This window comes from Periophthalmus magnuspinnatus, chromosome 5 (genome assembly GCF_009829125.3).
Source record: "Periophthalmus magnuspinnatus isolate fPerMag1 chromosome 5, fPerMag1.2.pri, whole genome shotgun sequence".
Lineage (NCBI taxonomy): Eukaryota > Metazoa > Chordata > Actinopteri > Gobiiformes > Gobiidae > Periophthalmus > Periophthalmus magnuspinnatus.
In genome coordinates this window covers 23,003,577-23,262,515 of record NC_047130.1, presented here as the reverse complement: position 1 = coordinate 23,262,515, position 258,939 = coordinate 23,003,577, and the positions used below count along the sequence as shown (strand labels likewise).

The following is a 258,939-nucleotide window of genomic DNA, read 5'->3' as shown; positions in this document are numbered from 1 at the left end:
ATGTGTAGACAGCTGAGTGGTTGGTCTTGAAGTCACTTGTTGCGTTGTGAATGTGGATGTTGGCACACTTGTTTGAACTGTTGGTGAAGATGTCTGTGATGTAATCGTGGAAGATTTTTGTGCAGTCGTTGACGTAACAGAAGCCGTAGATGGTCTTTGACTTGTTGCTTGAGGAGTTGCCGTGCTCACAAATGTGGTTGCTGGAAGAGATGTTTGTGATGAATGACTGGTCGTGCTTGTGGAATATGGACTTGATGTCTCTACATTGACAGATGTATGGATAGATTGTGTAGACAGCTGAGTGGTTGGTCTTGAAGTCACTTGTTGTGTTGTGAATGTGGATGTTGGCACACTTGTTTGAACTGTTGGTGAAGATGTTTGTGATGTAATCGTGGAAGATTTTTGCGCAGTCGTTGACGTAACAGAAGCCGTAGATGGTCTTTGACTTGTTGCTTGAGGAGTTGCCGTGCTCACAAATGTGGTTGCTGGAAGAGATGTTTGTGATGAATGACTGGTCGTGCTTGTGGAATATGGACTTGATGTCTCTACATTGACAGATGTATGGATAGATTGTGTAGACAGCTGAGTGGTTGGTCTTGAAGTCACTTGTTGCGTTGTGAATGTGGATGTTGGCACACTTGTTTGAACTGTTGGTGAAGATGTCTGTGATGTAATCGTGGAAGATTTTTGTGCAGTCGTTGACGTACCAGAAGCCGTAGATGGTCTTTGACTTGTTGCTTGAGGAGTTGCCGTGCTCACAAATGTGGTTGCTGGAAGAGATGTTTGTGATGAATGACTGGTCAGTGCTTGTGGAATATGGACTTGATGTCTCTACATTGACAGATGTATGGATAGATTGTGTAGACAGCTGAGTGGTTGGTCTTGAAGTCACTTGTTGCGTTGTGAATGTGGATGTTGGCACACTTGTTTGAACTGTTGGTGAAGATGTTTCTGATGTAATTGTAGAAGATTTTTGTGCAGTCGTTGACGTAACAGAAGCCGTAGATGGTCTTTGACTTGTTGCTTGAGGAGTTGCCGTGCTCACAAATGTGGTTGCTGGAAGAGATGTTTGTGATGAATGACTGGTCGTGCTTGTGGAATATGGACTTGATGTCTCTACATTGACAGATGTATGGATAGATTGTGTAGACAGCTGAGTGGTTGGTCTTGAAGTCACTTGTTGCGTTGTGAATGTGGATGTTGGCACACTTGTTTGAACTGTTGGTGAAGATGTCTGTGATGTAATCGTGGAAGATTTTTGTGCAGTCGTTGACGTACCAGAAGCCGTAGATGGTCTTTGACTTGTTGCTTGAGGAGTTGCCGTGCTCACAAATGTGGTTGCTGGAAGAGATGTTTGTGATGAATGACTGGTCATGCTTGTGGAATATGGACTTGATGTCTCTACATTGACAGATGTATGGATAGATTGTGTAGACAGCTGAGTGGTTGGTCTTGAAGTCACTTGTTGCGTTGTGAATGTGGATGTTGGCACACTTGTTTGAACTGTTGGTGAAGATGTTTCTGATGTAATTGTGGAAGATTTTTGTGCAGTCGTTGACGTAACAGAAGCCGTAGATGGTCTTTGACTTGTTGCTTGAGGAGTTGCCGTGCTCACAAATGTGGTTGCTGGAAGAGATGTTTGTGATGAATGACTGGTCGTGCTTGTGGAATATGGACTTGATGTCTCTACATTGACAGATGTATGGATAGATTGTGTAGACAGCTGAGTGGTTGGTCTTGAAGTCACTTGTTGCGTTGTGAATGTGGATGTTGGCACACTTGTTTGAACTGTTGGTGAAGATGTCTGTGATGTAATCGTGGAAGATTTTTGTGCAGTCGTTGACGTACCAGAAGCCGTAGATGGTCTTTGACTTGTTGCTTGAGGAGTTGCCGTGCTCACAAATGTGGTTGCTGGAAGAGATGTTTGTGATGAATGACTGGTCATGCTTGTGGAATATGGACTTGATGTCTCTACATTGACAGATGTATGGATAGATTGTGTAGACAGCTGAGTGGTTGGTCTTGAAGTCACTTGTTGCGTTGTGAATGTGGATGTTGGCACACTTGTTTGAACTGTTGGTGAAGATGTCTGTGATGTAATCGTGGAAGATTTTTGTGCAGTCGTTGACGTAACAGAAGCCGTAGATGGTCTTTGACTTGTTGCTTGAGGAGTTGCCGTGCTCACAAATGTGGTTGCTGGAAGAGATGTTTGTGATGAATGACTGGTCGTGCTTGTGGAATATGGACTTGATGTCTCTACATTGACAGATGTATGGATAGATTGTGTAGACAGCTGAGTGGTTGGTCTTGAAGTCACTTGTTGCGTTGTGAATGTGGATGTTGGCACACTTGTTTGAACTGTTGGTGAAGATGTCTGTGATGTAATCGTGGAAGATTTTTGTGCAGTCGTTGACGTACCAGAAGCCGTAGATGGTCTTTGACTTGTTGCTTGAGGAGTTGCCGTGCTCACAAATGTGGTTGCTGGAAGAGATGTTTGTGATGAATGACTGGTCATGCTTGTGGAATATGGACTTGATGTCTCTACATTGACAGATGTATGGATAGATTGTGTAGACAGCTGAGTGGTTGGTCTTGAAGTCACTTGTTGCGTTGTGAATGTGGATGTTGGCACACTTGTTTGAACTGTTGGTGAAGATGTTTCTGATGTAATTGTGGAAGATTTTTGTGCAGTCGTTGACGTAACAGAAGCCGTAGATGGTCTTTGACTTGTTGCTTGAGGAGTTGCCGTGCTCACAAATGTGGTTGCTGGAAGAGATGTTTGTGATGAATGACTGGTCGTGCTTGTGGAATATGGACTTGATGTCTCTACATTGACAGATGTATGGATAGATTGTGTAGACAGCTGAGTGGTTGGTCTTGAAGTCACTTGTTGCGTTGTGAATGTGGATGTTGGCACACTTGTTTGAACTGTTGGTGAAGATGTTCTGTGATGTAATCGTGGAAGATTTTTGTGCAGTCGTTGACGTAACAGAAGCCGTAGATGGTCTTTGACTTGTTGCTTGAGGAGTTGCCGTGCTCACAAATGTGGTTGCTGGAAGAGATGTTTGTGATGAATGACTGGTCATGCTTGTGGAATATGGACTTGATGTCTCTACATTGACAGATGTATGGATAGATTGTGTAGACAGCTGAGTGGTTGGTCTTGAAGTCACTTGTTGCGTTGTGAATGTGGATGTTGGCACACTTGTTTGAACTGTTGGTGAAGATGTTTGTGATGTAATCGTGGAAGATTTTTGTGCAGTCGTTGACGTAACAGAAGCCGTAGATGGTCTTTGACTTGTTGCTTGAGGAGTTGCCGTGCTCACAAATGTGGTTGCTGGAAGAGATGTTTGTGATGAATGACTGGTCGTGCTTGTGGAATATGGACTTGATGTCTCTACATTGACAGATGTATGGATAGATTGTGTAGACAGCTGAGTGGTTGGTCTTGAAGTCACTTGTTGCGTTGTGAATGTGGATGTTGGCACACTTGTTTGAACTGTTGGTGAAGATGTCTGTGATGTAATCGTGGAAGATTTTTGTGCAGTCGTTGACGTACCAGAAGCCGTAGATGGTCTTTGACTTGTTGCTTGAGGAGTTGCCGTGCTCACAAATGTGGTTGCTGGAAGAGATGTTTGTGATGAATGACTGGTCATGCTTGTGGAATATGGACTTGATGTCTCTACATTGACAGATGTATGGATAGATTGTGTAGACAGCTGAGTGGTTGGTCTTGAAGTCACTTGTTGCGTTGTGAATGTTGGTACACTTGTTTGAACTGTTGGTGAAGATGTCTGTGATGTAATTGTGGAAGATTTTTGTGCAGTCGTTGACGTACCAGAAGCCGTAGATGGTCTTTGACTTGTTGCTTGAGGAGTTGCCGTGCTCACAAATGTGGTTGCTGGAAGAGATGTTTGTGATGAATGACTGGTCATGCTTGTGGAATATGGACTTGATGTCTCTACATTGACAGATGTATGGATAGATTGTGTAGACAGCTGAGTGGTTGGTCTTGAAGTCACTTGTTGCGTTGTGAATGTTGATGTTGGCACACTTGTTTGAACTGTTGGTGAAGATGTTTCTGATGTAATTGTGGAAGATTTTTGTGCAGTCGTTGACGTACCAGAAGCCGTAGATGGTCTTTGACTTGTTGCTTGAGGAGTTGCCGTGCTCACAAATGTGGTTGCTGGAAGAGATGTTTGTGATGAATGACTAGTCGTGCTTGTGGAATATGGACTTGATGTCTCTACATTGACAGATGTATGGATAGATTGTGTAGACAGCTGAGTGGTTGGTCTTGAAGTCACTTGTTGCGTTGTGAATGTGGATGTTGGCACACTTGTTTGAACTGTTGGTGAAGATGTCTGTGATGTAATCGTGGAAGATTTTTGTGCAGTCGTTGACGTACCAGAAGCCGTAGATGGTCTTTGACTTGTTGCTTGAGGAGTTGCCGTGCTCACAAATGTGGTTGCTGGAAGAGATGTTTGTGATGAATGACTGGTCGTGCTTGTGGAATATGGACTTGATGTCTCTACATTGACAGATGTATGGATAGATTGTGTAGACAGCTGAGTGGTTGGTCTTGAAGTCACTTGTTGCGTTGTGAATGTGGATGTTGGCACACTTGTTTGAACTGTTGGTGAAGATGTCTGTGATGTAATCGTGGAAGATTTTTGTGCAGTCGTTGACGTACCAGAAGCCGTAGATGGTCTTTGACTTGTTGCTTGAGGAGTTGCCGTGCTCACAAATGTGGTTGCTGGAAGAGATGTTTGTGATGAATGACTGGTCATGCTTGTGGAATATGGACTTGATGTCTCTACATTGACAGATGTATGGATAGATTGTGTAGACAGCTGAGTGGTTGGTCTTGAAGTCACTTGTTGTGTTGTGAATGTGGATGTTGGCACACTTGTTTGAACTGTTGGTGAAGATGTCTGTGATGTAATCGTGGAAGATTTTTGTGCAGTCGTTGACGTACCAGAAGCCGTAGATGGTCTTTGACTTGTTGCTTGAGGAGTTGCCGTGCTCACAAATGTGGTTGCTGGAAGAGATGTTTGTGATGAATGACTGGTCGTGCTTGTGGAATATGGACTTGATGTCTCTACATTGACAGATGTATGGATAGATTGTGTAGACAGCTGAGTGGTTGGTCTTGAAGTCACTTGTTGCGTTGTGAATGTGGATGTTGGCACACTTGTTTGAACTGTTGGTGAAGATGTCTGTGATGTAATCGTGGAAGATTTTTGTGCAGTCGTTGACGTACCAGAAGCCGTAGATGGTCTTTGACTTGTTGCTTGAGGAGTTGCCGTGCTCACAAATGTGGTTGCTGGAAGAGATGTTTGTGATGAATGACTGGTCATGCTTGTGGAATATGGACTTGATGTCTCTACATTGACAGATGTATGGATAGATTGTGTAGACAGCTGAGTGGTTGGTCTTGAAGTCACTTGTTGCGTTGTGAATGTGGATGTTGGCACACTTGTTTGAACTGTTGGTGAAGATGTCTGTGATGTAATTGTGGAAGATTTTTGTGCAGTCGTTGACGTAACAGAAGCCGTAGATGGTCTTTGACTTGTTGCTTGAGGAGTTGCCGTGCTCACAAATGTGGTTGCTGGAAGAGATGTTTGTGATGAATGACTGGTCATGCTTGTGGAATATGGACTTGATGTCTCTACATTGACAGATGTATGGATAGATTGTGTAGACAGCTGAGTGGTTGGTCTTGAAGTCACTTGTTGCGTTGTGAATGTGGATGTTGGCACACTTGTTTGAACTGTTGGTGAAGATGTCTCTGATGTAATTGTGGAAGATTTTTGTGCAGTCGTTGACGTACCAGAAGCCGTAGATGGTCTTTGACTTGTTGCTTGAGGAGTTGCCGTGCTCACAAATGTGGTTGCTGGAAGAGATGTTTGTGATGAATGACTGGTCATGCTTGTGGAATATGGACTTGATGTCTCTACATTGACAGATGTATGGATAGATTGTGTAGACAGCTGAGTGGTTGGTCTTGAAGTCACTTGTTGCGTTGTGAATGTGGATGTTGGCACACTTGTTTGAACTGTTGGTGAAGATGTCTGTGATGTAATCGTGGAAGATTTTTGTGCAGTCGTTGACGTACCAGAAGCCGTAGATGGTCTTTGACTTGTTGCTTGAGGAGTTGCCGTGCTCACAAATGTGGTTGCTGGAAGAGATGTTTGTGATGAATGACTGGTCATGCTTGTGGAATATGAACTTGATGTCTCTACACTGACAGATGTATGGATAGATTGTGTGGACTGCTGAATTGTTGGTGTTAATGTCACTTGTTTTTTACGTATGGATGTTGGCACTGTTGAAAATGTTGTTGGGCCAGATGTCACTGATGTGAAAGTTGAGGGTTGATGACTTGTTGCTTGAGGAGGTGTTGTGCTTACAATTGTGGTTGCTGGAAGAGATTTTTGTGAAGAATGACTAATTGTTGTTTAGACTATGGACTAGATAAAGAATATTCATGTATTGGTATCTTTTTTGTGGACTGATAAGTGGTTGGTAATAATGATTATTTTTCTGGTATTTAGTATAAAATGTATCATGTAAGTACAACAGTATTTTAGGTTTTAATCAATGCAAACTACAAAATTGAAATACAGTTTGTTAATAATTGAAATTTCCTTCCTTTTAAAAAACTGCTCAACTGATTTTGTCCAGCTGGCACAGCCTCTTTATAGTGGCATTGTACTTAAACAAGCAGCAGATTTTCATTCACAGTGTTTTTATGTTAACATTCACAAATCTTTTATTTAAAGCAAATAAAAGTCAATTATGTGCATTATATCCCCTTTGAACAAATGTGATACTGGAGTACTAATATAAAAACAATTAAATTATCTTCCTTTTGCCTGCCCTGTGTTGGCAAAGCAACCGAAGATGTTATCAGTATCAGTCTGACCAAACAGACGTACTGTCTTTTCATATTATAGGTACTCATTGGATACATTCACAATGTAGCAGTGAAAGGAAGAGAAATAAGCCCTTTTTTAACACAATAAGAATGGGTCAATTGTTGAGGACAAATTTTTCATTATATTAACATTTATTTATTGTAAGCATCTGTATTCATGGTTACAGCTGCAATAGGAGCTATACGGACACATTTTGTAAATATTTTTTTCTCCAGGCATAACCTTTCAATGAATATCAATGTGTTGGCATTCTCTCCAACATGAATCTAAATTGTGATCACAAAAGGCCCAACGGTAATACCCTATATAAGCTGTGGCCCAATCACATATTTTATGGATTATTATTTTTGAGGCCCCAAAGGAGCCATCCACAGCCATTCTATGGGCCCTGGCCCTATGTTTAAGAATCACTGGCTTAAGATCAGCTTTAAGCATTTGATTTATGAATTTAAGAATTATGCTAACCACCGAACTGTGAATGTCTTATATTCGGTAGTCCTTCTCTGCATTTAACCCATCCTTTAAACAGTTCTGTTGTACAGCGATCAGGAAACCATCTCCATGATCTTGATGGGGGAAAACCAGAATAGAGTGGCTTTACAAATTCATGTATAATTCATTCAGTCCATATGGTGGTAAGCTACTACTGTAGCCACAGTTGCCCTGGGGTAGACCATGAGAAGCAAAACTGCCAAACTGCATCATCAACCCTTTGGCCAACACCAATCATTCACACACCACATTCACATTAGGAAAGGTGGGTGAAGTGTCTTGCTTAAGGACACAATGACTGTATGGACTGCAGCCACACTGTGGCACCTGGTCTTCCTAGTACCCTTAATATTCCCATCCCAGTACTAACTAATTTTAGTTTGCTTCTGAGACAAAGTTGTAATGTTTCAAGGAGTTGTGGACAGAACAAAGGTGAATCTCAATATCAAAAAATATGATCTTAGAACAACAAATCTAAGACTACAGTACCAAAACATTTACTGTTTTTGTACACAGACATGACATACCTGACACATAATAGTAACTTTTTTTTAAACAACTAAACTTCAATTCAATTAGAGCTACATGCACACAGAACCAGGATCAGAAAAAAGAAAAACATATATAGTCTTACCTTCTGCAAAAAACAGTGATGAAAAGAAAATGCTGGTAGTTACAATGGTAACAGATATCTTCTTCCATTTTGTCGAGTCATAAATCCAGCATTTCATTTTCAAAAGTCTTCAAATTATCATCCAAATGGTATTGAATTCAGCACAGCTCCTCATCCATCAACGTGTAAACATACATAAAGCCAAATTACTTCAAAATAAATATTTTGTGCAATAACCGGTAACCTTTTTTTTTTTTTTTTGGTTTTGTTTTCTAGCGCTTGTCCACCATATAAACATATGTTTCCTAGTATCAAAAGCCTTTATAAGTATCATCAATGATCGACCAGTGAAGTGAGGCAGGTACAGCAGCACGCTCCTCCTTTGGCAAACCTTTGATGTGCCCCTCACGCCCTCACGTGTGTTAAGAAAAGGCCCACATCATAGTGACGTTGAAGCTGAGAACTCAAAATAGAGAAGGCATTAACACTCTCCAGCCAGATTATCAATTACACTTCATTAAATGGTCCTAAATGTAATTGTCCAATAAAATAAAACAATAAAGGGCATTACATCTTAAAAAGTATAGTCTTCCATAATTCATTTAGTCTTGACTCAAAGTGTCCTGTGTCAGGGCAAACTGTCCAAACACACAACCCAGAACAGAAGTTAGTTCAGTATTTTTTTCTTAATTCTTATTACAAAAACATGACTTTGACAAATAAGGATAAAAACATGACAGATGACAATGTAACTTTTCTGATGGTGTCTGCTATCTAGCTAGCATTCCAGGCAAAACATAACATGGAGACAAGCAGGTAGTGGACCCCATCAGAGAAAAAAAGAAGTGCTTTTAATTTAGCATCACTGAGCAAATAGACTATGTAAAAAACTATGCCATCATGATAAAATAGCCACATACATCCACAACATTACTATTTATAGACCATGTATATGATAAAGAGTTAAAGTGAAATTAGCACTCTTTAAAAAAGTTAATCATCACAGTTGATAAAACTTTCAGTAACTCCACCTGTGTGTACTTTTGATTGTATCAATATAACACAGAAGCTAGAGGCCCACAGAAGCAGGTTTATACATTTGCTTGTAATAAAGGCATATATAAACATGTAAAGGGTTGTATAAAGCTTTTAAAACTATTGTAATATTATGTGTTTCTGATGACTCACAATGTTCTTTCTTTTGTGTTTAGCTGAGAACCATAATCATCAGTCAGCAGAACGAAAAACAGCCTAGTAATTTATTAATTCATTAATCTCCTAAGAAACTATTTCTGTAGACATGACAACATATGAAGCAATATTGATCTCTGAACTATTTTAAGATTAACTTTTGTTTCTTTCAAACTGAAGGGTGTTGTCAAGGGTGACCTGGCACAGATAAGTAGCTTTTATCAACCCCTGCTTTGACGTACGGCATACATATGGATGTGTTTGAAATAAGCATCTGTAAATATTCCACAAAGTTATGGAAAATCTCTGTATATTCAATCATCTTAAATTATGTATAAATTATAAATGGAAATAAAATCTCTACTGTAACCTTATGAAGCACACCCACTTTTGCCCTAGACTTTCCTTGAGAATGTTTCCTTGTCAGAACTTCCTGATAAACATGTGCCCATACAAAAGCACAAGATTGTTCAGAAAAGACAGCGGCAAAGTGACGGGGTTGAATAAAGTGAAACAATATTTTTATTTAAATGTTACCATTTCAAGGCAGATTTAGCAATAAACAGGATTAAAGTGAATCAGTACAGAGAACACAGCATTTTATACAATATGTAAATGTTATCAAAATCAAAAGTTCTGAAAATGTACTTTAATTAAAAAAAAAGAGATGATGATATGATTAATTGTCAGAATATGCCATATTTAAACATTACCTTAAGTTTTGAATGGGGTCATGTGTCTTTAAAATATGTAACGGTGGAAATGTATATATAACATTGTTGTGACATCCTTCCATAGCACAGTCCCACAGAAGACATCTATTGATGCTTTTCTCATCATTGTTCCTCTTCTTTTTCCGTGGAGGGCTCTATCTGTGCTGCCTGTGCTCTGCGGCGCTCTGCTTCTGTCACAGTCATTGGATGTAGAGGAAAGAATCCAGCTAAACCTGGATTAGACACGTACAAAAATGCATCAATCAATTTAAAGGTTAGAAACGTCACTTCATATCTCCTTTAGATCAACAGTAATGAATCTATTTTTTGTCATATGGTAGTATTGAAAGAAAAGGGTGTAGGTCGATTGCTTACAGCTATTACACAAGTATTTGTCATCTTTTGACTCACAAGGCGTAACTTAGAAGTACATTTATGAACATTCACCTTTGATAAACACATTGAAATCATTGCCACAATTCAATAAAAACATAGTAATAAAATGGTCAGGTTAAGAGCACACACCTAGCAGCTTGGCCACAGGTTTTGTTGCATGGGCACCACAGCCAATCCAGTACTTTATGCGATCATAGTTGAAGCTCACGAGTTTCTCATTGTAGATATTGGGTAGAGGGTCATAAGTCCCCAACTGTTCGATGTATTTACCGTCCCTGGCTCTTTTGTTGAATGCAGCCACAATTCGGTAGAAGGGTCTGTTTGCCTGCTTGTGACCAGCAAGAGCCAGCCGGATGACCACATAACCTCCGTGGTACTTTTTCAGAAGGAATGACGCTGCAAATAGTTAAAAAATAAAAGTAAAAAAGTAAATTGTAAACATTTTGAATATGAATATGCCGCAACATCTCCTTTAATCATTGCTCACTGACTCAAATAAATGCCAGTTTGGTTATTTATACTACAAAGGCATCGGCCGGTGTACACATCAGCATTTTTAAATGTACTTGGTTAACTTTTTGGCAGGGTGTCTAAACTTTTGTTTGTATTTTAAACCTTTTTTATTTGTAAAATTTCCAGTTCCTCAACACCACCCACACCAGGCCTTTTTTTTTAAATTTGTGGCTGCTTTTACACTTTGGCCTATGCCTCTTGATGTGTCTCACATGAAAGAGAGCAGCTCTAAAGACACTAAACAGAAAATACACAGGTTTATTATACTTTGAATTTGATGAATCAAATGTTCACATTTAATGTAACGCAATAAAGTACCATTCATATTTATAACTATGCTCATGGATTTATGCAGTAGTTGACTAAAAGAGGGCTGTGGCATCTAACAATGTCCATGTGGAAAGACTTCGAGTAAAAACAAGACTGAGAGACACAGCATCAAACCACAAAGACAGTAAAACTAAGGAGTACATTTTAAAAAATGTTTTATTTTAATAATGTATTATTAAGAATTGCCCTACATTTGACTCATAATTAAATCCCAATGGGGAAACCTGTCAGAAGCAGTGCAATGCCTGGGGACGCATTTCAAGATCGAAAGCTGCACTCACAGCCAGGAGTACGTAGCTGGAGGATTAGCCTATTCTGCATGTTTTTGAAAGTTTTTGATACTTACATAGATGGACCATGATGCTTGGATAACACTTCTGCGGAGGAAGAAAACGTTAAATTTGATTATTCACAAGCTAAAAAATGGCTAGTTTTTATTTTAATGTAACATTTAAAGTTTTAATTGCTTATACTGCTATACGAGAATGTACACACTAGTAAAAGATATGCATAGAAAAAAAAATCTAATGAGTTTTATTTTCAAAGCTCAGAGATAATGGCACAAAATGTAACTGTAAATGCATAACTTGTCAACATGTCCAAAGATATCATAGATTGCAGCATTATAACTAACTTCTGGACTGAAGTTTAATCAAAATCTCAATTGCAGCAATACAGTGTTGTTTGTCCCCTTATGTAAAGCGTTTTTTGGCATCTTGAAAAGCACTATACAAATGTTACTTGTCAAAACTTACTGATAAAGAGTATTTACTTTTTGCATATCAATCTTTGGTACTCATTAGTCTCTGTCAATCTCTGGTAAACAAATGAGTGTTATTATTTATGGCCAAGTGGTAAGTTAAATAATATATGATTCTAAAATACGTTAAACTATCCAACAACTAACCTAAAATAAGTAAACTTTGATTTGGTGGCTAGATCAGTACTGTCTGATATTTCACTGACGTCTATGTTGACATTTTAGCGAAGGGCTTACAGGTATGCAGCTAGCGGAAAAACACAAAACAATAGTCTAATGAAGCTTTCCAAAAATATTCACATGTATATTAAAATAGGGAACATACCTATTCAATTTTGCTGGACGGGCCGCATGAATCAACGCTGTTTTATTGAATATCTTTGACAAATTTGTCCAAATGTGACTCACTAGTGCGCAGCCATGTTGACACCGGATGTGACGTACCAGGAAAGTCTTCTTTGAAACGTTACTGCGTCTATTATGCTGCATTACTGCCCCCTTCAGGTTATCATTTCATTATTTAAATAAGTACAATCCAATCTCGATTAAATGACAATGACCTACCATAGTTTCCTTCTTGTACGTAAAAGTAAAAACAGTCGTTACTTTCTGTTGATTGCATGGTCCTGCCTGTCTGTGTGATGCATTAGTCAGATCCAATGAAAGTAATGTACAGTACTGAGCTTTGGCCACTAGATGGTGGTGTTGTTCTACTGTGCAGCGCTTTCCACACGAGAAAATCCACAAACTATTTTACGAAAGGATAAACACGTAAAATAAAATAAAATAAAATAAAATTAATTAATCAATAAATACAATAAATAAATAAAATAAATAAATTAATAAATTGAAAAAAAAGATCATATTTTACTACTAGTTAATCATTTAAGCGTACTAAAAGAATTAATGCATTTGAGAAAATAAGAGGAATGTATTAAACAATGATTTCATTCAAATAATAAAGTTTGCCTATTATTTGGCATGTGGCTTTGCAGAGTTGTTGAGTGAATTGCTTGAATTTGCTGCTCTTCACAGCAAAGACTGATGTGAAACAGGGACAAATATTGCCAATGCATTCATGTGATGTTTTCGGAAACCAGAGATAATTTGAGATCACATTGGCTAAACATTTAAAGCCCTAAGGTAAACTTAGACATTTTTTAGATTGAGAACCATGCATTTTTAAATTAATTTACAAAATAAATAAATAAATAAATAAAAAACTTTCAGGTTAATGCTTTGCTGTGTGTCATTTCAACATCAAGATTTTATTACGTCCAGATTGAATAAATATATTTTTGTTATTTTATATTTACTAGTACTCAACCTTCCGGAAACCAGGATTTTACCGAAGAATCACCCTACAGCAGTGATGAGCAGCACCTGAGCCGTGGCCTGGATTCCCCCTGTGCTGTAATAGTGACCACCTCTGTTTTGGTACTCTACTTATTGTTTATTTACATTATTACTTGTCATTGTTTGTTATTATACATTACAAAATTCCATACATTACAAAACTAAGGAAAATGACACATGCATATATTGTGGGTAATTTATTTGTGTTATTCTCCCTACAATTTTAAAACAAGGCTTCTAGGCTAACGTAAATTTAAATAAAAGGGTCAATGGTCAAATTTATATCGTGCCTTTTTACTCATTCACACATCCACACTCTCGCACACACACAAAGGTAGTGGAGATAAAACCTTTGACTTATTTCTGTTATTTTTTGAGCCAAACTGACTAACTGTCCTTAAGCCAGACACTTTACACACCTGACCTATTCACTGCTTTCGGCTTCTTGTTCATAGGTGACATTTTAAGCACTTGGGTCCATACAAAAAATATAATATTTTATTTTTAATTGTTAATGGCTTTGGGTTTGGCAATGCCGAAGGATTTTCATCACTCTGAAATCCATGGATATTTGAATGTGGTGTGTGCATGAGTTATTGGTGGTGGTTGGAGCTGCTGTTGGCACAGATTGGCATCCATGTTTCCATCACTCCGCCCTAGGGCAGCTGAATCAACAGTGATTTAGCATAGGACTTATTAGGGTATTTTAATAATATTTTGTTATGAATCGTTAATCACCACAGCAACGGTCCTCATTTTCATCATTCAGAAACCTGTGGATATCTGATTTCAGGTCGGCAGCAGCTTGACTTGTATCTAGTCCAGCCACAGTGGAAACTTCTTGAATCCATGGCAGTGAGCAGGGCCCCAGCCGAGGCCCGGGCTCCTCCTCCTGTTGGAACATGATGATTTCACACCCCTGTTGTGTAAAGCTTGTATTTCCTGAGTGTATGTGTCTGTGTGTGACAAACACATGGTTTTCTGCAACGAGAGGTCACTGAAGACGCAAAAAAGAGACAGAGCCTTGTTTGAAATTCTGAAAATATCCCACTGTCCCTGTGTGACTCTTCATACAGGGTGGGTTTTTTAACTGATTATGGGCAGATAACACCGTCAAGCATTCCTACAATTAAGGCTGTTACTACTGTTTTTAATGGTGGCTTTTAACATTCGTGTCCTCTATATCCATGAGTTTCAGAATGATGAAAAATGAGGACTGTCACCATAGCAATTAACATTTCAAAACAAAATATTATATCTTTTGATTGTTGTACCATCCTCAAAATGACACCATTCTGCAAGAAGCCATGAACCGAGAATATATTTGAAACATCCGAAAAACTTGCTGGAGTTTTACTTACTTTATGTATCAAAACTAAACCTACCTTAATTAGTTGATTTATTTTCCATTTCACTCATGTTTATTACTTTCTTTCATGCATTTCTATTAAGGTTGTTCCAGTAGGCCTTAGATGAGTCCTGGACAATGAACCATCACTGACAGACCAGGCAAGTCTTTCTCAAACTCAAGAACAAAAGAACAAAAGAACAGATGCCCTGCCACCTTGTGTTGAAACATTGTATTACACTTGTCTAATTGATTTCACTAATAATGCTTTACTAAAATCCAGATTGAGTTTCAAAAGCTTGAACATTACTGTGGGCTACTAGTCACTGAAGCATGTCTGACTCAATAGTTTAGTATAGTAAGATTAATAGCACAGTGTCTAGAAGATGCATCAGTGTTGTATTGAATCTTAGATAATAGACTTTAGACATTTTTGTATTTCAATATAATTATGAAAATGCCTTATGTCAGTCTGGACATAAACCCATCAGGCATAAATTAGGACAAAATCAAGACTAAGCGAGACAGAATTAGATCTATATTGAGACTTAACCATGGATAAGGTGGTTGTTTAATGATTAACCTGAAAAAGGATAAAAACGTGAACTGATTTGTCTCTAAATCCAACAAATATTCAAACTGCAGACCATCAGAGGCAACTCATATACAGTACATACACCACAGTTTGAGAAACACACTTTTATGTCTTTATGTCACTTCTTTAAACGATCTTAACATCAGTGGTGGAAGAAGTACTCATTAAAAAAAAAACAAAAAAACAAACAAAAAACACTCAAGTAAAAGAAAAATTATCATGCGAAAAAAATCTACTTAAGTAAAAATATTGCCATTTAAAAATGTACAGAAAGAGTAAAAATTAAAAGTATTTTGCACATATTTTGAGGTCTTATAAAGCTTCAAATGTAGTGATTTTGATGAAGATTTCTGCTGAATTTTGTTCAGTAGAAACAATTCAATCAGCTGTTTTTATTTATATATTTTAATTTGCTCAAACTACAGACTTGTTCAAATAAACCCCTCGGCCTTTTCATCACATTTCAAACTATAATGAAAAATACTTTTACTTTTCAGTCCTGTTCAAAAAATGCAATGGAGTAGAAAGTACAGATACTGCTCTCAAATGCAGTGAAGCAAAAGTAAAAAGTATCCACACAGTTTTCTTATGTATAGATACGTAAAATCTGACCTTAAGAAACAGTACTTTACTACTTCTACATTCCACCACTGATTAAAATAATAAGTAATAATAGTAAAATGAAATTAATCATCAGTTTGATCATAAATATAGTGGTCAAGACGTCTATAGGACCATAATGTGACAAACAGTGACGCTGACAGTGTAAGTGACGCATGCAGCGGCTCCAGCACTTTGGGGAATTTCCAAGTTAGATTTTAAATAAGACCCCCAATTTGCCATACAATTTTACAAACCACAACATTTTACTGTCATACAAAAAGCCATTGCTGAAAATACTTTTAAACAAAGACTAAAATAGTACAGTGATAACTGATAAAAGAGACATGTCATGCACAGTGTCGTTTTCTTGTTTACCCTCCGAGTAATATTTCTAATTATACATGTCTGCAGTTTTATTTGGTTGTACTCAATGCACTGTAAGGTGCTCGGACAAATATGTATTCATGCGGCAGCACCACAATTACTGCAGGCAAGTTTGAGTGTCTTGCTCAAGGGCACTTCAACAACATGAAAATGAGATTGAGCTGTCATCCCTGCTGTAATTGGAAAAACGCTGTTGCTTTGTAAGAAAATGTTGCCCCGTGAACGTATAAAACTGATATTTCTCTACTTTTTCAGCCAAAGTAAAAGGAAAATTATGGAGAATTATTATTAAATGTGCACTAGACTCCTCCTCTTGACTGTCTCCATGGTGATGTTTTCGCTTTGCTTAGAATGTTCCACAGTACACAGCAGGCAAGAAGTTCTCAGGCCAGTAGATGAATACGACTTCTGGATGGGAATCGAAACGTTTTGATTTCAAAAACAGTGTCCAGATGACTAGTTCTGAAACCCAAACATGCAGAAAACCGATAAATACTGTACCTTCTGGGGTTATTTTACTATTTTTGATTGAGAAGATACAGAAGGCCTTGTTCAGATTAGGTATTGAATTTGCTTGAAAAATGGCACCATTCACTACTAGGCCTGACACCATGACAAATATTGAAGTGTGATATATTGTTGATGTGAATATAGACGATAAACGATAATGACATGATAGTCGTAAAGCAAAATGTCCCCTAAAAACTATTCTGAATTGTTCAACTGTATGAGCTGCAGTTTGTGTCTATAATGAGTCCTGGAAGTTATTAATTCAACCTTTTACAGTTCAAATCTTGTTGAACTGTTTACCCAAAAGTACCCACGATAATAGTGTTCATAGAATAGCAGATAGAAGAGGTGCTGGGTGTTGTCAAGTCTAACGCTGATACCTTGAGTTGTAATAGAAGTGCTCAGTTTAAAGCTAGAAATTAAGGTAAACTCTTCTATTTATTTGAAATGGCATGGGATATACCAAAAGAAGGTTGAGTTGTGAAGTGAATACGAGTGAATATGTTTCTCCATTTGTGTGAATTCAACCTTCCTTTGCTATTTAAACTCTATTCTAGTGACCGGCTGAAACTGTCAGGTATGAAAATAAACTAAACCTTTGTCTGAGAAAGTAATCTGTTAAAATAAATGAACGGAAGACCAGATGAAGCTCACTGGACTGGACCAAGGGATTACACAAATATCTCATATATGTAAATAAAACCACGGTGCTGTTTAGAAATTAAAACATGCCATTCAATGTATGATGTGTTCCACTAAATTGAATCGCCATAATCATAAACTGAACCTAATCTAAATCAGATCTAAGTGACTTATTCAATCCCACTATCCAAACACACACTCGCAACTTTAATTGAACAGAATAACTGGATTACTTGCATGTTAGTGGAAGGGATTTGAACATTTCTGGATTTCTGGTGTTTTAGCGTCTCTCATTTGGCTAACCGGACAAACTACTTATCACAATACAGCGGACAAAGGACTTTCTTCTCCAGATGCAACTCGGGGAGGAGGAGGAGAGACGCGTCAATGTGTTATGACCGGGCTTTCTGAGGAAAACATCTCCAAATGAATAGAGGCCTTACACACTTAGGCAGCAGACCGAATGCATCTTACATGGTAAATCAGCAATGCGTGATTATGTGAACGGTAACAGTGATTCTGCTTGTGGCCTAGGCTCTCGTGAGGACCCCATGCTCCTCGGGATAGCAAGACAAGTTGTTCCTCTCCTAATCTCCTGTGACAGTTGAGTTAGAGACGCTAAGATGGCCAGAGATATATATTCTTACTGAGAAAAAAATCCCTCGTTCGACATCAACAAGCTCGCTCCACATAGACTTAGACCTGCAAGATGTCTGAATTTAATTGAATTATGCGGAAGACGCCGCTAATGTCTTAAACACACTTTACTTTCCCTTGTGTTATGTAGGTTCAGTGCTCACTACCTTTGTTAAGACGATTTTGCAGTCATGGCTGAGGCCCAGTTATTACAGTACTATCATTACATTTGCTTTGGTTGTAATTAGGGGTTCACGAATTAAGAAAAACAGCGTAGTGTGACGTATTTCCACATGGTTTTGAGGCCAGTTGAGGTCAATTTATGCAGTCGGGCAATTTTAGGCTAGTTAACTGATGGCATTAAACATATCTATCTTCACGGGACAGGCGCAAACTTTGTATTTTCTAGTAATAAAACATCTCTAATTGAAAAAAAACACAGTTACACAGTGCAACCTTAACCTAAACCACTTGCTCAGAATGTCCCAGGACGAGAGGGCTAACCACTCTGCCACTATGCCATTAAAATTGCCAGTAAACTCCAAATATTCTCAATGCCAAGTCATTTGAAGCCATGCTAAATATGTAGTACTACCAAGAGTACTTCTAACTGAGCACATGCTTTACTCCACACTAGTTTTACCTGACTATACATATATTTAATGACTTCCTCCTCTGTAGCTTCGATTAAAAAAATTCCATTTGGCTAGTTGGATTACTCGCCAAATTACAAATCTGTAATCTGTGAATTTCTTGGGTATGAAAAATGCAAATGCTACAAAAACATAAGAAATTGAATCTGGTCTCTGTGTTAACCGCTCAATTACAACAGCCTCTTTAACGGCTTAAAACGTTTTCTGCCACTTACTTTTGACCACCATTGCTCCATCATGTAATACATTTTCTAAGGTAGATTATCAAGGGAAGAACTGACCCATGTGTTTGCTTAAGCTCAAAAGAATCCACTATCAGTTTAGTAGCTCCATTTGCAAAACCATAGCTCATTTCTCATCATATACCAAATACTTGTAATTTTCTGAGCTAACAGCCATGTTCCTGTGCTGGCATAATTCATGTCTCACATAACACAGTGGTTTGCTGGCCTTTTTAAATGGAGGATTCCTCAAACGGCGTCTGAATAAGTGGCAAATGAGTGGTTTTCACAGAATTGCAATGGATGTTCTGTGAATACAAGTAGATTTACTTTCTTAACGTCGTGTTCTATGTGTTCTGTGTTCTAGATGAAACTACTTTACGTCTTTTATGAAACGGTGGGAGCCTAAATGTTCATTATAAGCACGTTGATTTTGTTGTAGTTTCAGGATTATTATTATTTTTTTACCAGCTCCAACCAGTGCATAAGTTATAGTGTCATTGGGCAAGACACTTCACTCATATATGTATAAATGTGACGCTTGTGAGTTTTTGGTGGACGACGGCACAGATTGGCAGCCTCTCTTCCATCAGTCTGCCCCGGGACAGTGTCTAATTAACTATATGTGTTTTTGCTTCAATCATCTGTTCACTGAAGTCTAAGTTTAGCGACAGTACACTCACTTGGCTGGGCATACAGGTACGCAAAGAACTCAACAGAACGCACTTAAAGATGGGATTGAACCACTAACCTTAATAATAATTGTGTAATAAGACAGATAATTAATGTAACTTACCATTACTGCTGCTATCTACCATAAAACATAAAGTAAAAGTATGTATATCAGTACTTTCAAAGGACAAACTGGTCAAATTTCACTTACACTTTCATATAACTTTGAGATAGCGTCCCATCGCAAACATCTTATCTACGCCATGCGTCACAGCTAAAGTATTTTCAATCATCGAACATCGCTTTTACATACATAACCCTAAACATTGATTACATTTGAACCACAATATTGCACAAGGCCGTATCTACAGCTTTTCTTGAAAATTTTGGTTAACACTTAAAGATACTTAATAGGTATGAGTAAAGCACATTATCCTTTACCAAGTGTCAGTTTTATGATGTTTAAAGCCAAAGAAACTGTCTGTGTCTCGTACCCCGAGCTGAGCGGTCCACAGAATAAAGGCTCTTTTGAATCGGAGGTGCCGTGTGACTGTGTGTGCTTGTGTGTGTGTGTGTATGTGTGTGTTTGTGTGTGCGCTTTGTGCCGCCCTTGGCTTTTTTAAGCTTCTGTGTCCAGCCTGCGCACAGATAGACGTTATGGTTTGAGCAGCACCTAATGGGGAGACAGCATTCAGTCACAGATGGGGGTCAAGTGATCCGGCTTCTCTGGAAGGAGCTTTCAGATGCCTCGCGCTGAGACTAATTGTGATAGCATGCAAAATGAAGGCATTACTTTTATGTTCATTAACAAAGAGGACTTTTCTTCCCCTCATGCCTCCACCCGCAGATTTGTCTACTCTTGATTAGGGCAAAAATGCCTTGTGTTCTTTGAAATAAAGGACATGTGGTTCCTGGTCTAACCCAACTACAGCTGCAGCAAAACAGCCTGATAAATGTTTTCGTTTCTGAAAATATTTCTTATTAACTTGTATGAGTTTAGGGCACGTTCACACTTGTCCTGGTTTGGCCTTGGTTTGGGCTCAGTTTGAGTCCTAATGTGGATTTATTTTGGTTTTGCTCTAGTCCTGATTTAATCCTGTGTTTGTCATAGTTAAGTTCCAAGTTTAGTCTTAGTTTTGTCCCAGTTTTGATGGGGTGTTTGTGTAAGTGTGTTAGATATATATACACTAAATATATCTAACACAACACACTTAATAACTGTATCTCTTCCTTTCAGTAATTTGCACGAACACTTACATTAACTTAACATCAATATTACAATAACTGCCTGTGGTGATTAATGGTATATTGTGAGTCAGTATATTAATGAAGAAAAATGTCTCACTGAACTGTCAGTGTTCAGAATGTTCAATTTATTACAGGTACAAAAGATATGAAGTAAAATAATATCTCACTGAAAGTTATAAAATGTTTAATTCATGTTAATTAATTAAATGGTCAGATACTTAACTGGTAATTAACTTGTGTTTTATTTTTTTGTTGAATTCATTCATTTTAAGCTCTGTGACTACTTAGACTGACTCCCTGAAAATGTTGTTTTTGTGAATTTCTTTGTCATTTTTATTGTACGAATGTAGATCTGATAAAATTCCATTGCTAAACATGTATTAACGCTTCAAAAACATTACCTCACAGACTAATATGCATATGCTGCAGCCGTTAAGCTTTCTCTTGTGAAATCTCGTTTGTCTCACTGATTCCATGTCCATTGCATATGGAGTAGAAGTATGAGTATTGACGATGAATAGCTGTTGGACGGCTTTTTGAAGATCAGTCCAAATACTTCCTCTTAGAGCCACTTTGATGTACAAGTATTCAAACGTTTGTATCAAAAGTCTTACATTTACCGCCCTAAATGTTTCGTCTTGGATAATAAGTCAATTGCTATTCCACTTAAACGTTTGTATTCAGGCGTTCCTAAAAAGTCCTAATAATTATTCTGCAGAGGTGGGACAAGCTGTGACTTGGACTTGACTCAGACTTGAGTCACTGTTTTGAGGACTTGAGATTTGACTTGATAAAATGGACTAAGACTTGGAACTTGACTGGGACTTGAAGGTCGGTGACTCGGGACTTGCCTTGACTTGAGACGACTTGATGCTCCTCAAAATAAATGTTATTTTTAGAAAAACCTTTTGTTTATACTTCGGTGCTAAAGAAAAAAAAATGGAACATGTCGCTCCCCACATCTCTATTTGTTACTGTGGATGTAACAACTGAAACACTGTGATATTGTATCAACAACTGTCTTACATCACAATAAACTGTATTATAAGCTCCATTGCTTAAATGCACAGTGTTGCAGCAACAGACAGAGGGAACTACATAGACCATGATCCTTCACTCCATTTCAGTGCAGACCACATGAAAACAAAATAACTGTTATTAAGCACTTTGAAAAGTCTTTAAAAAGGAAAAAGCAGCACATCCACAGTCAAGCAGACTTGCAAAACAACGACTTGGTACGACCTCTCTGTTCTCTTTTTCTCTTTTCAGAATTTCCTGTTTGTGACTTGAGTGATTTTTAATATGAAAAATGTGTGTTTTGTACAAAATCATCATGTATATGTTCATATGTTCAAAGATATTATTACAAATATACAGTAGTTAGCTAACAGTTATCACTTTTAGTAGTACATTTTCTTTTACATTTCAAAAGTCAATGACACTATAGCCTAACATTTCAAAATAAAGTCAGTACTTAATCAAGTTTCCTGACGTTTTCAACATTAGAAGTATAGTACTACTTTAGTGGTGTTAAAGAGTGAGTTCTGTGTCAATATAAAACACCAATATACTCTTCAAAAGTATGAAAAAGTAGAAGTGAAAAAGTCCTTGCATCCAAAGCTACGGTAGTCTGTTTAAAAGTAATATTTTTTTTATTTTTTTTGCCTCTGATATCAATTGGGGTTCTGGCTTGTCAAACTGTAATTTCAAATCCCCCTGTACCAAGATGTAGGTGAACCACTCCTCTTTCCAAATGCAGCTGAATGTGCTATTGCCTTGTATCCTTTAACCTACTATATTCAACAGCAAGAAGTGAAAAAGTGTCCACCAATACTTATAGAAGTTTGATTAAAAGTAATATTGAGTGGCTGGATGGACTTTTGGACTGTATACTGTAAGGAGTCTTCTGGCTGCTCGGCTCTGCTCAGCCCCTCACTGGTCGCTTATGTGAGAGGACAAGTGGATTTGGCATGCACATCAGAGCGTGCTAGCCTAGCATTCTGCTCCTATCACATGCCACACACACAGACTCTCACACCGGCCCTCTGCAGTCCCCCGCTCGTGCAAAATGGATTGTAACACTGGCCACTGTAATAAAATGATGCCAGGAACCCACTGTATTCCTTTACACTGTGGATTGCTGGTGATTTGGGTGTCCGTGGAGCTTGTTACGACACCGAAAAGGAGTTGTACTGTTACATTGTGAGTTATCTGACAGCTGTGTGTGTGAGTCGTGTCCAGATGTTTTCAAGATGACCATTAGGTATTTATGTCTGAAATAGAAATTTACATTCTGCAAAGAAGCGGTTCTCAGTGTCAGATATTGGGCTAACGTCAGCATTCCCTGATCCTGATATGGTCTTAACGTTTTTTATTAATGCATTTAATGAAATCGTAGACCAACATGCGCCTAAAAGGAAAAATACAATGAAAAACTATGGCAATCCGCAAGTTTAATTAGAGAAAAGAATGCTGCCTGGGAAACTGCTCACAAAACTAGGTTGGATTTGGACTGGGCATCAGCAGTTAGAAAGGCAAAAAATCTACTTCATGTCTGCGTTGATAGAGAGTCACAGAAATCCGACAAAGTTCTGGAGGACAGTCAAATCCGTCTCAGATCCTTTAGTATTCATACATGACCAACTGATATTTTATTAGATTCTGGTATTGTAAATTCTAAAGAGGAAATATGTGATGTTTTCCATAGGCGTTTTATCTCTGCATGTGACGTTTGGATAATAATGGTCCTTCTGATCTTGATGATGTTGAGACTGACCCTCTATCAGATAATCACATTTCATCTTTAAGACACACTTAACACTTACATGCAGGTCTTAAATGCTCTCCACTCCATAGACCCAAAGAAGTCCACGGGAGCTGATGATCTTGAACATAGTTTTAATTTATCAATTCACATGGCATTTCTACCAGAATTATGGAAACAGCTCATGTTTTGCTTTTACGTAAGTGCGGGACAAGTAAAAATGTAAATAATTTCCAGCCAATATCTAAATTACCTTGTCTTACAAAAGTTTTAGAAACGTTAGTTGCAAATCAAGTTACAGTTTATTTAAATAAATGCTCAATTTTGAAGCCTTATTAGTCAGGTTTCAGAAAAGGACATAGTACTGTCACTGCAACAACAACAAAACAACAAAAGTTTTAAATTAAATGACATTTTCTCAGCCGTTGATGATAAACAAGATTGTGCAGCTCTGTTTATTGATTTAACTAAAGCTTTTGATTCAGTGGATCATGGAGTCGTCATATGGATTTGACAATGCTGCATGTAACTGATTCCAAAATTATGTTTCAAACAGAACCCAGGCAGTCGTAGTCAATGGGTTTAAATCAGATTTTCTAACTTTAAGTAAAGGAGTGCCCCAAGGCTCAATTTTGGGCCCCCTACTTTTTACTATTTTCATTAATTCTATTGGTCACAATTTAAAAGGAAGCCTCATTTATATGCAGATGACGCTGTTTTGCATGTATGTGCTCCCTCTGCTGAACAGATGCTTTTAAAATTGAAAAGATTTTAATGAAATTCAAAATTCCCTCACAAAAAAACATTTAAGTAACGTGCAAGCAACAAATCTTTATACGCTAAATAGTACATCCTTTGAAAGAGTCGACACTTATAAATATATTGGATTTTGGCTTGATGAAAACTTATCTCAGAATTATGTAACAGTTTAAAATCTAAATTATCACTTTATTACAGAGACAAATATTGTATCCCATTAAATTACAGAAAATAAATAGTGCAAGCAGCCTTCCTCTCTGTACTGGATTATGGGGATGTGGTACATTCAGACTTCAGACTCTGCTTTAAAACCGTTGGATCCACTATTTCACTCTTTATTTTACAGGTGATGGATCTGAAACTCATCACTGTTTCTCTGTGAAAAAGTGTGTTGTCCATCACTGTGAGGAGAGAACAGCACTGTATGAAATGTATCTATAAGGGACGACTTCAAAAACTGTCAGAATACCTCAGCTGCTTGTTAATCATTGATACGAGAACATTTATTACCAGATCACATGACTGTATAAGGCTAAGGACTAACTGCACCAGAACTGAGACGGGAAAGAGGATTTTAGCTGTTTTGAATACACTTCAAGGAAAGACAAAACTAGAGTCATCGGTGACTTAATTGGAATTTAATAATCTGATGACAAACTTTTATATACACACCTGCTGCAGTTTTTAGTGTTTTGTTTGTTTTTCTGCTTATATTGCATTTTAAACATGGAGCCGTCGAAAAGAGAGCCCAAGTGCTCTCATTGGCTTCCCCTGTATAAATAAATGAATGAATAAATAAATAAATGAATGAATGATGCTTTTGTCATGATCTGTTCAGTTCCTGTAGTTCCCTGTGTTAATGTTCTGACGTATGTTTTGTGCATTTCCTGTTTTATTTTGACATGCCCGTTACTCCATCATGTTTTCATGCTTTACTTCCTTCTGTGTGATTACCTGCCCCGCCCTCATGTGTTTCACCTGTCCCTCATCACCTGTGTGTGTTTTAACCCCGTGTGCTCATGCCCGTCACACTCAGGCTTAGAATATGGACTTTGACCATGAAACATCACATACAAAACATAACAATCTGTCTTCTTTTTATTTAACAAAATGCGTTTGCGGTTGTATACGACAACTATTTGGATCAATCACAGCTAATCAGTTATAGAAATAATGGTTAATGTCGTCACTCCAAAACACAACAGAGGTTTTTGGTTCCTGCTGACCCGGGCTGTTGTGCTTTGCCGTATCTGTACTTGTTGTGTATGCACCTTTGCACTTCTTACCCAAGGACAAATTTCCCCTTGTGGGACAGTAAAGTTTACCTTATTTTGTTTGTAAGTGTTTTACCAAAAAATCTTCAATCACAAGTGTCTCAAGGGCCCTTTGGTGATATAACAGGAGTAAATTACAGTAAGAATTTGTCCGTTTCGCCACAGTTGCATTGTATCTAAGTTCTTAAATCTAGCTGCATGCACAGACCTTTTTCTGTGCTAGATTTTTGTGTCTATTACCAAAGGTGTACTCAAAGATGATTTATGATATTAGAAAAACAAAGAAAAAAAAAGTTACATATTTGTACTTATTTTAATGGCTGCATATTTTGTGTTTCATTAGTTTTAGCTCAAATTAAATTCATGAACACGCATATTTATTTACATAGGCGACATTAGTGTCTTTCTCTCCTGAAACCTGTAGTCTACCAGTGAAGAGGTGAGAGCAGCTTCGTCTGGACGGGAGCAGGTGGAGCAGGTGGAGTGTCTGATCTGAGCCAACATGGCTGCCATCCTGTCACTGCTCATTACAATCTGAGGCTGTTTACTCCAAATAAAACCTTCAGAGCTCTGAGTCTCACAAACTCCTTGTGTTTGACACTTGTGGAGAGAGACAGCTGCTGGAGGAAGAATGATGAGCCCAAGGAATATAATGAACAAAACACTGTCAGGGCCACTTGTTTATCACAAATGTAATTATTCTTTATTTGATAACAACGAAATTAGTTTGACCTTTGTATTACTCCATTTACTGTGTTTATTTACATATAACTTTACTGTAATGTGCTTAGTGCCATTGAGGCTAAATATATCTGTTTGTTACTACACTCAACAGATACCAGGAGGATTCAGCTGAAGGATTGTTCCTGTTACTCCATAAATAAGGTCTATTCAAACACAAGGAAAACTAACTCCATTTGTCAGTCTGGTCCTGGAATCAAACCAGGAGTGTGGTTGCAGTGAGGTGACAGTGCTAACCACTTCCTCACCATCACAGCTCTAGGCTCTGGCCTCCAATGAAAAATCTTTACTTTAATTTCAAATACCCTTGTACCAAAATGTATAGTAAGCAAACCATATCTGTTCTTCTCTTCTAGTAAGGACACAAGTACATGCTTCCAACTGTGTCCTTTTCCTACTTGAAAAAGTGTCTGGCCACTAATCCAATAGAGGTTTGATTAAAATTGTATTCACTGCCTTATAAGTGGACTTGTATACTCCAGGCCTCTTGTATTGGTGTTCTCTTCAGAGCTCTTCTGACTGCACGGCTCTGCATATCCCTCATGATGGCCTGTGTTAGAGGACGAATGGAAGAATCAAAGCAGTGACAATGCTCAGCACTTTCCCATCTGAGTTTTTTTTAATTTTCCACAGTATGTCATATGAGTTAGTTTTTTTTACAGATACATACACATTATGCACCAGGAAGTGATAACATGGCCTCCGAGAGCAAATGGTTTAGTCCTTAGTTAAAGAAGTGCTGTCAGCTTTTGCCACACTGGGAATATTACTGCTTTCTTTTGTATTTTTACACTATATTACAAAGGCTGTTGCATGATCCCTGTTCCTTATCAGCCTCTTAGCACAGCTCAACTGTCTCTCGCTGTTTTACACCAATAATATAATCCACATGTGTTGGCCATTGTTACCAGGCCAAAGCTTTGTTTATGTAAGACCAGTGTTGTAATAGTTTAATATGGAGCTTGCATTTTCGAGTCACTCCATGTTAAGACCCACCACTGATCTTGTGTCTTTGAAGATTTGCCTTTAACCATTACAATGAGATAATATTTAAAATGATGTCTAACCAGCCGTCATGGCCGCCCACACTGTCCTGCAGATAGGGCTGGTTTAGTGTCACTTTGGTGCCATAGGTGCGCTCTTCAAACAGGTGAAATGTTCCCAGATCAACCAATTTCCCTAAAGCATTGCGTTTTAGCCCAAAATCAGTAAAGAAGCATGTAAACTATAAATTTCTCCTTGATCATGTTTAATACAAATTTCCAACAGTGTATCACAAGAACACGCCACAGGTGAAGCAACAACTTGGAGCAACCAAAATCTTAGCGTGCATGTCAAGTGTGTGGTGTTGGGGAAGTTTGCGTAGTTTCTTTCTTACATATTTGCAAAGTAGTTGATGTCATTTACAGAGAATTTAAAGGCGCATTTAGTAACTTTTCTCGTGGACGGTCTGCCACCTGCTTGTCCCCATCGTTGCTCTGCCTGGAATGTTCGATATTCAAGTCTAGGTCTTTGATTGATTGAAATAAAAAAACAGTGAATTCTTACTGAGTCGGGCTGCCTCTCTAGGTGCAGTCTAGTGGTGTCGTCTGCTTGTTCACCTTAGTGATAGATAAGTTTAAAGCCATACTATGAAACTTTCTAGATCGGGGGTGGGCAAATTTTTTGACTCACGGGCCACAATGAGTTCTAAAATTTGACACAGGGGCCAGGCCAGGATATACTATAGGTGGATATATATTACATTATATACGCACGGCTCATTGTACAAACTGTTTTCCAAATGAATTAATTAAATTCATAATTAATTGAATAAATTTCAGTTAAATAAACACAGCAGAAAAACTTTGAACAAGGTTTACTCGTACCTATTTTAATATAATTTGGTCAAGTTCAGCAGGCTAGAATAATGAGCTGTTCTAGACAAAGCAATATCATCTCCATGGAGACAAGCAAGTGACAGACCCTCCACCAGAAACGTTCCATAGTGCAGCTTTAAGTAGTTGACAGCACTAGAAAACCAATTCCCCCTGTTTAACCATCTTCACCCAACAGCTGATAGCCTATTAGTAAATCGCATATTTGGATTTATCAGTTTATCATATACATTTGTTATTTGAAAGAGTAAAATAGAAAGCAGAAAAAAATGTGTCAGTGTTTTATTAGTTGACTAAACCTGACCTAGTCCAGGGCTGGAACAGGACCAAACCCAGTTTACATCAGGCCTCAAACGAGGTCAGAACCAGGACAAGCATGAACGGAGCTGTAGAAATGACACAATAATGGACTCATACAAAATGTTTAGTGTTTTTCCTGCAGAAGCCATTACACAAAATCTGAATACAAGGAAGTGAAAAATGGGCATGTTGTAAGCTCAATTTCAACAGTGGTAACGGAATGAATATTAATTTATTACTACATTCAGGACATAATTTTGCACGGGAAATATGGGACAGAGCAACAATACAGCTGTCCTTTTTTCACCTCATTATCAAACCATCGACTTTACTTGTTTTCAATGAGGATTTTAGCCCGGGTGGAGACAGAAAAACATCCTTTGCATTAACCAAACGCACCTGTACGTCCTGTGAGTGCCATGTACAATCTCTATCACCTTTCTTTAATCAGAGCTACAGCACAGTGTAAGCTTCCCACCGGCCAGCAATACAAGGGCATTTTATACGCTCGCTCCATCATGATAGAATAATGCCCATAAGGAAGTCATTACACTGGGGTAGAAATGCTGAGCAGATGTGCAAATGTTTGGACAAGGCAAAGACAGGAGTTGTCGCTGTTAGGGCAAAAATGGGGTGTCTCGAAACCCCTTCTCAACAGGATATTTCCAAATGGTATTATTAAGCGGTAGTGGTAGTGGTTTGACACTTTAGGCACATATTTAGGGTGTCAATCAAAAAGAAGCTGAGCAGACAAGTTTCAAACGGAGGTGAATACATGTGAATTTACATTATGATCTGTTATATTGGCTGTATATATGTTTTTGTGACACCTGGCCTTGTTAGTTCTAGTATGTAGTGCAGCTAGTCATGGAGAAAATGCTATACTTTGGCAATTTATAATCCAGTCAGAGTCAAAAGTTGCCGAGCTACGAAGGAGAGATAACCAGAACCAAATGCGTAGTATATAAAAATGTATGCTATGTTTTTGCTATTACTTATTTATTCTACAAATAAAAAATGCATTTACTTGCCACCTAAGAATATTTTTTGTCAAGCCAGCACAGTTTTAATTCCATTTTTTATCTTCTTATCCTTCCTGAAATGTTTATGTTTTATTTAAATCCAAAAAAAAAAAAAAAAAAAAAAACCCCTGTGTTCATATCTCTTTTGTTTCTCTTCTCTTTGTGCACTGCAATCCGACATAACTCAACATTGTACCTAGGGAGAAAATAAAAACTCTCTCACACACAGATGAAAAAGTGTCACCTATAGCAACAGCGAAACTTGGGTAATCTGCAGAACACAAATAATGAGCAGCGGTGTAGGACGTGTTTGAAGAGAGGAGCTGATCGAGATAAGATACAGACTTTATCATTTACAACATGGAGCTGTTTATATCTGCACTGGCTCATAGGGAGGAGACACAGACAGAGTGAGACGAAAGCAAGACATATCTAAGCCATATCATAAATGTTCAATGCACTATTGCACTTTACATAATGGGTAACTGTGTAATGTTTTGTTTTGTCGTATTGTCAGAACTGTTGCTGCCACATTTATATTATTCCAGTATTTTGTATAGTGTGCATTCTATATTCAGTAATTCTGCATATTACATAGTTAGTTTAAGTGTCCTGATGCTTTAAGTGAAATAGATGAAACGTGAGATCTATCTAAAGTTGGATTTCCCTGACTCACAAAAGTTACAGGCCTCAAACAAAATACACATATCTAGGTTGAATATGCACTGACCTTTCCATAGCATGAAAGCATTTGCCCTTTTCAGTTATTGCAAAAAATCAACGTGGAAGCCCGGTAAGTATCCAGTCACATGTGCCTGCTCACATTTGATTGTGGTAACAAGCAGAAGACGCCCACTAGTGGAACTAACAGACACAGCTTTGGGGCAAATGCTTTTTTTTTTTTTTTTTTCATTTCACTTAAATGTATATACATGTAATTAGTTTATTTTTTATGTTTTATGATGATTTAGATGCATATAGTTGTAATTTGAGACATCATATTTACTATAATAAAATGTACTTTTAATTAGTCTACATTGTTTATTGTATATTTCTGGGCACATAACCAATAAAAGAGCTGTTCATTGAAATTGATCAAAGCAGAGCCAGTACAAAATATGTGCTTTAACCTTTACAATGTAACTTCACTGTATGTTTCAAATTGTTCATGTTTGAAGTATTGGCATATTTCAGAAACACAAAGCATACAATTATTAAAAATGAAATACAAAACCTTCACAGGATCAACAGGCCATATATGTGTGCTAACAGATTCTCTACGTGCCTATATTTGCTTCCATAAATCCCATTTCACTTGCAGTGAACCACGTTTTAACTTTGTTTGTGCGTTTCTTTTATTTGGCATTTTTTGTCATTTCTGACGCCTGTTGCCTTCACACACGCGCAAATATTTACCTTAATATATGTGAAGGCTTTCTCTGTAGGACTTTTGCTTTTGTCAAGGCTTCCACGTGATTGATGCCTGCCCTAATCCGGAGCTGTGTGCGTCCTCCCAGGAGGCTGCGGTGCGTCTTTGTGCGCCCCTGTCCCATGTGAAGCGCAGTGCAGCGCCAGAGCGAGGGTCAGAGCTATTCGGCAGGGTACCAGATCCTCCCCACCGGCGCATCTGCATGTGAAATCGCCATTTCACCCCTCCACACTCCCTAATTGTTGCTAAAATTATTTGTGAAATTGCCTTCCACCAGGAGTGTTTTCCACGGCAATTGTCACAGGGTTTTAAATGCGCGGCGGGCCCACAGAGCTGACACATGCACCTCGTCTGTTCTGCCATATGTGCTCCCTTTTTATGGGACTTTAATAGTGCAGCATTATTTATTTCCTAACAATTACCTTAAAGCAATTATCCACCGGGGCAACTCAACCTGTTGTCATCAATAGTGGGTCGATCCTAAGACTTGTCATTGCCGCAGAGCCTTTTGGAGCGATTTAGACGCACGCTGCGCACTTTTACTTGGCCTAATTGACAGGTTAACAAGCCACAGGCATCTTATAGTGGGCCTTATAAGAAAATTGGCAACTTTTACGCAGAATTAGGGGCCAAAGCATTGTTTCAGAACGCATTTGTTTCAGAGTTATGGGTTATTTTAATTTAGAGAGTTGTGCGTAAATGCGCAGTGTGTCCCCAATAAACACATGATAATGTTTAGAATTATAATTTTAATTGTATTCATAATATCGAGTAGAATAGAATATTATAGAACACAAACTACGTTTGTATGGAACATTTTATAAACAGGATAATTTTCCAAGTGCTACACATAATGCCATGGTGTTTTATAAATATAATTAACATTTAGCCAAGCCCTAAAGGTCAGCATAATAGAATTAAATACAACTGGTAACTATATTTGCAGCATATAAAGGAGTTTTTAAATAAACCTTAAAAAAGAGTAGAATCAGTGTGAAAAGGTGATGTAAATATTCAACTGAAAGAAAGCCTTAAGTTGGATGTACATTATGAGAGCGCTGTGTTTAGACGTGCGTTCATGTGCGTTTGAGAAGCGTGATATTTTTCCACCGCGGTGCTGTGCCGGGTTTTGTTGTTTTTAAGAGGGAGGCAGCAGTGAATTAAAAGTGAAGCGTGTGGCTCTGATTGGTCCGCGGGCTCCTGGCTAAACCCACTCTCTTTCATCCATAAAAGAAAGGCCAGGGAGCCTATGGGAGCGCGCGGTGTCTCCTCCTCCGACATGCACCAAAGTTGGCCACTTAAACTACTTCCAGGCTGCAGGCAGACGTTACACTGAACCCGAACGACACCAAGGAAACGACAACAGCACGTTCTGCTTTACGTCTCCGGTCTGTTTAGCGTCAAGTGCATCGCCAACGTCAATTTCTAATCGACCCTAAACGGGCAGATATCGATTTGCATTTGCTGAGACTTCTATATTTCCGATTTTTGCTTTATTTCGTTCAGCCCGGTGGAAGAGGGCTCGCTCTATGTTCTGTCACTACGAGGGATTGGGGATTTGACCGCTGCATTTTGAGAACACTCTTTATATTTTTTTTTAAATTTGGACCAATATCCCGAAACGCTTCTGGGTAGCTAAAGACGAATGGCTACTTTACCGGGAACAGTGCCTCGAATGGTGCGTCCTGCGCCAGGCCAGAACTACCCCCGAACCGGCTTTCCTCTGGAAGGTAAGACAGCTGCTAACATCTGTCCTTTACCCATCACCACACACAAAATAACACCGAGCAGTTATATTTACACCATGTGCAGCTCGTTACTAACAACATACGGAAAATAGAAAGGTGCCTCAACCTCCAGTCAGTGGCGATTATAGTTGACAAGCTCCAGTCTGGTCAAATGTATGTAAATCCCCTGGAAGGCATGCGCACTGCACTTGTTTTTCACTGGCTCTCCATTTGGGCATTTTGTAGCATATATTTTATGCTTTGTGGCCCATTTCAGGTCTAATACCACAGTCTTACAGAGAGATTCCTTTTTGTTGTGATATTTGTACAAATCTTCAAAAGCAGTTGGGCCTTGGCCAGTAATATTGCCTTGGATTTAAATTAACTTGAACGTGTCAGCCATGTTTGTACAGTAAAATATAGCTCCACGAACTTTGCCTTCCATTGTGTATAGGTCCTATTATAACAAAGAAATAAGCACACATAAAAACAACTTTATGTCATATTATAAAGAATGTGTTATATTAATGAATATTCCTCTCCTGTTCTCTGACCATATGTGCGTAAAAAGATCTCTTTGTATTTGCATACATTTATGGGAGCAGTTTTCCCATTACTCCTGGTTCGTGCTCAAGTGGGCCGGACTGAAATGTACAAACCACGCTCTTCGGAGTGGCTCGAGCCGCGGGATTTGTTCAAGTGCCACGCGGCTGGAAATGGCACTAACACACACAGCTCAAAGGATCACATCAATATTTGAACAGCATGACTAGGAATAATCAGGGCGGGAAGTGTCTGCACGGCTCTGGAGTGGCTCGTGCATCCTGCCACACAGACAGGACGCGCTCTTGAAAATGTATAACATGGTAATGTGCTAAACTGCGGCCCATTAGGAGCAGCAGTCGGTCTGGTCCGGCCTTGTACCTGTGTGTCCAGTTGCTATGGTTACCCTTGTCCTGTCCTGTCCAGTGTCCACGCCTCTGGGCCAAGGCAGAGTCAACCAGCTCGGCGGCGTCTTCATCAACGGGAGGCCGCTTCCAAACCACATCCGACACAAGATCGTGGAAATGGCGCATCATGGCATCCGGCCCTGCGTCATCTCGAGACAGCTGCGCGTTTCTCACGGATGCGTCTCCAAGATTCTGTGCCGGTATCAGGAGACAGGCTCCATCCGCCCAGGTGCCATCGGGGGCAGCAAGCCCAGGGTGAGTGAGGCCGTGAACGCACCTCCGCGTGGAGGCTAATGGGCCTCAGTGGCGCGCGCTGCGTGGTGCCTCAGCATGTTGTAAATTTAAAAAAAAGTGCGAGAACACTACATTCGTGTGAGAAAAAAATAGAATAAAATATGAATATTTCAATACATATTTCAGTTTAATTTTGAACACATTTGAATTGCATTAAATAATAAAAAATGTTGCATATACATTACACACCTCAATATTTTTTAACCAATAAATCCTTAAAATTTTATCAAGGATTATTAAAATTTTAAACGTTTTAATTTTAGATAAGCTTTTATTGTTCATTATGACTTACATTAATGACATATTTTTCTTTTCAAATCTATATAATGTTATTAATAATATGATAAAGCTATTAAAAATACATTTTTAAAATGATTTAATATGTGTGTTTTTCCAAATTATTTTTATTAAAATCATTTTCGTGTTTTTTTTTTTTTTTGGTTTTTGTTTTTTTTTTTTTGGTTTGTTTTTTTTTTTTTTTTTTTTTGTCTCTGCCCCTCTCACTTTTACGCATGGCCCACGTTTGGATTTAAAGCAGGTGGCAACTCCCGACGTGGAGAAGCGCATCGAGGAGTACAAGCGTGAGAACCCGGGCATGTTCAGCTGGGAGATCCGGGACAAGCTGCTGAAGGACGGCGTGTGCGACAGAAGCACTGTCCCTTCAGGTGAGGCATCCTCTGGTAAGCCGCACTATTTTTATTATTACTTTTCACCGACGCGCACATTAGCCACATATTAAGATTACGCATCAGCTCTAGCCTACCGATTATTGTATGCTTTTTTCTTTTTTTTTTTTCTTTTTTTACTGTAAAACTTGTGTCTTTGTTAAGGGAGCACTGATAGGATTACTATGGGTTTTTTTTATGGCTCTTAGGCCTAATCACCCGTTTACCTTCTTGTCGCCATTAGTGAGCTCCATCAGCCGCGTTTTGAGGGCGCGATTTGGCAAAAAAGATGACGAGGATGACTGTGATAAGAAGGACGAAGATGGAGAAAAGAAAACAAAGCATAGCATCGATGGCATCCTCGGTGATAAATGTAAGTTCAGGCTATTATTATTATTATTATTATTATTATTATTATTATTATTATTATTATTATTATTATTATTATTATTATTATTATTATTATTATTTGGAAACCTTGGGACTTGGGTGTTTAAGTATTCCCTCCTCTTGTCCTCCTGGGATCGTCCTAAACTGTTCTAACTCAGGGCTTTTCATTCTTCTCAATTATTTATGAGAGCTTTGGCAGAAAATTAATTTGTGAAACCGAATTCCTCCCTCATTCATTCACTCATTCATTCAGCGGTTAACGAGCTCTAAACGACAGCTGACAGTTGACCCATTTCACAATCAGTTGGCCGACATTTCAGCACTTGTCAGCTGAAGTGGAAATCAATGTAGAGATTATTATTGGCGCTGCTGTTGGTGAAAGTGACGCGCGGAGGGGGGACAGGTACGAGCTGTCAGCGGCTGCCACTTTACGCGCAGCACATAAATATTGTAACTTACATGTTTGGGGTTTAGTGTCAGTGTCACACATGTGTCATAATTAAAGCTCCACACATGCGCAATCAAATGTAGTTTACAAAGAGCGCAGGGATTAATATAAGCATGCAAATTCTTATTTTTAAAACAACTATTTCTGAGTAAATATGGTCTGCGCCAGCGAGCTGCATCTTTCATTTTATTTTTTTTATATTTACAAATTCCAACCTGTATTGTATTTCATGTCAAAACACACCGCTTTCAAACGCTCTTGAGGGTCGCTTCTTTGAGGCCAAGCGTGTGAATGAGGGTTAGATAAGGATTCACAAAAAGGTTTTTTGTGGCGTACGTTTTGTTCAGACTTGAAGATGAACTTCACTCGCTAAAGCTCTCTTTACCAACGCCTTTCTAAGTGAAGGGTTCGAGGTACAAAAGCAAAAGCAGGACCCGTCCATTCTCATTCAAAAAATCTGCTAAAAGAGACAGACAACTTTGGACAAAGGGCACGGAGAGGTATAAAAGGAGATGAATTATTCAGTACGCCCCGCTGCTACATAGTTTTGTAATTTCAGATAATGGTCCGTTGGAACAGAATAAGTTGATAGCGTGAAAACGGTCTCATTTTTTCTGTCAAACCTTGCGTTAATGTTTGAATAAGGTCCAACCATTTTGTTGCAAATAATCTAAGTGTACAGGACTCGGCTTGTGAATCATGTCTGGGAATGGCCGATGCACTCGGACACACGCCATTACGCACGGGTTTTACGCACGTAAAACATGATGGTTGTACTTGTTTTATTTATTTGTGATGTGGTGCGTTTAAACTCTCGGGTTTATGTGCTTCAGTTTTAATTGGGAATGAATTACATTACTATAAATAAAAGGGCGCCCGGTGCGTAATGTTGTTTCAGTGCGGATGGCGTTTAATAACGTTAATACTTATTAGAATAAGCAGTGTAAACGGTGCCTGCTGAATAGGAACTGTGTTTGTGGCGGCTGTAATAGCTCGCAGGCTCGGTACGAACTGTATTTATCCCCAATCAGCCCCTCACTCTGTGAGTTTGTGCGCAGCCTTCTGTGCAGAGGGTTTAAAGCAGATTAAATAGAGCCTTTTATTTCTTTCCACTTTCATCTCAGAGCGAGGCTCACAGTGGCTCGCCCTCGGCACAAAATTCATGAGATTTTTTTTTTTATTTTTTTTCGTTTACTTATCCAGATTTTAAGACTTTATTTATTTATCTATTTGTTTATTAGGTTGGTGTATTAGATTTTCTAAGAGGTTACATCACGGATTTATCCCAGCTCTAATCTAACTGCCTTCTGCGGCACCACATTGTGCAGTTATTTTTGTGGCTTCTTTTATATTTGGTATTTTTCCAAAAGTGTTAATGAAGGATCAGTGAAGCAAAAGTTTCAAATAGAGCAGCCACAATAGGTCTACACATTTGCATGAGTCTTTCTGATTCTGATGACTGTCTGTCTGCTGGTCACTGAGCGGAGATCCTGCTCCAGCCTCTATTCTGTTTGTGCACGATCCATCCGCGCGCATTTAACTCCAAAGTCAAACGCGGCAGAGACCTGGGGAGAGGCTGCGTCTGCACAAACCAGGCTCATCTTTTTGTTTCGCGCCTCAAGGTGCTGTGTCCATCTGGCACACGCGCACACGCTGGACAGGCGATGGACACTTCAGCAAATCGCTGGATTACCTGAGCCTCGCTCTAATTAAACACGTGCCAGGTGGGATTATTTCCGCGCCTGACAGAGGGTGACAGCCGCGAGAGGTGAGGCCATCGAGTCACACAGCGACCCAGGTTCATGTAAAAAATATATCACCACGGGAATTTGGAATGAACGTACACGCACACATTTTTACAACAATGTTTCAGTCTATTTTATTAATTTTCACCAAACGCAGAAACGTCAATAGCATAAACAAATTCTATATAGTAATAATAACATGCTCGGTCTGGAGTGAAAGGGAGATGAAAAACGCGTCCTTCTTTCCTCACAAACAGGTCGTGCGCAGTGACGCACGCACGCACACAGTTCCTAAGTGTATGGTAATATAATGTAGCTATATTTCGGGTCTAAAGCCGCGCTGAATGAGAAGGACAGGGGAATGAAGCGAGAGACCACTTCAAACAAATCCATCTGGAACAGTGTGAGAGAGAGATTCTCTGGAAGTATGGGGAAGTTATTTAGCTATTAATAACGTTTTTTCCTCAGGCATTGAGAGTGACTCCATCTGCACTTTCTCGCAGCTATTTGGCTGGGTGGAAATCGAGGGAGACCCAAATGTTGGGCAGAGATAACATACCCATCACAGGACAGACCCTGCGCTGTGCTTCACTGCATTAAACTCGGATTAACCTCCCCTGTCCCCGCAGCCACTCCAGCCACATTTCACTGGAATTTACATCGGTAGGCCGCTCTTCTGCAGTCCGCTCAGAGAGGGGCATCTGTCGGATAGAGCCAACAGAAATAATAATAATAATAATAATAATAATAATAATAATAATAATAATAATAATAATAATAATAATAATAATAATAATAATAATAATAATATAAATCTAATGAGAAGACCAGATGAATATTCTTAACCTATAGCGTAAAATGCCATAACCCCTTTTATAATATGATGTTAGTGAAATGCCGCCTTCTTCCGATTCAAGAAAAAAAGTGTGTAATGTAACACACATTTAAATGGGTCAGGATCGTCCAAAGAAAGTCAAAGAGTCTGTTTCCTGTCAATGACTGATCTAACAATGTTTCATGGCTCATTAGGTTCCTAAAGTCCTCATTGTCAGCAGTGGTCAGTATCCGCTGATGGATTACTTTACAGATCTCACAGTCCTCAAAAATATATTGCTCTCAATGTAATAGTTCTGTGTTTTTTCATCATTTTTTTATCATGCAATAGATAAAATTAGATAAATGCAGTTTATTGCTGCTATCCAGTTGTGCTACTTTTATTGAACAGCAACTATGATAAATACAGTAGACTCCCTTTGCAGTGTTAGGAATAAAAAATACACGGCTTTGTGTTATGTATGTTTTGTATGTAACATTAGTGTGGCATGAAGAAAAAAGAAAAGAAAAAAAAAGCCAAAATTAATCTGCTTCTGTTATTACTAATATTTTGAAACAGCTTTTTAATGTCTTTTTTTATTTTTTTATTTTTATTTTTTTATTTCTAAACACAAAACGGGAGCTCAAATATAATATGGGCCTATACAACATTTTGGAAATAAAGGATAACAATAGTCACCAGCTCAGTATTGTGTATTGTCAGATGTGCTTTATAATATACTGACCGTCTACTTGAACAGCATGATCCCATTCGTAGCATCTTTAGCACCAGAGCGGTAGGCCTGCTGTTAATTACACATGGCTATTCCTGCTGATGAATGTCAAGCCTATATAGGGGTAACAAATGAGGCTATTGGTTCCAGGAGGTAACACGCCGTGCACCATAATAAATGCCAGCGCCCTCTGCTTATTAGCAATGAGTAATGTGTCAATTTGAAGCAGTGGATTTTAAGCTTGTAGGCCTACCAACACTAGCAGCGGTAGTTACACGTCAGATATTTTATGTGTCAAGAGCTTTACGTGTCCAAAGAATTAAAAATAAAAAAAAATCAGAGTAGGCTTAAATTCATTCTGTGATGGCATTTGACTTTGATCACATCACAAATATTCATGAAACCACAAACACAAGCTATGGCACTATTATCCCGGGTGACAGTGATACCTCTCAAGGCTGTCTATTAATTAAAGTGGCGCTTACCATGTGGGACGTTTCCTATCTGGGCACGAAAATGTGTTTTTTTTTTCTCCTCCATCTCTTGTGGGGCTCTCATGAAAAGGGGGCAATCTTCTCTCACCAGCTTCATGTGGGACATTTTAAAGTGTACAGAAGGAAGACATGGGGATTTCTAGCTCATTTCTAAAGACGAGTTTATAATCCTTTCCTGCTTAATAACTTAAAAGGATTCAATTTCTCCCCTCATTTATGGGGTTATGATCGCACATTGTTAACCACAGATAGTAGCATTTCAAGGTTAACATTCCCTGCAAGAAAATACGACTAGTATAAGCTGTAAGCCCATAGGTGCTCCTTTGTTTAGCCACCAATTCTCCTCGCGAATTCAAGATAGCACCGGTTTTATATGTTGTTATTATTAATGTGATAAAAACCCAAGGAAGACCAGAGAATGATAAGAGGCAACAGAGAGCATTTTGAAGCGATATTTAATTATGGGAACAGAATTTACCAGTGAGAATTGAATCCAGCGCGGGCTTATGCAGACTCGGAGGACCAGGGCATCTGGTTGGGGGTCTAGTCCTTAAACCGTACGAGACAAATTAAAGAGGAAGCGCTGCCCTCAAGGTATCCTGTCAATTTAACCGTCTTGTGTTTTCCCCCAAACTCTGAGTTTCCGGGCTCCTCTCAGGTTTCTTCTCAAGTGTGCCATAAGCATATGTAAGGTTGAGATACTATGACCCTTTGTAATTACAGTTATCTAGTGACATTAGTATTATTTTTCAAAATTTATTATTATTTTTTTTTTTTAATAGTTGCTTTTTTTTTTTTACTGAGCTGATTCATGTTATTTTTGTAAATTTTTTCTTCTAATTTGTACCATTGTGATGCAGTTTTTGGCTTAAAAACTCAATATTTACTGCCAAATTTACCTATTTTGTTTTTGAGGCCCATTTTATAACTACTGCTACTACGATTAATGATATTAGTTGTGTTTTTGTGTGTTCGATGTGGAAAAACATAGAAAGTATATACCATCAATCCCCCGAATCAAAGAATACAGCCTAGACATAAAATCCAAAATGTTTTTCAATATTCTAAGTATTTTATCTGCATAATAATAATAATAATAATAATAATAATAATAATAATAATAATAATAATAATAATAATAATAATGGTAATAGTAATAATAATAATAATAATAATAATAATAATAATAATTGTTGTTGTTGTTGTTACATTAATTTCAGGTAACACTAGTGCCCCACTGACCTCACTATTAGCCACTTGTCAGCTAAACCCGCTTTAACGCCTGGGATAAATTGCTGGAGCTTTGTTAGTGATATCAAGTTTAATTGGCTGGAAGAAGATGAATGGGTGTGACAGGAATCAGCTGTCCGCAGATTCCCCTGTGAGTGCGACTCGGAAATCATAACGCAACCGCCTTTTCCTCCCCTCAAACCAGCGCGTTCAACTTGTCACATCTCATTAGGGTGTTAAGCGGCGCTGCCAGCATCGGGGGGAACAGTAGGTGGTTTGGTCCAGGGGCAACCAATGGGGCTTTTGTGGGGCAGGTGGGGGGCAGTGGGGCGGTTTTTGGTAATGCAATTGGACCACTGTTGCGGGTTTTTATTTTTTCTAAGCTTTTTTACGCCGGCTATTACGGTTCCTTTAATTACACCCTTCCAACAGGCTACACAGGGCAGCATGTGTGGATGGCAGCCTTGTTGTAATTAGCTATGAAATTAATTAGAAGAGGCATCCACTTAAGACTTTTTAGGTTCGGGCTCATTTTTGTAGCGCAGTTTAAAGGTGTAACAGTGGATTAATGGCTTAAACTCAATGTGACGTTTTATTGCATCGTGTCATTACTGAAGCCACGTTCACAGGTGCCAACTGCGGGAGAGGGCAATCCATTCAAAATCATATAGATCTTTTTTCAGCACTATTAAGAAAACAAAAATAATAATAATGGTGTTTAAATAGTATTGTTTTGATCACATTTTGGATTTTTTTAAAGTATAAAAATAGGCCTTTATGTTATTTTCATACCGCTTTAACCTATTGTTAAAAATCAAAAGTAAAAAAAATACACAGCTACTATTTTTATACATTTATTTACTTTTTATAGCTTTTTTTTTTTTTTTTTTTCAATATCATATAACTTTAATAATCTCAATATACTTATAACTAATTTCTATGGAATTTTTATGAATGCGTATCATTTTAACTACTGACAAATATCAATTTTCCAGTGTATTCTTATATTTTGGTCATGCGCTTGTGTAATTAGCAGCTAAGTACGCTTTTTCAGGAATTATTTTGAATATTCTGCCTCTTCTGCCGAGTATAAAACCTCAAATCGTCTTTAGTTGTTATTTTAAAAGGATGTATTCTCTTTTTATTTGGACGCTTTTTTCTTCTCCTCCTTCTTCTGTGGCAACAAAGGCTGTGTGATGTCTGACAGCCCACTCCGGCCATTGTTATTTGAATGGGGAGCAGAAAAGAGAGGGCGGAGAGAGGGACCTTCTGTTATTTTGTGTGTCTCAAGACTTTTTTCTGTGCTCGCCATTCAGGCAAGTTGATGAACTCCTCCAAAAAGTTTATTAAGGGACCCGAAACAATGCACACTGAAGGCTTTGGGGAGCCAGGGGCCGACAGTATATAAACTCGCTCCTATTGTGGCTCAAAGGCTGATGCATGAATACTTGTGAATGGGGCCCCTCATAGTGACACGATAGGGCCGGACAGCAACACTTATAAACGCAGACAAGGCGCTTCTCCTGCCATTTTTTTTTTTTTTTTTTTTCAAATGTACATCTGCAAAAGAGCTGGGGGAGGAGAGGAGAAAGGTGTCATGGCTGGGTTGGTTATACAAGGTGTCTTCACAGTGAGTTGTGCAGAAATACATATATATTTTGTTGATACGAAATGCATTCGTCTTCATAGGTTATCGTGTACAGTCTTTGTGCCAGTCCCATGCCCGAACAAAACAAAATATTATATCTTAATGGTTAAAAAGGTGCTCAAAATGGCGTTTATAAGCAGGAAGATCATGAAACGTATCCATAGAACATAATTAGGAAGGGTTTTTGGTGTAAAATGCAAATATTACTGGTTGCTTGCGCTATAATCTATCAAAAAAGTATATATATATTGCAATTATTAACCAGAGTTATGAAATGAATAGACAATCGCAGTTTGTTTGCTTGTAAATCTCATACCCATTGCACCTTTATCATCTTCTTTTGACTCCACATATTCAGCACTGGTTTTATCCCAGATGCCACATCAGGTGAACGACAAAGACCTCGTTGCGTTGTGATCCCAGTGTCTGCATTTGTTGTAATATTATTTAAAACAAACAAGATTGCAAACACTTTCCAGACATCTCCAGAGCGTTCTCCTTTATACCAGTAGCCCAAACAGCCTGTGATTTATTAGTTAAACTGTGCTTTTAGTTTCGGCCAAATTCAAGCTGAACCATCACAAAAGCCCATGCTCTAATGTGCTGCACTACTACTACCCGCTGCTGTATTGGAGTGTGGAAATTGCTGAAAACGAAGAGCGCACTGTGACAATGTTTCATGTTAAGGCGCATTTCCAAAGCTCTGCACAAAGCCCTTTAAATCTTCCTTGTGGTTTTACACACCTAAAGAGAAGCAGAAAGGAGCGGAGATGGGGACGCCGCAGAGCTCGCTAGAAAGTCAATACAGTTCTTCTGGTGGAAACGAGAGAACATCGATGTTTAAACTACAATGGGACAGTCATAGGTATTTGGCGTATATAGGCGAGGGTCTGTTAAACTCCATCGCGCTGTTGCAAAACATTTTTCTAGTCCAAATCAAAAAAATCATTCTTTTTGTAACTAATTAGTCTATTTCAATTTTTTATTTTTTATGACACCAACAAAAATAGTATAATAGTAAAAAAAATATTAATTTATTTTATTTGCATTTATTTATTTATTTTTTGCAAATGTTACTTTTTTTCTTTTTTTTTTGTAGTTGTTTTAGTTTGTTTTTTTTCTATATTTATATCATACACCTGCTAGAAAACCTGGTCCTGCACAAGCTAGTAGTAGTAGTAGTAGTAGTAGTAGTATTAGTAGCTCTGCAGTGATAGTAACATTAGTATTGAAGTACTGTTGTAGTAGTAGTACAATTTTAACTCCAAGTCATAGACAGGCCCCAAAACACAAGGCAACGTGTTAAGTTCACCACCACAACCAACATCAGGTCATAACTCGTGGTCCCTTATATGTCTCTAGAGCTGTATATTTTCTCCGAAGATACATTATTCTTTCTCTCTTTTCAGTAAACAATTGAGTGTCAGTCTTTATCCTCCTCCCTCCGCTGGCTCTTTAGTCTTGTGACGGCTTTGGCTGGCTGCCGCGCTACATCAGAGGGGAGTCCAGTGATTTGTGACCCCAGCAAACCCACACTTAATCTCACTAAAGAGGCAGAGGCGGGGGTATACCCAGTTTTTTTTTTTTTTTTTTTTTTTCTTTTTCTTCACTTGGAGGGCCCCACAGTCTAAGCAGCGCAACTCCGCTCTGGCAGGTGTCAACATTAGCAAACAATCGAGCCCCCCTCCCATGTGCAGCGTATACCCCGACACTGAAAAACTCTTGGGCACTTTATATATACACTGAAAAGAAGCTACATAATGGTGGCGATGCAGAGGGGGAGGAGGAGGAGAGGAGGACAAGAGACAGATTACATTCTTCAGACAGCTATTACGAGGGATGAGTCGCTTCTAAACAAACAAATCAATATTGTGTTAGTTTACCAAGCGGAGTTATCATTGTGGCTTTAGGCGTATTTATTTCTCTTTGTCTCGTCTTTCTTTCTCCACTTCTCTGGAGCATCCCCCATATAGACCAATCCAATTTAGTTAGAGAGGGCCGTCCCAGAAGAGAGGCCTATCACTTCTGTGTTATTGTTGGAGCAAGTCAATTGGCTCTTGTAATGAAACCTGATTACGTTGCGGGATAGTGGACACTGAGCAAAATGTCCGAAATGGGGATAGAAGTGCTTATATAGGTCTTCCGGGGATAGCCAAGGTTTTGCCATTCATTAGACAGGACAGAGGAGCAGGCGTGAAGGAAATAAGAAAGGAATGGGTTGACATGTTGGAGTGGTGCGGCTCTTGAGTGGATATGTGTCTTGACAAGAGAGCCAATGTTTTTTAAAGAGCGTTTATTTAAGTCTGAGGAGTGATTCAGAGCCGTGCCACGAGGAGGGACAAGTGGGCCGCAAGAGCCCGAGATTTTAATGGGAAAACCAATAGTGTTTCAAGTACACTAGTTAACAGGGTGAGATGTAATAGCACATAATAGTATGTGCACAGAAGAGAACAAACGGGGATAATATCCTCACACTTTGTTTCAGTGGACAGTGTGTGGACTGGGACGCTCTCGGTCTGATGTCACTTTGAAATTTATGTTGTGTTTTTGAAATTTGGGTACAGATCTTTGTCCTGTATGTGAGAACAGTAAATACTAAATGTTTTAGTAGTAGTAGTCGTAGCAGTAGTAGTAGTAATAGTAGGAGTGATAGTAGTTCCTGTTGTTGTAGTACTATTACGTCAACAGTAGAACTAGTGGTATTTGAAGCAGTATGGTAATAGTAGTAGCAGTAGCAGTAGTAGTAGAAGTAATAGTAGTAATAGTAGCAGCAGTAGTAGTAATAGCAGTACTAGTAGTAATATTAGTTGTAGTGATAGTAGTTTCTCTAGTAGTAGGACTATTGTGTCAATAGTAGAACTAGTGAAATAGTGGTATTTGAAGTAATATGGTAATAGTAGTAGTAGTAGCAGTGGTAGTAGTAGTAGTAATAGCTGTAGTGTAGTAGTAATAGCAGTAGCATTAGGAGTAGTAGAAGTAGTAGTAATAGTAGGAGTGATAGTAGCTCCTGTTGTTGTAGTACTATTACGTCAACAGTAGAACTAGTGGTATTTGAAGTAGTATGGTAATAGTAGTAGCAGTAGCAGTGTTAGTAGTAATAGTAGTAGCAGTAGTAGTAGAAGTAATAGTAGTAATAGTAGCAGCAGTAGTAGTAATAGCAGTACTAGTAGTAATATTAGTTGTAGTGATAGTAGTTTCTCTAGTAGTAGGACTATTGTGTCAATAGTAGAACTAGTGAAATAGTGGTATTTGAAGTAATATGGTAATAGTAGTAGTAGTAGCAGTGGTAGTAGTAGTAGTAATAGCTGTAGTGGAGTAGTAATAGCAGTAGCATTAGGAGTAGTAGTAGTAGTAGTAATAGTAGAAATAGCCGTAGCGTAGTAGTAATAGTAGTAGTAGTAGTAGTAGTAGTAGTAGTAGTAATAGCCATAGTGTAGTAGTAATAGCCATAGCAGTAGCAGTAGTAGTAGTAGTAGTAGTAGTAGTAGTAGTAGTAGTAGTAGTAGTTTCTGTAGTAGGACTATTATGTTAGTAGAACTAAAGTGTTGCATACATTGTACTGTTTAATAGAAGTAGTTCTAGTAGATTTTTTGCAATAGACACATCTCCATTTGCTTTGTGTGTATGTGTGTGTGTGTGTGCGTGTGTGTATGTGTGTATGTATTTGTGTGGGGGTGTGTGTGTGTGTGTGTGTGTGTGTGTGTGCGCGTGTGTGGGGGTGTGTGTGTGTGTGTGGTCCTCCTCAGTTTGGCACTTGCCATAAACCCATTTATAGTAATTGTTTGTGAGCTCATTATTCTCCAATAAAACAACCCAATTAACTTCACATTTGACCTTTCCAGACAATAGCACATGGCGACACAAAGACACAACTACACGTCATAAAATCATTACAAGCTCTCGTTGTATTAGCCCAACACAAACCCACTGTGCGAGAATAGGGCTGTAAAAGAAGTCACTGTTTACTCCACATAACGCAAGTCTTTGTTTAGCCGCAAAATAGATAAAGTGCCCAAAGACAATCTGAATATGTTTATTGAATAATTTTAGCTGCGAGGAGTTTTGAATGAAGCGTGTAATTGCATAAATCATAGCCATTTTGTCTAATATGTTATCTACTACACGATATAAATGCCAGAATGGGCTGACAAATAATCTTTGGAATAAAAAATGAAAGAAAATAAACAAACAAATATGGTATCTCTAAAACTGATCCTGCTTTAGTTTAACAGAAGTGGCCCCAGGAATTATCTATTTCCTGTATTTTAAAGTCACTATTATAACAATCCTCTTTGGCAGTTTAATACGCAGTACGTTTTATCGAGAGGCCTATGTACTCAGACAAACACTTTTAAATACACGTTTGGTATATTCATCTAAACATGTGGTACACTTTGTAGTTTCCATAATTGTATTCAAAGGACGCACCACCTGTTTGTCTTTATGAATGTTGTTGCTTTGTCTGGAATGTTCCACAGTCTGACATTAATTGTAACTATCTAGAAGAGCAGATGGGGTCACCAGGCCAGGTTACAGCTGCAGGTTAGATCTGTGGAGAGGCAGTGCCACTTGCAGAATATACATTTTTTAAACTGCAAGAGAGATAAGTTTAAGAAAAAGAAAATATAGACTTAATTTGATCCTAAACCCTAAAGACGAGACTGAAAACCCACCTCTTCTCCTTGGTATTTAACATGAGTTGGACAGGATATCTTAGTGTTGTATAGTTCTTTGCCAGTGTATTGTATTATCTGTATATTTTCTTTTTGTTGACTTTTCGTGAAGTACTTTGGTCAGCTGAAGTTGTTTTTTAATGTGCTGTACAAATAAAAGTGAACTGAATTGAACTATCAAAAAATATATATATTTTTTGTCTGGCAGTGAATAGAAACAGAGGATAGACAGTGAGAATACACGGTGGCAGAGTGGTTAACGCGTTCACTGTCCAGAAACGTGTACAGGTAAATTGCTAACTACAAATAATTATACAGGGAAACTCAACGAGAGGGTCTCTTTTCATGGGTGTCCTGTTTAAAATCTAGACAAAATACAAAGCAAATAAGCATATAAGTCCATTTAAAACATAAAAAAACACGTACAGGTGTAGGTATAAAAGTTAAATTGCGTATGTGGCACCACAGTATCCAATTTAACTTGTCCTTGAAATATATTCCATCTTCTTCCAGAGAGAAAAGCAGTTAGTTTGTCTTCAAAACTGGCTGCAGCGCCCCTCCTCACACCCATAGTAGCTTTGAAATGACCCTGGCAATAATCCTGCCCATTAGATTCATTATTGTTCATTTTCCAAACAGTAAACAGCAGCATCCAGGCCACTCGGGACCTCTTCAATTGCAATTTTCTTTATTAATGTCCCATGTAAAATTGCACAATACCCAAGCAGGTCATAGGCATATCATTTATTGAAAGACGTGTGGTTTCCTCTGATTCGCCGCAGTGCCGACTCGGGCACCGATTGGGGACAGTGTGACGCGTTATGGCCGTACTCTTGTTACCACGGCAATGCATCTGAAAAGACAAAAAAAAACCAAAAAAACATGCACACATTTGGGGCTAATTTTATTACAATACAGGGATAGTCCACATAATGTGCAGGGTAATTATGTTTAGCAGGCGTGTTCCCCCTTAGAGCTGAATGAAAGGCATTGACCATGGTCTGCTAGTTTAGAAATCACCATTAGCTTATGCTACTTAGAGCCAGAACATTGTACATTTTATGCTCTTGATCCTCCGCATCGGCAAGATATTCATTTGTTTTTAATTGTCCCTGTTTATTCAAGACTTCAAAGCCGACATGGACAGTAACATGATACTAAAATAGGCCTACTTAAGTATTTTTCAGAAAGAATTCGCATTTTACGGCACTACTTGATTATTTTAGTTTTAGGAATAAGAACTATGCATCAGTAAAGATAGATCCTCAATGGGGTAGTATAGCTTTAGTAGCAGTTGCAATTGTAGTACTGCTAACACTACTAGTTAACAAAAAGTAGTAGTATTGCTAACTCTAATACAAATAGGCCTGTCGGTAATTACTACACATACTGTTGTTCAATATATAAAAGCTGGACTAATATATTTTGGACTTTTTTGCAAAACTGGTTAGATTTAGGGTATTTTTGTAGTAATATGATAAGATTTGACGTGTGGAGGGGTGAATTAACCCCTTTTATGGCTAATTATCGGTACATTCTGGTGTTTATTTGTTGCAGTTCGTGCCTTTTAATGAAACAGTCCATTTACTGTGATTATCTTGCATTATTTAAATCTTAATTAGTGGCATTATCGCAATATTTCTCTATAGCAATATATCGTGCTACAACATTTGTGATAGTGACAGGCCTAAATACAAGAACTATAGACATATATTTTGTATGTGTTACTATATAAGTTGTAAAAACAGTATAAATAGTTGCAGTGTTGTTACTGGAATGAATTCTTAGCACAACCCTTAACACTGTAACTCAATCTCACCGCTTAATCAGTTTTACCTACTACTTTACTCCTATTGTAGTAATCTTATTTGCAGTAGCAGTACTTGAACTTGACAGGCAGTACCTCTTCCACCTCTGGCATAGACAATAAACACGTCCTGTAAGTGTTTCGAATCAGAAATGTGATCGTCCAAACAGTGGGGTGGAGCTGCTGTCCGCGCCGACTCAATAAACAAGTACAAAATATTGTGTTTGGCGTTTTCTCCACTAATGGGCTTATTTCTGCATTGTCACTCATTCTGTCTTTGGGGAATATGTGGCGCTATAAAAGCCCTCAGTACAAGTAAATGGGATCGCCAAATGAATGCCAAACACACTGTAATTCTGCACAATGTGGTGGAGCAACGTTTGTTTGTCCCACAATGAGCTGAACGCCAGTGGATGGACTGAGATGTGGCGTAATGTGCAAATACTACAAGATTTAAAACCCAGCATTAAGGTTTAATTCTCTTAATGTAGCCCACCTCTGCTATTCAAATTAGACAACAGCACAAAAGGACTACAAGGTGGTTCTAGGTATATTTTGTAGGCTACAACTGTATTTATCCCTTCCTTTGACTTATAAATTGTAATTATTCTCACACGTGTTATCATTCTTAATAACAAAGCGTGAATAAATGTTAAAATAAATAAAAAAACATAACTTATTATATCCATCCATCCATTTTCTTCCGCTTATCCGGGGCTGGGTCATGAAGGAAGGAGTCTATGCAGGGACTCCCAGACTTCCCTCACCCCAGACACTTCCTCCAGCTCCTACAGTGGGACCCCAAAGCGTTCCCAGACCAGCCGAGAGACACAGTCCCTCCAGCGTCCTATGTCCTTAGTCCTACGGTATTATTATGTTGGTATCGAACTGATTTAGTTACTGGGATTTGACACTATATTATACCAAGAGAATATTTTGTACTGCGTAAAAAGAGACAGAAGACATACTGAAAATACCCGTTTGACTGCTTCCTTTTTTTGTAAAGTAATTGTGATTTTTACATTGCAACCGGTCCATTCCTGTCACTGTTGTAGGCAATGTGAATTAGTGTGTCACAGTACTATATATTTCTTAAACCAAAGTTGTTCTTCAAACTCTTATAGTGCCCTGAATGACTCTAAAACTTTTCCAGAGCAGTGGTGCTGCCCTGCCCGGTCCAGCCTCCTCCCCTGGGCCCTCCGAAGTGTCCAGTGTGCATTCCTATAGCGCGCTCAGTAATCTTTTCTGGCTCTTTGTTGAGGAATGATTTGTTCCTGCAGGACTTCTCGGCTCTTGGCCCAGAGACGCGGAGGTTTGATTTCCTGCGCAGGGTTTAGGCATTAGAGCGGAGGGACCCGGCTCTGCCTGCTCCCCCATGGGCTCCCCGATGCTTTCCAGTGCAGTGCGTTAATTTCGCTACTTTAGCTGTGACCTCAATTAGCAAAGACATCCACACAAGAAACCTGGGGTAGAGAGTTCAGCCTGGTGACTTATTTAACAGTCACTTTGTAATTTGATTGTTGGAACAAAACTTTATTTTTAATTAAATTCTTTGGGATATTTAAACTATTTACCTCTGGAACTATATTTTTTTAGACTGCAATTTTATTTTTGACACAGATTTAGCCCGTAGTAGCAGGAAGGTTGGCTCCACTAAAGGGTGCTCATTGGTTACATTCAGTTATTGGCTGGTGGTAATACAGGGAAAGAAAAAAGCAAATTTTTGAAATGCATCTTAATATTTTTTGTATTAGCTAAACTCAAAGCTAAACAGATAAACTTAGCGCTAAACTCCAGGTTCATTTTATCCTTAGGTATTTTTTATGACTCTCATTTTGTTTGCTTATAAATGCAAAAGTGTATTCTTGTTATGGCTCTGCAGTGCGGTCTGAAACTGCTTATGGATGCACTTTTCCATATACAACTTTTAATACCCATTCAAATAGAAAGCAGAAAATTCAATAGTAAACAAAGCAGCCTGTAACATCCCGGTTTTTAGTCGATGCATATTAGGGAAAAGTGCTCCCACCCCGCGAGCCCTTCACGCTCTCACAGTGCAGCGCAGGCATGGGGAGTCAATATGTCAGCGTTTATGGATGTCCTGCGGAGCTGCACCGGCCTGTCAGGGGCCCATTCATGCTCTAATGGCCCCCCGAGGAGCTGCTCTCTCTGGGCTCAAAAGGCTGGGGGCCCCTCGGATGCCCTGTTGTTGGAGGTGAGTGTGGACGCGCTGGGCTTCATCCACATGACACCAGCCATAAAAGAGCATCACATTCTCCGTCCTCTCTCTCTCTCCCTTTCTCTCTCTCTCACCGCACCCCGCTCACCCCAGCCCGCTTCAAAGTGCAGAAAAGAGGGGCTAATTGTTTGTTGTGAGAGCCAAAGATTATAGAGCCTCCCATCCTTCTATGGGACGGTCCGCTTTTACCCCCCTTTCAGCTCCCGTTTCCAAGAACGGACAGAAAGACAGGCACGACAAGAAAAGTATGTAGTAAGGAATTTTCTTGATAAATGTAGTAAAGTTGAGTGAATATTTTTAAGTAAATACTTCTACTTATACTGCTGCTGGAGGTGTTTACATTGGACTGTAAACCTACTCAAGTAAATAATTAATACTTTCTCTCTCTGAAGTTTATTTCCCTTCATTTACAGAAAAAATACACATGGATCACAAAGGCATCCGTACAGTTTTTGTCAGTATTATAGACCTATACGCACGTAACAACCTATACATAATTTTGCATTGACGAATCAATTATTCTTTTGAGATACTGATTGCTATTGTCAACAACATACAAGATAATCACAACGAAAACTCCACTATACTTGGAATAAACTGACCTTGTTCTAGTTAGTGCATGACTGTCCTTAAAGGTGAAGTCAAAATGATTGTTTTTTTAGATAGATGGTCAAATTTTAATATCCCCATGTTGTAAGTTACAGGCCCATATCCCATCCCCAGATTCAATTTCAGCTAAATGTCAAATTACATCCAGGAGAAGGTCACTGACATCCAGCGGAAAATGATCATAAAATGAATCTGAAGGAACTCATGTGTTGACATGACTCTGGGTAATAGTTTTCGAAGTTATAGGTTTTAGATTGCATTATTAAACTCCACTGGGGTTTATGACTGAATGTAATATTAGTTGACTTCTAGTTAGACAAAGAAAATGCATACAGAGATAGCTGGAGAAAATAGTTACGAGTACTTCTAGTGTTTTACTTCTACTACTAGGTTACTACTATTAATACTACTACTGTTACTAGTACAACAACGACAACAACTACTACTACTACTACTACTACTTCTAAACTGCAACCTGTGTGCTCTACTATCTATTACGCAAACTCATAACATTTGTTTTTCACTCTCGTACTGGAGTAAACTTATGTAAAATACACCATGAAGTTGTAAAATAGCGTAATGTACCTTTAAGATTTTTTTTTTTTGTCATCGCTTAGAGATAGAAAAAGATTATAGTCGGAGAGAATTCATCTTAAACCCACTTTGTTATCTACAGCGCCTATCTTGTCTCCACATAAGGTTCCTATCTGCGCTACATCCCTGCGCAAATGCCTTGAATCTCATGTCTCCTTCTTTAACTAGCCCTATGGGATCGCACAGGCACTAAATACAGAAGTGTTCGGAAAAATGCAAATTGGTTGAGTTGTTAGTTATTTGATGTTGCTGCCCCCCCTTCCCACCTCCTCCTCCTCTCTCTTGCAGCCCCCAAAACATGTCTCCACTCCAGCGTTGTTGCTTGGTTTTGTAGTGTCTATATTATGCAGGCCCCGAGCTGTAGAGACATTGCAGAGACAGATGCATGTCAAAGATAGGAGATCTCCTATCAGACCCTGCATGCGTCTCTTATCGCGCGTCCCGTTTGCATAATTAGGCCTTTTGATATTCACCCTCTCGCGCTGACAAAAAGTATAATTGCGGCATCAGCTTCGACAAAAGGTAGGCGCGGAATAAACAAGTCGGCACAAGAAAAGACGCCGGTGTTATTTTTGTCCCATGGCGAGGAAAAACAACATTTGGAAAAGGAAATCGACTGTCATTCATAGTCAACTGGTGCCACTTGGAGCTTGGAGGCTGGGCCCGTGAATGCATGCAAAAAAGGAAAAAAAAAATGCTAGCAAGAGGCCTGATTGTAATTATGCTGGAACTAATATGCTTTTCAAAATGAGCCATTATGAGCTAATGCCGGCTCTGCCAAGGCCCTGTCTGTTTGTGTCCCTCCGTCGCTCGGATAGTTAACAGAGGTGCACAGGGATAACATTGAGAGGTAATGTAGGCTATATGAGAGCTACATTAGACCCCAGAAGTATTAAAGGCAGGTGTGCTGGAGGATAAAGCAGGAGTTAAGTCTGGCAACGCTGCACCAGCACTTTGAATAGAGGACTATGAAATACCTGGTTGTACGCGGCTGGTTGGTGTAAGAATAAGACACGATAAGTAGTTCTACAAGGTATTAATTTCTTAGCAGACCAGCTCAATGGGTCTGGAAGTTATCCTCTGTCAAGCTGGAGGTGAGGTTGATGCATACTTCTTAATTGTCCGTTTAATACATACAAATTTGACTGTATTTGACCCATCCTTCAGTGCTATGAGGTAGTAATTGTCTATCGATTGAAGTAAAGTTTTGATTTAAGTATACTGACTCTCATAAACACACTCACTTTCTTTCACCAGTGTACTTGGACACTGAAATCGAGGTAAAGATGGTGTTTTGCCCAAGAACACAATGATAGCATACCACTAAGCCACCGCTGCCCTACTATGGCACCTGGTATTCCCATTGGTCTCCCATCCTGGTACTATCCATGCAGGTCCGATGCTACTTCACGTGGTTTATCCCCTGCATTCGACCCAACCTTCAATGCCGCTGGTTCAAGGAGCAATGGGTGACCACAGTGCAGCACCCAAAGACCCTTCTCCAGATCTTGTGTCAATATACCGAGCTGGAGTTTTAGCGGCTAATGTTTTAGTATGTCCGTGCCTGAGTGGAGAACACCGGCAGTTAACTAATTATTTTGTTTTTTTTGGCAGTGGAGACCTCAAATCCACTTTAATTAACTAACCTGGTTAAACAAGTATATCTCCAAGTGTTTAATATTTATTGTGAGTAGTCAGCCATTAAGGTCTTTAAGGTGGAACTGAAGTGATAAGCAGGATTTAAGGTGGCGCTGATGAGGATGCCATGTGAACCTGTCTGTGGGGGTCAATGAGGGAGCCTCCTTAAACAGCTGCAGTCCTTAAACCTCACAGTAATCACTCAGCTATTAACTTTCAATCTTTGTTTTGAAGTAAAGCGTATCTTATTTGGATGTTATTTATCCAGTGCTAAGAAAAATACTATCTTTAAGTAGCATTTACATTTACCAGCTACTTTGCATTCAAGTAAATAGTTCATCTAGCTAATGATATCCCTGGTTTCATACTGCGTGGCCAGACAAAACAATAGAATTAATATAACAATGCACTTTTATTTTATTGTAGAAAATAGAGCTTCGTTTCTGGAAGTTGTTCAGATGAATTACTGGCCACTGATCAAATCCTTCTACGTATCTTGTTTTATTTCCAGGTAATTTCAGGTAATTTTCACTTACAACCTGCCTTATCTTCCTCTCTCTACGCAGACAAAGCAGTGATTAAACCTCATTCATTCGTATTTTTAATTCAAAATCAATACCCCAGACCCCCGGAGGGCCCCTCAAGGAGAGTACACGGCTGTAATGGTGCCAACTGGATGGAGGATAATGAGATTGTAATTGGGAGATAAGTAATGAACAAGGCCTTGAGCGCTTTATCGATATCCCCTGCACCTCTGAATGGAATTACACCAACGCTATTATTGTAAGGGTTTAATTAGAAAGCACCTATTTGTAATGGTTACTGCAACGGTATTGTCCCAAACAGCCTGCGAGTCATTAGCTGTTTCCGTCTTATGAAGCCATTTTACTATCACTTTATACATGTTTGCAACCAGCACAAAAACACTGTGATTATTACAGAGCTCGAATCATTATATAAATACAGTTAGATACAAGTGATTTTTGTTTTAATTCAGTATCAGATAGATATCAATCCGATACTAATGTGTTTTGTATTGAAATGCATCGAAACTACTCTACTTCTTACCTTGGCGTATAGATTGATGCATTGTTTTTGCTCCACCCCAGCTTGAACTAATCAAAAAATGGCTGACAGTAGCTCAGTTGGTGCAATATTTGTCCAATGACCCACAGGTTGGAGGTGAAATTCCAGCTCCCACAAATGAATACTGTTGTTGTGTGACACTGAACCGGCCTTGGCTATAAATGTGTGCGTGAATGGGTGAGTGGTTTCTCGATGTAAAGCGTTTAAAGAGTGCCTTGAATGTGGAAAAGTGCTATATAAACATATGACCATTTACCAAAAAATTACATGCAGATGAGTTAAAATGTAAACAATACATTTCAAAAATTACAGTTTGATTAAAAATACAGTTTTTGCATAAGAATCAATACTTTTCAAAACATTGTCAGCATCAATACATCAATATTTTGCTATTCAACCGCCCGTAACTAAGTTTCAAAAGCCGTACTCAAGAAATACTCCAAATCCCACCTAGCATTCCCTCAAACTGCCCATTACAGCTGGCATGTGTTGTTCCAAATCTCTCATTTCTTCTGTAGCTCCAGCTCGCAGCATATAGATGGGTTTTATATGAGCTTTACATCTCGCCCTGACCTGCCTGCCCTCTGCGCCGCCATATTCCCTTCATCATCAGAGGAACTGCCATTGACCTTGTGCTTTTGAGCAGCATACCAGGGACATGTGTAGGATCTGTGGGGCTTAAGGGGAGCAGCCGTGCACTCTTTTGTCTGTGGAGGTTTATCAGTCATTAGCTTGATAGCATGCTAATTGCGACATGGGTTGCAGCTGTTGGTTAGCTTGTAAGGTGACAGTTAGTGTGTTGACATGCTAGTTTAAACGCTATAGTCTTTTAGCTTGATTATAGTTGGGGTCTGACTATTGCAGTATTTAATTCACATGTTTATTACATATAAATTAGATGTATTTTGTCCATTTCCATTGTCTATATCCGTGTTGTTTTAAAATATACTTTCAAATAAGGTCTGATTTAGCAAGACAAATGTTGTGCACACAAATTTTCCTTTTTCCAACCCAACAAAACTTACTACAAAGAATCCAAACTTTTATATGTGTTGTATGATTAGGAAGTTAATTCATTTTTCTTTTAAATTTTTGCTAAAAACCTTAAAAACCTACAAAGATCCCAACTCTCAGCTACTGACAGGGTACACTCATTGTAACATTTGCTTTCAATAAGGGTGCATCCATATTTTCACATACACTACACTAAAATAGGGACTAAACTCGGATAAAACCTGGAACTAAACCTGGACTAGGATAGGACCAAACCAAGTCCACATCTAGACTAAACTGGACTCAAACCAGGACCGAACCAGGACAAATGTGAACCCAAAACATCCTACAGTGACAGGAAGTACTCGGAGAGACCATCAGTGTTCATAAGGTGGCTGCTCGAGCAAGAAATTTAACCTACAACCTTCTTGCTGGATGAGAAGCACGGACCACTCCTAGAGCAAACCCTGGGTACAATTTGGACGGCACATGTTCTTCGATGGCAAAGCAGTCAGACTAGAGCGTAGTGTTCCACAGCCTAAAGAAAACATTTGGTAGGACACTTTGTTGTCTCTATGGGTGCCCCCCGTGTCTCTATGGGTGCCCCTTGTGTCTGGCCTCTCCCCACAGGACAGAGGTGACTTTGGAAAGTGATCCGTGCACCGAGAGGCCGGTCTCAAGTGTTGTCATGGCGTGTTACTGTGCCAATGGCTATAGCATTGTCATGAAAACCAACAAAGGGATATGCGCTGTATGTACATATTCAACTTTGTATGTTCAAGGGTGTTCTGCAGCCCCATGCGAGCCGCGTTTCAAGAATCAATCTTTATTAAAAAAGGATAAGACTGAAGAATTGATTTAATGAATGCGGCCTCATGTCCTGCAGCCACATGTAATCCTCGGAGAACCATCGAGCCGGAGCGCGGGGGGACACAAACGTTCGTGGAAGACTGCTGGAGTGGCCTGTAATGATAGTCTCCATATAATCCCATAATTCCTTGTTTAATTAAACTCTGGAGCTGGCCTTGAGACGCTGCCAGCTCTGTTGCTCTTTTGTTCTCACAGTTGTTATTTGGAGGCTAGGTTGGAGTATTCTTTTGTCCACTCGTGTTGAAGGATTTGACTGAAATGGGCTATAAACAGCGATCAGAAACAATGAATGCGATGGTAGGGAGCAGAGTCATTCAGGTATAAGTATTATAGTTCCCATTCAAATCTCTCCTTACACCCGCTGCTTCTGCGTCTTCTCTATCTCTCTTTCTTTCGGCGCTCCCACACTTTCTGGACTGTTCATGATGCAATCCAACGCACCCCGGGGCGACGCTGGCACATCACGGCACCCTGTCAATGTCTCAATGAGGAAATTATGAAAATATGAATTTTATGACATAAAATGAAAAGGGCCATGTAGTTTGAATAGACATGCAGAGGAGGTTCAAATGATGCAATTTTCTAAATTCAGTTATAATGGTAATGCGTATTTGCTGTCAAAAATTTCCCTGTCGGCCCGGATTGTACCGCTTTGTGCTCTATCTCTGTTCCTCGAGCAAAAACTCAGAGCGGTTGAATGCCTAAAAAGTAACGTGGAATACACGCTAATTCATTTAATGACAGCAGATAGAAACACAGGGGACTGAGGGCTGTGCAGTGATATTGTGTTCTTTCTGATGCTCTTTGGCTCTGGCTGTATCTCTGCGCGGTGCCCTGGGCCAATGGAGAGAAAGGCAGGGTGAAGAGCAGCAAGGTGTCCCGCGCAGATTAACCCCTCTCTCCGCTCCACAGCTCCCCCAGCCCCAGGACGGCCCCAGCCTCAGGGGCCCCTCTCTCAGACTGGGATTGTGTATCAGGCTTCTTATACTAAATAAATATCCTCAGATTAAGATAATATTCTGCCTGCTGTATATTGACGAAAGGGTCGCTGTCACTTCAATCCTCTGTGTTGCCCATCTGCCTTTCTTCTCTCCAGGACGGCGCTGCAGAATACACTATTGCACGATTTAGGCCCTGCTTACATGTACACAGATATATTTCATAAACATCTTTTCTCTTTGCATCTGTGCTTTCATGTTTAAAGCCACAACACAAAGATCTTCAAAAACAGTGCACAGAGATTGAACTTGACCGCTAAAAGTGAAAAAAGAAATCTTTCTTTGTAAATGCCTAAAGGACACCGTTTAGCAACATAAAATAAAGTGAATAGTTTTGATAGCACTTGGGTTTGTGTATAAAGATGAAAAAATGGCATACTGTTGGCTTTGTGGTGTTTTGGACAAATCTGTTCATTGTATTTTTAATATGCTGCTATATCTCAATACTTCAACAATTTTCCAATATGGTTATGGGAAAATTGTAGGGTGTGTAGTACTAGTTTAATGTATAGATTTAGTAATATCTGAAGTAATTCTAATTCTCATATCACTGTGTTGTGGTGTTCAAGTAGCACAGATTTGTTTGTAATCTACCTCTAAATGACACCCATCTGTTTGGTTTCCAGGTAACCGCACAGACGAGGGCTCGGACGTGGACTCGGAGCCGGACCTGCCCCTGAAGAGGAAGCAGAGGCGCAGTCGTACCACCTTCACCGCGGAGCAGCTGGAGGAGCTGGAGAAGGCCTTCGAACGCACCCACTACCCTGACATCTACACCCGTGAGGAGCTGGCACAGAGAACCAAGCTCACCGAGGCCAGGGTCCAGGTAAGGAACTGCTCTGGATGGGATAGTAATCTGAAATAAAAGGAGGAGTTACTGTTGTCATGATAACAAAATGTCAAACTTGATTTTGATCCTAAGGAAAAAGCTCAATAGTCGGTTTAGGTTTTGTCTTTGATAGAGAAGAGAATGTAATTTTCAATACAAAATAATAGTACTTTCTTTAATATTTTCCTTGTGATCTTATACAGAATACCAGCACCATTCTAAAACTATTCAGGAAAGGTCAATTTTGTCCTATATATGTGATTTTCTTCAGTATCGATGCATTAATTAATGAAAACTACTACACTGCTTGTACTTGTACCGTTACTAGTAAGTGGGTATGGCCCTGCTTTGCATTCAGTAACCAGGCCATATGCATTATAGAAAGTACTACTGTTATTGTATACTCCACCAACCTCCTCTTTGTATCCCTTGAAAACGCACAGACCAAACATAGATTACTTTTTAACATAGATCATACAAACAGCATTACACTTAAGACAACGATTACTTTCAATTCAGTATAGTTTAGTAGAGCCCAAAATCACAAATCAAACAGTCACCTCACAGGGATTCACAAAGTTGTTCATTTAACCAATGGGAAAGGTAGAAAATCTAACAATGAAACAGTAATGCTGCAGTTAAATGTAGAAGTACTTGTAATAATTGTCTTGCAACTTGGCCGTTTCCAACTATTTCAGTCGTAACTTTTCACAAACCCTCTGTTTACCCATGGCCTGTGAGTAAACATGTTCGTTTTCATAACACTTAAGGCTCCATCTTCTCTCCTCTGTCCCTTAAACCATGTCTGACATTCGGAGTGACAGGCACTTGTACCACAGCGGGTCTAGATCTGTACAGTAGAGTTATAGCAACAGCTGTTCTCGCCGGGACGGAGGGGAGAAAAACCAACGCATTCCTGATGGATTTCTCATTTCGGCCTTTAGCCAGGATCTCATCCCCGGCACTTTCAAGCTGGCCGCGGCTTGTAAAACCCTCCACATATCACACAGGGTTCCTCATCCTCTCCCGGGACCCCATACCCCGACAACAACATTAATCAATCAGGCGCTAGTAAAAAACGGCTGGGTCTGGGGCACCCCTCTCCTCTTACCACATCATTCAAAGTCTCCCCCCTCTCCTCTGCTCTCCTCAGAGTCCTCACCGCATGCTAAGTGTTCATCACAGTGCAAACATGCAGTCAGGATATAACCGATTCAACACATGTCTTTGTCCATCTTGAAGTCTGCAGGCTGAAGATGTCCAGTCTAAGGGCAGGGAGAAAATGTGTCTGGATCTGAAGTGGTGGAAAGAACTGTTAAAGCAGATCTATTATGTAAAATGGACTTTTCAGAGATTTTAACCATGTTATAGTTCCTCTTCTCTTTCCTCTTCTCATTTACCCCCTTGAAATTGTTTTGGGAGAGATTCGTGCATGTTTGAGCAATCTTTAATCAGTTAGTAAGACACAATATTGCAAATCAATCCTGTTTCACCACCACTGGCATAAGCACACAGCTCTGTACTGTGTTCTCTAATTTTATTTTCTTAATCAGTGAAACACATAGGATTCAGCAGCGTCGTGTAGTCATTTTGATCCAAATTTTTAAAAATCTGCAGCTATCCATGTAGGAGTTGCTGACTCTTTGTTGTGATGATGTGAAGTAATTCAGTGGACTTGTTTCTTTTATTAAATTGTTTTAGATTAATTTAAAATGTGCTAATTATACCATAATGATCCACGGGTGTCGTAGATTATAACTATATAACAGGCTCAAGCACAATATGTTTTCTTTAAAGATACAGCATGCAGCTTTTTCGTAATGGTCCACAGTATAGTATTAAACTTATATATCTTGCATTTATTTCATTAGGAGTGTATTTATTGCTCAAAAATGTATTTGAAAACATAAATTCTTACTGTAAGTGGGGTTGCCTCTCCACAGATCTGACCTGTAACTTAGCCTTGTGTGTTACCTGCTTTTGTCCATAGTTTCAGTTTCAGTCATATGTTTAATGCCATACTGCGAAATATTCCATTTAAAGCCATAACATCTCTATGGAAACAAGAAGGTGGCAGAGTTACACAGTGCACCTTTAAGTTATGTTTTTTTCCCCCAAAACATACTTTTATTTATGTATTGTGTATTATAGTAGATGTAGTAGTAGTAATAGCTGTTGTTTTGGTAGTAGTAAGAGTAGTAGTAGTAGTGGTAGTGGTAGTAGTAATCATAGTAGTTGTAGTGGTTTCAGCAAAAGCAGAAGTATTAGTAGTAACGTTAGTAAGTAATTATAATTATACTAAAGAGTAATACTGAACCATCCATCCATTTCTACACATTGTATTAGAATGAAACACTCTTAAATGAGGCATAATCTGATTTATTCTAAGTGTCTTTGGGATTTAAAAATGCCCTTCGTTGAAGCCAGCACTGCTTTACCAACTATTTATTCACTACTTTTATTAGCTGCATTTATTTACAGAGAATGAGACATGTTTTGGGACAAGCCAGTGAGTAAAGCAATGGCAGTGGCTTGTGTCTTGCAGTTGGATAATAGACTTAAGTGATGTCATGTGCAAACCTGAGGAATTCAAGTCATGGCTATAATTTGTTAATGCTGTTTTCCTCATAATCTGATTTGTGAAGGCTTTGAAACTCTCAAAAAGGTCAACCAAAACTTAATTTGCAAGAAAGAAAGAGTAGTAAATAAAGATGCTTGAATAGCCAAAATAAATTATTCTTATAGTTACAATTTGATGAGCCATCTAAACCAAGTATTTGGAAATCACTCTGACTCGTAACACTGTATTGTGTTATGGGATTATTTTAGTTATAGTCAGGTTAATGCAGAGCTATTATCGTTTTGTATTTGAGGATATACCTATGGTGGAAAAAACAGGATTTAAATATATACTTTTTAAAGCTGATATCGTTCTGTCTTCACCCGAGCATTGTAAAAAGAGGCAGGAGACTTTAGTAGCTCAGTTTGTAGTTGATAGAGTGTTTGTCCACAGATCGGAAGATTGGTGGTTCAAATCTGACTCTCTTGTTGTGTTTTTGGGCAAGACATGTAACCCACCTTGCCCCCAGTGTCTGCGCACACTGGTGTATGAATGTGTGCGTGAACGGGGGAAGTAAATAGCTTTGAGTGCCTTGAATTTCGAAAAGCGCTGTGTAAAAATGTGACCATTTACCGTCAGTATGGGTGTGGAGACGTGCACACTCATTACTATGTTTCCATTGTAGGGAGTATTATAACTTCTGATGACGCAGGCGAGATAACAGAATAGCAGAAGACGTTTTTTCCCGTGAAGTCAGATCTGAAAAAAGAAAACAAAAGAAACTAACAAACATCTCATTGGCATTCTCTTACATGCACAACAAAACATTTTAAAAGCGCTACAATTATTGACTGATATTGCATACATGTTGTGTTTGTACAATGAGAGTGATACTGTCCACCAGCTGGACCAGTGCATTACCCAAACAGTCCATCTTGGGGCAGGGGGATCGGACACCCTTTGGCCTGAGAGCAAAGCCTCTCCACAACAGCTGCGATGACGCATCTTCCAGATGTCCTTCAGAGAGGAGCAGGGTTTGGAGAGGGCCCTGGACAGGCAGGGGGTGTCCCACACAACCATATTTCACCTCACATTTGGCTCCTCCGTCATGGTCCAAATGTTTAAACACCGGTCATTAAACATGGTGATAATGTGGGAAGACTTCTTAGGTTAAGGAGAAAATGCCTCTGTTTGAAGGAGAGCTGTAATTGTAATGGAAGAAGTGAAGGAAAAGTATACTTGAGACAGGGTAATACTGTTGAAGAAGTGGTTTTGCTGGTTGTTGATGGTATACGCAGTAGTAGTTGTAGTATGCGTTGCACATTGGAGGGAAAGTGGCTTTTGAATGCGCAAGTTGCAATGACAGATGGTGGTGTGGCCCATGTTATAGTATAGCAGCACCAGTGAAAGTAGTAGTAGTAGTAGTAGTAGTAGCACACTGCACTTGTCCACAAACCCTTCCCTCTCCACTCCCCAGCAGCATGCCCGTGTTGTAAATTACCCTGTTGTCTTGTGTCTGAACAGATGAGTGTTTGGTTTAGCACTGACTCAGAACCCAAACTCACAAACACATTTATTTCCTCTGCGGGTGCCCCTGCTGCCATTTGGAGACCCCTTCACCATCCATCTTCATAAGCACCTCTGGCCCTTTCCACGGGAGCTCGTCCTTTCTCCACGATGGTTTTATCACTGCCTCTGTCTGACAAATACTGGGATCCGATCCATATCTCTGCAATTAGTTCCAGCCCTTCTCAGTGGGAGTCCAAGCACCCACCTTTAGTTTATCTGTACTGTGGCTTGTGGTGCTACTGTTCACGTGAAAAGCTAACAATTGGCACAGGGAAATAGATATAATGATATGATTTACACAGATAAAATAACTGTTTAAAGTAGTCAACCATATACTTCAAATGAAAGTTGTAACCGAACTGAATTATGCACTTTATTTACACAATTGGTAAAAACTAACATATATTTTTATTGATTTTGTTGTGCACAGCGGCATGCTAGCTAGCTCACTGTGTCTCAAAACTAACAGTCACTTAAATTAAACGACCTATTAAAATTCAAATTAATCAAAATAAAGACTACCTTGTTATTTTTATATGTAGAATACCTCAGTTTGTCGGGTCGTTTTAATATTCATTAAGCCTCAAAATTTGCATTAGCGTTAGCATTGAGACACAAACATCCCTCTTTCTAAACACAGTGTCCTCCGGTGAAGTATTCTTTTTATTTGTGAGGTTTTTAACATATTGTCAGTGACATCCATGCACAGCTCCCCGTCCACGGCCTGATCTTTAAATATTTATTCATTTTAGACTCTGTAGAGACCCCATTGAGATACGACTGGACAGGAAGTAGTGATAGATGCCATAGCTAGAGCAACAATCCCAATGTTTTGCGTAGAATGTTCCACAGTATGACATTAACCTGGACTATCTATCCTCATGGTTGGTACAGGTAAACTATTTGAGCAATAAAACTCCCATAATGAAAAAAAATCTGCATATATATACGTTTAATAACATACATTTCAGGCAATAACATCTCCATGGAGACAAGAAGGTGGTATACAGTTACATAGTGCACCTTTAAATACTGAGCAAAGTCCAAAGTCCATTTTATCAGCTCTGTAGTTTGCGACTTTTTACGTAAAGTGTTGAAAGTGTGGTCTTGGCACCATCAGCAGTCCACCGGCCTCTCTAGATCAGATCTTATAAATGAACCAAATTACACTGAGCTCTATTTAGTCTGAAGTTTATGAGGTCTGACTCCTGAATACTCATCATCGCAGCAGGCCACCGTCTCTGCTCGCTCTGCCCAATTGGCCGCATAGATCCTCTTTCATTACCAATAAACATTCTGCATGTAGCTATTATAGCCAGTGGAATCTAATAAGGTATAAGCATTGGTTTTTTACGAGGCATGAAATCAATTTAGTAAAAAGTTTCTCTCTTCATCTGAGACTCCGGCTGGCCTGTTGATGCATGAGCGAGCAGGGGGGAAGGCTAAATAGCAGACGGAGAGAGGGGCTTCGTACTTGGAATGCCCTATTTTGAGAGCAAACATATTGGTGATAATAATTTCAAAGCCAGTTTGTAAGAAAGCTGCTCAGAAAATAATCCAATAGGGCGGTATAAGTACAATTTCCTGATATCTGTCAAGTACTAGCGGCAAGAGAGAGAGGGAAACACAATGACAACTAAACCCAAAAGGCAACTGCATCCCCTGTGTGTGAGTTTGTGTCGTTTTTTATAAAGGAATAAATAGGATTTGTGTAGAAATTGTTGCTGCGCGTAAGAGTGAATGTTCTAACAGTTTTCTTATTATTAGAATTTAAATGACTTCGGTACTGTGCCTTCTGTACCACTGATACTTATCAAACTAATCCCAGTCTACTCAAATTCACACTCCTAGCTACTTTAATTAGCATAGTGCCAGTCTTGAGGCAGGCAGAGGAGAGAAGAGAGAGAGAGGGGAGAGAGGAGGAGGGGATGGAGAGCGGGTGGGGGTTGCAGTTGCGTGGTATAGGAGCGGATTTGTGTGTTGGAGCCATCTTGCATCACCCCTATGTATTTCATTTGTGGATATGAAGTCAGCAAGCAAGCACATTTTGTTTTGTCATTATCTCTCCTTTCCGTATTCATCTAGCGAATGTTGCAAATTGGCTGCAGAAAGGCGTCACGTTACACATTGAGGACTTCTCTTAGTCAAAAATCATTCATGGGGGATTGTCTGACAAAAAAAAAATATATGCAAGCCTTTAGAAACAACACATGCCACATGCGACAATGTTGAAGTGAGAATTATCGCTGATCTGTGATAAGGCAATGCAAGATGCTGTTTGATCACTAGAAATCAGTTCTTTTGGAGTTAAGGGTGTATAGAAAACAATGGGGGACTGTATGATGCAACTAGACTAGAAGCGACACGGCGCTACAGAGTCCTGCTTATACCGCCTTTATCCTATTAAGCATTTGAGGGTTTCTTCTACAGCTTGGCACCTCAAAATGGGCTGCACCATCCCACCCACAGTCATGTCCCAACTGATCTCAGAATTGATCTCAAAACTTCAACTTTCTTCACTAATATTGACAAGTTAATGTTGTTATTTCAAATTTATTAGCACATTTCTGAGTCTTGATCACGAATGCTAACATAACTTGGATATTTACACAGATCTAAACCTATTATTACAATTTCAGAATCTGTTTTGGTGGTGTGTCTTTCAAGTTTATCAAGTTAGCATCAAATCTTAAAATATATATATCTTTTGACTGCAGAAAAGTCGTCAAACGTTGCATATAACTGAAAGGTGAAACCCAGGGTATACCATCCACCCCACCCTCTCCCCCAAACTTAGTCCCACAATTGTAGAAGCAGGGAAACCTTTTAGTCCGTGACTCCAGAACTGGGGAGAGTGAATTGGGTGACACACTTCTTGTAGGTAGACAGAGCAGCTATCTGCCCAGCGCTCTGTACTGCAGGAGAATTAAAGCGGATTGTGCAGAGGAGCAGTCCAAGGTGACTTTGTGATCAGGTTCCAGAGCGCAGCCTCAAATCCTGCGCTCCAGGCCATGTGTGGTACTTACTCCGAGAGAGAGAGGGGCAGAGAGGAGGGGGATGATGAAGGGGTGAGAGAGAGAGAGGAGAAATGGAGGATGAGGAACAGGAAGCGAGAGGCAGCGAGAGGCAGCGAGAGAGAGAACGGTAATGTATGCAAGAGTGTGAGGACATATGGCTACACTGTTATCCCAGTATATACAGAGGAGCAGCAGAAATCAGCCTATATACACCATTTCAATTTCCAGCACCTTATATTGTGTGTATATTGTCTTTATTTGTCAGTGAAGGTGAGTTGAGGGTTGCAGTTGTTTTGCCATTTGTTGATTCAAAGAGTTGGAATGAGATACGAAGAGATGGTGTTTGGAAAAATCGACTTCACTGTTTAAATTTTAGGCTTTGCTTTACCCAGAATGTAACACAGTATTGCATTAATCGTACACATCTCCAAGCAGATAATGACACCAGGCTGAGGTACAGGTTAGATCTGTGAAGAGGTGACCCCGCTCACAGCAAGAATACATAGTTTTTAAGGTATTTTTAGTCAGTAAAAACACCTGTAATGGGATGAATCCAAGAAAGATAATGTCATACTGTGGTGCTTTCCCGGGAAAGCAATAATATCTCCATGGAGACAAGCAGGTTGCACTGTCCAATGCACCTTTAGGTCTTTATAAACATATAATGCTTAGACCTGGCATCACAATTTTGTTAATTTCAGAATTATATGTTCATTCAAGACTTGCTCTTTTTGCAGTTTGATTTCGAATTGGTTGCTTTCCCCAAGATTCTTTTTATAATCACAAACCTTACATCTCATAATCACGGACTCAACTCACTTCTGAAGTTTAAAAACTAATCATAATTGAAGCTACCATTAATAGAAAAGTCAGAAGAAAACACTTTTGGATGCACTCTAGACTTCAGCTACAAATAAGGGTAAGGAAGTCAGAGGAGATGAAAGGCTGGTGGGGTGAGTAGTCGGGGTCGGAGGTGAAGTGGCATTGCGGGACGGGGCGGGCTGCGTAGGAAGGGGTGTGCCCGCTGGCCCCTCCCCTGAGCAGGCAGCTGTTTGTCTGGACCGGGAGGAGCTCACGCAGGCCTCAGAGCACGCTCCACTACATCCCAATGGCACTGGTGTCACTGGTTTCACTGGTTTCACTGGTACCACACACTGCATTTGTTTGGCCTTAAGTGTCCGCTGAGGGTCTTTAAGAGCGATCAGCCCACATAAAGAGACCCTGTTGGTTTTTAACTGGTGTAATTGAGGTTTTCCTGCTTTTGCTCCTGTTGCAACTTCTTCAACTTGTCAACACTCATCCAGCTGTGAACTAAGCGTGCATAAAACATTCAACTTCTTACAACACTACAGCACATCAATGGCGTCTTTACCATATTTTAACATATTTTTAAAATGCACTTTTGTCAGGATTCTGGACAACTTCCCTTTTCACTTGCATCATCTTTCACCGATTAGCGTTTCAACTTTAAGATCTGAAAATATGAAAACTGTCTTAGCTTTTATCATCAGCCAATCCCATTTTATTTATTGTTTAAGCTTATTGATATTGATAGCAAAGTATTTCAACTTGTTCCACCTGGACAATTCTGTTACTTTCAGCTTTATGTTTAGTCCAATTTCCAACTTTACTTTAGATTTTTTCAGCAGTTCCCATTTTAAGGGATACAATTCTGGCTTTTTGTAGATTTCAACACATTTACTTGATATATCTTCCTAATTTATCTTTGTCCCACCTCCTCCCGTTTTAGCCAGACATCCTCACACAATCCCAAGCGCCAAAGTCAAAAAACACTCACTCTTTCAGAATGTTAGCTCCAAACCCACATTCAAATTAAGATCTCCCTTGTACAAGTTTATGTTTGTGCACCAAAAAGCACCATAGCTTAAACGCAGTGAGTTGCGGTGTAAGTCCTCTCTCAAAGTCTCTCGGAGCCAATAGGAGCTGTTTAGTAGGGACGCCCCCTGCTTTTGTCCTCTCCCCTCTGTGGCGTATGGAGCTCGCTTTGTGCCCCTCTTTCAAGTGTGCTCACAATGGACCGGCCACAACAGTAGATGAACTGCGCTGACAGTGTATTAAACTCTGATGAATTGGTTGTGCGAGCCATAGATCAATGTCCCTCAACCCCTCTCCACACAGCCCAACCCGGGCCTTGTCTCGTCCGAAAGGGGAACAGGTTGCTGGCGTCTTTTCAGAAAACTGCCTGATTATATTTGTGTTTTGTTGAAGCGAGAGCCTTTTTAAAATGTGTAAATCTTTGGTCACTTTCAAAAGGAGTCCGACTCGCCTGCCTCTCCCCCTTTTTTATTCACTGAGGTTTTGTGTCCGAGGGGACTTTGGTGCTGCTCATTTTGGGAGCTTTTTAGGTGTTTATAGACTCAAACGTTGACTTTGAAGTTAAATAGTTTGATTTAAGGGACTATTTAGAACAAGAAAAGACACATTTGAATGTCTATACACTGTTTTGGCCTATAATCTTATCAAAAAGTTAATTGGATACAGCAAACTTACTAAGGGATGTGCACAGTAACTAATATAAGTCAGTGTAGCTTGTTATGACTGAAAATGTGATAAACACTTTACCAACTGGGCGACTGAAGCTCAGTTGGTAGAGTTGCTGTCCTTGGGCAAGACACTTAGAAACACATGCACTGACACTGGGAGAGAAGACAGGCGCCACAGACCAGCAGGGACATGGGAAATCACATAGGAATTAACTTTACACAACTTTTTATGTTTCTTGTGGCAAAGCATTGTTTAATTATATGTGCATATGAGGAATACGGTTGTGTATGGTGTGTATCTTAACCCACCTCGTCCTCAGTGTCTGTGTACACTGGTGTATGAATGTGTGTGTGAATGATGAGTGAATTCTTGATGTAAAGTGCTTTTCTAATCTATACTCTAATTTATACTTTTTTCCTGTTAAAATCCACATAATTTCAATTTCAGACTTGGCTTCTTTTTTGTTTTACCTGACCCCTTAGACCAGGGGTGTCAAACACATTTTCACTGAGGGCCACATCAGCAAAAAGGGCCAGATGTAAAATAAATCTAACTACTTTTTTAACCTTTTAATTAACTGTTTCTGTATTTATTACTTATTCAACTTACAAATACTGCATAGTCATTTGCATAGATGTAAAATGTAATGGCATATCTCTTGATAAAATGACATGTTAAGACCATCATACCTTTTACTTTAGCCTGTTGAGGGCCACATAAAATGATGTGGAGGGCCACATTTAGCCCGCAGGCCTTGAGTTTGACACATGTGCCTTAGACAGACATTCAAAATAAAGTATGATGGATTGTATTTAGAAGAACTGTAAACACCATATTATAACCAGAGAGGGAACTTGGAGGGCACTTTCAGCCTTTATAAACTGTATTTTTATTACTTAATATTTCCTGTGAAGTCTGCTTTTTAAACACTTTGTCTCTCTGCTTGAACCAAACATATGCTTGAGTATTTAACATGCAGGACTCGGTGCAGTGGCTTGTCAAACACACTTGTGACCTGCTTCGTGTGATGGGGAGGCTAAAGACCTACCTCTGACCTCTAAACGACCGGTCTCTCTGGAGAGGGCTTAGGGGCAGTCTGTTTACACACATCACAGCTCCCAGCACTTAAGAGCAGCAGGACGGCCCCACAGGAACACATGCACTGACACTAGGAGATTAAAGACAGGTGCCACAGACCAGCAGGGACATGGGAAATCACATAGGAAACAACTTTACACCACTTTATAGGTTTCTTGTGGTAAAGCATTGTTTAATTACATATGCATATAAGGAATACGGTTGTGTATGGTGTATAACGTTCACATATATATTATCTGGGCAGTTTGTAGCAATGGCGTGTGAATAAAGATAAAATTTGCATAACATAAATTACACTAAATTCAACTGATCCTTATATTAAAAGTCCTATGTTATCAAAATGTATTCTGGTGAGGTTTGATTCATGTTTTAATGGTGTTTGCTCGGTTATCTCCTCAAAAACATGCCTGGAGTTGTGTTTTGTTTCATTTACACATGTTTGAGTAACACTTTATTATTAGTCTGTCTATATCTGTAAAGCTTAAAATACTCTGTCCCGCCTTGTGATGTCACGAAGCAGTAGTTTTCAAGTTAACAGCTACTTTTTACATTTTGTGCAGTAGTGATGGGCAATTCTAGGGCTGAAATTATCCAAATGATTCTAGTGAAGGTGTATGGAGTTTAAGAACACAGTGGAGCACTTCCTGTATTACGACATGACATCATAAGGTAGAACAGACTGTTTTCTGTTTGAGAGAAGAACTCCTAAGCCTAAATATGCAGAGTTTGGCTTGTTAAACAGGTAAATGAACAACACAAAACACAACTCCAGGTGTGTTTGTGATGAGGAAACAACATTATAAGTGATCAGAAAATAGTGCAATATGGGCCCTTTAAGTTGTGGTAACACTGTATAATAACTTTTACACTTTAAATATGTAAAAAGTCAAATCTTAACAAAGCATGCCCCTGTTGTCCATGATCTAACGTTAGCAACCCCACTAATGTAATCCCATCACTCCTATTTGACTTTATTTGATATCAAAGTGCAGTATATTGGTAAAAGGAGAAAACCGTCAAAAGTCCGCTTTAAAAATGGCATAACTTTTGTATTTCTAACTTCACATTTCTTTGTTGTTTAGGTGTGGTTCAGCAACAGGCGTGCTCGATGGCGTAAACAGGCAGGAGCCAATCAGCTCGCAGCTTTCAACCACCTGCTTCCTGGAGGCTTCCCCCCAACCGGGATGCCCACTCTGCCCACATACCAGCTCCCTGAGTCCAGCTACCCCAGTACCACACTATCACAGGGTAACATAAAATACCCCTTGCACGGCACACACAGAGCAGTGATTCTGAAACTTTTTAGCACCATCTAAGAAAATACGCCTTCCGAATTCAACTCAATCGAAACTAGGTGCTCAATTCATATGCTAGGTTTAAATATGGAATAACTCAAAAGAGGACAAAACGCAGACGTGAGACTTCATTGAAAAGAATTGATTTGCGGGACACATGTACCTCCTGAAGAAGTTCGCTTACCCCCAGCACATAGGCAAGGCAAGGCAAGTTTATTTGTAAAGCATAATTCGTACACAAGGTAATTCAAAGTGCTTTACAGAATAAGAAAGACATTAAAATCACACAAATCAAAACATAAATAATCACCCAATCTGCAACTTTCCTGTCACTTTACTATGTCTAATAAAAGTCCATCAGTCCATGTTTCTTTTGTCATCATAAAATTACCATTAAAGGAGAAGAGTGCAGTATAAAAACCTTTCAGTCGTATGCACAGCTAAACAGAACCGTTTTGAACCTGGATTTAAATATTGCCAAAGTAGAGGCCTGTCTCACATACCAGTTAAATTAACATAAAGTGTACCCAGCACCATATCACAGGGTAAAACAGAGAGTCATACTGTCCACTGTAAACAAGCCCTGTCACCGTATATAGTATAATTCAATATGTTCCAGATCATATGACTGTGGTTTATGTATGGTATGTCATCCATATTTTTGATCCATGTTAACAGAATTATAAGTGATACAGACCATGTGCTTCATATTGAGCTTTATGACAGAGCTTAGGGTTATAATAGCAGCTTTGTGTTTGGGGCTTAAAGAACCATCATTTTGGTTTTGTTTACTGGTTTCTCCAAAAGGTAGATACAATACTTTGATAAATGTCACATGGTATATTAGTGGATACTTTTTACTTCACTACATTTGAGAGCAGGTATCTGTTTTCTACATGACTATATTTTTGAACAGGACTGAAAATTTAAAGTATTTTATATTACTGTTTGAGACCTGCTGAAAAGTCTGAGGGATTTATTTTTAACACGTTCATAGTTTGAGCAAACAAAAATATACAAATCAAAAGAACTAAGAAAAAAAAATCAACTTTTTTCTGATCAACAAAATTTTGTACAAATCAATACACCTGAAGCTTTAATAGATCTCAATATCTACGTGAAATACTTTTACTTTTTACTCTTTAAGTACATTTTTAAACGGGTAATTCAGTAGATTCTTCGTATGATACTTCTACTTTTACTTGAGTTTTTGTTTTTTTTTTGCTTCGGTATCTGTACTTTTACTCAAGTAACAAAGTTAAATACTTCTTCTACCACTGTATATCAGTATATTATTATCAGTATCATTTTCATTTTTTGTAGTATCTCTATTTGAAATGTACCAACATCGATTATTTAAAAATATTTAATTAGTTAAACACCTTGCCATACCCTATGGTGATTATATTTTGTAAGTAATTTTAGAATGGATTCACACTTAACCTGGCCTACGGGTTTCAGTTTTGACTGTGTTTAGCCCATTTCTAATACTGGTTTAGTTCTAGTCTAGTCCAAGTTTAGTCCCAGTTTAGTCTACCAGTATATTCTTATGTGACAACTACACTCATTCTTCTTCTCTCCTCCTCTTCTCACCTGTGTACTATCAGAGGGTGGCAGCACGTTGCACAGACCCCAACCCCTCCCTCCCTCCTCCATGCACCAGGGCGGTCTCAGCGCTGACAGTAGCTCCGCCTACGGCCTCACGTCCAACCGCCACAGCTTCTCCAGCTACTCGGACACCTTTATGAGCCCCTCGGCCTCCAGCAACCACATGAACGCAGTCAGCAACGGGCTGTCGCCACAGGTTAGTGCCACACACATACAAACCATCCATCCATGTGTTTCATAGCAAGTGTCATATACAAAAGCAGTTACTTTACCAACAACACATAAACAACAACAAAAGGTGTCAATTCTAAACACAAAATATCAGATCATTACAATATCATGTGCATCAACTCAAGGGAAAGCCACAAATGTTCAAAATGATCATTTATGTGTTCAATATATTTGTACTACACTTGCACATGTATATGTTTATAATACAATCCTGTAGATACTGAAAAGAAATACTTATATTGTAATGTTTAAGTAGAGGCTCAGTCTGCTCCCGACAGCTCCCAAATATGAATCCTGTTGTTGCATTCTTGGGCAAGACACTTAACCCACGTCACCTCCAGTGTCTGCGTACACTGGTTTATGAATGTGTGTATGAATGTGTGTGTGAACAGGTGATGTAAACTGCTTTGAGTGCCTTGAAGGTGGAAAAGCTCTATGTACCATTTAACGTATATCAGGGAAATACATGAGGATTACTATTCACTAGTTACTATTTCAGTGAGGTATGTGATGTAACCGAAATGGTAAATTAGCATATGCATGGTATTAGAAAAAGGCAACCAACCAATTTGTAAACAACTATTTGATTCATTGCATTTCTCTGACTTAAATGCTTTAAGTCAGAGAGATACATGTTATGCAAGACATTAAAACACCATGTCAGAGCATTAGCAAAATGCATGACGTTTTAATTGAAGAACCAATTAGCTAAAAGCTTCTATCACTGATTTCTCATTTAATACAAAACAAATAAATTATTTCACTGAACTAATTTGGACCTCGATGAGCACTTTTAATTGTATTTTACATATATTCAAATTCTCTGCAAGAACATTTGGGGTATAGACTTTATAATTACATTGAAAGGTCAGTAGTCACTCTCTGTCTTATTATATCCCCACTTCCCTCTAATTTTCTTGTCACGTAATTGTCTTTGATTGAAATTGAAATTGTGAAAAAATTATGTTCTGCAAAATAACCTCTGGTGTGGGCTTTCATGTTCATCTTCCAAAGCGCTGGATTTATTTTAGCTTTCGGAAATTGCTACATTCGTAAAACAATTGGATTAACATCAAGAAATTAAAATTCATCTTGATAGTATACCACAAGTACTCGCGCCGCTTCAAACCGTTCTTTTCGACTTTCCTGGGAAATCTAAATCCAGAGCCGCCCAGTAGGAACACATGCAGATGAAATAATTAGCTAAAGCTTATAAATGTAGACACGTAATCTTCTTCATGTAATTGTGCGCTGTGGTAAGACTGCAGTTTGCGTGATTGAACGCCTCTTTGAAAAGCTTCACGCTGACAGATCCGACGTTACCGTGTTAGCTTTTCAATCAGGATTAGCCAGCCTGGTCACTCTACCTGCCATTGTGCACCTGCCAATCACAATGCAGGCGCTAAAGGCTCCCAGTATTCAAACAGAAATATCTGTTTTTATATAAGAAAATGCTGTATTGTTGTGATGTGAGTTTTTTGCGTGTAAAATGGGTACATTTCTTGGTCTAACCTTCTGGACCCTTCATTAATGAGCGTTTATAAACTCCATAGTCAGGGTTGAGGTTTAAGTCACGCAGAATGGGAAATGATTTGTATTGATGCAAATCATGTGTACGGAGAGAATTATACACAATTACCCATCAATACTGGCCAGTCTTGCCCAGCCTTACCAACAAGACGTGGTTAACAGGCAGAAAATAAGATTGAAATGGTGTGTAAAGAGTTGAAAATGAATTTCAATGCTGCATTTGTCCACAATTACCCCGTCGTTCACACATGTTTTATTGGGAGTTTTTTTTTCTCCTTCAAATATTTCTCAAAGCAGATTGGAAACATTCTTGGTATTACCCTCTTTCTTCAGAGAAGAAAGAATTAAGGATTTTGTGACAAAAAAGAGATTTTCTCTCTGGAGCGTTGCAGGATAACATGCAGCTCACAGCGTGCTTGATTGTTAATCGTGGCACAGGGGCTTTAACTGCTAATGCTCCCTCTGCAAACCTGCACAAAACACCAGGAACATGGACTCATTTTTCATTAATGGCTCTCTAATACTGGCATGGGCCACACACTTTCTCTGCCTCTCACCACCATTCACAGATGAGCCGGATATTACACATTTCCTGTCATAGTGAGGATTAGGACAGGAGCCTTTGGCCAACAGCGCTCCAGGATCTCAACTATTCAATTACTCATCATCAAGTGGCTTTGATACAAATCTCTTCAGTCTCTTCATCTACACCTGAGCACTGTCACTGTCTTTTATGCAAAGGTTAAACTGGGGATTATTCTTGCATCTCTGACTGTCTGTGTGCTGCAAACATGGCGCTCACATTGTATTTTGGACTGAGCAGAAGTGAACAGAGAGCTGCAGATGGCTGTGGCAGTCTCATGGTCAGATTGTGTTAAAACAAAACTCAGGTTAAAATCTAACTTGAGTAACAGAGCTTCAGATAGAGCAGTACCTCCAGTTAGCATCACACCCCTTCATGTTGATGACATCAGCTGAAAGATATCAATAGGTGGTTCACATTCTCCTGTTGCAGTTAGCTGTGATGGAAAAAGCAAAGCAAAGGATTGAGGTGGAAATAGAGGCTGCATCTGTTTGCCTGAGATATGCTTGTGCAGTGGTATGTGCGAGCCATTTTACTCAAGTGTCTAGCGTTGATGCCTTTGCAATTGCTGTAAAGATTGACAAAAATTCTGTGATTCCCAGTAAATAGACTGCGTTGGCACGGTGCCAGGAGAGTAATGGAAACCTGCAGAGTCCGGCGTTCCCAACTGGAGCTCGCATCCATCCCAATCCCATAACCTATCCCGACAGCACAGGTTTTCCTATTACAGCCTGTGGCATGGACCGCGCTATGGGCCAGAGGAGGGAGGTATAGTGCATTAGAGAAGCTGACAGTGGAGCTGTGCATGGCTGGGCAAAAGCAGAAGGACCAGAAGTGTGTTTTGTCACTGGTCTTGTTTCATTTAACAGCCCAGCAGGTGTTAGAGAGACGGCAAGGGCACAGAGGGCAGACAGACCTCTATTTGGATTTCTTCAACAAATTCTAGTTTATGTAGAGCTCTTAAAGACACAGTACCCCAATATTACACAGTGTACATCGTAATACCAGCATGAAAGCAAACCAGACCTAACCTCTTTACATTAAAAATCATGCACATAAGTTACAGATTATCTTTTAAGACTTATATGATGCAATTATAATTCAATTTGTAGCATGAATGAAGGAATTCAGAATTTATGGCAGGAGGCAGTTTTTCTGTATTGATTACATATATTAGTTTTCAAAAATATTGTACATTTAAATTCATGCTAGCTAGTAAGGTTCATGATACCACACCAAAATCTGCACATTAACTGCACAGTATTCATTTTTCATTTAACCTGATCCCATCTCAGTTGGACTCTACAGGCCTTGAATGTTGTAATGCCATCTGAAACCCAGAAACTGCCATGATACATTCTTTTCCATGAGGAGGTATTTGGGTGCATTCCTCCTCTCTGTCTGACAGGGACACTTGGTGGGAGAGGAGAGGAAACAACTGTCCATGTGGTCCACTGCAGTCACAGGCACAGCTCTGGTTTCACTCCCCAGAGGAGCGTTTACAGAAATAATGACATCAGGAAAGAAATATCAGCAGAGAGCATGCTGGTCACTGTGAGGAGATGTCTGACTCATCTTGTGCAAATGAGAGGGGGACAGAGGCCTAGTGGTCTGTTGTTTTGATTGTAGGGTTTTTGTAGGATTTATGAACATTTGAGTACTTAAATATTTGAGTAACTTATATGGATGAGAGAAAACTTTTAATAACTTGAGAATATAAAAAAAAAAAAATCGAAATTGCTCCAGATACATAATTTGTCTATATTCAAAACAGAAAACAGTTGAGAGTTAGTGGCTGAAAACTATTGGCAACGTCAATCCAGTTAGTTTTTGTTACTGTTGCCATGGATACGCACATGTAATAGCAGTTTAATAAAAATCAAAATGTTGCATTTCATAAACAGATCATGAATTACATACGTACGTATTGTGACATGCATTTAGGGTTCAATATGGACACTTACACTTGTTGTATGATAAGTGCGAAGGAGAGAGAGATTTGCAAACATGTGTCTTTCTCTTAAGACTATCTGAACTGTGATGGAGATGTGTTGCTGAGCTGATGAGGGTTTTAAAGTTGCGGAGTAAGTTTGGTTGCAGTTTGGTGAAGTGTTGTGTTTTGGAATGACAGGGCGGTGTGCAGCGGGCCTCTGGGCTGAGTGGGCTGCTCTGGTGGAGGATCAGAGCCGAGCGCTCTCACCCCTGCCTCTTTGAAGTGTGTCCCCAGGCCTGCAGCCCGCGCAGCGCTGCACCCTCCACGCTGCACGCTGACACGGGCACCAGAGCTCCCCGCAACTGTCTGACAGAGATAAGCCAGGGGAGACTCCACCGCACCACCAATGCTCCATTAGCCTGCACAGACGCTTCTTTTAAAAACCCATGAATTATTTTTAAGAAGCAAGCTCTGCCGCTGCCAAAAAAATGTGGAGGGGAAAATGTAGTGAACAATCTGGAGCTGCGGCTGATTCCTCCTCCCTCCCTGACTTCTAACAAGACGCTGTGCACCTGAATACCAATGAGAGGGGGAGAGCATGTAGTCCCCCACATTATTAAAAGTTGGGCATTAAGCCTCTCGCCGGGCACTGTGTCAGCTGGCAGCCAACACTGACAACAAATCAAAGGGGATGAGCACATAGCCTGCATTCACAGCTCTTCCACTCGCAGAGCAAGAGGGGGAACACATACTGGTTAATTAGAACTCCCATTAAAACAAATACTGTTTCAATTTGGCAAGTATAAAAAAAGATGTAAGAGGCTTTGAGAAAAAAGAGACCTGCTGTTGGCAGCTGCCAAGAAAAGGAAGGGACTGTAAATCATATCCACTGGCGATACTGCTCCCGCGCAGATTATTAGTGTTTGTTGTTGTTTTGCAACATTTCTGAACTCTGAGGAAATATCCTGCATCTGTGACACCAGAATGTGCATCCAGCCTCAGTCTGCTCTGTGCTGCTCCTCACTGTGACAGGCGCTACACTGAATATTAGCATTCATGCTAATGCTTTAGCTCATTAGCTCGTCTTTACACCTGAGACATTTGTTGCAGTCTCTGGGGCATCCAAGTAAAGCCATTTTCTTTTTCATTCCAAAATATTTTTGGTTGGGGTGCTTTGTGTATTCATAATCTATTTTTCACCTACCAACCTTCCTTTTCTCCATTTGGCTTTTTGTCATCCCATGATGCTTTGCCAATAGTGCTTTGCACGCTCTCTCTCCCCACCTTCCTCTCTTGCTCCAGCTCTCTCCCCTGGAGAGGAGCTCTTCTCCCTGCGCCCAGATGAAAGGCTATGGCGGACAATAAAAATGCTATTTAAATGCAAGGGTGTTTGTGTGCGGTGAGAGATATTTCCTGCTGAAAGTGAGCTGCTGCATCCTGATAAATAGTAAATATAAGGGAATGTGATTTACATTTATCTTGCAGAGGCAGCCAATATGAATTTCAGTAAATCCTAGAAGATGGGGATTTAAGGAGAAAATAAGTGAAACTGATTCACATGCTATGTGTCCCACGCAGTTGAAATGCCTATAAAGTGGAGAGTGCTCCTGCCTTTATTAAAGTATAGGCCCAGACATCGATCCTATCTAAAATAGCTATTACACACAGGTATACAGTGCAGCACATGCTCATCAGCGCGGCAGCTCAACTCACAACATTTGAAGGTGACTGGACCAATAATAACAACAGCAGCAGCAGCAGACTCACGTGGGTGGACAGTAATAAAACATTATGATGGTGTGTTGGACAGGTGACGCGTCTGCTGGACACATGTGCACTGACCTATCTCCTCGGGGTCAGAGGTCATGGAGCAGGGGGTTATGAGACGGCAGGGCAGGGGTAGGACTCGCGTTGAACCTGCCCCTATGGCCTGGTTGGCTCAGACGTTGTTTTGGAGAAATGTGCTTCCCGTTAGTTCCAGATGCCACTCTGACAGGTGCATCGCTGTGATTAATACTCACCCTGACTCCTGCTTTAACCCACATTTTCATATCGCGTTCCCCGCCCACTCGCACTCTGCGGTCACAAGGAATTCCACAAATGATCATATTATATCACACATAACTGTACATAAAAAGTGTAAGTATAAATGTGAGATGGTAATATATCTGAAGGCGGTGTAATAGAATAATAGAATGCATTTTCCTTTACCTTAGGTTAAACTTGTAATTAACAACCATGTGTCTAAAAGGGTATCTAGTGGAAAAAAAAAGTATGCCAAATGCAAACTAACATTGCAGAACTGATGATTGGCTGTGGAAATAAATAAACAAACAAACCAATAAATAAATAAAACCGCAATGGTCAGTTATTGATCTCAGGCAGTATACATCTACTATGTCATAAGCACATTTAAATGCCTTAATCAGTCCAACTCCTCACACTGAGTACTGACTGTGTCCATATGCTCCCGTGGAAGCACAAACTTACCCTCTCAGTTTTCTTAGCCCCTTGAAATGCCCCTGTTTATTGGCTCCACGGTTCAGCGCACATGTCTGTTCTCCCTGTTGCCTTTCTTCCTCCTGACAATCAGAGCAGGAGATGGGTCCTCAGCTGCCCGCCTCGCGCCGCTCTCAGTCTCCAGCTGCGAGCTATTTCACTATTTATTTACATGTAATTATGGCTATGAGCTGCAGATATTAACACTGTCAAGAACAATTTGACCTGACATTTTTCACAAGACCAAGCCCCTGCTGCTTTGAGCAAACACCCCCTTCAAACCCACTCATGCCTGTCTATAGTTTTCCACCTTCATTTGGCAGTGGGAAGAGTACCGGAGAAAGTAAAAGTATATAGACAATGCATAGTTACGTACTTGTTTTACTATTCAGTGTATTCTATAAATTAATTTAGCCTCCCCTATGCATTGTAACTTGATTCAGTTTCCTGGACATCAAATATTGCACTTATTTAGTTACATGCTCATACGGAAAAACACATTTTATAGGTGAAAAGGCTTTTAAAAATGCTTGTAAGATTTTATTAACTTTTGTATGTTCAAAATCTCGGTCTGGGAACACTTTAGGATCTCACCGGAGGAGCTGTTGGAAGTGTCTGGGGTGAGGGAAATCTAGGAGTCCCTGCTTTGACTGCTGCATCCCGTGACCCGGCCCCGGATAAGAAAAATGGATGAATGTTCAAAATCCAGTTATAGGATGTGGCTGGCTGAAATAGGAAGGGCATCTGGCACAAACCCATTCTAATTCACAACCGGTGTACTCCAGCAATGCCTAACAAATAAAATAATAATTACACATTAAATAAAAAGAAATATGAAAATACAGTTAGTTAAAATTACCCAAATTGCAAAACTGAATTTTAGTCCCACTGATTCCTTTTCTACTTCTCTTTAGTTTAGAAAAAGCAACGTTGCAAGGTTGAGAGAGCTGCAAGTCTGTGTGCATTAGGCTGTGCACTTTGAAGGGGCCTCTCTCTTGTTCCTAGTGGCTGAATCCATCCCATAGTTACTCAAGCATATCACTAGCACAGAATGGAGAGGACTGCTCCCCACACGTTCTCCAATTGCAGCCCAATAGACGTCATATTAACCTTTAGCGAGGCAGGGCAGGGCTGATAGCTTATACAGCGGGAGACAGGGGAGAGGTCTTTAAAGCAGCTGTGTGTGGAGGTTAGGAGTCTACACGGAAGTAATGGCGACGTTTAGCACATTAGAACGTTTCCTCAAAGGCGCTGTACCTGATTTTAAAAACGTGGAAAAACAGAACTAAACATTTTAAACAGTTTGCAGCGTTCCAGAGTTATTTTTTCCTTTACTACATGAAAAAACCTCCAGAGAACTGTCATGGAAATGGGCCTTAAGACAAAGGTTTGATTTCATGATTATAGATTAAAACAAGATGACCTGACAAACAAATTGGATAATCAACTAATAAACAAAATAATAATAGTAATCTCCATGGCTTTCCCTTTTATAATGAGTTTGGATTGGTTTGTTGAGTGTATTAGACAGAGCTCATGGGGTGTGGTGGGTGTGTGGAGGGAGGGTGGAAAAGGGACTGTAGCGGACTATGGGGACTGTGAAGGGAGGGTGGAGAGACTAGGGAGGGACTATAGTGGAGGGGTCATCAAGGGTGGAGGCGCTGTGGTGGGGCTACGAAGGGACTATATGGAGGGACTGACTCTGGAGGGACTGTAGTGGAGGGGCTGTGGAGGGCGGAGGTGCAGTGGTGGGACTGTGGAGTGACAGCTTGTTCCAGCGGTGCCTAATCGTCCTCATCTGTGCCTGACGTGTCACTGCCCAGATTCTGTCAGTGCCAATCAGACACTTAATTGGACACAATTAGCGGCCCCCTCCTCCTCCTCTTCCTCCTCCTCTTCCTCAGATTCTTCAAAGCCCTCCCTGCAGCTCAAACCTCTGTTTTTTGCCTCTGTGCCTGTGGCTGCGATGGCGCTGTGGAGGACACTTTTCACTTTTTATTAATGTGCCGCGGCCAATTAACGCAGTGGCACTGGGGCCAGAGCCCGTCATCTGCTGCCTGCCACCGGCCTGCTGTCTGCAGCCCCGCGCCACCTCCACCGTGACCAAAACGCTTTAATTCAATTTATGCAATCACTGTTATTTTTAAATAGTCATTTTGTCTGCTCAGATGAGGGGCCTCACTGCCCGCTGGGCCGGCCCTCTCATGTGAGCGCTGGGGGAGGGGTGGGACAAGCCAGATTCTGGCTTTTGGAATGGACTTATTTACTTTGCTCTCATTTTGGAGTAGTTATATGTCAGATTGAGATACTGAGAAGGAACAAATCAGAATTTACTTAAATAAAATTAACAAACTAATAAACATGTGCTTCTTGGTTAATAAAGTCTACAGTGAATATAGAATAATGAGTTTCCAAGGCCTACGCAGCTTGTATTGAGTCGCCGCTGCCCTAGGACCTGTATTACAACTTGCTAACTACTTTTTCAGCCACAACAAACTTATCTTCAAACTTACAGGGAACATTTCAGTATTTTCTCTCTATCTCATTGTCAAAGTCACTTCTTTTTGGACTCTTCTGGCTCTCTTAGATTTTGTCCTCTATGCTCAAAAATCACCGCCGCGGGACAGAGCCGGAGCCCTTCAAATATCGATCTAAAATTCAAGTGTCATCATCAGGGAGGATCTTTAATCACACTGGGGTGAAGCCGGTATCAGTCTTTTGGATCGGCTGAGGTGCGAGCGAGCCTATTCTGCAGTAGTCAGATAACTCACCCGAGCCCCTCTCCCCCTCTCCTGCCCCGGTGACCTCAGCCCCACTTGAAGGTACATCTCGGGGGCATTTGATTTGGGCAGAACGGAGAGCTATTGGTGACAGAGGACCTAATCCAGTGGTGCGCAGATTAGGAGTATTTGTGGAGAGGGGAGCGTTGGAACAGAGGGCCCGTATCAGCTCTGCAGGCAGACTACAGCCCCGGGGCCAGTGCAGTCCTACAGAGGCTTTGTACCAGACTAAAGCCGCCACTCTCCAGCACTGGATCACTTTCTCCAAGGGCCCCTCACCCTCGTCTACCAGCTCTATGATACTAGACAGAAGGCAGCAGTATATTAGGGAAATAGGCAAAAGGAATTTAAAATATCCAAAATCAGAAAAAGTATATTGCAATTGTCAGTGAAAAACATCCACAAAAAACTTTGAAATACAACTACAAAATATAAAGTATAAAAATAGATCTAGCAGTGTAAGTATTGTTGATTTTTACAGTGACAGATGTGATTATCTTATAAAATGTCCAGGATTAGTTAGTAATTATTTTGTTTAGGGTTAAATCCTTTTGTTTTTGTCTTGTTTTAGTCCATTTCTCACTGTTCAGCATCATTTACTTCTGAGTGAGAACCAGTTTATGTAAGGTAAATATGTACAGTATGTATGTATAATGATTTGAACCTGCTTTTTAAACTGAATCACAGTAATATTTATACATTTTGGATAATGCAGCTTTTTATATTATGACCAGGCACTTATTCAGTTATATTTGTATCCTCTGGCCAATCACAGTCTGGCATGCACAGAGGGGCCTGACTTAGGAGGCCTCCCATTGGTTGCTAATCTCAATGTTGGAAGAAGTGCTCAGTTTTGTTACTTAAGTTAAAGCACAGATACCGGTGCAAAAAAATACTCAAGTAAAAGTATCACATGAATCATACATCTACTTATGTAAAAGTATTAAAGTACCTGTTTAAAAATGTACTTAAATAGTAAAAAGTTAAAGTATTTTGTGCAGATTTTTATATCAAATTAAGTTTCAAATGTATCAATTTTGATAAAGATTCATGCTGAATTTCAGTTGTTTTTTCCCAGCTGTTTTTATTTGTATATTTTTCAGCAGGTCTCAAACCGTAATAAAAAAAAATACTTTCACTTTTCAGCCCAGTTGAAAATGTAGTGTAAGTAAAGTAGAAAGAAGTAGAAGTAGAAAGTAAAGATACCTGCTTTCAAATGTAGTGAAGTAAAAGTAAAAACTACCCACTATAAAATCTACGTAAGTAAAGTACAGATACCTAAAATGTATACTTACGTACTGTGCTTTATGACTTTTACTTCATTATGTTCCATCACTGGTTGATCTACAAAAAACATTATCTGTTCAAATGTATGACAAAACTGGCCTGTTCACTATCTAGCCAATCACCTTATTGGGCATAAAAACACAGACATTCAATCCAACATGTAAAATAAAAAAATTTGGGATCATAAAACTAAGAGCCAAAAGTTTACGATAATCTCCAAACTTCATCCAACCTATTGTCAATAAGTTGTTCAGTTTTTTTCTTTTGTCTTGTATTGTTCCTTCCTCATGACTGAACCAACAAAATAACACCGGTCCAACATTGGCCTGAACAAAAAAAAAGTAATTTGTCAGTTGCAGAAATTAGGGGCGGATTGAAAAGGCCTTTTTTGTGTCTCCAGTGTTGCTATTTATTTATCTAAAAGGATGCACATTGTATCAATTTACACTTCCCCATTCACGTCGCCACGGGCTGCAGGGCTCAGAAGTTGTGAGAATTAATTACTTTTTTATTATTATTTATAAAGTAATCTATCTGGGCGTAGACAGAGCGGTGGGTGAAGGGAACAGCCCCGAGCATTGTCCTTTAAACTGGGTCCTGGCTCACATTATCTCCCAGCAGCACTCACTCCGAGCACAACAACAAACGAACCGTGTGGGCTGCTGCTACTTCTGCTACTGCTGCAGAGGACACGGAGGGGAGGAGGGAGAGACAGTAGACATATGGAGGAAATGTACATGTTGGGATGGAGTATTTAGAATTTTTGGAGTAAGTGACGGGATGATTTTTGTTTTGGTGATGTGAGACAATGGTTCCCAACCTTTTGTAGTTTTGAATACTTGTGTCATATTCCCAAATACCCAACTTGTTTGTGTGCAGTTTTAACATTCTATGGTGAAATATGCTCCAAAGCTCCAAATACTTTTCAATTTCTTTTTATTTGAAGTGGAGAAACCTCTTTATTAGCTGCTTAAATCAACTGCTATGTGTGTATTAGTGATATAACAGTAGGTGACCACAGTGCTACCAACAAAAATATCCCCTCATTACTAGAATCAAACTAAATTACAGTTATAATCACAATGCTAAAACACTGAATTTGTCCTGTGGTACTAGTACAAATACTGTAATCCAACCACGAATGGTAAAAACACTACTCCAATTTTGGCTCAAGCTCAAAATATTCAAGTCTTTTCATTAAGTATCATCCTGGTTTATGAAGTCTTTGACATTAGAGGCGCAAAAAAAACAATACAAGACAGAAATTAGTCAGAGGAAATAAATGACATTTTTATTGCATCACTAAGTATCATTTCACAAACAAAGGATGAACTTTACAGGCCTGTAAAACTAACACCCGCCTCACAAATAGACCAGCGCCTTCCTCGCAAAAACTCAAGTGGAAAATGAGAGGTTGTGATTGGGTTACACTTTGTTTTAATGCCGTGCAGATTATGACAAATAGAGGTATAAATAAGAAAAAAGTACTTAGTTATCTTGAAGTGAAAAATGGATAAACTTGTTCTCTCAGATGACCAGACTTGGCTTAAGAAGTGACAGTGTAATTAGCTAAAACCGCATTGGTGATAAGAGTCGTTTTCTTTTGAAGAACTCAAGCGTGGACTTTAATTGGTAATTCTATTTTCTAAGGGGGTAATCTAATCAGAGTTTTATTATTAACCAATGACAAAAATGGACATGGCCTCCAGCTTTCTTCACAGGACACTCCAAGACAATCATTAAACATTTGGACTATACCATCCAATTATGTTATATATGCAAAATATATGACAAATTACACTGATATGGAAACATCAGAACTCATGAAGAACTTAGTGAATTGAAGTGTTATCAAGCATTTAGTTGATTGCTTATTTTATCTCATTATGTGTTTTTTATGTAAAGAAAAAAGTGGTTTCTTCAAATTATGAACAGAAATACTATTTACTTCTAAGAATAGTTTTTTCATTTCTCATTTTTATTTATTTTTATTTATAAAGGAAAGGCCCAATGGGAGCACTCAGACTCTTCTTTTCATGGGCGTGCTGTTTAAAATACAGAACAATACAAAAAACAAAAAAAAACAAGCAAATAAAACTACATAGGTCCATTTAAAACATTAAAAACAGGTAATGAACAAACCATTTATAACTGTTTACCCAATAACCTGCATAAGTACTGATGAAATAACTAAACATAACTACAAAATGTACTTTAAAACTTCTTCTTTCAATCGAAAATGGGGTGCATCAAGTTCTTATTTTATCTAATGTGAATTCTTGTTAAGACATTCTCAAGTTCAAGATCTATACGTATTGGCAAGAATAAAATCCAAAGTAGTAAGTCCATGTTTTTCTAATATCATGCAGGCCTTGTTTCTGAAGGCTCCATGAATCTCCCTGTTATAGTCCGTGTCACATGCTTGTGCACAGATGTATACTACAGTGGGATGATGGGGGTTTCCATACTGATAGAATTAACATGTGGAAATGACTTTTATGCTACATTTTTCCTGGACGGCCTTCCTAAAAATATGATTAATTTACAGAATATAGTTAATTTCTCCTCTGTGGGATATTTTCGGGCCTACAGTCGATCATACGCAGCCAGTTTCATCGTCTGCATGCAAGCGTTGAAGATGCTAACGGCTAACGGCTGTGTGTAAGCACCTCCACGACGGGCTAATTGGTTTAGCAGCCCGGGGGTCAAAGGTCGGTGCAGCATGGCGAAACTCAACATGAACCTGATGTTGAGAGGTTTGGAGGGAAAACCATGTGGAGGACAATTGGCTTTTTATCGACCCCCCTTTCTTCAGCTAACTAAAAGCAAAGGCAGAACACAATGCAAGTTCAATAGAGTAGTTAGCATCAGTGCAAAAAAAAGAAAAAAATAATAATAATAATGAGTTGTGCATATATTTTATGGCTATTGGCTAATGGAAGCGAACAAAATTGTATATATATATATGTGTGTTTGCTTTGTTTTGTTATTGAAATTTTGAATAAACTAAGAAATTTTATGTTGAAATACAAGACTTTAAGACACATTTTATACATCATCTAACACTTAAGTTGGAAGCTTTGGTCAATCGGGTTTGCACGGGTGAATAACAGACATTTCTACTCGCTGTTGGTCTCTACAATTTGACAATATGAGCAACAACATAGAGAAATTCAAGGAGAAAATACCAAAAGTGCAAAAAGAGAGTAGAGGTAAATGTATATAATATATTTTGGTAATACATTTGAGTAACTGCAGAATACTGAACTCCAAAGATATGGTTAAGCTGTAAACTTGAGTTCGATATAATGCGAGTGAATAGGTCCAGTTTTGCATGATTCAAATACAATCAGAAAAGGTTGAAATGTTATTGTTGCCGTTGAGGGGAGGGGTTGGGACCGTGACATGAGAAAATTTGTGGTGAACTGTCGCCTCAACACATTTTGAACCCTTCTTCGGACCAGTGTCACAAGCTATTACAATAATCTGGAATATTGAATGGGAGGCTTTCTTATGCAGTGTGAATGATACAGTGTGTGTAATACGCAGCACAGACCCAACCTGCACTATCAGCGGCCCCTCTGTTGGGTTCGCCGAGCCTGGACTTTGTGTGTGGATCTGAGGGGATCACTTACCCGTTCCAACCCCATTACTATTCATGAGATGGGTAGGCTAGGGGCGAAGGATTAGGGACTCCCTGGGTGCTTGTTGTGCTGTAGGCTGCAGCTCAGGCCTTTAGGGGTGGTGGGTTGGTGGGACGGGGGGTTGTCTGGCACCAATGGTGAGTCTATTATCGCCATGGGACCCCTCTTTCCCAGAGAAGTGCACTTACTGGCACCAGGGGCTAATGGAAACGGTCGCTCTTGTTCAAATTCTCCTTTTTTTAACCTCGTCACCCTTCAGTGCCTGCTCTGTCCTTGTGCCATCCTTCCTTCCCCCTGCACTTGTAAAAAAAAATGATGGGGAAGTTTCCCTATTTCAAAGTTGAAATTGTGTATTTCTATTGGTATCTGCACCGTGAAGAGCTGGGATGGGTGCTATATTTGCAATGAAAAAGTACTTTCCCATAACTCTGTAGGAGCTTTGATCCTCAATTTTCCAAATGTAACACCCTCAGTTCCCCCTCTGCCCCAGGAGAGCCAGGGTGGACTGCTCTGAGCATGCTCGAGAGAAGACCAGGCCTATGAAGAAACACGTGTAAACAAATGATGAGCCTCGTAGGTCCAATGATTGGGGAATGTAATAAAACTGGGGAAAAAACAACAACAATAGCCAAATAATTTTTATATTTTTGACGCAGTGTTCAAGTAATGTTGTAGCCTTTGACCAGGTTTGAGTTGATTGGTTTTGCATGAAGGTGTTATTGTTGTTATTTTCAGGAATTTTAGTGAAAGATTAGTAAAAAATGAATTGTGGAAACAGATCAAGTTCAACATTTGTGAATATAAAAATCTGGGCCTCTCTTGTAAATGAATTCTGACCACTCCCATCAGGCAAATTCAAGGATTCAAGCTGTTTATTATTAAAAGCTTAGATGATGCTATGCAGTACAATACAATTCAACATGTTTCCGTTAAACTTCCTTAAAGGTGCACTATGTTTTATCATGAGTGTCCACCACCTGCTAGTTGCCATGGAGATGTTTTTGCTTTATCTGCAATATTCCAAATTATGACATTAAACTTAACCATCTCCGTAGAGACAAGCAGGTGACGCCAACAGGGTGATTTTTTTAGCTGTTTCAACACTGATTTTACATTGAATAAATAATAAATACATTAAATTGAAAGGTTTAATGCCATTGTTGGGTTTTAGATGACATCACAACATTCAAACGCCAATAATATTTAATAGACATGATGTAAATTGTGTAAAACTACATAGTAATTTAGCAAGTTCTAAGGTCCAGTCACTAATAGAAATGGTTCAATGAGTTCTACATTTGAGTAATTACCCCCCATGTGGGACTCATCACATTATAGAAGTTGAAAATAACTATTTTGCAGAACATTCAAGTCAAAGGAATAACATCTCCATGGAGAGAAGTAAGCTGTGTGCTCCTCACCAGAAACGTTACATGCCAGTCTGTCTTGAAAGATTCTCCCACACCTGACGTCCTATGTCTCTGCTCCTTTCCTCTTCAGGTGATGAGTATCCTGAGTAACCCGAGCGCGGTGCCCTCCCAGAGCCAGCACGACTTCTCCATCTCGCCCCTCCACAGCAGCCTGGAGAGCTCCAACCCCATCTCCGCCAGCTGCAGCCAGCGCTCCGACCCCATCAAGAGTGTCGACTCCCTGGCCTCCTCCCAGTCCTACTGCCCCCCCACCTACAGCGCAACCAGCTACAGCGTGGACCCTGTCGCCGCAGGATACCAGTACAGCCAGTATGGACAGAGTAAGTATTATAGGATTTCATATCTACTTGTCCACGATAGAAATAAGCATGGAATTCAGTCTGACCAACACAGCTGGTCGGTTCAGGCAAAAATGCTCATTCGGAGCCGCATCGTGGTTGCAGCAGTTTAAGCAGGGACTCCCAGACTTCCCTCACCCCAGACACTTCTTCCAGCTCCTCCGATGGGACCCCAAGGTGTTCCCAGGCCAGTCGAGAGACAAAGACATTATGTTTTTTATCTAAATATAAAAATACATTTAACTGAAGCCAGCATTGCATAGTTTTAGAGTAACAAAACATTAGATGAGCCAATCCCATTTTAAAGCTGTCAATTAGTTTCAATAATAAATAAATAAATAAAAATTACACCATTATCAAAGCAATTAACAATTTAAAGCAAATTATTTTATCTTTTGAATTGGAAAAAGTCCTGAAAATGTTGCATATAACCATGAAGAATTCCTCTAACTCAAGGCTACAGAGACACATTTTTACTGTGAATTTTACCATTAAAAAGCATGAAATAAAAAGGAAACAATATCGTACTTGACCCTGTAGATTTTTTATGACAAGATTTCCCTAAACATTGCATCAATTTTGCTTCATAAGACTTGGGATAGTCACATTTTGAACCATTACAATTTGAAAACGTCGCACAATCGTAAGTATGCGGCCCTTGCCCTTTGACCTCTTTCCTGGCGAGAATGAGACACGTGCTCTTGATAAAACTTTGCCATTGGCTCCAGCTCTGTATTTCTGTGAGAGGAGCAGACACACCCCACTCCAACCAGAGGGACACTTCAAAGGAGAGGAGACACCCGGAGGGGCCCCAGTGTCCTCTGTCCCACCTCTGTCTCACCCCCCTGTCCACAGACACACACACAGCCGCGGGGCAGGAAGGAGTGCCTTTATTAGATTAGTATAATTGACTGATGCTGTCAGAGCTGTTCACGAGAGGTAAGAGGAAGCACACTTTGACCAACAAGAAAGCTACTCCTCAAAATTGTTTGGTTTTATTTAGTCAGTTAGTGAAGAAATCCACGTTGCCGTTTGGTAGTAATTGGGACTGTGAATGTCGCTAATCCCACAGGTTGCAGGGGGTTAAACAGGGGAGTAAATGTTAAAATTATAAAGCTAATGAATACACAAAACTCTAACTAATACTACTTACCTTTCATGGAGTTTGCATGTTCGCACTGTGGTTGGGTAGGCTTCCTCCAAGGGTTCTAGAAAGTTAGGTCGGTGATTCTCAACGTGGGGTTCAGGTGATGATAGGCGACTGAAAACGATCCACTGAGTTTTATCCTCCAGCTAGATACTCCTTACCATATACATAAGCCGAAGTTCTAGAAAGGTTACTCAGAAATTCAAGACTTATATCGTTCTGGACTTGCCGGGCAGCTGGAAAGGGTCCCTGACATGTCCGTGAAGGTCACCAAGTGCTTCTGTAAAGTTGCTCCAGAACAGCTGAACAATGGGTCAAATGCAGAAGATACATTTCCATACAAGTACAACGATACGTATCTTTACTATACCTTTTACCAATACTTGGGCCGAAGTTGGTCAGCCCACTTCTCCGCTATTGGCATTCCGTATTTCTGTAGTGTTTCTGGGCAAGGCACTTCACCTAATTTATCTGTGGACAGTGTGAGCGAGAATGTGCCTATATGTAAAGCGCTTTGAAGGTCCAGTATATATAGCGCTATATAATACAATCCAAGTTTGATTTAGGCTAACCAGATCCAGAGGCCATTTCCACCCATCCCTCAGTGCATCTGCTGCTCGGGTTTCCACGTGTGTCTCGTGTGTGTCATGTGTGTGTGTGTGTGTGTCTCGTTTTGTCATCTTCACGGGGAAGTGACGGGCGCGCGGATGTGATCTGAAGTGAGGTTAATTGAGACGCTGATTGAGCACAGTGGAAGTGTAATGAATGAAGGGGAGAGAGAGAGAGCTGCTGTCTGCCTCCCCAAATGATGGTCCATGTGGCGTGTGGAGGGCATGAAATCACAGATGCCACGTTTAATGAAGACTGGCACGTCCCGGAGCACACGGCAACCTGTGTGAGTGACAGCGCCATGCCATCGCCGTGCCAACCGCAGACAAGGGACGGAGGGGGAGGGGCTTTGTCTTCTACTCGCTACTGCCACAACTTATTTCAGCCTTAATCACGGAGATGATATGAGAATGAATGGGGCATATGTCTCGAGAAATATGCCACCTGTCTGTCAGTTTCTGTGCATGCAAGTCGTGAAAGAGTCACGTTTAGATCTGTTGTAAAGGGAATGAAGTCCACATAGGAATAGGAGCAGGCCAAATGGTCAGGATTAGCATCTAGTGTTAACAGTAGCAATGACAACGTTGTACCTATAGGGGCCTTCGTCAGCGTTCATGCCAGTAACTTGTTCAAAAGTAACTAGCTGAAGGATTTGAATATTGTGCATGGGAATAACTCCAAACATCTCCAAAATCTCATAATGAAACCTGCAACTTTTTTGGCTGTAATTTGACTGTTCCTATCCTACGTCTATCCCTGTCTTAACCAAGTGACCTAGCTACAAAGACTAACATTTTTTTGTCTTCTTTTGTAGCTGCTGTCGACTACCTGGCTAAGAACGTGAGTCTGTCAACCCAGAGGAGGATGAAGCTGGGAGACCACTCGGCCGTGCTGGGGTTGCTTCAAGTGGAGACAGGGCAGGCCTACTAAACTTAAACGCTAACACCATCGCTAGCTAACAACCCTCACGCTACACCAAGACTTCGGATCAGCGCTGATTTCTTTCCGGACCAAGGAAAAATAGCTACTCTGCAAGCTATTTTCATGACCACTGGAATCATCCGAAATCTTGGGCGTCTAAGCTCAAAATGGCCGAACTGACTTATCAAAGCGCACATAAACGAAACGTGGATTGTCACTGGTCTGTGGACTGCATTCACGCACTGAGCCATTGACAACATGTACTTTGCTGTTCATAGTAGCTAACAAAGCCAATCTCTCATTTCCTTTTTGATATTGTTAAAATTGCTGTTATACAATTATGGTGATTTTCGTTGTTCCTTGATTCACGTTTGTATCTTTTCCTGTTTAGTCAATGTGTAAAAATAACCGAATGGGACCAATGGAGCGTGCGTGATGCGTGAATTTGAAAATACATGATTGTTTTTCAAGCTGCTCTTCCTTCGGCCCATTCCCCTGAGCTCTTGTGAACGATTTGACCTTCTCACTTCCAACATTTTGTCCTGACATTCCTAAAGAACTTGGCCTCTCGGTGGGAAGTCTGGCTGGATAGATACTGTTGGGAATTGGAGCAGTGTTTTTGGCCCGACGGTAGTTTTTTTTTCACCCCTCGCTAACCTCCATCCCATCCTTAGCCGCGGTCCTTAGGGAAGAATGGCATTATTTACAAAAACAGGATTGGGAAAAAAAATTAATGTATTTTGTTTTGGAAATATGGACCATGCCAAAGAGGGCCAGCTCTGTCCTCCCCCTGATCCTAAAATCCCAGGAATACTGGGAATTCTGTGTGTATTTAACAGTGTAAAGAAGATTAAATCGCCCAAATGTAATGTCAAACCTAATTGACAGTGACCCGCTCGATTACTAGCGACCGGTAGGGGGCGCTTTTCTTATTGTGTACATGCACTTTCAATTGAATTCCACAGCTTCCAGTACATTCCATAGATATATTTACGAAAGCATTCCTGAACATTTTATGAAAGATAATTAAACCGTAGTTACATGTACACATTTACAGACATTTTGGACATGTTTTGAAGAAAAAATGAACAAAAAGAATGTACTTAAACGCAACATGAAGCTCCAAACGTCCATAGTAACGCTAACAGGATTCCAGAAGTTTACCAACATATTGGCATTCCTGAACTCTTAACATTTACCGAATTCAAAAAGTGCACACATGGCAGCATTCCCATATACTATAAAATTTCACTTAATCGGGTCAGCCTCAGACCTCCACACCTCAAGTTTGAACCAGATGCCCCGATAATCCTCCCCATTCACAGCAATGTACAAAAAGAAAAAAATATATGTAACAGTGGAGACATTTGTGTAGCCCTTGTAGTCGACTTTTGAAAAAATCTGGACCATTTTGTGAAAACTGTACAGTAGTTGGAGCAGCTTGTTATGTACTTTTTTTTTTTTTTTTTACTAAACCAAGATGAGTGGTAGGTAAGCAAGGATTTCAGAAAGTAGATGTCTTACTATCTTACTTTGATTTTACTTTCTTGTATTTTTATGTTTTTTTCTGACTAAGTTTTGTTCCAGGCCCAAGCTAAGAAGAGTGGAGCATTTTGTACAAACTAGTTAAAGTATTAATTCCATTGAAATTGTTGCTATAAATTGTACAAAAGAGAGACTTAACGGAAAAGGCAGCCTCTTGGACACATAAGGACTATTGTATATTTTGAAACAAGGCTGGATGATACGTCACAATGTGGAGAGGATTTTGGGACCAATGTTGCCAGGGCGATGGACAATGGACCTATCTCGCAATCCCTCGGGCACAAATGTCAATGATGCATTCGTGGACCAATGAAAGTGGGAAAAAGTAACACCTCACATGTGTATATTTTAAATACAAAGGATTTTAGACTTAGTGTGACTTCTCATTTCTAACACGTCCATAGACATTTGGATATTTAAGCCACTGAAATTCCTCCCGCCTCCTGTGCGTTCCGATGTTAACCTGTTTTTAGTTGCTTCCTGACCTGTGCTTTTGGCCTTTTCCGTTCGGCATGTGTGTATATTCCCATGGTATAATTTATTCTGCTGTATGAAGTATTAGAAGTAGTGGGAAACTTGTACCTTCAGCCTGTTGGTGTGTTTACTGTAACACTGGCGTAACTGTTATCAATTAAAGATTTCAAAAATACTCTTTGGTCTGTTTTTATGAAGATGTGAAGTATGGTGGCCACTAGGGGACAATCCATACACACAGAAATGATACGCAGAAATATAAGAAAATAAAAAATAAAGCCAATTTAAAAATCAGGTATGAAATTTGTAACTAATTCTTAAGGGAGTTATTCAAGCTAGACTGGAAAGATAACTGCGAGAGTGAAAGTGCTTGCACAATAGTTTTAAAATGCTCAATAAATAAATAAAATAATAATAATAATAATAATAATAATAATAACAACAACAACAACAACAACAACAATAATAATAATAATAACAACAACAACAACAACAACAATAATAATAATAATAACAACAACAACAACAACAACAACAACAACAACAACAACAACAACAACAACAATAATAATAATAATAATAATAATAATAATAATAATAATAATAATAATAATAATAATAATAATAAAAACAACACTAATCACAAGATCGTAAAATTGTAAAGTAGCTGGAAAACCACTGACTGACTGGTCGTTTCCGAGTAACAAATTCACACATTTATCAAAGGGTGCAAAGTGAAACTACTCAATTGTTTCAGTTACATGTTCCCTTCATTCAGAAGTAAATATGATCATACATTTATATATAAAATAGTAAATAGTGCTTTTCCACCTTCAAGGCACTCAAAGCGCTTTACATCAAGGAACCACTCACACATTCATACACTAATGTACACAAGCATTGGGTGTAAGTGTCTTGCGCAAGGACACAACGACATTATTCATCTGTGGAAGCTGGAATCACGCTGCCAGCCTTTAGATCAAACCGCTCTACCAATAATGTTTATGTGGAAAGTGGGATCGAACCGTCAATCTTCGAATCAGTAGACGAACACCAACTGAGCTATTGTCACCAAAAAAAAAGAAATAATAAATACATTTTTCCAAACACAAATTGCAAAAAACAAAGGTGGAACTAGAATTTACTCAAAATAGTTCTATATAGTCCTAGCACGCAGTTATGTAGAAAAAATTGAAAGAGAAAATATGAAAACAAAAACATAAATATTAATTGAAAACTACAACAGTTTATAGTAAGCATGCTGTTGAAAAAAATAAATTAAACTGACACAAATGTTACTCTGACAAAATAAAAAAAACAAAACAAAAAAACTAGAACGTAATGTGTGCATGTAACCATTAACCGTGTAACCATTAACCCACGCCCCTGTCTAAACTAACCTCTAATGATATATGGTGGTTAAAAGGTGCAAACTTTATGAGCGTCTCGTTGCATTAGTGTAGCATTAGCAGAGCGAGCGTGTGTTCTCCATATGTGATGTGATTAAGGAGTGATGAGTGCTCGACATGACAGGGCTGCAGCTGGAGGAAGTCATTCATTGGACCAGCTGACCCCCTCCTGCACCCGCCCTACACCCAGAGCGGAGACGGCCCACCGGGGGGAGATCGCTCTACAAACCCCCTGGTATGGTGTCAATGCGGAGGACTAACCAGAGTTATGAAGGCATTCACACAGCCACGTAGTACATAGTGTCAAAACAGGCCCAGCATTCATGTTTCACCACAGGCATCGCGGGAGGTATGTCTGACATGACAAAGGTATGGGGATTTAAAGATGAGCGCTAAAATATTGAAATGTAAGAAATACTTTAGGAAATAGAACAAGTATAGAGTTATAGAAGCACATGCTGTTTTGTATGGAAGAGAACCTATATTCACTGTATTTACAATAAATTCAAAATGGCCATCAGACTGTTGTAGTGAAGAAGGAGCTCAGTCAAAAGACAAAGTTTCCGATTTACCCGTCAGTCTACGTTCCTACACTCACCTATGGTCATGAGGTTTGGTAATGAGCAACAGGACAAGATTGTGGAAACAAGTGGTCGGGCACTTCCTTAGAGATAGAGTGAGAAGCTCAGTCTCACTGGAGGAACTCAGAGTAGAGCCGCTGCTCCTTCACGTTGAGAGGCGCCAGTTGAGGTGGAGGAGCAGAAGGAAGTGTGTGTGGAAAGGGAAGTCTGGGTATCTTTGCTCAGAATGCTGCCTTGTCCTGGTCCTAAATAAGCAGAAAAAAATTTATGGATTTAAACCTTTTCAAAAAAATCAATAATAACAAGTGAATGCGTCAAATGTACTGTATACTTTATTGTCCCCATAATGTTTTCTCTGTGCTGAAGACTTCCTTAGTTGAAGGAATCGCCAATGTCGAGTGTTTTAAATTGAAAATAGAACTAAGGTTAAATGCTACTTAAGTTTTACAATGTCTGTCCAAAAAAATAAGTCGCCACCAGGATTTAACTAAGCATAGGTCCTCTCCTCCTGCAGTTGGTCAGGTCTAGGTTCAGCAACAGTCTGTGCTCAAAGAATGAGGTCAGTTGACACCTGGATATACTGAATGACCAGGTTATTCCATCAATGGATTTGTTCTTCCCTGATGGCACGGGCATATTCCAAGATGACAATGCCAGGATTCATCGGGCTCAAATTGTGACAGAGAGGTTCAGGAGCATGAGACATCCAGACCTTAACCCCAGTGAGAATCTTTGGGATGAGCTGGAGAAGGTTTTGTGCAGCGTCAGACTCGACCATCATCAATGCAAGATGTTGGTGAAAAATTAATGCAACACTGGATGGAAATAAATCTTGTGGCACTGCAGAAGTGAAATCGAAACAATGCCACAAACAATGATGTAATCAAAGCTAAAGGCGGAACAACCAAATATTAGGGTGTTTTTTTTGGTGGCGACTTTTTTTGGGGGGCCTGGCAGTGTATTTTTAGCCTATTTATTCTCAACTCAATGGTGACTGATCTGTGATTGCTAAACTGCAGAGAATAGGAAGTTATTTGGTGTTGACTTCATTAGTTAGAATATTTATTTCAAACTTGCACATATAATTCACATAATAGCATAACAGTACAGACAAGTAAGTCCAATGTTGACATGTGAAAGTGCCTTTTATCTGTAAGAGTTTGCTAGTAGTGTGGGCTTAAAAAAAAAACAACTTCCTCTTTCAAACAACTTAAAAGCCTAAAGTGAAGCATCTAATTGTCCCTGTTGACAAGAGGCTGCTGATGCAAACATGTGTTATTAACTTTTGTCAGATGAAGTAACTCTTACTCCTGTTTACTCTCTCAAACTTGTCTCTACTCGGGCCCAAATCACATGATGTAAGTTTGTGTGCGTGGGAATTCCTCTGCTGCAGCGGCCCATTGTTCTGGGGCTCAGTGTCAGGCCTCATACACTCATGTGCAGTTCTGCCTGTGCTACGGCTGTCCCCTCTGCTCCCCTTGTGTCCCCCTTTGGTCTGTCCCCCCTTTAGTCCGCTGTCAGTCAGGTGATGTGTCTCTATGTGTGGGAGAGCTTTGTGACACTAGCCTCATCTCCTGCTTTGATCCCCTAATTGATTGACTACAGAGGTATAGGGATAAGCAGTCACCCCTCTGCATTCCCTTAGATAAGTGAAGGGACCTGCTCGGTGCGACTGCGCTATTTGACTATTCGGACGTAACAGAGGGGCCATTGAAGGTAGCTCTCCTCCACGCTTCTTTACCGCTCCGGGGCTGTGTCCTTAGGGTTCTCATGGCCAAGGGGGCTGTAGACTTGAGGTAATGGGTTTGTTTAGATCACAGAAAATGGAAATGTGGAAATGCCTGAGAGTAGAAGCCAGGAGAAGTGAGCAGGCCCTATCTCGCGCACAGGGAGGCAGCAGGAGTGATAGATAGAGCAGTCATATGGTCACAGTCCGAGCTGCATGAGGAAAATAAGCCGTGGAAATATGGTATAGCCGTGCCGATTCTGATCACATTTAGGACCAGAGAAGGAGGTCGGGGACAGATGAGGAGCACAAGAGAAAGTGGACCAAAAAGTCTTTTAAAATGTCATACATATAGCCTGCCATTTGCTAAAACAACACACCTTACAGATTTTAATTTTAATGACCTAATTTTAAGAATATATACAGTGAATTAAGTCTACTGTAAAACCTAAAAGGCATTGTTAATCTTGCACATCTCAATACCTGAACATTGAAACATGGATTCATCATCGAGTGCAGAATTAGGACATAAAATGAATAAACAATAGACATAATTATCCAGTATTTACATGTTTAACAATAATAACGAAGAATACAAGTGCAAACGAGTGCAAATTGTTTTGGGGCATTACAGAAATATTATAAGCTTGAGAATATGTCAAAAACAGCCTATGATTAGAAATGTTGACTGGTAAATATGATAAATGTATAAACTTATTGAGGGTAAGAACGTTTTATATGTGTACAATAATATAACTAGACTTTATTTACCTATTTAGCCTTAATAAAGCATGAGTAAATACTTAATTCATAATGAACAAATAGTTTATTACGGTAAGTATCTGTGGTAAGTATTTGTATTTTGATAATGTAACTTGAATAGGATACATTTTACAACTTATTAACCAAATCTGTTTTCTTCTTTCCAAAGTGCACTCAAATAACTCGGGAGTGATTTGCAGCCGATATGATAATGATATTCTAATTCTGTAAATCTGTCTTCTTTGGGCGAGTTGTGAGCCGTGTGCAGGTATGCTAAGAAATGATTAAGCGATGCTCTGGGGGTCCGGGTTTTATTCTTCGAGATTATGTGTCACTGGGAGTAAAAAGCTCCCAGCTGTCTCAGTGAAAGCACTTACAGTATAATAATCCCATAAATCCTGTAATTATGCCAGCATACGGCGTGTACCTGAGCCCTGCTTTGTGCTCGTCACTGCCACAGACACTGGGGCACAGCTTGCAGTGTGCAGATCTGCTCCTGGCTGCTTTGCATAGGCAGCAAATCTTATTTTCAGAACATTTGGGGTATTTCAGATTTCATGCTTGGCCCTCCGAGGAATTATTGATAGATCGTCTGCAGCGGTGAAGGGAAACGCAATGAGGGATCGGCACAACTCAATTAAAATAGTTCACATATTGGGATTTTATGATAGAAGGACTGTATTCATTTTGGCAAATGTTATAGTTGTACACAAGGACACATTGTTCAAAGTTACACTACACAGTTATAGAGTCAGTCCCAGGCCCCAACAACGTTTACTGTTCAGATAAAATCCTATGTTTCACATTTCAGATTATATGCACAATTGTAAACATTTTTCATAATCTAAAGATATAATATTTTGTTTTGAATAATTCATTCTCATGGCAACAGCAAGTTTCCATCACTGTGAAACACACATTCATTTCATTGTGTGCAGATGTAGCCACTGTTGGAACAGACACGTTCTTTGTACAGCCAAATCTAGTGTTGACAGGAAGCGTCGATTATTCTCAGGTTTTATTTTGTAACTTGTTCTTTCATGGGCTGCCACAGCAAAATGACATTATGAGTATTGTACAAACAGTGCCTTGAATTAACCCATTTTGATTCATATAAAACAAATGTTTTGGCAAACATGTGTCTGCGTCAAATCATGTAATTTTGTTTTTGCCTATTCTAAAGAAGACATGAGGGGAAGAGTCCTGCAGTCAGTGACAAGAGGAGGCCAAACATCCAGAGTTCTACTGTCAATTCTAAATGGTTTATGGTGATGTTGTTTTTATGAATTTTTGACATTGTTTCTATATATTCCTTTATATTTTAGAAATGAGAAATCGCTCAAAGACATCAGTTCACTCTTCACATAATGTACGAAAAACAATGTTGTAGTCAGTTCTAAATCTCAGAAGAGAAAAGTAGATGTGTGGATAAAACTGTGTAGCCGTTTGCATTGATAGTCTGCGGCGCTCTCAAACTAATTAATATTAATAAGAGAATGGAGATGAGCTGTGAGTCAGTCAGACAGAGCTCATACAGCCCTCTGCACAGAGCCTCTAAACAGGCGTGACCAGGGCCACGGACCGCGATACACACACACCATTTTTATAGATAATAGCCTATCACGCAGGATACAATTTAAATTAAAAAATGCAATTTTCACCTTGAAATGAACAAATGATTACAATTTCTATACAAATTAAGGCATCCAGGCTGCGCCTCAGTACTGTGCCAGGGCCATGAAAGCTGACATAATGAGCATGAAATACATTTTCAAATATTTGTATTTTGTCCATCGCTTTAAAACATGCTCCTGTGCCTTCAGTGGGTTTGTGATCTCACCTTCTGGGGGAAGACATAAAAAAGAGTGAAAATCGTACGAGATGAAAAGCTCTTCAACAGGAGAGATAAAAATGTGTAAAAAAAACAACCTCCCATACACAGCGCCGGGCCCCTGCAGCTATCTCTAAAAGCCAAATTACTCTGTTATCGGCGGGATCAGATCTGCGTTATCTGCGCCGGAGATAGGCCCCTCTCTCTCCTTTCTGCCTCGCGCTCATCGCCAGAACCTCTATTTATTTGTGATTACAGACAGCCTTTGAATAAAACATGTTTGTGCAGGGGGAGATCCAAAGTTTGAGTGCATTCTGAACTCTTGTGGAGGCACAGACAGGGGCAGACAGGAGCAGACAGGAGCAGAACACCTGATTGTGGACAGTGCTGCGAGGGCCGGTCTGCTGCTGAGCCCACGATCAAAGTGTAGCCGATGGGAACCAAGAGACAAGAGCAAAACTTCTGCACTTTTCTTCAGATAGACTGAGCAGAGGAAGTGTCCAGCCGGCTTTGAACCGACGCTCACAAAGTTTGGCCTCAGTTTTATCATAAGATTCAACAGTGGTTATGTATTGGAGAAAAAGAGTATTTTTGTCAATTGCGATTGTTGTTTTTGATCAGATTCTAGATGTGTCAATGCCATGGATTTACGAGACTTCAGTTTACTTGTCGTTTCTCTTTTTTTTTATCATTTCAGAGCACATTTAAAGCAGGCAAGACTTTACAAAGTGCTGAACAACAAGCAGAAGAATACAGGCAGAATTTACAATAGAATAAAACATACTAGCAAGCAAAACAATAATAAAAATTAAAAAAACAGGATGTCAGGGTGTCTCAGAGTAGTAGTAGTTTGAGCAGTGATTTAAACAGCTCAAGTGACTGTGCAGTTCTAATTGACAAAAGCAAAGTATTCCACAGCTTTGGTCTTACAACAGAGAAGGTCCTACCTCCTCTGGTACTCAGCCTGGTCCAGGGAGGTGCGGCTTTAAGAGTACAAAGGTACGGACGTGACATGAGGCTGGAGGAGTTTATATAAATAGGAAGGTGCCGTGTCAGTAAGACTCTTCAAAACAATCATTACATTTTTTTATGGATTCTAAAATGTGCAAATTAATCATAATGAGTAAATACATTGACAATTGTAAACTAAAATATTTGTATCAATATTGTCTAATAGTTACAAATATACTGATTTGTATATGTAGTATAAGTAAAACAGTGTGGCCAAGTAATTTCCCTTTTGGATCAATAAAGTGTGTCTACAATTATCAATACAAGAAGTAAAATCGCCATAACAGTGTTACCTGGGTTTGAACCTGGGACCTTCTGGTTTGCTGCAACTGCAACCAAGGTAAAAAGAAATACTCTGAACAATTATCAACTATAATATTCAAGTTCTTAAATGAAATATGCTTCTACTATTGTTTATACATTTCAGCTCTGTTTCTCATAAGGCTGTGTTGTTGTTTGCCTGATAAACACATTTTCTTTATAATATTTAAACTTTCCCTCCAGTGTCTCCTCCCCTCCTCACTCACCTCCATCTGTTGCCCGCTCGGCGCACATCAGATTTCAATAGTTGACCTCCTAAAGCCGGGGTCAGCGCAGCACCGCCACCGATTTCACACTCAAGATGAAAGGGAAATGAACAGTGAGGACGAGGGGGAACAGAGGGGGACAGAGGGGGACTGACCAAGCAGGGACGTCCTGAAGTCTCCGCTCCACTGCCCCCCTCCCAACCCCCACCTCAGGACTGTCCAGGAGCAACGGCTGGGGGACATGCTCGGTCACCTGTGTCACTGAGGCAGGAGTAAGGGTCCGGGGCAGGAGGAGCTGACTGGGTTTTGATGTGGTGTTTTGGTGATGTGTGTGATTGATGTGAGAGACAGAGGAGAGGGAGTCTGGTTGTAGGACGTTTTTGGCTTGTTTCCTTCCTACAGCAGGTATTTCCAATGTTGCTGATCTTGACAAAGGAGCTGTATGTAAGATTTTGATTTTAAATTCCATAAACGTGATCTTGTGTTCCCAGATATGAGATAGAAATGTTCTATCTAAATATAGCTTTTACTGAGAGCAATTGCAATGCTTCTTTATTTTTGATTACAAAATGGACATGAGGCCAAGTTGTTTAAAGTCAGAAAGCAGAATGAGCCTCACATGAGTCTCCCATTTGAGTTGGCAGTTTACATGCTGAAATACAGTAAGTTTAAAGCTAAAAATACTCCCCAATTATTAATCAGTGCTAATGCAGCCTCTGCAGCTCAGAGAGTGAATTCTGGAGGTTTGAAACTTTGAATGAGAAAAATTGAATGAGAATAAATGAGAAAAACTTATATGTGTCCTCTGTATGCAGCTTAAAGCACTGACAACCCAGGTTCAGCTGTGATTGTAGACCCATTAAAAAAAACTGTAAGAGCGTACGACATACAGTGCCTATAAACTAAAGTTGCCATAGCGACCTTTTGTTTCATGAATATGTACATGTAGGAGCTATTTCGCAATATTTTTGACACCCTTCTTTTTTATTCTGGATGTATCTGCAAGTTCAAATTCAAATACAATGACAACATAATGAAATGTAATGCACAACCAAAAAGAAAGAACAGGGTATACGCTTAAAGTCCAGACTTCAAATATTTGTCATCCAACATGACATTGTGAATGGTAGAGGTCCATTGGCACAAATCGGAAGCCACGTTTTAATCAGTCAGCTTTAAAGTCGGCTTTAAAAATGTCTTATCCACGGCAATTGTGAGTGCTTGCGATTAAAGCATTATAAAGATCTTAAAAGTCATAAAAAGTCTAAAAAGGTGCTACAAAAAAAATTAAAAAAAACATTTTGACGGTGCTCATTAATTCAGAGACACTTCCATAAACACATTCCTTATGTTGCTACAATATCACTGCATTTGTCAAGATTCATCCCTGTTTGTTTTTGCTCTCCCCTTCACCCTCACACTGAACGAGACCAAGCCTTTAACACACAGTTGGGAGCAGGGCGATACGTGGTGGCCTAATGTAGCGCTTAAGTACCTGTCATCTGTCTAAAGGAGGGAGCCGAGTGTGTTAGTGTGTGTAAATAGAGTGTCAGATCAGGACCCCAGGGACCCCATGGAGCAGAGGTGGCTCCCAGGCCCTGTGTATGTATTTGGCCTTTTGTTCATTGATGCATATGTGTGTTCCATAATGATCATTTAAGCCTTCTCAGCATTCCCCCGGGTGCAACCACCACACCATCTCCACCCCTCTCTCTCCTCTCTCCCTCTCTCCCTCTCTCCCTGCCTCCTGCTCAGCTTCACACAGTTGGGTTCCTGGCTCTTTATTCATTCATGAGAGGAGAAGCGGATAAATAAAAAGCTTCATTACTGCGCTAAAGTGTTACTAATGACATGTACCTGCCACTGTGCACCTCCGAAAATCTAATGTGACACACTAGAATGGAAAATCTATTCTGCCTGCGCCCGGGCCTCTTCGATAGCGCCACTATATGGAAATTTCTCCCTCCTCTTCTCCCCGCTTGCCCTCCAATTGTGTCTCTCTAAAACCAATATTTACAATCCCGTAGCCATTATGTCGTACTACGCCCTCTGAGCCGGCTGGGGCGACCTCGACATTAGCTGAAAATTGGACTTTGCGAACTTAGCAGGGGAGCAGAGCGTGAGGAGGTCCAGGATGAGATGGAGGGGACAGTGAACAACAGGGTGTAGCATACAAGGGGTGGGGTTCATAGTTCAGTAAAGTAAGGATGCATATGTGCCGCAGCTCTACCACTGAGCTATATGAAGTATGCTCATGTGATTTTGATGTTGAGGACAAACTTAAATGTGATTTGGGCAAACAAATGTGATCAATAAAAGAAATGAGTATGCATTTTTCACATAAAGGTTAGAAGTATTTTTTGGGAATTGGATTTTAAAGATGGGGTCCCCGCCATTTGGAGAGAGAAAAAAACCTTTCTAAAGCTGCGTGTGTCCTTAAAAATTCATGCAGGTGATGTTAGGGTTTGTGAGAGGTACAAACAAGTTAGAAAGATTTAAAACTTCCTCTTGTGCGTTTAAAAAATATGCATTATACGGCTTTAAATTATTTGTTCATTGGTGTGAGAGGAGAGGATACATAGTGACAATAGTACAAAGGGATAAATGACCCGAGTCAGTAACAAAGTAACTGGTGAGGGACATTGTTTCTGATCGGTTTCTTCTTATTTTGCCCAAAAATAATTGCATGAAAAGTCCTGAAAAGTCTCACATGGGGGTATAGGATTGACTGGGAAAGAAAGCACCTGATTTGTCTGTTATTAATGTTTATAACTTGATTTACAGACACAATAGTGAAATAAAAATAACAGGATCGTGTAGAGCGGGTTAATCCTAACGTTTTAAGACCAGCGACAGACAGACAGGGCGACAGTTTTTCTATGTAAAGTGAATTGGAGCCAGAGTCGATGGAGCCAGAAGCAGAAAGGGATAAGTTGTGCTCAAATATTAATTAAAAGTATATTAGTTATTATAACATGCTACATAAATCATAAAATACTCCAAAAGTATCTGTTTATATTGTAAAACTGGTCAATCTGCTTTGGTAATTGAAATCACCACTTGTAATCAATCTGAAAATGTCTGTAACATAAATAATAGAAAGTTGCTAATTTCATGTGTTGATGATGATTAAATTTAATTAGACATGTCATAATCAAACAAAAGCTTCTCTGTGATTTTGTAAAATTCAGAAACAAGCCCAGTCGCTCAAGAACAAATTAAATGTTTATTTTAAAGTACACATGTGCTTATAAAGACAGCAATCATAATCATAATCATCATAATCTGAGATCTGGAGTGAAAATGTCATATAACAGTTACTTCTGATGTGAGTAATCTGAGTGTTCCTCTGAGCAGGTGTTGGACCAGACAAGACAAGACAAGACAGAAAGAGTTATTTTAAAAGTCACTATAGCTTGACTTCTAGATACTCCATTTACCCTAAAAATGATGAACTGACACATGTTCCAAGAGGAAATCTCCATATAAAGTGCACAAGGTTCTAATAAAACAGTGGAAAAATCATATTTGTAGCTTATGAGAGATAAGACACACCATTACAGAGTTACACATCAAGTTTAATAGGAAATGCCATATGGAAAAGTGTAGTTATTCAGAAACATTTAAAGTGTTTTTAAACTGACACTTGTGAAAGGAGGAGGGCTCTTCTATATTTTAGCTCCTCTGTAAAGACTAAATTGAGACTGGTCTGTGTGACAGTAAGGAGCTCTAATGACAGGTCCACTAGAGTTCAGAATACACACAAGTCTGCTCATTTTTGTACTCACGAAACTAACCTGATTTATCCACTAGTATACTTGTATCATCTACTCATAAGACTTTCGATAGTTTAACTGAGGCATTTGGTAGATCATTAATAAATAATAAAAATAACAAAGGACCCAAAATAGAACCCTGCAGTAGACCACAGTGAAGAGAAAGGAGATTCTAGCCCATTATAGTTGGCCTGAGCAAGTAACAACTAAACTAAACATTGTTCTTCATGGGTTTCTTTGGGATTTTTTCAGACAAAATTATTGCATTTTGTCCCACTGAACGTCAACAAAAAGTCCCCAAACCAGGTATGGAATTGAACAGTACAGCAAAAAATTTCACAAAATGAAACCTGACCTGATTCAACAACGGCATGAATCAGACCCTAAATGCAACAGCTCAGTGTTCAGTTCAGTGTAATAAAACTCTATAGCGCCCCCTAGGATAGACCTGACTTGTCAACACTATTTGATGTACCAAACATGGGGATTAAAATCTATGCATGAGAAGATGCAAAAAAATCCATTATTGATATGGGGCTTCTTTTCTTTTTTTTTAACCGTTGGGTGACAAAGACTCCTTATAAAAAAATTTAAAAATAAAAAGTCCAAAAGAATTAAAATATCTTATGATTAATTTTGTTTGAAACTGCAATACCATTTATGAACAATGACGACAGCTGTGTCCAAAAAGGACACATTACATGCTATAATACTTCTGTGTATTGAGAAATCTGCATTATCTTGAAATATTGCACATTAGTGGTAAGAATGTTTGAGTCTGGGTAGAAAATACAAATAATATGCAAAACTAATATTTTGTTGCATTTGCCTAAAATAAGGAAATTTTAATAAAAAGCTTAGGAATGCACAAAAATATGTTTTATGTAAATCGACTTTAATGACCCAAAGTGTATGAACATTATTCTACAAATGTAGTTTACACTTGAAACTTTAATAATATTGTTTTCTAAATCATCCATTCACCCGACAGTGGATTTCCTGAATGCCACAGTTCAACATGATGCCATTGAGTGGTTTTATCCTCTGAGTTACACATTGTCAAAATACACAATAGGACTTTATAATATCCCTTCTGTCATTCAGGCCTGTCATGTACTGAACCTGCCTGGATAAAGATTAGAGGGGTCCCACTTTAATGTAACAGAGGAAGGACCTTTTCATTCACAGGTTTATGTAAATGGAGCTATAGAGGCTGCGCAGTAATTACAGATTAATGAAACCAGCTAAAGCAGGAAGTCATACAGCTTTGAAACACACTTAACCCGCTTCACTCTAACTCCTGACTCAATAAGGAACAAGTATTTTATAAGGACTTTTTAGTGGTGGGTTTAAAGTAATACTGAGGCACATATATGTGCAAGGATGATACTGCTGCAGCTTTGCTCCATCAAAGTTTTATTGTATTTTGTACGACACTACTTTATCACTATGACACTACTTTCATCTACTTTAATCTATAACCTAGACATGGATTTTAGTCGTTGTAACAGTTGAACCTGGTTAGACATATGTAAACACTGGAGGAAACCTGGAATAGCAGCAAGCAAACTTCATAAAAAGCCACTATACCACCCACTGATGAGACTTTGATTAAAAAATAAATAAAACTGACAAATTATTAGCTGGAAACGCCTTGAATAGATGGAGGAAGTGTGGAAAAGTCTGGGCATCCCTGCTTGCGCGTCCAAGCCTGGATAAGCAGAAGAAGAACATTAACTAATTAGTCTATATTAAGTTCACCAAATTCTGGGGCCAAGGTATAAATCATCTTGGGAGACCTTCATTACATGTTGTCTAATGAAAAATGCACATTACAGACTTTGTGAGGAGCCCCTCCTTGCACTGGGCCCTTTACCCCTTTAACCCCCCCAGTCGGACGCCCCTGGTTAGGCTGTTGCTAGCTTGTGACAAAACCATCCTGTTTCCAAGTAACCAACCACACAATTCTCTCAAAATGACCTAATATCAGTAATTTAGTATGTGCGCTAACAGTGTTGTGTGGTGAGTGTCTGCAGTCTCTAATTGAATCGGGCCTCCTCTGAGCAGAGTCTGAACATGTCCCACATTTGTGCTGATTAATTCCCCCTCAGACAAAGCCGATGTTCTGCCCTGTTCGTCATGATACTCCACACCGCGGACGCACCAAAACACACGCTCAAAATGTGACCAGTTGATGAAATTATAGTCTGCGCCGCAACAAATCTGAATATTACACTGTCCTCTCTATTTGTCATAGATTAGATGATTCATTTTGTCTCAAACTACAATAGATTTGACCATTTATAAACTGTAAAGACTCGGCTGTGTCTGAAAAGGTGCCACACATTATATGCTGTAACACCCCTCTGTATGGAGAAACTAGCAGTATCTTGAAATTGTACAAATTAGTAGTAAGAATGTTTGAGTCTGTGAAATACATGTGCAAACTGATATTTTTTGCATTTACCTAAAATAAAAGAATAATTGGCATTTGCACAACATATCCTAAGAAAGAAAATGTGAAAAATACTAAATGAAGTAAAGAAATAATAGAGATATTTACACAGGCTCTAATTATTTGTGGGAACGTAATATTTTATTGATTTATAATTTAAAATATTTAGTTAATATAGGGTCAGATTTTGAAGCATCAGTCAATACAAACTCAGGATAATATTTGTGAATAAAAAACAAATAAAAATGGCTCACGGGGCAGTGGAGATGTCTGTCACTTGCCTTGTTTCACTCAGAGCTTTGACATGTGCCGTAATCACCTCTTGTGTTGTGTCCCTGGGGTCCCATGAAGCACATTTGCCAGCAGCGTTTTGTAGACACCGTTTATACACACACAGGGGACCCATGTCTGGCAGCATTTGTATATCATGATTACAGAATGGTCTCAGTGGTCTCTATGTGTTTAATATAATGAAATAATATTGTTTTAAGTGGTTTTATTGTCACTTAAATGCGCACAGTGTTTAGTAGTGGCAAGGCAAGTTTATTTGTAATTCAAAGTGCTTTACAGAATAAGAAAGAAATTAAAATCGCACAAGTCAAAACATAAATAAAGATCATTAGCAGTGCTTAGTGCATTCTGCCATTGTGTCCTTTGGCAAGACACAATGGAATCAAATTACTTTTTTTTACCAGACGAAAATCACTGCAGTTATTTGGGGAGGGTTTTGTTTTTGTTTTTTTATCACAAAATCTAAACAATCTTCAAAAAATAAAATAAATAAACAATAATAATAATAACAACAACAACAACAACAATAATAATAATAATAATAATAATAATAATAATAATAATAATAATAATAATAATAATAATAATAATGTCAAAAATATAAAACAATACAACTTTAAGTACCGTATAAATTGCATACTGTATTACTATACTTTCTCGCAAGTGGGTATTCCAATATGTAAAAAGCACAGAAGAGGCCTATAAACAAAGCTAATTGTTTTTCTGGCCTGTATTTTATTATCTGTTATTAGCATTGTTGCCTATTAACCCCACAGACCCCATTGTTAAACACTAACCATGTGCTTGTACCTTCACATTAGCCTTAGCTCTGTCCTTTTGAGCTGCTGTCCTCTGTATGATTGACTTCCCCCTGAGCGCTGTGCAGCAGATGCCCGGCTTAAACCTGTTACTGTCACTTCTCACCTGCATCAGAAGTAGGCTCTGTCGCAGCATGCAAACCAATATCCCCCCCATTCACACCACCATTCACTGTGCATTCAGCCTCTCAGCCGCCCGGGTTAGCATAGCGCTCCCGGGACAAAGCCTGGTTCAGTGTTATCTTCCTGAGTTACCTGAAGCTAAGCCTTGAGCCTCTCCGCACAATGGCGAGCTCTTAATGATGGGCCGCCCTAACCCTGGTGCCCGGGTCGACTCTCCGAGCTTCATTTCCGTGCCGCGCCTCCCATTTCACAGCTGTTAGCCGCACACTCCCTCCGTCGTGATTAAGGACAAATTAATAGATGCCTCCTGGTAATCAGCTTGTGTAAAGGGCTGTCAAAGTGTGGCTCGCTGCTCTGCATAGTGGACACGAGCTGATGGGCTTAAGTTACTACGGTTACAACTGCTGCTTCAACCAATGGGCTACTGCTCGTAATAGTAGCATAATATTTTCATAGTAAAGTCACAAATACTATTATTATTCTTACTGGAGTGAACTAAAGCAGTGAAAAGAGTCAAAGGTTTTATTACCACTATAATGACATTAACGTTGATTTAAACTATAGGCCACTTGTTCACTAATGTCAAGATTGGCCATTCTAACCTCGCTCGAAGCAGTGCACCATTGTTGTGTCCTTAGGCAAGACGCTTCCTCCATTTTACCTCCAAAATGAGACCAGTAATACTAATGATATCGGTATGTTTTTCGACCCAGACGGATCAATCTCATAACCCACAGATTTTGTGTTTTGGTAACTCATGCAGGCATCCGTCCTACTGGTGCCACTAAGTAACACACACTTTCAGACCTAACACACAATTGGTCTGAAAGGGTAACAAGAGGTCTTTTGTATTTTTGCTTCACACAATATCAAAGCAAAACTTAAACTGTCAAGCTCTAATACCGTTTTGAATATTCACACTGTAAATTGAGATAAGACATTTGGTTATATTCATTTCAAATCTATTAACACCTTAAAGGGCCCATATCATGCTGTTTTCTAATCTATGTTATAATGTTGTTTACTCATCACAAACATAACAGGTTTTGTTTCATTCACACATGTTTAACACACAAACCTTGCATATTTCGGCTGAGTTCTCTCAAACAGAAAACACTCCTTGTTCCACCTTGTGATGTCATGTGAATACAGGAAGTGCTCCACTGTGTTTTAAACCGCACACCTTCACTAGAGTCATCTGGATAATTTCAACCCCGGAACTGCCGATCTCTTCTGAACTAAAGGTAAAAGGAGTAGTTAACTTAAAAACTACCACTTCATGACATCACAAGGTGGTTTGAGCTTTGGGGATGTACAGACTAATAATAAATGGTTACACAAACATGTCTGAATGAAACAAAACACAACTCCAGGTATGTTTTTTAGGAGATAACAGCAGTGTAACTTGGTTTAATGCTCACATGTCAGTTTTGTGTAATATGGGACCTTTAACTCCCCAGCTGTTTAACTCATTCCCACCTGTTTTGTTTTTTTTCACCTGTTTTCATGTTTTAACTTCTCCTGCACAGTGTCCTTGCATGTTTTGAAAAGCGATTATAAATAAAATGTATGATTATGATTATAACACTTGGCATATCTACAGCCACACCCTTCATCATCTTTACAAAAAACGATCAGGCTACCCACCAGTTGCTTGCGCGATAGACCCTCCCCTCTTAATACTGACCAAGATCTGATGTCCTCCCAGCACCCACAGACCCACGTAGACAGGCGTGCAGGGTGCTGCTCGCTGGGAGGCTGTGTGCGCCCTGACTGCAGCTAACGCGCGGCTAACCATTGCATTAGCACGGCTCCTTCGTGGCACAAGTGCTTGTAGCTGGTGCATTAGCCGTTGCCCGGTGTGTAGCTCTGAGATGGAGGTCATCGTGAGAATGACATAAAGCTCGCTCTTCTGCCGCCCGTAATTGGCCCCAGCGTGCTGAAAATGGACTGTGAAATGTAAAAAGGGGGGTCAAATAATTGATTTCTCCCCCCAATGTGGAATCCAGGGCAGGGCTGTTTAGTGAGTAATTTACAAGAGCTACTTCAGACCGGGTTGACTGGCATATCTGGAGAAGGTTCCCAAGGGCGGGATGGAGATAAGGCACACCTGAGACCCCGGTAGCATTTTCGGACATCTCGCTTCTTCTCATATTTGACAGACACACAAAGTAAAAAAAAAATCTCCTCTTTCTCCATGTTTGTCCATCCACTTCCTCCTCTCCTCCTCTGCCCACTCCACTCCAAAATTGATGAAATAAACTCGCCCAGACTTCCAGCAAGTTTCTGGCATTGTGCGCCCGGGCTGAAGTCATTTCCGTATGTAGATTTCAGCCTTAAACCCTTAACGGTGTTGCGTGGAGCATGACCACCCCCACCTGCTGGAGGAGCCCAAACCTCTGCAGCATATGAAGGGATATGCACACTGTGTGACAGGATAGAACCAGGCCCTCTATGTCTTTAGTGATGTCTCTCCCATGCACCACAGCCTAAGGGAATTAAGACAATGGCTTTATGTCAGATAGTCTAATCTGGAGACAAAACCGCAAAACGGGCTGCAATACATGTGTAAGCTAATTGTGAGGAACCTCTTTAGCCACTTGTATTGTCTGAACATCACATTTGGGGAATTTAGGTAAAAAGATGACTGTCAAAAGTCATGAGACACGTTTGGAAAAGATGTATTGTTGAAATATCCAGTGAAAATAATCACTACTATAGCCTGCATGCACTATTACTAAAACATCCATCTCATCCTGGTTCGAAATCTAAATTTGGGATTTTCAGGGACTCCCCAGGGGTTTGTAGAGAAACTGAGATATCACATATATCAGATATCTGACCACTGGAGAAGAGAAAACCATGTCCTGGACTGAGACAGGGCCAAAATAGTAGGAACGGAGGAACGCAAATAAAAAAGATGGATGCGAGAGGCTATTGAAACCAGGAAGCGGTGTGCATGGACCATCAACAGAGACGAGGGGGCGTTTACCTTGGCTCACACGTGGGACTCACTTCTCCAGAGACCGACATGAGACGGCAAGTGAGGTCAGTCTCATAAATCTATCAGACTGGGACCTGGGAACAACAGCTGATAAGAGACACATCACAGCGGAAGTCCTTGTAGCAAATAAGCTATTTTTTAAAGCTTTTTTTTATTTTTATTTTTTACAGTATTTATTATATTAGGAGAAAACACAAAGTTCGAAACCCCAATTATTACTATTACTGCTGTCAATGCTACACCAGTTGCTTCTACAACTAGCTACCATGAATACCTCAGTTACTAAGACAACAACTTGTGCTACTTCTCGCTGTTGCTTCCACATCTGCCATGTATAACTGCAAATCCTACTGTCACCACACCCTTTACTCTTGTCCTTACTGATATGGTAAAGCATGATAAAAATAGTGACTGAAACTGACATATTTCTCGAATGTATTCCAAAGTAAAAAGTGCGAGAATGCAGTAACTCCCTTGAGTATCCAGTTACTTTCCACAATGAAATTACAAAATTATAGAAAACTCAATGCATACATTTCATTGCACCATCGTACCTCTTCTGTCACAAACCCAGATGCTTTTTCTCTTCACCTCCTGCATCACAACAAACACATTTGTATGACGCACGCCGCCAGCCCTCTTCAATTTTCCTAAGCATCTCGGCAAATTGCACCCAACAATTTTCGAGATCAGTTCCAGCATCAAAAACAATGCACACAAATCCTATTTCTTCAGCCCATATTGTGTCAGAGAGAGGGAGACAGAAAGAGAGAGGGGGGGAGAGGGAAAGGGAAGAGAGAGGTGAGAGATTGAGAACGAGACGGGGGAGAGAGCGAGGGAGAGAGGAAAGAGAGTGAGAGAGAGGGGGTAGAGAGAGAAAGAGAAAGAAGGACAGAGACAGAGAGAGAGAGAGGGAAGAAAGAGAAGGAGAGGAGGTTGCTGTTTGCATGAAGGTAATTACAGTGGGATTTGATGTTGTGGTGTGCCCAGAATCGCGCTCCCTCGGATCAGGCATGGGGGCGCTGCACCCCATTAATGCTCCATATGGGGACCCCAGCTGTGATCAGAATTGGAAGAGCGGGAGGCGAAATCGATTTCATTTGCAGGATTATTGATGTAACTGAGATGCGGCTTGTATGAAACATAAAGTCTCATTTCAGAGGTTATGGATGAAACTGAATGCAGGACCCCGGTGTTTGTTTTATTCAACGCAACATTACAGAAAAACAGGCACCAGTCGATACATACAGCCCTGCGCCGCATTGCACCACGTTTAAGATTCACACAGGAGTTTGGCTCTTCTCTCAGCTCAGAAGAAGCTGGAGTAATCTATAGAGTAATGCACAGGGGAAAGAGTTTGCTGTTTGTTTGCTTTAAGATGCACTACGTAACTTTTTTGGTTGAAGTTGACTAGATGGAACTGTTATTGGTTGCTCGGGAATGTTTCAAAGTACAGCAGTTTCCTTTGATGTTCCTTTTTAAAACAATACCTTGAAAAACTTGTCTCCAAAGATGATCTATAACTTGGCCTTGTGGCGTCACCCTGCTTGTCTCCATGGAGATAGATACGTTTAATGCCTTGCTGTAGAACTTTCCATGCAAATCAATAAAATCCTCATGGAGATGGAAAGGTACCAGGACCTCTACAAGAAAGGTTAGTGGATTGAAATCTGGCCTTGAAGATACTTTAAGGGTATTATGTAAAGCTTTCATGTGGGTTTAAATGTTCTGGGCCTAAAGGAAGGCCAAGGGCACAATGGCAGTATGAAGGGAATTGATCCAGCAACTTCCTAAGCAACCAACACTCCATGCAAAAAAAAAAAAAAAACGTACCTAGAGTTTGAACAAAGTTTATTTACAGATAAGGAAATATAATTGCAGGTTGACGGAGCAGACAGTTGACATCGTTGTTGTATGCTGTAGTCTTCAAGCAGGTCGAGGTGAGCTGGGTCAGAGGCTGGGGTGTTTGTACCGGTTGTGGAGAGCTGGGTCGGAGGCGGAGGTGCAGAGTTGTTCCAAGGAGCAGGATCACGGGGGGATATCCGGACGATCTGATCTAGTGCTGAGTGTCGGATCCTCGGTCCCTTTGTGCTCCACAGGTGAAGCTTGACTGTTGATGGGTTGTAGGTGTGTAGTGGGAGGTACCAAAGTCTCCACCCAGCTCCAGGACAACACAGAAACACAGGGCAGACTCGGATCTTGACAACCTTTTGTTTCGTAGAGATTGGCAGTTCCAGGGCTGAAATTATCCAAATGATTCTAGTGATGATGTATGAAAATTATAAACCCAGTGGAGCACTTCCTGTATTACCACATGACATCACAAGGCGGAACAGAGTGTTTTCTGTTTGAGAGCAAAACTGTGTGAATGTGTGAATGAAACAAAACTCAACTCTGGGTATGTCCGGCAAACAACATTATAACATAGATCAGAAAATAGCGTAATATGGATCCTTTACATATTTGTCATCTTTGCCTATTAATTAAGAGAGTTTGCTGGTTCATTTCTCACTATTTATAACTTATTTCACTATTGTATTTGCAGAATCAAGATCAGTATCAGTGGGCCTTTCTCTGTAGCACAAGTAGCTGCTTCTACTCAACCAAAATAATATATTACAATATTTTCAAGTGCTGTCATCGCTTTAATGCCAGAATCCTCGTCGAACTCAAGTGTCTGGCCGAGCATCAGTCCAGCTCCTGCCGCTGTGTGGGAACAGTAATGGCCGCCGCAGAAGGAGAGAGAGAAGAAGAAAGAGAGAGGGATGTATTGAGTTGAAAGCTCCAGCTGTCGGGCCAATCCAACCCTGGGAAAGTCCGTTTAAATGTCTGCGCTCGCACCTCCGCCTGACACATAAAGCTCCCAAACATGTAGAGAACAGGTGGAGACGAGGAGGGCCAAAGGGGAGAGGGCCCTGTGCCAGCGCGGGATGTCCTGCCAGGACCAGCTACAAACTCTGGGATTTGCGGTGTAAGTCTGTTTAATACAACTGACTTAAAATATTCATGGAAGATTTGAGTTTTTCTATCAATACCATTATAAAAAAAATATTAGTTAAGTTATGGAAAGATCACTGATAACTGTCATGCCAAAAATGTTTAGCATGCCACCGTTTTCAAGGAATGTTCACGGTTAAGTTCCTCTATTTACACAGACACACTACTTCCAAACCTACATTGTTTTTGCCCAGTGTGTAACTTTAAAGCGTCACGTAACATTTCAGCCAAAACACACACTGAAATCTAAATATTTTATGATGAATGTTGCAATGTTCCACTTCACTTTAAACTTGTCTATCTCCATGGATAATGTTCCAAAAATATGGCTTTTCTTTGGGGTCATGCAGATGTCGTGTCCACTGCCCACTACCAGAAAGTAAGAGGTGCTGCATTAGGAAGTTGATGACCCTGCACAGTGGACAGTTGTATTTATATAGAAATTGAATAATTGGTTGATATTTACAAAAAAAAAAAAAAAAGGATGTTGATTCAAGAAGATAGCGTCCCAGGTATTTTATAACATTTAGTAATTACTGGTTGGGCGACAGTGCCTGTGTACACTGGTGTATGAATGTGTGTGTGAATGGGTGATGTAAAGCCTTTTGAGTGCCTTAAAGTGGAAAAGAACTATATAAAAATGTGACAATCGCTAAAACAGCATGCAGAATAGTCAAAGTTTAGCATTATGTGAAGAACGAGTCAAACCAGAGGACAACCTTCCCTACAGAGACAATAGAGTGTACCTTAACTTTACTTTTTGTATTATAGCCTATATTTGTACTGTGTAATCTTTTGGGATTGATAAAGTGTCTATCTGTCCATCTATCTGTTGCAAACGTCAAAAGAAAAAGTGAGTGTTTCGGGGTTTTTTTAAGATGATGCAACATTCCTGAATCCTGACTTATCATGTGTCTTTCTGCAGATTATAACAGAACAATGGAAATAGTTTGTTTAAATATTATACCAGTGTTTATTTAACATTCCCTCCTAAATAGTGCAGACTGGTTCAAACAGAGTGCTGGAGTTTCCCTGTCTCTGGCCGTGGCTGGTAGCACATGTGTCGGTATCAGAGGGAACAGTGCCTTACACATGTTCATGTCACTATCAGTCTGAAGAGGAAGTGATGTCATCAACCAGCTGCCTCCAATAAACTACAACTCTGTGTGAAAGTATGTACCGAGAGGGGCGGGGCCTGCGCTCAGATGTGCCTTTTATTATAGTGAACGCATCCATCTATTCAGGAATTTCACATATCACTTTTTGACAGTTTGTTCTGTTATATTTTATAGACGCATGACGACAGAGAAGAAGTGTTTTATATATATATAAAGATAACGATAAAGCTACATTTGAGCAAAACAACTGACTAAAATAAAAGTATGTTTAAGTTTTCATTTTGGTTCTGTTTTTTGTACTGGAAAATTATGTGTCCTTACTGTGATTGGGCTCGCATCTCCACAAACCTGACTCTTACTTGGTCTGGAAATGTTTGTCCTATAAGCTTCCACAGTATGGCATAAAAGTGTGTGTGTGTTCATGTGAAATCAGACAAATGCTGATCAACTATTTACCAAATGTGACAATAAATGGTTAGTAATCACTTCTGGATCTGGAGGATTCTTACTGCTCCTGTCGTATTATGAGAGAGAGGGAGGAGATTGCGCTAAAGGGAAAAAAACATGAGCATTTGGAGTGTTGTCGGCGGCGTGACTTTGAGGGGTCCGTGAGGGGCGTTTGTTTTGGTTCACAGAGTCAGAGGGGCGAGTGGGCCTCTGTCTGGGAGAATGGGCCGCGCTGTTACGGAGCTTAGGCCTCGCTCGCTCCTAATAAAAAACACTAAAGACAAACAACCCCTCCCTCTCTGTAGATCTGTCTGAAGTGGGAGGGTCGTACCTACAGGACTGGATACCACACAGAGATCCAGTATGGCCACCGATAAAACCACTGATTAAATAGCACTCAATAAAGAAAGAAACAAGGAAAGTTTGAGCATTCTAACCTATAGTTTTTCGCTTGTGGTTTGCATAAAGATAAATGGTCACATTTTTAGATAGTGCTTTTCCACTTTTCAAGGCACTCAAAGTAATTTACATCAAGGAAACACTTATTTCCACACATATTCATACACCAATGTACGCAGACACTGGGGGCGGGATGTGTTAAGTGTCTCATGATTCATCTGTTGTATTTGGAATTGCTCCTGGGTGAGTGCATCTGACTACTCTACCAATAAGGTTTAATGTCGAGAGCGGGATTTGAACCGCCAACCTTCGGATCAGTGGACAAACACTCTACCAACTTTACCTATGGATTATATTGCACGTAGTAATCAAGAAAATGTGATTCAGTCCTGGATTCTGAAAACAAAATGCCACAAACAGCTCTTGAATAGTCATAATAGTTGGTGTTAGTAGTAGTAGTAGTAGTAGTAGTAGTAGTAGTAGTAGTAATAGTAGTGATAGTAATAGTGTAAGGACCTGGTCTCTTTATGGTTTTCTGAATAAGTGCATAAATAAGGCTAAAACAATAGCTGTAGCTTCAAAGTTAGCCAAACTAAATTTCAGAGTGTAGTCCACGGCCTTTAAAAACACAGAGAGGAACTTTTTCTTACTAAGTTGCCACTTCATGATATAATACGGTGGAACAGTGTGTTTTTATGCTTAAGTCCTCTTCAACATCGTCGTGAAGGACTATACAAATGCATTCATTGCTCTAACCTCTGAGTTAGTGTACAGACATCTCACACCATAAGGAATTATATTGACCTGATTATGAACTTGAAGTATAACTACAACATTTGGTTTTCAGAATAAAGAAAACAGCTTTTGAGTAATTTAGCTAACATCATTTCAGCTACAACATCTTAGTATATCCCAGCCTCTTTGTCAGCGAGCCTTTTAAACACCTATTCTTCAGCACTGTTTACCAAAGCAGTTCCCAATGCTTTCCTTCAACCTCTGTATAATCCCTATGTGTGTTCTTTCACCGGCCCAGATGTGAACGAGCACAGGGGAGAGCACATAATGAAACACTAACACTCGCCAAATAGAAAGTGACATTTTGTATTTGTTTTGCGTGGCGTTTGATTGTGGGTAATGTAGACAATCAGGAGGGGAGAGGAGTTAAGTGCATTATAGACCAAGGCTCCCCGCACTTGGACCTGATCCTGCCGTTGCTGCTGCTGCCACTTTGGGTTATGTGGGGAGGAACGTGCCTTAGCTCCACAACGCTCTCCTTTGCATATCAAATAAACAGCGGGGTTTGATGGTACTGCCAGCCAATATACTGCGACATACACTGCTTTAGTTTGTGCACAGATGTATTGAACGCATTGAGATTGTTGTGATGCATTCTGTGAGTGAATGAGGCAACATCTCAGCAGTAGCAGCAGATACATTTGAACAGCACAGGTGAAGGAGACAAAGCATTGAATACATAATTATAATATTCACATTTACTCATTGCACAAACTGTTCATAAAGGTTTATATGGAAAACAGTGTTGTGTTGCAAAACAGAAGCGTTTTTGCATGAAGTGAAAAGCATAAAAACAGGCTTTTTATGCTTTATGTGACTCAATATCTGCATGAACACAAGTCTGTTATAAGTCAAAATATTTGTGAAAATACTCTAAGGTTTACTTGTACACAAAAGAATACTTGATCATATTTAGGATATTTGGGATTTGGGTTTTTTGCTTTGTTCTCAAACCTGGCATCATATCTCTTAACGTACAAATATGGCATGTATCCGTCACCAATTTTTTTACAAAAAAAAGACCTTTTAAAGGTGCATTATGTCAGAAATCAAAAGACTCCCACTCTGTCTATCTTTCAAAACGTGAGCTTGATTTACAGTGCAGCAGCAACATTTCAATAACTAGGTATTCATCAGGCAAAATGGTGGACTATGTAACTTTTTTGTTGGAGGTAACACCACCCGCTTGTACCCATGGTGATGTTATTGCTTTGACTGTAATGCTCCACAGTACAGCATTAAACCTGTCTTTACATGGTGGCCAAGTTACAGCCATTTAGAGTAATAAAAACATCTGTTGTTGACTTTAATGTCATATTGTGCCACATTCCACATTCCAGACAAACAAAATATCTTCACGAAAGAAGCAGGTGTAGAAGTTACACCTTTAAACCTAACATCTATAAGTTTATTACTTTTTTTTTTTTTACCAGTAGATGACAAATGTGAAACCTGCCCCTCTCACCTGGCCTTGGTTCAGGTTCACTTGTGCTCTCTGCTCTTCTTCTGTCAGACTATCAGACAGCAGTGATGTAGACAGTATTTAATGGTGTGACAATATGAGAATACAACAGGGTCAGGTCAGCCACACTAATTACAAATAGCAGCTTTAACCAGAGCCAAAGTTGATTTCATTTGTCCTTGTGTTGGTAGTGTTACACTGAATGCTATATCTGACTTTTCTGTTGGCTTTTATTTTTTACTAAAGCATTTTTAAAATAAACAGTATTTTACTTGAATACCTGCTTGGCTCTAAGTACTTTCTCTACAGTAAAAAGCACATAGAATCTTCTTTCATGCTCAAATCCCATGTTTATAGTCCCCTTCTCTGTGTCCTCAATCCGGGAGGTGAAGATCCGTGACTCTTATTTTCAACACAAAGCGTCCCGTGGTCCTGCAAACAAACTGTACGACGGGTGTACCATTGATTTCACATTCACACGTCCGCTCCTAACGGGACTAGAGGATTGTGGGGGAATCCTGAACCTGTCTGTCACTCTGGTAAAGTGTCCAGATTATTCACTCAACAGGATCTAGGGCTCTTTCATCCCGGGACTACAGGCCAATCCCGCTCTGACAGGCCGCTGATAGCACACAGATGGAGAAGAGGAGAGGGGATACTCCGAGTGGTGGGACAGGGAAGAGTGGGGAAGACTTTGGGCTACTAAAATGTTGTGTGGTATACTATGAGTTCTTTTATATAAATACAGAGATACAAACAGGGACAAGGGGCTTTTTTACTCTCACACACCTGGGATAATGTTCTCAAGAAGTCGGACTGCAGGTGGCGCCTTTGTCCAGCCTATACGTCACAGCAACATCGCTTGACCACTGAGGAAGAGCGAAACTGTCAGGCCCGAAAACAAACTAAACCGAGATACAACCTATATTGATATGATCCAAAAATCAACTGGATTATTTAGACTTACTTCATGCTTATGATTCTTATTCTATGATTAGATTAGATTCCTACGAAATTACAACAACGTCTTCGTCATAAAATTCCTAAAACCAGCGGTATGTGTGGACTTAGAGGAGGAGCTCAACACATTGAAGTCTTTTTTGCTGTTTGCTGACGAGAATAAAACACAAATACATATATATTTTGCAAGATGTGTAAGAAAAAAACTGTTAATAGCCCTGTCGCACCCAAAGTTTTGTATGCCCAAAGTAAAAATATCTGTTGCATGAGCGTAACACATGCATCTGATTCGTGAAAGAGTGAAAGAGATGAGGCTGCCAGTCTGTGCCAACGCCTTCTTGCCTTCTTCTATCACCAGTCCCTCCGTCTCCCTGACAACAACTCCACCTGAACTGCTGGTATCTTTAATCTGATCTAATTATAAACGCTGCACCCAGGTAACGCCACTGAGCACATGTGATCACGTCATTAAGTGTCTGTCCACCCCTATTTGCGCAGAACCTGAGTGCTGGTTAAGTGGTCGGTTAAGTGTTCCCAGCGCCTTTACACACATGCCCTATGGACTCTTATACAACAGTGTACAATATACCACCCCTAAGTCATTTATATGTGTCCAGCCATCTCATTACATCACATACTATCAACTAAAGCTGGGAAAAGTGATATAATGGAAAACCACTTGCGTCTCTGTCCTTCCCAACACAAAGCGCGGAGCGGGCCTTTATATTGTCCTCTGGATCTTACGCAGACTGAAATGAAACCAATTGAAGTCGCCTTTCAAGATAATGGGAATAAATATCATCTGCCATTTGTCTGTTTTTCAAAACTTTCCTCTTTTTGCCGTCTTATCTCCTGTACAAAGCGCGCCTCAGCTCCCCCAGCACCCCCAACACCCCTTCTTTTCTTTCTTAAGGGTCAAATAAAAGGTCTTGGCAAATCAATGGAAGAAGGAAACAGCGCCTAGGCCCCTATTCATGTCCCGCGCACACAGTTGGGATGTTATGCATGGATAATTGATTGCGGGAGCATGCTTGGCCACCGTTGGATCTTGATGCTGCTGCCGAAATGTCACCTTACTGATGTTACAGAGGCGGCCATATTAGATAAAAAAGGCCCAGTTCTCTCTCCCGCTGCGCATGGGGAGCGAAAACACAGTTCGTCAAGCTTATGTTTCAAGACATCGAGCAAACTGGCAACCCTTATCTGTAGAGGACAGTATGATGGCCGCTGCTACAACCGCATTGAACATTCACAATCAGACACATATCACTCTGGCTCTGTTAAGTGCAAATCAAAAGTAGAGGGAAACATAATTGAGATGGTGGAGGACTTATTTGTAGGTAGTTTGTGTGCACCAAAAGCAGCAGAAATTACACTCCTGGCCGCGAGGATGAACCTAGCCGCAACAAAAAAAGAAGCAATCCGAATAGGGAAATTTGCCTGGGAAAAAGTCTCACTTATTAAGTCCGATAATGTAAAATGGTTAAGGAGAAAAGTGAGGATTATGTGTGAGGTAAATTTGAAAGTTGGGGTGTTGTACCAAGAGCTGAGCAGTGACTGGAGGTAAATTGTGGTAATCTATAAAGGATTATACAGGTAAAAATAGACTACACCTGCATGCCTGTTGTAGTTATAATGCTACTGCAAGGGAAAGCTGTTAGGCTGACTATCTCCATAACCAGAGAATACAGGAACATTTTGAGGAACAGTTGTCAGTGTGGAGCAAGAGTTTTGTTCAAAAATGAAGCAGGAAGAAGCTACAGTGTTGGATTGTATGGCGTCTTTGCTGTAAATGGTAAATGGTCACATGTTTATATAGCGCTTTTCCACGTTCTAGACACCATCTGTTGTCACCGATTCACACACACATTCATACACCAGTGCACACAGACACTAGGTGGGCGAAGTGTCTATTCATTTGTAGGAGCTGGAATCGCACCGTCAACCTGTGAATCAGTGGATCTAACTGTCTATGAGGCTTATCTAAATGTTTACAGCTTGTTTTGATTAACTTTATTGGACTAAAAAAGCTAAAAAATACCATGTTTACACGTTACATTTTCAAATCTTGGTTGTGGCGGTTCATAGTGTTGGTTAAGGGTCTTTACACAACACTGTTAGCATCACTACTTCCCGATTAATTTATCTCTGCATGAGGTTTTTGCAGAATCACGCTAAAATTAGTAAATATTTTAAGATCAAGCAGTGGACAGGGAGCTATATACTTCACTGTGCATAGAGCCAAATACTAATCAAAAACACAATTAAGCAAAGAATATGTTTTATTGTTTTTTTTGCTGTCTCTAAGTCCACAGAACCCTCCTCTTATGTGTCATGTGACCAGCTCGGGGCTTCCCTCGTTGCTTCCTCTGATACCCATGACCCATTCAGACGTGTGCTCCGCCGTAATCAAGTGTGAATGAACATGTAAACTTAGCCCACTATTAACACTACCGGCTTATTCCCGTGCACTGTGCTCTTCATGGTCTGATAGGAGGTTGAACTAAACCCAAACACACTGAGGAGGGCCCACAACAGACAAGCGAGGAATATTTAGACAGTTAGACCGGTAGCATTAATAGACTCCATATGTCTGAGCATATTCCTGTGGTCCGTAGAGTACATTTCATTAGACTATATCCGAATAGACCAGTGTAACATGGCCCGGACAGCTCCCGTGTGAAAAGCAGAGGTTATGTGTGAGATCGGGGCTGCGATCGGTCACGCCACGCAGTCCTGAAGAGAGCAGCTGTGTGGTCACCTGTCCCGTCCTGTGGCTCTCCATCAAAAATATACTGTCTTCTGTCTTTGTTTGAGCCTGAATACACACCTTATGTAGAAGATTTGAATACAGGATAGGTCAGTGTAGGTAATAAGGCTAATTTGATGTTTGCTTTTGAATCTCAGAGGTGTGTATGTGAAATAAGCCTGGTCAATTCACACTCAAATAGTCCTTGGGCTCCACTCTGCTCCTGACAAGTTGCCCCAGCAGCAGCATTGAAGGATGGGTCAAATGCATCATCATTATATCATCATCCATCCTCTTGTACTTCATCAAGGTTCTATGTTGTACAGTGGGGTTTCAAGGTTATATCTTATTTGACTGTGGTGAAATATGTGCATTTTTGTATTTGATTCCTGTCAGGAGCAGTGAGTGAGCACAGTCCAGCGCCCGAACAGCCTTCTCCAGATCTCGAGCAGTAGAGGTACGTTCTGGAGTAACTGGCTGGAGGATGAGCGTATTGTCCTTGTTAGATTTGATGCAAACTCCACCAAAAAGAACCACTCCGCCCAGAAACTGAACCCAGGACCTTCTTGCTCTGAGGATAACAGTTATGGCACCACTAGCAAGTATAAGCAAAGACACAAACATACACTGCAGATAAATCAACATTGAGTACTATGTTTTGACAACCTGCACTACCTGTACCACAAATACTTTCTGTTACTGCGTTTGAAGTGTGAGCGTGTTTATAGCCAGTATTCTGTGATTGAATAAACTGTTTGCACATGTTCCTCTTGTTTAAATGAGTGAAGTTAGCGTAGCTCTGGTTAAGCCCTGGATTATCGGAGTACGTCCTCTGCATCATCAGGCCTGCACTCCCACTCAGGGTCTATCACACAGGCACAGACCCCCCCGAGAGAGCGCGGACCTGGGGGGGGGAGGGGGTAAAGGGGGGACCGTGGGGGGACTACAGCGGGCCCACGGGCATGGCCTTCTCACTCTCTGGCAAACCACTCTGCTAAACACACTACACTAATCCTCCTTATGTCTGTACTGGCCTGAGTGAAGAGGAGGTTTGAATAAGAAAGTAGACAAGTAGAAGTTTCAAATATCTGGAATTTGAGCTATAAATATGAATGACTGTGATAAAAGAGAGAAATTGGTTTTGGATGTTCCAGCACTGTCCGCACCTGCTGAATAACAAGGCCAGAATCGTAAAAGTTATGCACAAAACTGCAGCCTAAGACTCAAGGCCTCCAGGTGCTGGTGCACTGAAGAGTCAAGTGGGTAAGTATGGGACCATTTTATCACAACTATCACAGCCAAAATAATTGAGATTAACGCTCAAATGAGGATATAGTTAGATAATATACAGTATAGAGGAATAGGTTTTATGTTGAAACTGCTGTAATAGAACTGTACTTTGTTATAGGTGAAAAAAATACAACCTGGTGTTTAAATTTTGATTGTCTTTGTTAGTGATTATAACATTTATACAAAATAGAGCACAAACAATTTATTTTCCTTTTTTTTAAATCAAAATGAGCTCTATTTATTGTCATATCCCTAGAGTGAAGCAGTTCAAATAATGTTTAAAACTATAGTATTTTACATTAAAGTTGGTTGTTCGACTACAGTGAGAGCAGAATGTATAAGAGCAGAAACTGAGAAGAAAGTACGCACTTTAAAAACACCGAGGAGCATGTTTGGATTACCACGTGCCACCTGATGACGTCAAGAGGTGGTGGGCGACTGCTTTGAGATTTCGAGAAGGAAATAACAGAAAATTGCAAGATTTTTGGAGAGGAAATGTGATAGCAAAGCGAATTTATATAAGATACTTAAAACTGCTGTACTTAATTTCAGTATTTGAGGGCGAACTAGTCTAATTGTAATTTATTCATTTATATAAAGAAGCAAACAAAAAAACAATATAACCATTCTGCTGAAGGTAAGTTAAATCAAATAGGCCTGGAACATTAAAAACAGTCAGTGTACCTTTAAGGCATCTAATGAAGGAACACTATGAGCCAAAAAACACTGAATTGACTAAGACACAGGGCTGAAAGAGTGAGGCAGTCGTGTCTACATCTCCCTGTGTAAAATAGCAGGGGTGGGAGCATAAATTATGGACGGGGGCAGATTATTGTTAGCCCAAAGAAATGACTCTGAGGCAATTCTGGTTCGTGTCGTTACACACACTCAATAATCTAAACAACACATTAACGCGGGCCCTAATTTGTAATTCTGCCTCTGTGCTGAGAAACAATTGGTCATGCCGTGGATTTGAAGGAATCCCATTTTGGATCACTATTAAACAACTGCAACATGTCTGACTTTTGGTATTTAGGCTTGTATTACACACCAGAAAGCTTGATGTAGTTTAAGAATAGTATTTTTTGTTGCGGAATTATCCCACTTTTTAATCTTTCAACATATTTGGAGGAAAAACGCACGGGTATGACCTTGGTTTTGAACTAGTGACGGATGAACGCATCTGGCGCCATCTTGTGTCCGCATGTGGTAACTGTCAAATTCAACCTCACCTTTTTTTTACCCCAAGAATATGAGCTGAAACTTAAAACTTTTCATTATTATGCAGTTTGATGATTTACTGTCAAACATACTCACCAAAAAACAAATTACATTGAATTTTTTATTAATTTTAAAAAGAGTAAGCAATCACTCCAATGTAAGGTGTGTACGCCTATTCTTAGCAACATAAATTTGAGGTGATAAGTTGTGTATTGTATTTATCAAATGTGTTTTTAAATGTACTTTTTGTTCTGTTCGGATTCTGTTATGAATTTATCTATCTCCATGGAAACAAGCCGGTAACAGCACCAGGTAAAATTACAGGTTAAATCAGTGCAAAGGTGAGAATCGTTGCAACGTATACATATATTTTTACCACTTCTAATTTAATAAAAGCAGGATAGATATGTTTAATGCCAAACTGTGGAACATTCCGTGCAATAACATCTCCATGGAAACCAGCAGGTGATGGACCCTCCACCAGGAAAGTTATATAGTGCACTTTTTTAAACTTTAAACGACATGAACTGCAAATACTACTATACCACAGAGTACTACACAAATCGAACCCCTGTTGTACATTTCGTGTCTACATACAAACCAAAACTGAACAAACATAAGCAATGCCATCATTTCCTACACATTCCATGAGTTCAAACTAAACATGTAAAAATATGTGCACTGTGCGGATGCCCTGAACCTGCTGTATATCTCGCCCAAACAGAGGCAGCGTGTGTGAGCTAACACCATATTAGCACTGTATTTCCATGTTGCAGTAGTAACAGGATTACTTTGTGACAAACGGTAATTTGCCGAATCCCTTCATTTCAGTGGCAGGATTTTTTTACTCCTGTGTTCCTTGTCTTGTACATTATTTAAGAACATCCAAATACATTCTTCCCTGGAGGTTTGGGTTGCTCCAGGTTTCCCAGCATGCACCTCTGTGAGCAGCCAGATAAAGGAAAAACACACATCAAAATGCACAAGAGAAGGGCTAATTACAGAAAATATGGGAACTGGCCACTTTATTTGGTGCACTTTTTGGTTTGGCTACTTTTTTGAACAGAACAGTGGCAGAGTGGTTAACGCTGTCTCAGTTTCACTGCAAGAACGTCCAGGGTAAGACTCCTTATACAGACTTTTTTGTTTTAGAGAGTTAATTTTACCATGTTGGATGTTGTCTTCTCCTGTTACCTCCATCAGCATAAAACATATTGCAATTGTTGTCAGTAAAACAGTTTTTTTCTTTTAGTAAAACCAACTTGCTGAGTAATCGTTCAAATGGAAGCATATAAAGTGATATTGGTTTATTTTTTATAGTCAATTCTCAGAGCTTAAACTTCAGTCACAACATTTAGCACATTTCTGATGAGAGTGCCATCATATTTTCCATCATACTATCATATTTAAAAGAAAATTGAATAAAAATAAATTAAATTCAGATCAAGATCACTGCACTGATGAGTTATCCATAACTTCACTCATGGATCTGTATGGAAATATGAAAAACCAATGTGGAATGAAACAGGAACAATATTAAACTAGATTTGTTTTCTCTTGTGAAGCTCATGTTGAACCTCGGCAGGTAAACTCCATATCTGAGTCCACATTGGAATCACTGAAGATATAGCCTATCTTTTCTGTTAAAGATGAAGGTTTCACACCCAATAGATCCTGATGGACACAGGAACAGGCAACATTCACTCATCCAATCAACCAATCAGCCCATCACTGTCATTGATTCATCCATTCTTACAAGGCCAATTTGCACGGCCAGTGAGACTAAGCCAAAAAGCATCTAATTTATGTCTAGGTGGTCATCTCTTTGTTTCCATACATTATTTCCCATCTTAAAGGAGACAATAAATCCTCCACAGACTGTAATATAATCTCTTAATCAGCGCCTTTGTCTTTGAGTCTGTGATATTGTTGTTTTTGCCATGTTCCCACGAGTCACTCTGAAACATATCCGCACAATAATCACGCACTTTTAACGACTGGGGAATTAGTAAACGCACATAAGCGAATTAATGTATGGAGATGAGCTGTGGGTCTGCAGCAGTTGATCCCCGGGCGGCGGCATATGTGTCTAATCACCACTGTCTTCTTGGATTCAGTCAGAGGCACGCAATAAACAACCCGGTGCCAGCTCCCCCTACGCTTTCCCTTAATCTGCGTTTCAACTGGGCTCTGGTTCTCCGTCGTAAAAACATGTGAAAGTCAATCTAGGCACCCAGACACCAACACGCTAAAGCCCCATAGGATTTACACCGCAATATGAGTGTCTTAAGAGTTGCGTGAAGACAGACTGAACAAAGGGCCGCCAGGCTCGGATATGTAATATTGGGATAGTGTCTTAAAAAGAAAAAAAAAAAAAAAATAAGTATAAAAAGTTTCAATAACTTTTGCTTTAGACAGGAGAGAAAACTATATCTTGCAAGACTTAGTGTTGGACTATGCGCAACCCTTGGATTATGCTACCACCTGCTGGACAAAATCAGAACTACACTATTCCATAAATAGATAATTAAACTGCAACTTTAAACACGCACTCGAGAGGGTTATATAATGTAGGCATAATATGACATAAAGACTATATTTCCTGATTTAAAGGTGCACTGTGTAACTTGGTGGAGTTTGTCCCCTGCATGGAAATATTATTGTGTTGCAAAGAATGTGTCAAGGTATGGTATTAAATTTATCTTTCTCCATGGGCAAAAAGGAAACGCAAAGTGCCTGTTTTTCAAGGTAAATGCTTGTCAAAATAGTTGTAATTCAAGCTGTAATTGAACAAAATAAAGTATAATACCCTGTTGGAGAAAATAATTAACATGGAGACAAGCACTCATCACCAGTAAACTTACACAGTGTTTGTCTTTGCAAGTTTGCTCTTAGGCCTGTTATTCAAATACGTCTGTTTTGTTCTGATCAATTCAGAGTTTTGAAACTATAGGATCCTACTGCATGATTTGATTCAATTACGCAATTAAAATATTCTAGTAGTTAATATGTAGGCCCTGCTGAACAAAAGGTCTGTAAATATCCACTATATGATTTTAAGTTATTTTAGAGTAACTGGACAGTACTTACAGAAAAAGATAAATGTCTCGCTTCTTACAAAAAAGCAAGCGAAAAAAAAAGAAAAAAGAAAGAAAAATGTTGTTTTCGGTGACAAATGTAGAATTTAAACCCAACATGGCAACCCCGCTCCTTTCAAACAGACCACTGCGCATGCGCCGCTGCTTGCGCACTTAGGGACGACAGGACACTTCTTTAGCATCTTTTTCATCTATAAATAATAAAATATGGCGGGGAAAAGGGCTCTGGTGATCCTGTCTAAAGGTGCAGAGGAGATGGAGACGGTTATTCCAGTGGACGTGATGCGTAGAGCCGGGGTTTGTGTGTTTTGTCAGTGTTAGCAGGGAGTTAGCTAGGTAAACTTACGTAAATTCTGGTTAAAATGAATGACTTTAATATCCATGATGATATACGTATGCTTTCATTCCTTGTAAATACGCATATGCATTATTCCAAACCCACGGGAACAATTTGTAACTGCGCAATAGACAAGTAGCTGTTAGCCTAAATGTCAAAGTTCACTGTCCATGCAACTTTCAAAATAAAACTCTGCAGATTTGACCAAACTAGTGTGTCTGTGTTTGTATATTTGCAGATTGCAGTGACTCTTGCAGGATTAACAGGTAAAGAGCCAGTCCAGTGCAGCAGAAACGTGGTTATCTGTCCTGATACCAGTCTGGAGGAGGCAAGCAAACAGGTGAACTACATCTATACAGCTGCATTTAAACTTATCACAATTTATCACACAATTATCACTTAATTTTCAGCAAAAGTTAGTAACATTTTGCAAGTTTATAACCTACAACAATACTTATGCAAAATGTATTTAAGCAGACAGCACTGACAAACCGATGGTTGCCAATATGTCAAACTTTTAAAGGTGTCAGAATTGTGAAAAGATAACCCCAGATAATAATACCTGAAATGTCCGCTACATATTATTACGCCATTCCTAAGTGATATTTGTACAAACTTTTATGTAATTATTCTCTGCAGTAATCATACTCTAATGCAAGAAGCTTAACACAATGAATAACAGAAGACTAGATGTAACTTTTATCATTAAGAAAAATTGCCAAAAACACAAATAAAATATTTAGCAGTTTTATCAGCACTCATTCTTTTCATATACTCCTCATGTTTGCTCTACAGGGCCCTTATGACGTGGTGCTGCTTCCTGGAGGGATGCCCGGAGCCCAGAATCTGGCAGAGGTGAGTCACATGGTCTCTGGCTGTGGCTGAATGAATGTCCATAGTTTATTGTAATAACAGTGATGATCAACATGGAATTTTACTCTAGAGGTGATTCACATGGTCTTTCTTTCTTTCTTTATTGTCAGGGACCATGTACAAATTCATTAATCTTACAAAAGAAAAGTTGATTTGTACCAGATTTAGCTACTCCTACTTTCCATCTGCCATCTCTAGACAGGTGAACACACATTAAAAATACACATTTCATTACAATTAAGACAGAACAATTCATCATCAACATTGACATGACTCTTTTTAAAGTTTAACAAAATAGTGTTATCTATTTTGCTAACTATTTATGAAGTGATTCCCAAGGCTGGAGATATGACCATAAACATGCCTTTGGACAGGATAGGTTTGTGTCCATTGTTCAGTAGTTCATCCTCAAGATAATCATATTATTACTTTGCAGATGGTGAAATCACAATATAAAGAATATGCACAAACTGTGATTATTATCTATATGTTAAAAAAGGCATTCATACAATTGTGTAATGATGACTTGGTTACAGCTGTGGTCACACGGGTGCGGTGCCGTTTTGCTTTATGACATAAATGAGACGATGGTGATTATTGTGAGATTTCTTTTTGCACAGCTTTTTCAGCAGTCTTGATCCTCTATCACTTTCATTTCTGTGGCCTATGTCCATATGTTGGGTGAATGACTCAGCAAACATCTGTGTGCTGTGCTGTGTGCAGTCACCTGCTGTGAAAGAGGTGCTGAAGGAGCAGGACGGGAGGAAAGGTCTGATCGCAGCCATCTGTGCAGGTGAGCTCCAGCATCTAAAGTAGATTTTCATGCATTTTAAAATGACTATACTTTTACTGGATATACTTTGGGCTTAAAACTATAGGACTATATGAAGCATTTTGGTGAATATCAACTTAATCTCAAGTTCAAGTATTGTGATTTTGATTTGGAATTTGTGTTTTTAAGTGAAGAGAGAGCACTTGAGAAAAGACCAACAGCTAAGTAGTGTTGTCACAATACCAAAAATTCCCAAAAGTTTTTCTACTACATTAGTGATGAACTGACATGATGCCATTGATAATGATACATGATACACAAGATAAGTGCACTGTTTATTTTCATTATTGGGCTTTATAGTAAGTCTTCAGGGAGACAAGGACAATAATTAATTAAAAGTGAAATTGAAGTGACATACTCGAAAACCATCATGGAAAGATTGAACTACACCTTTGCCCATGATCTGGTATATACACTGCTTGGCCAAAAAAAAAGTCGCCACCTAGATTTAACTAAGCAAATAGGTACGAGTCTCGTTTCAGCAACGGTCTGTGATCAAAGAATGAGGTCAGCTGACACCTGAAAGACCAGGTTATTCCATCAATGGATTTTTTTCTTCCTCTACCATCATCAGTGCAACATCTTGGTGAAAAGTTAATGCAACACTGGATGGAAATAAATCTTTGACATTGCAGAAGCTTATCGAAACAATGCCACAGCGAATGTGTGCTGTAATCAAAGCTAAAGGCTGTCTAACCAAATAATAGTGTGTGTGACCTTTTTTTTTTTTTTTTTTGGTGGCGACTTTTTTTTGGCCAGGCAGTGTATTTTAACTGTGTCATATACTTTGATATGAGTCCTTGGCAGATTGGATGTAGTGACGTTTATCTCTGACATCATGTGTGCTGTGAGAGAGCTTTGGAAGGACAGTGTGAAACAGAACAATGCAGCAAAGTGGATTGAAGGGTGTCCTAGAAATGGCTCTATCCTCACAGGAGTATAGGCCTAATGATGCTGCAGCATACAGGCTGTTCTGAGACTGGTTATTAATCCTGACAACACACAGTATATTAATATTGGGTTTTTTTTGTAAAATGTGCTTTTAATGATAATTCAAAGTAAGATGTTGTCTTTACTAGGTTAGTATTACAGTGCCTTGTGTAAATACATGTTTTTTTAAAGAGGAGGTATTGCACAAAATTGACTTTTTGTAGCTTCCTATCATGCTATAACATTGTTCCTCATCAGTAACGTAACTAAAATGGTTTTATACCATCCATGCATGTTTGAGTCATCTTGTGATCTCTCCTGGGCACCTTTCAAATCCTCCTTGCATTTAGCAGCACAAGCCTACATAACCCATGCTCCTGCGCAGCCATTTTTCATATATAATTTCAATTACATTATATATTCTATATTTATTGTGCATTTTTCAAGTGAGTTTCTATATTATAAATTATATGAAATATATTGTGGATATTTGATGATATATTTTTCACACCTTAGAAGAGTCAAATCTCGATGAGCAGATTTTGAATAATATTTTTCTTTTCTTAAATGTTTGGCTCCAACTGTGACTATTGGGACATTGTCCAGAATAAGATCAGAATAATCCCTAATAGTTATGCCTCTAGATATTGTGACCACCGGGCCGTTTTAGCATTCTCCCCATCATAGAAAGATGATCTTAATTGATTTGGTCTCAGGTTTCAGTCTCCTCTCTGTCTCCCTGTCTGACTGTGGTTCTCATAAGTCTCCGTTGTCTCCTTTGGGTGGTGCGTTACCCGGCAGTCTGCTCTCTGCACAGGGAAAGTGTAATCTAGAGACTGTTTGGGAACGCAGCCAAGACGCGGGATCAATAACTTTCTATTTATTAACAGTTTTTGGATGAGCTCACTGCAGTGCTGCGAGGTCGGAGCTGAAGAATAATGCAGCAGTCGGTGTTTTCTCTTTCTCACTTTGCTCTTTTCAGCACCGTCTTTGGAGGTTAAAACGTAGAGTGGTATTAGAAAGCAAAGATAGAAAATTCAACTTTGCTTTGGTTTTGGTACACTAAGGAAACTGCGTATGAAATTTTAATACTTCATTGGTGGTGCTGAAACAAAGAACAGTTCATATTCGTAAGGATTGCAAGATTTATTGCAGTCCAGTCGCACTTGCAAGGGTTATAATTGCCAAATAAACACTGCAAATATTTTTGTTATAAATTCCTTTACAGACTATCCTCTCATCTATTAATATGGCTAATACTAATAGCAGTAGTCAGAACTATTAACTATACAAACATGTTCTGAAATGCATGGGATTCTTGTTAGTTTAGCTGTCTTTTTTACCAATGCTCCTGGACGTGTTTACAATAAGAACTTTAAACAGGATCCTACTATTGAAACATCAATTGCAAGTCTAATCACAATCATAATACTGCTTAGAGAATTCTCAGTTGGATACGTTTCCAAAAATGATTCAGCCTTGGTATTAGCCGTTAAAAATAAAGGATTTTGTGAAATGGTAAACACAGTGCATGGCCTAGTGGTTTGACTGAGTGGTTTTGTTGTCACCTCTTACACAATCTAACATGATGCTTGCCCTCCAGTTTTTAATATTGCACCATATTTCATTTTCAGCTATAATAACAGTCTGTTTGTACTGCCCTTGACCCGTTAAAGTGCTCAGAAAAACAGACCTAAATGAGCTAAATACAGGTTGCTCCTGTGGTGCTGCTGTTAAGTGGAGCTTAAAGACCTCTGCCCTCCACAGGTCCCACGGCTCTTTTGGCTCATGGTATTGGGTTCGGCAGTACAGTCACCACTCACCCTGCCATGAAGGACAAGATGATGGCCGGAGGTAAGAATCTAAAAGGACATCATAAACAAACCTACGTGGTTTTATCTTACACTGGTTACATTGAATTACATTACAACATAATATGACTTCTTTTTTATTGTCAGTATTACAAAGGATTAAATAACAGCAGTCTTTATGTAAAACTGCTCGCTCAAAAGCTCTGTTTAGGTACAACTTTTCTCCATGATGTCTACCACCTGCTTATCTACATGGAGTTGGCAGTACACTTACTAATTGTTCGTTCATTACAGGTTTTAATTTTTAAAAATGCCTTGAAAAATGTGCATTATTACTTTTAGCAAGGTCACCTCTCCACAGATCTAACCCAAAACTTGGCCTGGTGAGGCTTATGTCCATGGATAAAGATAAGTTTAATGCCATATTGTGGAATATTACAGGAAAAGGCAATAACTTCTCCATAGAGACAAACAGATGACAGGCCAGTCACCAGAAATAATACAGATTGTACCTTTAACCAATCCAACTGTTTTAAAATATTTGTCTTGAATATTAGCCTCTGTCAGATGTAAGCAGAGACTGTATAAACAAATGAACTAAGGCAGTGTGATGTCACTCATAGCATTCAGCTCCAGTCAAATGGAGCTCATCGAGGCTACAGTTACAGGGCTGAATTTGGAGCAGGGTTCCATATTTGGAATTACAAATGTCATAGCAACCAAAGAGCCAGTCAGGAGTGAGGGCTGTTGAAGGTAACGCCCATTCCTGCCCGCACTACTAGATTAGCAGGGAGCAGGTGTGAGCAACCTCAGGGAAAGAAGGCGCCTCAATGGTCTGTTATTAATGTTCATATCTTGATTTACAGACAAGACAGTGAAATACAAATACCAGGGTCACGTAGAGGAGGTTAATACAAACAGTTTAAGACCAAAATGATGAGCCTGACAGCAGAAGTTACGGAGAGAGGGGCGTGAATCTGAGCTAGAGTCGGAAGCCGGAAGCACGCCTATGCTCACTTCCTATTTGGAATGCGGTGGCTAGCAGGTTAGCTATGTCTATTTATATATGTTTTAAGTGTAGGGAAAAAAATATATTTATTCATTACATAAGACATCTTCTAGCTCACTGATTGAAAGTCTTAAGAAACCCCAATGCTGTTCTTTCATGTGTTGCATGTACACAGTAGAGACAGCAGATGGCGCTGTGCTAACTTGGTTGTAAAGGGAGAATCTTGTCATTATGCAGCAGAGGAGAGCACAGCACAGAGGAGGAGACAGATGCGGAAATTTGACAGAACATGCTAGAACTAGGTCACCTTAAAGATTGATAGCTAATCTAAGTGCATTGGGTTGAGTGACTTCAGTGATCCTGTCCATTTTGTCATATTGTAATCACTGCATGGTTTTCAGTTTTTTCTTTTTTTTTTTTAAGATCACTATAAATATTCCGAGGCCCGCGTGCAGAAGGATGGACATTACATCACCAGCCGTGGGCCAGGAACCAGTTTTGAGTTTGCTCTCACCATCGTCGAAGAACTTATGGGGGCTGAAGTCGCAGCTCAAGTCAAAGCTCCTCTTCTGGTGAAAGACTGAGTGGAGAGATGATACTTCTTACACTGATACACACTTTGCACTTGCCCGGCAGGGTTTAACGCTGGCACTTCTAATCCATTATAGTTGGCACAAACAGTCAATGTCACTAGTGCCATATTGCTATTCCAGGGGCTTATGATGCTACTTTGTTTTGCTAAGTGAGACATTAAAGGTGCCCTTGTTGTCAAAATATGGATGAATGAATATGCAAAGCTTTCGAAAATGTAATATATTTTGGTTCAGATGCCCTTCCCTTGACTATGACAGTGATCTAAACTCATTCAGTCATCAAATTTGTCATTGGCGTTCATTAAAGCATTCAAAAGGTAAAGGTCTGTCTTGTGCGTTGTCTTCATTTTAGAGGTCATGGTGACTTTCCCTCCCTGCAGTGGTTGGTTGCTTGTTGATACCTAAATATAGGCTGCTAAATGCAATGTACTGTGAGATCCTGGGAGAACGCGGGAAGCTGAAACCAAACTTATTGACAAATCCCCCAGCCAATGAGAAGCCTCGGTCTGGCTGCAGTTGTGCCAAGTTTAGCCAATGAGCGCGCGGCCGCAGCCAGAGGGGCGGGGCGCAGCTGCAACGCGTGGTGGGTCTGACGAGCAACAAAATCCAGAGGGTTTTGACAGTGAAAGGAAGCAGTGTATCGCCATAAGGTAGGACATTTTGGCTGTTTGTGTTAACTAAAAGTGGCAGGTGTTATATCCACGCGCTTGTCTGCTGTGATCGGTCTTTCTATCATTCAAACATACTGTTCTTTTTCGCATTGTACGCAATCAGACGACCACCAGATCCTAACCGTTATAAACTGACACGAGATGTTTTAATCCAACATTGTATCTGATGTTACTGTGACTATATTTTATGAATCGCATGTTTAGTATTCGTGAAAGAGATGATCCCCAGAAGTTCCTCGCTAACCATGTTGTTAATGGATTGACTTAGCGTCTCCAATTGGCCAGTCTGGCGTTAGCTAAAGGTGACAGTATAAACATTTACATATTAATAAGAAGCGCCCACTGATCACTGAGACAAATACGAGGGAGGACGGATCCGCATTGGTACGAGTGGGATGATAACGCTGCAGATGTGAAGATCCAGGGAGCTGTCCACTCTCAGCGCCGCAGTCAGAGATGTCTTTGCGGCTAATAGTGCGCCAGAGGCCGGGTGCACTCCCCCAGAAGCCCCGAAACATAAACCTGTAAACGGAGCTGTGTCAGAAAGGGCATATACTATTAATACTATGATGATAAAGCTATTATAATCCACGAAGAGGTGCATTAAATATGTGATGCTGATGATTTGGGGGGTTACAACAAAGATTGAGTAAAGCACAGCACCTGGCACCCCGTTTTACGCAGTCTGGTGAGTTGGGCAGCGCAGAGCTAACAGGTTGCCCAAGTTGTCGCAGGGATTAGAAATGATCTGAAGTCAGAACGGCGCATCTTTGGTTATTAGTTGGCTGTATAGGCCTGGAAATAACACATCCACAAAGTATTATGTTTGGAAATGAATGGCTTTAAATAGGAGATGGTTGGCACAGACTATTTTTTTGCTTTACAAACAGCTGTTCTGTCTGTTCTTTTTGGTGTTGGTCTACTATGGAAAGGAAAGTAATGTGCAATATCTATGTGCATTTTAGTCGCTGTGTCTACTTGAGAGATGATCATGCAAAAGCAGGCTTGGATAGAGATGAATCACTGTGGCCACCCCTAGGGACATCCCCCAAAGAAGATGAGATACATTACTACACAGAGCAACCACAGGATCTTTTTGTAATTACTTAACAATAGTGTAATGCCTTTGTAAGCTAATTTCACAGTTTCAAGTAAAATGCCAAGGGAGATGCATAAGATAAAACTGTGGAGTACTTGCTGAATGTGTTAATTTTAAATGAAACGTCTAGTCCCAGTCTACAGGCCATTATTTTAACGTGCCAGATTTAACGTTGTAGTGTCCAAATGATCATGCATGTATTAATGACGCATATTTGAAAAGGATTTAGCAGCATATGTTGGAATGAGAGATGGCATTAAAGTAAGAAGATTAACAAGTCAACCTACAGAGGCACTTTGCACTTATACAGGAAGATCTCGAGGTGTTACTTCATGTTGTTGCAGTGCAGAGAGCTGCATTAGTCATTTCTGGTAGAGGAGGGTGTATTATCTTTTTGGAAATGGTTTTACTCATGCTGAGCAAAGCAGAAGTATCGTACGTGTCATATGGGTTGTTCCAGTGCTCTTATGAGTATTTCTGCAAATTTACAAATAAATATTTAAAGTGAGCTTCAATAATGTCAGGGTCTGTAATGGATGCCAGTACTGTAATATATAAATAGGCCTGTCACAATAATTACTATATCAACTTATCGTTATGAAAGATGAAACTATATATTTTGGGGTCAGTGTTTATCATGTGTACTTTATCTTTACACTACTTGGGAGTTTGTGGTTATTTTTCGGATATATGATACGATCTAAGCTGTAAAATGTTGAATTAATAATGTCTATCACTTGTACTAAAAGTGTTTCATTCTGCTGTTTATTTATTGCAGCTCATGATTTCTTAAAAATACTGTACATTTAGAGTAGTTTTTGTGGTATAAATCTGGTCTTATTGTGTCAGTGGCATAAATTAGTTTCAATATTATCATTTATCATCTATATCTTTTTAAGCAATGTATTGCACTTCAAAATTGTTGAATCAGCGTCATAAGTCAGTGTCAATTAAAATAGCTTACACTAGCAACCAAAAAGTATAACATTTAAACAGTTTTTTCAGTACTTGCATTCAGCGAAATTAGCTCAGTCTTCATGATTATGGTCAATATTGCTTTAACACAGGGCGGACACACTATTGAGGTGACAGCGCTTCCACGTTATTTATGTATTAGGACAATAGTTAGCATGTGCATTTTGAAGTTGAAAGACTTGAGTCAGTCTGTCACATTTTCTGCATCTTTGAATTTTTACAAATGACTGTGGTATAGATATTGTAAACATTTTAGCAAGACATCCAAGCAAGCCATTAGGTTAAACATGTCAGTTGAGTTTGGGCACTGCCTTAAACTAGAAATGAAATTTAAAACCTCTGCCTAGTGCCTCCAACAATTGTAGGTATGTATTTTAATTTATGGACATTCACTTGTATTTCAGTGAACATTTCTGCATGTGTCTTTGGTTATTTTAGTAAGTGCAAACACAATATGCCTATAAAAGAAGGAACTGCTGGTAGAAATGACATTGCATTCTTCTCCGTGCTGGTCTCATTATGGCCGTGCACCTGTTTACTGCTGTTGTTTTGGCTCCTGGTGAATTTTTATGGCTAGTTGTTTGCCCTTCAACAGCCCATAGCATTTTACCCTGTCCAGTGCTTGTCATTTTGAGACAGCATCACCCCATTATTGTAGATGTGTCAAAAGCTGAACATCTTGGGATGAAATAAGTGAAGAATTTAAATGTCAGACTTGGATGGAGTTTGGCAGCAGCTGTGGAGCACTTAATGCCGTGTTTTGCAGTTGGATATTTCTGGAATGTTAACAATTTGCACTGTTGCACGTAACATGTTCGAATTATTCTGCTCGAGCAGCCGTATAGTAAAGGGCTGCAGGCTTGGCTCCCTATTTCTGGATGGGGCAGAGGAGAGAGGCACATGCAGGGGGGAGGGGGCTCTGGGCACTGGGACTGACTCATTGGTTTAGCTAATGATGTAATTAGAGTGGTGCACTTGCATCTCCTGATTAGATCTCTCCTTTGGGCTGACGTTTTGATGGGAAACGCTGCATTTGCTTTCATTTAATTGGAAAATCAATTTGCAAAGGCTATCAGTCAGCTTTGGGGATGTTTTCAAATAACATTTTTCTAGAACTTGGGAATTTTGTGCAAAAGACACTGTTAATCTGCAAATATGGCATGAGTTTGTGTCATATCTTGTCTAACCACTGCTCTGATCTTCTGCACAGATAAAACCCTTACCGGCTTCCACTTTTGTTCAGTTTGAAAGCAGGAAGCTGGTGCCCTCCTCACACAAATAATTCTGCTCCCTCAAGTTTGCCTGTGACCTTTCACTATCTGCGTGTGAGTGTGGCGTGTCATGCGCAGGCCAAATACCTCTCAAATCCTCCCTGTCTTCAATTGAAGTTAATGCTTCACCTGTTAACACGGCAGACATCCACGCTGTTTCACAATCCTATGTACCACGTTTATTTACCTTGTATTTCTCTGATTCGTTTCTACATCCACCAATCATTCACCATTCATTAGAATTTAAAGGATTGCATTGGAAATTGCATCTGGAAGTGCATCTGATTTAAATATATCTTAGCTTGTGCAAAGAAAGTGGCATCAACAACTTTGGCATTGCTAATCTCGGCTTGTATGTACTGCTTGTCACTGATTGATGAAAAGCAGGTGACTGTATCGTAGACTCAAACTTACTTCAGTGAACTAACCACAAAACGTTTTAATATCCCCTCTCTGTAAGTGTGTGAATCTGCACTGAGTTTCACCGCGAGCAGTGAGAAACCACACGAGTTTCTTAACCTTTCTGGTCTAGATGTCACCGGCCTATTGGTTTCCATTGAGATAATTTTGTTTGCCCGGAAAGTTCCACAGTATTACAGTAAACAGTCAATCTTGCATAATAAATTACAGCTGCTTTTATTGCAAAAATATATATACCTTGAACAAAATGCATTTTTACTGTGAGCGGATTTGCCTCTCCACAGATCTGACCTGAACTTAGCTCCATAGAGATAGGTTTAATGCCATACTGAGGGACATTCGCAAAGCAATAACATCTCCCTGGAGTTAAGCAGACCCTCCACCAGAACAGTCACACACTGCACCTTTAATAAATTCATCACTAACATTATAGGTTTGTTTTTTAGCAGACTTAATGTCCTAATACACAAAACAAAACATGACCGTTTGCAAGTTTTAATTAGACATTTTGCCTTAGAGTTGAAAACAGTTGAGATAAGTGTCCATATGGCGTCTGCACATGATGAGCTAAGAAGTGTGTGTGCTTTTACAAGACACGGTACTCAGCAAGGTAATTTAAATGTTTCATTTTCAAACACAGAGGTTAATGAAAAATGTTGAACTCGGCTGTTGTCTGTTCCACTTGACTCTTCTGGATTAGCTCGGCTGCTCTCTTCTTTTACACTGGCCTGATCTGATTCTATTATTGATTGTTGGTAAATATTTTGGTGTCTGATTAAAAGTTTTAAAAGAACTGAAATCCACCAATGGAATATTAATCAAAGTTTGGAGAACTTACAAAGACTTGACTTACTAAGAAGTAGTGGCAGAATTGTCACTCAACACAAAGATATTCACAACAGATGTAACCTTGAGCTCTTGAATTTAGTGCATGCAACTTTGCACCCTGTATATTCTTAGACTACTTTCTGGAATTAGTAAGGCTGTTACTGTTCATATTGGATGGATCATTATATGTGATAAGCTTTGTTCCATATGTACTCAATAGCTGGCCATTGCATCCCAGCTTCTACACATTCTACTGCCAATTAATCAAATCCAGATTCAATAATATAAAGGTGGAAAATATTGACAAAAATGAATATATTTTTAGTTTTGTCCAAATGTACATAGATGTGCGTAAAATGTTGTGGTTGTGGACTGGAAATTAACCGCAGAAGTGCATAAATACTCGCACATGCTTGTGCATAAACCGTGTAACATAAGCATTAGATTGAAATAAGAACAGCTAAACACAAGAATCCCATGAATATCAGAACATGTTTGTAAAGGTCTAAACTACAAAGTTATCCATATCCAAGGCCACGGTTCTCGATGCAGCGTCTGCAGTGATGCGGCCACTGTATTAGACTGTTCTGGTGAAGAAGGAGTCAAAAGGCAAAGCTTGCGCTCAGTCAACGTTCCTACCCTCAACATAATCATGAGCTTTAGGACCGAAAGGACGAGATTACACATACAAGCAGCTGAAAGAGTTTCCTCTGAAGGGTGGCTGAGCACTCCCTTAGAGATAGGATGAAGTGGCTCGGGCATTGAGGGAACACCGGAGGGACTATGTCTCTCGGCTGGCCTTGGGGTGCAATCAGAGGAGTCTGGGGTGAGGGAAGTCTGGGAGCCCCAGCGTAAGCTGCTGTCTCCATCACCTGGCCCCAGATAAGCAGAAGAAAATGGATGAATAGACCACAGAGTTATCAGATTTTTTAGATAATAAAATGGATTATTTTGTTTTTTGCGAAGTATTTGAATAATTGCAGTCTTTGCAATTTGCTAATTGCGACTTTGTTTCAATTGCCATTAATCTTGCAGCCTTACCCAATTTCACTTTTTGGCCCTCTGCAAACGTGCTTATGTTCTTATGCTTGCTTCTTTTCGCTGCTTCTAATACATTAACCCACTGTAGGCTTGTCCATGCTCCAGGAATGGGTGCCACAATGATGAAATGCTGTACTCTGTACCAGGCTGTCTCTGGTCATAATGTATTGGCTCATTATACCTGTCCCTCCGCTGTGACAGAAGTGAGACTCATGCTGATTGGGTGAGTAACAGTATCAAGCTAATTCCCCAGACTGTGGTGTTTAGTGAAAACCTGTCAGTGCCCGTTCTCCATGTGCTAATCCCAGAGCGGCCGACTGACTGCACTAAAACTCTAATGGCCTTTTCCACAGCAGCCCCCAGAGGCCTTCACTCAACTCCATACAAGCTCAAACAGCCTGTGTAAACTCTGCTATCATAGTACTATTGTTTTTTATTAAATAGTTTTGGAACAATGATTGACACACCAGCCACACTAAGAAAGTTTTGCTCCAAATAAATTTGGATTAAATAAGGATTAGAAAAGGATATTATGAGGGGATTATGCTGAAATTACACGCACTAAAGTGATGCTAAACCAGAACTAAACTAGATCTAAGTCCGGAATGACCTTGAATTAGTCTAAATCAGGGGTCTCAAACTCAAATATGTCAGGGCCGGAGGAGGCCGAGTCTGGGTGAGGCTGGGCCGCATCAGGTATTCCACAAAAAAGCTTCGTTAAAATCTTCTCAAACGTCATCATTGTTTTCAACATACATGAGAAATTATGACAATTCTTGTGGATTTTATGGATATACATTGTTATTTGTTGAATCTTTTGTGACGGGAGTACACAGCGCGAGTGACCCGTGTGTTTGGGGTTTACCGATTTGGCGGAACCTTCTACATGCGGCATGGTAATGCTTCACTAACATCAAACTTTCTTATTGTCCTGCGGGCCACAAAATATCGTCTTGCGGGCCGCACTTGGCCCCCGGGCCGCGAGTTTGAGACTCCTGGTCTTGAACTTAATACGCACTTGGTATTGTTCCACTTTTACCAGGATTTAACTATCACTAAAAGAGTCAGTTGGATTAGTTCAAAGGAAATACATGTCTGTCCATGTTCTCTACTTCATTCTCAATGGTTTTCTTTTCTTATTCAGTGATACATACAGCATTCAGAGGGTCAAGAAGACATTTTTTCGCAACTGTAAACTGTAGTTACCCATAGGCGGGGCTGTCAACACTTGATGACGTTTATAATGGGTGGGTGGATGGGTGAAAATCAGCTCCGCCGTTTTGAAGTCATTTTAGATATTACAATTTTAAAATGTCCAAAATATTATCTATGAGTGTCATCAATTCTAAATATATTGCAGACAAAAGCATAATAAGTCTTGAACACTATATTATTGAACCTGAAGAACTGTACTGCAATGCCCACTACACCATCATGGGAACAACAGGCTTTTACAATCTTGTTTTCATACATGGATGTCTTATGCTGTTTATAAATGCTAATTATATCACAGCAACTTCCCAATTAGAAGTTAATGTGTGCACTGTTTAAAAATGTGCAAATAACCAGTTTGACTTGAGAGAGCCGTGTGATAATCAGCCTGTTACTTGAAAGCTTTCAAATTAAACTCATTTGCATCAGTTGACAAAGCACGAGAAACGCCAGACAGAATATTGTAATAATCTACGTTTTTGTGAATATTTTTGCTTCTTTACGGCTGGGTAATTAATAGAATTTTCATCAAGATCAAAGTCGAGTTAGTATCAATGATATACTGCGAATTTTCTGTCAGTAAAATTCATTTGGAGCAGGGTTCAGACTTTGGAGGAAGAAATGCTTGTGGTAAATGGCTCTCTTAATGTCTATCTTGTTCATGAAATCAATATTAAAAGTCAAAAATTGCCATTGATCCATACGCGGAAAGAACTTTTTGTTGCCTATTCACATGTTGTATTAAATGTTCTCTGCTGTATAGAGCTAATACCTTCCTCGACAGAGTTTATCAGTTTAAGTCTGATTAATGTCAATAATCACGTTGCAGGTCTTTAGGTTCTCTGATCATTTCTTGGACTTATCTTTGGTTGATCTACTCATGCAAATTAGAGATTGAGATAAGCACTTTATGAATTCTTATGTCGTCCCGGTGCACAGCGGTCTCTCCCTGACCCTCCCTCTGCAGTCTGCCTGGTACACGTTCAGATCTGCTTGCTGTTACTGTGCTGCTGCTTGGACAGAGTCTGGCAGAGGAGATGGATATGCCTCGAATGGGCTCGGGCTCAAAGAGAAAGGCCAGGCACAGTGATCCGCAACAGTGGAGCAGGCCTGTCCCTCTGGGCTCTGGGCTAACACAAACACTCCCACAAAAACAAAAGGTGAAGCAAGTTTCACAAATGCAACTCCAAAATGGATTTCATCTACAGTGGTGGAACAAACAGGTATCACTCAACATCGTAGTAATATTCGATTCATTATTTTTTCAGTTGTTTTTGTAACTAACTACTTGCAAAACAACCTAGCAGCTAACCTTAAACTGTTGAGCTGCATCAGTTTTAACACAGTAAACACTATATTATGTTTGTATGTTTTAGATACTTCAAGTGTTTCAGGTGAACCAATCAGGATCGGCTCCAGTCAAATCGAGGCTAGCAGTTATGGGATGAATTTGGAGCCAAGTTACATAATTGTGATTCCAACCACGAGTATCATAGCAACCAAAGAGCCAATCCAGAGTGAGGCTGTTGAAAGTAATGCAACTTTCCACCCACAGCACTGGTTTAGCAGGGAGCGGGATGCTTAGCAATGCTGCCAATCAAATCTGTTACTAACGCTAGCGGGAGCAATCTTGGGGAAAGAAGGTGCTTGATTTGTCTGTTATTTATGTTCATATCTTGATTTATGGACACAAAAAGCGAAATAAAGACACCAAGATCATGCAGAGTGGGTTAATATGAACATTTTAAGACCAAAATAACGAGCCTGACAGTAGCAGTTACGGAGAGAGGGGCAACTGTTTTTCAATAGAAAGTGAATTGGAACCAGAGTCGATGAAGCCGAAAGCACGCCTATGCTCACTATGTATTTGGCTAGCAGGTTAGCTATGTCCATTTATATATACAGTCTATGGTCTGCACAATCAAACAGGAATAAGAGCGATGTTATTATGGGCCTGTTGAACAAATCGTATGAGGGAGTGTACAGTATAACCTTCATGCCCTGTGCAGCTTTGTGTGTATTGCATGTGCACACACACACACACACACACACACACGAAACCCACATGTGGAGTGCTAATGCTCTCACTGAACTGGGATGTGCAGTACTTTGAAGAGATGTAGAAGGCAATTTGTTTATGAGCTGGTGTACAGTAATGTCTGCTGTAATGTGTATGTACCACGTTATTGATCAGCACAGGGAAATAATCCTCTTATTTGCCCCCTCCTCCCTGTCGGTGGAGGTGTTTGTGTTATGGTAGATATGGGATTATACAGTCTTTTCAAAGGATACCTGTGATGGCGGGACAGGGCTCAGTGAAGCTTGAACACATTTCTGCCAGATTTCGTGTCATATCATAGATTTATTTACTAACCCACTGGCATGTTGAGGACTGGATCGGCTGATGTCATGAATTTAAGCTCTTCTCTCCTAAATAAAGTCAGAGTTTTCAGGTTTGGTTACATGTTCAGTTTAGTTCATTCTTATCGGTGATGGAAAGTAGTAAAGTACTGTACTTAGGATGCTTTTTACTTTTTTCACTACATTTGAGAACAGGTATTGGTACTTTTTACTCCACTACATTTTTGAACTGGACTGAAAAGTAAAAGTATTTTTTATTATAGTTTAAGACCTGCTCAAAAGACTGAAGGATTTATCTTTAACATGTTTATAGTTTTTTTTTTTTTTATTGGGTTTCCTTTTTTCAATCAATTCAATTGTGTATGTTGAACAAAATTCAGCACAAATCTTTATCAAAAACAGTTCAATTGAACATTTATTAGATCTGAAAATCTGCGCAAAATACTTTCTTTTTACTGTTTAAAGTACATTTTTAAAGTTGAGTACTTATATATTATATTGAGTACTTATTTTTTTTTCAACTGATACTTTTACTTTATTTAAGTTTTTTTGGTCCAGTATCTGTACTTAAATAAAATTTAAGTAACACAATTGAGTACTCATAGCCTAACCCATCATCCAACTGGATTTCTGACTTTATAGTGATGAAAGATGGAATCTAACAATGTAGTCCATAGTACGCAGTCTAATGCAGCACTCTCAACAGTCAGCACAAAACTTTTTGGGAGTGCTAATCCTCTTTGTGGTCGCTGCAATCTCGCCATATTATCCAGTAGTCACTGGGCGTTCCATGGTCTAAACCAGGGGTTTATCAGGACCCCCAAAATAACTGTGCCGCCATCTCGAGACACCCACTGTAAAACCGCCGTCTGTCATGATCAAGCTTAATTGTGTTTATTAGAGTAGTTTATTGTGTTATTTGACCAACTGTCACTAAAATATACTGTTTTCATTTTTAAAAATTTGTCAAGTCATCTCATGACCCACTTTTAAAAAACACTTGTCTAAACCCTGTAGTCTAGGGCTAGATGCACCATTAAGCAGAAAAGATATCTTATTTATTTAAGTAAATTTCCACGCGCAAGTCTAAATATTTACATGTTAGGCTACAGTTTGAGTGTAAGCTAGTGTATGGCCCTCATGCTTATTTAAATTTGTCTATTATTTGTTCATTCTATCATGTTATTGCCAATCTGAGATGTCTATATAAATCTGTTCCGCCCGATATTTCAGCACTTAAAGGCTTTTGAAAAATATATTCTGAAAACTGCTGCCTCACTAATGCTTCTATAATAATTACCTGCAGCTTTAAAGCCGCCTAGTATTGCTCATTACAGCTGTATAGTTATTATACTGTCACTGCTGCTGCCCCATTCTTCTTGCTCGCTCTCCTCACCAGCTGATTCACTGAATACACTCTTTGTCGAATGCTGACAGAGCACTTGGATCGGCGCTTGTAGCCGGTCGCAGGGGGGCGGGAGGGGCCGTGTTTCCCTTTAATGCATCTGCCCACTCTCTTAATACATTCACTCTCACTCTGTTCCCCTCGTCGCTGCCTCACTTTCTGTCATACTTGTATCACTTTACTTTTTTTCTTTGTCATCATCATCTGTTTATTTGTTGCTATAGGTGGGCAAAAGGCTCTGTCATCCATCCCTCCACCTTATCCTGTCTTGTGGATTTTTTGACTCTGCATTTCTTGCGTGTGTCTTAACTGCGTCTGGATTTGGCAGCAGACTGAGGTGGGTTGTGCGTTCATTTATTTCATTTATTGATTGATTTATTCATTTGTTTATTTATTATTTTATCTGTCTTGAAGATGTCTCGCTTTAACCCACCTCTTTTTCCTCCCTTTGCTATAGCCATGCTGGTCCACTCAAACAAATCTCCTCAGTATTCTGTCTCACACATGCTAGCAGCAAAGTAACTCTTCAGTTGTAGCTGGACTGAAAGCACTCTTTGCATACCGTATTGTGCTCTATCACGCTCTCCCCTCGTTCTCTGATTGTCGTTCATCTATAATGCATATGCTGTCATTTTGGATTTTTGCCGTAGATGCACCGGTCGGGTTTTTAAAAACTTTAAAAATAGCCGAGCCTCCTAGTCACCTACAAAAATATGCTAAAGCGTGCGTTCATGCAAGAGAGGCTGGAGCTTCCTATTCACCTTACCTGCCCTACCAGTGAGGCGTTACCAACTGTTGCAGTATTCATCCCCCCTAAGCGAAGAATTTGAACATTTCTAGCGTTGGAGTTGAGCTTATTGTAGTAGGCATGTTGCGACAGATATCCGTGTTCCCATCTGATTTACATGTGTTGTTAGTGAGCTAGTTTCTTTGCATGCGATAGTAGTTTACATTGGCGTGCTTGGGAATGTGCGCCTCTATGCCTGTGGGCTCTGGTCCAAGGGGAAAGGAGGAGAGGAGGCAGGCTGCAGCGTTAGCAGAGTTTGGTGCAATAAGCTGTTGAATGCTGAGGAGGGAAGTCGCAGGCACGGAGCAGGTTTGAGAGCAGGAGTGCCCTTTCTCTGGGAGGATGCTGTTGTATGGAAGGTTTGTTTTTTTCTGAGTTCTGCAGCTGATCAGGGTTGGTCTGTAGATGTGGCACTATACCCAAGTTACTATCTTTTTATAAGGCATAGAGTATAATGTAAAACAACATTACTATTATATTAAGTAAAGGCTGTGTAGGGAGATTTGTTCTCTGCGTTTGACCCATTCTTCAGTTTCTCTGGGGCAGTGAACGCCACAGTGCAGAGCGAGGAGACCCATCACCAGATCTTAAAATGGGATTAGCTGGAGGAAATTAACTTTTGTACATGTTTTGGGTCCCCATATACCATTTTCCAATAGACACTGAACCTGCGTTTATGATTACCAACCTACACAGTCACTAGATGTAGCTTGCCAAAGGACACAACACCGTGCTTTGGTAGTTCTAACGATTGAACTGCAAATACTTCTAATGTGTATATATCTTACAGGCTAGTGTCATACCAACAGAGTCACCTTCAAAACTGACAGTACTGTAATTGGTTATACAGCACATTTCCACCTTCAAGTCACTCAAAGCGCTGTACATCAAGGAACCACTCACCCGTTCACACACCAGACACTGGTGGCGAGGTGGGTTAAGTGTCTTGCCCAAGGAGACGACAGCTTTCATCGAGAGCGAGATTTGACTCCCCAACCTTTGTAGCAGTGGACAAACGCTCTACCAATTGAGCTCCTGTCGCCTCAGTGCCTTGTTTCAAGCATCTCTGCCCCTTCACAATTCAAGTACTAAATGCAGACTGTAGTTTAAAGTTGAGATTGAACTTCCTGTATGGTCTACTGACACAATACTTATGCAAACTCAGTACTGCTAAGCTAACATGATTGCTGTAGCTAGAGCCCAGTATTCTGCTTTGGGTATTTCAAGGTCAATTGGAGGAGTTTATTGCAAGAGCCTGACTCTAAACTCAAGTTTGTACAAACCATTTTAAATCGTAGATATAGAATACAGACCATACATCATTTTACACTATTGAGAGGCAGTGCTCAGCTTTATGCTAATCAGTCTCTGTGTCTTCCATCATCCAAGTTGTGACTATCTGAAATTGGCAGTAGACTCTGGAGCGTCTAAAGGCAATATTGATAGTTTTGCAGCTTGTGCTAGTGCATTAAAATGTATCAGGGAAAGCAATACAGGATCCTTGGATGTGCTTGCTGGCTTGTGCTCATAAAAACAGCATTGCCAGATTTGCTGACATATTCGGTCCAAAAGTAGTAACAGCAGAATACCTTCTAATATAGAGGGATAATATTAGGATAGAAATAATGCAGATAAAAGTTAACTAATCTAGCAATGTCATTAATTTACTAAGGCAGGACCTACCGCAGGTAATAAAAATGTACAATATGGTACAATATATACAATATGTAGGAACTGCAACATTGAGTTTTTCCAGTTTTTTCAATTTTTTTTGCAAACCAACAGAAATGTGCATATGTTGTTTATATTTTTTTCTTTTGTTGTTATATCAATTGTGCAAAAGTTGGCTGGGCAATATGTCGAAAAACATTCATGTATGACCTACTTTTTTTTATTTTATTTTTTTATTTTTTATTGAATTTCAGCATTTATTTTTTTTATTGACAACAAAAAATAACAATTTTCAGTATTAATTTCAGTGCCTTAACCCTTGATTAAAAAGCCCTGTACTTATCACTGACAATTTGAAACTATTTAGTCTCGTTTCTTCTTATGTTTGTATCCTGGTTATTTATTTTTTCCATCATGAAATGTCTTGACTGTGTAGAATGAAAACGATCGGTTACCCAGACTTCCCCATCCTCATGCAGTCCTGGTTCTGAGCCCATCTCCGCAGCACTTCCTCTGGGTCTTTCCTAAACTGGCCTCAGTAATCATTCTGCACTTGAGCGTTAGCGCCTGTCCGGCTTCATTAGCCCTGTTTTGGAGCTCCCCACGGGCATCGCACACAACACACACACACAAACACAACACAGTAACACAAACTACAGTGGATTTATCATACATATGTGGAGCAGGTGTGCCCCTTCCACCTGGTACTTCCCCATTCCTCGCAGCACAAGTTATTTGTTTATTTTTTTAGTGTTTGCAGTGGAACCAGATAGGACTGTGCAAGGAATCACATTTTAATCAAGATTTAGACTCAAGATTGTCAGTGATCCAGACATTGGATGAAGAAATTTGGCTATTTTTGTGGTGATGGCAATGATTACAAGTCTGTATCGTTTTTTTGGTCAGGAAAATGTTGACAGCTTTTTATTTGTTTTAATAAGACAAAAATCGTGATCAAACAATGTGACAAAAATGCCCAGTGAAAAGTGAGTAACGCGAGTAATTAGTTTACATTTAAGACACAATGATCGTCTTTCCCTCCATTGTATTAACATTACGCAGAATTCACAATCTGCTCCTTGAAGTGACTGTTGAGCTTGTTCGCTACTTATGTCTTTACGTGTACATCAAATGAGAAAACGGAGAAGAGAAGACACTTTAGTTGTTCTTTTCGCCTTTCCTCACTAAGAAATAACATAAAACTCCTCAGTTTGCCATGGACTAACTGCAGCTGACAACTGTGAAAAGTGGAGCTGTGCAAGTTGCAAGCACGGACATATTTTCACCTTGCAAATGTACAATCTTTATATTATTTTCTTATGTTCTTCCTTCCAGTTTCAACTCTCTGTTCATGATCACATTTCACACTTATTACACGTTGTACATCTTGTTATTCGGATTGTTACAACAGTAAGTGATTTATGAACTGATAGCTGTGTAATTGCAAATACGCGCCGGAAAGATAACTTGCTCAAGCCTGTTTTCCTGGACTACTCCTGCGCTATGGTCTTTAATAGTTTAGCTAAGCGTCTGTAAGCAGATAGACAGCTGCAGCTTAGCCACAGTGAGGGAGGTCCACTGTAATGTGATTTTAATGGATGGGGTTTTCTCCGGCGCGGCTCTCTGTGTAGTAGTGTTGTGCAGTGGTGCAGAACATCAGTGCTTTGTGGGCTTTTTTGTCATTAATTTTGACAAACAACCACATTAATAAAGCAGTCTTTGCAATATCACAGCCTGAAGTACGGCCAATTCAGCAGAAGTATTACGCCAGTACATATCCTGTTTGTTTTGTCCTGGGTGTTGTGCACTCTCCATCCTCACTGGTTCTGAATGTTTTTGACCATGGGGCCTTGACTTTTTCTGTGCAAAGTAACGTGGAGCCCAATCTCATATTAAAAGTGTGATGTTTTACTGATTGTGCGACCTTCATGAAGTTGTTTTGAGAATCACTGGTTTAGTTTGGCCTGTAATGATAAATACTACATAGACTTATATTTCAGTACATGACCGGTAGAACAATCACTTTTGGGGGTCAATATTTATGGTGGATACTTATTCTTTGTACCTTTTATTTTTTTCTGTACTACGAAGAAATTAGAGCTTTTGAGAGTTGAATTATGAACTTTTATGATTCATTATATACACAAAATAACTACTTTAAGTGTGGAATTCTGTTATTTATGTATTGCAGCTCATATTTTTTAACTACTGTAGATTAAGAATACTTTTTGGTGGAAATTTCTGCTTTATTTTGTTTCAACATTTTTTTTATCGTCTATATTTACTTCAGCAATATATCGCACTTCAAAATGATTGAATTATTGACTTATATATTGAAATCCAGGTGTCCGGTAGCAAACACAATTATTCTATTTAAGACATTTATATTTGATAATGCCACTCACTGTTATATATTGTCTTTTGGCACACGTTTAAGGGTATTTTGTCCAGATAATGACTATAATTGGTCACGGTTATTCAGATAAACTGTTGCAGCCCTAGGAGTTATTTAATCTTGTAAACAATGACATTTTTTGATATGACTGATTTTCATATATCTTCCATGTTTTGCTGTTTATTTTTCAATGGAACAGACTCACTCACTGGGACTGATCAATCTCTAATGATCAATATAAATTCCAATATCGCTGCTGTGTGCCAGGTAGACTATATTCTACTCCTCTGAACTTTATAAATCACTCTAATTGGGGAAAATCGTCCCTGAATACTCCTGTACAGGCCTGGGTAATGCGTTGGTTGGCTAATAAAAAGCTTATCTTCCAGCCCTGAGAGAGATTTAAAATGGCCATTTGCTGCGCCTGAGTATTCCCACAAATGGAACAACACGGAGGAAGAATCGAAGACACGTACCGGCTCTTTGATACAGACGAGAGGGCCGTGTTGTAGTATTTTTATCTTTAATGGGGTAGTTACTGTAGATTATTGGTTTTCCTAGTCTGTAAGTAAATTGGATATTGAGCAGCACTACAAAGTAAATCTGTTTTGTAATCTGATCCTTTGCATCCTTTTCCCTAACTTCAACTAACTTCATCTCCTCTTTTGTCTTCTTCTAGACCTCCTGCTTCCTGCCTGGGAACTTTAATCTCAGTTTCCACCCATGTTTACTTATCTGATCCATCCCTCCTCTGTACAAGCCCATATCTAACCGTATCTCCAAAGCATCTTAGATTAGCAGTCCTAATCTAATGTATAATCTTCTTTCTTATAATACCCATGTTAACATCTTTATTTGAACCACTTACAACTGCAAACTAAGGCTGAACAATGCACTCTCTAAGGCAACAGTAAAGTGATGGAAATATCATTATAAAATAGTGCTTATATTACAAATGCATTTATAGTGCTGAAGGAAAATCTGTTAAAAAACATAGTTGAGGTATAGATTAAAGTATATTGTTTATTTCGATACCCATTGCAGCGTACTTTGTCAGCTACTCTTCCTGAAATCATTTTGAACTTCAAAAGTAACAGTTACAGTTACAAGAAAATGTGTATAACTTCCCATTGTTGTTTAAATACACATCTTTTACACTCATATAGATAAACTTACTTTTTGGTTTCAGGTTATAAGCGTTTACAGCTCGCTCCGATGTATGGAAGCATTGAGCAGATATATACTATACTCGTGCCGGGTTTCAAATATCACCACATCATTCTATAGGCCAATATTATTTAAAACAGTTGGGGGATGGGTAAAATTAATCTTTTTCAAGCGGACATTTGTGTTATACAGTGAGTTCTTGGGTCTAGTCAATAGTAGAAATGGTCAGGTTTAGCATTTGTGAATTTACCTGTATGACCGGAGCAGGAGCTGTGTTCACATTGCCGGCAGTAAGTCAGACCTGTTCCCAGTGCATGTTGGACTCCGCCAGGGCTGCCCTTTGTCACCGGTTCTGTTCATTATATTTATGGACAGAATTTCTAGGCGCAGCCAGGGGCCGGAGGGGGCCTGGTTTGGGAACCACAGGATTTCATCTCTGCTGTTTGCAGATGATGTTGTCCTGATGGCTTCTTCGAGCCAGGACCTGCAGCAGGCACTGGGGCGGTTTGCAGCCGAGTGTGAAGCGGCTGGGATGAGAATCAGCTCCTCCAAATCCGAGGCCATGGTTCTCGACCGGAAAAAGGTGGTTTGCTCTCTCCGGGTGGGTGGTGAGTCTCTGCCCCAAGTGGAGGAGTTCAAGTATCTCGGGGTCTTGTTCACGAGTGAGGGAAGGATGGAGCGGGAGATTGACAGGCGGATCGGTGCAGCGTCTGCAGTGATGCGGTCGCTGTATCGGTCCCTTGTGGTAAAGAAGGAGCTGAGCCGGAAGGCGAAGCTCTCGATTTACCGGTCAATCTACGTTCCTACCCTCACCTATGGTCATGAGCTTTGGGTAATGACCGAAAGGACAAGATCGCGGATACAAGCGGCTGAAATGGGCTTCCTCCGCAGAGTGGCCGGGCGCACCCTTAGGGATAGGGTGAGGAGCTCGGTCACACGGGAGAAGCTCGGAGTAGAGCCGCTGCTCCTACACGTTGAGAGGAACCAGCTGAGGTGGCTCGGACATCTGCTCAGGATGCCTCCTGGACGCCTCCCTAGGGAGGTGTTCTGGGCATGTCCCACCGGGAGGAGGCCCCGGGGAAGACCCAGGACACGCTGGAGGGACTATGTCTCTCGGCTGGCCTGGGAACGCCTTGGGGTCCCACCGGAGGAGCTGGAGGACGTGTCCGGGGTGAGGGAAGTCTGGGAGTCCCTGCTTAGACTGCTGCCCCCGTGACCCGGCCCCGGATAAGCGGAAGAAAATGGATGGATGGATGGATGAATTTACCTTTTGGATATTTTATGGCAAAGTACAATGTAATCAATAGGGAAATCAGGCTCATGCCCCTCATCTGGGAATCTGGGAGTATGACGTCACATACTAGAGTCTGAAAATCACCAATTAAAACGCTACATGCTTGTGTACAAGAAAAGTTTTAGGGTGATTAATTTGATGCATTATCTTGTATTATCATAATTTGAATGTATTGTCATAGGATATTCGCATTAGTTATGGAGCTCAACAGTTGCAGAAGTAAATTTTCCCCAAATTTTTCCCATAGACTTTTAGAAAAATTCAAATATTAAGAGTTCAAGGGCATCATGGAGGCCAACCAGCTACGTGCTGACTACCGGTAATATCCATAATGTGGTCGTTTTAAGTCCAAAAAGCACATTTAAAACAAAAGATTCAGCAAAATGTTTTGGTTTATAAAGTTTCAGAAACAGTTTATAAATAAAATGATAGGCGTTGTGGTCAAGTTACCACCGCTGACTAACCCTGAGCAAGCTTTCAAACTTTTTTTTAATCAATTTCTTTCTGAAAGTCTATGGGAACCGATAGCCGTGCTTGAAGCAGCAGTGCAAAACATCCATAGAAATGCATTAGCCAAAACAATATAAAAAATGTTAACAAAAGAGGCGTGGAACAGCCGAATAAGTGTAAGTGCAAATACATTCATCACACTATAATGTCAGAATACTTTTGGTTTAACGGCAAGTTTATAGCATTTTAAAATCTCCATTGCTTTCACATGAATTTCTAAGCTATGACGACACAATCCTGAGCTCTATTGTTTTTTTTGTTTTTATGGTGTTGTGAGCTGCAGAAATACTAGCCTTTATTACAGTTTTGTGTCAGAGTTGACGTGCGGCAGTAAAGGCCTGTCTGTTTTTACCATGATACACAGTAACACAGAGACTACAAACATCTGAATAATGGCGACAGCAGCGTAAGTGTGAGGACAGATTTAGCCCTGACTTTTGGAGCAGACACGTGTGAGCTGTCAGACCGTCTGAGAGGACTGTTGTCATCTATGTAAATACAAGAAACATGAACACACAGCTCTATGTTTATACACTGTTTTAAGGTCTGTGACTGAAGGAGCTGACACAAATACTGTTGTAATGGTCTGGGGTACTTTTTCTGTTGACTTGTAGGCATGAAATGATATTGAAATTTAGTGTTATGATTATTATGTCCAAAATATCTGCGATTAACAGTAATGTCATGATAATGATTAAAGTTGCTGACATTTTAATACTTTCCTAGTGAACTGCAGTTGTAATCACATGTAGTTAGGCCTGTCATGATAACAAATTTTTAAGTGCGATATATAAGTAAATATAGGTGATAAACGGTGATATTGAAACTGAATCATAAAGCAGAATTATCCCCCAAAAAGTATTCTAAATGTACAATATTGCTAAAAGTATGAGCTGCAACACTTAAATGGATAGTTTGTGTCTATAATTCAACCAATCTACAGCTCAAATCTCATTGTAGTACAGAAAAATAACTCAAATTTTCCCTCTAGTGCAGTGGTTCTTAACCTGGGTTCGATCAAACCCTAGGGGTTCGGTGAGTCAGTCTCAGGGGTTCGGCAGAGGACAAGACACACACTCAACTCATATGATTCGCGGTCTGCGAGCATCTCCAGACGCTGGCCGTGTCCCAATTCAACAAATGCACCCTTTGATGTGCCTATCGAAGTACCCGCCCGACTTAAATGAGCCGTTTGAACGGCATAAAAACGAAGAAAAGGAACAGACTTTGCTGTGAAAATGACATGAGAGTGGCACTTGCCAAGGTGTGGCCATGCATTGCTGAACTGGTCTCTCAAAGGCAACAGCAGAAGTCACACTGGTTTGCAGTAAATATTCATTATTATTCTAGTCTGATGGAAATTAGGTGATGGGTGTGTGTTAAAATGTTAAAAATAATAAATAGCATAAATACAATCAGTTCATTATTGGAATAAATAAGGTTAAAAATTTAAATAATTTCAGTGTGGTAGTATTAAAAAAGGTCATGTCTTTGTGAAAAGGTGTGTATGTAATTTGTTGTGAGTTCATACATTGTATTGGTTTTATTCTTTGAACACAGTGATGTTTCATGTGACGGTTCATGTTCACCAGTAAAACAAACATATGTCTTGAAATCTTTTTGAAATATTGAAATATTTTTCAATAAAGAGGGGTTCGGTGAATGTGCATATGAAAACTGGTGGGGTTCAGTACCTCCAACAAGGTTAAGAACCACTGCTCTAGTGCAAAGGAAAAGTCCCCACGATAAATATTGATCCCCAAAAATATGGTTCCATCTGTCATGTATTGAATGATAAGTTGATATAGTATTTATTGTGGCAGGCACACTTGTAGGGTAAAGGAGCAGTCCTGTGGTTTCCAATCAGAAGTCAATAGCCCTAGTGGTGTTATTGTTTAAATTTGTTGTAATAAAGTTGTTTTGATCAATTTTGAATTTTGAAATGTACTGTTTTTGCATTGATGTGTTATTCTGATTAAAAAGACTACGTGACCTTTTTAATCATACATATAAATAATAATGGATAGTAAAGTTTTGAATAATGGCAAGTACAGAGCGGTGGGAGTTTAGCCATGACTTTTTTTGAGCCCTCAAGCCTTGAATACAGGACAATACAGGATTACTCAAACATGCACGAATCAAAATACAGCTGAGTAAACGACTGCAAGGGAACATTGTTATAAAATAGTTAAAGCCTGCCAAAAGTCGATCTGCCATAATGTCCCTTTTTAAGCTTATTTTTGTGTTTTTGCTCATTTTCTCCCACTTTGTGCTTTCATGTTTCTTATTGTAAACATATTGTTCACATCCCCTGGCTGTGAAAAACTATACAGATAATAATTGCTGTGTAAAGATCATGTATTGCAGGTGTAGCAGAAGTATTGTAGTATTGTAGTATTTTAAACTATTACTAAAGCATTTCCTGTTTTTCTTTTGTAAAGGCAGGTAACTAAATGCCATGTCAGACTTGATAAGTTTCCTGGGCACAGGGAAAACTAAAGCAGGCTGTGAGGCAGATGGATGGCTCTGTGGGAGGCAGAGGGCCCTGTGTACAAAAACATCTACAGGGATACTATATAATGCATGTTTGTGACTAAATTAGACCAGAAGAGTCTTGTCTAACTTTGAGCAGTAAAAAAAATCCATTGGCAATTGGCTTTTTTTGTTCTTTTGAATTTGAAGCTATTGGTAAAATGCCATGTTGCTTTTTGTCTGCTTTTTCCTGTCATGGATCACGGATGGGTCAGTAATGATTAGTAGAGACCAGTATATTTTTTTCCAAGGCCGCTGCCGATAATGATTGTTTGGAGTTCCGAACAACTGATGGCAGATAAGCTTTGCATATAGTTTTTGGCCAATATTTAGGGTCAATATTGATTATTTTCTCCAAATTCTGTAATTCGAATTAAATCAAATCACCCACAGCCCTTTTTTGTACCACAAATCTATATAAGAACTGTGTAGTCAAATTTTTTGCGTTTTTTCTTTGCATTTAAGTGTTTGAATAAGCTTTATGTGTATTCTTTAGGTACCAAGGTGACCAAGACAAAATATCGACCTGTGATGGAGACTCAAAGCCTGATATATCGGGCGATCTCTAATGCTGACACTACTGGCCTTTGATGAATATCTGCCTGTCTCACCAAAATTAAACTCCCTAAACCAAATCAAACTCAAAAATCTGCCTTCCTTGAAAGAGAAACAACAACAAAAAACATCAAAATGAGACTGAATCAATTACATTCAGACTAATCCAGGAGTATACCATATTCCATAGACTAGAATGTTGACATTTTTTGCACATTTTGCATCTTGAAAACATTAGTCTGACAATATTTTAATAATGCATCAGGAATGTGCTCAAATGTGCCTGTAAATGTTTGACCCAAAACATGAATCCGCCTTAAAATTAACCACAAAAGGACAGAAATATCACCTTCTACCTTTGTTTGGGAGATCACTCTAGAGGTCTCTTTTTGAGGTTATTTTGAATAGTTTTAATTACAGATGATACACTCAATATTCCAATTTTGCATATTTCCAAAACGACAATTTCAATATCAGTGTTGTCAAATATTTTTCCCACCTCCACCATAGACTATCTACAATAAAACTGTGATTACTGGTACAGTGTTTAGTGAGATCAAGGGCACGCTGCTGGAGAAGCGTCCATAAATATCCCGATGTCGAGGAGTCACCGCAGGTAACAGCGCACATTTAAATCCCCGAAGAAGAAGGCTGCTCTTTCACATCTCTGTCCTACACTCGCCCCCTGCAAGCTAACACTTTTACAGCGCTAATGTAACAGATGGAGCTCCGTAACACCTGGGCAATGGACTAGCACAGGCATCAAAACGTTTACCTACATGCACTGCAGAAAGGGCTGGGCGATTCATGCTATAGTAATGTAATAAAACACTATTCATTTCATTTCATTTCACAATATAATAGAAGTAGATAAGATTTTTAGGTCCTGTTGTTAATAACTGTGCGAATAATGAATAATTCTATAACCGTTGCTAACTGCATGCCCGTATTAAAGCTTTAGTACCATATTTTAATTGTCAGTCCATGTTATTTGCCACTTTTAAATACTTAATCCCTTTCTTGCTGCTACCCGCCACATTTATGAATGAAATAGGCAATGTGGGTTAAGTGTCTTGCCCAAGGACACAACAATAGTATGCACTTAGTAGCTGCACTTAACCTACTGTACTTCTCATGTCAAGTGTATATAATCCGGTTTGTTTTGATTGTACAGAACGATTTATGTTAGGACTAGCTGATTGTAGCCCACTGTAACATATATTGCGCTGTTGCCTATATAGAGAAATTGTTCAAGGTTGCAATACGTACCAGGGGCTCAAGGATACACAAACCAGCACAAACAACACTTGAACTATCCCTTTGTTTTTCTATGATCACTGTTTCTAAGCAGGCAGCAGCAGCAGTATATATGTGGACATGAATAAACTACATTATATTACCCATTCACGCCTGGGGCCCTCTGTCCATTCCTTCTGCCTGACCTCTTCAGCACTAAGGCTAAGTGTAGGTAGATGGGGTGATGTAACATAGCGCTGTTTGGATTGAGAAAAGAAAGCATGATGAATAGACAGTGCGGGCTGCTCCTGTCCTCTTATAGAAACCTCAATGGTCCCTGCGTTAAAGCACGCTCAAATGGATCCATACATTCCGGGGCTGTTATTGTGAAGGCACTTTAGCATGTAGCTATTAGCCACGGCCCGGTTTCTGTGTGTTGACTGCTTGATGTTGTTTTCTATATGTTAAATTTGGTGCACTATGTATCTATTCTGATGGAGGGTTTCCATGGAGATGTTATTCCTTGTACTTGTATCTGCTCTATTAGTTTTGGATCAGATTTCATTTCATTTGCACCAAAATGACCATGCAACACTGCCAATTCCTACACATTTCACTGATTAAGGAAAAAAAATTGCAGAACCACTTAAGTACAAAGCAATGGGGATTTGCCAGTGGTGGTGAAAATGGGGATTGATTGGCAATATGGCGCCTCGAAAATAAGCGATAAAAGATTGCTCAAGCATGCACGAATCACTCCAAATACAATTTCAGGTGATGAAATGGTGAAGGGAAACAACTATAACATGATTAAAAGCTTTGAAAAGTCGATTTGGCATAATAGGTTTGCTTTAAGCTTATTTTTATCTTGATGTTTTTTTATTCCAGTCCAGCAAAACAAAAACATCTCCATAGCGATAAGGTACCTGTGAAACTTATTCAGGCAAACTGTAATTTTTATCAGTGTAATGTAAAAATGTGTAAAAAATTTCATTAGAGCAAGTAAAACAGGAAAACATTAACATTGAATTTTTTCTGAATACTTTTATAAATTTAAAGAAACTACTGTTACTTTAAGTTGGACTGTCCTGATGTTTCATTCGGTAACACTATCAGGACATATGTGGGCTTGTTGTATCTTGGGTCTTTTCCTTTTGTTTTGTGAGGTCCTTGATAAAACCAAGCCGAGCGTTTTGATTCTTTGTCCACATATCACTGCTGTTGTCTTGTCTGTAGCATTAGCAGAGGCATATGTCAGAACTCGGTGACCGTGCTGTGCCCTTCAGAGTGATTCAGATCTGCTTAGGACTGCTCCCTGTCCTGGGTGAGAGACTGTCCCCTCCACACACACACACCCACACACACAGCAGATGATCCAGCGGAGGGCACATCACTGTCCTGCGCGCTGCTGCAGTGTTAACCTGTGAATCACACCCTATCTATCTGTTGACCCCACAGGAGGTTACGGGATGATTTCAGGGGTCAATACCTCATATGAAGAAGAACCATGGAAATATAATAAAATGTGAAACATGAACGAAAGATGGCGTCGGATTTGTTCCAATGGCTCAGGCTCTTTGTTCATGTTGGGAAAATGGAGAAGAATCACTACAAAATCTGACCTTTGTGAACGCAGTCGATGCCCTGTCAGTCGAACACACAGTTTGATTTCACAAAAAATGCAAACGTGAAGGAGGAGTGTCTTCTCCAGATTAAAACGGGAGAAATGTGCAAAAAAAAAAAAAAAAAAGTGCTATAGCCTACAGTTTTTTCACGGTCTTAAAGAACTTGCATCCTAATTATTCACCACAATGAGTTTAGAAGCACTTTTCACAACTTTCAGCCGTTAACTAGCATGCTAATATTACAGCAGTGTTACTTCCTGGTTCGAGGAGGATTACATTGCTTTATAGTTAGAAACTGAAACTGAGATACAGGCAGCACAACAGTCTCATTTTGACCATTTTCTGTGTAACCTGTTTACTTTTGGTTATTATTTTGGGGGGCTGCTTTTTATCGATGCATCTACTGTGAATGTTTGTGAGGAGAAAACTACATAATATAGTAAAAAGCTCATAAAAGTTGAATTAGCTTTGAACTTTGAAATATACTGTACTATATATAGACCGCCTATGCTTTTTAGTCATTTAAACAAGAAAACGAGTACATTGCAGACATATTTTGGTGTATTAAAAATCGATAACATACCCCAAAATGAAATAATATTCTTCTCCCAGGCGATTACTTTTTTTTACAGTAACTCGAGTACAAATTGCGTCTATACCTTTCTACCCCTGCTACCTAATATATGCTAATCTGCCAGTTGTTTTGTTGTTGTACCTTCCTCTATATTCTACGCCTCTGTGCCATGTTCCGCCGTGGCTTCTGTTTGGTTATTTTGGGTTGGTTTATGGGGTGTTTAAACAGGTGGTGCTCTCAGAATAGATGCCTCTCACCCCCTGTATGTTTACCACTGATATCCTTATGTCATTATGAATTTGGCTCATAGAAAATGCTAAATACCAGTTTAGCATTTGAAAGACCTGCATTCACCAAAGAGAGTGATTTATATATATATATAGTATTTTAATCTTCAGCACTCTCAACAAATGACGTCAAAGAAGCCATGTTCACAGTGCAGGCAAACTAAAACACGGTAAATATGCTCAGTTGAACATTTAAGACTACGCCTACTGAAATTCCTTAATCCTACATTTAAAACATGTCCTTAAAGGTGCACTATGTAAATTTTAAGGTGGAACGCCGGCTATTGCTTGTCTCCATGGACATGTTATTTCTTTGCTTGGAATGTTCCGCAGTATGGCATTAAACCTATCTTCTTCCTCTGTGCAGGCTTGCTTCTCCATTAGTAACTTGTCTCCATTGTTATAACCAAGTTTATTTCCATACTGTGTAACATTCAAGGCAAAGCAAGTTCATCTCCATGGAAACAAGCAGGTGTCGAACCTCTACCAGAAAAGTTACACAGTGCACTTTTAAATGTGTCGGATAAACTGTAAAACTAAGTGTAGAAATATCACTTTACACCTTTGCTTGGAAGTTTGCAACATATGTTTTTTCTTTTTTTTTTTTTTTTTTTTTTCTATTATAAACAGTATACTTGATATTCAAATGTATCTATTTCCATAATCTGCCCACCTCTTCAACCACATGTAAAAGCATATTTTAACATATTTTTGATGGACTGATGTATGCAAACTGTCATCAGGATGAGAAGCGTCTTGGATGAGCAGCGAAACGTCTTCACTCCTACAACTTTTTGTCCAGTTGACAGATTTTACATTTTTCTTTTACTATCAAGATAATAATTAAAATCTGATATTCATTATTGTCAATGTTGCCCACTCTAAGCTGCCATACAATTTTTCATATCTACTGTTTGGATTGAAGTCTGAATGTAATGGTGCATTGATGTGTTTAGAAATGACTATTGACAAGTTTATAACCAGCATGAACCAGGACTCGTATTGTTAAGTGTGAGAGCTCAGAGCAGTAGCACAGAGCCCGTGAGATAAGGCCATGGAAACGTCATCTCCTCCTTACACTTTGTCAGTCAGGCCGGCGTGACCTCTAAGAACAGGCCAGTCTGGGTGAGTGAAATCACAGGAGACATGGGCTGACCTAAGAGTCTGGCCGGGTTAGGTTAGGCTTGGCTGGACTTGGTTGGACTTTAGTTTCTGAGGCTGTGGGAGGCAGAGTGAGAAAGTGGTTAAATATTTGATGTGTTCAGCGCTGGAGCAAACAGTTAAAGGGAAGTGGACTTAAGCATGTTTTCTGTTAATTATGCGTTCACGCTCTGTAAAGTGACGACGGGTGTAGGCCTGTCACGATAACAAGTTCTGTAGTGCGATATATCGTTGAAGTAAATATAGACGATAATACTGAAACCATATCAGAAACCAGAATTATCCTGCAAAAGTATTTTAAATGTACAATATTGCGGCTTTAGTAGTTAGTTTATATCTATAATGAGTCCTAGAAGGTCATAATCCAAACTTCTACAGCTCAAATCTCATTGTAATACAGAAAAATAACAAAAAATGTCCCTCTAGTACAAAGAAAAAGTCCCCACGATAAATACCGAACCCAAAAAATATTGTTCCGTGTAACACATATTGATAGATAAGTCGATATAGTATTTACTGTGACAGATATAAGGTGCTTCTAAATAAAATGTATTATCATTATTATTAAAATTGGTTAACTGCAGTGTTTTACAGACATTTTTTTTACAGACAGTGACAGTGTTTTTGGCAGATAAAACACTGGTAGTAGATAGAAGCTTGTAAGATCAGTTCAAACATGTAATTTCCTACATTGTGTGGCTCACAATGTTGCTGTCAGTTTGTCCAGAGATGGGCTATAAGTTCATCGATTTATCAAAAGTGGATTAAAATGAAATCAGGCAGTGCGTTAACCCGCTTAATTTCATCTCAGGACTTCAAAGCTCTACAAAATACCATTAACACTTCAGTTGTTTTTCTGACCAAACCTCCGTGAACCATCCTCTGACTCCCCACAAACACACTCCTCTAACCCCATGTCGTGTCTATCACTTTGTCCAAATCACAGTGCTGTATTTTCTCCTCTTGTACCCGATCGTCCACCCTGTTCAGAGCCCCTCCAGCACTTCCTGCATGTGCCACGAGATTTCATTAGGTCCGTAGACGTCCCTGTCCGTGTGTGAGGAGGGTCTGTGAGAGGAGGCCGAGCCCTGAGGGGAATGTGCATCCTGTGTGGTCAGGCTCTGGCTCTGCGAGGGGATACGGTCTGCTACATGAGGGACATTTCTGTTGTTTGGACTTGGCCTGTCGTCATAACAAATTTTGAAGTGCGATATATTGTTGAAGTCAATATAAACGATAATATTGAAACCAAACTATAAAGCAGAATTATTCATAAAAATGTACGATAAATAGTGTTGAGCTGTATAGATGAATAGCAGAATGCAACAATGAAGCAATTAGTTCAACCTTCAAATCTTATTATACTGCAGAAAAAATAACCAAAAATTTCCCACTACTGCAAAGTACCCCAAAAATTACTGTTCCATTTATAATATATTGGGGCGACAATTGCTCGGTTGGTAGAGTGTTTGTCCACTGATCTGAAGGTTGGCGGTTCGAATCCTGCTCTCATAGATGAATGCCGTTGTTGTGTCCTTGGGCAAGACACTTAACCCACCTCGCCCTCAGTGTCTGTGTACACTAGTGTATGAATGGTTGAGTGGTTCCTTTATGTAAAGCGCTTTGAAAGTGGAAAAGTGCTATACAAAAATGTGACCATTGACCAACATTAAGTCGATATTGTAATTGTAATTGAGATAGGCCTATTTTGGACTGTTCTGTCATCACATAATTTGTCTTATGTGTGCAGGTATCTGTAATCAGAGTACCTATACATTATGTTATTGATCAGATGCCCTTTCTGGTCCAGTCATTCCCTTCTCTGACCTTGGAACAGTCACAAACAACACATTGAGTTATGGTCACTGTAGAGAAAATATTCTATACATTTAAGGTCACCAGTTTACAATTCTGTTATATTTGTTTAGTTTGAGTAAGTTAGTAGTTAAGTAAAACCATTCCGTAGTAGATAGACCTGTCATTATAATTTCTATATCGACTTATCGTTCAGTATATGAAAGCCAGAACAGTATTTTTTGAGGTCTGTATTTATCTTGTGTACATTTTCTCTTGCACTACTGGCAAATTTGTTGTTATTTTTTGGCAATATGATGAGATTTAAAATGTAAAAGGTTAAATAAATAACTTCTATGAACCACTGCAGACGTAAACTAAGTGCTAAAGTGTTTCATTCTGCTGTTTATTTATTGCAGCTGATGATTTTTTTAACAATATTGTAGATTTAGAATAGCTTTTTGTATGTCAGTAGTTTTTTTTTTAGTTTTTTTTTTTTTTTTTATGTCAGTGGCATATATTAGTTTGAATATTATTGTTTATTGTCTATATTTACTTCAGCGATATTTCAAACTTCAAAATGTGTTATCGAGACAGGTCTAGTAGTAAATCGAGAAATCCAGCACTATTGCTTAAAGATTACTTAAAGCAGGATCGAACACAGCAGCAAGTTAGTACATTATGCACATATATGGAGGTAGAGAGAAACTGCTTCAGTAGTACCTCAACCTTTTGGGTGTTCTACCTTTGCTTTTCTTTACTTACGTGTTTCTAAATGTAGTTCTTGAGTGTTACCTTTGAAACTCAATTATATGGATTTACAGACTCACAAACACAAGGCACCTTTTTCAACAAACTTCTGAGGAAAGGAAAGTACTATATCGATGTATCGTTCAGTATATGAAAGCTGGAACAATCATTTTTGGGCGTCAGTATTCATTGTGGGGACTTTTTCTTTGCACTACTGGAAAATCTTTGATTGTTTTTTGGCTATATGATAAGATTTGAGCCATAAAAGGTTGAATTAATAATTAATTCTATGACTCATTACAGATGCAAACTGTGCACTTAAGAGTTTCATGCTGCTATTTATTTATTGCAGCTCATGCTTTTTTTTAAACAGTATTGTAGATTTAGAATAGAGATAGAAGCCAATATTTGGACTTTTTAGCATATCGGGTTTAAATCTCCAGCACAGGCCGATATTTTGCGATGTTCAAAGTGCTACCTAGAAAACAAACACAAAGCTTCATATTAACACAAAGAGATACCTGCACAAACAATGACTACACAGCTGTCTTAAACATCTGTGGTAAAAAGGGCTTAGGGGGAGTTTGGAGTACATTTAGATTACATAATTTAGGGAAAATAATCAAAATTGGCCCAACATATCAGCTCAAAAATATCGACTGTCAGTTGCTCTGTATTCTAAACAGTCGGTATCGCCATCGGCCATGAAAAAAACCCATACTGGTCGATCCCTAAGTAGCAATGTATCGCACTTCAAACTGTCTTATCATATCAGGTCTAAAAAACACGACCCAAGCCTGTAAAAGAGTGAGCCATAAGCAGCAGCAGTCTGTCTGAGCAGAGATCCAGGGAGTGTCCAGAAAACCCGTGTGTGAAAAGGTTATGCAAAGTGTGTGCAGGCTCGGCGGTCCGTGTCCTCTCGTCTCCGCCTCTCCGTCCGGGTGCATCTAAAATGTCATGTGCCAAGTCCAAGGGTGAGAGGCTGACCACGTGTCCTCGGATCACACCAGGCTTATTTTTATTGTGCTGCGGCTTCAGACCGAGAACAAGAACAAGAGAAAGCACGTCTCAGATTTCTGCTGCAGTCTGCCCCTGCCTCACTGCGCCAACCATGCACCAAACACTTTCATTTCACTTTTACAGAGATACAAATTGATCCGCTGGGAAATTTAGACCAGGGTTGGTGAAGAAGTGTGTCATAATGGAGCACAGTGGTTTTCAAATTGTGGTGTGAGGTGATGTGTGCGCAGTGTTATTAGTTAATCTGCACTATAGTTCTGTAATAGTTTGGGCTTAAATTAGTAGATTTGGTGAGTACGTCTTGGTTTAGACCTTGTTTAAATCTTCTCGGTCCTTGTCTGGACTCCTGATCCGGTCTTAAAACTGTCTTAGAGTGTGGTCAGTTGTTCTGGTTTGGTCCTGGTTTAGTCCTGATTTAGACTTGGTTTGGTCCTGCAGTTCTAGTCATGAATTCAAGATTAGTTCAGGATATCGTCCCAAATATTTCAGTCTAAATTTTGATTATTGTGTGATCATTTTGCTGCAGAGCTGGTTTAGTCGTGCATTCACACTTGCACAAACACCACATGAAACTGTGGATTAAACTGGAAGTTCTGGTAATAAAACTGAGCTAGACTAGGACTAGAACAGGTCTACATCAACTAAACTAGATTCAAACCATGACGAAATCAGAGGTAGTTTATGCCTATCTTCAGCCCTGGTTTATAATCTAGGTTTATGTTATTCTGGCATAGTGCTGTTCCAGTCCCGACTAATTTAAAATGTATACTTACTTTAGTCATTAAAGAAGGGGTATTTGCAAAAATCAATCTCTCTTGGGCCCTATTCGAACCCCTCTTATGGCCAGCAGTACTCCCTTATCCAAAGCTCAACCCACAAGCCTATGTCACCTATGGGTCCCGCACAACAATTTTCCTTAAATATACACTTTAAATTCACTGATGTGATGTGTAGTTACATTAGCGGGATTGCTGGCTAGTGATAGGACGCTTAAGAAGGGGGATATCACAAGGAGCAAGGGTCAAAAACTAAATGGAAACTTATTTAACATTTTGATACATTGTTTGTGGCAAGTAGCTTTTTCAAAACAATAAAAGGTAACACAGAGATCTAAATATGTCATGAGTTAGCAGTTAATATCCCATAAAACTGTTATACCCCCTCTTTAAGTCTTGGATTAATCTGTGCTTTTAGTTTTGATTAAAGACTGCATTTACAAAGCCAGTGTTTTCCCCCGTGAGTTTTACTTTGAAAACCTCTGATCTTGCTCTTTCTTTCTCACCATTGTCTTAATTATGTAACAAAGATGCTCACGCGTTACACTGTTATTGAGCGAGTGTACGAGCTCATGCAGAAGTGTGAAGCAAGGACACAGATAGCGTTGATTCATCAGAGGCTGACAGTGAGAGGCTCAAAATGGCAGTGTGGATATTTAATACACTAATAACTAGCGACAGGCATGGCTTTAATGGACTTAAGGCTGCATAAATTATACATGGACATACAAGGCGTTTTACACACGGCTCACCTGCCCACACTCCTGTTTATCCTGTGGAGGTTTGGTCACAAGCTAATTATGTCATTTCAGCCCACACAGCATAAGGTAATATGGAATATGTGTGAAAATAATGAAGGCACATATGTAGTTTATATGCAATATATTCTGTTTGACATTGCAAGATTAAATCATCTCATCCACCATGTAATGAAATGAATAGTATGTAGAGCTCGGCTTCACTAAGGACAGAATTAACACTAAACCACTTTTAAAACAATAGCTAAATGTTTTCCATGAGTTTTTTTTTTCCATATAAGACAAGATAATACAATACAATACACAAGAACAATCTATATTTTTTGTTGAGTTTATATTCCTGTACCTTTCCTGTTAGGGATGCACTGACACTGGTATGGATTGATAACAGGTAGATACTTAAAGCTATAGTGCTGAAATCAGTAAAGGAACTGAAAAAAGCTGGTTTGGTGCATCCCTATTTCCTGTATCTTGTGTAATTTCATTTTGCAAGTTGAATCATCTTAATGCTGCAGATCTTATTACAGTGCAATGCCATGATTGCTTATTTTCTAATGTCAGCAAATATCAGATCAGGAGTGAGCCTAGTGACAAAAGTAGTGATTTACACCCTTAAAGGCAAATAATACATAATAATTACATTGATATTTGTGTATTTAGTCACTCGTGAAATGTATAGTTAAACTAAGCTGTGTTGTCATGAAGGACAAAAAGCACAGTGCCTTAAACATTGCAAACAATGCTTCAGGCGTACTACATGCTGTCATGGTTAATGAATGGATAGATGTAAATAAACAAATTAGTATGCCACACAACACACTATCTCCGTTTCCCCTTTTCCTTATCTCCTTTACTCGTACTATGCAGTCATGTGAATATCGATGTGGCTTTAATGCCGATGCGATACACAAGGTGATGTCTAATTATAATATTCAAATAGAGGACTACAGTCTTGTCTAATTCGTGCCTAGTGCCTTTAGTAAAGCACTTTGTAACCGCGTCTTTTACAAATGTGAGACACTTACGAGGTCCATGATGGTGTAATGCTCCTGAGTATACATAACCCAGATATACAGGCGGCGCTGACAAGGAGAGCAGTTATTGTGAAAGGCCTGCTGGATTTAAAGCGTTTTCTAACTGAGGGAGATGCTTGCAATGAATATAATGTTGATGCTTGACAAATGTAAGAAATGATGATGTATTTTTTGTATTAGATTAGACTTTGTATTTCTTAAGTATATTTTTGACCGTATGAGAGTAAGGAAATCATCTGATCGTGACATTATGCAAAGAATATCACAACTAAGATATCCAAGAGTAAAACATTTGACATGGATCCCAAAAACTATTGCGTATTTTCTACGTTGTACAGTTACAACCACAACTAAAACTTGTCATATCATTTAGTGCAGCTTGCAAGAAATAGAAACCTGTAAGTGTGTTGACTTCTTGTAACCACCACTTATTTGCTGCTTTATTTGCTTTGTTCTATTATTTGCTTTGTGACTCATGACGCAGTCGAACCCACGTCCTGACACAAGCCTTCAGCATGTCTATTACAAACCCCTTAGTCGTGTCCTGTTGGATAAACATGTGATGTAATTATGTGACAGTGACATGTTATTGATTGATATTCACCTGTGACTATTTGTAGCATGTTCACGTATCAATTACCCGGTACTAAACTCCCCTGGGAGCGATCATTGATTTAATATAAAACTACAAAACCGTCAGTCAGCAGTTTGACAAAGACACTGCTGCCGACACATGACTAAAACATCATGTGCTGTATCGTGTTATATTTCAACTCTCTGTCCTGTTATGTGATGGTGCACTTTCCCATGGTGCAATAGGAACGCCGGCTTCAGGAAGTGAGCTTTGAAAAGGCTGAAGTGTCATCATTAAACTGCGGTTACGTCATGTAGAAATGTTTATGTGATGCAGTAGACTTTGAATGAAACCAGCAATCTTAAGTTCAAGCAATGTATAATTAGCGCGCATTTGCCTTAAAAGCTGTAAAAAGTGTGTTTTTATTGATAATCTAATCTAGGTTATCTGCCATGTAGGGAGAGGATGTGAAACCAGGATGAAACTTAAAATAAGATTCATATTTTGGTTGGGAATGGACGTAACATAGACCGTATAAAGAAGTGGACAAAGGGAGTGTAACGTCACCCATAGCGTTCAGCTCCAGCCAAAAAAAAGCTCATTGAGGCTGTAGCAGTTATAGGAGCAGGATGTAGTAAGATTATTTACCAGCTGATGATGTCCTAGTGTTTGAACTTTTATTCACAACATCAGTATCTGAACTGTAAAGGCTGGATTGGTGCATCCTGTACAGCGACACATGTATTCTAGTGTTATGGTGTGATATGCTAAAAGTATAAAGATTGAACTGGAGCTTTAATACCATGAATATAAACGTGTATTTTTTCAACAGACTAGTGCCATCCCAGGCTATCTACAAAGGCCAGATGTGATAGACAGGGTTTATTATGGCCACATTTCCCCCACTTTAACATCTCTAGACAGCACTGCTCTCACATCTCTCTCTTCTCTTAAGTGGGGGGAGGAGGATTTGTCCTACAAGTTTTGCTTTTATAAATAGGCTGTTTATGCTAATTTGATGTTAGCTTTTTTCGCTGTTGGCAGCCGGTGACCTGGGCCCTTCGCGGCTTAACACTCACCATTTATGAAACTTCAAAGTGTGTGTGTGTGATCAGAGAGGAGAGATGACACACACTGACGAGGGTTAGCCCCAAGTGAGGAAGAGGAGGAGATCCTGTCTAGCTCTTTGGAGAGGGAGGTTAGGTCAGGGCTTCTCAAACTGTGATACATGTTTTAGTCCTGATTAGTCCTGATTCATTTTTGGAGGGAGAACACAGCTGTAGTTGCAAAATGGCACTTACAGCTAATATGTCGCATACATTGTTAAGATAGTTCTAATTTTCAACTCACGCCTCTGGTTTAGCTTTTACTTTTCCACTTCATTAAACCATGTTTGTCAAAAAGAATAGACGTTACATTTTATGAGTTTTTTATGGGTTTTGTCTTGGTTTAGTTAGTTGAAGGTGCACTATTTTTTTCTGTTCAAGGGTCCTCCACCTGCTTGTCTCCATTCTCCTTGGAGATGTTCTTGCTTTGCCTGGAATGTCACTCACATAACAAGAACTTATATATCTGATCTGTGGAGGGGCAAGCCTGATCACAGTAATGCATATTTTTCTGTGTTACTTTGCAATAAAAAACTGTACTTGAAAAAATGTGAGATAGCATGTTTAATACTGTGGAACATCCCAGGTGAAGAAACATCACTTTGGAGGTGATCCCCCACTAGAAAAGTTACACCGTGCACCTTTAAACCCTGATTATGTTAGATTATGAATTGGTCATATTTTAATCCCACGTTTCTCCTTGTCTATTGCACCTGTTCTAGTATAGTCTTCCTCATTCTAGCCTATTTTAGCCATGATTTATCTCCCGTTTCCTGCCTAAACATTACTCTTCTGTGATATTTCTTGGTGAGCACTGGTTTGTCTCCTCCTCTGAATGGCCCTGGTAGGATTTCCCCGTCCGCTCGGCGTCTGTTTCGCCTGTCTCTCTCGTCTGCTGCCATCTGCTCGGGTCCTGTGTATCTCCGCAGCTGCCAGCTCAAAGCCCAGTCCACGCTACAACTACACACAACACTACACAGAACAGGGAAGTCTACACACAACACACGCTCACTGAGAGAACCGAGCCAGCACTGAACGGCTGCTTCCCTGGCTCACGTGTGCCTGTCTGCGGAGGGGTTTCACTGAGGCGATGGGTGGAGGTGGATCCTGGAGGTTCAGTTTGGTATTTTTGTTTAGGGAGGTTTAGTTGGTTTGGGCGAGCTTTCAGAGGCCATTTTATTTCTGTGCTTGGTTGTACTGGTAGTATAATCGAATATCATGTTTGCTCAGATCATGTCATCATAGAATAGCAGGTTTCTTCATGATGTATACACTGGCTAATAAGAATTTACAATGTGAAGCGATGGCTATACGTTTTAATGGCTCATATCAAGTTGCATTTGATTTCAGAGGTGTCCTTTAACGGTCCACATTTTCTGGTGGGGTGAAGGGTGCCAAAATGATGCGGGCAGAGTCGCCTTTCCTCCAATCTGACCTATTACATGGTCTCCTTGGAGATGGTAAAGATTGATGCCATGTACTGGTTCATTCCAAGCAAAGCAATTCTGGACCTCTCTACCAGAAAAGTTACATCGTGCACTTATATGTTTGGTTTGAGTAGTTTTATCACCTAGGATCTTCTATATTATATTAAATGGGCCATATAAACCAAAAGATTTATTTATTATGATTTTGTACTTTATGGTTCACGTCAGTTTTGTGAAAATATAAATATAAAGTGTTACTCAGAAGCTGATGGTCAGTGATTGAGACAGAAGAGCCAAGAAAAATACTCCCCGTCTGAGTCCTGCTCGAGAATCTATTCCATAACTCTAAATGTTGTATTGGTCGAACGTGGAGATGATTGCAGCTCTTTATACAGCCACATTGATTTCCATCCATTTTGCTTGCTTCATGAAAATCCTTGTTCTGTATTATTGTTGTACCGACATTATCATAAAGGCAGTGTTTACTTACAATAGCTTGGCTCCGGCGCTGGGGTGAGTGGTCTGTTGGGAGGGCTCGGGTCGTCTGCAGACTGATTGATTGGTTTGTACTTGACATTTAGCCAAGATCAGCCTGAAATATTAACTTCGTCTTCACAAATCAGAGCAGATAAAAAGACCTGACCTGCTGGCTTGCATTTCCGTTAAGCATTCTGTCTAACTGGCAATCAATGCAGTGGTGATAATATGAAATCTAATCGTGATATGGGCAGGGTTGTCGTAAAGTGATATAGTGTTATACTGAAACTAGTAACACAACTAGTATAGTGTAGCCAGTCTCGAAAAAATATAAAGTATAACCAGCATAAGTCTTTCCTGAATAGATTTACACTGATTTACACTGTAATGTGATATTTTCTGTTAAACGCCACCCTATGCTCCACCTCCATACTAGATTTTTTTCCCTTAAACTTTATTTGCCCAGAGAAGTATAGACATAAAACTGCCTCGCTAACCACTCAAACAACACGTTATTCTATTGTTTGCCCTGTGTCTGATGTGCAGTTTTAATCTTCAAAGTGCACATTGTCCCATCAGTGTAGTAAATCTGTGCAGCGATTGTGACCAGGATGTTTGTGTGCTACCGCAGTGCAGCAGTATCAGCAGGAGCAGTGAGGAGACCAGGCCGCTCTGTCCTGGGAGACTGCTGCAGTGCCCCGTACCGCTCCCATACACAGCACATCACTGATAGAAAGTCACATTTGTGGGGAGTTCATCATTAAATAGTGTGTACTTCATTGAGTATATCTAAACTATACCATATAATCAACATAACTTACTTTGCTGACAGCTTTGGGTTGTAGCAATATCCTAATCTCCCATTTTGGGTTGTAGTGATTTTATTGCAGTGTGGTGAGTACATTTATACCAGCTATTCTCTTTGGTGAGCTCATTATAATAAAAAGAACAGTTAACTTCTCCTTTCAGAGTAAAAGGTCATGATTTAGTTCTATTAATTCACTTCTCTTATTTACAGTTGGTTACAGAATAACTTTACATTAGACTTAATAAGACTTATGAGAATTGATGTCATATTGTCTGGCCCAGGTAATAATTTGTCTGCACCACTGATCGTAAAAGGAAAAATGTGGAGGATTTCAACAGTACACTTTTGTTTGGCCTTGTAACAAAGTCTTATAAGCCGTAAGTTATTTCCTACTCCTTAGGTAAAGTCTGAAAAGTGAAGTGGCAGCCCTTATGCTCGCTGGAGTGAAGTGTGGAGAGGTGGGCTCACCTATAGCTTGGACATCACGTGATTATATTTGTGAGTGTATGGAACAGTGAGCTAATACGACAGGTCAGGGCTTTTTTCTCTGTTTATAGAAGTGGTGTGTATGGTTACTTACTTGATCTAATAAATGTGTTAAACTCTCTGAGCATGTGTAAGTATGTTGCTGTTAGTTCAAATTAGTATAAATAAGATGGTTTTGTAAAAGCAGTTTGGCACAGTGTGTTTTTTTTTTTCTCCATGGAGATGCTAATGCTTTGGGAAGTTCTATTGTATGGCATTAAACTTCTCTATCTTGCATTGATTCAATTACACACGTTTTTGTTGCTTAAAATATACCTTGAATACTATACATCTTTACTTTAACCTCTCTTATTAATGGGGATTGTTAATATGGATGTTTGACTCTAATCCTGTAGCAGTACCACAACACTGAGTTTTTTTTAGTGTGGCACATGCATGATATTATGTTGAATATTTCTCATATTTATAGGCTTTAGTGTGTGACTCAGACCTTTCACATACCTGCTCTCCTCTTTCTATAACATGATATAGAGGGCACGCAGCGCACTGAAGTAGATCTTCCCCCAGGCTGTTATCTGTCGGGGTCATGGCTTCATCATCATCCAAAACCAGGATCCTGATTTCCCATTCTGCCCTGAACGCACCGGACGGGCAGCCAGCGTTAAATGAGGCCTTGGGCACCCGGGACACCTTTCCGCTGCTGGGAAAATTGATAGGAGGAGAAAGTCACCTTCATGTGTGCGTTATCATGGCAGTTATGAGGCCTGGGAGAGAAATGGGGCTACTGTACATCGGGTTTAATGTTATGTATTTTTGATGGTTTATGATTGTGCATATGGAGGCTTTTAGTGCTTGTAAACATGTTATTCAGAGATACAGGCATTTCTATAGTAGTCAGTCACTATTAGGTCTAACTACTAAATTAACTCTAACTCTCGACTAAAGCCCACCACACACTACAGGATAATTTGCCTTGATTTGCTTCTCTGCGATTTCGGGGAGGCGTGACCCATATTATTACATACATTAGAATTTGTCCTTCGCAAATAATGACACACAGTCCACAAAACAGCGTTATTATTCCAGTTTGAAGTGTTCTTTAAAAATAAAAATACGAGATTAGACCTTCACGTGGTTCTGTTTATAAATCCATGCAGCAAGGATTGGGGTGAAGCTGCTGCTCAGTAAACACAACTCTACTTCCTGTTATTTATCCTCAGCCTTCTGTGTATTTAAAGTATTTATTTGAACTATTGCACCACATTTCACAAATAATTATAACACAGTTTTGACTTTTGTCTAAAGTAGGAAAACGGCTAACATGAAGTGAACTATAGCTTTTATAGCTCACAACTTTTAGCTTGTGGTGTGTGGTCACTTCGCTGCAGGCTTTGCACTTGGCAGACTGTAAGATCTAAAATCTCATACGATTCTCCTCATGTCGGTTGTGTTCGCTTTTTGTCATGTTTTAAAATCCTGTATTGTGGTTGGCAAACTTTAGCCAACACTTTATCAAAAATATGTCACAGCTTTTGATTAGTTAGCAAATTAGCACTAGCCACAACGGAATCTTAAATCTAAATGTTATACTGTGTTGAGATACTGTATGTATTAAAGCCATTACAGAAACAATGACTTTGACCTAAAACTGGTTGCATAAACAAGAATAGGCTAAGGTTACACTGTTTATTTTACACAATTTTTTTTTTTTTTTTTTTTGTTTTTTGTGCAGAGAACCTTGGTAACCTTGGTATAAAAAAAGTTTGTTTACTCTCATAATTGGTCTAAAAGCATCACTGTTTCTTATAGTTCTTGGCGAGGAGATATTATCCATCCATCCATCCATCCATTTTCTTCCGCTTATCCAGGGCCGGGTCGCGGGGGCAGCAGTCTAAGCAGGAGATATTTAAAAAATCAAAATTTTTATTCCCATGTATTGATATTATTATATCTAAATATACGATTCAACTTTATTTAGTCTTATTAAAAATAGCTTTTAATATTGATTTCCTTAGCATAAACAAGATTTATTCCTCCAACGTCTGAACTCTGCTCCAAACCACATGCCTCTTTTTGCTTGTACACCTATAAATGATGATTAGAAATTAGATTATTTGCACAGCCCTGTTTTTGTTTGTCAGACTTAATATATGACTTACTTGGAATTCAAAACTTGTGACACCTCATTTGCTGCCAATAAAATTGATAGGAGGACAAAGTCACCTTCATGTTGTCATTATAATGTTATCACTGTGGAAATAGGCACGTTCTCCTTGGTCTTTCCTTTGTGTAAAACTAGGCTAAACCTCAATTCTGCTGCTGCCGCTCCCTTAAGTCGAGACCTCCACTCTCGCATTGCTCTATTTATTGCCACGCTATAACCACTACCACTCTAACCTTCATTGATGCCCGGCCCAAGTCGTAGGCTCCTTTTTACTGCCCTGGCCTGCTTCTTTGGTGGATACTTTAAATTATTTATAGAAGTGCATTGCTCTAAGCAGCGGTTAAGCCCTGGTCTGCCCCTCTACTCTCACATATGGTTTGTAAAGCTGGGTGTTAGCATTATAAACTGGGATTTGGGTGGTCAGATGTGTTAAGTGCTGCATGCTGTTGTCACCTTGATTTCCATGTTACAAATCAGGGCAGAAATCATTGACTTTTCTGTAATTCTATTGTTTTTGAAATTTTAAGTCCATAAAGCTCAAGTATGTTTGCAAGTCTCTCTGTAATCTTAATGTTAAAGGTTACTATAGACTGCTATATTTAGTCATTCCACTCATGTCCGCATAGTTATATTTTGGCTCCATCTAGTGGTTGAAGCTGGTAGTTGCCAATGAGTAACGGTGCAATTTATACAAGCCTACATGAAAATAACAGCTCAGGATTACTGGATATTGATTTATTTTGATTTGTAAATGTTTTTGCAGTGTTATTGTCAATTTAACACTGCAAAAACATATGGCGTACATATTTAGACTGCATGGCTTTGTTACATTTTAAGGTTACAGTATCCACATTAGAGAACTATAGACATTATTATTATTATTATTATTATTATGAGGTATTACATTTTATGCTGTGTGGTGGAAGTTGTAATATTGGCATGATTGAAGAAAATGTCTTTTCAATTTCCCATTCAGCGAAGTCAAATGAGTCAGAAATTCACAAAAAGCATAATTTTCTTTCTGTTTCCTTGCAGGGGCGTTGAGAGGTGCTAGTGTGTGTGGTCCTGCTGAAGTGGCCCTGCCCCCCTCCCTCCTGCCCCCATGTATCCTGAATCCACCACCGACTCCCCCGCGCGCCTCTCCCTCCGACAGACCGGCTCTCCGGGCATGATCTACAGGTACAACACCCACAAGGAGATGCAAGAGTGTTACCTTTTATCATCACTTTACTCTATCTTTGCCATATCTGCTTATATAAGGAGGAAGAATGTGTAAAAATAAAAGTACACTATGGAACTTTTGTGGCGGAGTGTGTGCCACCTGCTTCCATGGAGATTCTATTACTTTACCTGAAATGTTTCACAGAATGGCACTTTATGTCTCCATCTGCATGTAGATGCCACCAGGCCAAGTTTCAGGACAAATATGGAGAAGCGAGGACAGTCAGTTTAAGATTTTTTTTTTTTTTTTTTTTTGCTAAGACCAGTACTCAAAAGCTATATAGGTATAATTCCCTAATATGGAACATTCCAGGATAAACAGTAACATCTGACCCAAATAGTGGTGGCACAAAAGTTACATAGAGCACCTTTAACTTGACCTCACTGTGTTTTCAGTTTGTGTTGTTCTGCCTTGTGTAAGTAGTGATGTGTATAGTGTTTGTGTCCTGTCTCCTGTCTCTTACCGACTGGTTTACAACATCACAGAAAGTTGCCTCTTTCAGTAATGTGAATGTCGTTTACCAGGGGTGGATAATATCGCCATTAAATACTGAATCATAATATGTTCTGTTTCCAAACTCAAGCACATGCCACTCCTATTTGTCAGCGGACGTTTGGTTCTAAGTGACGGACAAATTGAGTGACGGTGTGAAGTCTCAGAATAAAAATATAGCTTTACTTGCCTCATAAAGGTGCTCTATGTATCTATTCTGTCTCCTTAGAGATGTTTCCATGGAGACATGCAGGTTTTGAAAACATCTACTAGAAAAGTTATACACTGCAGTTTTAATTACAGTATACTGCAATTTAATTAAGTGTAACCATTGAAAATTGAATTGTGACCTACAGGCTGAAAATCGTACTATTATTTTTTCCCCCTTATTGTCCACTCCTAGTGCTACAAAGCTCTATAACTAACCTCAAGAAATCATCTTTTAAGCAGAAATATAAACCAAATATAAACCAAACTTGACACTTATTTTACTGACTCAGACTTTTGGCAAAACTATCTCCTTCCACAGTCGTACTAACCTGTTCTGTTTTTGCTCATGTCTGTCTAACTCTACTCTGTGGCTTTTCTCCTCTGCTTCTTTCACCTCTCCAGTGCTCGTTATGGGAGCCCCAAACGGCAGCTGCAGTTCTACAGGTACTCCTCTCTTTCTTTCTCTCCCTCTCCCTCTCTTTCTTTCTGCCTCCCTCTTCCTACCTCTCCCTCTCAGTGCTTCTCGCTCTCTCTTAAGTTCAATAGTGTTTATATAATATATCTCCTGCATTGTACACTTCACCCAACAGTTTGCATACATTTGATTTATTCATAAGCCTGCAGTGCAGTCTGTCTCTGTCATTTAAAACCGTGTGTTCATATGTAGGCGTAGGCAGGAGTTATAGGTTTAGCTGGCACTGCAGTCCTGCCCTTAAACCTGATCGGGCGGAAAAGGATTCTGTTGCAAGGTTGCTCTCAAAACCATTGAATCTGCAATAAGAGACTGCAGTGATTGCATTGTTTTTGTTGCTGGTGAATTATTTTTTTCTCTATCTGCAATGCACTGCTCATGTGTCTAGTTCTCACGTGGCCAAAAGGCTTTCCAGGCATTCTGCAGAACCGATATGGCAAACAATGATGAACTATGATTAAGCAGAAAGTATTTGTGGAAAGTGAAACCAAAGAGCTATAGTTTAGTTTGGTTGTGCCAGACTGCTATAGTTTAAGGGTTTTGTAGAACACACATCATTTATACAGTAGTTCTTGGTGGAATTGTAATGTTATATGCATGTATGTGATGTACTGTGATGTTATAAATACAAAAACAAAATCCTATAACAAAGACTTTATTTATCCTTATTAACAATGTTGGATAAAGAATCAGTGAGTAAATATTTAATGCTGTACTCAATCCCAAAAGGGCAATCAAAGTCCAAGTCTGATAGCAGAAGGAATAAGAGAATTTGCATTGTGATTGGTCTTTTGTTGAGGGGTGACATGTCGCCTCCTAGAGGACATTAACAAGAACTGCAAGTGCAGAAACATGTTCAGGCTTTGTATGGACTTCGTCTTTTAGAGCTCCCTTTTCCTTCCCAGTTCTACACAGCTCAAGTCTTCCAGTTTGAACTCTAGAGACAGGGCCAGATTCATGTTTTTTTGTTATTTATTTATTTATTTTCAATTAGATGTGAACCTGAAATGGATAATATAGAAATATATAGAAATACTGGTCTTGGAAACAGGCAAAACTATCAAGTCAACTACTACATCATATGCAATAAAAAATGTAAAAAATAAAATAAAATAAAAATGTAAAAGTTAAAGTGTCTATTAATATTCCAGCACATTTTTGTTTCATTTTTTACAGTTCACTCTCTGTGTGATACTTGAACCTCAAGCAAGACATTTTAAGAACATTTAAGAACATTTCTGATGTATTGCCATAAGATCATCTCAATATCGTCATCGTCCCTAAAACAACAAGATATTATGTTTTTCCAATATCATCCACCTCTCTTTGCAATTTCTTGAGGTTTCACTGCTGAACACCTACCTATGATTATACATTACACCATTGTTATACTATTTTTACAATATTTTAAATCACGTTCAAGTTTAAAATGTGTCTCGCTGATGGTCACCAGGCGGGCCTTAGTGATTCGTCCACTGGCCTCGTCCGATCGACCAGGCCTGTTGTTGTAGGAGGATCAGATTTTCTCCTGAAGACATTTTTCTGCTGATTCTGCGTTATATTTCCCTGACTGAGATGACCCCAAATCTGCTCAATATCAGATCTTTATCTCGGCGCCTCTTTTCTATTCTCATGAAAACTTTCCCACTCAGTCTCTCTCTGCTCCTGGTACTTTTGACTTTTACTCTAGTCCTGTATACAGTGTTTCATATAAAATCCATCGTCTATATCTGGTTTTAAGAGTCATAAGGTGTTATTCAATGTTGGTATTAGATATTTACTTATCTAGAATACATTTGCAAATGCGTTTGTTCAGTAGGCAGGGTGAAGTATTTCAGACATTGTTTTATTGTATTTTTATTAAGTATATTTATTCTATAATACATATTTATCTCTTTATTATATTTTCAACCTTGTTTTGGCATTCTTATTCTACAGAAACATTGCAACACTGCTATTTCTCAAACGTTCTATAGAAAATATTGCATTATTACAATACACTACATGTAGATTTGTAATGTTTTCTCTTCAATAGATGTTCAATATTTGTGTTTGCTTTGGACTTGTGGGGAATTTTTTTGTTGTGTTTTTGTTATAGTGCAATTGGATTTGAGCGAGTGATATGAAATGACACTTTATTGACACTAATAAGGTGTTACATTGTGCTATTTTATTTATAGGTCAGGTTTTCAGTTTTTTTAATACTGCATTTACTCAGTTTATCGTGCTTCTGAGTTATTGTGTTGTTATGTCAGTGGCATTAACTAGTTTCAGTACTTTCATTTTTATTTTCGGCAGTGTTAAATCATTCTTCAAAATGTGTTCCCATGTTCTTATCTCTCCCTCGTTGTAAACTGCATTGTATTATGTATGTAACTTCATTAATGTGGTGGTCTTTGCCTCTGACTGTAGCTCATTATGGTGCACATGATATTGGCCCCTTGGTGACTGTGAGACACTGAGATGCTTTTAGGCTGTTTCCGGTCTGGCTCTTATTAGGCCTTTGTACAATGAAAGACTGAGTGCTTTTTAGATGATAAAGGTCAGGAGCCGTTGACCACTAGGCTTTAATGGAGGCGAATTAGACCATATCTTGGCTAGAAACGAGATTCTTACAGTAATTTCCTTCGTATTGAGTCCGTGCGTATTGACTGAGAGCGAAATGGGATTATTAACCTCTCATAAAAATGAAAAACTTGAAAAACATGTTAGAAAGAGTTTGAATAAGTGAAATAAGTGAATTATATATATTTTTTTTTTAATGAATACAGGGGCGACAGTAGCTCAGTTGGTTCATCCACTGATCATAAAACTTCAGTGGTTGAGCGGTCAGATCCACTGATTTACAGGTTGGCGGTGCGATTCCAAGTCCCACAGGTGATTGCTGTCGTTGTGTCCTTGGGCAAGACACTTAACCCATCACGCACCTTGTGTCTGCGTACACAGGTGTATGAATGTGTGTGTGAATGAGTGACTGGTTCCTTGATGTAAATGTGAAATTAAGTGTTATTATAGTCTAGTTTAGATTATTTTGGTCTAACAGATCAGGAATTATCATTTCAGTCATTTCTAATAATAATTTTAGGGTCTAGTAGTAACATAAAGACTTGTTGCATACATGGTCATAGAAATATTTATATGTTTTAAGAGGGAATATGATGACAATCTTTTAAGTACAGTCCCAAAAGAATTCCCATTAACTTTGTAACCCACAATATGAAGTACTCCATACCCTTCATAGCTCCTTTTTGTTTTAACATTAATGATTATTTTTCGTTCATGTCAAAGTCCAGATTCAGTGCACATTTCAAACATGTCCCGGAACACTAAGACAGAGAAGACTGACATAGGAACTGATAAACTAATAGAAAAACCCCATCCCATTTCAGTACATGTTTGTAGAGATCAAAACAGATTTTTCAATAAAAAGAAAGGATATTTTGTTGGTAATGCTCACATTTTTATAGCACTTTTCCACCTTCAAGGCACTCAAAGCACTTTACATCAAGGAACAAACAAGGAACTAATTCACACACACGTTTAGACGCCAAAATATTACCATGTAGCCTTCTATCTATGTACTCACTCGTCCAGGTAGGTTCCATAGTGGTCCATGGGTGTATACTTGGTCTATGTGTCTTATACTTGTTCTGAAAGGTTCATTTCTGTCCTGTGAATGTGACTTTTTTAGTATTGGTATCTGCTCAAATAATACTACAAGTTTTAGTATCGATTAGTATCTCATTTTCAACCCTACTGCAGGAAACACTCTCTTATATAAATAATTACAGCCTTTGCGATTAGATGATTATGATACCTCAACTTTCAACTTTTTCGCTTGTCTTTCGGCTCTCGACCTTTTTGCGTTGACTTTCACCTTGCAGATCGTCGCGGTGCTTAACCTGTGTGGTAATCTCCTGGTTACTTAAACATATTTGGCAGTCTGACTGGTCTTCTGGTACCTGAAGCTCCACCTCTGTGTGTGTTAATGTGCGTAAAGTGCACTCAACCCATCACGATCCCCCACCTCTTTCTCTCTCTCCCTCTCTCTCTCCTCTCTCCTTTCCTGTGGAACAACAATCACTGGCTTTTAGCGGTGAATTATTCAAGCCTGATATATTTTTTTTCTGCCGCAGTTAGCAGAAACGGCCACTAAACAACGGTAAATGGATTCTCTGTAGCGGGCGGGGCGGGGAGGTCTGTGGACAGCGCTGGGAGCAGGGAGGGCATCAGGGACTTAATTGGTTTAGACGATTCCTTCTTGGACACTCCCTTTTTTTGGGTGGATCCGCTTGGCTACTCCGTCCAGCCGTGTGTTTATATAAGAAGCAAAGACCCTAAATTCTCGCTCATGAGCCGACCCCCAAGTAACCGGGTGAGTTCGATTGGCATATTGAGGTTACTATTGTTATTCTGACCGGGATAGACGCAAAGTTTGTGGATGTTGCTACGTGGATGCATGCTGCCTATAACTTGGATATTTATACCCAGTTTGCACCGAAATGTGGGGAAAATAGCTGTTTGGACAAACTTTGACGATCCGAAACATTTGATCATAATGTAAGTAGTGAATCTGAGTAATATTTGAAACACTGTCGTATGTTTGGATGGTAGTTGGCACAATGGAGGATCTTTTATATAATTTAAGGTCTTTTCTATTTATAAAGACTTTTATTATTTAGCTCGACTAAACTTTTTGCTGGTCGTGGGTGTCTGTTATGGCAGCGTTGTGAGCTGTTTTGAGCAGAGGAGCAGAGATAGTGCTGTCTAAGTGGTATTTGCGTGAGTAGACTTTTAAAAGATCAATATGGCTTCTAGTATCTGTCTATGCGGCTATAAGTCAGAGATGAAGTGTGCTCATTTTAATAGAATTATTTCTCTTATTTCTGTGTGGTACTTTATTTAATGAGGCTTCAGTTGTGATTATTACATTTTACACACACACATGTAAATATATTCCAGTTACTTAGATCGTGTTTAGCTTTTTTGAAACTTTTTGGTGGTTTGCTTGTTTTTTAATAAATCAATTTTAAACATCAAATTGACTTTTAATACTATTAGTGATATTCTGTAACTCTGTAGTATGTTTTAATTAAGATTTTATTACATGATTTTATTGAGAAATGGAGTATTTATTTGTTTATAGGTTGAAATATATATAGTAATGTCAGTCAAGGTTTAGCTGGGAATATCTTGGTTGTGATCGGTGCTCACTACTGGACTTTTACGAGTTTGCAACATTTTTTTGGAAAGTTTCAAGCATATGATGAAATAAAATAAATACACAATAAAGATTTTTTTTTTAAAGAAAATGAAAAAAATGATCGGAATGATAGTAATACAGAATTATGCCTAACAAAAAAAGGATTACAGAAAATAAATAAATAAAAATCAAATAAAAATCAGAAACCCCAAACAGATGGAACTTGAAAAAGGGGAAAAAATGTAGTCACTTGTGTACTGTAACTTGTATAGCTGCAGATGATATCAACACTTAATAAAAAAAAAATTAAAAAAAAAGATTGCCAAAAGGAGAGGTTTGTGAGCACAGTGCTGCCCCCTGTCTGTGACATAATCTCAAGTAAGAAATGTAAATAAAATATAAAACAAGCTGTTAAGTTTGTTTCTCACTTTAGCACATGGTCTAGTAGTGATGTTTATATTAGTGCATACATTAGTGCTTTCAGGAGTGAGCATTCCAAAAACAACTGTGCACAAAATATTCACAAGCTTTGAAATTTTCATAAAAAACATACATTGTAAAAATTTCAGTTTTTGAACCATACATTTAAATTACACATACATGTCTCTCATTCAGCTCTTCACTGTTTATCTGGAATAGAACAATGTGTCTGTGTTGTCCCTCAGTCGTCCAGGTAGATTCCATAGCAAAACAAAGTAGGTGTGTGTGTTTTAGTGCAGTTAGCTCCTCCCTTCAGTTGTGGTCAAGTGCAGGTGGGACACACTGCCTTATATCTGTCTGAAGAAGCCACTTTGGACAAGCAGCAAAACGACTTCACTGTAAAACTTTTATCCTTTTGATTAAATAGAGTTTTCGTTTGCTATAGAATAGAACGAGCTTATAGAAAAATGGGACTTGTAACAACTTTTATCTGCTCACTCTGACTGTGTGTAGTACTGATTCTTTGGCACTTGAACTTCACTTCTGGATCTTTGAGGTGCATTTGAGGTGTATTTAGCAGGTTGTTGATGTGGCCAGATGTTTTGCGCAGGCTTTTGACTGATGTAACAATTGAAATCAGGGTCTGTTAACAAGACTTTAATCTTTTCCCTGTAATGATATTAAAAATCAACATATTGAATTAAAACATCAATAAAGATATATATTAACAAACATCAGTATAATCTTATTTGACCTGTAACCATGGTAACCGATTTCAAAAACACCTTTTTTTTCTTGCCAAGTCTCAAAGTTGATCTTGCGGCTCTCCTCCTCCACATGAGCAGAAGTGGGGTGTGGGGTGCCCCTGTTGCCTGGTGCATGTGTGACTGCCTCCACTATGAGCATGCCTGTCCCCTCCTGTCCTCTCCCGTCCCCGTCTCTGTCCCCGTCCTATATGATGTACTGTATAAGTGCTGCTCCTAAACACCAGCGTCACCTGAATGCTCCTGTCATTGTAACCCTGCCACTCTGTACCTGTCGGGGGAGGGCTGGACTCGACTCTCATTACAAGATGCATGGCCCGAGCAGGTACTTTGAGTTTGGGACTTGGTGCTATTTAGGGAGGTTGCTGCTCTGTCCAGTTCCCTACTTTGTTTAGGACTTTACTGCACGGATTTGCCTGGGAATATTAGGAAGCAGAAAGCATGTTTGCGGGCGGGTATGCCGGGGGTCCTCCCCAGAGCCTCCGGGACAGGCGCAGGTCCAGTTATTATCCCCCTGAAAACATGCAGATTCCCAAACCGGCAGCGGCCAGCGGGGTACGGAAAAGCAGCAGCAGCGGGAGCGGCAAGATGTTGTCCATGTCGTATAGCGAGAGCATCCGGAGTGGGATCAACCGGTACCACTCGGAGCAGGGCCTGAACCAACCGCCGACCCGAGCCACCGACCAGGCTGAGCTGCAGAGGCTGAGGGAGCAGAGGATCGCAGCCCAGATCAAAAACATGGAGGACTTTCTAAAGATGAATGGACTGGCCTTGGAGGAGTGTGTGTCCTTTCAGACTGGGATGAAGTACAGGTAAGGCACGGGACAGGCCAGAGGGAGGGGGACAGAGGAGGAGCAGGAGAAGTTTGGGCTCTTAGGAGGTCAAGCAAGCGCTAGGGGGCTTCTATTCTTTTAAGTGATTTGTAAGGAAAACTTGTGAAATTTTAATTTTTGAGGTCAGTGCTGGATTTTGATACTCGAATTGATTTATTATTGACAGACTAACAGCCAATGACAAAGCAGTTACGATTACAGACCCTTCCCTGTGCAAGAATGTGATTGGTCAAGAATACAGGCAGGTGCTGAACTCATAAACTAATACAGGTTCAGGTGACAGCTCTTTTTCCCTTTATGACTGAAAACGGCTGTTAGATCATTCTAGTTTTCCTTCTATTAAAAATACTTTTTAATTTGACAATGCTGTGTCCTCTGGTTGGTTAGTACAACGCTCTGGGGCTATGTTTTATTTTGATCATGTGGGTCAAAGGCACATTTCCAAATTCAAGGAAGGACACATGGTCCATGAGGAGTTACTGTTCTCTTCTTTGAACTTCCCAAACTTTTGTGTCACTCATTTGACTTTTCCTCTATGGCCATGAAGCTGCACTTAGTAACACATGCACGGCAAAAAATATCTAGCTTTAGTTAAAATGACTTGAATTCAAAATATGAACCTGGTTTTATCTAGTTTAAGATGAGATTTGATGGTTTATGTGATGAGTTATGTTTCATCTAACAGGTCACAAGATAATACAGTGTAATTCTGGTCAGCTTTCATGTTTTTACTGAGTAGAGTGGGTTCCCTCTGCCCTGCCATGTCCCATCTAATACGTTCACATTGAAAAAAGGGGTGATTATCTCTATCTGTTCATAAATAAAAGCCCCTTTAGCTGTGTCAAGCTACCGCTATTCTTCTTTGGGACCTTTTAAATAATTGAGCGCATGATTGTAGTAGAGTGCAGAGTTCATAAAATATCATATTCCTTCATAATGGTGTGAATAGAAAGTCTTCATATGCATCTCTCTGTCCATTATGTATCCCATTATTATTGAAGAGTGGCATGTGGGCTTCAGAGCGCTTAGGGGAGTGAATTAATAGAAACATTTACTGTAACAATGCATAGTAGGTGGTCTTGGACTAATGATGATGAAAAAAATGTTTTAGCTCTCAATTTCTAATAACCGTTTCAATATTTTCTAAGCTAACATAAATCACATAGTATAAACTGTTTGTGTGTAGCTGTATGTTTATGCTACTACTCAAAGTAATAATGCCACAGTGCTGCTAATATGTTTACATTAGTGTTTTGGATGGCGGGGCCCGTTCAACAGATGACTCTAATTGTCCTGGATGGAGCGTGCACAGCTGTTGTTGTTTTTGCCCATGACTGCCGCTTTCTGAGGTGAGCGGTTTTGCTGTGAAGAGTGTAGAGTGACACTGATACAGGACACATCCTGTCTTTCAACGCGAGTGTAACCCCTTTATGTAAAACCTGACTACTCACCTGTGACCAGCCTGGACACAAGGGAGGAGTTTGTCTAAAGGAGGATGTAAAGTAACTTGGCGATATCACACAGATTTGCAGGTTTGTTATGAGTATTGTCAGTACATCTAAATTTTAATGTTAACATACTAAACACTGGGGATTTTTTTAACAACTTATACATTCTTCCTATTTTACATGGATTCTCACTTGTCCCATTTGCAGTATCTTGACTATTTTTTTCATTATTATTATTTTTTTTAATAGATTCTTTTTCCAAACCAAGGATTAGTTTGTTTTCATACCTGAAGGTTTCGACTGCTCACTAGCGCTCGTCCTCAGAATGGTCACGTGATGTTGCTGTGTCCAGTCAGGGATGAACTGGCTTTTTTAAACATCGTCATCCTGCCTCCACTAGTAGGAAGACAGCGCCAAGTCCTGTTTTGGTGCTGACCGGACACGTCACAACAACGTCACGTGACCAATCTGAGAGAGTTCAAGAGTGAGCAGTCGAAAATGTCAGGTATGAGAACAAACTAAACCTTGTTCTGGAAAAAGAATCTATTAAAATAAACTAGCAGAAGACCAGATGAACCTCATTGGACTAGTATTTTGACTAGTTAAAGCCCCAATGTGTAACTTTTTAGTCAAGACATGCATTAAAATAAAAGCATGTTTTGTCTTTTTTGTATTGGATGTTTTATTGCACTGAAAAGCATAGAAAAACACCCATCTTCAACGTGTTTTTTTACTACTATCCTTCCAATAATTCATAAAGGTTCCTTCTGTCTTCAGCTTCAGCTTAGAAATATGAATTCTTTTTGTTTGTTTACCTGCTTTACATGTTCCTATCCTTCCAAAATTTAATCAGTTCACTGGCTTATGCTCCAAAAAGAAAGTGTTAATCAAACTACTCCTCTTGTCAACACGAGACGCACACACTGATACATACTAAATAATTTCACCTCATTGTTGTGTTTAAGTGCGAGTGTTAGTTTCCTCCGAGGTCTTTGCTGCTCAGATGATGCATCCCTGTGACTCTGGGCTGTCATCTGATCTTCTACAATCCTGTAATTAGAGCAGGAAGTGGATCCGAAACAACATGGCACCTTTAACTCCGCTCATCTTTATTTCACTGTGGTCATAAGGTCAGGCTGCTGTGGTTACACCCGGTCTTTAAGTGCGTTCAGTACTTAATCAAGCGTTTCTTTAAAGGATGTTGTTACATTTTCCATAGAAACTAGAGCTGTAATTAATCACATTTTAATGGAATTGAGATCCAGTCAATAATTAACTTTGGTCTTTAGATTGAGAGTTTCTGAGTGTCTGTGGCCATACATCCGTATCAATGACGGATCTCGTTTGATCTCGGACGCTAAGCGAGGATGGGCCTGGTTAGTTCATGGAAGGGAGACTGCTGTGAATTTAAAGTGTCACAATGGGGCGGTAGTGGCTTTAGTGGAAACTGCTGTTGTGTTCTTAGGCAAGACACTTCACCCACATTGCCTGGTATGAATGGGATGTGTGCTAGTAAAAGTATATGATTTTGAGTTGAGTGACTTTGGAGGATTCACTTCTTTTATTCCTTCTTTCTTATTAATGTTCATGAACTTAACATTGAAAGCCATATTTATTTGTTATATCTGAAATAAAACAATTCAGTCGTAGGTAACCAAGTTTGAAAAGCTGTTAAAACATAGTTGTACTTTGTGCTAGTCCTGTGTGTAAGTTTGTATTGTGTGCAATGTGTTGACTGCTGAGTGATTTAGTCATTCAGATTAAAATTGTCTTTTAAATTAAAGTTCAGTTGTTCTGGGATCATGCCTGACATTTAAAGTATTCAGCTAACCATACTGATCTACAGCAGCATGCAGTATCATAACAATATTTTTGTACCACACCTTTATCTCCACTAGGGGGTAGAGCAAGCTTTGGTTTAAGTCTTAATTTTATTTTGAATATTGTTCAAGAATTCTCTGGGTTCTATTCCATTCTGATTTTGTTAGCACTGGGTTTCTGCTAACATGCTTTCCTTTTGAGAGAAGATATGGAATGTAGGAATGTATTTTCTCTAAAAATGTGCTATTTATTTCATTTATTTCATGACACATCTTCTCCTTTCAGTCATAAATTGAAATACATATTTATAATTCCTAGTAAAATAATCCACCTCATGACTTACCCCATAGTTGATTATTAATTAATCAGTTTACTGAGCCAATATTGTGTGAGAAATGTGAAATACATAAAGCCTCTTAGCTAATATTTCCACTAGATGGCATAGTTGTTGTACTGTACTTGACCAGCGGGTGAAGGCAGCTCATGTAAACAGCTCCTGAAGACCTCATTGTCATTCTGCTTTGGATGAGAACACATGCATCCAGCCTCCAGTGCTTCATAGAATATAGACCGACCAACACATGCCTCTGTATATTACATAGGCATTTAGTGAATATATGCTTATCTAGTCCTCTTACCTTTTGTAACATCTGCTTTTGTTCATTATAATTTTTAAATACATTGGAAACAGGGACTGAAGTCAAAATTACAGTATGAATAGTCAGAGTTTAGTGTAACATCTACAATTATGTATGTATACTGTGGGTAAATATTGTGTCTCCAATGGGGTCTGTTTAAAACCTGTGAAGTAATTTAGATCTCTGTATGATGTAAGGATTGCAATAAAATCGTTATCGGCATTTGAGTTGGCACAATTTTCAAATCACAAAGTAGTTTATCATTCATTCATGGGTGCTCAAAAAACAAACAAATCTAAGCGCACGAGTCCATTTAAAACATTAAAAACAAGTGCAGGTGTGAGTAGAAACGGCACTAAAGTATCCAATTTTGCTTGTCCTTTGAAATATATTCGATTTTGGTGAAGCAAAACCAGCTGAAAGGACAGTTTTCCTCATCTCATTTCTGGTGCTGCCAGTCCTTAGACTTATGCAGTCATGAGATCTTGTATTAAAAGTTCCCATATCAAAGTTCAAAAACAAGTGAGATATTCAGGCAGTCTATGAAGTACTCCCTTATAAGTACATTTTATACAGTGTTGTTCTAAGAGATACTGTTGGCCAACCTACTTTTTCATAGTGTACAGGTTTTAAATTCATCACTTCAGGTCATAGTTTAGTCTTCTCTCAAATGCTAGTGCTTCTGGAGTTGTTTACAATGTGCACTCTGAACAGTATCCTACTTTTTAAACATGTATCACAAATCTAATCAGTTTTTTTCTAAAATCTTGCAGCTATAGTGCATTTAATTCTTATGTCAGTTGTTCCTATTTGACCCATCTATAAAATGTTCAGTTAGACGCTTGGATGAGTGCAAAATGTGTACTGTGAACCCCATCTCAAAAGAAGTTACTAATTTGGTCGCAATCACTCCATTCGTCACAAAATTGCAGTTAGGTATTTTTAGAGTCATTTAGCCTTACACTGAAAATATATAGCAACTAGCATCGTCATCCAAACTTTAGCATAACATCCTTTAGCTTCACTGTGAGATACTGGTGCACGCTTCCCTCTACTCCACAGCTAAATATAGTGTTAGACTCATCTCTGTGGATTCAGACGGATGCCTCTGATGGCCTGTTTATCTAATATGAAAGATCTCCTCTGCATCAACAAGTGGAGCGAGACACGATATTTAAAACAGTTTGGAGTGATACCGATTGGTTTTCCACGGCTGACCTCCCCGAGCCCTCTCTCTGAGCTATATGGGCCTGCTTCAATCTGACACTGTGCCCTAGTGAGGAAGGCAACGCTGCAGTGAACGAGGCTGGAGTCCTAAGCACATTTGGTTATATTTTTGCCTGTTTGTGCACTGCTCTTCTTTGGTCTAAGTGGTTTAACGTTATACTAATTCTATTCTGAGAGATTCGAGAGCGGGATTTGAACCGCCAACCTTCGGATGAGTGGGCAAACACTACCAACTGAGCTATTGTCGCCTCAACAGTGTGTATGTTACTGTTGATAAGGAGCTAAACTGGTCTAAGAATATAATTGTATTGTGTATTTTTATTGTTGTGTGCACCTTCACAGAGGCTAAATATGAAAAGCATCAGTAGCTTCACTTTTGTAAGAATAATGGAGGCAGAGGAGGTCTTCTCTATCTCGTCTTTGAGATTGTCACTTTGGATCCCATAAAAAGGACATGGTCGACAGCATATATTTCCTCAACTGTCCACTCTAATCTGTGAATATGAGGGGATTAAGTTTGCTTATAAGTTCTTTTAGGGTCATGTCTGCAGCTTTCATTTCGCCTCAGTGTTGGATGGAGCATTCCACACTGTAGTTTGGTGAAGACAGTCAGCTTTGGACTTTAAAGGGGCACTATGTAACTTTGTCACCACTTTCTTTTCTCTATGGAGATGTTCTTGCTTTGCCTGGAATTTATGGCATTAAACCTATTTGTCTACAGGCCAGTTTACAGTTTACGTTTAATAAAGTTTTGAATAAATGCAAGATGGGTAGTTTTAATGCCATACTGTGGAACATTCCTGTAAAAGGAATGACACACTGACGTTACGTAGTGCAGCTGTATGTTGGAAACTGTGATTTCAGATGACCTCATGTTTTATATCATTTTATATCATGCCCATAGTCTGCTCTTTGTGAGATAATAGAGATTTTGTATTGAGTTTTTGTATCGACTCAAGGCCAAATCTACCTTGAGTCGACATTGGATTGTGCACAAATATTCTTAGTGTGAACAGCAGAGGTCAAAATAACCACATATATTGATTTGCTGAAGAAGAAGAAGAAGAAAATGTGTTGGAAAATATATTGAAATTGCATTGCCTTGCATCACTGCCTCAAAACCAAACTGTTCAGCACACCGTTAATAGTAGTACTAGTCTGGGATGAACAATTTGGGGGAAAAAATTAATCAAACTGCAATTTCCTGTCAAGGATTGTGATTGTGATGAGATTTGAGATTTGTTTTCCAATCAAGATTCAGTTCACAGCCAGTTCTTTCGACATGGCCGGGGGATGTATTTTGTGTGTTTTATATCATGCAGCTATGCAGGTACTGTGGCCTAAAACTAATTTCTATCTATCTGGGACAATAATATTTACCTTATGTTACCTTACAAACCTGCTAAACTAGGATAATTAGACCCCATGGAAACAGGACTTATTCTTGTTGTTTGGAATTAGCAATTTAGATTCACAGGGAAGATCTAGAAAACTCTACTTTAAATTATGAATCAACCAGTTCTGGGATCAAATCTACAAGACGTTGGTAGAGTGTTTGTCCATGGATCCGACGGTTGGCTGTAAGACTCGGAATTACATGACGCAGGAAATGTGTGAATTTAATGTCACGATGAGAAAAAACAGGTTTGGCTTGCTTTTTATATCCAGCCCATGCCTTTGTAAATGTTTTTGTGTGTTTTGCTGTCACTGTTTTTCTTCCAAACGTGATTCAAAGAGAAATTTCCTGTTTCACACTTTCGTAAACAGCCAAATCTTGCCTTACTGTCTTATCTCATCAGACTTTGATCCTCTACTGCTCGTATTCACTTCTTTTAATATGTTGTACCTAATATTAATACGTTGTTCACCTATCTCAACTCCATTGTTCTCTGTCTCGTCCTATTATTTATTTCCCCTCTTCTTCCCTTGACAGATAGCCTCCCTGTAGCTATCACTGTGATCTATTGTGGCTGATTCAAATATTGACAGAGCAAAATTACCCACAACATGGTGCGAGAGAGAAGAACATCTAGGCCAGACGAGGAGCAGACGGTCACAGATAAATAATGGAGGAAACCAAGAAGAGAACCTTGTCTTGTGGTAAAAGCAGTGGTGCCATATTTACACAAGGTCGATGTAAAATGCATTACAGTAGTATGTGTTTTTTATGTGGTTTCAATGGGATTTATTGAAACCCAGGATATTGCAAATTTATAATAAGTGTGTATTCCAATGTTATGGTTGTGTCTGTTTTGGATGGGTTAAAGCCACTGGTTTTAGACGTGGCTGAGGCATGGTTTAAACATACATTGCTTGTTTCCATGGTGATGTTATTGCCTTTCCTGAAATGTTTCATAGTGTAGCAGTAGTTTTATCAATCTTCAAAATGGGCATTTTTATTGCTTTGAAAAAAAACAAAAAACAAAAAAAAACTTGCATTACTAATAATTTTTCTTGCATTACTAGAAAAATTATTTTACTTTTTTGTGAGCAAGGTCGCCTCTCCACAGATCTCACCTGGTGGCATCACCTGCTTGTCCCCATGGAGATGTGTAAGTTGGAAGCCATACTATTATATATGGAGACAAGCAGGTGGCAGATCCTTCACCAGAAAAGTTGCACAGTGCACATTTAATACTTGAGAGGGTTTTTTTTTTTTATTCCCAATGTATCAAGACTGTGATTTTAAGTATCTCTCAATATCTGATACAAATACCATTGTAATGACTTTCTCCTTAACCATATTATATACAATTGATCCCTGTGAGCTTTTAGCCATGTTATAATTCTGTTTTCCCCTCAAAACATACCTGGAGCTGTGTTGTGTTTCATTCATGCTATGCTGTATCTCCAAAGCTCAAAATGCTCTGTTCTACATTATGATGTCACGAAGCAGTAGTTTTCAAGTTAAAAGCTACATTTTACCTTTAGTTCAGCAGAGATTGGCAATTCTAGGGTTGAAATCATCCAAATGATTCTAGTGAAGCTGTTTAGAGTTTGAAAACACAATGGAGCACTTCCTGTATTACCACATGACGTCACAAGGTGGAACAGAGTGTTTTCTGATTGAGAGAAGAACTCAGCCTAAAAATGCAGGATTTGTGTGTTAAACATGTGTGAATGAACCAAAACACAACCCAACATAGATCAAAAAGTAGCATAATATAGGCCCTTAAAACTCATCCAAATAGGCCATTTTTGTCATTTTTTCTAACTTATTTCGACCAATTTCATACATATATTTTAGACTTTATTTTATTCCTGACTCGCATCTTTTGAAAGTGTATATGCCTCACTGTGTGTTAGAAAATACGCCTTTCTATTCTACACTAGTGCTACTAGCAAAGAGACATACAGTAAAATGCTTTTGACGACGTTTCTGCCTAGCAACCATCTTTTTGCCCACAGCCGCAGGTTTGACAAATGCAGAGAGACAGGGCGAATATCTTCCCTTGAACAGAAGCGATTCCTCTGCCTCTGTCGTCTGCAGATTAGTAAGCATGCTCCCACAGACTCGGCACTCTGTCTGTTTTACATACATGCTTCTTTTTTTTTTTTTACTGTGAACATCTATACACGGGCTGTGAACTCCAAGTGAAATATGTAATGTGTTCTGATTTATTACCCAAGCATTTCTCATTTCGTATTCTCTTATATAAACAGTAATGCTGCAACAGTAAAATATGTTTAAAAGATTACATGCAAAGGAATGGAGTCTGAAGTGTTTGTATCGTGACCGCTTTAATTCAAACTATATCTGCGTCTCTGAGAACTGTATGTACAGTCTGGTATAGAGTTGCCATTTCCTATTTGTTCTAAGGGTCCTGAGCTCAGTCTAAAGGAACTCCGATTATCTTTGTGTTACATAAGAGCAGGACTTCCCTTGTGTTGATTTTGCGTCGTTGCCGATGTGGCGTCTGATATGGGTGGGGTTGGGAGAGGGGGTGGTGTCTGTGCGTCAGCCATGTTGAGGGGTCACAGTGCTGACCTCTGTCACTCTCACTGAGGATTTCATTAAGGATTCTCAGCTCCAGCTCAGAATATAACTCCACTGTTTTACCACTAGAAATGTGTAGTTCAGTTTCTAGCAGTAAACATAAGGTTGGCCAGTATTTTTGTGTATACAATTTCATTCACTGGGGAGATGTTCGTTTAACTCTACATACTAACTACTCTAAAATACTTATATTTGAGTGAAAATACTGTGTGTAATCGTGCATGTAACTGCTGCAATTGAGTAAATACAAGATTGGAGGAGGTGGCTTGATTTCAGCTCTCATTTATTATATAGTATTTGACTTTACTTTTCAATCAGGACATTTTCTGCCGTAAATTTAAATTATGGAAGATCCAGTGTTAAGATACCTGTTACTGGGGTTCAGAACACACACTTCTTCAATACTTTAAGTAAAATCTGAGTCACCAGTGAATCTTCCCGTCCAGATGGGCATGATTGACAGGTGGATTAACCAATCGGGGACACACATCCGTCTGTATAGGAAAAATAAAGGAAAAAAATATCACAGGGGGCTGAAAAAGATTGCGGGTTTCTGCAGAATCGATGGACAAAGCACTAAACTCTGTCCATCTGACGTGAGGTGAATTTGATTTTATTTGTAATTTGATTTGACCGGCTTTAAGATGCAACGGAAGACGTGAGGACCAGACTGATATCAATCTGTATAAAAAAGACAGAGATCTCGCTGTTACTTACTATAAATGATACTCCAACAGATAGATAGCTCACTGCACTATCAATGCGATGCTATGTCACAGTAGTAGTTTGATCATTGGTCTATATTTCCTCGCTCTCAGGGTCAGATGAGTTGTCTGTGTAGATTAGGTGAGCGGTCTCCCTTATTATAAAAATGAAAGTGTTACTGATTAGAGATGTTTAGACACAGCTGCAGGCTTCATTACACTGCAGCTGAAGCATTAGCACATGTGTCCATCAGCGCTGTCAATCTGTCTGACCCCACTTCGCTTTCCATTAACTCTGTAAGCCCCTTTACACAGACACTTCTGCCGCTGCCCCCGTCCCCCTCCCCATCCTCACAGAGATGCTATCCTTTTCACTCTGTTCAAATCCTCTCCTGCGCCGGTCAATTAAAGTCCCTCTGAATGGAGCTGAGCCTGTTATAAAAGATGGAGGATTTACTATTGTCTGTGTTGTTAGAGATATTCTATGTTAAAAAAGTCACATTTTGGGATTATTTTAAAACATGTTCTAGTCAGGATATGAGCAGTTAGTTTAGAATTTATCCCAAAACACATTCTTTAGTTGTGACTTATTCTGTGTTGTTGCTTATTTTGTTTGTACCTGTTATTTCACCTATTATTTCTCCTTGCATAGATCAGCCAAACTTTCCTTTCTTCATATATCCATTTATGATGATACCTCATTTATTTCTTTCACATATAAGAAAAGGATTCAAAGGTGGTCATCTGGAATCAAGACATTTTGACTTCCATTCAGAAGTCATTTAATATTTCATTCTCCTTGTATGTAAGCTCTGACTCAAGTAAACTGCCACAGTCGACATGCGTTGGTGTCTCTCCACAAAATAAATTACTTTTAACTTTATCCTCCAATGTGTCATTGATCTTTTTTTTTTTTTTTTCTCCAGTTTTACAAAAAAGCAAGTTTTTTGGTATTTTAAATTTCAAATTGAAAATGACTTCTGGATTTTTTATTACAAAAACAGTGTGATGACTAGGCAGGGGATGATAGAGTGAAATTTGGTGTGTTGATTTTCATGGCCAAAATAATTGTGATTAACGATTGTATCGAGGTTATTAAAGTTGCAGACAGTTTAAAAATGCTCTGGATATGAAGAATTATAATTTTAATATTATTAATAGGTTCCATGTTTAGTTATAGTATTGTACTTTGTTATAAGTATCAGGGAGAAGTAGATTTGTTCTCCAAATTCAGGCAATGTAATGGTGATTATCTTTGTTTGCGATTATCATGATTATATCCCTAGTGATGACCACCTTTGAATCCTTTTCTACCTACTCCTGGACAAATGAAAGATTACATTGATTCACATAACATTATATTCATGCACACAGACTCATTTGATCCTTACATTTAGTTTTCATATTGCTGTTTCTCCCAGCATGCCTTACTTGTTTGTCATGATATCACATTAAACTGTCATGTTTTTAAAATAGACAGGAGGCTCCTTATGCGTGGGATCCACTAAAAGACAGTGCTGCTAAACAGTTCTGTCGCCTGTAGCTGCAACACGTCGTCCGTCTGCCAATCTCCTGCACCTCTCCACCACCACCGCCCCCTCCGGGAGGGCATTAGGGGGGTACACTTTCTGTATTTTGTCTGGACACACACTGTTGAATTGATTTGAAGCCAACGTCTATATTTACGCCGTGCTGTTTTGGTGAAATATCACTGCACATGGACCCCAGCGGTTCCTCTGTGGTCATGCCATGTAAGCAGAACAGTATATCAGGACATGCTCCACTGGTCAAGGCTGCAAACCAGGGACTAAACCAACGCTGAGGCTCACCAAGGATGTGGGAAATTAGGAAAGTGTAAACCAGAGCGGTGTGTTGGATCGTTTAAGGAATGGGTAAAGTCTGAGAGACCAGATTGAGGTCATCTGGACATGTACAGATGGATAATAAATTGGCTCGATAGAAGGACACTGAGGTTAGTACTGTCTGGAGGTCTAGTGGATGACCAAAGAGGATATGTATGCAAGAGATGAAAGTGGACATGTAATTATTTGGTCTCAGTGGATTTGAAGGATAAAGTTATCTGGTGGGATTATCAGACAAAGGAAACACAAATTACAGTAAACCTTGGTCTGTCAATGTTAGTGATTTTCAGCTTTCCATATACTAATACTATATTATAAACCTTTTTTTAAACAGGGGGACCAGTTGAGACGCTCACTGTCTTTGCTAAAACAGACAAAGCTAATAAGGAGTGAGCTAGCTGCTGCCCGATGTCCTTATGCAGTTTAAAGTTGCTTCTCCATTTTCATGTCCATCACCTTTCTGTCTGTTTGAAGATGTTATCACTTTGTCTTGAATGTTCCACAATATGGCACTAAACGTATACTTTCTCCACGGGGACAAGACGCCGACCCCACCAGGCAACGTAACAGGTTAGATCTGTGGAGAGGTGAGGCAGAGTGGATGTTTTCCCAGGTATTTTTAAATCTGCTGTTATTGAAAAAAAATGCAAAAATAGACAAATTTAATACCATACTGTGACATTCCAGGCGAAACTATAACATCTACACTTACATGGAGACAACCCAGTGGCAGCATCTCCATTGGAAAAGCTACACAATACACCTTTAATAATGAAACTGTAGATGTTTTGACATATTTTGATGACATATCGCTCTGTTACATTGTAAGGACTTAGTCTGAAACTTTTCTCAAGTCAAACTTCTGCTCTGCCTCGTTGGACCCTGGAGGCTTCATTACAATGTGGCGTCATCGATTACTCCTTCTCCCCTCTCCAATATGGCTGACCAAACGCACTAGACAAAAGAAGTAATTTTAATTGTGCATGTGCTGCTTGGCTTTTCTTAGCATTGGTTTTAAGAGATGTGTGTGTTTTTTTTTTCCAATTCAAACGCACCCTCTATTGCATTGGCTCATTTAGCTGTTTCTCCAGACTAGATTTGAATGTGAATATCTTTTGTGTTTCTCCCCCCACATGGATACGTGTTTGCAGAAAATAAAAATGCTGTTGGCAGTGTTTGCAAATTTGGTTCAGCTGTAGTCGTGATCACAGAGACACGTGTGTGGCTGTATAGCTCCAGCTTGTTCTCCTCCTCCTCCTACGCTTATTGAATGGAGAGCTGGGCCTTATCACGGCTCCAGATTCACTCACACTGATTGAACGCCTGAAAAGGATTTGAGCAAGACTATACGATTTCGGGAGATAGTTCTAAATTAGATACTGTTGGTGAGTAGAAATGTGCCCTGGGTCTGGGTCACAAGATAACTGTAGTCTGACAAGTTCTAACTTAAATCTGTCCATCTTGTATTTATTTGATTGCAGGGGTTTTTATTGCTGGCTCACCACTCCACAGATCTGACAACAACAAACATGTCTTTCTCCATGGTGATAGATGTTTTAATGCCATAAATAGGAACATCACAGGGCAGCATTGTGGTTTGGGCAAAGTGAACCAAAACAAACATGGCAACGTTAACAATGTATTTTGGTGTATTTTAACAGAAATGTATATTATTTTGCTTTTAAAATACATGCAGATGGTCACTTTGGGCATTTCTGATGATGTCTGAGCTTTTCTCTGAGCTAGTTTAGCAAAAGTTAAATTTCACTGATTTCTAATGCCTGTTCTCTGCACTTCAGCCAATCAGTGTGAATTATTCTGATCGTTTCCTGTTACGAGCTTGACAACCGTAAACAAATAAATGCTAGCAACACATTCTCTGTGACCGTAACTCATTTCAGAATGTTCCATATCAAAATCACAAGCACAGCGCTCAAACATTTGAATGACTGTGAGGAATAATGATTGAGCCCACACATGAGCGATGGCGTGAGCAGTGGCAGTTTTCTCAGTGTGAGTGGTCGCTCTTGAAAGACCTCCTTTTGAGCTGTTTTGTGACTGCTCCGCTGCAGGCCTGTGTCCATCATGAGAAACTACATGTGTGACAAGAGTCTGACACAAAGAATGAAAAGACCACTCTAATCATCTTTCTACACAGCAACAGGTGGCTACACTGGTTTAAACGTCTCTGAGGGCATCATTGTAGCTTTTCAATCATATTTGCTGCTGGTATGTGGTGGGGGTTGATGCATTTAGTATAGAATGAGAAAGCAAGATTACAAAGACGTTGTATGGAGGATATGTGATTGGTCAGTTACATGCAAAACGTGTTATTATATGCAACACACAGCACATAATAGTACTGCATTGAGCAAAACTGACAAACAAACATGATGGATAAATGCTGTATTGTAGTTTAGCTAATCCGTTTTGTTGTTCGCTGAACTGTCACACACTGCTGTTAGCAAGCTTTGTCAGTAGCCATAGATGCCCTGGTGCAGGTTGACGGAGATATGACATGACAGCCATAACATCAAATGAGCCTCCAACCAAGCAAAGTGGATGACTGGCTTGCCAAAGGAATGATGTTCTTACACAGTCATTCTATAAACCTTCTGGTTAGTAAACTGGTTGTTTTCCCACATTAGATGATAGTGAAACTGTGAAATAAATTTATTATCTAAAATTTGAAGTGTTATAATATAATCAAATAAATTATGGTTTTGTGTTTTTTTTGTTTTGTTATTTTTTTGTTATAATTAAAGGTGCACTATGTAAATTTTCTGGAGAGGTTTCCTGCCACCTACTTGTGTAAATGTTGCTTAGCTTAATGCCTGGAATGTTCTACTTTGCATTTTGTACAACTGCAGGTGTAAAGGTAAAAAAAAAAAAAAAAAAAAAAAAAAGATTTCTCTGTGAGTGGAGTTACCTCTCTGCAGATCTGACCTGTAACTTTAATGTGGTGTCACCCTTGTGTCCATGGATAAAGGTAATGCAAGTTCAAGTCATAATCTGGAACATTTTAAGCAATAACATCTCTCTGAATGTGACAGTTCCTCCATTAAGTCATATACTGCACCTTTAAAGTTTTATAATAATGCAGTTTATTTATTTTACCAAAGTTCCATTGACAGAAGCACTCAAAGCTTTAAATAAATGCAGTAGTTTGAATTTGTTGGCCTGGGTGTTGTCGGTGTGGGCCAATGGCACTTTTGCGAGGACCCTGGAGTCATGGTGTAGTGATAAAGTGTCACTCATCTTTAATGATCGCTGGGCTTCAAAGACACGCTCAAAGCTAATGAAATATCTCCTGTCAATTTGAGCAAAGTTAGCAGCTGTTTCTGTGGCGAGTGTGACCGCTATGCTTTATTGGATTGGGGATATTTACAAACTGTTAGGAGGTTGTAACCGTTTATAGCTAGTAATTTGATTGTGAGGCATTTATGAATGTACACAATGATTGGACATGAATGTGATTAAGTATTATGCGGCTATGGGCGGTTTGGCTCTTCAAAGTCAGTCAAGTGTATCCCGAGCCACAAGCAGCGATATGTGAAAAATGGTAGTTGCATTGATCTATTGCGCTGATGGATGACTAGCTTGTCAGATGATGTATTCTTTTATTGATTACTATGTTACGTCGGGGTCGATGAAACGCGAGGATTTACCGATGCAGATAAATCAAGGGTCAACAAAGACTACTCCTACATAGTGCATAAATGAAAAGATGTCATTTGTCAAATAGTTTTGGTAATGACAACAATATGGGGACAACTAGCATGATCTGGGTAAGACTTCATGGGAGTTACATGTACGTAAGTGTAAATAAATAAGCTTTGTCATATAGGCTTGTTGACAGTTTCCAATATTTTCCAAAAGCCAGTGGGGATTTAGTGAAGCGTGCGGGTCACATGACACGGCTGACCCTATCTGTCTGTCCTCACGACTGGCCTCTTGTACTTCTCAGTGGGTTTCTGTGCAGTGTCACGACTCAGCGGCCCAGGGCAGTGGAGAATTGACTGGACTATGCACTCAAGCTGCTAGAGCAATAAGCACGATGCAATAATGGTGTAGCAATTTGTGCCATATGGGTACTTCGCTACCTGGGAAATACTTGTCGAATCCATCTTATCTGGTGCCTGGATCAATGGTGTGACTGTGTGCGTAGTGTGATGTGTTGATGGGTTTTAGATGACAGTATTTCTGCAGCTAACACCAAAGCTGAACTATTTTTGGGCCGGTACCTGATTGTATTCTTTCTTTACCCAAAAGACTGTTGTTGTTTTTCACTCATTAAATTTCTATATAGGCCAATGAATTGCTAGTAAAAATTGCGAATGAAAATGGTAAAATCTCACTGTTGCGTGTTTCAGTCGAGGCTCTTTAATTTGATTTGCAGTACAGGCATCGTATCCCACTGAGGTTGAGCTTTATCACAGGAATCATTGGCTTAATTGGGAAAAAACAAAAGAAACTCATTAGCTAGCACTTCATCCGATCAATCACCTACAAATATTTAATGTAAAATCCCCTCCGCCCTTTTCACCATTGCAATAAGAGACATCCCATATTGAAACGACGCTAGCTTTTGTGAGCTGGTTCAGATGTGATGCGAGCCAGTTTTGCCGTGATGCTATAAATCGTATATCAGAATCAGAATCAGAATCAGAATCACTTTTATTGATCCCCGAAGGGAAATTCTCTTAGTTACAAGATGCCACAACCACGGGATAGAATTTAAGAATAAGAATAAAAAGTCATTTAAATAATAAAATTTGTGCAATAAGAATAAAGTGTCATGCAATAAGAATAAAGTGTCAGTGTTAAACAAAATAAATAAATAGATCATCTCACAAAATCACACACTATTTACATCTATGTACAAAGTGGAATATTGGAGTATTGAAGTGTTTGGTTAGAGAACGGAGTTTAACAGTTTGATGGCGACAGGCAGGAAAGATTTCCTGTGTCTCTCAGTGGAGCAGCGTGGCAGTAACAGTCTGTGGCTGAACGAGCTCTTCAGATTGGCCAGCACCTCGTATATATTCCCTACTAGTTTACAGCATCCCCATAGTAAAGATGGCAGATTGAACATGTGTGTGGTAGGTGCGACTATCACTGTCATGGTTAACTGCTTTGGGAAATGAGCTAAAGGGGAGATGGAATATCATTAGCCCTGAATGTGCCTCCCAAAGCAGGGCCGGCAAACACGAGACCCAGCCCTCTGCGCCATATGCTGTTTATATTTGAATACCAGTACATTATTATGCTAAGCCCCTCACTGTAGTTCCCTTATCGGCGATAGGAATCTACAAATCCTCAGCTTTATGTGTGTACAGCGTGAAGTTTAAATCAACATTTCATTGGGAATTAGTACCTTTTCCCTCTGGGGCCTATTTATGTCCGTGGGGCCTAAAGGTCGTGGCTAAGAATAGACTTGTCAGTTACCAACAACCTGTTTGTCAGATTCCTTTGACTAGCTTCGTTCCTTACCCCTTGCTGTCTGTCTCTCCCCCTGATGCCATCTCACTTAATTATCTCCATTGGCAGTCTTTCTGGTCCACTTAGATAAGGTTCACTATCGCGTTTCATTTCTCATCTTCCATCTCTTCAATTTGCAACACCCTTGTGCTAAGTCCCAATTACTGCTTGGGTTTATATTCGGCTCCTAATTATCATATTTTTGAGTTTTGGTTCCTTTGCTACCTACAGTGCACCCGCCTACTCGCTTCACCCAAGAATGCACTTATTGTTCGTCAGATCGGTTTGTAAGAGTTGTATTAACAGATGGCTAAAGTAGGTGGTTGCTCGACTGGCATTGTACTGGCCTAATTATGATTCACCGTTCAACGCAAGTGGTTTAAAAATGGGATAATGAGGAGAAAGTGGATAACACAGTAACCCTTTGGCTTTAAAAAAAAAAAAATTAAATGTAATCTTTCAGTTTAAAGAGATTGTATGTATAGTTTATGGGGGTGAAAAGTCAGCTCCAAGATTCCATGGCAATAGAAAGTTAAAGCCATACTCTGGTACATTCTTCTTGGAGATATGTTTTATGCCATATTGTGGAATATAATAGCCATAGGAACAACATTTCCATGGAAACAAGCAGGAAAGTAAGCAAATGTTTTGTGGAGGTGTAAGCCCGGTCACAAAGGATGCATGCTTTTTTGTTGTTGTTTTTCAGTGCAACAAACACATCCATAATAAAAAAATAAAAAAATAAAAAACATTTTGGTACATTTTTTGCCAAAAATTCACATGCTGGGGCTTGTTAATTACCTACACTTGTTGGCTTCAAACTCATAGTATGATGGAATGTATCATTATAAGACAAATGGGAAAATGCTTGTATTGTTAGTGTTTTTCGTACTACAATGGTATTCAGCCTGTGCAACTTGTATCAGTCTATAGTCCTACTCAGTATAAAGGGCTTTGTCAGGTAGAGCATTTGGCATAAAAACCTTTGTCAAAAGTCATGAGTAGCAACCAATGTTTAAAAGCAGGGTAGAGTTTCTGCAATCTAAGACCTGGATGAAACCAACCCCAACCCTGTCCAGATTCCTTATCATTTGATGTTTTTTATATACCAAATATTTCCCTCCATTATAACTGTGGTGATTGTCAAACTATCATCTTAATACCCAGCCTATACACTTTATAGCAATACATAGTCTCACTCAATACGAAGAGCTTTGTCAGGTAGGGCATCTGACATAAAACCTTTGTCAAATTATAATGTAGTTCACAGATTGTCCATGGTTTGTTATGCACTAAATATTTTCATCTAATATAATCCGTAATACAATCATCTTACCATTTGCTTTGGTAGTTGTCCTACAGCTAAAATTTCCATTAAGGAATGACTATGAAACATTGAAGAGGAGAAATTCAGTTGAGACAAAAGCAGAGGAGCGTAGTTATCCGGGTGACAGCCCTGCTTCAGACATGTATTGTCATAGATAAAGTTACATAATAAATATTTCATGGCCAGTTGAACAGACCCATGTGATTTGAGAGTCCCCACTTTTATGCCACTGCCACTGGGAGGTCCTGCCCACTGCGCATTTCCCCAATTTCTTCACGACCGAATACCACACAGCAGACTAGCATAAGGATTACTCTGCACAAAGAGATGGATTGCTCTTTTAAAACCGGCCAAATTGAAAACAAACAATGTGTATAGGACTATAAGATCAACAGAAAAGAAATAAACAAGAAATTTAGATAAAAATAGGATTAAGTGCTATAATTTACTATACCAAGATTTACCCAAATCTAGACCTAAACTGTCGAGGACAAATTATGACGATACTGTAACAAACCCAGACAAAACTTAGTCTTCATCATGACTGGAATAATAATTGCGTAAACCTTGTCTAAACTAGAACTTGAGCAGGTTTAAATCAGAACTTATCTAAGATGTAACTAGAACTGTTCCTTAATCAGTTCTCTACGCCTTAAATAGGACAACTGGTCAAAACTGGGACTAGACCAGCACTAACCTACGTCCAAACCAGGACTAAACCAGGGCTAAATGAAAACCAAACCAGATGTAAACAAAAACTAAAGCTGGACTAAACCAGATCCAAAGCCGCTTTAAAGCAGGGTAAATCTTTGTTTATGAAGAGACACACACTTCTCAGTATCACTGCGGGGCAACATAAGCACAAAGCACATCCGCACTCCATATTTCTCTTTTATGAGCGCTCTCCCAGACCCTCACGCTCTGAATGGCCACGGCAGCTCCCCCTACAGTATATTCCCCCCTCGGTGTCTCCACTTTCCCCTCCCTCCTCCCATCCCTCCCTCCTCTCCTCTCTCCTTCGCTCCTCTCCCTTTTCCCTGGCTCTCCTCCTATCTCATGCCACTGTGCAACGCGCCGCTTTAGCCGCTACAGATGCAAGTTTAATCCAGCGCTCTCCCAGTCAGCACGGACAACCAAAGGAGATCCGTCTAGCCTTTTCGCTCTTTTAAACTAACACGCGTCCGAATTTGTAAAGAATTTTCAGCAGCTTGTGAGATGGAAAGGAACAGCGTGTTGCATTGCATTCTTTGTGTGAATTTGGGGATTTTTAAAACGACCAAAGGTGTTATCTCCAACGCAACTCTGAAATATTAAGATTCTATTTTTTATTTTTATTTTTTTTAAATCCGGACTTGTTCATATTGTGTTTCTTTAAAGTTTGAGTTGACTGCATCTATTGGGAGTCATGCTTTGAGTGGAGTCTTTTTTCACTTAATCAGCGTTTTGCAGTCATTGTCATGTGGCTCCATAACCTTACATCCTGGACACTTACTTAAGCAGCATTCATTTGAACTAACACCGGGACTATAGTGGACGTATATAGCAGGTGGAAGTTCGCCTGTACCTTTTCAGACTCTCTAGTAGTTACCGGGTAAAAGAACCCAAAATGCAGGTGTCATTGGTGTGCACGGACCACCGCGGGGGGGTAAGCCGGACCACCGAGGACAGGCTTAATCGGCAGAACGCCAACAGCCCCAGTACTGGCACTCGGAGCAAGTTCAAGGCAGTGGCCATGGTCGCGCGCAGCCTGGGTCAACTGTCGGTGCAGAGCGTGCCGTCCTCCAGCGAGCAGAGCATGAAGACCGGCATGAAGTATCGGTAGGAAGCGCACGAAAAAATGTTTAATTAAAAATCCTTGTTACATGACTAGGACTGAATGTTACTGCAGTAGTTGTTCAGTATCAAAACATGTTGGAACAAAAACAAAACATTACAGTAAATACAACATAGCACATAGTTTAAATATTTTATTATATGCACTACAAAGACCAGCCTCTATTTTGCTGTATAAATACCGTATAAATCTACTTCAGCTGTCCGTATTAGATTGTCCTACTTCACTCATTCATCAAAAATTAATTTAATATTTCTGCTTATACTTTATGAATGAAATTTTTAAAATGAAGAAAACCAAACGCAACATATAGTGCAAATTATTGAGTTGTATCATTAATTGCCATATTACTAAGGACCTCCGTAACACTATAATCTGTTCATAAGTGTGAGGACCTGCATCCAGATCCGGTTTACTCCATAATTCATCACAACCTTATTTTATATTTAAATGCATCTTTTTAAGAGTTAAGAGCTTTATTTTACAGGTCAGCCGAAGCATGAAATAAGTAGAGAGAGAGAGAGCTTGTCTGTGCCTTATCTGTTATTTAAATGCTACGTTTAATTACCACGTTTCGTTTTGTGTTGACGTTTTTGTTTTTTTTCTTTGGCTATAAAATGACCTTCTCAACCCTTTCATGTATGTGATTCTTTCAGTTCAAAACATCCCTGGTGCCCTTTCGGCTCTCACCTCTGATCATGTTAAACTCAGGGCTATTGACATTTGACATTTGAAAACAACTTATTGACCTGCTACATCCAAATAAATTTGACTGAAAGAGGATAATGTGTCAATACTGGCAACTGTTTTAAATTAAATCAGGTTTAATTGTTTGTTTCTCCTCTTTTTTGTCAGCGTTATCTGTGATTATAGCTAACAGAAAGTAACAATGTAATGAGCCAGGTTTAACATTACAATTAAATGTATATCAAGATGTGAAATACAGGCTTTGTGTACTTTGTAGTAGGTTTTATCCTGTGTTTAGTGTTGTTGTGTCCTTAGGCAAGACACCGCAGTTTAAATTTGGATGCAATTCATAATAAATGTGTGCAATAAGGGGATATAACACATTAATTGGATGGTGGCGGCACAATGGGTTAAACAGGTTGCCCTCTAACCTCTAACACCTCACTGGAGATTCTTTCATTTCCTTGATCCACATTCATTTATCCAGGCCTGGGCATGACAGAAGGAACATGAACAAGAACATTGATGGCCATATAGTTGCAGCATTCCCCCTAATAAACAGAAATCCCCTTAATAATCACTATTTTAAACATGCTCTATAATTAAATTTCTTGTCCCAATTGTGTTTGTTAGTTGAAAATATTCAATGCAGTTCATTTTATTGCTGTGGTTTTAAAGCCGCAAATCAGATTATTCAGTGAGCGCAGACCTCGAGGGGCAGAAGGACTAATGACTGCATTTTATCTTCTATAGACATACAGTGGGTTAGGGCAGACGGGCCTTTCTAAGTGAATGCTAATATATGCTGTTTGTGCGGTAAATTGTGCAAATTATTCAGCACTTTACAGAAAGAGCTGGAAATGAAAGGGAAATCTCTGTCCAGTACAACTAGGAGAGCATATGGAGCAGGCATTGTAAGTAAATGGGAGAGAGCTGCAGTGATGTTAAAATTAACTAACATTTGGTATTGCAATTTTTGGTAACACTTGAAACATTAACAAAGATTTCAATACATAATGAACAAATAGTATATTAAGAATGTCTCAGGCTTAGTGACTAATTAAGGGGTTATGAGTTAGTGTCGGGGTGTTCATCAAGTAGTCCCTAAGCCTCTGCATTGAGATAGGTCCGTTAAATGTCATAATTTCTGTTAGAGAAATTCAGTTTCTGCGTTGTACTGAGGGCTCTCGCTGCCAGCTCAGTTCCTGTTATCTTAACCTGCATCATCAGAGGTATAATACTCCCTACAATGGAAGCGTAGTCAAACTGGACAGCACTATCACGGTGTCTTGAGGGCTCTTGACTCCGGGTGCTGGGTCTCGTTGCTCCTGCGTTAGAACTCCAACTTTCTTCAACTCTGAGGCTGCTTATAATCTATTCTACAGTAATGTGGAAAGATTTTAGTCAAAGGAAGAGACTAAGAGGTGTCAGATCCTCCACCAGAAACGTTACATAGTTACAAGGTTGTTTTAAGCTTTAATACAACCTTTAATACACTTGTGGTTATCCTTGAGCTACCAATTATACGCCTGCGTCTAAGTCTTTGCTATCACTAAACTGATCAGTGCGGTTTTAGGCGTTAAAATGAGACAATAACAATAATTCAACTTTGCAACTGGGTTTTCATTTGACTAAACACACGTCTCCATTCAAACCATTTGCATTGCTAAGAGCTCTATGTCTGTCATTATTGAAGCTAATGATTTTGAATGAGTGAAATTGTTTGAAGCCACGAGGGCCAGCGGCTGTTTGTGTTCTTGTCTGTGCAACCAAGTCCAAACTAACTCCCCGTGAGAGTTATGTGAAATGCATGGCTAAAAGTACACTAAATACATACACATGCGCAGTCAGGAGGAAAGCACCGCAAATGTACCCATAAATCAAATGTATATTGCGTCATACTGTAGGTTTTCTTACATTATAGTGCTCATTAAATAGAAGGACTGTATACAAATATGGAGCAGCAGAATATACCAATGTTATAGTTTGCGCATTTTAAATCACAATATTAATCTAAAATGACTTAATAAAAGAAACAAGTCTGCTTATTTCTACATTACGTCGTCGTAAATGTCATTACAGCAAAGAGCCGTGAAGTTGTCTGCACCTACGATGGATATCTGCAGATAGAGAGTAGATTTTTTTTTTCATTTGATTACACGATGCTGCCGGATTCTAAACTTATCACTGATTAAGAAAATACAATTGGAGAAAGAAGTAAGTACAGAGCAGTGAAATAAACAAACAAGTGAATCAAACATGCACAAATCACTCCAAATCCAGCTCTGAGAGGGTAAATGAGAAGGGGAAACAACTACAGCAAGGTTAAACACTCCGAAAAGACCACTTTGTATAATAGGCCTGCTTTAAAATGTTAGTTGTAATACTAGGCTGGGGATAAATCTGGTTCTTAACAAATTCTTTATTCAAAAGAACGGGGGCATTTTGACATTCCAACAAATATGTTTCTGTAAATGAACATCTTGACAGTCTTGACAGCCTGTCTTAACAAATAAAGTTGTGCATGTCGTCATCTCATCAACTAGTCGTGCTGTGTTTAAATTTGAAAAAACAACATTTAATGCATTGTTTCACAAGTGGCCATTAGGGTCATCAAACACCATACTCTAATTATAAAGCCAGTATCGAAACAGCTGGATACGTATTGAACAAGTATCTATACTGAAAAAAAAAATCAAATAAATAGAACAGAATTTTACTTTTCCTCAATAGCTTTAGAATGGTCTTTATTTATTTGTGAGTTTCAGGCAAATGATTCCATCCTCATTTGAATGATTGTGAAGAGCTTTCCCCATTAAAAAGATACAGTATTTTGATGTGAATTGTGTTATTGCTATAACAACAGAGGGCCGTTGTCATGCCAAAGCAGGAAGGAATCTTTATGCCTGAAACCCATAAATATCAGGAAAACAGAAATGAACTATTATCTGTTCAAAATGACATTCTGTTGAGTAGAGTCTTTTACTTGGTCACATTTCTTGGTCTGTCATATTTGAAATGACAAAACTTGGATATGGCCATGGATATATTTTCTCATTAAGTATTGGTTTGTACATGTTTATTACTAAAGGAGACAAAAAATACAGAAGTGGTTAGTTGCTACATTACAGGGGCGGTGCCAGGGGGGGCTTGAAGGGCCCTATCCTACCCTAGAAAGGCCAATGCTCCGCTATAGCGCCCTTAAAGATTTTTTTCCCACTTTCATAGCACATCCAATCTCAACTAAAAATGTTCAAATGGCAACCACAGAGTGTTCAGAATGCACAATAAAAAAAATAATTAACATGTAAACTGAGTGCCCCCATTGAAGAACTTCGCTACCCCATATCTCCGCCAACCAAAAATGTCTGCGTCCGCCCCTGGTACATTATATTTCCACATAAAGATCGCATACAGTAGACCGCAGTGATGTACGCTCATGCAGCCTCTTTTTCTCCGTCCGTAATACTCCTTTTAAGTTTGCCTCTCTATTTTTCTTTTTTTCTCATCCTTGAGCGAGGGATTTATTTTTTTCTGCTAAAATCACTTTCAGTTCTCCGTTTAACCATTGACATCTGAAGTCGTTTCATAACCGTTCTCCCGTAAGAATACACCCAAAGCCTTATCCACTCTGCAAAACTTTCTGTGATTATCCTCACTGCGGAAGAGGAGAGGAACTGGCTTCATTTGCATATGACCCTCACTATGTATTTGAGTGGCAGCCTTGAGCTTGAATGAAAATTGGAGGATTTTCATGAATTCAGGTTAAAGGCTCTGTACTTTTTTGCTGCCTTAAAAATGTGAAAGACAGAACATGTTCATTTGAATCGATTTTCAGTGGTTCAAGGTTGTACCTCACTTACCTGATGCTTTTCTGACATCCTAATTATTCACCACAGCGAGTTCAGAAGCAGTTTTCACAACTTACAGAGATTAAAGCGGAGATTTGCCTTAACGATAATGACACTTCCTGATTCTCTGACAATAAAACCGTATCATAGTTATTCGATGCAGACTGTACACAGCAGATTTGTACTGGATCAAAACTAAATACATGGGAATAATTCAGGATCTTTAAGCCAACCCAGACAATAAACCAGGGAAGGCATCAAAGTGAAGGTTGTTTGAATAGCTTTTATAGTTAAACTGCCTGACCATTCTGTTCAGGACGATGACACTGGGTTAGCATGACATGACTGGTGAAAATGGTGGCTAGGAAATTGCTCTTCTCCTCCAAGGAATGATTAAGTGGGTTTTAGTCAGGCTTGAATTAATGACACACGCAAAATGGCTCATGATTATGTAAAGTAATCGTGTGCCGGGGATGAGAAAACGTCTATAGAAGTCGACAGGTAGAGACTCAGATCTCACTTTGGGGTTAATCAACTCTTAGTACCAAATGAGATGGTTTGGTTTTGTGTAAGGCTGTATATTTTGCGGGAACCATGAAATCTCGAGGAGCTTTGATAAATTTTATGACAACTATGTGAATTTTGTAGTTAGTACAATTTGTAACTGGACATGCCGTTGAAAGTTCAAAGCAGGAAGTGATTATGGGCGCGCTACCGGATCCATCGATTCTGGCTCCAATTCATTTTACATTAGAAAAAATTTTGGTCTTAAAATCTTCATATTTTTATTTTTCTATTGTGTCCGTAACTTATGAACCTTAATAACAGACAAATCAGGTGCCTTCTTTCCCCGAGGTCACTCCCGCTAGCGTTGGCAACACTGCTATTCACAAACCATATTCACAAACTATATTATTATACAGGTGCACTATGTAACTTTTCTAGTGAGGGGTATCACCTGCCAACTCTGTAGATATTTACAAATTTGTCTATTTTTATTATAAGATTTTATTTTTATGCACGCCTTTTTAATCACAGTTTATATCATTATTATTCATTGCTTTATGTTGCTCCATATCAGTGAATTTTCATCAACATGGCAAAGAAAACTCTTCTGATTATGATTCTGTCTGTCTCCCTGAAGATGTTACTGCTTTGCCTGAGATGTTTCAAAGTATGGCTTTTACTCTTATCTTTTTTTGTTTGTTTGTTGAGATCCAGGTTTCAGAATGTTGAAAATCTGTGAGCATGAGTCCAATGAGGTTCATCTAGTCTTCCTTTACTTTATTTTAATAGATTCTTTTTCAGACCATGTGATGTGCCCGGTCAACAGGTTTTTGCGCAGTCTTCCTACCAGTGGAGGCAGGAAGACAGTGCCAAAACCTGTCTGCAGTCCAAATTCTTCAGGACAGTATCCCAGGGGTGTAAGAGTAAAAAAGCCCCTCGTCCTGGTTTATAGTCCCCTTAGCACAGTTCCGTTTTTCAGATGCCTCCTTAATCCAGCGACGATATTTATTGTCCTCTGTCCCTATGATGTTTGCTCCGTCTCAGTCCAAAATGTGGTCATTGCAATCACAATTTATTATTTTTGAATGGTCCAAAGTCCTCAAAATGGCACCCATAACAGAAAAAAGTTAAGTCTAAAAGCACATTGCGTCTATTGTGTTAAAAATCTGTTTGCAACAAATTGTGCATCCCTGTGGAGAAATGCAGTACCACTATATAAGAGTGTGTATCATTTTTCAAACATGCTGCTGTTTTTGTGCTTGGTCCACTGATTGTAAGTGTGCTGTGATGGTGCATACAGACCGTTTTTGCTTTAGGAGGATTTTTTTTTTGCCTTTTCGTAACCTTTTTCGTTTTTGTCCTGGGGTGCATGCTGTGACTTTTACTGCAGCGTTCATGGAAATCTTTGACAGAAATCTTCAAATCTGAGCCTGATTCAGCTAGAGGTCGTTTGGATGAAGTAAGCTGAAATAAAAAGTCTTAGGGGTTTGAAGGTAACTAGCCTCTTTGTCTAAAGCATTTCATTTCAAGGCATATAACACTATTTGAAAAATGCACTTTGGGTGCTTTTGTCTACTCCCGTTTCTGAAATGTTTTTCAAACTTGTGACAAAAGAAGCCGAGGTAGAGCGAGGAGGGAGATGGATGTAGTGACTTCAGTAAAAACAGACAAATGACTAACTGTGCTGACTTGACCGTGATAGGTTTAGATGTTGTGATATTGGACTATACAGGTGGTGAGGAGGAGATGGGGAGGTTGAATAGGTTCTTGGTTTTGCTGCTGCGGTGAATGACTAGCAATACAGTAAATCTGCATGATTACCAATAAGGCTGCAAGTATTCAAATTTATAAACATGATATACAAAGGTACAAATATGCTGTAATATATATGCTGTAATATAATAATATATATAACTACCTTCAGGTTTTGCCACTCAAAGCAACAAGCAAAGTCCCTTTTCTGGTCTACAAGCTTTTAAACTGTCACAAAACATCACTAATAAAATGTCTGCACTTCCTTTTTTCACACAGAGAGAGGGTGATGCATCATATATGAGGACAAAGACATGTATAGCAAAAAGCAAGCTGAGTAAGGCACAAACGGAGGGCTAAATCTCACATTTCAGAGCTGGTGATAATACTTTTCGTTGTCATTTGTCATTCTTTGGTGTAATAATCTTAATTGTATTAATTGCGCAGCGTTGGAAGAAACTTTTCAAAACAGCCTGTATAATTTTCCGTGGACTCCCTAAAAGCATTTTAATTGCACCGTCATTATCACTTCCACCAGAGATGATTCTTTTGTTCAGTGTCTTATTTCTTTGCAAGTTTGTTATGCGATGAAATTTGGTTTTATAAAAGTTGGCCAAGAATGAGAAAATATATATATTTGTTTTTTGTGTTGCGAGTTTACTTTCTTTTTTCCAATTACCACTGTGTTAAATCTGCACACAGACATTAAAAGCCAATAAGAATGTAGACTTGTTCTGTCTAGATGGCGTCCTCTCTGAGCTCACCATCTGTCTCATTAAACCAAATGGAGGTTAAATATTCATAATAACACACACGACTAAGCATCGTGCTGACAGGGTAGATTGGGCTATTCTGTGTAGCCTTAGTCAATTTGTACTACATTTGAACTTTAATCATGGCTTTGACCATTACGTAATCACAACTGGATCGTCTGTCATGCGTGAAAGCAAAAGTAATTAATTAAAATAGTTGCTGACAAAATTTAGTGGGAAAATATGTATGAAGTAGTCTCAATACAAAAAAAGCTTGATTTGTGATACTAAGAAATAAAATGGATTCAAATTTGTGATTTTTATACCACAATGATAAAAACACAATTGTTGCACATAAAAATTCTTAAAGCGTATGTGGTTTTATCGTTGTAAAAGTATTCAGGAAATGTACAACTTGGTCCTATTGGTGTTTTTTAGATTCTAGACTGTGGTGATGGGGCAAGAGTCAGTTTGTCCTATTGATAATATTGTACTTTGCCATGAAATATCCAAAAGGTAAACCATCTGTATTAAATATTATTGGCCTATAGAATAATTTGATGTAATTCAAAGTGCTTTACAGAATAAGAAAGGCATTAAAATCACAGTGCAAGTAAATCAAAACATAAATAATCATAAAATTAACATTAGAGTGCAGAATAAAAAATTTTCAGTCATATCCACATCTAAACAGAACCGTTTGAGGCTGGATAGTCGTTTTAGCATTGATTAGTATTGAGTTATGTTGTTTTTATTATATTTATGTATTTTGTGGACAACCCCTGATGTGAATAGCCAAATCTTCCTTCCAAAATTGTGTGGATCTTTACAAAGAAACTCACTTTCTCCTCTCTGGTTTGTAAAGCACTTTCTTTCCCAGCAGCAGTTAATAAATCTTAGCTATTCTGAGAGTGTTTAGTAAAATAACATGGCGCGTGAGGGGAGTGATGATAAGAGACACATATAGGCACTAATTAAACACTGCACTGAAGGCAAAGAGGGAACAGATGTCTACTGTTTTTTTTCAACATCACACTAGTTCACATGCAAATACCTATAGGTTGTGTTCACATGACAACACAATATTCTGTAGAGCTTATATAGTTCAGATTGAGGTGGAGTGCTGTAAATGGAGGAATGGTGCCGTAGAATCTGATGTTTTGACTTACATTACATCATGACATTTTTTGAGCATTTGTATATAACCAGAAGTCTGAATTTTAAAAGAAAATCCAAGTAAGGAAAGGTGAATAGGCTGGAACGGCATCATGCAAACACATTCGCACAATTTTTATCCATTGAAAGCCATGTAAAGCGTCTATATTACACGAAATTGACTCTTGTGAGCTTTTAGCCATGTCAGAATGCTGTTACCTCCTCAAAAACATACTTAGAGTTGTGTATTTTTTTTTTCATTTACACGTTTGAGTAAAACTTTAATTTGGTAGAGAATGGCAATTCCACAGCTGAAATTATCCAAATGATTCTAATGAAGGTGTATGGAGTTTGAAAATAGTGTAATATTGTACCTTTAAGCCACAAGATTAAAGGGCTTATATTACGCTGTATTTAATGATTTGTTATAATGTTGTTTCTTCTCTTTCTATGTTATATTATCACCAGCAGCATGGATGAACCAAAACATCAGGAAAAGCAATAGCATGGATAAATGTAGCACACGCTTGGCACTTTCAACAGTCACGCCCCGTGCGAACAGATGGCACATGTGCTGTTCATGTTTAAGACAGTACCTAAGTGGTTACAGTGTCCTGGCTCAGCCTCCTATTTACACAACAGTGGCCAAAGTGTAAAGAACTGTGCACGATGCCTGACTATGAATCATATTTAAAGGGACAGTGTTCTATTTTTTTACCCTGAAGCATATGAGGATTCTTTTCGGCTGTTTTACCTTGTTGTTCTCTTGGTTTACTCATGGTTTTGTCCTGTTGTACTGTAATAGTTGCCTGGAGTCCAGAACACACATTTCTTCAATACTTTACAAAGATGTCTGGTCACCGGTGAATCTCCCCGTTTTCAAATGGACATGATTGACAGGTGGATTAGGACACGCATGGTCCATCCGTATCGGAAAAAAGAAAAGAAAAAATATTTCACAGGGGTCTGAAAAACATTGTGGATTTCTGCAGAATAAACGGCGAGCACAACTCTTAATTTGAAGTGAAATAAATTTGATTTTATTTGTAAATCATAGGTGATCAATGAGCTCATTTCACACTTCACTGAAAAGAATGAATCTGATCGCACGATCAAGTTTGACTGGGCTTGAGACATAACAGAGGACGTGGGGTCCAGACTAATGTCAATCTGTTTAAAAAACACAAAGATCTCATTCTGTATTTGCCAGGCAACTGTAATCTATGGAACGATATCCAAATCTCATAATATAATATTGTCACAGTATTCTTGTTGCAGTATTTCGATATTTTGTACTTACTAATACTTTTTCCTTTTGAAATGCCTGGATGAACATTCATTGGTATCATATTCCAAAGGACCAAAGGACTATGTGTTCTGGTGGCTTTTGTTAAACAAAACATTGCATTTTGCCAAAGGAGATGGTGATTTGATAATAGAGCTATATTTGGTACCTTTTCTTTCTTGGAAATGCAATATTTTCTGAAAGAATTAGTTAGGTTGACAGTTCATGTGTAACAAAACCACTTTATATGCAAAACTGTTTTCTCCAGAAGGCAGGGATACTGGTAGTCTCTTCCTTCACAATGGCATTGATTCTAAAAATACAGTGTTTAGAAGCAACATTTAGAGATGGATTACTCTTTTTTTGGAAGGTAATCCAAGTTACATATTAACTTTACTGTGTCCTCTTCAATTTATGTGTTCTGTGGTGGTACATTAATCTATTTTACTGTTAATAAGATTTAAAGTAATTTTGAACAATTGAATGGTGACCTGATCTTGCAGTGATCTGCCTGTTATATGGAGATGCAGCACCTTTCTGTTCAATACAGCTTTTTGCTCAAACTCACATCCACTCTACTTTTACATTGCTGCTTAATTTGCCTGTCTACATCGGTGTGAGTTACAGGTGGATTTAATCACAGTACATGAGTGAACTCTCAGAGGAACCAGATAATGTAGGCATGTAGGCCTATAGAAGCTGTCATCAAATTCAAATCTAGAAGGTTCTTTGCCTGGGATCCAGAGCACACACTCCTTCAATACTTTGCGAGATGTGAGTCTGGTCACTGGTGAATCTCCCCTCTTTGAAATGTGTGTGATTGACAGGTGGATTAGCCGATTGGGGACACGCATGGTCCGCCTGTATTGGAAAAAAAGGGGGGGGGGGGGGATATCACAGGGGACTGAAAAACATCACAGATTTCTGCAGAATCAATGAGCAAAGGACAAAATTTTGTTCATCTGGGGTGAAATAAATTAGATTTTATTTGTAAATCATAGGTGACCAATGAGCTCCTTCGTTTCACTTCATGTCACTAAAAAAACAAATCTGATTGCACGATCATGTATAAAAAATATAGAGAGATCTCATTCTGATTTGCCAGACAAGAAGTCTCTTAGAAAATGGTTTGAATTTCTTGCCTTATCACCCACACAAATGTAAAAGCATTTTAGTGATTTAATATTGACAAAAGTAGTTCTGCAACACTGCAGTTGCGATGGATTTCTGTTGGTGTTGTAGCTTTAAGAGAGGCTGTGGAAAGCTGGCTCATGTTGAAGAGCACTATAGTGTGTAGGAAAATGTCCCAGCATGCACCCACACCTCACACCGCCCCAAATTCTGCACCCACGTCTTTTAGCATCCAAGTCAGAGCCATGTGCTTACGCTTGCATTTGTGTAACCAAATTTTCCTGCTTCATCATTCTTTAAGAAATCCTCAAGAATAAGATGAGCACCTTGTATTTTAATGGTGAACTATGCAACTTTTCTGATTTTCTGCTTGTTGCTACGGAAAGGCCACTCCTGACATGTTCCACAGTAAACTGGAATTACACTTATCTATCTTGCATGTATTCAATTATAAGTGTTTTTGTTGCTGTAAAACATACATTCATACTACGAGCGGACTCCTCTCTCCACAGATCTGACTTGGAACTGGGTGAGAACCTGAGGATTGTGAGCTAAGGAGGGTTCAAATAGGGTCCTAGGAAGATTGCTGAATTACTGAAACATCATCTAAATCCTCTTCAGGCATGTTTTCAATGAGGGAACAACATCATAACACGGCAGGAGGCTCAAAAATCTATTTTGCATAATACCTCCACTTTAATGCCGATATTTCGCTGAAGATTCCAGGCAAAGCAATAACATCCATAGAGTAAGCAGGTGGCGGTCCTTTCACTAGAACAATTCACCTTTAAATCGTTTTTGCATTTGCTGGCACAACACTGCTGACAAATTTGTGTTTTTATCCGTGTTGTGCATAACAGGTGCTGGTTAGGTGCAAAAATCAGGCAGAGCTTTTGAGGAGCCCAGCAGAGTGCTAGCTGCACCTGTATGATGTCCCCGCCACTGAAAGGGAAAAGTAGCAAACAAATTATGTCGTTTTGCATAACGCTTAACAACTTATAACAAGCAGTGGTTTTACATAGCTGCCAAGTAAGACCAGTACATGAGGAGAAAAATGTCAAATATCATTCTGGGGTAAAGGTGCCACAGTGGGGTTAGCATTTACCCAGGAACTATACACGTTAAGAGGATCAAACATGGAAGCAAAGGCTGGTTCATAGGACAAATTTTAATCAAATTGAGATTCAATGGTTTCAGATTGTTAATAATTAGCTAGGGGATTTTTAAACGAGGTCTACAGTCACTTGTCTGTTAGTTATCTGAAATTTTAACCTATCAGTTTTGGGTTTTTTTCATGCCATACTGCCAAGATTTAGTAGTTTTCAATCTCTTTTCATTTTATCCTTTTTTCTTTGATTATTTCTTTGTTCTTTTGTTCTTTGGTTATAAACTGCTGCAAAGAATAGCTAGCTAAGGACACTGTAGGTTGCGGTTATTAGCAAAAGCAAAGTACCATCTTCAAGTTAATCCAAAGCTGACCCAAATATATACTGGCGTGCAACCCATGATATAGTCTTTGAATAGTTGACATCTTTGAATACAAATGACATGTTTTTACTCTGTTTTTGGTTGATTAATATGTCATCGCTAAATGTCTTAAAACAACTGCCTTTTCTTTTAAGTACGCACTATTTTGTGACGTTGATGCTTCATTTTGATGGATGAAACGTGACATTTGGGATCTGGTTCTCAGCTACTCAAATAGATTATTCCCATTCATCTGTTGGAACATTTAACTGAAACATTTCCATTCCTTTTAGCACATCAAGATTTTTCACAGACAAGCACATCTGAAATGCCAACTGCAGAAAAAAATAAATAAATTTGCCCTTAGTAAAAAGCCCCAAGCTGACAATCTGTTTATGTTCTATTAAAACATAAGACGTCATTGACAGCTACTTGAACTGCTACAGTACTGGCTGTAATAGCTATGGCTCTGGCTGCAGTGAGAATGAGCCTGACTGTTATTCCAAATCGGATGTATTTTCATATGTTTGGAGACTTGTCAAATTTGTCTCTGGAAAGAAATATACTTTGTTAGCAATTTGCAAAAAGATGGTGGAGAAAATTGTTTATTATATCAATAGTAGAGTTGTGTTGCATTGTGTTTGATAAGCCTGGTTAGCAACTGCATGTACACAGTTTGGAGTCAATTTAAGTTCGGTTTTGGAGGCACAGTTGGGTGAATGACAAGACCAGCTATATTTGTAAAGCAAAAATTACAGAAATTCAACATTATAATCACAATACAAACAAAAAAGTAAATCAATTTTGAATGATAATATCCCATACCAATTCCAATATGAACGAATCAATCCTCAAATGCTTTTTATACATGCAATTGTTTGGACAAAAAGCAATTGGTTGGATTTTTTAAAAAGGGTTGCTAATGAACCATTTTATAATCACTTGGAAGACCAGGTGAAAGGTAAACTAAAGAACTTGATTTGCTTTTCAGATTGCATTTGAAATAGTTTTGTTTTTTAAATGTTATACTTTAATTGGATTTATTTGTAAGTTCCTGCATTTGAAAACTGAGAGCATTTCAAGTACTTCATATTTCTTGTTATTCTGTTCACTCCCTGTCGCTAACCTTGACAGAACGCTATCAAGTAAGAAAAATCCATTTACCGTCAGTCACACGTTTCCCACTCAAATCTCTCCTGAAGTTTTTGTGAAAAGACCCTTTATGTGCTTTACTAAGAGAAAAACACGGCCAGTGAATAGGGCATTATAATCGAGGCATCAAGGATACGAGAACAAAGAACATGAACATTTTTCTCTCACTGAACGAATAAAATATACTAACTCTATACCAATTGTGTTACGCTGCTGTCCTTGTACTTTCCATCGCAACCCGATGTCGAACAAATAAAGGTTAATAATCATTTTACATGATGCCGCCTTTGAAGACACCCAAGGATCCCTTACAGTAAACGCAAGTTAAAACTGCAACACACATTAACAATAATTTAAAATACAAGGTTCTCTTCTCTTATATTTAGTTTTGGAAGTACTGAGGTAACGAGAGCATTGTTTGTCAGTTTTAGGGACCAGCTCTGATGTGGCAAGTTCATATCAATTTATTTCAATACAATACACTGTAGATTTTTTAATATTTACAAATTGTGCATTGGGCGAATATTAACATGAACACAAATATTATACTGTATTTACACCACTAATACTTGTTAAATTGCATGGACATAATAATCTAGATAATCTTTTGTGCAGTTTTTCTATGTGTAGTTTGCATATTCTCCCTGTGTCTGGGTGGGTCTCCTTTGGGTGGTCTCACCAACCAACCCAAAACATAAAAACATAAAAACCTCCAGCTAAGGTACTCCCGACCGAACTTTGCTTACGATTTGGAGATGGATCACTGCTCCTGACAGATTACCCCCGTGGTATTTGATAATGGAGAATGTTCATCTTAATTTGTTACTACACTTTAATTTGACTGGAATTCAATGGCGACAGATCTACAGGGAAACGCCAAAGACGACATTTCAAGAGATGCTATTATATGAACCAAACTCAATGTTGCCAATTGTTTTCTAATGTGTTGCAACGTTTCAGCTTCCTTCCAAGTGCCAGCGCTGACACATAAACCCATTGGAAAAGCCAGTCAACACAGACCAGTGGCCCAGCTCTGAGGCGGTATAAATAGTCGCACATGGTGATCATCTCTTTCAACTCGTTCTTCTTTACAGCTGGCTGACCTCGTTGGCTCATTCGTCACTATGTCTTGTGTCTCGTCAGCCGTCTTTAACTTGGCTGTTACCACTCTGGTCCCAAAAAAAACACAACCCCCATTCCTGTCTTCCACCCCTGCTCTGAAACTGGACAGCAGCGAGTTTTAAGTCGAGGAATGAGGAGGGAACAGCAGGTCTGGCTCTCTGCTGATAACAGTTGGTTCAGCTTTGAGAAATGGACCCGTCAAGACTGCAGGGTCGTTAGGGTGGTATGATTTGGTTATGTTACCCCAGAAGTTATAGTGTCAAAAGAATCGCTTCCCAGGCACTAATCAATAATACAATTTGTCCCAGAAGTAGATATTAATCTGAAGTATCAATATTTATTCCTAAATAGTTTTAGCATGGTCTCAATCTAAATCAGAACTATACTAAAATAAAAGTAAGGTTTTGTTTATTACTCTGAAAAACATGAGTCCTTACTGAAAGGCATAAAGCATATCTCACTTCATGGAGAAAGTTTGGTTTTAACTGTATTTCCATGGAATTGAACTGGTGAAGTGCCATCTCCAGAAAGTTACATACTGTACCTTTAAAGACATTATTATTATTTAGTGTTGAAATATCTATTTAACAGTAAAAATTATTATCATTATTGCATCGAAACTGGTGTAGTATCTAGCCTTTTCGATACTGAAATTGAGTTTGAAATTTTAGTGACAGTAGGTAACGCTACCCCAAGATTCGTGGTCTGTTTATGAGATATAATTAACATTTGGGATAGTCTTTCAATATTTGTATTCATTGCCAGTACGTAACTGATGTAGTAGTGTAGAGTGGGTCGTAAAGCAGTGCGAGTATGTTGATCCCTATTCAGAAAGAGAAGATTAGATCAGATAGGGCGTCTGGTTTAAAACTTGAGTCTAATAATTACTCTTACCACACTTTGGAGAGAAAGATGATCCATGATGGCCTTTATTGGTATGACAAGTTTAGAAGTGCTGTAAACATGACTTGAGTTACTTAATTTTCCTGCCTATGTTTGGTAGAATGACTTGTTTGGTTCATTGTAAACAGCAGTTTGTTTTGCTGAATGATTTTAAGTGGGTGGTCACTGCCGAGCCAACTAGTACAATCATATTACTCTGCAATTTTATGCCAGTTTAGATCAAGACCACCTTAAAAATTGTCTGGAAATTTGATTCTTTTTTTCCAGTATCGACTGTCGACACGTATTCAAAGAAGTAGCTGTGATACTAGTTTTAGTAAGTATCAATAGAGTACTTTACAAAATAGCCTTAATTTGAGAATAAAACTCCTTTATTTTTATTCAATTGTGGATTAGTTATGCTCTAGTCAACAGCACACAGCGTTCCACCCTGTCTTTATGAACACAGACCTTTTGAACTTGGAATCAAAGGTCGCAGAGCATCCAAATGGGAAATCGCTTTTTGGCAATGGAAACTGCCAGAACGTTGAACCACAATTCTTGTCAACACCCAGTTTAAATGAAGTGTGCACTGGACTGAAGACATCACCAAATGAAATTGAATTCACTTGGGAGGTTGCGCAAATCAATATTTTGGAAGGCTTTTGCTTTTTTCAGTGTAAATTTGAACTAACTTATGTTCCAGGCTATTAGCTGGTAAAGTTATTGACAATAGTTACTTATCATTATGAAGCAAAATTGCTCTAGGTGAGGATAGATTGATTGGAAATAACGAAACTGTGTATTTTTGTTTTTCTCTTGACAATCTTACTGGTATGGTCCATTTTGGCTCCAGGACTGGCCAATCCTCCAATTATGATTTCTCGTGGCCATCCCCTCTATCTCTTCTGCTCTCTTGGTAATTATTTTCCTTGCACTCACAGTAGCATGAGACATTGTGGTATTACTACTCATTCTGTTTATTGGAAAGGGCCCATTTCTGCTCACTGGAATTCGTTGTTTATAGAGTAATATGACAACCTCTGGCTTATTATTAGATGTTTACCCAGCTGTATCTGAAGAGAAAGCAATATTGGTGCACTATTGTCTCTCAAACATTCTGTAAGGTTATATATCCCCATTGTTTATATTGGGATTGGGCAATGTATTAAATTGAGTTGTGGTGTACGAGCTGTATTATTAAATCAAGATTTGCTAAGAGACATCCTTATACCCGCTGTATAAAGAACTATACTGACTGTATAAAGAAGTGGACTAAGTGAGTGTGACGTCATCCATAGCTTTTCCATTCCATATTTGGAATTCCGACCACGAGTAATCAAAGAGTCAATCTGGAGCGAGGCTGGTAAGGTAATGCTACTTCCCACCCGCAATGCTGGTTTGGCAGGGAGTGGACGCTTAGCAACGCTGTCGATCAAACGCCAGCAGGAGCGACTTCGGGGAAAGAAGGCGTCTGATTTGTCTGTTATTAATGTTCGTGCCTTGATTTACGGACACAATAGTGAAACAAAAATACCAGGATCATGTAGAGCGGGTTAATATGAACATTTTAAGACCAAAATATCATTGCTTAGAAAATGGCTAACAATGTATTCTTATTTGAGTAGGTCGCCTCTCCACAGATCTGACCCGTAACTTGGCTGGGTGGCATCTCTTGCTTCTGTCCATGAAGGTTTAATGTCATACTGTGAGATATTTCAGCAGTAACATCTGTATATCTGTAGCATATTTATGAAATGCGACAAAAGTAACATGAGCCTCTAATAAAATAAAGATTAATTTAAAATTTAAAAGCACTCTGTATTGTTCACTGAAGACCTTCTGCCTGATAGAATTTTATGAAGAGATCTGAGGCTCGGCACATTCATTGCACTGTTACTGTTGTCACCATAAGACGCCAATAATCCTATATTCATTAGCAACGCGACCTTTAGCGTTATGTACAGTGTGAAAGGAAACTAAAGAAGACATATTGCTCTCCTCTTTCCCTATCCGCTGTTTTCATTATAGCCTCCACTTCTGCTCTGAAGGATTGACCGGGATAAGCAGCAGCACTATTCATTTCAATGATCCCAAGATATTGCAATGTGGGTTTCCTGTTTTAACAAGACACATATATAGATGCCCTGGTCACCTCCAATCAAGTTCCAATAAGCCCACGGATGTTTATTAAACCTTGACGCGAAGGTTGGCTAGTCTTTCAAAGCCGACATGTGATGGAGTCACTCGGAGTGTAGCGTTCAGTTTTTGCTTTGTGTGTGTGGCTGTGTACATGCCTTCTACATTAATGGAAACCTGACCCCGCCTCGCCCGGGCCGAACTGGCAGTGGGTTACAATGCACTAAATATCGAAGGCAACAACGTGCTGACAGAGGGTGAGGTGTATGGGCAAGGGCAGAGAGCAATCTGGGGTTCAGATGGTCACAGGAAACCTTGGCAAGTAATAGGAATTTAAAGTGCAATAAGTGAGAGTGCTGTAGTATTAGTCCGGCTATACTGACCTGCTGTTATCCTTGGTGTAGTGCGACTCAGCTAAAGTAGAAGCTAGAAAAAGGTTTTTAAAAGGGAATGGATATTGTGATTGTTAAATGTTCTGAAAAGGCTGCAGCTATACAAATAAACTTGACTTGCCTTCAGGCGTTTGAAATATTAATTAGTTACTTCGAACAGAGAAGATGAAAGTTGGAAAAATATTTGTGATAAGACAAATTGCCAATTGCCTACTAAACACAGGTCAAGATGTATTTTCCATATCTTTTTTATACGGCTAAATGAGAATTCCTGATTCTCTTTTTTGTGAGTGGCCTTTGTGATACAGCACTGAAGTAAAGCAAACACAACACATTGATATAATAAAGCAATTGCATGCTTTTGAGATCATAAGAATTGGCTGCTGTGCTGTTGGTGCTTCATAATAAGCAGCATGTAATATAGAATAAAACAAGAGTAGTGTTTTAGATGGATGCACTTATTCATAACTGAGAAAAATGTATTTAGAAATAACAAAGATGACAAAAATGATCACAACTCAGTGTGTGAAGTTGGATTTCTGCCTCCTTAATCTGAATTATCAGGACTGTGGTATTTTGATGGATGTTTTTGGTTTGTCTTCAAGTCCATCACATAATATTATAGTTCATAGCGGTTCTTTTCATTTGCTTGGCTTAACACTGTGCCCTACAATCCCTCACATAACAATATATAATTTGAGGACGTTGTCTAATGTGTCCTTCCATTGCTCATATACTCTTACAGTTGGGGCTTATGCAACTCTGGGCCAAGTATCTGATAATCCCCTGACACTGGCTGATGAAAATAGTGAAGCGCTGCAGGCACGCTGTACAGTCGCTCATGGTTTATCTAATTAGACAGGTTTATTGTGCAGAACAGGCCCCACACACTACTATTTCTATGTTACTTAACACAGATGGGCTGAATCATAATGAATGAGTTGTACAAGGCTTGACACCAAAAGCTGATTATATGATGTTCAATCAAGCAACAATTTACTACAAAAATGGAAGAATGTGGGATAATGCGATGCAAATTTGAGTTTGGCAATAACATACCTTTCAGTAGCCTACGTAAAACAAGCCCAAGGCAAAACAAAGTTGTTGGATGCTGTCTAAATCATAATTATAACATTTTCGAAAAAGCAGTAATTTTTATTTGGGGCATTAGAGAAAACAAATGACTGAGAAAGTGGAATATAAATGTCTAATCTCAAATAAGTGATTGCCTTGACATTGCCAAACAAACAAATAATGTGTTTTGTTTTTGTTTTTAATTAAAAAATCAAGATGTAATGAGCAGCTCTATAACTCATGAGTAACAGACTTATTAACGCCACGTTCCAGTTGTCCTCTGAGGTCAGATTTTCCAACTTGTTCCAACTTGTAAATTCACATTGGAGCGCCCAGCGATCTCGGAATTCCTATTCAGAAACTCGAGTAACATTTCAGAACTCTGAGCTGGTTCTGAGAAAATCCAACATGGCTGCGCTTCATGTATTGTAGTAGTTAAAAATACTGATCATACTCTTGTGTTATTCTGTCTTTAGATGCTCCCTCCTGTCTATTTGCTTCTGTGAACCTGCTCCTGTGCAGCTGTTGAGGCTCTGCATTTATAAATGCACTGTTATACGGATACATGGAACTAATGTCAACAAAAACAGAAATTCACGTTCAAACGTTGATCTGAAAGTAACAAATGTAACAACAGGCAAAAATTGGCCAGCATTTTGGTTGATCTGAGCATTTTTCTAGTTTTGTTTACTACTTTTAAGCCATTACTTTACATATATCGTCATTGTTTATCACAGAAACTCGGAAAAAATGCCACTCCAAGGTGCGAGGATAAATAGAACACAGCATAATTGATTTTAGATTAATCCAAGCCCCTCCATGACTTCTGTTGATATCAAGTTCACCTGCTGTTTTTCATTGTTAATATAATTAAAGCAACAATTTGTGTTTTAGGAGTGTGTAGCCAATCTATCTTGCAATGTTGGAATGCTACTGACAGGCAGATAGAGTTATGAATTTTGGGTACAGCTTTACAAATCCAAACCAACTTCCACTATTCCAAGATGGAGTTTAAATTCAAGTTGATTGACTCGGGGTATACACCTTAGAAAACACGCAGCCATGACTAAACTTTCACTGTTTGTCATTGAAAACACTCGACTTATTAAGCCTCCTTTGGTTATTTGTGTTTAGCTTAGCATTAGCCCAGAGGGGTATTTACTGAGGCAATTATAAGGAGCAGTTAATTGTACAGGGCTCTTGTGGTTTGCTTGAGGGCCCACGCCGACCTTGTGGATCGTGGGGGACGTCCTGGTGTCTCTGGATTAGGCCTGACCCAGCGCACTCCTGCAGAAAACCGCATTTCAAACCTCACTGACCAATGCAAATCTTTATAATGAGCTGCTATTTGTGGAAGAATAATGGGGAAAATACAGTTTACAAAGATGAAAGCGCACTGGAAATTATTCCTTTGGCTGTTTTTAGAGTTTTATTATAAATTGGAAAGTCATAGATTTCAAAATAGTAAATGTGTGTGTGTAAAAATAGCAAAAGAAAATATTTGTCATGAAAAAAGCTCATTTTACTCTTTGTATTTATGCGTTTCAGGTTCTGGTTATAGGAAATATTTTTGATAACTTTTAATATTTTGTTTTAAATTGTTAATCGCTATGAAAACTGTCCTAATTTCTCATCATTCTGAAACCCATGGATAGCCATAACTGCACTGGGGCAGGCTGACACTGTTCTCTCCAGTACAATCATATATCAGGGCCGCAAATCCTGTTGTCAGTTTTGTTTTGTCTTGCCCAAGGCCACAACCATAGTTTGCATTGAAGAAAGTGGAAATCAAACCACCAACCATCGATTCAGCGTGCAGTATATTCTATGAGTTATTGTTGCTAACAGTACAATAGTAACAGTGTACCATATTTCTTCTCATTAAGAAACCATCTTCCCTGGCAACACTTTACTTTTCTTATTCACTACAATAGTTTCACATCTTCTGTCTTAACATACAGCCCCCATAATCCCAATACACACTCATATTCTCAAGTCCAGTGCAGTGCTTTGACCCTAACCCACTGCTGCTTCTATACCGACCGTCTTGTATAAATATGTTGGATTTCCTCCCACACGCTCACTCACTCCTGCACATGTTACATCATCTTTGGTGCTAAGTTGCTTTTATCTTTTCACATTGTTATCTTGTGTCCTATATGTAGGTCAAGAAGAGGTATACTTTATTTTGTGAAACGAACTTGTGCCGCTGCAGTGAAATTTGTATTTTTACCGTTGTTGGTTATACAGTTTGTTTGCCCAGTAGCAAAACAAGTCATGATACAATATGGTCACTTTTTCGTATATCGCTTTTCCACCTTTAAGGCACTCAAAGCCCTTTTACAACAAGGAAGTACTCACCCATTCACACACACATTCATACACCAGTGTACACAGGCACTGCTGGCGAGGTGGGTTACGTGTTTTGCCCAAGGACACAACGACAGCATTCATCTGTGTGAGCTGGAATCACACCGTTAACTGCGAGTCAGCTAAAGGTGACGCTCAACCAATGATGTTTATGTCGAGAGCGGGGTTCGAACTGCCAACCTTTTGAATCAGTAGACACAGTTTCACAGTACTATGTATTCAATTCACGTTTGTTAGGTTCTTGAGTCACGAACCAGCACATTTACAGGCATCTTTTAGCACATTTCTGATTGTCATAATATCATTTGTCGGTATAATGAAAAAATCTAGATATTAAATTGGTCAGTATCTCAGTTTATTGTGAGTGTAAGCTGTGTATCTCAAAGATCAAGTAAAAATTTGAGAACTACATCTTTACCATTGCAAGACAGAGCCATCGCCTTGCTAATACTTCTATGTTGTACAACTATACCACTTGTGTGTGTGAAGGATATCTGTAGGTGATGCAGTGGCTGATGCAGACTGTAAATGACTCAAACTTGAAATGCTTTGACAAAAAACCCTCCTCCTCTTAAAGTTGTGGATGTCAGTGCAAAACCTCAGAAACTCCAGCTTTGTGACAAACACATCGTGAGCTTAAGTCCTGTCGGTGCGCTTTGCTTTGAGGGATTTGAGTCAGTCTGGGCTAAGGGATCCCGGTGCTCTGGATGTCAGAATGGGACTTTTTAAGAAGAACATCTCCGCTGACACGCCTCTGCACACTCACACAATATTCCCCATTCCAGGTGTATTTTTAGTTGCATACTTGTGTCATATTTGCTTTAACTGCAAGATTTTATTCAACTAAAGGCTTCACTACAAGGGGATCTCTTATGAGTGTACTGGACATCAATGTTAAAGATATATTCTGTGACTTTTCTGGTGGAGGTTTGGCATTTATTTGTATCCAAGGGGATCTTCTAGCATTACCTGGGAATTCTCCACAGTGTACCATTAATACTACTTATCTATCTAGCATTTAGTTCAATCTGGCTGGGTGTTTTATTGCTGCAAACCTTGAATACCTTGAAAAACATGCTTTTTTATCTTGTTGGATTGCCTGCCCACGGATCTGACCTGTAACCTGGCACCACATGCTCGTCACCATTGACAGATAGACAAGTATAACATCATTCTGTGGAACATTTTAGTCAAAGTAATAACATCTCTGTGGCATGTGGCGGATCGTGACCTCCATTGAAATAACCAAATGTTCAGTTTGTTTCCATAGTTCAGTTCAAATGGTACAGTCACGAATACACAATGAACATTTTATGCGTTTCATTTAAGGCAAATAAATGATGCTGAGTTATGCCAGATGCCCTCTCTTACAAAACCACTACACGGGAAGAAGGAATTGCGCATCTTGCCAAACACCACAAAGATAATGTGACCTGACAAGAGCAGGAATCGTACTGTCAACCTTGAATCACTGAACAACATCTGGCCTAAAGCATTTTGAAGCAAAGTTGTATTATACAGATGTTCACACTTGTCTACCACACCACATGAAAACTGGACTATGAATAAACCAGGGCTAGATCAGGACCAAACCAAGTCTACATCAGGACTAAATCACTATATCGACTTATTTTATCTGGAACAATATTTTTTTGTTGCTGAATATTTAGTGTGTGCAAAATTTCTGTGCAAATGTGTTGAGATTTTTGTTATTTTTGTTGTAAAACGGTACTATTTGAGCTGTAGAGGTTAGAATATGTGATTTATCTGGCTAATTACTGCTTAATTATTGCTTCTTTTGTTACAGCTTAGACCTTTTAAAAGTGGTTTTACTGGAATCTTCTTGTATTATTGTTACTGTGTCAGTGGCAAAGAAATTGTTATACATCTTTAGTGATATTTTGTGCTTCAAAATGTGTTATCATGACAGGCCTAGCCATACTGCATTTAATCATAAAACATAATTGCTGCTCTCGCTAAATAAATACCTCAATTATAGTACTGATACTTGATATTGCTAAACTACTGAACAAATTGCCATGTCTTTTATACATTCCCTGGCCAAAAAGCTAAGCAAATAGGTTCGAGCCTCCAGCAGTTGGTCAGGTCATGGTTCAGCAACAGTCTGTGCTCAAAGAATGAGATCAGCTGACACCGGAATATACTGAATGACCAGGTTATTCCATCAATGGATTTTTTCTTCCCTGATGGCACGGGCATATTCCAAGATGACAATGCCAGGATTCATCGGGCTCAAATTGTGACAGAGTGGTTCAGGAGCATGAGACATCATTTTCACACATGGATTGTCCACCACAGAGTCCAGACCTTAACCCCATTGAGAATCTTTGGGATGTGCAGCGTCAGACTCGACCATCATCAATGCAACATCTTGGTGAAAAATGAATGCAACAAAATCGAAACAATGCCACCGCAAATGTGTGCCGTAATCAAAGCTAAAGGCGGAACAACCAAATATTGGAGTGTTTTTAGTGGCTTTTTTTTGCCAGGCAGTTTATTAATGTGATATTTGGCTGTTCAACTGTATGTCTTGGGCTAAACTTTACACTTGTATGACAGGGCTATTTGATCAGCTAGGGGCCGATCTTGTGCTAATTCCCCAGTGAAGTGTAAAATGCCACAGATCAGAGCCATCTCAGAGTTGCATTAATATTAATATGAGTCTCTTCTTTGACAGAAACCTTGGAAAGTCGGGCCTGAGGGTGTCCTGCCTGGGATTAGGTAAGAGTCACTGTATAATGGACTTCTGATGTGATAACTCCACAGACCTCCTCTGTACAGAGACACACTCAGGGCTGCAGCCTTGTCTTGACAAGGAAAAAGATTTTATTTGCATCATTCAAACAGTTTAGGTTTAAGTCCTGGAAATGCATTTGTTATATCCATGTATGATTAATATTGTAGATTTATGCTGTTAATGTTCATTAAATTGACAATTGTAATAGTAGGCCTACCTTATATGTCAATTATAAAGAGCAAGCAGATGAAATGAAATTGGGTGATGTATCTCACAGAAGTACTGTTGTAAAAGTACTCTGCATGTAAACAGAGTTGGCACATACACTTTGAACACATGCAAGAGTTCATGTTAACCATATAGCTTACCTAATTACTCAACTTTGGTAATCGGGTAGAGCAAAAATCATAATTGGAATTTAATTAATTGCTAGGTTTCAGATGACATCACAACATTCTCTAAGCCAGTCATAATTAATACAGATAGGTGCAGCTAACATGAATAAATTAAGTAATCAAACATCTCTGATATTGGACACTTTCTCTCATATGCTGGTGGTAAATTGTATTGAACCTGAGGCCAAACTGGACCAGACCCTGAGCACGTGTCTCCCCTCGTGTCCTGTCAGTACTTTTGGAGACACATCCGTCTTTACACATGCTTGTATGGAGTATGAAAGTGTTATATTTAACCCTGCAGCTTCAGTGTTCAGTGTGTAGTATCAGTGATCTCATCTTAAAGCTTGTATGTCAATTTTGAGCCTCTTCTCTTTCTGTCCACAGGAACATGGGTCACATTCGGAGGGCAGATAACAGATGAGGTGAGAACACATGGATGTTGTTTTTTTAACACCAGTCAAACGTGTAGGAAAATCCACTCTTACGACAGATCTGTTTGGAATTGCTCAACATGGTACAGTCTGCAAAGAGATTACAGTATGTAGAGCAGTTAAACAATCACTTCATTACATTATATTTAAGTTTAGATTAAAACATAGAGAGTGACAGTAGTTTCAGTGAAATGGTCAAATATTGCTGCAAGTAGTTATACCCATGATGGGAAAAATCTAAATTTGTCATATATTCTATAGTCCCATTGTTTTGTTGTGCATGTATCATATAAAAAGTGACTGTAAAATAAAAATACATGTGTAGAAATATCACATCATTATCATCATTATTCAGTTACTATGACGCAGGTGACAGTTCACACCTTAGGATTATTTCTGAACTAATGACAGATACTCCTTGTAACCAACTAGGGTGTGTTCGTTTCATCATAGTTGGCACTTGCCCTTCAGACAAATATAAAGCAGTAACTTACCAGAACCTTATCAGAACTGAAAACGCTACTTGGATGAAAGGTTAAACATTCACTTTCACTTTTTTTGCTATTTTATTACTATTAGCAGCACGTTTTGTAGGTTTAATTGTAGAGAATATACTGGATAACCCTATACGCAGACTGCTCACGACAGCGATTTTGATATATTTGCAGTGTGACCCCAGTAATGCGTTGGTCTAAGATTAAATCAGCTGTCAATATTTACGAGACAATATTGATAAGAAGCTATATTTTGGATGTTGTATGAAAGCCTATCACATTCATACATTAGTGATCTTTTAACCACGTGTTTGTGCCCTTCCTTCTCACCAGATGGCGGAGCAGCTGATGACTCTGGCCTATGAAAACGGCATCAATCTGTTTGACACAGCCGAGGTCTACGCGGCTGGAAAGTGAGTAAAATGGATACCACTGGTCATTTCTCTGCAGAATGAGGAGGTATGGGCGTTTGAAACTGGCACATCTGCTCATCATAAATGCACCATAAAGCCCGCGCTACATAAACTCCAAATTATTCCCATCCCAGCATCGACAATGAGCCAATTTAGACAGGTAAAGTGGTGAGGAGATGGATGGCAGGAAACAGGGTTGACACAGTGATGTGGTCCAGACCTGAAAGATTTTATGTGCGTGTATTTGGAGAGAAGTGAATATATTCCAGTGAATGGAAAATTAGGCTAAGAATAGTGTCAAGTATTATTTAAACATTGAAGCAGTAATAATAAAGTATTTACATTTCATTACTGATACTGATTTTTTGGTAGTGGCCGCCAGCTGTCTGTCTCCATGGAAATATTATTTATACATGCAGATATTTACCGTGGAATATTCCAGTCAAAGCAGATACAAGTCTCCTATGGGAAACTTAAATAGTGCACCATTGGAAAATTAAACTGAAAAAAAACAAAACTAATAGGAACACCTTTTAGCCCTTATTTATTGTTATATAAAAGTAAAGTTCACTCAAAATCTTCCTTGAATGTGCAAAATATATCATTATAATTTTGGGCTTGACTGTTTTTTCTACCGAGGACACAAACATGCAGAAGCCATGTCAAGTGTGAATATAATGCAGCGATGCAAAAGAAAATGTTTCAGGTTAAAAACATTGGCATCTGAGGCCATACAGCAGCTGTACTGTTCCCACTGAGTCATTCCTGGAGTTTACAGGATAAATATAGGAAATATGTAATTTAACATCCATGAAATGCCCCCTGGAGGCTGACAATTACATAAAGTGCATAAATGTGTTTACAGCAAAGAGACCGTACTTTATAAAGAACATCATTAGTGCGGGGATGCCTTCAAATGTTAGTGTTTTGTGAAAATAAACATCAAAATTGTAGTATTATTCTCAATTATGTATGGCCAAAAATTGTGAAATCTTCACTTTCTTTCACATCATCTTGTATAATAGATCACCATTGCTCTAGTTTGTTACCAGCTTTATGAAATCAAAGTGTGAATGCAATAAAAATTTTAAGTGTTTTTAAATTTAATATGTGTTTAATAGACACAATGCATTTTTTTGTTTGTTTCTTCCTATTATATTTAGTGTGGTCTAAATAATGCTAATCCAAAATATCCTGAGATCTTCTTAAGCAACCATTTAATTCTGTTTGCCATTCATCACAATTAGACCTGTCACAATAATTACTATATCAACATATCATTCAATATATGACAGATGGAACAGTAATTTTTGGGGGTCATTATTCATCCTTTGTACTTTTTCTTTGCAGTAGTGGGATATTTATGGTTATTTTTTGCAATATGATAAGATTTGAGCTGTAGAAAGGTGAATTATATATATATATAAGTGTTGCATTGTGCTATTTAGTTATTTCAGTTCATGTTTTGTTTTTAACATTGTACAGTTAGTGTAGTTTTGGGGGATAAATCTGCTTTATGGTTTGGTTTCAATATTTTTGTTTATTGTCTATATTTACTCACAGCAATATATCGCATTTCAAAATGTATTATTGTGACAGGCCTAAACACTATGTACGAAACGCGCTGACAATCTGACATATAACTAAAATTCCTGTGCATTTATCGGCAATTTGTTGAGATTTGTGGCTCTAATTCCTAAGACAGACAGTGACTGTATTTTTAAACACACAGAGCATTCTTGCTTTTTGCTGCTCTGAAGTCAAGCTTGGATTAATCTGCCTTTGTAGTAACTCGCTTTGAAATAATCTAAGGGATTATGCGTGCTAACAGTACCACTGATTAACTGCAGCAAGTCACTTTGTAATCCCCCCAGGAATAATTCTAGTTTTGGATTTATTTTAAGAAGTGAATGGGGCCACACGCCAAAAAATAAAGCGCTTAAGATAAAGTATAAACATTTAGTAGAGTAATGAACCACATTTCATTTGTTTTTATAATGACAGGAGCAGACAAGATGGTGCACTCTTTTCTGTTGTCAGGTTCGGAAAACATTCTTAAAAAATGACAAAAATGTAAAGATAGTTGTGCAAATATTGAGAAAATTCTAAAAGCAAATATTTGGGTTTAAGAAATGTACAAATGTCAAAATTGTTGATGATTCATCTCTAAAAATGCAAAATTAGATATATATATAATATTTTTCACCATCTTAATTACTAATGCCTATATTTTTGCTTTGTTTTTATTATTGTACTATTTCTGCACACCTTTAAGCACTACAAAAATGTAAAAATATATTGTTCGTACTTTTATAATTTATGGCATTAACTTCAGAATTGTAAAAAGGTACATCTCACTATGAAACACTGACAAAAGAAGAAATAAAAAAAACTAAATAAATCTTACTTCTGGATATAAAAATCATACAGTTTTGAGATTACGTAATTCAGATGTTTTTCAAAAAGTTTTTAGAACAGAAAACCACACTGGAGGTCTGCACTGTACCCAGTCAGTATCGATCATGTTCAGACAGGGGCAGAAAGCTGACATTGAAATTTGACCTTTGAACCCCGCATCCCTGCAAAGTAACACAGAGGACTGCACCGGGCTACAGCGGCACGTGCTAATGTTAGCGATAGCCTGCCACCGTGCGCAGTCAGGCACAGGTGCTAATCCTGACACCTCCTGCACCAAAGCAGATTATGTGACACATATCTGAGTTTGTCTGTGCACCCCTGGCTTTCATGTGCGCTTCTCTCCGCTCTTCATTAGACGTTTAAGACGCCAGTGGAAACATTCAAGGCTACTGGCTCTTAAACTCTCTGTGTTTCCCATAGGTTTATACTTAGGCCAGGGTGGAGCAAGCAGCCCATGTATCATAATTTTTGTCAACTTGCTTAGACTAAAAACCAAACCATAGTCCTCTCTTATAATGGGAAACGCTGGCTCTCTAAATCACTGGTTCTCAAAATGTGCATTGTTTGCGATATAGATACATTCTATTCCCCCAATAACAAGTAGAAAAAGTTCTTTACTTGTTGTCAATTATCACCACAAATGGCAATGTTAAAGTTACATTAGAAGTTTGCCAATTGTTAGTCAATTAGCCAAGGTAGCCAATTGTTACATGAAATACTGTTGGAAAGCACTGCCACTCTGCTCTAAAATAGAAAGATAAACGATGTCTAGTCTTTGTTCATCCATGTTTTTTGGCAGATGTTGACTGAGTGTTCGGTCGATTTGTTTTGGCGCAGCCCTAAACGCCAAAACAGTTAAAGGTCTAACTCATCACTCTCATATTTACACATTGATTTTTGCAACAGTTCCAATATGGCACATTGGATCAAAATAAATGTTCTCAATTAGACTCTCAGCGTGTCTGTTGTTTTCAGCAAGCTCACACTTCATCAAAGCTTTTAAAACTGTGAATAATTAGCTGAGTATTAGTTTTATTTTGATAAACATTAAAACTTTAACTCTACAGACACCAGCCACCATTATAAGTAAATTACAAATAAATAATGAAATACCACTGTTATGTTTACTCAATAGTATACAGTCATACATCCATTTTACATGAAACTACCGGTAATTACCGTAGTATAGTGGGGGAAAACTATGGTATTTTCCATTGCACCAGTTGCTTCTTTAAAGAGATTCAGAAAAGCTATTAAATTATATGTATTAGGACTAATAATCACTGAAGTATGTCCAAAATAAAATGAGTAGTTTGTAACAATAATATCATTCATTTCAAGTCATCATGAACCTTAATGGGCTCAGATACACACATTGTTTTTGAAGTGAATCCCAAGGCTTCAAATAGTAATCAAATCAAATACTCGTATGCACCAGTAAATTATTGACATGTGCAGCAAAGCTTTACCCAAGAGTAGAACTAAAAATGAACACAAATCTATAAAGCGATTAGAGCCTGACATTTTTCCTTGTTTATTTTATGGGTCTTGTCATTTATTCCTATTGACCGTCCATTTTAAGGATATTTAGTCAATTGATTTTAAAGAAAAACACTGGTTCTGTTCATCTCTTAAAGGACTCGGACTCAGTTTGGCTGGTTTATTAGTCTTATAAGGAATACAACAGGAGAAATGTGGCGTGCAGAGAGGGAATTTGTCAATACCGAAGAGTATGTTAAAAAAGATGAAAATATAATCTGAAAACATTACAGATTTGGTGAAATGGTGATTGGTACATGGTCCCAAGTTCGATTCTCAGACCATGTGGGGCCTTTCTGTGTGGAAATAATGTAATAATGAGTCCCTCAAACTGTGAAAAAGATTTTACATAAGATAGTACAGCAATGTGTTGAAAACCAAACATTTAATTTAATAATTTATTGGCATTTATTGGAAGAATTTGAAGTGACAATTTGAAAGTTAAATTTGGTGTGACTGAGATAACAACTCAACTCTATGTATTAAATTATTTATTGTTTAAAGTAAAGAAGTGATTAAAAGGTAATACTTTAAGAGTCCAGCCAACTTTTAGTCTGTCTTTAAAATGTATCATGACACGATAAGGAGGAAATGATAAATCTAATAGTTTTGTTGAAGAGGTTCTTGTGAAGTTAAATGGAGGAGGAAAGGTCTTAAGTGTGTTAAGAGGTATTGATGGAGTGAGTTTAAACATCACGATACAGCACTTTCACAGAGTGCACCAAAATGTAATCAGCGTGAGGGCCATACCAGGACAGATGTTCAATACCAACTTTACATTAGTCTGATCTTGCTGAGTAACCATAAAAGTTAAGAAGCTGTGTCCGGAAGATGGGAAGTTTTAATCTGGAACTGCCAAAGTGCTAAAAGTCAACATTTTCCGTATACGTCTTTAACAGCACACCAAATCATAGCAACCCTCTGTATTCAAAATGTATTTCTGTGAAGCCTTGATTATAATGAGGATTAAGAGTGGCCCGCGTACAGAGCCTTGTGGCACACCCTTGATAATAGTTAAAGTGTCAGAACTATTGACGTCATAATAAATAACATACGAACAAATGAAAAGCTTTGGTCTTCTAAAATCACTAAATTTTAATTGTGCAAAATATAAAAATGAACAGTCTCAGTCTCATCAAATACTCATTTTCAATATTAGCCGATTAAGTTTACTTTCTTTTGAACTGCATAGCAACTGTTTTAGTTGCCATTTTGTCTCTATGAAAACCTCAAATCGATATTTGAGTCTGAAACTATACGGTCCCTGGATATTTTGGAGTGCAGTTTTGCTATCATAAGCAGTCAACATTGTTTACACTGGGGTTACTTCTATAGGTGTGTATTGTACAGCAGACGGGGTTGTGGCCAGTTAATGAGCCCCCATGTTGAACTCAGCTCCCTCATAACGCCACTCATTTCCTCCCTGTAGATGTAATGATCGGAGTGGCCCTACGGAGCACCTGTCTCATCCACTCTCCTGCACCTGCCAACTCACACTGTGGCCCAAACAGGTGGCCACCAAAACTCCCTAAATTATTCAATGTCTTGCACAGAAGTGAGTCAATAAAAAAGCAACATAATAAATAGGATTATGGAGAAAGATTGCATGTATGTTAGTCAAATAAAAAAACGGCACAGTTTTGCATTAGACTTTCACACGATAAATCCTATGGGCTGGGTGCAAATACATCTTTTTTTTTTTGTCTTCAACCTTCTCCTTTTGGGCTCTGTTTAATATGTAAATAATAAGGTATAATTTCCGCATATAACCAAAATTAAATTACGACTGGTTCAATTTGTAGATGCGTAGCTATTCTTTAAAGCACCCATACGTAACCTTTTAGCGTAACCTTTGTTTGTTTGTTTGTTTCCTTTTCTCTCTTTTTCTTTTCCTCCAGAAAGTTACCTGGTACTTGATTAATTGATTTTATCTTTGTAAGTAAGTGTTATACCAAAACAAAATTGACAGTAAGAATTGCCACATAAACAATCAAAATTCTTCACTTTTGATGTACTGAATCAGTCAGTATGTCACACTTTAAATTTAACTACAAAAAATTACAATTATTTACATTTTTGGGCCACCTGTACGTAATATAATGTACTATAATAACTGTTTTCTTCTTGTTGTTCTTAGGGCAGAGGTAGTGCTTGGGAACATCATAAAGAAGAAAGGATGGAGGTATAAAGCCACACTTTAATCACTTTTGGTATTTTTAATTTCCGCCCCACCTGCCCGCCTTCCTAATCTGGTATCATCTCTTTGCCTGCACATATTGGGAGGAGGTAGTGTGTTGTGAACTGGAACATTTTGGTACAGAGCTGAAAGATTAATGTGGACAGCCTAGCCATGCTTACAGCCCCGTGTCCATCCTCAATGAAGCTAAATAATGCATCGGCCAACACTAATTTGTAATTTTCTATCTCTGTCTTTGATTGGCATCTCTATTGCTCTGGAAAGTTAGAGCCTTAGAGTAACCACTGATGCATGTAAAAGTAGAACAGAGACCAAGATATTGTTAGCGCCTGTATCACCTTGGCTTACAACAAATGTGCTAAGAATTCAAGATAATATCACAAACTTTGAAATCAAATGCTGTTAGCAAAAAAGTATTTACTAAACTATCACTATGTTATGAATGGGCTGTTCACTTTTTTTTTGATTGGTCATTGTATATTCTCAAATAATTCCAACAAATTTGTATAAAACCAAGCACAAGTGGGCAAATTCTCACGTTTTTTTAATGATTTGTCTTAGAAGATAACTTTTTGTTTTCACGTGTATTATTATTTAATTTTTATTTTATTTATTTTATTTATTTTATTTATTTTATTTATTTTATTTATTTTATTTATTTCATTTATTTTATTTATTTTATTTAATTTTTTTAAAGGGACCATATACAATTAGAACAGAAATGTGTTTTTATCTCTCTTGTTTCATGCAATTTTAGTACCAAAGTTAAAATATAGCATGTGTACACTATATTCCGCTGCCGTTGTAATGGTCTTTCCTTTCCTATTTGTAGGCGTTCAAGTTTGGTCATAACAACAAAGATTTTCTGGGGTGGGAAGTAAGTAAACGTTTTGTTATTTTGATTGATTCTTGTTTGAAAAAGTGAGAACCTCTAGATAGTAAATTAAACTGGCTCCGCTCTGTAAACACTCCATATTTCATTCCAGATGTATAGCCCTAGCCCTTCCTCTCAGAATCCAATAGTTCCTCATATACTAGCAGTTTCATTTTTTCCTATAATTGCCTCTGATGTCGTTTGTTCTCTTGCAGAGCTGAGACTGAAAGAGGTTTATCCCGAAAACACATTATAGAAGGTACGTCGTCGTGCTGCAGATTATGGGATTAAATGCTGACAAAACAACAACAAAATTCTCCCATGTTGATGACGCCTCCTGGGAAATGCGTTTGAATAATTAACGCTTTGAATTTTAAAGGCTTTTCTATATGCACTTATTATTCAGACTTGATTAGTTTTTTTATGAAGAACCAAAAATGTTCAGTAAGAAGGGGTAAGAAGGAGATATATGGACTGAAATAAGTATACAGTGAACAAAATAGACAAAATACATACGTTCTATAATATATATTGTGTAACATATAACTGTATAACCACTATTCTGTTAACTGCTTCAATTATTTTGTGCATAAGTCATAATTTGTATTTACAAGCTTTTCTATTTTAGGTTTAAAGGCATCTTTAGAAAGACTCCAGTTGGACTACGTGGACGTGGTTTTTGCAAATAGACCGGATCCCAACACGCCTATGGAAGGTAGTATTGTCACGCACATGTAAAAGTTAAGTTTCCATGTCTGGGGGGACATTACATTGACTTTTATTCATTTTGTGAAGACTGAGACTAATTAGAATTATACCTAATTTATTTTTAACACTAAGCCATGTTTTTTTAATCTAATATTGAAAGATTTACCTTGTACAACAACTATTGATTAATACTGACAGACTAGAAACATCCCACAAAAGTTATAGCTTTGGAGAAGTTCTGCACAATAGTCATAAAAATAGAATAATTAACAATATAGTTTAGAACTTGTCAAACTCACTCAAATCTTTGCACTTGCCCATTTTAGCATTTCTGAAAATAATTCCCTCTCCACCTTTATACATAATATATATATATATATATATATATTTTTCTCTGATAAATGAATCCATTGATGTGGTTGATCTGTGAATGCTGCTTAGTAATAATATACCTCATCTGATCCTATGAAATGTTTATTTTTAAATTGTCCATGTTGTGTCCGGGCGCTCCCACCTCCACAGAGAAGTCAGAGAGATGCTGAGGAGGAGACCTTTTAAAATGGCATATTTGTTGGGCTCAGCTGGTCCAGTTGGCATCTGCACTTCCTCCCAGAGGTTGAAGGTCAAAAGGTCTAGCACTGGCCAAGTTTTTGCTTTTCCCTTGTTCTACCCTAGCAACGTGTAGCTTCTGCTGCTTAAAATGCTAAAGTTCAGATGTGATTTTGCATACTAAAATGGTGGAATGGGTGAATTTAAGTCTTACTTAACCAGGCCATCTGTGATTCTCTTAGTAGTTACAGGGCAAAGAGAGGTGAGCCGTGTTTATTTTGGTTCAAGTAGATATTACAGTCTGTGGGTACATTTATGCATAACCCAATAACCAGATCTGATTTTTACTGTGTGTTTACATGCACAAAAGAAATCTGATCATCCAAAACACATCTGTCAGTTAATCAATGAGTTTTGTTTACTGTACAACTGGAAATGTTGTTTTTCAAGGACAAAGTATAATTAACATTAAAATAAGTTTTTCAATCTGTAACTTAAAAAAAATATATATATATATTTTTTTTTACATTTTTGTCTTAAAGCCCCAAGACAAGACTTTTTGGCTAAAAAAAATGCACTAAGTATCTAATGCGTTTCCACAAACCTGACTCTTATTTGGCCTGGAGGAGAGCCTCTTTCTGCTTGATTACATGGAAATGTTTTCCCTTTGGCTATAATATTCCACAGTATGGCATAAAACTTATTTATATCAGTGGAGAATGTTTCAAAGTATGGCTTTAACTTTTTATGTCCATGGAATCATGCAGATGAATATCCTCACCAGAAAGTTGCATACTATTACTTTAACGTTGGTTTGCTTTTTTTTTTTGGATATTTGTCAAAACCTGCAGAATTGTGAGCAAACAAAGAAAGAAATGAAATTATTCACATGTGATGTACCTGTTTGCATGACATTTCAATAATATATCAATATAATCTCAATCATTCTGAACTATCTGACTCCTCTGAAGTCAGATAATAATCAGACCTTTGGTGTGCATGGAAATTTATCCAGTATATTTACACGAGTAGCTTCATAAAACATTGAACATGATCTGAAAGAAAGAAATCTCATATTTTCTGTTTTGTCATTTGTGTCTTTTATTATGTGATAAATTGCTAATGAATTTCTTTTGAATGTTTGACATATTTGTTTGGGTCTTTCATGGACACAGAAGTGAGAAATACAGCCTGTCTTACTTTGGGATTACATTGTTCATTGGCAAATTAATTTGTTAATTAATGTTAATTAGGCAGAGAAGTTGTAATGTTCTTTTCAAATTAACTAACTCTGTTTCGATGTGACAACAGTGCCTTTGAAATGAACCTGAATGCCTCATAGAAAACTGTACCTTACAAACATATATAATTTTGTTAAATGATCATCCAAACATTTCTTGCTGTTGCTAAACTAACTGTTTCTCATTAGTTTACATGTGTGAATTTGCACAGTTGTTACAGGTATAGCTTAAACTTAAAGCTATATTCATTTATCTCATAGCATGATTAAACTGAAGCAATAAGCAGACAACACACTGCATTATCGAGGTGTGAACTGCTGTTGTTCCTGTCAAACTGTGTCATTTATATGCATTGTAAAACACTGCTTATAATCACACCTCAAGTCAATGATGCAAATGTCGACTTACATGTAACCAGACAATGTTAAACCATGAGGTGGAAATAGTTTTGTAAGGGGTAGAATGGGGAAGCATGTCATATTTCTATGCACTGGTTGTCGTAAAGAGGAAGAGATGTAGAGATTGGAAAGAGTGTTGCTATATTTTGATAGTTTGAGTTTCAAAAGTATCAGGTTGACCGTGACAGGAAGTAGGAATTGGAGGGGAAAAAATGTTCCTGATTGATTTCTTGTTTGCATATCAAATAACTGAAATTTCCATGACTTGCCCTAAGGTTCTGTGATCATTCTTGACTGCATTTTGGTCCAATTGCTCATATGTCATTTTACATTTTACGTTTTGATTTCCAATAACACACATAACACAGCAACAGTGTACAGAGAGTCAGTGGAGACACATTACTTCAGCGTAACAACAACTACACCATTTACCACAGTTAAAGGTCAGTTGATAATCCATTTGGTGAAAATACGTTTGTGTGTTTCAGCTTACAAACCTGTCGAACAGTAAGAGAGCTGCATGTATGTAATCCCTCGCTGACATTCACCGAGCCTTTCAGTGCGTTAATAGGAAAATAATCCCCAACATGTGTTATTTATAGAAACAAACATGCATTTATCAGCCTGTGGTGAAGGACTGTAAGTAGGCTATTACTCAAAATCATAGCATGTACTACTACTACTACCACTACTAATGGACCAGCCTTGTTAGCCTTGGTTCCTTTTCACATACTTAAATGATTGTATTACTATATTTACTGCTATGTACTATTACTATAGGCAAACAACAGTATTGATATTTTTATTTCTATTTCCATTTCTTCAGTAAAAGGAACATTTTTTTCTTTCTTTGTGACCATTAAAGTCCAAGAAATTCATATCAGCGCTATCAACTTTAATATAATGTGCTCCTCTATCGTTAACATGCACTGCCTTTTGCAACGTGTGTTTTCTTTACAATACATTTTCAACCTCATTAATCAAAAATACAAATAATAGAGTTCTTTTACAGCTCATTGTCCTAGAATATTGTTGTTTCCGTTCTTCCACATCTCGGTTCTTTCAGTAAATTCATTTCTCGTTGCTTGTGGTGACAGATGAGATGCACAGTTGGAGTAATGAATTGTCCCATTGTTTTGTTGCAGAAACGGTCCGAGCAATGACCCATGTGATAAATCAAGGCATGGCTATGTATTGGGGCACGTCTCGCTGGAGCCCCATGGAGATAATGGTGAGACTCATGTTTGCAGATATATACAGTGTACATTATAGTCCGGATATGCTAGATGGGTTTATCTGCTGTACTGTGTTTACGTCAGATGAGGGACATGGTTGTTCTGAGCAAAGAAATGTGCATTGAAGTAAAAACAAATACAAAACTATATAGAAACTAAGAAAAAGTAAGCCATTCAACTGCAATTGTTAATGTATTGTTGCAAGACTTGGGCATATATTTCTTGCAGCAAGTAGGAGTGGCATTTTTTTTAGAATTAAAGAAGGGGGTATTGTTAAAATATATGTTTATGGAGATTCCTACCATTTAACAACATTGTTCCTTAATCAAAAACATGCCTAAAGTGTTTTTAAGTCCATGCATCTTTGAGTAATCTAGCGATCTCTCCCAGGCACTATTCAAACCCTCTTTACAGTTAGTACGAGTCTGTAAATGCTCCTTCATGGCAATTTTTCATAAATATGCAAGAGCAAGGTATAAAACGATACACTACAACTTCACAAACCTGATTTGATGTGCAACAGTTTCATTAGCTGAATACGTGTTGATTGTGATAGCGCTCTGAAGGGGGAGTGACTTAGCATTTAAAACTAAACTGAAACTAACATTTTAATACATTGTTTGCAACATCCCTATTTGACTCTTATCTATTACACATATTATCCTCTATAGTTGGTGCGTATAATAACATAATTACTAATATAATCACTTTGGCTTTTCCCATTATGATTTTAGGAAGCCTATTCTGTGGCGCGGCAGTTCAACCAGATCCCTCCCATCTGCGAACAGGCCGAGTACCACATGTTCCAGAGAGAGAAGGTGGAGGTGCAGCTACCGGAGCTCTTCCACAAGATCGGTGAGGCCTGACATAAGCCTTCAGTGGATAATGGTTTGGAGGCAAGAGCTATTACTGCCCCACCTGGACTCTGACTAGTACATAAAAATGATTTTGTTGGAGCACTAAAGCCAGAGGAAGGGTTTAGCCTTGTGCTGTGCGCCTCAGAGATAAATTTACACTGACATTTCTAGCTTAGCTCAGGCAGTCTCTAGAAGAAATGAAATGTGCAACTAATAGCTGTTCATTTGTAAGTACGTTTCATTGAAAAGAATGGAGAATGACTCTTTGTATGATATTTGCAAGTAAGGGTGGACAATATGGTGAGAAAACAAAGCATTCATAATTCCTTGGACATGATTTCAATTTGTTCATAATTCTTGTGGACGTAATAGCTTCATAAAAGTTACTCTTGTGTTCTGGAATTTCCCCATCGTGGGACAAATAAATGTCCTCTCATCTTAGCTTGTTTTGAAGGCGCATACTTCACTGTGACTGGTTAAATCTACCTGTCACTCACTCAGAGCATGACGGAGGCTGACCAGTGGAAGTGGGTGGGAAAATTATAGATGTCATGTTGCCATCTTTAAGCACAGAGCTGCATTAAACAGAAAACACTGTAGTGAAAAATATAAACGACATATTTTTTAATGCAACACATATCAACGTGCAATTTAAATGTAATTTGTCAATGATTACGGTGAAATGACCCCATAAGGACAAAGAGTAAAGAAATGTTGCTTGTCACTAATGTAAACTGAAACATCCAATTACAGTCCACATTTGATGCATCCATTAAAGTATCACTGTGTAAGTTTTTGAAGTTGGCACGTCAGCTGCATGATTTAAGATTTTATGGAAATAGAAAGTAAAAGCCATACTTCAGAACATTCTTCATGGAGGTAGATGTGTTTATGCCATACTGTAGAATATATTATAGCCAAAGGAACATCATTTCAATGGAGACGAGAAGGAGGTCCTCATATTTTTTTCAGTGCAAGTAAAAGATCCAAAATGGAAAAGGCTTTTGTTTTACTGGTTTTTTTTTTGTTTGAAATGTTTCACAGTGGGGCTTGAAGTAAAACGGTGTCCACCTCCTCTCTTCTCTGTACACTATAACTTTCTCTCCCTGTTTATGTTCAGGTGTAGGGGCCATGACCTGGTCTCCTCTGGCATGTGGAATTATCTCAGGGAAATACGACGGCAGGGTCCCTCCGTACTCTCGAGCATCTCTGAAGGTACAGCTTGGACCCGCTCACTCCCAGTCTGTGTAAAACTCCTCTGGTTCTGCTCTGCCACTCTTCCTCGGGCTGAACAATCGCCAAAATCAAATTAAAATCACAGTTTGAATAGCCACAATTAGCTAATCCCAAGGTCTGTAATTATTTGGGTAATGACCTGAGCAGAGAAAACAGTATCTCTGTATGGGGTTGTATTATGTAAAATAAAATGTGCCAACCCTGTAAGTTTAGGCCACTACAAACTTTTTGGAATACACGTAATTATTGTAGGAGTTTAGCATTTAATATTTCTCAACTGTTATTGCCACCGGACATGTTTGAAGTATGCACTGTGAACTCAATCTTAATTTTGAAAAATATATTTGCAAATGTTATCACAAATCTGAAAAATGGCACATAATTTTTGCAGAATTGTTCAGCCCCACCTCTCACTGTTTGCTGCTGATTTGGTGTTGTGTTCATGGTCTGTTTGTATCTTTCAGGTTTGCTCCCAAGTCTGTGCTCAATCACTTTATGTGTCACCATTGTTTTGAATTCTTCACTCCTACATCATTGGTCCTGTGTTAACCGAATATAGACTTTGGCGTCCTTATCATAGTAACCATTAGCAATAACACAACACAGACCCTGATAAAACTGCAGTCTCAACTTTACCACATATTTTAATCTGGTCTAGCAGGAGATGTGGAGGTACGTTCTATTAATCCTAGTTAATTTACCTTTTAGCTATTTCAATTGATTCATTTCACAGCACAGAAGTTATTTTATTTTCAATGTTTAAGCTCTTTACTCACATGAGATTATATTACTACTAGTAATAATACTGTAGTACTATTAAAAATCTATTTATTATTCATCGATGTAGGTATGAAATAACAAGAGCAGGGTTAGTTTGAACAAAAATATAACTTGGTGACATTTTTTTATTAGTCATTTTAAACTACTCAGCACTACGAGCATGTTTTGTGGCTCTGTGGTCAGGCACGCTCACTGGTTTGTTGTGTTGTGGTGAACTGGCATGTCTGTAGTTGTTTGTGGAGTAACCGATTGTTGTTTGAGCACTTCTTGGTTCATGACCTTTGTTTCCATCTTGGTGTTGCGACATTTGAACTCTTGTATTGTGCTTGCCTTGTGGTTCGGTGTTGCCTGTTGTTGTGGTATTTTCACCAAATAATTGGTACAGTCTATATTGTGACATTGTGACACTGAAGTCTAGTGTGTTTCTATTGAATAGCATCATCAGTAGGATTAGTATGATGATTGCAGTGACTTGTGGAAACCTATTGTACCAGTGAACATCAGCTCTACAATGATGCTTGATGCAGTTTTAGAACGATTAATTTCGTGTGTGAAATGGTTTTAAACCAAAGAGAAACTTGATAAAATGAATAAAATTAAAATAAACCTTAAAAGGAACACAACCAAAATCCTATATATCTGGAATAAAGTCTAACTTGAAAATGACCAAGCACTAAAATTACTTGATGGAGACTACAGATAAGAATTTAGAACACATAGTGGACACATTTAACTGGTTGACTTAAACAAACAACATACAAACAAGAATTTGTTTATACAAAACCTAACAATAATTCTTATGTGACAGATTTACAATTGGACTAAGACACTGTTTAGACCTGAACAACACTTTACAGATATGTATTCCTGAGTTACTCCAGAGGACAGGTGTTGAGAGCGGTCCCTGCTGACATAGACTGCTCTGAGGCTGAGGTCAGGGTTTTAGCAGGTGTGCTGTGTGTCCGACAGGGCTACCAGTGGTTGAAGGACAAGATCCTGAGCGAGGAAGGCCGGCGTCAGCAGGCGAAGTTGAAAGAGCTGCAGGCTATCGCGGAGCGGCTGGGCTGCACACTGCCCCAACTGGCCATCGGTACGCAGACTCTGCTGCTCTCTCTCTTTCTTCTGTCTGTCCGTGCCTGCGCCTCGAGTCAGCCGGTCCACATGGGGGCGCTCTGTTCTGTGTGGTCTGTCTGGAGTGTGGCTTCCATTTGAAATGATAACGATGGTATTTTAGCTTTTTATAGTGGAGTGGTTTGTTCGTTTGTGTTGTGTTTGTGTTCCACATACCACAATACAATTTGGTCATTCTACTGTTCAAATGACATTACTAGCAGAGAGTTTATCTACATGTCTTGCTGATGCCAACATTCAATTAATGAAAGTAGAAAATCACTCAAACTGTTCCATCTGTGTACAACTACTTACACTGGGAAACAAGCAATAAAGAAAAGGGATTAAGGGGAGTGGTTTTCTGGTAACACTGCTTTAAGCAGAATAAAATGCACTGTATGTACGAGCTTTACCTCATGAATGCAGTAATACTTGAACGTGTAATATCAAATGCATATGCCATATTGAAGTATTTACAGTCTGGTTTATCCTATACTGTGATGTTAACATGTTCTTAACAGTTGCCGGTGTCAGCATAAAAACACAATGAGTGACATAAATCCAGAGGTAGTCGATGCAAACAGGAAAGTGAAAATGTCGAGGTCCCAAAGATGCTGAGTCCCTTGAGGGCTGTAAAAGAGTCAGACTCCAGGAGTAAATCAGGGATTTTGCTATGTCACAATGGTCTGATTTAGATCTGGTTTAGACCTGGTTTAGACCTGGTCCTGGTTAAGTCCTGGTTATATTTGCAATTCTTGGTTTAGTTCAATTTTAGTCCTATCTTATTCTCAAAACCTTTGCTTAGACCTATTTTAGTATTGGTATAGTTATGATTGGCTTAAACTCAGTTCTGGTTTAGTTGATCATGGTCTTATCCTCTGTTCAAGCCTAATCTAATTAATGGAGCTGAGAGGCTGAAGTTCAAGTAGCATAGCCTGGTTTGGGTTTGGTCCTTGATTAAGACTGGTTTTATGTTGGTCTAGTCTTAGTCCAACTCTAGATTTATGGAGCCAGTCCAGGCCCCTACATCACAGTGACAGCCTCAAATAAATACTAGGGGACACCTCTCATTCTATTGTATTGTCTCATTCTATGACTGGTTTTATATTACTGGTTTTAATTAGTTTTTAGTTTAGTCCTTGTCTAGATTTATACGAGATCTAGGTCTGTAGACATTTTGATTGCCTCAAATAAACAGTACAGATGGGGCACAGACTTGGACTTGGTGTAGACCTCGTTCCATTCTGGTTTAATACGGGTTTCATCTTGATCTAGTCTTAGTTTAGTCTTAGTGTAGAATTATACAGCAAAAGAAGGGCACGTCTAGTCCTATCACAGACTTCATTAAGACCTGTTTAATTTGACTAGTTTAATCTTGGGTTAGTTTTAGTTTAGTCCTAGTGCTAGATTTATAGGGTATAGTCATTTGGGATTGTAGGACTCTGCATATTTTGTAACTCTAGTCGCGTGTAGTTTAAGATGAGTACTTGCTTTAGACCCATCGTATTAGGTTTTTGTTTTTACTTTAACCTGGTTTAGATTCTGATATAGATCTGGTTTAGTGCTGGTTCTGAGCCTGGTGAAGAACTGGTTTAATTCCTGTTTGGTTATTGTTTAGTCCTTAGTCCTTGTTTAAGATTTATTTTAGTCTTAACATAATCCAGTCCTGTTTTTGTTTTTTTTCAATTGTAAGTAATAGTAATAGTTCAGTTCTGGTTTAGATCTGGTTTAGAGTCCAGTTAAGACCTAGCCCCTGTTTTGTCCCTCTTTCAGCACTGGTTTAGCATTTAATCCAATCTTTTTAACCTGATTGCTGAGTTCTGGTCTAGTTCTTGCTTAGTTCTGCTTTAGTCCCTCCTGGTAAAATTTTTCTTTTATCCCAGTTTGATCCTCGCAGTTTTAAATGTGCTGTCAGACTGTGGGCTCCTCTCCCTCAGTATTGCAGTGTCATAGATTAGGTTTCATGGGCCATTAGTGGACGCCCTCATCTCTCCCAATTACCATAAATCCCCCAGTGCTCCTTATAGGCTGTGGGCTAGATTTATGGAGCCAGCACAGGACCTTACATCACCGTGACAGCCTCAAATAAACAGTACAGATAGAGGAAACACCTTAGTCCTGGTTTAGTTCTGGCTTAAGACTGGTTTCATCTTGGTCTGGTCTTACATTGTAGTCTAGATTTATAGTCAGAACAGTTCCCGTATTACTGTGGCACCCTGAAATTAACTACAGATGATTAACACACCTAGTCCTGGTTAAGTCCTGGTTTGATCCTGATTCAGGCTTGGTTTAATTCTGGTTTAAGATTGGTTTAACATAGAATTAGTCTTAGTTTAGACCTAGTTTAGAGTTTTAGGGTTAGCTTGGGTCCTAATATCACATTATCTGCCTTAAGACTGCTTTTATTTTTGTCTAGTCTTAGTCCAACTCTATATTTATGGCGCTAATGCAGACCCCTATATCACAGTGACAGCCTCAAATAAACAACAGGGGACTAGTTCTATCTTAAGACTAGTTTAATCTTGGGTTATTTTTAGTTTAGTCCTAGTCCTGGATTTATAGCATCAGCACAGGTCTATATATATCATTGTGATGGAACACACACTCAGTCCTAGTTAGGTCCTGGTTCAGGTCTGGTTTAAGACAGGATTCATCTTGGTCTAATTTATAAGGTCAACATGAGTCTCTACATCACTATGACAACCTCTAATAAACATCAATGAGGAACCCAGCTCGACCTGGCTCAGCACCTGTTCAGTTCTGGTGTAAGATTGGTTTGATTTTAATAATGTCTATGGATTTTTTTAACCTTCTTTGACTGACTGAGTTAGCTCTAGTTTCATTCTGTACAGTCTCATGTTTAGTCCTGGTTTAGTCCTGGTTTAGTCCTGGTTTAGTCCTGGTTCAGTCCCGGTTTAGTCCTGGTTTAGTCCTGGTTTAGACCTGGTTTAGTCCTGGTTTAGTCCTGGTTTAGGCCTGGTTTAGTCCTAGTTTAATTCTGGTTCAGTCCTGGTTCAGTCCTGGTTCAGTCCTGGTTCAGTCCTGGTTCATTCCTGGTTTAGTCCCGGTTTAGTCCTGGTTTAGTCCCGGTTCAGTCCTGGTTCAGTCCTGGTTTAGTCCTGGTTCATTCCTGGTTTAGTCCTGGTTCATTCCTGGTTTAGTCCCGGTTTAGTCCTGGTTCAGTCCCGGTTTAGTCCCGGTTTAGTCCTGGTTCAGTCCTGGTTCATTCCTGGTTTAGTGTCCTGGTTCATTCCTGGTTTAGTCCTGGTTTAGTCCCGGTTTAGTCCTGGTTTAGTCCTGGTTTAGTCCTGGTTCAGTCCCGGTTTAGTCCTGGTTTAGTCCCGGTTTAGTCCCGGTTCAGTCCTGGTTCATTGCTGGTTTAGTCCTGGTTTAGTCCTGGTTTAGTCCTGGTTTAGTCCTGGTTTAGTCCTGGTTTAGTCCTGGTTTAGTCCTGGTTTAGCACTGGCGGATGAGGGTTTGTTAAGTTGATGTTTGCTGTACTTGTTTAGAACTATTTATCCCACATTTAGTTCCAGTTTAGTCATCGTGGCCAAAATAAGACTTGTTTCCATCATTCTTGTGTGGTTTACTCAAGTGTGAATGTATTTACAAGCTCCAAAAGCTTTAACAATGGTTCTTTCCACAGTGAGAGAGAAAGTGTCTAAAACACAAACCAAAACGAGCAGCAGAATAAAAGGCCAAGAAGAGCATCTGGGTTACAACCTTTGCCAATTCAATATGCAAATCCCAGCACAGTTAGAGACAGATGATTTCCTCTGGCGACCCTAAGGGGAAAAGCTGACAGCAATATGAAACAAAATGTATGCTGTACTTCAGGCATTATATAACCAATATTTGCATGGCTAGTTTCATATTTGTGTCAATTCATTAACTTGAAAAAATACTTAAACGCTGGATAAAGTTACAGTTCTCTTACCTTAACTCTATTGTTTGTGTTTTTTTAAAAGACGCTTGATGTAACTTTTCTAGTGGAGGGTCCAACATTTTCCTGTCTCCATGGAGATGCTATTAGATTTTATTGGTTTGCCTGGAAAGTTTCACAATTTCACAGTATTTTTGTCAACCAAGTGACACCACTAGACCAAGTTACAACTCCAATCTGTGGAGAAGTGAGCCCAGTCACTGTAAGAATCCCTGCATTTCATAACACTTGCAATTCATTCAATTTAAGATATCTCATTAATGCCATACTGTGGAACATCCCAGGCGAAGCAATAACATCTCCATGAGACAAGTAGGTGGGGGACCCTCCAACAGAAAAATGATATAGTGCGTCGTTAATGTTATTGAACTTGGAAAAAGAAAATGGACACAGAATCTGCTTTATATGAAAATGAGAATAATTGTTCACCATTAGCACAGACAGGACCAGGTGACACAAATTACTCACTGTGATTTCTCTGTGGCTCAAGGGAGTTTGTTTTGTATTTTTCTTGTTTAAAATATTCATTTGTGACATGTGCCAGGTCCTAATCCCACTATGTTCACAGCTGTGTTATGCATCCATTTATACAGTAATCTGCTTACAAGTGCATTTTCCCAAACACTGTTGCATAATGAAGCAAACCGTAACGGCACACCAAGCAGATTTGTGTTTTTTTTAGGCATCTCTGAGGTTCTTGTTTATTATTAGTAAAGTCCAGAGGAGGAAAATACAGTGATTCAAATGATCTGCTTAAATCTGTGTTACCTAAAATGCTCCCTTAATCGCACCAACAACAAACTATGTCAGCGTTTACCAAATCAGTTTACCACATAGAAGTATTCATATGTAGCTAAAAGGGGCAAATACAGAAGATTCAATATATGCTCAATTATCTTTTATTTTACATGTTTTATCGCGCTAAAACTGCTACATACTTGTACTTGGATCTGAACTATCAAATTAAACATTTTGTGTACCTCTCTGAGCTTATTCCACTTAAACCTGACTTGGGCTAAAAGATAATCTGTAGCTTCAAACTTTTATATTTGTGTTTGCTGTTTCTGTTGTCATTTTATTTTATTTTAAAGGTGCAACGTGTAGCTTTTCTGGTGGGGGATATGCCACCTGCTTGTACCCATAGAGAAGTCTTGGCTTTCTCTGGAATTTTCCACGGTATGCTATTAAACGTACATTTATTCAACGTATTGCTAAAATACCTCAAAAAACACACACTCTCCATGGAGACAAGCAGGTGGCAGACCCTCCACCAGAAAAGCCATATCATGCACCTTTAATCCCACTATTAGTTTGTGTTTTATCATGAGCTTGCTGGTATGCACTTCACATTTCAAAATCCTTGTTGTTTTCTTATGGTCTATTTTTACACATACAGTATATTTTATTAGGTGATCCAACAGTTTTACTCAACTTCACAAATAACTCCCAAACTTTCTGACTTTTCCACCTCCACCTCTGTAGCCCACTTCTCTCTGGGGTTTACACTCTCCAGCCTGATCGTTTTCTCTACTGGTTTGTCCTACGGAGCTCAAAGTGGGTCATATTTCAAACCAGTGCTTTTCTGTCACTCGCAGTAGCTCTCTGTAATAAAGCTCCTTCATCTGGTAGCTTCTCTTCTTCTGATTATATTTGTCGCAATTTCCCAGTCTGCATTCCGCCTTCCTGTTTGGTTTATTGCTATTTCTTTTCTCATTTAAGGCGTCAGTGTTTCTCCTTCCTCTGCTGAGACGTAGTGTGGTGGACTGTTTTAATTTAGTCATATATTTTACCCACTGACAGTTGACGGTAGTGTTGAGGGGAAGAAAATAGATAGAAAATAGATAATATCGCAATTTGTTTTGTTTTTTTTGGGGGGGGAGACGTACAAAATTACACACTTGAACCTCAACCGGGACATTTACAGGCACAATTTAGCACATTCCAGATCCATTGTTAAAATACAGTCTGAATATCTTTTGGGGTAGTAAAAAATAGATATTTATTTTTGTCAGTATTGCTCAGCCCCACAGTAGTCCCTGTGTAATTGTGTGTGTGTGTGTTTGATTGCTGTGTATGGATCTGTGCAGCGTGGTGCCTACGTAACGAGGGGGTGAGCTCTGTGCTTTTAGGAGCCTCCAACACGGACCAGCTCATGGAGAACATAGGAGCGATACAGGTGAGTTCAATCTGAGCTCAAAGGACTAAGGAGATATTAAAATGCATATGACAGGTTGGACTGCTCATTTCAGTAAAATGTATTTAACATAATTATATTTAGGATTATACTAAAAATCATGCCTATTTTATTATTTTGTATTTTGATTGAGTTTATAATTGTATCTTTTAAGAGACAGCTGCACTATTAAATCAAAATGTTAGAAAAAACTTTAAAAATATTTCAATAATACACAATACTCTTCCTCCAGTTACCATGTTTTAACCTTCATTTGGCTGAAAATGTGTTGAAAAAATCTCAGTGTACAAAACTACTAGTGGACTGATAAAGAGTAATTGTTTGGTTGCAGCCCTAAAGTCGACAGTGTTCTTCATGTCCCACTGAAGGTCACAGACTAGTGTGGAGTCAACACAAAACAAACTGTACTGTACCTACGATGTACTTGAAAAAGTACACATTTGAATAAAACTTGCTTTTAGTTTGAACATTGTCTTCTTGGAAATAACTGCCAACAATTTTAAAATTTAACTTTTTCATTGGCATCTTTGAAAATCCACAGTATGATGCGGTTCAGAGCTTTTACATAATAACAACTTTTCAAATCATTTTTCTCTCTTGGGGACATGAAAAACTGTGGGCTGTGGAGTAGATGGGGAACTATGACAGTGTGCTTTTTAAGAGTAGTAGTAGTACTAGTAATACTAGTTTCCAAAGAATGAAGAGTGCTCTTCAGATTTAGTTGTGGATCACAGCCAAAGAATCACTGCCCACTGGTGTAGAGCACTAGAGCACGCAGAAAATAGTCCACAAAGAGTTTGAAGCATTTGTGGACTATTTGTTCTATGGATGTACTTTGGATGTACCTTGATGAAATGTACAGTTGCAATTTTTAATATAAAGAAGAAAATATAAAAATAATTTCATTTTTATTGTCATTTCTGCTGTTTTAAACATCAAGGTAGCATCTTAACAGAAATACCATTATGCCACATGATAATTCTGAATCTTAATAATAAAAACACTATATAACACTTATTATTGCAAATTACTCCAGTATAATATGTCCTCTCAGAATTTGCAGTTATAAGTCTTAAATTTGACCAGGAGAGCCCTTGTGTTTCCTGCCATTTTTTAAGCATAAAAGTAGCATCTTGACAAAAATAACTACATCATATCCATGTGTCTTTATAATAAATACACAATTCTATAGCTTGATATTGCAAATGTTCCCAATATCTACTGTCAATATGTATTAAATTTCACCTGGGGGACCCTTACCTGTTCTGCTATGTGCCCATATTACTCCATTTTCTGATCTTTGTTACAATATTTCCTCATCAAAAACAGACCTGGAGTTGTGTTTTGTTTCATTCACACATGTTTAACACAAACCCTGTATATTTAGGCTGAGTTTTCAAACAGAAAACACTTTGTTCCACCTTGTGATGTCATATGGTGATACAGGAAGTGCTCCACTGTGTTTTTAAACTGCAAACACCTTCACTAGAATCATTTGGTTGATTTCAGCCCTGGACTTGCCAATCTCTACTGAACAAAATTAAGCGGTAGCTGTTAACTTGAAAACTACCACATCATGACATCACAAGGTGGAACAGAGCATTTTGAATTTAAGAGATGCAGACAGATTAAGAATAAAGGATTACTCAAATATGTGTGAATGAAACAAAACAAGCCTGCAGTTATGTTTTTGAAGAGGTAACAGCATTATAAGATCAACAATCAAAGAAGCATCTTGACTAAAATAATTAATACAAATACTATACTATAGCTTAATCTTACAAATGACTCCAATATTTTGTGTCTTGTACCTGGAGTACTCTGGTGTTCCCAGCACTATCTCTGAGTGAGTGAGAACAACAGTCCCTCCTGAGTGCAGCCTGGTGGGCAGTCCTGGCCTGTCACGCCTGGCTGCTCTACTGTACTCGTTAATAAGGTCAGAGAGTATGTGTCGCCAGGGGATATGGCAGCTCGCACTTCCTCCTGATAAGAGCTCCTCCTCTAATGGGCTCTTCAGTGCTCTGTGTGCTGCTCACATTAGAAAACTGGCCCTGAGTAAAGGCCCCTCCGTGCTTTGTCTGGGCTTTTTGTAAGATGTGTCCAAAGCACTACATACCACATCTGTGCTTCAGCTTGGTGATATTTCACACAGAAATGTCATGGCCGCATTTCCTAAGGGAGTTTCACTTCAACAAAGCCTTACATTAGGTTAGTTACATCTTTTGAGACTGTTGTCCAGAGGGAGCCGAGATTTTTATATATAAAAAATATAAAGTCCTTTGAAAAGCAGGTATTTTTACTTGTTACTTGAACTTAATTTCATGCAAAATTAATATTTACAGTAAAAAGGACACAGTGATGAACAAACACTTCTCACAGAAATATCTCTTCTCTTCTTTGAGAAAGCACATTTGTTTCTTGTCATCTGAAGGAGCAGCAGCTCTACTCTGAGCTCACATGTAACAAAGTTTGTCAGTCAGTGCAAATACATGTGATTTACTTGTGTCTCTCTGTCTCAGGTTCTTCCAAAGTTGTCATCGGCCATCACACATGAAATCGACAGTATCTTGGGGAACAAGCCGTACAGTAAAAAGGACTACCGCTCCTAACCCCACAGGCTCCGCCCGGCAGGGCTGCACCGGGCTGCACTGCAGCGCCCACCTTTGCCTGATCCTCTGTTTGCTTGAGCTTTTACTGAATGAGACCCTGGCGCATGAGTGTGGCACATGGGCCACCCAGGGCTCCTCATCTAGAGTTACAGGGAAAAGAAAAGGGAAAATCATCACCTCCAGAAGGACACCAGACTGTGAGAGCTGCTAGGGAAACGCGCTCGTATTTAAATCAGTAACATTCAAAGTCAGCTGGAAGTATTAAAACTGTAGAGAAAATACATTTAAAAAAAGAAGCACACGCTTGCTCGGCATTCAGATTTGTTTTTGCTTTTTATTTTTGAAAAAAAAAAAAGAATGCAACTTAATGGAGGATTACTGTAGTTCATTCTGTATGAAATACAACGGTACTCAGTTGCACATGTACCAGAGCCATGCATTTGTTCCTGGGACGTTCTGTTTACAAACACCTGTGTACTGTAAGTCTCAGTCCAACTCTTTGTGTTGTCTCCACAGTCAGTGTAGGTGCCCCCTGGTGGGCCAACAGTCAGCACTTTAGTCTGTAGTGATTTGTTGAGGACAGAATGGATCTTTCAGTAGTATTAGATCGCAGCCATTGCACTAGAGGATCGCCTCCCACTAAGCCCCTCCCCTCTGACCACACCCATAACCTCGCCCACCCTGACTGTGCAATGGGTGATGAATGAGGCTGCTCACTAAAACTGAACTTATAAAGTTATATGGTCTTTAGGAGCAGAGTAATCGCTGAAAAACAATATATTTATTCATCCCTGTCCATAGAAGTGCTACACTGTGTATCTGCCTCTGCTTAGGTGTCCCTGAACACCACATGTCAGCGCAGGCTTCTACATCTCATGGACGACTTTTCTTGATCAACTTCTGCAAGTATTTTGCCTTATTTTCTTTTGCCTCAGACTGTGCTGTGAGCTCCAGCGTAGAAGGCCATCAGAGGTTCCTCTGTGCTGCACTCCCCAGTCGAAGCAGAAACTAGTGCAGGTGTTATTGTCCAGTAGGTGGCGCTGTTCTCGGCAGCAGCTCTGGGAATGAAACAGTTTGGTCTGAAATGTTTCCCTATCACCTGGATCCTTCCTCAGGCTGTAAAAACATATGTTATATTTCAAATACAAAACCAATAATTGATTTGATGATGCGCTCAGGACAGGCTGTAAATCTAATATATTATTCAAATTTAATTCCAAAAATATTGGAATCACAAAATATGTCTTTTACCTGAAAATGTGTCCTAATTAAGTATATTGATTTTAAATACCTCTATTTGGCAGAACAAAAGTGGAAAATTACCTTATAGTAATTTAAAAAGTGCAATTCTATTTTTATCTAACACAATCTTGTTTGTGTTAAATAAATCAAAGAGCATTTCGTAGTATAACATTTGGTCCATAACTTTGCACTGTTTTTCATTTACATTAGTTTCGTATGTTAATCTGGACATTTTAAGAGTCATTGAGTTGAGACCTACAAAGGAGGGATCCAGGTGCCATGGAAACGTGTTTAGTCAACTGTAGTGCATAAATGGTCCGGAGGTGGTGCTGACACTGGGGAGGACCTGTGAAACTTTAGTGAGGCTCGAGCCAAAGATTTCTGAGTGTGTTTTCACTCACTTCTGCAAGGTTACATAGTCTAAACTCATCTTGGCGCATGTTTTGTCCAGCTCGCTATGTATCTACTGTATGGACTCCACGTATATCTTAACTTGATCATGCTGTAATACTATTAAAGATAAGGCCTCATATACACAACGCATAGTGCTGATAATTGCTTTAGGTTGATAAGGAGTGTCTCAGGCAGCGGGCAGCCTGGGACATACCACATGCGTCTTCAGTGAATGGGTTTACATGCACTGGTATGTTCTGGTTTGGACTAGTTTGGAGTTTAGTTTTTAGTTTAAGTTTTCAACCACGTTTAAGTGTATTTCATCGTAGTTTCGGTGTTTCACTTCCTATTTGAATTTCTAATTTCCAAATTTTCCCCATAATTTTGTCTGAATTACAATATTTTTATCCTCCACAAATGTCTGACTTAAACTTTTCTGACTCAAATTAATGCAATAAAAATGTTTCTTCAGGATTTTTTTTTTTTTTTCAAGATTTGCATATTCAAAAGTATCTAAAAATTGACAGAACTTTTTACGTCTAATCCCAATTTGTCCTTTCTTGTCTTAATTTCTCAAGAATTTTAAGATTAATGTTAGAACCTGTCCCAAAAGCTTTTCTTACTTTTTGTTTTAAATGCATGTTGTTGCCACTATCACCATAATCATACTTCTGTTCATAACCAGGTCATAACTTAAGTGCACGTAAACCTTTCCAAACCTAACTGTGATCAAAGCACAAGCAGCATGTGACCATTCAAACGCATGGATCTTTTTCATTACAATACCCACAAGACTACGACGCTCCTCCGCTTACTAACACGTCTATTAACCAGGCTTAAGTAACAACTGCGAACTACAACAACAACAACAAGAAAAAAAAAGACTATTCAAGTGTTACTTTAGTGTGAATGGACTGCGTGAGCTAAGAATTATGGGAACTCAAAATGGACGTCACTGTGTGGGCTTTGTTCCTCTCGTGGTCCAACTTTTCCTGGTGACTTTCAAGCAACCGCCAAGTGATCCGTGTTATGTGTGCGTAACTGCTTAGGTCAATGTATTAGTTGATTCTCGTGTACTTTTTTTCTGTTTATTTTTGCAGTGTCTTTTACGTCTGGGTGATAAAAGTGTGCAAGCCAATGATGTTTTTCTTGTAAGGAGAAAAAATCTGAAAACATGTTAAGTCTGTTCAGTTTGTGTGTCTTAATATTCTCATCAGGGACAGTAGAGAAAAAGTCACTTCACTCGAGACTTAAAAGTATCGCTGTGCATTTTGCTCGACCATCAGTGTTATCTCGCGGCGGACGTCTGAATGTACGGGCCGGAGGGACAAGGAGTCTGCTGAGGTTAGAACTAAACAACACCTCTACATTTACTCTAACTATAACCAAACAGTATTACACAAGAGACATAATTAGAGGAATTACTCATGAGAAAAAAAGTATTTGGGGGAAGTTTCACTGTACTTATTAAGAGGAACTCACTCTGGACATAACATTTGATTTAAAATTTGATATTTGGAAAGACAAAACATTAATAACTCATCAGCACTCATCTGGTATTTTCAAAGAGTAGACCACAAAGATTGAATCATTAAATTAAATCATATTTGAAGGAGCGTTGCAGCAGTGGGAGACAGTGAGAAGAGTGAGAAACATTTTTACTTAAATATGAGTAATGTTACACTGTAAATATATTGCTAATGTTTGAGTAAAAGTATCATCTCTAGAAACGTTTCCGTGAAGTACAATTATCTTAAAAATGTGCTCAAGCTGTAACTGAGTACTATTTGAATGCAGTTGTATGTTGAATGCACTGCGGTCTCTTCAGTAAGTTAGTTTGATTTTATTTAATTGGCAGTGAGAGTTTGACCCTTCATTCAGTACAGACTGTCCTTCTGGCCTCTACGTTCCACACATCAGCCGCTCTCTCACACTGTGCTAGCCTGACCGTGCTATTGGGAGGTTAACGCACAATGTAAAACCAATGATGACAGGCTTCATCATAATAAAAGACTGAATATTAGAGTTATAAAAATATGCTTTAAGAGGTCTTAGCTTCATCTTAAGTATTGAGTTGTGGAGTGAAACAGACCCATAGAGGGATAGAGATTATTTTCCAGAAGGATCTACATTTAAAAAAAAAAAAAGAGTATATTTTTATGTTTTGCAGTACAGAAAATATCTGTTTTTATTTTTTCGTTATGCATTTTTCCTATCAGTATTGTAAAATTCTTAAGACTGACTGAAGAAGCTGTTTCTTTGTGTTATGTATGGGAAAGGTTGTAGTGAATGCAGTTGCAGACTAACTTCATCTCAGTCTGCCGTGTACATATCTTTGTAAATATTTCCGGTTGTGATCACCTCGGCCTTTTTTAATTTTCTTTTGCAGGCATTGCTATCTGCACTGTGCTTGGTCTGACTTTAGACAGGATGTACAGCTTCAATCTCCAAATGAAAAATTGAAAAAATGATAAAAATCAGAATGGTAAAACCTATTTGTGTTTGTCTTCATTTTAATTATACTGTGGATTATTTCAGTGACGTGGCGACTCATGAAAAGGGCATTTTAAAGCAACAACATGTATAATTTGACATTTGAATCAGTTCTGTTCTGTAGAAGTTGGCGTATTAATCTACATCAGAATGAAACTCAAAATAAACATGTTAAATACGCACATACACATACATAAACTGTGATTTACT

General features: G+C 39.0%; 5 protein-coding genes across 12 annotated transcripts; 3 read left to right on the top strand and 2 right to left on the bottom strand.

Annotated features, from left to right (window-relative positions):
- Positions 1-4,138: 4,138 nt before the first annotated feature.
- Positions 4,139-8,347, bottom strand: LOC117371270 (uncharacterized). Of its 2 annotated transcripts, XM_055221958.1 has the most exons (3): positions 8,068-8,347; positions 5,834-6,181; positions 4,139-5,611 (listed from the first exon to the last, which is right to left on the bottom strand). In XM_055221958.1, the coding sequence occupies exons 1-3, from the start codon at positions 8,133-8,135 to the stop codon at positions 4,213-4,215; spliced, it is 1,815 nt and encodes a 604-aa protein (XP_055077933.1). In that variant the 5' UTR covers positions 8,136-8,347; the 3' UTR covers positions 4,139-4,212. The 2 variants fall into 2 exon arrangements, with proteins under 2 accessions (XP_055077933.1, XP_033822803.2); XM_033966912.2 differs by having other exon boundaries at positions 4,139-6,181.
- A 1,382-nt stretch (positions 8,348-9,729) lies between these two features.
- mrps16 (mitochondrial ribosomal protein S16) lies at positions 9,730-12,389 on the bottom strand. Its single transcript, XM_033966573.2, has 4 exons — positions 12,275-12,389; positions 11,536-11,566; positions 10,476-10,742; positions 9,730-10,183 (listed from the first exon to the last, which is right to left on the bottom strand). The coding sequence occupies exons 2-4, from the start codon at positions 11,546-11,548 to the stop codon at positions 10,074-10,076; spliced, it is 390 nt and encodes a 129-aa protein (XP_033822464.1). The 5' UTR covers positions 11,549-11,566; positions 12,275-12,389; the 3' UTR covers positions 9,730-10,073.
- A 19,916-nt stretch (positions 12,390-32,305) lies between these two features.
- On the top strand, positions 32,306-93,233 carry pax7a (paired box 7a). Of its 2 annotated transcripts, none has more exons than XM_033967006.2 (9): positions 32,306-32,713; positions 33,680-33,915; positions 34,490-34,619; positions 34,864-34,992; positions 58,255-58,454; positions 70,289-70,454; positions 72,109-72,305; positions 88,097-88,346; positions 90,935-93,233. In XM_033967006.2, exons 1-9 carry the CDS (start codon positions 32,629-32,631, stop codon positions 91,048-91,050), a joined length of 1,509 nt encoding a protein of 502 aa, XP_033822897.1. In that variant the 5' UTR covers positions 32,306-32,628; the 3' UTR covers positions 91,051-93,233. The 2 variants fall into 2 exon arrangements, with proteins under 2 accessions (XP_033822897.1, XP_033822896.1); XM_033967005.2 differs by having other exon boundaries at positions 34,490-34,634.
- A 34,789-nt stretch (positions 93,234-128,022) lies between these two features.
- On the top strand, positions 128,023-134,621 carry park7 (parkinson protein 7). Its single transcript, XM_033967092.2, has 6 exons — positions 128,023-128,207; positions 128,486-128,587; positions 129,043-129,102; positions 129,844-129,913; positions 132,650-132,736; positions 134,126-134,621. Exons 1-6 carry the CDS (start codon positions 128,118-128,120, stop codon positions 134,284-134,286), a joined length of 570 nt encoding a protein of 189 aa, XP_033822983.1. The 5' UTR covers positions 128,023-128,117; the 3' UTR covers positions 134,287-134,621.
- A 236-nt stretch (positions 134,622-134,857) lies between these two features.
- kcnab2a (potassium voltage-gated channel subfamily A regulatory beta subunit 2a) lies at positions 134,858-258,728 on the top strand. Of its 6 annotated transcripts, none has more exons than XM_033966697.2 (16): positions 134,858-134,945; positions 175,582-175,725; positions 176,873-176,914; positions 228,918-228,961; positions 229,760-229,797; positions 230,634-230,713; positions 236,808-236,852; positions 237,700-237,744; positions 237,957-238,000; positions 238,370-238,456; positions 241,783-241,868; positions 242,607-242,727; positions 243,850-243,944; positions 245,715-245,835; positions 251,886-251,974; positions 254,512-258,728. In XM_033966697.2, exons 2-16 carry the CDS (start codon positions 175,649-175,651, stop codon positions 254,599-254,601), a joined length of 1,104 nt encoding a protein of 367 aa, XP_033822588.1. In that variant the 5' UTR covers positions 134,858-134,945; positions 175,582-175,648; the 3' UTR covers positions 254,602-258,728. The 6 variants fall into 6 exon arrangements, with proteins under 6 accessions (XP_033822588.1, XP_033822589.1, XP_055077921.1 ...); XM_055221946.1 differs by lacking the exon at positions 134,858-134,945 and adding an exon at positions 135,472-135,490; XM_033966698.2 differs by lacking the exon at positions 176,873-176,914.
- Positions 258,729-258,939: the final 211 nt, after the last annotated feature.

Coding starts and splice junctions, on each gene's coding strand:
- pax7a (XM_033967005.2), top strand. CDS start 32,629: ATGGCTACTTTACCGGGAACAGTGCCTCGAATGGTGCGTCCTGCGCCA. Junction 34,635..34,863: donor TTCAGGTGAGGCATCCTCTG/GTAAGCCGCACT, acceptor TGTCGCCATTAG/TGAGCTCCATCAGCCGCGTT. Junction 88,347..90,934: donor GTACAGCCAGTATGGACAGA/GTAAGTATTATA, acceptor CTTCTTTTGTAG/CTGCTGTCGACTACCTGGCT.
- mrps16 (XM_033966573.2), bottom strand. Junction 10,184..10,475: donor ACCTGTGGCCAAGCTGCTAG/GTGTGTGCTCTT, acceptor TGTCTAATCCAG/GTTTAGCTGGATTCTTTCCT.
- kcnab2a (XM_055221945.1), top strand. CDS start 183,918: ATGTTGTCCATGTCGTATAGCGAGAGCATCCGGAGTGGGATCAACCGG. Junction 184,142..228,917: donor CAGACTGGGATGAAGTACAG/GTAAGGCACGGG, acceptor CTTCTTTGACAG/AAACCTTGGAAAGTCGGGCC. Junction 242,728..243,849: donor GGAGCTCTTCCACAAGATCG/GTGAGGCCTGAC, acceptor GTTTATGTTCAG/GTGTAGGGGCCATGACCTGG.
- LOC117371270 (XM_033966912.2), bottom strand. CDS start 8,135: ATGGAAGAAGATATCTGTTACCATTGTAACTACCAGCATTTTCTTTTC. Junction 6,182..8,067: donor ATCACTGTTTTTTGCAGAAG/GTAAGACTATAT, acceptor CATCTCTTCCAG/CAACCACATTTGTGAGCACG.
- park7 (XM_033967092.2), top strand. CDS start 128,118: ATGGCGGGGAAAAGGGCTCTGGTGATCCTGTCTAAAGGTGCAGAGGAG. Junction 129,914..132,649: donor GATCGCAGCCATCTGTGCAG/GTGAGCTCCAGC, acceptor TGCCCTCCACAG/GTCCCACGGCTCTTTTGGCT. Junction 132,737..134,125: donor GGACAAGATGATGGCCGGAG/GTAAGAATCTAA, acceptor TTTTTTTTTAAG/ATCACTATAAATATTCCGAG.